The following is a 222,004-nucleotide window of genomic DNA, read 5'->3' on the forward strand; positions in this document are numbered from 1 at the left end:
TAGCTGATGCTTTTCTCCAGAGCAGCTTACGACGTTAAGCTTACAGCTATTTACCCATTTATACAGCTGGGTAATTTTACTGGAGCAATTCAGGGTAAGTACCTTGCTCAAGGGTATTATAGCCAGAGGTGGGGGATCAACCCTGTGCCCTTTGGGTCCAAAGGCAGGAGCTGTAACCACTACACTACCAGCTGTCCTGAGTTTAAAGTTGTGTGTTTATGCAAAATAGCATGGAAACGGGTAAAGGTGTGCACTTACACAGGATATAGAAAGTCATTAGTCCACTGGTCCTGATAATAAAAGATCAACCCTGTGAATGTCTTTTTCACAAGCTTGGCTATTTATGAAGGGCAGTTTTTAATTTTAGAGCAAAGCATAAAAGAACTCCAACTGTTTTAGTGAAATATGAAAGTGACTGCAAAGTCTGAGCTTTTATCAGACAAGAAATGTGCAGCGCAGTGCAGACGTTAGGGTCGCTCTCCCCGATTCTTGTTTAAATCCAGGCCGTGCTCTACATACTGTTCGAAAGGCTCTGGACAGGAAAGTAAATTGCACTTTTTCAACTTTTACTTTTTAAAACTTAAACCTTTATTAAATTATTTGCTTCTATACAAAACAAGCTGTCAGTTAACTGCTGCAGGAGTGGTGTACGGATAGACTGGCTTGGGGTAGAATGATTACAGGTTTTTGTGTGTGTGTGTGAGAGAGAAACTATACTCTGAGGCTCATAGGTGTGGGACTGTTTTGCACCACAGCATCGCAGCACAGTGTCTCTAATTAAACGCACTCAGTGTGTGTCGATCATGACTTGTGTTGCTGCAGCTTATTTATTAGAAATTTCATGTGATCTTTTTTCCACTAAGACATGATTCACTTGAGCACTGACATGCAACAACAGCCCACATGCCCCGTATCCCTCCTAGAGCATGATGGGAAACACTTTACACAGTGTACTGTCCCTAGCAGTATCTTTCATGTGGAGCCAGAAAGGACGAAAAAGGAAGATTTTACATATTTTAATACACAGAAAACAGGTATAAATGACAGTGTATACATTTGAGAGCAAAGAAATGACTGGCCTATTTTTCCTGATAGTTCACACAAAATAGATGCAAGGAAAATGTGGGAAATTTGTTGGCGACAGTATGACATGCATGCATTAAGGGTGTTATTTTCAGTATTAACGATATCAAACTTGAAAAATGGGCAGCTTATTTATTTGAATACTGTAATAAAGTTTTGAAGGAAGAACTCAAATGGCTCTCCTGTGCCTCCAGAATAACTTACAAAATAATAATGGTAAATGTCACGGCTCTGTACATATAAATGGATGTTAGTTGTTATACACACACAGCAGAAAATTTGAATAGTCAGTCCTTTCCATGTAGCCAAATACCCATAGGAATATTCAAAAACATGATGAAACTACAAATAGTAAAAGTACTATACATACATTGATATGACTGGCTAAACAGTTCTTATAACCACATTTGTCTGCACCAGAAAGTAAAAATCCTCCTTAGGCATTTATTATGCTTGCAATGGCTATTGAGATTAAGCACCAAACTGCTTGTTTCCACATGTGGATCAGTGAACATCATCCACATGTTGGAAGGTAGCACTTTACTTTGAGGGCTGATGGAGGATCTTGGCTGTGCGCTCAGCACTGAGTCTTCCCTGCAGCTAACTGCACCCAGTACACGAACATCACTACACGCCAAGTACTCTTGTACCAAATAAAACCACCGTCTCTGTACATCCTTCCTACCCCTGAGTTGTGGCAAACATGAATCCTCCCCGATTGCATCAATAAATATGTACAACTTTTTTTTAGCAGAAATTAGAGCCACAGACCGTTTCAGCTACAGTATTTGTAATTAAAGTGTTACGTGCAAATTGTAAAAAAAAAAAAAAAAAAAAAAGGAAAAACTGGAGGAATATCTTTTTTACTAAATAGACTGTACTTTGTGAAGAGGAACTATGAGACATGGTTACAAATGGCGGCTTAAATAATTGAAGGCTGCACTCGACTGTCCAACGATCGTTGCTGGTTTACTACTACTGTGGCCAACTAGCGAACGGATAGTGATGTAAATGATCCACAGTCTAGTTGCTGGTAACCCGTAACCATCGCAGTCATATTTCCGTAGCGTAATGACAGAAAGTAACGTATGTGTTCGCTGGTATTGTGTAGTAAGGAAATCGTAAGCATGTGCTGGACCAATAAAATCAAGACAGGTCTGAGTCTAGCTAAGCTCATCTACGCTCTACAAGGTTGTTGGTTAAGCATTGTAAGTAGTGTCCCGAAAAATATGCAGAATGTAAACGCTTGTTAAAAAAATAAACTCACGAATTGTGGGTTAGACATACAGTAGAAATAGCTGGCCTCCTTAAAAAAATATAGTGATTTCTTTATTAACAGTTCTCAGGTTCTTTGTAGGTTGCTGGGTGAAGGACGGTTGGCGGATGTCAATGAGGCGAGGTCGAGGGGCGGTCTGCGAACGGGGGTGGCCCGCATCTCTGACTGCCTCGCCAGCGTCTGCACTGCTGGCACTCAGCGGATGTTCAGGTGGTGGAAGTAGTCGAACATGGCCCCCAAGGCCCAGCTGGTTTCTACATTGTTCACCTTCTTGGTGAGCTGTGCAGAAGAAGGAGCGGGTTGTTGTTAAATCGCATCCTGGTTTAACGTTACTCCCTCGGCCCGTTCTTCTCTGCGTAAAACCGCCTCGGTGCCTCACCTGCAGGACGGTGTTGTCCTTGAAGCCGAAGCCCTCCTTTAACAAGCAGGTGATGTATGTCATGTCCATGCACAGGAAGGGGCTGATGGGCCGGTACTTGGTCATCTTGTTGCACACTGAAGACCAACAGGACAGAAGAGAGTGTTGGACGTTTTTAAGAGTTCCTGAGCCTGATTAAATTGGGTGAAATCTAAGAAGACCACAGCAGAGCCAGGGAAAGGAGATCTAATGGAGCGTATAACCGGGACTACGATGTGCCGGGGGTTGAAAAAATCAAAACACCCTTGAGGGTTAAAAAGTACAAGTTGACCTATCCTCCAGGGACATCCGAGGTCTACAGAGCTGACGCGTTCGCTGTCTGGGGATCCAAGAGGGCCCCAGTGCCAAAAGCACAGCCTGGCAACTCTGCCCAGGGGCCTTGTAGCAGGTAGGTGTTGCAAGTACAGTGCTGCCTTGTTCAATGGACACTATCCATAGCGTCACTGTTAACAAACGCATCGCCTGTGGGGTCCGCACACACCCACAAGTGTAAATGCGGATGGAGTAACACTTTTCTGCAGCCTATACACCTGCAACACAACATCAGCGTTATTCTGGTTGCGCTAAACACTCTTTTGGTCTGAGAAATGCAGCAGAAGTTGTCAGTCACTGGCGAAATTACGAGACCATCTTAGAGAGCAATCGGCAGTAGCTAAATGTGGTAAAAACGTATGCGTGCACAGGCTGAACTCATGAGACGGGTCTTGTCAGGTTACAGAAGTGTAAAAGACGTAGTAAAGTCAGTCGTTCTGGTACGTCTGTCTGTGCCAAGACTCTTGGGCACAAACAAGGTCTCTGTGTTGGAGCCATTTGCAGTGGGGTGTGTCTCGAGGGAGCGCTCCGGTTAGAGGACGGCACAAATTTTGTGAAGACGGCGCGATTGTCGGAGACCCGGGTACGAGAAAGAACGAAGATTTTTGCGTCGGTACGCATTGTTCCCGCGCTGTCCCCGGGCGCCGGACTCTCACCTTCTTTGGCTCGCTTCTTGAAATCCCGCACCTCTACAACGCCGCCTCGGCTGCCGTCTGCAGAAAGAAAAAGAACATCTGCTTGCCTTTCTGGATTCCAGTCGCGACCCCTCAAGCCATTTCAACTAAGAATCGCTAAGTCTGTAAAGCTTTGGGGCGATTTACAGGATGCGATGAGCGATACTGGACAAAGACCAGCGTTTCTTCTCCATGTGGATCTGGCAAAGTACTTCTTCATCAGCATTGTACTTTTTTGGTTTCGAGGTTAAGGATATAATGTATCTGCTCATCTTAATTCTACCTTTTATGTTATATCCTAACCGAAGCGCGACAGCCAACTCATTGAAGCTCGGCTCATGAGTCAGCCTGTGGTTTCGTGCAAAGTGCAGCCTTGCGACGTCCCGTTTGGAGAGTCCCTTGTAAGGGGGCCGTGCTCACCGATGAGGCCGGATTCCACAGCTCTGTCGTAGTAGTAGGAGAACGCGTAGAAAATGCTGCTGCCCTTCACCTCGTATGGCTGGTGTATAATTCCCTTGATGACCCTCAAAACTTCATAGTAGCATAGTTTGTAGCCTGCGTAGCCTGGATTTCATGGAAAGGGGAACAAAGTGTTAATGAGAGCAACAAGCAGTCTGTATACATGACACAATCGCTCTGGATTCAAATACACTCAATCGTGGATTGAGTTTTAAAGCCCACACTTTAGCGTCGTGTTCAGGATTCAGTGGGTAGTGTGTTGCGACTTGCTGGAACTGCGACGCTAGGCCAGCAACCCTATGCCCCATCTCCGCCGTAAGTCCAAAGGCTCCTCCACAGCGATGTTACGGATCTGCGCGGGGATTCAAACGGAGAGGAGCGTGCAAAATCCCAAAACCCTAATTACCTGATGATTTCTCTTGGATCGTTGCCCCAGTCTCAGTCACAGCTCAGAGCGCTTCTGTTTTTTTTTTTTTTTTTTTTCTCCCTCCTTTGCCCTAAAAAAATCTGCTCCGTTTGCGTTGCTTAAGAAACCAAAGTGCTGACAACGATGGCACGCAGTACAGCCCCACAGGGCTGTCTATTTTTACCACATAATTGTGAGCGGTTAGGATCAAGCTGCTCGTTTTATGAAAAATAACAACTCTTTGACAAACCCAGTATCTTTTGGCTACATGACTGTGGTACGGGAGCGCTGTATTATTTGAGAAGTTAATTGACAATTTTGCTGCTCTTAAATGCACGGTTTCCCTATATTCTCACTGCGAGGAGGTCTGCGCAGCAAACGCCCGCTCCAGAAGAGCGGAGCCAGAACACGCCGCGCTCTCCGCGACAGCGGTGATGAAACCCTAGCTCTCAGCAGGAGATGATTCTCCGGCCACAATCCTCAACGGACGGCCAAGTAAACTAGAACGCGAAGGCTCGGGGAGCGAGCGGCGTTGCGGACATGGACTCGGGAGCCGTTTCCAGTCCCGGGAGGAGTCTTTCTCTGTGTCCTTGCGGGAAGGCGCTCAACCGGATCTAGTGCCGTACGAAAGCGAACCCTCCAAATTGCTGCGAATTCAACAGATATAAACCCCGATAACATCACAAACGTGGTTCAGTTGTCATTCCCCAGATGTCTTTTCGACCAAAGTACCCTCACCGTCTGGAATTCCGCTGACTTTGTAAGTGAGGCCGCCGAAGGTCCAGTCCTCTCGGAACTTCTTGGGAAGGCAAGAGCTCGTGAAAACCTTCCAGTCCAGCCCTGATAGCACAGAAACATATAATTGCCATTATCCTCCCCCCTGCAATTGAAGCACTTAGCTTCACGTAGCATTACTATAATAAAGACGGCTCATGATAGCGTGGCTTCCGTCGCTTCGTTCCGTGAAAGTATAGATGTGGCTACACACACGTAATGATGTTCAGACTTGTCGGGCAGAGCCGGTATCTGCCGGTGGTTCGTTTCTCTCCTGCCGTATCCGACACGGGACACCGCGAACGACTCTGATGGCAGAGCTGGAGATGCAGGTGCAGAGTTGCATCGACCATCCAAAACTTGGCTGGTTATGTGCACTTGATGAACGTGAAGGCGTTGCAATAGTTTTCTTTGGTAAAATGATGCCCAACGTTGTTTACATTACAAGTGTTTGTTTTGCAAATAAAGGAGCATTGCGTAATAGCCACGTAATAACGATCGCAGCCTATGTACCCTACAGCCTTCGTGTTCTGCTGCAGAGCCGTGAGCCTCTACGGTGTGTGTGACGGCAAGTGACAAGTGTGTTTAGGCGAAGGTCAGCGTTACCGTCGGCGCCCAAAGCCCCGAGGGTTGCCAGTCGAGCTGCGAACAGCCCATTCCCAAGGTAGCTGCAAGGAGAAAAGACCGAGACGGTCATTTCGCAAGGGTGCGAGAGCACGGTCGGTCTGGCGAGTGGACGCTGCTCAGCCGCCACTGACAATGGAAAGCGGAACAAGATAATTACAGGCACTTTTAAGGGGAGCTCTTATGATCTCTGCTCAAGATGCTTTTCAGCCAGTTGCTCTAATTGTTGAGCATGGGAACCGGTAAAAGGATCCCGAGGCAAGACGTTCGCTTACTTTGAAGGCCTTCGAACGCTGACACGGATCAACTTAAGAAAACCGGTAAATACGAAGCCAACCCGAGGAGCACGTCATATTCCGAACTTCAATTAGGAGGGCGCACGCCAAAGTCCATGCCTCCTATGGAAGTTTGGAACTTGGCCTTGAACACACTCCCTGATGCTAAAGGGCAATTACATTTATTCATTTAGCTGATGCTTTTCTTTAAAGTGGCTTATAGTTTACCCCTTTATACAGCTGGGTAATTTTACTGGAGCAATTTAGGGTAAGTGCTTTCCTCAAGGGTACTACAGCAGGAGGTGGGATTTGAACATGCAACCTTTGGATCTAAAGGCAACATCTCTAACCACTATCCTACCAGGTTAACAATTGAGTCTATAAGAGCAGCAGCCTCTACCCCAAAGAAGAGCGTGGAACAACGTATGAAACACATTAAGAAAAGTTTGGAACCAATGAATAATTTTACCACGATCCAGCAGTGTACATATTAGACCCATTTCCTGACATGATGGACAAACTGGGTCCTTCTTCATTATCCCCATATTCCCATTCCCCGCCATACCGCAGAAACACAACCGCATAAACACCAGCAGCTCTTCCCCCCAAAAGTAATTATGAGCGTCAAACCGGTATTTACTAACACTCGTGCTGCATCCCACAAGCGACGTGTCAAGGGAGCAGTGGCGTAGCTCGGCGTAGTAAACGCTCTGCAAGTTTACCTGTGGGTGTAAAACTCGTAGGTGCTGTTGAACATGTCCAATCTGGCGAGGTGATCAGAGGGAGCGGAATGAAAAGTTTTCTGTGAAAAGGGAAAGAATGAACATTGACTCGGGCGTTCTTGTCGGCATCCACTCTCCCCCCCTCCCCCTCCGCGCCTCTCGACTCGTTTTATTTTGGAAGTGGCGCGATGCGCGAAAATGACTCAGCGCTCTTATTTTCCTCATGCGCCCTCTTCCAGGACATTAAGGACATTTACGTCACAACGGTCCTGCGTAAACTTGTCGGCGGGATGCTATCTTGAGCAGGACATCATTACCCGAGGAAAACAAGGCTCCCAAGCTGCAAACACGTTCGCGGACGTGTTTCACCGCAGTTTACATCCCAAGATGGAGTAAGGCCGCTACGCGGAAATATTCGCACGAAGCCGTGCAGCGACGTGACGTATGCGCTGCGTTTACCTTGGATTTTGGGAGAAAGGTAATCTGGGTTGAACCTCCACCCAGGTCCAAGATTCCCACCGTCTTCCTGGTTCTGGCGTACAAGTGGCCTGAGCACAAAAGCATTATTTACACCCATGAGAAAGAGGAGTAAAAATAAGCATAATAAGCATCCAGCTTTTAAAAGGGAAGCCCTGCTCGGTGTCAAGGAGCTTAAAAAAGGCCGCGTCCACACAATGCGAGCACACATCACACTCGCCGAGGCTGTTTATAGAATGGGATTATTTTTTCGCTGCTGGCCACAGACAGTCCCCTACTGCGGCAGGAAGTACCGCAGTATTGCTACTGTATGTTAGTGTCTGTTGCCGGGGTGGAAAATAATTATTTTGTTGAGGCCGGCATGAGTCCCCATAATAAAGTACTTTCACATCATGTCAACAAGCTGGAGACCGAGGGTTGTATCTCTCTCGCACGCACGCGCACACACACACCCCGGGACCTGACGGCACACGGAGGCTCGTGTCGCCGCGGCGGGCGGGAGACGGAGCTCTTCTCCGTGTTTGGCGTCGGCCCCCGAGGCGACCCCGCCCCACCGGAAGACGAGCGGCAGCGTACCTGTCAGGAAGTTCACCGTCACCCACGCCAGGATTCCTTGGAGACGGAGAGAAAGTGACAGACGATGTGTCAACGCTCGAGGGGGAAGGGGGGGGGGCGTTTTTGCACAAGATGCTTTGACAGCTTTTCATTCATTCGCAAAAAAACACATCCGCCCAGGGAGCCCGAGCACATCCTGCCTTATTACAGGGTGGCTGCGAACTTCGGATTCCTTAAAGAGGCATTAGGTCATTCCCAAGTGTGACATTTGAGGTCGGAGGGCAATTTAAGAAGCACGAGGCAAATAACTACACGCTCACACTTCCCACAATGCATCCCATAAATCGAAAATGATGAACCGCGCATCTGAGTGCACCGAGGGTGACTCGGGGAGGTGTGGAAGACCACTTAATGTGACATGTGGGTGGAGAAGCTCACAAAGCGAGTTAATTGCACAGTGAGGTCATGGCAGAGCGTCTCCGAGCGAGAGAGCGGTCGGAGGGCGCTCGAGGTCCACGTGCGTTCTGATTCCCTATAGTGTGGTGTCCGGGGGGGGGGGGGGGGGGGCCTTCGGAGGACGGCGTCTCGCTCAAGAGCGAGAGACGTCCGATCGAGTGACGCACATGCAGCAAGTACCTTCGTTTGTGCCGTTCATGATGCTGACGCTGTTGCTGGGTATGAAAAAGGGGGATTTGTCGAAGACCTCCTGGACCTGCGGGGCGCGGGGGGTGGGGGGGGGGGGGTAGCAACACAAGATTGCTTTGTTCAGACGACTTCCCGATGTTGCTTGACAAGTTCGACGTAAATGAGTAATCGCAGTCATGGGAAACTAAATGAAGTGCACAGATCATGATACGTGAAAATACAGCAGCTATAAAAATGATAAAAAGACAGAAAATCTGAAAATTGACACAGGGCACATCTGCGAAAGGAGACTGAAATACCAGACACCTTTGATCGCTACTAATTGAATTTCTTTCTGCAGAACCATCCGGTTTAGGGGTGTCCAGGGCTACGGTCATTGCCGTGAGCCGGCGCGAGGGCTGCGTGTGTCAAAAATCACAGTGACTCACTCAGCCTCGAACGTCTACACATTTAAAAAAGTCGTTGTCGATGTAATTGTCATTCATTCCATTGTGCTTTAATTTAGGTGCGTCTGACATTATCGCATATTTTATCATGCGATCCAGTGCAGTTTACAGTATTTGTGGTGGGAATAGCGCGTCTGAAACGCTTCCCAGATGTTGTCCTCGGCTGCATCGCGAGGAGCAGCGCGGTGCTTTTTCGGACACCCTTCGCCTAGCTCTTCTGCCGGGCCTCTTAAGGTCGGCCGTCCCGAGCCGCGGGATTAATTGAAATTCTCCAAACGGGTTTGCATGTTATTAAAAAGGGACGGTGTAAAGGCCACCGAGCCGGCGGTAAAGGCAGAGTAAAGGCAATAAAGCAGATCCTCCTCGTCCTCCTCCTCCCTCAGACGTGTGTTTTTGTCACCGGTCTGCGGTTTCCTTTGCTCTCCGCGTGACAATGTGTGGGATGCGTGCGGGACGCGTGCGGGATGCGTGCGGGATGCTCGCGGGGCACCCCGTTTTCTGACCTCGTCCAGGAGCACCCTGGCCTTGTGCACGGGAAGGAGCCGGAGGCCCGCGGTGGCTTTCAGCACGACGGGGGTGTTCTTCCACTCGAAGCGCGGCACCGTCTTCTTGGCCACCTTCAGGAGCTGCCTTATCGTGTTTCCTCCCTGCGAGAAGCCACGGCGAGGTGCGTGAGCACGCCTGCGTGCCGATGCCGACCGGGAGCCGTTGCATCGAACCGCATTATGACAACGGGCCATGAAGAAAATGAAAGGTGCCTAGTGCGGCGAGGGCATTCGTCTCCGAAGATGAGACCTCTTAGATTTATAACTCCGGACAAATGAAGCCCACAGCAAGGGTCACACCATGCAATAAGCGGAATAAATCCATTCCGTGCTTTGCAATTACACGGGCTGCTCCTAATTGGGAAAGTATGTCTTTGCTGCAAAGACGGGCCCGTTTTTTTCCGACGGATTGCAGCCGCGGATTTTGCGGGATCTCCCGGAGCCGGCGCGCCGTCGGCCCGAGTTCTCCGCCAGATCTCGATGACGGTCTAAGTCTAAGGCTGGATGTTCAAAGGAAGAGGGTTCGACGTGAACTCGGGCTCGTTCCCCGGTCAGATCGAAAGAAAAGAGACCTGCGCAAATTGTCGGAACGCAGGCGGCCCTTTTGTACCCCCTGTTAAAGAGCGGAGTAGAGCGAAGGAACGTACCTCCTCGGGCATGTCTGCATAGGCGGACAAACCGGGCTTCACGGCGTGGTACATCTCGTTATCCAAAACCGGCAGCTCAGCTTTAGGGAAAGACAAAAATTCACATGCCCGTCACACATCATCGTACAAGAGCACACACACAGTCCGAACCGCTCGTCCCATAGGGGGTCACGAGGAGCCGGAGCCTAACCCGGCAACACGGGGCGTAAGGCCGGAGGGGGAGGGGACACACCCGGGACGGGACGCCAGTCCGTTGCAAGGCACCCCAAGCGGGACTTGAACCCCGGACCCACCGGAGAGCAGGACCCGGTTCGACCCGCTGCACCCCCCATACAAGAGCAGGTGTCTTTTATTATTCTCATTGTATTTTCCATCATATGTCTCTTTTTACATGTTTCGCTGGACTGTGCCGCTCTTTTATCGTTGCATTAAATGTCCTCTAATACATTTTTGCCGCCGCCTCAAATCTGCAAAATCAGCTCGATTCAGAGGCGACGTCCCGCCGCGTACGTCATCGGCAAAGCATGTCGTAAGAGCGGGTCTTTTTCCGAGCGCAGCGGGCAGCGTTTTCGAAATAACGTTCTCGTGCAAGTTCTCGCCGGGACGCTGACTCCGGTCCAGCTCAAATAACAGTTCTGCCAGAAATTGCAGGAAGAGTCGAGGCCAAAATGCAACTTTCACAATTGCCTGCTACAGCGGAGGGTGCGCGGCGGGAGCTCGGTGCGGAGCGTGGTCCCGGGCCGCGTTCGCCTTTGCGCGGCACGACGAGTGACCCCGTGGCCGGCGGCGACGCCGGGGGAGGCCGGCCGGGGCGAGCCGGGGCGAGCTCGAGGCGGCACTCACCTTGGTCCTTCTGAACGAAGGTGTACACGTGGATGCGGGTGCCGCTGCTCCCGGCGTCGAACATGATCCCGTAGAAGATGCGGCTGTTGGGGCGGAAGCCGGAGGGCAGGAGGTTGTCCGTGTTGGCCGAGTGCTCGCGGCCGTAGTATGCGGCGTGCGCCGGGAGGCGCCCCGCCAGCGCCCACAGGGACGCCACGCACAGCAACAGCGCCCGCGGGGTCATCTTGCACGGGTCGGAGGCTGCTCCTCAACTCCGGCCGGATGGAGACGCGAGCGACGCCCGTCTTCTCCGCACTCGAGCGCGTTCTGGGAGGCTGACAGCTGCAGCCTTGCCGGCACCGACCTGCCGGGGCGACGGGGACAGGCGGAGGGAGGAAGGGAGGGATGGAGAGAGCGCGAGAGAGAGAGAGAGAGAGAGGGAGAGAGAGCGAGAGCGAGAGCGAGAGTGCGGCTTGCAGAAGGTGCTCAGGGCTGTCCGATCATCTGTTTACTGTATATAAAGACATAAGGGCCTGGCGAGGGGCCACGCCAACAAAAGCCGTCCACCAATCCAGTGGCGTCCCATCCCTGCTCCTTTAAACATCCCCCTTCGGAAAACGCCGCATGTCAAATACCTGCCTACCAGCAACATTCCCTCTGTTTTTTTTCTTTCCTCAGCTGCTGCAACCGGCGCTGTTTTTTTTTCCAGAGTACGTGGGTAAAGCGGAGCCAGGAAGCCCCTCGGGGTGGGGTCGGGGGGGGGGTGTTTCTCGGCACATCAAAACAGTCGGTTTGGTCTTAAAATACACTTTATGGGTGTATTTAATTAAAACTTACAGTGCAGCTCAGTCGCTCGGAGGCTTTCCTCCGCGATGCCTGACCTGCGAGTCCCTCGGTTTGAACTTAAAACCGCTCCAATTCGGCCCCTTTCCTTAAACGGGCACTGATGTCAGGAATTTGCCCATTAAGAATAGATCACATGTTGATTTGAGGCTGCAGCAGCTTACACATACATAGCAACCGAAAATTAGCATCCGAAAACAACACTTCATTATTATGGGTTCTGTATTTCACCAGCCTATTCAACTGTGTTTTCGCTATTGTTTTTTTTTTTTTTTTTATAAACAGTATAAAGGGGAGTAGACATTATCTAATTTACCACTGGACTTTGTGGCGAACACATTAAACACTCCTACAGTAATTAAAATGTGAAGAAGTCGGGCTGTAAAAGGTGGGAGATCTTAAATCATCCCGGCAAGGAGCGGAACAACAGTGTGGAGAATATAGTGTAAATTATAGGAAGACGGAAGGGCAACGGTGGTGTATCGTATATCTCGGCCCCTCGCCTTCGCTGGCGAGATGCGCCACAGGTGTGTGTGAGACGGTCAGCAGCAGAGCGTGTACAACCTTTACATTTATTTATTTATTTATCTGGCAGACGCTTTTCTCCAAAGCGACTTCCAATGAACTCTATGTAGTGTCATCAGCCCACACACCTTATTCACCGCGGTGACTTACACTGCTGGATACACTTCTTACGCTGGGTCACTCGTCCATACATCATGGAACACACACACACGCACTCTCTGTCACTCACACACTATGGGGGAACCTGAACAGCATGTCTTTGGAGTGTGGGTGGAAACCAGAGCGCCCAGAGGAAACGCCTGCAGACACGGGGAGAGCATGCAAACTGCACGCGGTACAAGCAGCGTTCTTCCAGGTGGAGGTGGAAGAAGAAGGGTGCTTACGATGGCTGCGAGCGCAATCGATTCGCCGCCCCCCGCAGGGGCCCCCGAACGTGCTCTAATGACAGTCCAACGCATGCGTGCGACTGCGAGTCTCCGTCCAACTGGCATGAATAGCGAAGAATGTGTGCAATCATCTTACTCCCACTCATCTCTGTACCAACCACAGGATTTCCAGGGAAAGAACATATTTTGGGATGAGTTTCAGAAGGAAAGGCATTAGTGGCCATGTTCTGTGCTTCGGGTGGGTGGCTGGCATGGCTTCACCCGCGACTTACTCTCCATCAGCTCCCGGACGGTTCTCGTTTTTTTTTTTCTTTGCGCCGAGCCGGCGTGCGGGAGACGGGAAGGTCGAGCTTCCTCCCGGAAGGTGAGCGCAACCCGCCACGCGAGGTGAACTCAGAAGCAGAGTGGGCTTTCCTCAAGCCTCTCGTCATCCCCGGCGGGCGAAGAGCGCGGCCGAAACGCACGTCGTCTCCCACGTGTCCGTCGGGCAGTTCCGCGGGCGCTTGGGGCTCCCCGCTTCCACCGCGAGTAGACCCGGTTGACCGCACCCCAAGCGACGCCCCGCGCGGCCCGGGGAATCGGGGAGGCTGCAGGTCTCGAACCAGAATCTTGGGAGCGTTGAGCCAAGGTCCACAGAGAGGGCAGTGTGGGATGGATGGATGGATGGGTGGGCCTTGGCGCCGTCACTCACTGCTCACGCCATTGCACTCCCAGGCCCTTCTGCTTCGCAGCGCACTGTTCCAACGCTGTAATTTGTACTAAAAATATGGCACTTTTTTCTCCACCTTTTTTTTTTTTTTTCTTTTTTTTTCAGAAATCCTGCGGCTTTCTCTTTTTTTCGGCCCTGTGGTACACCATTAAGGTCTTTTTTCGCCTCCCCAGGCATGCATCACAGCACTGGATGTTTTAGTGATTTCTGTCATTTTAAGCATACTTTGCTTTGCCATGGCAACAGGACCGTACCCCGCGAGTTATAGGCACTTTAACTGGTAACCTAATAAGAACAGTGAGGAAAGATCATTAAACAATTACTCAGTCCTTCCAAAAAGTCAGAGGGTCATGTCTGCACGCTGCCCCGATTCAGACGCTCGCAAGGTCATTTGTGACGAGCAGCAGCCTTAAATTGCAAAGAGAAGCAGCTTGCATTCACTCACACACACACACACACACACACACACAGGACGACAAATCCATTGTATGCGTGTGAAGAAGAACAGGTGAACGGCCGCTGGGCAGACGTGCATGACTGCAGTGGCCTATTGGCAACACGGGAAGCACGTGTTGCTAACGCAGGTGGCCTGGTGGCACAGCTGGGTGGTGTGAGAAGACACAGGTTTGATCCCTGCTCAGTCTGTGTGGAGTTTGCATGCTCTTTTCATGTCTGGGTGCTCTGGTTTCCTCCCACACTCCAAAGACATGCTGTTCAGGTTCCCCCCTAGTGTGTGAGTGACAGAGAGAGAGTGTGTGTGTGTTCCACTGATGTATGGATGAGTGACCCAGTGTAAGTAGTGCAACCAGCAGTGTAAGTCACCTCGGTGAATAAGATGTGTGGGCTGATGACACTACATAGAGTTGATTGGAAGTCGCTTTGGAGAAAAGGGTCTGCTAGATGAATACATATAGACGTCTTCTGTTCAATACTTTTGAAAAGCCCTCCATGCAGCTCCTCTACGATGGTGTGTGACAAACTGGTTCTACTCAAGAATCGCGCGCCTGCATCCGGATCTCTCCTCCTCTTGACGCGACGCACGTCCTGCGTCGTCCCCGGAGACGTACGTCGCTTTGGAGAAAAGCGTCCGGCGAATGAGCGAACGCGCATGTAGTTGCGAGCACGCCGAGGACATGGGCACGCCGCGCCGTTGGGAATACGCGGCAGAGGCGCCAACGCGAGCGGTCGGGATGCGTCACCGTCTCACACGCAACTGCGATTCACACATGCTCCGGTTGGGGGGTTAACGTTCGCCTACCAAAATCTGGCATATGCACGATGTTTTCTTTTCAAGGCTACAATTACAGTTTACATTTACACTACGGGGAGCACGGTGGTGCAGCGAGTTTGGCCTGTGCCTGCTCTCCGGTGGGTCTCGGGTTCGAGTCCCGCTTGGGTAACCTTGCGATGGACTGGCGTCCCGTCCTGGGTGCGTCCCCTCCCCCTCAAGCCTTGTGCCCTCTGTTGCCGGGTTAGGCTTCGGCTCGCCGCGACCCCGCTCGGGACAAGCGGTTTCGGACAGCGCGTACGTGAGATTTACGCTACGCCGACTCGGAGACGCGCAACCGTGCAACGGCGGAGCGCAACGAATCTCGGTCGTGCGTAGCGTCATCGCCCGTGCGGACTTGGCACCGTTGACATCACGTCTCGCGTTCGAAAACCGTTGCTTCCTGCATTTGGCACCGGCGCCGCACCTTCATGTGGAAACCGGCTGCTTTATGGAAGGGGTGTGAACACATTAAATCCAATTAAGTACACATTACTGTCTGTGACTCGAAAGAGCGGAATAAAATCCGTTCAGCAGCTGTACTTGTCAAAGGCGCGATTTTGCGGCTTTAGTTTGTTATTTAAATGGAAAATAAGAAAGAAGCCTAAATGACAGAGCAAAACATCCTGTTTGCGCGTAGCTGTCACTGTGAAATATCGTCCCGTAAACCGACACGAGGCTCGGGCTGCTTGGCACATGTGCTGCTGCTCCGTGTCGAGCATCCCGCACCGAATGCGATTATACTCGTATTTGGCTCTTTTCAGATGGAACATCAGTCTACAATTTTTATTTTCACTGTCGTAAAACAAGTTTTTTTTTTTTTTGCCCATCAAACCGCCAGGCTGCATTGAGGTATTGATGTGGCACGTGTTGGCAAGGGAGATCGCAGCAGTTCTTTTTCTTTTTTCTTTTTTCCTTTTCGTCAAACCAAATTAAGATGCGCCTCGAACGCAAGCGGCGGCCGCCGAAATGGCTTTGCAGCGCAAGGCCCTTCTTTTCGCCTCTCATTAATACATCCAGCACCGGTACCCGCAGGAATTAGTTTGCGGGTGTCCTACCCGAAAAGCGCATTGAAGAAGCCCAAACCGTGTCATTACAATGCCGATGATAATCACAGCTCAGACAAGCTCGAGGTCTTTTTTTTTCTTCTCAAATTCATAGCAATTAGCTTTAAATTTAGTCTGCGAGTTCCGTACATGTTGCCAGTAGTACGTGCTATAAATTTACAGTAGCCACACCCCCATATTGTGCGATATTGTGTGATTTCATGTTTTATCCTTACTGGAATGTGTTTTGGGCTCCCTCCAGGTTTGTGCCTAGCTGGAAAGCTCAGAGTATGATGCGAACACTTTGCAAAGATGGTTCTTGGGGAAGGGGGGGGTGCGGTGGCGCGGTGGCGCAGTGGCGCAGTGGGTTGGACCGGGTCCTGCTTTCCGGTGGGTCTGGGGTTCGAGTCCTACTTGGGGTGCCTTGCGATGGACTGGCGTCCCATCCTGGGTGTGTCCCCTCCCCCTCCGGCCTTGCGCCCTGAGTTGCTGGGTTAGGCTCTGGCTCCCCGTGACCCTGTATGGGACAAGTGGTTCAGAAAGTGTGTGTGTGGGTTCTTGGGGAATAAAATATATATATATATATATATATATATATATATATGCACTGAGTACATATATATGAAATACAGGGTATGTAGATACACAACAGAGTGCTGCTTGCCAGTCCCCTCACACACATAACAGGTGTGTAATGATCAGTTCCACATGCTCCTTTGGAGGAAATCATGCGTGCGGCGGAAACACACAAGTAGCGCAGGTGCAAAAATAAGCGAAGCCCAAGTTGTGTTGGTTAAACTAAGCAGGTTAACAGAATCAGGCATTAATTAATTTTCTAAGTTTATTTTAAGATTTAACAATTAGATTTTCTAGGCTTATTCTATTTTATACAGGAATAATGACCATCCCTGTAGGGTTCACATACTTTCAAGCGCATTGTGTATGTGTGTGTGTGTGTGTTCAGCCCCTACAATACAAGACAATACAAGTTTCTCAGAATCTGTCAAGTCAACAAGAGTTTTATTTAACCTCTGCGGTCTCTCCGCAACTTATGTAATTTGTACATATAGCCGATTGATGGCAATGTTCTCAGCCTGGACAGCAGCCATGGGATTTTTCGTGGTCTCGCCACAACTTATTTAATCCATACAGTTAGCTGACGGCGACGTTTCCCGGCTGGGTCATTTCCAAGACGGCCCACATGCTGCTCTTGTACAAGGAGGCCAGTTGCCTCGGAGAGGCGCGCCGAGGACCACGAGGGTCCGCAGGTGATGGATCGGCCTCGGAACGCCGAGAGGACGTGGCGCGACCGCTCGTCGCAGGCTTCGGAGAGCGGCGCTTTCATCGTTTCGACATGAAATGTGATTTGTCGAATATTTTGCTCCAACTAGGCAAGTGCCTGAACCAAAAGGCATGAGTCAGCAGAAAAATAAAATTTAAAAAAAAAAAAACTTTGCAAGATTATTTTTAGTTTCATTTTTAAAAATGTACTCTAAACTACATTTTTAGTTTTAGTTGCTTGTGTGGTCTGTTAAAAAGTTGCAGACTCACATACAGTATCGTATTATACATGATTGTATAACCAGTTATAGCGATACACGATATACTGACGCTACGTGATGTAACGTTTTTTTCACGTGACGAACTTTACACTGATTTACGGTTAAATTGCGAGTGTGTTACGAACTCCTGCGACGATGAGAACAAGAAACGCTCCGCTTTACAGCTTCTCCCTCCAAACGGAACGGTCCCTTTCCCCCGAACTTGACCCGACGTGTCCCTAAGGGGCAGTTCCGACGGACTCCACTCTCATTGGTCAATGTAGACCCCGTCTCGGCGAACGGGCCAATCAGGTGCACGCCTACGCGATCGACCCGGTTACTATGACAATCAGGTACCAAACAAGGAGCGACTTTCGATGCTGTATCGTAGAGTGTTACTTCTGTACTAAGTGACACTGTAAGTTGTGAAGAATGCCAAAAAAGAAAAACAAGACGAGGAAGAAGGGAAAAGGGTAAGAGGATTGTTGCTTCCCTGACGCCATTTAACGATTCTAGTGTTTGTTTACTATAGTAAACAGCCCAGAATTTAAATCCCCCACCTCAGCTGCCAGTAAAATGTAATAAAACTTTTGTTGGAAAAGCTTGCAGGTGAAAGCTCAGTATTAAATGAAAAATTATTCACTTTGACTGAGCTACTAAGTAATGGTGCCTCAACAAGGCATGTACCTTTTATGTACCTGTACAAGTTTCTACCTTGTTCACCTGGAATTAGGAGACAGATGGCATGTAAGGTGAGTGCGTGTTAAACATCTAACTCTCCTCAAAGTCCGAAGGGACCAGTGGTATCGTGTAATGAACTGGCACTTAGAGCGCTGGAATTTTGAGCAGTGAAAGATTTATGAATATCGGCGATAAGATGTCTTTCAGTGTGTTTTCCAGAGAAGTTTGCTAAATTTCTGTCCCGAGGCTTCGCTCTCAACCCCGGATGAGGCTCCTCGTCCCGACTATTAAGTGTCTCCAAGACGACTTCTTCAACCCACTGGACGGGTTCTCATCCGGAAGACTGAAAACAGCAGACGTCAAACAAAATGTCACTAATTTTCCATCGTTTGAGCAGCTCCCAGACCTCCATCCCACATAACGTTCTGAGGACGCTTTAGGTTGCCACCTATGATGGCAATTTCTTCCTACATTAAACCGAGATAAATTGGAAACTTCCATAAATTGACTTCTTTTCTGCTGCCCTCACGTTTTTCCAAGCAGATCAGTCAGTTATTTTCCAGGCCTCTATCGGTACGGATGCCAGTGGGAATGGCTCCTGCACTTGCACAGATGTGTGTTTCTGATGATCACAGGCAAACCACTTGCTTTTATTCCTGCCCCAAGAGTCACAGCGTCACGAAGGACGGGCAGTGCCGAATAGGAGCGTGACACGTCTCTCACTGCTGGCAGCCCGCAGGCGCCTCGTGGTCCCGTAGGAGGCACTTACACAGCATCCATCTGGCCTATACTGGCCCACTTAAAGCCTTCCTCCTGTGGCACAATGACACCAATTATGTTCACGCCTCCACGGAACTCCCCGGTTACAATCGCTGGGCGACACGGCTCCGGTTCCAACCGCGGCATGAGCTGTAGGAGGCAGCCCTGCAATAAGACTTCATGGGGAGTTCCAGGTCCTCGCCGACCCCTTGGCGCATTGCCTCCGCATGGCCCTTGATGTATTCGAAGGCCCCGAGTCATAATGACATTCGCGTAGTGTTCTGCGCTTAGCGAGCTGCCTCTTGTGGTTCCCGTGCAGGAAAGGTAAGAAGGAGGGAAAGCAGGAGATCACAGCAGACATAGAGTCAGACGCGGAGAAGGCCAAGGCGAACGCAGCCCTGTGGGAGGCCAGACTGAATGTCACCGAGGCGTCGCGGGCTGAGTACCGCGAGGCCACTCGCAGGCTGGCACAAGTCAACGAGGAGCTCACGAGCCAGCGGCACCGTGCAGAGAAGGACATGGCGGACATCATCGCTTTCCTGAAGCTGAAGGAAGCTGAAAAGGAGCAGAAGGTTAGGAGTCGCTCAGAGATCGCGGGATTGGTCATCCTCGGGAGTATGAGTAAGAGCGGCTAGTGAGCGCTCCTGGGGAGCCGCAGCTGCCCTGGACGCCTGTCGACGGCCGTCTCACTTAGAGCAGGAAACACGCGGCAGAGTTCTGCATCGTGCAAACGTAAAAAAAAAAAAAAAAAAAAAAAAAGCGTTGCCGCTGTATTTTTGTGCGTCGCTAGATTATGCTCGTGATGTTTTGCTGTGTTATATGCAGTGCTGTGGAGTCGGAGTCGGAAGCAATCGTTGGGTTACCGGAGTTGGTAAAAATGTACCGACTCCGGCTAAATGTACCGTATGTGCCGGCGTATAAGTCGACCCGACGTATAAGTCGACCCCCAACAATTAGAGGTGTAATATACAGTAAGTCGACTCCCAAAAAAATTATGTGCAACTTTGGGCAGTGCTGTGGAGTCGGAGTCGGAAGCAATCATTGGGTCGGTAAAAATGTACCGACTCCGACTAAATGTACCGTATGTGCCGGCATATAAGTCGACCGCCAAAAATTAGAGGTATAATATAGGTTTAGGCCTACTGTCCCAAGATAAGTCGACCCCCAAAATAATGTGCAGCTTTTGGGCAGTGTGTGGAGTCGGAGTCTGAAGCAATTGTTGGGTTACTGGAGTCGGTAAAAATGTACCGACTCCGACTAAATGTACCGTATATGCCGGCGTATAAGTCAACCCCCAACAACTAGGTGTAATATACAGTAAGTTGACTCCCAAAAAAATTATGTGCAACTTTGGGCAGTGCTGTGGAGTCGGAGTCGGAAGCAATCATTGGGTCGGTAAAAATGTACCGACTCCGACTAAATGTACAGTATGCACCAGTCGATCAGTCTATCAGTCGATCAGCTAGCAGTCGATCCGGCATATAAATCGACCTCCAAAAATTAGAGGTGTAATATAAGTCGACCCCCCCAAAAAAAACGTGCAACTGTTGGGCAGTGCTGTGGAGTTGGAGTCGGAAGCACTCATTGGGTTACCGCGGTCGGAGTCGAAGGTTTTCCGTACCGACACCGCAGCCCCGGTTACGCGAGCGTTTAAGATGGAGAAGAGGAACTCGTAACACTCGAAACTGCTGGGAACTCCTACGCTCCGTTATGTAGTCAGTCGTGGAAATGACACCTGTCGATGCACGTGTACCGCAGGACTTCTCCGGCGTCGCTCTCGTTCGTGTGCCTGCGGATCAGTAACTTCGAGCAGCTCGCTATAATGCCGGCACTGACTTTTCTCTTTTAATTTTGTGATCGTTTCCTTCTGCGCTCGACCCGCTCCTTTCTTGCGCCTCGCAGATCGCCGAGCTGGAGGAAGAGCTAAGGGAGCAGAAGAAGGAAGCCGGAGAGCAGAACGAACGGATGGTAAACAAGGAATGCTTTTTCATATCTCTTCATGTTTCGCCCATATGTCACCTCTGCAGAAGAGTATGGAAATGAGGTGTTTTTTCTGCATAAGCAGAATAAAGAGAGCCCAGGGACAGGGTGTTACAGGACACTTTGGGGCAAACAGATCTGAAATGGATGGGGATTATTTGCACGTCTGACCAAAACCTACTTCTGGCATCATAGACGCTCACAGCACAGTGGCTTGCCAAGCGTAACTCCTAATAAATCATAATCATTGTCCTACATAACTCAAGGGTGTATATTGTTTATTTAGAAAAAAAAGGAGCATCATGAAAACTGCTCTTTGTTCCACTTGACCCCTAGTATTCCTTTTTAATTACAGGCGCGCTGCATTCATTGAAAAACAAAACAAACACAAAAAAGGCCTACATTTTGGACCGTACAGTCTAAAATTACGTTAATCCGGTTCTGCGGGCCCAAAAAACACATAATTAAAACTCGCATCGGCCCGGAGCGTGCGTACAAATTTCAATATGAGTCTCTCCCTCACGTGTTGCGTGAATCGTTCGTGTTAAACGAGCGCCGCGCCGTTTTCGTGTCTCGGGGCTTGGGCTCCCGAACAGAAGCGCTGCACGGATTTCCTCGTAATCCGCTACACTTTTGAGGGGACAAGTCGAGAACCTTGATTACTATTGCAGCAGTCTAATTGGCCTATCAAAACACGCTGCGTTTTAAATTTGGAAACGCGTAGCAAAGGCTAGCAGCTGTTTTCCATCTCTTCCATCTCTTACTTCATGTTGGTAAAAACGGGATGCAGTAAGCTTCGGAAAACAGAGGTTTGGTCTGGACAAACTTGAAACATCCCCAATTTAGAAAAGCATGGCAGTGTCACACTGGCACATATAGGCTCAGCTCTGGAAAATGTCGTAGCTCTCGGCCCCATAATGGCTTCGGTCGCCCGGCCTCGTGGTCCCCGCTTCCTCGGGGAAGGTGACAAAAGTGAACGACGCGCTCCAAAAGGACTTTCAACATCCTCGACTGGAGGAGGAATGAGCGATCCGCCAGGATGATGCCCGAACCAGGCGGTTCTCAATGGCGGGCCAGTCCATCGGCCGGGACGTTATTTCAAGAGTCGGATTTTTCCGCTTTCGTTGCGCTCGCCGAAGGCCGTTGGAAATGGCCGTGAAAACGCATCACACGAAGAGAGAATCGCAGCCGCAGCGCAAATGATTGTGCTTTTGATTGACGGGTGTCCGTTTCTGCAGAATGAGGAGTCAGCCAATTAAAATGCAGCATGAGTTGTGTTTTCCAAGGGCTCCTTTTTGGGTGACAAGGCCAGGTCTACTACTCAAATCAGAGAAATACCTTTCTGCAGGCACAATATACTGTATATATATGCATAAATATGTAATACATGTACGCGGAAGCTCCTCTACTTACGATGGTACGAGTTTCGATTTTTCGAAATTACGACGGTGCGATAGCTATACGCATCCGGTCGAATCCGTACTCCGAATTTTGAATTTCGATCTGTTCCCGCGCTTGCGATATGCGGTACGATACTCCCTCCCGATGCTGGGCGATGGCAGCGAGCCGCAGGATCCGCTCAACCAGTCTCTGTAGCGATCGCGCCAACGAGCGTAAACAACGAATCCTGTGTCGAAAGTGTTTTATTTTGTGTTTTCGCATCCCGTCATGTCTACTAAACGCCCATGTGCGCCTCCTGCTTAAATCTGCCCAGCCGTAGGCTATCGTAAGTGTTCTGAGCACGTCTAAGGTAGGCTCGGCCAGGCTATGATGTTCGGTAGGTGCGGTACTGTATTCTTTCTTGATTTTTCCACTTACGATTTTTCCACTTACGATGGGTTTATCGGAACATAACTCCGTCATTAGTCGAGGAGCATCTGTACACGTGCATGTACGTATCCATATATCCGTACATACTTTACATACATGTATGTATTTGGGCAGCCAGTGTTTTTCAGTGTAATGTACCCAAATCTCGTGAATATGTCGTACGTGTGTATATTCCACATACCACAGGCACGTAACTAAATGTTGTTGGTACACAATGTGTAAAAGTGGCATTTGAGAAAAAAGGTTGCCGTCGCAGGCTTTAAAGGAATGCCGGAGCAGCGGACGTTTGAGGATTTTGCGCCGAGTCCACTTTCCAAAGAGAGGGTTTGGGGAACGACTAATGGCCATCTTGCTACTACAGTCTGTTAGTTTTTGCTACCAGCTATAAGTGGTACTCTTCGGTTCCTGGAACATTAGGTCATACTCTTTCCCCAGAGGTTCGACTGCTTTTCTATTCCTAGGCACATAATTGCTCCCCTTTTTGAAGACAATTGGCATCTATCTGCATTCAACATATACAAAAAGGATGATTTTTTTGTGTAGGGTGGTGCATAAAAAAAAATCTTACCAGCTAAATCAGTGAAATGTTTCGGAGAGGAACGCCGGGGTTTAACATTAACGTTGGGCCCTTTTGCACAGAACTCGGAGACGGCTGGCGCCCGGGAATACTACATTTACTCATTTCGCAGATGCTTTTCTCCAAAGCAACTCACAGTACGGAGCTACCTGCAATTATTTATCCATTTATACAGCTCGGTATTTTTTTTTTATAATGGGGCAATTAAGGGTAGGAACCTTGCTCAAAGGACATCTGCTTACAACACTCGATGGAATTTGAACCCGTGACCTTCTGATCTAAAGGCAGTAGCTCAGTTCTACAAGAAGGTGCTGGCTTAGTAATGCCGGCAGTTTGAAGCAAATAGTGGGTTCACGGCCTGTGCTGGAACCTATGTACCAAATCACTTACTCACTGGTGGTCCGGAGCCTATCTCACAAGCATAGGGCACTAGGCGAGGCAGGGTACACCCCGGATGGGATGCCAGTCCATTACATGGTAGCCATGCACACAAAAATTGCAATTTAGTGTCACCAGTTAACCCGAAACACATGTATTTGGAGTGTGGGAGGAAACCAGAGCACTGCAAAGAAACAAGCAAACGCGGGGACATCGTACATCTCTGCCGAGACGAGACTGTGCCGTCCAGCTCTTACAGCCCTTGACTAATCTGTTGAAAAATGTAACGGAAGCCTGTTGACGACACTCTTCTCTACCCTTTATTGGTGTCCCATCAATGTCGGTGACGTTCCCCGTGTGACCACTGCAGGCCAGCGAATACACGCTCAGGATCAATGAGCTGGAGGAGAACTTTCGAAAGAGATCCAGAGATTTCCAGGCGACCCAAGGAGAACTTCAGATGATTATGGAGTTCCGCAAGAAGAAGGCCCAGATGGAGCAGGAGCTCCACGATGTAAGAAATCAGAAGAAGCCTGGAATTCCTACCAAACCCTGCTCGTCTTCAGCTGCAACACTTTAACAACTGCTCATGTTTTTCTGCGCAGCTCAAAGAGAAAGTTCACATCGGAGACAGAGATCACCGGGAACGTCTGGCACAAACGGAGCGCAAGTTCTTTAGGCACAAGGTACGGTTTTCTTTTCCTTTCGAAATACCGTACTAGTCGAGTCATCGCTGCGGTATGGAAAGGGGTAAAGCGAGGTAGCAACCTGCAGCACGTACCCATCGCTCATCTATGCAAATAATAATATCTAGGTTGCAGATCCCTCACGAGGGGATTTAAAGCTCGAAGTGGCAGTCGTGCAGGAAACGGTTGAACATAAAGAGGAATCAAGATTATTTCGGCTCATAAATTATGTCCCGCCGAAATGCTGCGATCTCAGATCGTTTGTACGATGACAAAGTGAGGAAGCATCACCGCTCCGGAGACGCTGAGCGCCATGTTTCCGTTGCAGCTCCGCCTGGAGAAGGAGGCCGAGCAGCAGGTCGCCAGGCTGGCCGAGAGAGCCCACAAGGAAGCCGTTGCGTGAGTGAATCCTTGCTGTCAAAATCCCGGGCTAATTTTACTCTCCATGCTGCGGGTCCCGTTTTCGCAAAGGGGGAGGGGTGGCAGAGAGAAACATAAATAATATTTATAGAAAGCAAGGTTATTATCTTGACCGCATGAGTTTCCCTCCCTGCGGATAGCGTACATGGGGTAAGGCGATGATTACGCTGTCCGCGGTCGAGGTCGTGCCGCGACCGCGCCAAGCCCCCTAGCGTTGGGACCGATGGAAACTACTTTGAACAACGAGCGTGTAGGACATACTTGTTCCACAGCCATACCGTAAGTGTGTTACCGCTGGACATCAACCAGGGCCTTTACAGACCAGTAGTATAACAGGTCTCATTTAAGCACCTCCGTTCTAGACTAAACACCAAACGTGTGTGGCCTTCCTTCGCTCGTTGGCGCTACGCCTTCAGATTTTGGCCCTAAACACGATAACGTTCCGTCCACTATGAAGAGCTCTAGAGCGCCTCCCTAGCGGTGCGGTCACACACTGCACTCTGAGCTACTGGTGTGTCACGGCAGCCGTCTCTGAACACCCTAACCCATCTTGTGGGGGACCATCCAAGGTAAGACCTGGATAAGAGGCTGCAACACCTGGGCCTGCCCCACCAACTCACACACACACAGTCTGAAACCGCTTGTCCCAAACGGGGTCGCGGCAAACTGGAGCCTAACTCGGCAACGCAGGGCGCAAGGCCGGAAGGGGAGGGGACACACCCAGGATGGGGTGCCGGTCCATCACAAGGCACCCCAAGTGGGACTCGAACCCCAGACCGGCCAGAGAAAAGGCACCGGCCAAACCCGCTGCGCCACCGTGCCCCCGTCTACTCGGCAACTCAACAGTCTAAACAGTCTAAGAAAGGCAAATGCTGTATTTCACCCATATCTTGAAAAAACTGAAGGTGAGCGAACGGTAGCACCTGGGAACTGCACAGCCGGATAAGCGCGCAGACTTTGAGCGCGACGGTTGGCCGTCGGACTCCACCGAAGGGCCTTGCCGGGAACCCTCGAGCACTGACCCTGAATTTCTCCAGCCAGATGCGGAAACAATAACGATTAGGGGCTGAGGGAGAAGGGAAACCACAGAGCTGCCTTCATACCGGGGGCAGAACGGAATGTGGCCCTAATGTACGCTGCGATGTAGGTATACATCATTACACCCAAAAAGCACGCCGTGTTTTAAATGACAGTGATTTGGGCACGGCTGATGATAGAGGGTCACGCTCGGGAAGACGCTGGAGAAGGGAAACGAAGGGGCTACTTGTCTTCCGCTGACAGGCAGCTGGACGAGGCGTCCCGCGTGGTGTTTGCCGAGAACGTCCGGCTGAACGAGGCGCTGGGCTACCACCTGAAGGAGGCGGAGGAGCTGAGGAAGTGCAGAGCTGCCCTGCTGGAGGAGAACGGTTCGCTCGCCCTGCGCAAGGTGGACCGTGGGGGCTCCCGTTGTTCGTTTGCATTTGTGGGGTCGCTGCCGTGGTTGCGGCTCAAACTTTTCCGCGGGTTTGGGTTCCAGCGGTGTCCCTCAGCATCAGACACCACTGCCCTTGGCAAACACACCTACCTCGGTCACACCTTGCAGGGTTGCCTGGTGACCCAAATACACTTACATACATACATACATACTTATATATATATATAATATATATATACACACACAAATACATATGACAGCGAGGTAAACATGGAATAAACACTCACAGGAATATTTAATTACAGAATTGAAGAAATCCGTTAAACTACATGCAGAAACTATTGCTTAGTGTAACACATGCAAGAACGTTTGGTCATTGACAGCCCGAACCAATCTCAACTATTGATTGTTAGTCTAATATCAGTAGCGAGACAGCAGATTGATTATTATTGTTATTATCACTATTGTTGTTGTTGTTTCATTGCTTTTCTCCAAACCAACTTATGGTGTTAAGCTGCCTATGAATGATTTACCCATTTACTCAGCTAGGTACTGCAAGGGTACTACAGCAGGAGGTGGGATTCAAACCAGAGTCCTTTAAGTTCTCCTGAAGACAGTCTATAAAAATGTAACCATTGATTCAGTTGGTTAAATCATTGCGAGTCACTGGCTTTGTGAGGTAGACTGATGAATGGAAGTTCTGCTCCAAAACAAAACATCCAGCTATTGGTAACGAATGAATGAATGATTAACTCAAAAGATATAGCAGAAGGAACACTTTTTGTTATAACTATCACATGTGCTGGTGCTGTTGTTGCATAAGAACACCTTTTGGTTTTCTGGTTCATTTTAGGTCACACATGGTTGTGGTGGGAACCAGTTTTTTTCTCCTAAATAATATTTTAATCCCCTCGTAATGGGTATTCGCCAAAGGGGGCTATTTCACAGAACAAAATAAGACCGTTAGCCAAGGGATGGGTGTAACCTCTTTAAATTTGGATACTCTTGGGTATGAGGTCGCATAGCGAATGTGCGTGTAATACGGCCTGGGACTGCAGCTCCTGGGTATACCTGGTGAGACCGAGAAGCAAACTGTCACGCATTACTTTAAACAATAATTAACAGTACATCTCTACCATATTATTTTAGTTCCACTGCAGAATGTTTATTAATTAACCATTTCATACCTATACAGTTAGGGCCATAAGTATTTGGACAGTGACAGAGTTTTCATAATTTTGGCTCTGCACGTCACCACAATGGATTCGAAATTAAACGATCAAGACGTGCTTGAAGCGTAGACTTTCAGCTTTAATTTAAATGTTCGATCAAAAATATTGTGTGAACCATGTGGGAATTACGACCATTTTTATACACAGCCCCCCCAACTTTAGGGGCTCAAAAATAATTGGAAAAACTAACAACCATAAATTAAACTGTCATTTTTAATACTTGGTTGCAAATCATTTGCAGTCACTGAATGACTGCCAGAAGTCTGGGACCCGTAGACATCGCCAGACGCTGGGTTTCTTCCCTGGTGATGCTCTGCCAGGCCTCCACTGCAGCAGTCTTTAGTTCCCGCTTGTTCTTGGAGTGTTTTGCCTTCAGAGAGTGAAATGCATGTTCAGGTCAGGTCAGGAGATTGACTTGGCCATTGCAGAACATTCCACTTCTTTGCCTTAAAGTCTTGGACAATGATATGAAGTGTGAAGACAATCCATCTGCAGCGCGACGTGCCGTACTATGAGTTTTGAAACATTTGGCTGAATCTGAGCAGATAATATAGGCCCATGTTCTTCAGAATTCATCCTGCTGCTTTAGTCAGCAGTCACATCAATAAATACAAGGGCACCATACAGACCCACACCATGACACTACCTCCACCACGTTTCATAGATAAGGTGGTATGCTTTGGATCATGAGCAGTTCCTTCCCTTCTCCATAATCTTCTCATCCCATCATTCTGGTACAAGTTGATCTTTGTCTCATCTGTCCATAGGATGTTGTTCCAGAACTGTACATGTTTTTTGGCAAACGCAAATCTGGTCTTCCTGTTTTTGAGGTTTACCAATGGTTTACATCTCTTGGTAAACCCTCTGTATTTACTTTGATGAAGCCTTCTCTTGATTTTTGACTTTGACACAGATACGCCTGCCTCCTGGAGGGTTGGTTGTTCTTGATCTGGTCAACTGTTGTGAAGGGGTTTTTCTTCAGCAAAGAAGGAATTCTTCTGCCATCCACCACAGCTGTTATTCGTGGTCTCCTGAGCCTTTTGGTGTTCCTGAGCTCACCAGTGTACTCTTTCTTCTCAAGAATGTACCAGATTGTTGATTTGGCCACAACTAATGTTTTTGCTATCTCTCTGATGGGTTTGTTTTGATGGCTTGCTTCACTGGAAGTGCCAGCTCTTTGGACTTCATATTGAGAGTAAACAGCAAGTTTACAAATACACACACTTGAAACCAGCTCTAGACTTTTTATCTGCTTACTTGTACATGACCTATTGAGGGAATAACACACACCTGGCCACGGAACAGTTGGGCAGTCGATTCTCCAGTTACTGCTGGTCTCTTAAAAAGGGGGGTGAACACACAGCAAACACTGTCCTTCCTACATTATTCTCCCAGTTTAGATGTAAATACCCTCAAATTAAAGCTGAATGTCTACACTTAAAGCACAACTTGACTGTTTCATTTCAAATGCATTGTGGTGGTGCACAGAGCCAAAAGGATGAAAATTGTGTCACTGTCCAAATACTTATAGGCCTAACTTTGTGTGCTGCGCTTCCATTTCCTCGCTGTTTTCAATTATCTGACTGCCTGTAGGTCCCATTCTGGTCAGATAATCAAGGCTGCACACTATGTCACAGCAGCACCTGTGTGTCTCTTGCCCCTCAGGAAACCAGCGAGATGATGGTTTTGGAAAACGTGACTCGGCTGAAGCGGCAAGCAGAGGAGATTGCGGCTCTCAAGGACGAGGTGACCTCCCTGGAACGGACCCTCGGCCTCATGGCTGCCAATTTTCAGCAAGAGCAGCGAGAGGCCCAGTGCCAGTTGCGAATGGGTGCGGAGGCGGCCCACGCCGAGGTGAACAGGCTGCAGAAGGCCCTGGCGGTGCAGGGACGGGAGATGGGCCGTGTGAAGTGGCTGGCCCGCCACCTGGTGGAGCAGCGCACCGAGCTCGAAAGCTTCTTCCACGAAGCGCTGGCACAGGTGCGGCAGGAAGTTCGGGCCAGCCAGGAGCAGTGTAGCCGGGCAGCACTGGGAGTCTACCGGCATGGGACAAGCGAAGTCCGCGTGGGCCGCCGCCACATCAGCACCTTCGACTGGAGGAAGCAGAGCACAAACAGTGCGCGCGCTGACCTGAAGAAGGCTGACAAGTGGTATGATTGTATACCCTACCAGTGTTATAATAGCAAGTTATAATAAGTGGAGAAACTTATGTTCAGAGCTCCAGGACCAGCAGTCTTTAGCCTTGCCTTTCTGCAAGACAAATCAAGTAACTGCAACTGATCTGACTGTATAGGAAGTGTGTACATTTTTACTCTATAAATATCACCAGTGTTCATTCTTTGGAGATTGTTTTTCAGGTCTCATGTGCAAGGTGCGAAGGTGGACATTTCTCAGCTCACATGGGAGCAGAAGGAGAAAGTACTCAGACTGCTTTTCGCCACAATGAACGGACTCAGGGCAAGGTAATGGTCCGGCAGGCACCCCACTTAATGGTTTTATGATGCATTCTAGAAAGCCAATTCTTAAGGTGCGTTTCTCCTCGTTGCGTTTTTATGGTGAATTCAGGACATGTGAACCATCATCTGGCATCATCATAAAACACAAAAATTAAAACACCGGAGTAATAAAGGAGCAGAGTGGCGTAGATCCTCAAGTCGTCTGTGAGAAAATAAATAGCTTCCCTTTAATCTCTGAAACAGCTGTTTTCTGAGTGCTGAGGATGCCATAAAACATTGCTGAGGTTCAAACCAGTTCTCCTTTCGGTCCAACAGCATGAAAAAGAAGGGAGTCTGGGTACAGTGGTAAAAATAGGAAGCCGCAGAGTGTTGTGCTGGGAAATAAACATGTGGCCCATCAGAACATCCGTCAGCCCTGCCTCACGTGCAGCTGACATCGAGGGCTCTCAACGTGCACGGCCCCGGCAACAGCTGCACGTGGTGTGATTTTCAAGGGAGGGCCACCTTCTAGTTCAACATGCAACGCCGGCTTAGCCAGCGACGTCCACTACAAGGGACGTTTGCTGAACACTGCTCTGAACTTCAGGACAATTCAGTTATGCAAAATCAGTCACCTACACGTGACAGCGTTTGTCCAACCAACCCCACTTTGTTTTCTGTGCAGGAAATCCACCCAGCTCTTAACCTTTCCTCGGTCTGCAGCGAGAGAGAACAATGTCAGCAACCCAAGGTAGGACAAATCCCAAACTTTTTTTTTTTAATAAAAGAATTTGCTGAAGTTTTTCTAAGTTTTTCTTGTGTTGTGTTTCTTAGAGCTGCAGAACAGATGACAAAGGTGACCTTCATCACACAGGCACCTGTGTCCACCGTGCCCTTGCCAGTCAGCAGGTTACCACCCATCAAGACCTCATGAGCAGAAAGCAGCCCCTCTCTCATGGGCACTATTAAAGCACAATGTTTGAAAACTGCTACACTGACATATTATACTGTAAAACCAAGCATTGTGCATTTCAACAATTCAAATATGGCATTTCCTTTAACTGCTTGTACTAAGAGTTTCTAAAATACTTCTATAGATACAATTTTTCTTCTAAGAGAACTTTTAAAATCCACTTTTGCATTTAGTACATGTTATAGGAGCAGTGCTGTTTACTTGGAAAATCTATGCAGGCAAACTTACATTTGAAGTGATTTGTCACCTTGGTGAATAAGGTGTGTGGGCTAGTAACACTACATGGTATCCGTTGTAAGTCTCTTTGGACAAAAGCGTCTGCTAAGTGTATAAATCTAAACGTTTTTGGGTAACAGCTGATAAATAAAAGGCTTACTGTTTGTGTTGATTTGACAATTGCTTCACAGACATCTGTGTGTGATGCAACATGAGCTAAAGAACTGCTAGTTTAATTCAAAAACGTCACATTCTGGAGAGAACGAATAACATGTTATACACCCTGACATTCAAGAAACAGTTCCATGTGGGCACAATCAAGTTATTAATTGTACAGGTCATTTCATTCAATAATCTTATGGGGAAAATCTACAGGACTACTGTTGTCATGTTAGGACTACTGCATATACTATACAATGTTACAGCTTCGTTACACAAGTCAACCTACATCACCTGTAAGTAGAAACCTGTATAGTTCAGAAAAAATGTTACTGAACACATGAAATGTCACAGGCAGTTGTGCAGCAGCAAAAATGACAGAAGAATGAAATGACCAGTAAATTAGCATTTGTCTGAACTTTAAGGCCTACTTTTACACTTGTGTTGTGGAGGTTTGTTGGTTTCATGATCAGTGGCAGTTAAGGGGAAGAGACAGTCACTTAAAATCTAGTGCTCCCTCGATCAAGGAGTTGCAGGAGATTTTCTTGCCAGGAAGTCAGCTTAGCGCCCCATCGTGGGCATGGTCACAGCAGGCGATTTCAAGGTGGCATCCTCTGCCTTCCACTGCGAGGTGACCGTCTTGATCTGAGTGTAAAAGTAGATTCCCTGTGGAGGAGAAACAGACCGACAGATGCACTAAACTGAGGACAACTAAGAACATACGCAGCAATAGCACAGGTGTGACCACTAAACTATTCATATGAAGAAAGGTATGATGGGTTATTTGTTCCTCTAGATGAGGGAGTAGGAGGAAGAAATTCCTGTGACCTTCCTCTTCTTGCTTCCAACACAAACCCCCCAGAAGTGAACTCTGCCAGGTTATGTAGCGGTACTCACCTGTTTACCGTAAAAGTTGGTGTCACCACGGAAAGAACCCCTGGAACCCGTGAAGGAGAACATGGGCAGAGGGACCGGGATGGGGACGTTCACACCGACCTGACAGAAAACAGAAGAGGACACGCCACCGTTCAGCACAAGTGCTCCCACAGTATCCAAACAGCTGTTGCTCTTGCCTTTTCAGCCCTTCTACAGATGGAAGCAACTGATCACGGGAATCATTAAACCTTGACAAACCACAGAGGACAGCGATGCAAACTATCATTTGCATTCCTGCGTGTGTTAAAAAGAAAAAAGTAAACAAAACATTGTTTTTCAGGGAATGGAAACTGGCGCTGCTTTACCGGAACCTCTGAAAAACGTAGGAGTAATTTTGGATGCGGCATCTAGGTCCCTTCGGCCAGGGAGGGAGCAGAAGCTTGGAAACAGCCAGAGCACATGGCCCATGCCGCGAACATGTGAACAGCAAACAGAGGGGGACAGCTCTGCTCCGCAAGCAAACAAACAGAGCAAATGCAAACCCTGGAGTCACACAAAAACTACGAAAATTAAACGGACGGAAAAGGAATCCCCTTTTGGGGTTTATTTTAAGATAACCTCTCCAACGAGCTTACGGAAAATACTTTTTCTTAATTTTTTTTTTCTATTAATTGAAAAGGCACATATTTGCCATAGCTATTTCCAGGAGGCATGTTTTCAGGAGGAACGATTTAGAACAGAAGCAAACACCGAATTTTCTGAAATGGAATGGGGGAGGGAAAGAACTAGTTTGCATGTGCTGGTAACACGTGTCAAACAGCCTGCAATCTCAGGTCAGTTTTTAAAAAAAAAAAAAAAAGAACAAAAGTGCAGGGGATCAGGCCCTTCTCTCACCTGGCCCACCTCCACCTCATGCGTGTATTTGCGGGCTGTAGCCCCATTGGTGGTAAAGATGGCCGTGCCATTGCCGTAGGGGTTCTTGTTAACAATTCCGACAGCCTCATCCAGGCTGTCGGCCTCCAGGACGAGAAGCACCGGCCCGAAGATCTCTTCCGTGTAGCACTTCATCTGGGGCTAGGGGCACAGGGGACAAAAAAACACAATAACTTTACTACACAAACGTACCTATTTGTTCCACACTGGCCAAACATACCTAGGTCACTTTCCATATTCACATTTATTTATTTAGTAGATTCTCTTCTTCAAAGTGACTTTCAATGAACTCTCTGTGGTGTTACGAGCCCACACACCTTATTCACCAAGGTGACTTAGACTGCTAGACACATTACTTACAATGGGTCGCTCATCCATACATCAGTGGAACACATGCCCTCTGTCATTCACACATTGTGGGGCAACCTGAATAGCGTGTCTCTGGACTGTGGGAGGAAACCAGAGCACCCGCAAAAAACCCATGTAGACACGGGGGAACATGCAAACTCCATACAGGCTGAGCGGGGATTGACCCCACGTCCCCTCGCACCACCCAGGCACTGAGAGACAGGAACGCTACTTGCTGTAGCGCCATGCTGCCCACCAAAAACATACAGCATATCATACACACTCCTCACATCCCCCTATCAACCAAGTGTACCTCACAAAACTGTACAGATATAGTGTCTTTCCACGATGGAAACAGGGGAAAACATAAGACACCAATCTATTGCATTAATGGGGTTAATTCTCTGCATGAAATCATCCTGTTATGCAAAATCCTTGTGCGAGGGGAACAAATTAACATTACTTATTACTGGAATTTCTGCGCATGACAAGGGACCACATATCATCACAAACATATTTGATGCTGATGATCATTTCATCAGGAGATAGAAGCTTTATTTATACAAGCATAACATATTCATTTTATTAAAGCAATTTTTATGATCATTGCCACTGGCAGTACAAAAGGAAGAAAGGAGGAGGACACGGTCCTCATCACCCTTTTATTTAAACCTACCCTGGCAGTAAGAGGGTATGTGACCTGGACAGGAAGCTCATCCCTACTGAACAGAATCCGTTTCAGTGTCCAGTCCCTGACTTATCTCTTACCCCTCACGGTTGCATAAATAGCATGCATAAAAACAAGTGTCACTCAGGACCAAGTTTGTCCTCAGTTCTGCTGCCTCAAATTAACTGGTGTCACAATGATTTAAACAACAGTTAACATTCACATGTTTACAGCTAAATTCTATAAACGAATCAAATGAACCAGGTTTGAATCTCACCTCCTGGTGTAGTACCATTGAGTATTTGCCTTGAATCGCACCAGTAAAAATGACCCTTGTCAGTAAACGGGGAAAACAATGTACGTAGCTTAATGACAAGTGGCTTTGGAGAAAGCACCAGCTAAACAAATAAGTAATAGCACTCAACCTGCTGATTCAGTTGTGATAGATATTAATAAATAGTTATAATTAGTTCAGAGCGCGCCAGTGTATTGGGATGTTTGCCCTTGTTGCTTTGCACAAAAGGTAACGAAGTTTCTGTACGTAGCTAAATTTGTTGTGTTCGATATTCCCATGAGTTTTTAATTCTGTATTTACTCCGCTGTTGTTCCGGAGATGTGCGGCCGGCGTGTGGTAGTACTGTCCGCTGTCTGTCAGAACTGTGGAAAAGAGATGAGTGAAAGAAAAATGACCTCGTAATGGACAAAAATGCTGTTGTGCTGAATCACGAGCCTCTTTCATTGTACGGAGCCCCATTATGTGAGCAATGTGAGTACCAAGCAGCATATTTACTTTTCATGTGTTGCTTTCAGCCCACAGACTGAGTAAACCGGGAAAGAAATACATATTTATGAAACACAAAATGTCTCACGTGCACCTCTTAAGACGTTACTGACGTTCAAAATAAATACTGATCTATTTTGGTCAGTTTCCACACGTATTCTGCTGTCACTTGAGTCATTAACACTTGAGGAAAAAGCCAACAACAAGACTTCTGACCGTGACTTTGCTCAGGATGGTCGGCCCCACAAAGTTGCCGTTCTCGTAGCCCTTGACTTGAACGTTGCGCCCATCCAGCAGCAGAGTGGCACCCTCATCCACGCCGCTTTGGATCAGGCTTTCCACACGGGCTTTGGCCTGGGGTGTGATCAGGGGCCCCACATCCGCCCCTGGCTGGTCACCTGGGCAGGATTCCACAACAAGCATGCGGTGAGGTCTCTCAAACACTGACTCTAGGGGTCTCCCAACACTTTCGTGCCGGCCAACAGTCCAAGGCTTTCATGCCCTACAAATTACAGTGTGTTCCTGAGCAAACAACAGCATCAGCTTGCTCCATAGCCCATACCCAGCTTCTTGTTGCTGAGGTCCTGCTCCTTCTCACTGGAAGCAGTCATCACACTACATACTGAACAATAAGTCCCTGATAACATATTCTGTTAAATTTGATCTGCTCAAGAGGCCACTTGGGCGGCTCATGGTCGGGTAATCTATATGCAGGAGGGGACAGGGACAGGCACAGTGGGGGTGGCTAGGAAGTCATGGTCAGCTGGAAGGGGAGGCCATACCTGCATTGACGCGTAGTGCCTTGGCGCGCTCCAGCAGCTCGGGCAGCCAGCTGCGGGCCTCACCCACCAGTATGGCGGTCGACAGGGCCATACAACGCTGGCCTGCTGCCCCGAAGGCTGCCCCCACCAGCTGGTTTAGTGTGTTCTCCTTGTTGGCATCAGGCATCACCACACCGTGGTTCTTTGCTCCCTGGAAACACATGGAGCGGCCTTCAGGATGTGCCGGCACCCAACACTTTGTTAAAGCAGCAGATCCAAAGGAAACACTGCTAGCCATAGTCTGCGTAACTGTGGTTGGGTCAGGACAACATCAACATACGTCTGAGCTAATCTTTACTACCTTAGGGGTGGTCAGTCCTCGTTCTAGAGCACCTAAATAATAACTGGATGCTCGACAAATCCGCATCTTATTATTTATAATGATTCCACCCTGAGTAACCAAACTAAAACCACTGTAAAGGCAATGCTTTGTAAATATTGAAAAGCTCAATCTTCCCATTTTACTTTGTCTAAGACCTTGCACTGGGGCTATAAAACTGCAGAGCTGCAATTATGCAACATCAGTACCACAGCTCTACAGCATTCCACACTGCTACATGAACCATTTGATGACCCAAGACCAGATTCAGAACCTGCTCATGTGACAAATTGCTCCCTAAATTAAAACTACAAATTAAAAACCTTGGGTTATAATACAGAATGTTGTACAGGGAGGGTTTTGGAATGGAAGAGTGTAAAAAACAAACATTTAAACTTTTCATGACCCACCCAGTAATCAAAACTTACAATACCAATACAATCATTAAGGTTTGTTTCAGTCAGCATTTTTTGCCCAAGCAAAACAGCACACAATTAAACATGAACAGAAACCAGTTTATAATTAGCAAGCAGAATAAGTATAATTGCAGATCAGCAGACTATTAGTGGTCAGAATTTCAGGATTTGGCATTTTCCGGACTACTCTAAAAAGCACACGCTCCTTTGCGTTTGCAAAGACAGACACTAACTGTCCTTTTACCTCTGTCAACAAACATTCATTACATATTTTAAAAAAAAAAAAAAAAAAAAAAAAAAAAACATATACATTTAAGCCACTTTGAGCAGCTCTTTCCACCCATTTCATACAATTATAAAAAGATTTACGATTCAGGCCAACAAGTGCACTAAAGACACGTGCACCCTAATTTTTCCATTCCACGTAAAATTAGAATTTAAATTCTTCACCAGTGCCCTACTGCTTGGTGCTAGACTGCTCATTTGGGGAAATACATTTGACCAGTTAATTTGACTCTTACTGTACCACAAATTATTTTAGTCATACTTCCATTAAAGTGGCACATTTACATGACATAAAACCAAAAGTGTGCTCATCTTTTTCACACATTTAGAGAAGTCCCTGAGGAATAAGTTGCCTTTCCCATCATAACAAAGATGCCTTCTGTTACTCTGATCATAACTTCAACGGGGTCAGAGTTTGTGGGGTTGTGCTGCCACCTGGCGGCCAAAGAGGTTAGTGCAAACACCCTTGATACCTCTTACCTGCATCTTAACACCTGAGCACACATTTACGTTTATTTATTTAGCAAAAACTTTTCTTCAAAGCAACTTCCAATGAACTCCACGTAGTGTTATCAGTTACCAAGGTGACTTACACTGCTAGATACACTACTTACAATGGGTCACTCATCCATACATAAGTGGAACACACACACTGTCACTCACACTACGGATGAACCTGAACAACATGTCTGAACTGTGGGAGGAAACCAGAGCACTCAGAGGAAACCCACACAGACAAGGGGAGGACATGCAAACTCCACACAGACTGAGCAGGTATCGAACCCATGTCCCCTCGCACCACTCAGGCGCTGTGAAACAGCAACGCTACTCGCTGTGCACAATTATTTACCTGTTTATACAGCTGGGTAATTTTACTGGAGCACTTTAAGGTAAGTACCTTGCTCAAGGGTACTATAGCCAGAGGTGGGCATTGAATCTGCAACCTTTGGATTCAAAGGCAGTAACTGTAACCACTACGCTACCAGCCGGCCACATGTCAAATGATTGCACCAAACATTATCTAAACATTTCCAGCCATTTAAACTTTGTCAAAGGTTGCATGGTGTTGTCTGCAACTACCATCTGCAGCAGGTAGCACAGGGGTAAAATTGCTGCCTTGCAGCATAAGGAGCAAGACATAAACCCCTACTCCTGTTGCAGTGCCCTTGATCAAGGTGCACTGTAGGCAGATACAATGCAGAACCACGTATAAAGCGGTCAGGAGTTGAATGCAGTTCCATCCCCCTCTTTTTCATAGGTTTCAGATTTAATAAGTTTTTTGAAGTGCATGTACTGGTTCAGTGAACGTTCAAAGTTGCCTATTTTCCACATGCGTCATGGAGCGTTTACCAAAATTTCTGGATACAATTTATATCCTTCAATTGTTCAGTTCCCAAAAAAATTGATACAACAAAGCAGTTGACTTTGTACCTGTAACTTCTATCACAGATATTACAATCATTGCATGACTGTATTTCAGCAGCTAAGTCACTACCCTGAACCAAATCATGCTATAATTTCAGTTCTGCTTAACATGCAGTAACATTTTACTGGGGTGAACACTCCCCCCCCCGTCATCCTAGAAAACAGACATTACATGACTGAGAAATGCATACCGAGCATTCTGCTCACACATTTGGTTCAATGTGCTGTCCATTATGGGGTTCATTCAATCGATAGTTAAAGAAATGAAGACCTCATATTTTAGTGGGAATGCTACATACACAGGGGGCCAAAAGGACAAGGGTAGAAAAGTCCGGCATAAAGCAGTTTGAACAAGATAGTTAGTATTCCCACTCACAGCCATACTGAGAAACACGCAACTCCTACCATGTTGGACTGCACCCTCTTGCCGTTCTTAGAGCCTCTCTCGTAAATGTACTCCCCAGCTTGGTTGGAGCCCACAAAACTTATGGCCTTGATGGCAGGATGATCACAAATGAAGTTTACAGCTGGGGAGACAGAACACGCACAGGGGTATCACCTCAGAAAACAAGAAAAACACCATATTAATGGAAATTGCAGAAGAACCATATGCTCAAAATTGAGGGGCCCCAGAGGATGGAGCCTCTCACCTTCATGCTGGCCGTGTATGATATTGAGGGTTCCATCAGGAGCTCCAGCATCCTGCAGCATTTTGGCCAGCAGCATTGCGCATCCAGGCACCCTTTCGGAGGGCTTCAATAAATATGTGTTGCCACAAACCATGCCCATGGGAAACATCCAGAGAGGGATCATAGCCGGGAAGTTGAAGGGCGTGATGCCGGCACATACGCCAAGCGGCAGCCGGTAGGTGTGGGTGTCCATGTCCTTGGTGATGGACGGTAACGTCTCTCCCAGCATGAGGGAGGTGATGCCGCAGGCGTGCTCCACCACCTCTGAAAGGGACAGACAGTGCAGAACCACTGAACATCAACCGAAAAGGTAAGGACTGGTTGTCCCAGAAGATTCTGGCAAATTTACTTCACACAAGAAGCAGAACATGCTATTCCAGCTTCTCCCTTGACGAAACATCAGGTACAGACAACATTCAGAGCATCTGACCTCTGAGCAATGACCCATGCGAGTGCAGCAATTCACCGGACCGATATCTGGTCAATGCAGCAACTCTTCAGTCAATTATAAGAGGCATTAACACTGACAGCGGGTGCCTTTGTAACCGATGCCGTCGACTTACGCAATCCACGGAATACGTCCCCCTCGCCATCAGCCAGCGTCTTGCCCTGCTCCAGCGTGATCAGCTTCGCCAACTCCTTCTGCAACATCACACGGCACAAAGGTGGTGAGGCAAAGGTCTCGTTTTTGCTGGTGAATTAGCAGGTTTTACCAAGATCTTTGAGAGCTGCACATTGCGGTGGACAGCAGCGTTAGACACTGGACGTGAAGATTATGAATTTATAAAACCAGTTGGAAACTGCCATGAGATCAGTGGTTTACATGTTTCACTTAAATTCAAGATTGCTTTTCAGCACTTTCCACAGACAGATTAAAGTAAAATTAACAAATTACAGTGGCTCCTCACCTTATGAATACAACTGGAACTAGAAATCTATTAGTAGCTTAATTTGTCTGTAAAGTTAAAGTTGCATTTACCACTAATACACAGTTAATACAATTTTAGTAATTGATGTCCCTCCATTTATTCACTGGGTGGGTCCTGTAATTGGATAAAACTAAAACAAATTTTCATACATACTTCTCAGTTTCTTACTAACTTTGAACAACATTAAGATTTCCAAATAAATAAATAATGCAACTTTGCATTTAATTCATCTCGACTGGTTGAGCAATTCACCTCATAATCCTGTGCAACATTTGTCATTTTGGCCACTTTCAATTGTTAATCTACACAAACAGTTAATAATACAGACACCCTAGGTCTATTTAAAGGTTAGGTTCTGTAAAAACCTCAGGTATACAACACTTTCATTTTTATTAACTTCAAACTACACTGCTAATTTAAAATGTCTTCAAATACAAAAAAAAAAAAATTCCCTGTACAAAATTGCCATTTAATGCTGACTTAACCGATCACCCCATAAAAAAGGGAAATGCTGGTCATTGTGTTACTGATCATGGACGGACGGACGCACGCGCGCACACACACAGAGAGGAAATGAGTTGAACGAAGGCAGTCCCATACTCCCATATTGAGTCCATTTTACTGTCAACTAATGGCTGGTGAAATGCAGGTCACTTTTGCGCCACAACACAGTTTAGAAAAATGATGAAAAACAAAAATAAATCGTTTGGAAAATGCATCTTTGAAAATCTGAGACTCGTTTGTAACATGAAGAGTCAGTGCATACTTTGCTCTCCTTACGGTCTCCGGCAAATGCAAACCTGACACCTGCGAAAACCTTTAAATGTTACTATGTGTGGTAACCAAGTCCTTTCCCAGCATTACAATGTTTTCCTTGATGAGCTGTTGATAGCGCAAGAAGATCTGCTGACGGGTCAAGATGGAAGTCTCCGACCAGGAGTGGTAGGCCCTCGAGCAGGAGTCCACTGCAGCCAACATCTCCGCCTGGGTGGCTTTGGGGACCCGTCCAATAACCTCGTTGGTGGCCTGATGAGATACATGGCACCAAGATTCATACAAGGAGCTTGAGTATTTCAAATAAGAATGCTCTTTGTCTCAGAAACTTCACCCCAGCTAGCGACTGCAAATCGATTAGTAAGGCATCATCAGTACAGTGCAAGATGAGGTACACAACAACGCACGTCCCAAAGGTCCTAGTGCACTAGTTAACGTTCCCCTTAGCTAGTGTTTCATTCAACTTGATGCTTGTAGTTACTTGTACGTAGTAAGGAATGTTACTTTTCACGGTATGGTAACATTCAAGGGCTTGAGCATATCCGCTGAAAACCAGTCTTGCTCAGCTCAACCCCCCCCCAAAACTGTAGGAATGAAGTCCATTTTAGGGATTAATGATTATTACAACATTCTTCAAAGATACATGATTCCATCAGGCTGAATTCTGATGTCTGACAATCAGCTGTTTTCTTCTGTTCACCATTTACACAGAGGTAAGGCAGCTTATTCCCATATGTAAGTCAATTTACAGTGTTAAGTGACCTGCAAATATTTACCCATTTATACAACTGGGTAATTTTACTTGAGCAAGAGCAGCTGTTCTGTTTAACTGACACTCTGCACAGGAACAACTGAAAGAATTAACTGGTTCAAAGAACTTCATCTTCTGTAACAGACATGGGTCACAATTATTATTAACCAGAGGAGCACAGGTCCAAGGAACACTATGTAAGACCATATCTGCCAACAGTGATTCTCAGCTGTGTTTACTGCCATTATTCCTCTTCCATTTGTTTCCTTTTACTTACTTATTTGTAGACAGTACGGTATATTTGTCAAAAAGTTATTTAGAGTGAATCCAGTGTGTCAGTCACTACATTGATTCTTCTATTGTAATGCTGCTGTATGTATGCCTCGTTTAATTTCCTTCAGAATCAATAAAAATCTCCATTGACATTTAAAATGCAGGCAGCACCATGGCACAGAGAGTAGCTCTGCTGTCTCACAGCACCTGGGTGGTGTGAGATGATGTGTGTTTGATCCCCGTTCAGTCTGTGGAGTTTGCATGTTCTCCCCGTGTCTGCGTGGGTTTCCTCCGGGTGCTCTGGTTTCCTCCCACACTCCAAAGATATGCTGTTCAGGTTCCCCCATAGTGTGAGTTCCACTGATGTATGGATGAGTGATCCATTGTAAGTAGTGTATCTAGCAGTGTAAGTCACCTTGGTGAATAAGGTGTGTGTGTTGATAACACTACATAGAGTTCATTGGAAGTCGCTTTGGAGAAAAGCGTCTTAAATAAATGTAAAATCACTGACATCAAGACCTCCAGTGGGAAGACATTTTAAAAGGAATATTAAAGGTGTGTCAAATACTCACAGGGTTGTGGATGTCCACCCATTCTGAAGTCTTAGATTCCACAAACTTCCCATCTATGAACAGCTTGGTTGTTGGCTGTGTGAGGCAGGTTGCAAACAGCTTCGTTAGACAAACACACATTTGTTCAGCGCAAGCTTAGTCCTGTGAATAATACACCAGTGATGCTAATGTATTATTAACCTTTAATCATCTCACACCTTTGTACAAGGTGACTGACAATGTTAAACACTTTATTTACTAATTCATAAAGCAGGGAATTCTTGCTGGATCAATCTAGGGTATGTACTGCACTTTGGTCAAGGACACCACAAAAAGGGGGGATTTGAACCAACAATCTTCAGACTGCAAGAAAACAGCGCCGATCGGTGCCGATTCATACTTCTCCTTCACACATTTACTTGCCAAATTAAGGTAACAAAGGACAGGATCTCACCGCTGATGTGGAGTAACACATGCGCCCAGCCTGATGGAGTGCCTGAAAAGAGGGAGTAAATCACAGTGACAGTGTCACCCTGACCTCAGCATGGTGCATGTCACGTGGTGCACATCTGGCAAAAGTCAGATCTTGAATCAAGTAGCAGGCCTGTGTGTGTGTGTGTGTGTCTACATACAATACGTACATGCCTGCGTTCAGAAGAAGCAGAGGAGTGTAAGTAACTGTAAGTGTAACCCACCGATGAGTAATAAATGGAAACAAACCCCAGACTTCCCAACAGCTGCTGGCAAACTGCAGCCTGAGCGTAGCGCGCGCACAGAACGCGCGCACACAGACGTAATTCGACATATTTAAGAGTTTTCAGTGATGGTCTGGAAACCAGTGTATAAATGAATACGTTTTCTCACAGTGCGCGGCTGAGAGCAAAGGAATGCTCTCGGTGGGAAAACTATATTTGTCCGAAAGCGACGTGACAGAACTTAGCCTAGTTAAGTCGTCGCGCCAACTCGTTAACTAGTCTAGGGGAGTCAAGCAGAGTCAGTACAAAACAAATGAAGTGAGGGAAAGGGATTTTGTTAACAAGCAAAACAAACGCGCAGCCCTGTTTCTGGCACCGCACTGATAAAAATCCGACTTCACAATCTGCGAATTAAAATGAAAGTTGAAGTGAAATACACTCCTCCTCCTCCCTCTCTCAGAGAGAGTCTCTGACTCTGTGTGTGTCTGTGCGCGAGCACTGACCCACTGTTGTCTACGTGTGATGTCCTACACTACCGAAACGTAGCAATGCGCTGACTTACCTTTGCCTTGCAAAGTGACTTTATTAATACCGTTGCCATGTTTTAAAACGCGTTTTTTTTTTTTTTTTTTTTTTGCTTCCTTTAACAGTCCCCAAAATCAAAACCCCAACCCCCCTCTTCGGAACTCGTCCAAAAAGCCAGAACCCTTCAACTCGGGTCGCACGGGTATGCGGTGGGCGGGATTTACACGGAGCCAGCAGCTCATTCGCTACAGGAATGAAACGCCCTCAAAAGGGCATAAGCTATTGGTTCATTTGTCAAAACTCTTAACCCATCATGTTAAAAAAAGAGCAGATGAAAGTCCACCATTCTCGCACGCCATTGGCAAGAAATCAATACATTTCTGTCCTATTTTTAATTGGATGAAACTGTTGGCAATCATGCCGATTTACATAACATCTTTTCATTGTATCCAGTCCAAAACAGAGTGAATTTAAAAACACTATTTAAACAGTGCTGCTATTAATTCGCCGTTTTGCTGGAGAGTGAGCGTGTTTTGTCTGATAATCCGTGTGTATAGCTCGTGCACAACAAATGCTGGACGGCTTGACGTCACGTGTGATTGACACGTCATAAAATTCAGACAAACCCAGCAAGGCTGCAGCGCAGTCTATCATCATTATTACTTTTCATTAAATATTGAACATCTGCCTGCAATGCACGTTTCGCTGCGTTGCCTCGTAAAGGTAATGTCTGCAATAAAGCCGTAAAACATCAACTGATTATGTGTTTTGTTCAATGTATTTGTGTTTTCTTTTTCTTCGTTTGTGTATCTTAGCACGTGGCTGAAAATATGAACGCGCGCGCCCGCTAATCATGTCACTTAAGCCGGACGATGGTCATTCGCCTCCGTCCGCTGTAACACAGCAAAGTCCGCAAAAAACGCTTCGTCACAGAGACCCGGGAGGGAGGAGGGTCTCGTGCCAATTCTGATTGGCTGCCTGGCAAAATACATATCATTTTTACAGCGCAAATGGTTCAAACTCCGCGTCACTCTGTGCACCATGGCTAAGGTAAAACTCGACAGGTTACACTTACACATCGTCATGCCTTCTTCAGCTTGTTTTTTCTTTTTTTTTTTTTCTCCGCGCTCTCGTCGAGTAAGTAACTCTCGTTCTTTCTTCCAGCCCCTTCTTCATGGCTATTTCAGAAGTTCTTGCTCTTGGAGAGTTCGGATTGGTACGTTGTTTGTAAACTTAATATTTCCAACTATCTAACTCCTGCTGTGTCTCTACTCGTTTTCAAAGGTAGGCAGTTATCATATATGTGTCGTAGAAGTGCAAGAAATGTCTAAGATCCTTGCATTGTTTGGTGTGTATTTATCTAATTGAAACCAGATGAACTGATTTCTCTCCCCCCCCGCCCCTCCAGCATTTGCACTTAAAGGTATTGATTATGATCAAGTTCCAGTAAACCTCATCAAAGATGGAGGCCAGCAGGTAAAGTGTCATTTCCTTTGAATGAACATCCTTCTCCTTTCTTAGAATGCCAAGCAATTACAAGGATTTAATTATTTCTACAGGAGGGTAATTTCTCCTGCATCACTTCGGTCTTTGTACTTTGCTTGAGGGTGGGATTTGAACCTGGGTCTCTCGAATCCAGGGCGGTGGATCTAACCACTGCGCCCCCTGCTGCCCCATCATAAGCAACGAGTTGATCATTCCTTCAAACAACCCATGTTTCTTCCTGTCCAGTTAACAGATCAGTACAAAGAACTGAACCCTATGCAGCAAGTGCCCGCTGTCACCATAGATGGCGTGACACTGTCCCAGTCAGTAAGTTCCTTTGCCGTCTATACAGTGCATTGCATTTCCATAAATCGCATTACAGACCGACCCCGGGTTACGAACATCCGACTTACATACAACCCGTAGCTACAAACCACTCTCTGTAAAGCCAACTATATTAAAAATGAGTTACATACAGTGATTCATAATAAACGGCGCTATTTTATGACACGCATCAAAACATTGCGCATCTACAGTGGTTCATTGGCTCGTGAGCCCGAGGTAGGACAGATACTTCCTTCTTTTCAGTCGGACCACGTTGCTGTTAAGTGTCTTGTGTGTTACTGTATTTGGCTTTCATTTTTTGTTTTTACCCTCGTAACCATGGCACTAAAGCATAAATGTGATGCAAGTGATGCTGCTGCATCAAAGAAAAGGAAAACGATCGCGAGTGAAACTAAAATGGAAATAATACAGTGATCGGAAAAAGGCGAAACGCCAACGAACACTGGAAAAGTGTTAGGCTACAGTCGGTCAAAGATCAGGACAATTTTAAAGGAGAAAACGAAAATAAGAGCATGTAAAAGACCGTCCTGATGAAATCTATAATTATCGGACTTATGTACATATCAACTTAGGAAGGGAACTCATTCGTAATTCGGGGACTGCCTGTACTTCAAACCTTGGTAAACAGTATCAACGCAAGCTTGCATAAGTTTTGCATTTCACTGCGAGTCCTCTGTAATAACTGTGCCAGGGGATTGTCGAAAGCAGCGTTCAGTCAACAGCCTTCTCTGCTCAATGACAGCTCGCTATTATCCAGTACATTGAGGAGACGAGGCCAGGTCCCGCCCTGCTGCCTGCGGACCCTCAGAAGCGGGCGAAGGTACGGATGATCTGCGACCTCATTGCCTCGGGAATACAGCCCCTGCAGGTAAGCGATGGTGCAAAAACAGCAAGATACAGGTGGACAGTAAAACAGGCACACACGTGTACTGTAAACAATTTAGGGGTCACTCTCACTGCCAAACTCACATGGACTGAGCACACAGCATTAACCATCAAAAAGGCCCATCGGCATCTCCACTTCTTCAGGCGTCTGAAGAAAGCCAGGATTCCACTTTTGTTCTGCAGCAGACAATTTTGAAAAATGCCTAAGTGGGGGGAAAAAAAAAATGCAAGTAAAACAAATAATCTGGAAGTTATTTATATATGGAAATCTAAGGACAAATGTTGCCGTGTCATATCTTTAATTACACAACTGAAGCTCTTGAGATAAAAATCTGATGTACCTTTTGGGAGATTGGTAATCTCTCTTAATTTCTTTCACAGTTCTTCACAACTGTAAGTGGATGTACTGTGGTCAACTGTACATAATTTGTTGTGCAATTCATCTTATTTCATATTTATATGGGCTGTAATCATATGACTACACATAATGCTGACACTTGTTTTCTCTGCAGAATCTATATGTTTTACAAAAGATTGGAGAAGATAAAGTGTCCTGGGCACAGCATTTCATAATCAGAGGATTTGTAGGTGGGTGCAAATTGAGTAAATTATTTTTAGAATATAAATCTAGAGTAGTCAGTACTAATAGAGCAACATAAGTTGACATTCTTGATATAGCTGATGCCTTTCTCTGCAGAGATAACTCGTACCTGGAGTAGCGTAGGGTTTAAGATCGCTGCTCATTGACATTCTTATGTATCTATACTTGTCTTTTAGCTCTGGAGTCACTGTTGAAAGAGACAGCTGGGAAATACTGTGTCGGGGATGAGGTAACATCCTCTGTACCTTACTCCATTGGCCTAAATATGGATTCAAGTGTATGAGAGGTCCTTGGAGTTGTAGCATTAAGGCTGGAACATAGATGGCAGTGTGGCTTTTTAAGAGACTGGAGCAGCGGTAGCCAACATTGATCCCTGAGATCTGCAGTCTTGTATCCTGTAAAGAAAACATCTAGTAACAGCAAGGGGACAAAAAGAGTAAAAGCGCAAGGCAGCACCGGTATCTTGGGCTGTGGATTTAGACATGGATTCAAGCCCTGTTTATTCTGTATACTCGCCCATATTAGCATGGCGTAGCAGCAAACTAGTTTGTATCAGGTTCCTATAAACAGATAAAAAGCAAAACAGTAAATCATTCAGATTGTGGTTTTGAAAAAATATGGCAATGTAAAATCTGAGTCAATGCTACTCACTGGGCTGACTACATAATTATACAGATCTGAGCTCCACAATTTAAAATTTCAGGTTTTTAAATCAGTTATGTGCTATAAATCACTGGAGGTACAGTCCTAATTCATCTCTCCTTAGATCTCCATGGCTGACATTTGCCTGGCGCCCCAGGTTTATAATGCCGAAAGGTAAGGCCTGCCAGTCACATGTGCAGAAAAAAAAAGTACCCCAAAAAAAAGACAGACTGGTGGAAATTCAGCTTTGGACCTCTGTTTTATAGATTCAAAGTTGATGTTGATCAGTTCCCCACTATAAAAAGGCTGAACCAGACTCTACTGGCACTCGAGGCCTTCAGCACAAGTCACCCCTCCTGCCAGCCTGACACTCCCGCGGACCTGAGAGCTTAGAGCAGTTCTGAAACAGCACAAGACAACCGGGGAGGGCGCTCTTGAGAACAGCCTTTGTATTAATGACAGTTTCATGCTTTAACATCAACATGTTTTTCCATTAAAATTATACATGTTAAAGTCTTATCTTTTCAATGTGAAGTCGGTACACAAAACCTTTGACTCCAGTAACCCAAAAATTGCTTCCGACTCCACCACTATAGCACTGCCCAAAAGTTGCACATTATTTTGGGGGTCAGCTTATCTGGCAAATGTAGGCCTAAACCTATATTATGCCTCCAATTTTTGAGGGGTTGACATACTGTACATTTTTACCACTTCCCATAACACAATAATTGCTTCCAACTTACTGCACAGCACTGATCACAACTTGAGTTGTTCAAACCATTTTATTTGCATGGTTTTACACAGTTCCCCATATCTAGTATTTTCAGTGCTTCTACCTCATTAAATTTGTACTGAATTACATCCACTATCAATGTGTGGAAAGGAATCAACGTATGATCATGTTCAGCACCACATGCACATACATGTCAACAGGTAACTGTAGAACTGCGACAAGACCACTTTATTTCAAATGTTATTGCACAGATGTCCACTAGGGAACAGTGTGGTACTGGTAGCAATACTTAGAAAAAGAATGAAAATACCTTAATCAAAATTAGGCAAGGATCAAGGACTTGGATATCTGTCTCAAAGTACACAGCTGAGCATACTTTGAATATTAAAAAAAATGGTTCTGCTTGCAGGCCTTTTGAACTGTAATATTTACACCATATGTCAGTCATCCAGCTTAAAACAAAAATGACAAAGCTGTCAAACTCATGGTCCGTTTAAAAGCATACGTCTCTCATACAGACAATCTAAAAAGCTCTTCTCTGTGACAGATTAGCAATAAAAACACTGAAAAGGAAGGTACAAAAAGGTCAGAGTACAGAATTAAGTAAACAATGAGATCCTATTTCATAAAACAGGCACAGTAAACCCACGTAAGCTCCTAGATGCCACAGGGCTCAACAGTGCCCTGGAGTATACTGTCCACACCCACTACCTCTCAATTCATGGTTCAAAATCCCCACTTTCAGTTCGACCCCCTACTGCACCTGGGAGCTTAACAGCACACTTAAAAATGTCATCGTAGAAGGTTCCAAAACAGTCCGAACCCCCAAAAACCAGGACGATGCAGCAGGCGCTTCCTGTTTGGTCTTGCTCATGCTCACATCCAGTTGGAGCACCACCCAGAACAATCATGCTGTGGCCAGCGCGGGGCTTGGAACACAGAGTGGGGCAACACACCGCGCTCCAGGAGCAGGTGTCTGTGGTGCAACATACACAGGAGTCAGGGTTGTAAAAGTGGATTATGTTTTAACATCTTATCCCACACAGTCAACAGCTGTTTAACAGAAGATGAACCAACAATAAAAATGTTTATTTCTGCCTAAATGGTTCACCAATGTTTGCAGTCATATGTTTTTAGTTTTTCCTTCCTATAAAAAGCAATAAATTTAACTCCATTATGTACAAGTTGACCATGTCTGACAATTCTCAGAACAATGAGGATAAATCAGATTACACCTTTAAAAATTTCATCTTTAAAATTGACAAATGTGGTTAAAAACCTTGGAGCAATTTCTGCCTAAAATTATGCAGAAAAATTTTCAGTATTGAGTGTGAGAAATACTGGATTGGAGGAACCTGTTGGTGGCACATGACGAGCAGTGAAGGAACTCAGAACCAATGCGAGGTTTCACACAAAACACACTCACCCAAGTTGAAGAGGTGTGCATCCTGCAGGGCTCCAAGAGCAGAGCAGCCACCACTGATGAGAACCCGATTGTCCCCCACCGGGACTGCAGCATGGAAGCTGAACGGACGACAGCAGGGTCGGAAGTGCCAGTACTACCAGTTAGCTTTGCGTTCTCACAACAAGTTCAAGGCTATAGCTTCTCCGTTTCCAATTCCATTAACAGGCTCACCCTCGTGGCAGTGGAGGCAGGTCCTCGTACTTAGCTGCAGTGTATTCCATGAAGCCTTAGCATCCCCAGAGGAGGGGGAAGAGAGAGAAAAAAAAACTAAATTAGAGGCTGCCTGTGTACATGTACGCACACTTGCTGGAATCCAACATTGTGCTCCGTCCTACACCTCTGCATGCAAGGCCTTACCAAGGTCCAAAATGTGCAGGTCATTGAAGTAAGCAGCAGTTTTCCTCCCACCAAAAATAATCAGCTTGTTTGACAACAGCGTGGCAGAGTGCCTGATTATATACACATAGAGGGGGGAAAGAGAAGGAAAAAACCCCACAGTAAATAAGCATCTTGTCCTTTTGACTTTGCAGTGACAGAATTGTGCACAAAACCAAGGCTATTCAACTGCTCAGACCTCATGTAACTATCCCATACAACAGTATTTTTTTTTTAAAAAAAAAAAAAAAAAAAAAAAAGCTCACTAGTTAGTACAATGTCATTTGACAGATTATTTTAATTCCATAACAGGTATTTTATTCTGTACAACAGCATTGCTGTTTGTATTAGATATCTGGGACAGAGATGCACAGTTGGCATCTCGAAAACAAAAATGTAGCATATAAACGTGGGAAACAAAGATCTCTGCTATATCAGTAGGGTTCGAGTGATGGTGGTTAGTCCCCCTCTTCATTTAGGCACTGGAGACATGGATGGATGGAGACATATTCCTTCAAAGTTCATTACCCTGCTCACACTTCTTCCATAACAAAACCAGCAATATACTTTCTCAGACAAACTGAGTCTTAACCAGTCAGAACCATCAATTAAGCTAAATCTAAATCAACTGAAGTAGTACACCTAATATTATTTATGATTTTCTCCAAAGCAAATAATAATGTTAAGCTACTTAACATTTACATACCTAGATCATTTTTACTGGAAGTATTCAGCATAAGTAACTTAAATGTACTACAACAAGAGTAAACTTTGTATCCAGGTCCTTTGAGATGGTGCCTCTAACCACCGTGTTCCTGGCCAGCCCTTAATACTTCAAGAAAAATCAAACCTCACCTTTCATTATTTAAACAGATTTAATAACATTAATAATCATTCACTAGCATAAATAATCTCAATCTCATGATCGAAAGATCATCCAAAAAAAAAAAAAAAAGTACTAACTTTATATCATGAACACCCATGAGCCATATTATCTAGATGTCTATCCAGGCTATATCCTGTCTCACACCCTGTGTTTCTGGGACAGGCAGGGTACCAATGGTCCCAACATTAGACAAGATGTTATTGATAATGAATTAATGAAAATCTAAAATTACAAAGACAAGATACAAACAGTTGTTAAGGTATTCTAAGATGTTGGCGTTATTGTCACGCATTAAAAAAAGATTGGTATTTTAATTTTGTGCAATTGTCAGGCCCCTCCTTTTTTACCCTTAAGAAATAATGCTAATTAAATCTTCTCACAACAGGAATTCATAGAATAAAATTATCCCCACTAAGGGAGGGATGGGTGTAGAACCCTGGAAGGCAGGGTTCAGTATGATTTTTGTTATGGACATTCCCTCTCCTGGTTCACTGTACATCTACTTTTACTGGAGCCAATTAAACACCTTCTCTGAACTCAGGGGTATAAAAAGAGTGGCAGAGAACAGTATAGTCAGAACATCTCTACTATAACGTACAGAGCAGTGATAGTTGCTCCCCCACCTGTCAATCAACAGACAGGTAGGCTTTGTGTTCCAACCTAAATGACAGACACCAAATGATGTCCCTTCACCATTTTTGACAAGAACAGGTTCACTGCATGCTTTCATCAGCACAACATTTTGCCTTTCAGGTACCATGAACACCGATATGGACTGTAGTCATGTTATAAACAAGAGGCCATTCACCTTTCCTACCATCTTTTGGGCAAAAAAGGGTCAACTGGTAGCATAGTGGTTAAAGGTGCTGCCTTGGGGCAAAAATATTCAGCTGCCGTGCCATTGAGCACGGTCTTTATCCTAAAATTGCTGCAGTAAAAAAAAAAAAAAAGTCACCCAGCTGTATAAATGGGTAAATAACTGTGGGTAGCTTAACATTGTAAGTTGCTTTGGAGAAAGGCATTAGCTAAATGAAAAATGTAAATGTAACCCTTACACCCCAGAGAGACTTTTTTATGCTCTAGCGTCATGTTTCACCATCCACAACTTCGCACTTGTGCCCCGACCCCAGGGGATACTAACCCGAATCTAGGCAAAGGTCGGTCACCCTCCACTATGGGCTGGTACCAGAGGCCAAACTCTGGGTTGAAGATGTACAGGGTGTTGCTGCAGGTCCGGCCCAGCGGGCAGCGACTGGGCTGCACGCCACCAAACACAAAGAGCTCTTTCCTGTAGATTGTGGCACTGTGGTAGGCCAGGGCTGGGACGGTGCCTTTTGCCTGTCACCACAATGAAGTGTAGACCCCATCACCATAACAGCAACTTGCTCGTTGTAGATTACAACAGGACACATCTGAAGTAAGCACACTGGAACATGCCAACAGACTCACGGTAACCAGCTTCCACTTCCAAGTCAAGGTGTCAAGCACATAAATGTCATTGTGGCGCCTGTCCTCCTTGAGGCCACCATACACGTAAATAGCTTTGTTCTCGGGGTCATATGTCGCAGAAAGGCCACGGGAACAGGACGGTGCTGGCACCGAGCCAGTGGATCCCATTGGAAACCAGAAGTCACTGTCTGGAGAGAAGTCCATTCTGAAGCTCCATGCCTTTCATGAAATGATGCATGTGTTGGAAGAGCCAATTGCTCATCTACAGCTCACATTGTTGAGACATTTGTTCATAACTTCAGAAGCTGAATATTTAGATGAACTGGTCTAGTTTTATAGTCCAAACATGCGGGAGAATGCATCTTCTAGATCTGCCAAGTGTTATGTATATTTGTTTTGAATAATTTCTTAGTCTTTAGTTAAAGTTGTATAAGCAAATCTATAGTCAATGCAAAAAAATAAAATGCACTTCCTGTACATTAAGCTAAAAATTAAAGGAAGCAAATTGAGAGAACTTTAATGTACTGATTTTCACCTAACTCCAGCTTCCAGATGGAGTCTGTAGAGATTGCTTGCTCCATGGCTTCACCCCCTATGAGGATTGCTGTCTCTGCATCACTCAGGCACATGGTGTGGCACCAACGCTTGGATGGACACACTGCACGACTCACAGACCCTTGGAGAACTACATAAGCATGGGGAAGAGGGATGCCAGAGCAGCAATGGACAGATTTAAATCCCAGATGGAGCACAGCTCTCAAAATTACGCGCAACACTAACAACTTCTTCACCGGTTTTCTAGCATCAAAAGGCGACAGATTTATAGCAGATTGAAATCCAACACTACAGATCTTACTCGACTACAGCCCTGTAGATTTCAGAGCCGTGTCTCAGTCAACACCCTCCACCCCACACCTTGTTTCACCTGCAAATCAAAAGTATCCTCACCCTCACAGCACTTTTTCTTCAACCTTGCAGTGCTCTTCTCTATGTTAGCCTGCACACCCTCCAGACTTTGCCTCCTCTTTCTTGGACTGGAAGTCTGACTGGACTCCTGGAAGATCCCCAGCTCCTGCGAGTTCCCCAACAGTGTCTCTCTCCTGCTGACCACAGTCTGCCTCACAGTTTTGTCCTGCAGAAATACAACACATACACCTCATTGCCACAAAACAACCTGAACATTATTACCAGTTCGATAGTTAAACTGGGCTTCCTACCATATGAGACACACACAGCTTTCCAGACTCTTGACTGCAATCCTCCGTTTCCGTCTTACTGCTTTTCAGCTCCGCATAGCTGACACTGGGACTTCTGTTCTCTTCAATATCTGTGCAGTTTGGAGTGTTCACCTGCAACAACAGTACATGGGTGCACATAACAGTTAAACTACTTCCAAAAACTTTATAAAAAAAAAAAAAAAAAGGTTATGACTTTTTATTCAATGTTGTATTTCCTCCCACCATATAAAAGGGATATATTCCCTCCAACCATATATATATATTAAACATGATTTTTCACATCTCAGCAGGTTCACACAAGTGAAACATCAATATCCACATTCCACCATAAATACTGACAGCATCAACTGAAAGTCAAGACAGAGGGAGTCCACCTGTTCCCCGGACCTCCAGTCAGGAGTGAGCCGTTTTCCTGAGGATGCAGGACTTGGAGTGCTGCCAATAAGCGATGGCTGCACCTGTGTGAAGAGTGAGAAACCATTCACACCAATACCCATCCTCACATGTTTTGGAATAAAAACCTTCCATTGATTCAAGTTATAAAACTTTAGTAGCTAATGCCTTTGTCCAAGAAGTGAGATGAGCAACATTTTACAATGATTTACCCATTTATACTGCAGGATGTTCTTACTGTATCAGCAAAGAGATTAAGCACCCACAAATCACACTGCCATCGAGTGGGGTGGCACAGCCGTAATCACGACTACCTCACAGCACTTGGGCTGTGGGCCTGGACATGGGTTCGATCCCTGTTCAGCCTGTGTCGAGTCTGCAAGTTCTCCTTTTTTTTTTTTTTTTGCATAGGTTCCCCTCTAGGTGCTCTGGTTTCCCAGCACAGTCCACATGCTAGGAGACATATGCTTCAGGTGAATTGGTAACTAAACTATCCATTGTGTGTGTTACATTACTCTGCTGTACAGATGAGTACATGGCCATGGGTGGTTTAGTGCAGTGTATCCAGCATTATAAGTCACCAGATGAAGGTGTCAAGTAAATAGCATACTATAATTGCTGTAGTAAGTGAGAAAGCAGCTGCACAAATGCATCAAATCAGGGTGAATGTAGCGGTGAAGGAGAAGGAGGAGGATCGAAACCAAGGACCTTCAGCTCCAATCAGGACTACCTGCTGCCCCACGATGGCGTCTGAGGGCAATAAAGCTGGCGGTTTGATCCGCATACCAGCGCGTTCGCCGTTTAGGCACCCGTTTACCAAGCGACTGCCCACCCTACCCCACCACAGACGCTGAGGACGATCTTCCCGCAGACCCCTCGCTCTGCTTTCTCCATGGCCGCTGACTGCAGGTCCACTCTCCAGTCTCCATCCCACATGAGGCACCTTCAGAGGTCAAGGGAAACAGTACAGTGTAGGGGGCCTTCGTCAAAAACGAACAAAAATCCCATCAAACTGTCCCACACAACGCTCTCTCAGGTGGGGTGGACGAGGAGAAGCTCAGGGAGGGAGGTACTGCCTGGTCACCTGGCCTGAGGCGAGAGGCTCCCGATGACCTGCGGCTGCAGCTCGCGGCTCACGGATACGGCCACGGTGACGCTCGCGGGCGCGGAGGGATATTTCCAGTTGCCCACGCCGAAGACCAGCAGGTGCTCGGGCAGCGGGAGCTGCAGTGGCAACTGCAGCTGAGTCTGGTAACACGGGCGGCCGGACCTGCTGCGGAAGGACACGATCGGGGGTGATGCGGCGGCGCGAGCCAAATAATTGTTAAACGTTTTATGAGATTTGCTGTCCGCGTACAGCACTACAATGTGTCACATATTGTTCATTCGTGCGTAGCGACCACTTTGTAATATATTTACACTGCGCGTCGGTCAATTTTAGCCACTTAAACGCCACGGGAATGCTGCGACGGGAAAAAACGCGGGAAACGCGACGCGGCTCGCTTACCCGATGAACTCTCGAGGAACATCGCGAAGAGACCAAAGAGCGTAGAAGCGAACTTTTTCCATCGCCTCTCTTTGTTTGGAAAGAGCGGTAGTTACGAAGGGAAGAGTGTAATAATCATGAATCTGCGCTGAAAAGGTTCCCGAACGTCTGCGAACAGCTGGCCACCTCTTATGGGCGTCTCCTTTATAATGGGTTACGAACGAGTCAGGTGAAGGGGCCGCCGTCGAACGGGACGGTGATGGTGTTCAGCTCGAATGAGGTAACACACTGCTGCCCCTCTTTCAACCAGTCACTGGCGTCACTAGACTAGGGTTGGTGTCACCCAGTGGGGTAACTCATGGTGCCACACCCCCACCCACGGACCTCCTCAGACCATACAGAATCCTTACTAATGTTTTTTCTACTCCCGTAGCTATATCACTGAATGACAATAGTACTGACATAAACAAGTCAAAATTAAAATTACACTTTTAATTACAATAACATACAGCCTAATATTATATATTTGTTTCCTGTGGTTACAGTGAAAATTCGGTAAGAAAACAATAGAATTCGAAGTAAAAACGTTTAAGAACTACATCAAAATTATGTTTATTTTAACGTTATTGAATAAGTTCACAAATAGTAATTACCACAATATTGTAGCTAAAACACCAGAAAATGTGACAAAATCAGCGACGGAAACAGCGTGTTTGTAGCGCGTGGAGACGAAACCACGTGATTCGACGCGTCACCGTAATTGGGTAATAATGAGAGCTGTGAGCGGAGCACATTAGGACGTTCAGAAAGTCAATGAGTTTTATGTATTGATACATGTCAGCTGGGCTTTATTACGAAAAATGATTTTGTAACTAACTACAGGGATATTTTTACAAAAAATAATACATTTGTGCTGAAACACTGCACAAACATTTTATAGAGTCATTTTGGTGTCACCCCCTTTGATAGTGTCCGCACCCCCAACACCCCCCTAGTGACGTCACTGCTCTCAACTGCAGTGTGAAAGGCCTTCACTACCTTAACAACTTGTCAGGTGTTGGGGGGTCAAAAATACTAACAGCTGGGCTCAAAGGAGTTCCCCAGTCCCTTCGCTATGGCTGTTTCTTTACCTAAAATAGAGCAGAGGTGGGAGTTTCATCAGCAGAGCAAACCTTTCATCAGAAGCGAGCGGCACTTTGGGCACGACAATGGAGTCGCGGGACAGCTGCCAGATCTCTGGGGACTGGTACCCAGAGGTGCTGTGCAAGGTAATTACTTTTGTTTTGGTACATCCCTGCACCATCAGGATGGTAACATGTCCTAATCGTGGCCTGCAGCAAGAAGGGAAGCTTCCTGTTTCTTCATAGAGAGCCACTTAAGTACCATTTGACATTTTCTTACAGTGTGCAACATAAGTCATTTCCCACTGGCTTCAGTATTTCAAGATTGAAACAGCCCTGTGAAAAGCAGAGTAATAACAGATGTTTTGTGGGACAAGTTGTGTTTCCGGTAAAAGACCTAAAAGTTTCGGGGTGAATAAAACACACTGGTGAAGGTTTTGCAGTAAGACCTGGGAAGTACGGTGGCACCACGAGTAGCGTTGCTGTTTCACAGCATCTCGGTAGTGCGAGAGGAGATGGGTTCGATCCCCTCTCAGTCCATATGGAGTTTGCATGTTGTCTGTGTGTTTCCTCCCACAGTCCAAAGACATGCTGTTGAAGTTCACCCATTGTGTGTGAGTGACAGAAAGTGTGTGTGTTCCACTGATGTATAGATGAGTGACCCATTCTAAGTCGTGTATCTAACAGTGTAAGTGACCGCGGTGAATAACGTGTGTTGGCTGATTACACTACATAGAGTTCATTGGAAGTTGTTTTGGAGAAAAGTGTCTGCTAAATAAATGTAAATATAAGATACAGTTCAGATAGTTCACCTTTGTTGTATTTTTATGTTCCAGCTGCTCTGGGATTGCTTGGGTCCCCAGTGTACAATCTTTCTCTGTTGTATCCTGGAGACTGTTGTGAACCATAGAACCCTCCAGAACAATTGCTTGTGCTGCCATGTTTTTTGCCTAAACAAGTATGAGTTGCTGTGTCAAGCAACATTAATCACAGTGACGCAATGGGTCCTGTGTCCCAAACCAGCCGAATGCAGTTGCTACAAACTGGTAGATTGACAATACTTTTGGATAAGGTGACTTTTCACAGATATAATAAACTGCAGAGAATCTTTATACAGTTTTAGGTGAAGTTATCAGCTTGCAGCAGTAAGAGGGGAAAAAGTAAGAAACACAGGTTTTCAAGGTACATACTGCATAAGTGGATAAGATGTCTATGGTGTAAAGAAAAAATACGACACATGGAATGACTTGATTAAAGCAGGTGCCTTCATTTATTAAATAAAAATACTCATAGCTACAGTTTCCAAACTGAAAGAGAGACCGGACAGCAAACATGTAAAGCTTCTTTTTTTTATATTTATAGCAGCAGAGCATAAATGGTCTCTTTGTAAACAGGAACAGGTGCCGAATTACTTACAAGTCTGCAAGGGGCTTCCAAACCAGTGTGAGGGTATATACATTTTTTTCAATCAGATCTTAATAGCACATAAGGTACAGCCATGTACAGTAAGCAGAGTGATGAGTTATTACATAGTGATTGTGTGTTAAACAAAAACATCACATTAGAACCCATCTCAAGGTTGCCTGATTCAGTTATTCATTTAGCAGATGTTTTTCCAAAGTGATGTACATTTAAGAAATTTATTAAGGGTTAATAATCACAAGCTGTGCTGTAACAGTATAACCTTAAATCACCCACATACTGTGGTTACAAGTTAAACTTCTGCTTTTCTACTAAAGGAGGATATTGCCAGTGTAAATACTGTACCTATCAGCAACATAATCAAGATGCATTTTTTCACTATCATACAATATAAGGTTAGAAGTATTTCATAATCTTAATATTAGTGTTTCTGCTTATTGTTACTTTTATCAGATAATTGTTGTCTGGCAATTTCTCAGTCACCATTCAACATTAACTGAACACAAGTTACCAGAAGATTGTCAAGACTGCCCAGCTTTCAAAGCCATAGGTTAAAAAAAGGGGGGGAGGAAAAAAAAAAAAAAAAAAAATCATTTGAGTATTAAGGGTTCCAGCATATGAAAGAGGCCCCCCTTGGGCAGTACAATATTCATGTAGAAAATTTGGCCTTAACTTATGAATACTGTTACTCTTGTAGAGCAACTAAATGCATCCGTCATACTGCAAATAAGAACCTAACATAAACAGAGGAACTGATGGAAAGGGAGCTACAGTCAACCTCCACAAGGCAGATGGTCCCAGTCCTACAGGGCTGCAGCTGTTCAAGGTACAGCTTTCACACTCAGTCCATGGACAGCTGGTTATGTATGTTTGTTTTTGATCCAACCTGCCTTAAATGGACTAAAGAGTCCATTTCGTCTTCCCACTTATATTCACTGTCAGCCAAATTTGTACATTTCTAAAAATATTTAAACATTTTTGTTTTTCTGCTAATTTATGAAAAAATGATCTGTCAACCATTAAATATAGTATTTAAACAGAAAACCATACACTCTCAAACATTCACAGACTGAATTTGACACCCATTAGTTAAATTCACACCTTGAACATCAACTAAAATAATGGTTCTTGTAATGACTCCCAACAGTGACACAGAGACACTGATGTTAAACAAAATCAAAACAGGCTGTTTTAAACCATGAATTCCTCACTCAAATCTGCAAGCTCCTGATTGCCTATCACATTTTTTACATGGGCTTTACACATTACAAGTACCACACTGGTCTGGGAACTCCTACCAACATAACTCATTCAGCACATATATTGCCTGAACTTTGCCACTGGTAAATAGGTTTATAGACTACATTGAATTGATAAACATGGGATGTGGGTATAATATTACACAACATATGAAAACAGAACATTGCACATACACAAACTCTGATAAAATGCACTAAAACAGAGATCTATTCACAAAAGTCATCTTTGTCCATTTTCAAACTTTCTTCCATTAGTTAGAACCCATAATGTGAGAGCAAAAGCAATTGATTTCAACATACATATATATAAATGCACCTATAGGTGGAAACCTAACATACACTATATAGATTCAAAAATATATATCTTTGAAGTCTTTTGCAGTTGCACATTCATCTGCCACAGCCAATGTGGCCCTTAGGCACTGTAGTACACTCTATAGTACAGAGTCTTGTTCCGCCACAGGGAGTAAGAGTTGTCAAACTTCAGAAGGTATGTCCCCTCACCTGGGAAGTCATGGCTGCCCCCCTGCACAGCCAAGTGGCTGTCCTGGCGGTACACGGGTAGGATCTCGCCCAAATTAGAGTTGGCTGATGATTTGGACCCCTTCTCTACATCGCCAGGACTGACAGGACCTGTGAACAAAAAACACTTTTATATAAGGGGCAGCAGGTAGCATAGTGGTTAGAGCTGCTGCCTTTGGTTTGAATCCCCACCTCCAACTGTAGAACCCTAAAATGCAACCCATTATAGATGCGGGCTGTCCTTAGGCAACAGTCCAGTAAAAGTGAATTAATGCATCGTATCAACGTAGGAACATGTACAGAACATAGCTAGGGATTAGTTGTCATACTATTTTCAGACTAGATTTTTTTTTTTTTTTTTTTTGACTAGTGGGTGCTGTTTTTAGGCTAGATGTGACAACTTTTCAAACTGGTGAACAGCTCCACAGTAAGGGTTGTTTAAAAGGAACGTTCAACTCCGATTCACATCAAATCCAAAAATCTAAGGGCCGCTGCCAATCTCCACAATATTACGGTGCTTCACTGGCTTTTATAGCAAGAAGACAACTATTGGTGTAGAATTATACCAAACTAGCTCTAACAAGGCTTGTGCCAACAAGAAGGGTGACTCTCTCCCTCTCTCTCTCTCTCACACACACACACACACACACACACACACACACAGGCTGAAACTCTTTGTCCCGAGAAGGGTCACGGCGAACCCGGAGCCTAACCTGGCAACACAGGGCGCCATGCTGGAGGGGGAGGGGACACACCCAGGACGGGATGTCAGTCCATTGCAAGGCATTGGGGTGATTCTTAACACAGAAATATGATATACGACAAACGGGCCAAGTGAACTCTTACCTTCAATGTCCTCGTCCTCATCCTCATCATCACTGGACTCACTTATCTGCACAGTAATGGCACGGCTGGTGACCGGTGACCAGTCGAAGTAGATACCAAAGCCAATGTCATAGCCATCAGTGGCAAACTCCCAGCAAATTCGCTTGGCTTCAGGAACAGTGGGAACATGCACTGTCATGACATCGCCACGGTACACGGTCACCACGGCGTCCTTCTCCAGCCGCAACTTAACCTTCAGCTCCTTCAGGGCCGGGGACGTCCAGGTGGAGGGAGGCTTGAGGGGGGGCAAGGAGGCTGTGTGGGGAGGAAAGGGGAAGGATTGAAAACCCATTACAATCAGTAACCACAAGAAGAGTTGCTAAATACAGACCCATTTTGCAAAGCAGGAAGCAAATCACAGAGACAGCAAACATAATCTGCCGTATCTACGGTGGAAAGTCCTCAGAGCAGGTCTCCCAGTTGCAAGAAGGTTTGCCTTCTACCTCAGCAATTAGTCTTTACAAACTCAGTTGTGTTCCACATTTAATTAACTGGGCTTCCTCTGTCGGTACCAAGGTCAACAGGTGTCATTTATATGACATGTCTGATGACTGTAATGCTTAGAATCTGTACCTTAACCATTACAACACTGACAGACTGGAAGCAATAAGCGTGTTGGTGGGGGAAAACACGGAGGGTGGCTGACCTTTCCCATCTTCAGGATGCTCTTTGCCACTGTTGCCGACCAACTCTGCGTCACCCTCTGTGGGTGACCCTAGTGAGGGGTTGTGGTTACTCTGCAATCAAAACACACTGTCATCAGAACAAAACAGATGTGCATGTTTGTTTGTAGGAGCCTTATGGGGCTCTAACCTCATGGGGACAATCTACAGAAATACATGGCATGGTTTCCTCTTTTTTTGTGGGGGGCTTTATTGTCCTGCCTTGAAACACTAAGATAGCGCGGACCTTTCAGTGCGAATGCTAATTAATGCAGGTGACCTTCTGAGTTTTACTGCTCCCCTGAGTCACCTTCAGCATAAAAAGCTGCCTCCACTTATCAAAGCCTGGAGATCTGCAAGAAAATATCATCACAGAACATCTGTCCTCACAGGATGCTGTGGCAACGGTGCTGTGTGTGAAAATCATGTTAATGTTAAATTTTTGGTTCCATCCTACGTTAAACATTTATTCATAATGCCTCAGTTTCAAATAACTTAATAAAAAAAATAAAACATGAAGGCACAACATCTGAACCCGCAGGCTCTGAACGGCTCACGTATTCACACAAGCCTTGTGACAAGGGCATTTACAGTGGGGGAACGGGGTCCTGAATTACGGGCAACCTCTAGAGGAAGTGCGAAACAGATGACTTAAACGCTGCGTGGTTGGGGCACATCCCGCCCTTAGTAGGCAGCTCGCATCTTTGCTCGCAGCTGCCTCGATGAAGCAGAGGGGTGGCACAGGTCACTCGCGATGGGTTCACGCCATCGCCAGCAGAGCGTGACGGAGATCAGGGCTCACCTTTGCAGCTGGCTGAATCGACGCGTCTCCGGCGCCATCGGCCCCGGGAAGGCTCGCGGGGCTGTGTGGTTGCTGCGACAGGTCCGTGCTCCGGAGCCTGCAGGAGAAGCAGCGGGGAGAAAACGGCACGACTGAGCTTTGCTCACGACCCTCCTTCCAATCTTATTAACCCCTACGCGTGACACCGCTCGGCCGACGGGAAGCGAGACAGCAGATTCACCTGCAGGCGCAAACCATCGAGACCCCGCAAACCGCATGGGCTGAGAGCGGTGCTGCAGCTCCACAGTAGGTCATCCAGGTGCCGGTTTTATTCCCACACTGACTCACACACAGCACTATTTATTCACACCCACAATTAATATTTACAGAGCTGACCTGTGGTGGATGGAGTGACACACACATTGCGCGCTGTCTTTTATATAGTTGATCCAACAGATAATTACCGGTCTTCAGAGTTGTTCTCGCAGTTTTTCGACGTTATTCCCGGGAAGGAAGACACCGACAGCGAGGACAGTCGGGACTGGAGCTCGGAAGTAGCGTCCAACTTCTCCATTTCTGGAGCAGATGTGACACGCACCATTAATTGGTTCCACAGTTAAAGTGTGTACACACACACACACACACACACACATTAAGACACAAACATGGGATGCAGAGTTTATAATGAAGGGGACGTCCTTCACTGAGCTCGCACTTACAGCACAAACTTCCTTCATGAAGTCAACTGTAGGTAATACATGATCATACAACATTGTAAGTGCGTCTCGCTGTCTTAGACACACACACACACAGGATCATAAAAGGCGTAACGTGGAGCCCCGGCCGCACTCACTCACTCACTCACTGACTGGTCCTGAAAGCAGGACGCTGAACACACACACCCATCTGCATCTGATCTGTTCGCACTGCAGACCGCAGGTTGACAGTGGCGCCTTTGTGTTCTCAAAATTCATTTCGTTGGTAAATAAGTAATAGTGATGCGTTAACTCTCCCGCTCAAACCCCCCAAGTTCAAGCCAGTCACACAGTGTCCTCAGCAGTGAGTGAATAAGTGTGGCCTCCGGCGGAGCAGAGGCGCCACGGCGCGGCGCGCGCAGGGACCCCTTTGCTTGCTTGTCCGCGAGCCGCGGGAACCGTTCACTCTCTGCTCCCGGAGCGCTGAGGCAACCGAGCTTCGGCTGCGTCGAGCGCCGCTCCCTCCTCCTTCTCCTCTCCTCTCCTCCTCTCCGCTCCGCTCTACTCGGAACGCGGTTTGCGCCGAAAAAAATGCCCAATTTTCCGCCGCTTTTGCCCTTTTTCTTTCCTGCCTCAGCAGCGCGGAGACGGCCGGCGGGCTTCCAGCGAGCGCTCACCGGAAACGTGACCGTAGGAGCCTCTGGGACGGACGGCTCGTGTTTACCTGCTCAGTCAGGGCGTCGAAGAAGCGAACCGGGGCGCTCCGTGCGGCCAGCGCCGAGCCCGATGCGACGCAGCGGAGACGAGCGGCAGACGGGCGCGCGCACGCACACGGCTGCGGCGTTGAGCGCAGCTCAGCGAACGAGCGGAGCGCGGACACGGCGCACTTCCGGAACGGAGAGGGAGCGCGGGCGTCGTCGCACACCCTCCGCCTCAGTCAGGAGGAGCCGCGGGACGGCGCCTAGCGCGGTCGGCGAATGGCGAGCGGTCCGGAGAGAAGAAGTTCCCTGCCAGCGGGCGACACGACGAGCGCGTACTCGTCAGCAGTACTCAGGGGAGACGGACGCGTCGTGTAAAAATTCAATTGGGCTCAGGCGAACAACATTAAACACGATTCGGAGGAGAACGGCTAAAAAAAAAAAAAGTGCTAAGCACATAGGGGCTATGTGAACGGGAGGAGTCCTACTTCTACTTCTGTAGCGCTACACACACTGGACTCAAAAGTGCGTTTCTAAAGTGCCTCATGCGCCCGCTTCTGTCCGTAGCAGCTTCCAGCCAGTGGAACAGCGCTGCGCTCGGTGACGTCCCAGTCGGTTTCCATGGCAGCGGTTTCCATGGACACGGGTACACAAAGCAAGATGGCCGCTTTCCTCCAGTGGAGCTGTGAGGACGTGGCCCTGTGGGTGGAATCCCTGGGTTATCCGCAGTACAAGGTGAGCGGCCGGAACACAGTACAGAACGCTGTATGACCAGGGTAAATCGGAGCCTCTGTTTTGCTGTTTTTTTCTGTTCCTGCTGCTGAAGTCTGGCGGCGACGCACAAGCCGTGTGTTTGTTGTGAATTTTCTGTCTGGATTAAATCAGACTGTCAGCCTCACATCCAAAATCCATGTTCTGGAAGCTGTTTATGAAAATACTTTTACCGCTGTACTTCAGATACTTACAGAAGCTTCATCTTGGCTGTTTAGACTCGCATGGGCAAACACTCGTAATTATTATTTTTATTAATATTTTTCAATTTTGGAAGTTTCCTTCAGTAAAATGTTTATTTCTGTAAATATACAGTTTGGTGACGATATTCCTCGTTAGGTATTTGCTTAATGTTAATACTTTTCTAATTTCCCTGAAAAAAACCACCTTAATGTTCGATTAACAACTAATCATTAATTTAGCTTTTTTTTTGTGCAGGCATGTTTCGCTGAGAATTTTATAAATGGAAGAAAACTGATCTATGTTAACTGTCACTATCTACCAAGAATTGGAATCACCGATTTTGAACATATGAAGGTGAGAAAGGGACATAAGAGGATCCATTACATATAATGTGGTTGGTTAAAAGAAAATTTAAAAATCCAACATTTCCTTCATAAAAAAAAAAGTCCAGCAATTTTCAAGAGCAACATTTTAATTAGCACATGGCCTTTAAATTTTATTTCTGCAGATCATGTTTAAACAGGTTTCTACTGTAATGCACCTCACTTAGTTTATTTAAAACTTCTATCATTTGCGCACCTGACATTTTAAAAATGGTTTAAAATTGAAGGCTGCAGTCACACAAAGAAAACACTGGTATTGTCATGACAGTTAATTAGTAATTAATCCACTTAATCCAGGGGAACGGTTCAACACAAAGATGAACGTACTCGCAGCCTACATGGAGCTGACTCAGAGACCCAGGAATCACAGACTGATTCACACCTATAAAACACCAAAGTGATGATGTACTGTCCAAGTAATAACATGACTTGCTGGGCTGAAACGAAAACCGCTCCACCCCGCGGCCCTCGGGAGCCGAATCCGCCCACCTCTAGATTACGACGAGTGCAGCTGGTCTTTCCTCATCCTGCAGGATCTCTCTCATCGCGTCCGGGAGCTCCTGAATATCGAAGAGCCTCTCTGGAACCGCAGCATTGCGCTCCCCCGCAGGGATGAAATGGGCTTGTTCTTGGAGAAGAAGAGCCGCACAGGAGTCTGGGCCGATTCCCTCACCTACCCAGAATTTCTGGGAAGCAGCAAAAGTGAATCCACAGAGACCTAACCCAGACAAGCAGTAGGAGACCAACCTTTTCATGAGACATTTAATAGCATCTTTTTTCTACTGAACTTTCCCATATTTAAGCTTTCGTCACACAGATAGGACGATTGGTCTACCAAAAAAATAACGTCCTGGTTTCACTGCTCATTTCTTGACCAGATGTTTATTCAAGAATGTCAATATTTGTATGAACTATTTAAAATATGAACAAAAACAACAGCATATCATAGATATACAGAGTCATAAACAGGAAGAGTGTGCTAGAGTTAGTTTGAATCTAGCCTGTGTTGTGCGGTGGTTCTTGAGATACTTGGTGGTTAGGAGGCTGCTTTATTACTCTGGGAAGTGCGAGGAGGCTGATGTTGGCGGAGAGGTGGACAGAAGTGCAGGGAGACAGTAACTGCATGTATTGGAAAGGAAAGAGGTGGGAGACTGGTCTCTCTGAGGTCAGCAGAAGTACTATATAGAAGTGGTGAGATGTTGGCAGATTTGAAGGCCAAAGGAAAGGAACCCCTGGAAAGTTAAGAATTAAAAGATGGAGATTAATAATTTAGCAGCAATAGTCGGACAAAGGAAAGGGATTGGGTCAATTGGTAGGAGCCCAATGGGAGTGCAAGAGATCAGAGCCGTCAGTTCCTGAGTGGGGGCAATGGAGAAAATGAGTCAGTGCTGGAGATTTTGAAGCTTTAGTGCCTTCGAGAGTTTGCAGGTGTACAAGTACACTGTCACGGTCAGGTTAAATAGGGGGCCTTTCTGCTCCTGTACTCATTGCAAAATGAAAGATCTAGAGCGACCATGAATCGACTTTTCTCTCATCTACATACAAAGCTGTTGAGGAAAGCAAACCAGGTCTACAACTAACTAGGGATACCGGGTAGCACGTTACGATGCTAACGTGTGCTTATTCAGCTTTCTCCTCAGCTGACGTTACCTCGGTAACCTCATGGTGTCAGGGTATTGGGGAATCAACAAATGAGCTGCAGCACACAGTGGAGCTATGTAGAAATACTGGGGGGACATTTAGACTTGGACGGTGGTGAACATCCCCACCCACCCTTGATACACTTATGGTTCTCACAAGTGGTCTTTTGCTCTGATTTAATATTCATAAACAACCATTTTTACTGATAATTGAATTAAGCAAACAATGATAAAAGCTTGAGAGAAGCTAGTTTATTTCCCTTTAATAGACAGTACATGCTTTCATATATTTGCACAGATTAATATTGTCCAGGCTGTACATGAACTATATACAAGAACTGTATTCCCTAGTAGCTGAAGGATACTGACCCCATTAGACAGCACAAATTAAGTTATACAGGGCAATGTTTTAGTCCTCAACAAATGAAGTAGCATTTAAATTAAATACTAAATTATATTTGCTGCTACAAAAACGCCTCTACCTATAGGCCTTTTTTTTCCTCAATATATAAAAATAGCTAATAAATAAAACCATTAATGAGATTAAGACTTAGTTACGTCAAGGAGTATTAGTGACTAGACAGTCCTTTTGGGATTTTAAAGGGGAAATTATATTTTCAGGTGCATACATTGCAATGATACACATTTCAAAGCAATTTACAACTAAATCTTTACTGTTTCACCTGCTCTTTACAATTGCTACTAGACAGGACAGATTAACAATTGACTTTTTAGTGTCAGTTAAGAAAACCATCTATTCACAAAATTAAATGGATAGGGTTGCTTCCGATGACAGTCAAAAGTGAATTTTATTGCAACGGTCCCTTAGAAAGGGCGAGTCCACAAGCAGAGCTGAGATCATCTTCAGAAAATGGAAGAAGGGGGTGGGGAAAAAAAAAATAAAATTTTTTTTTTTTCCTCTTTTTTCCTTCCAGAACTGCCAGTTGCAGCTGCTCACTATTCCACTCATCCTGATGTGGCACAAGGACTTAAAATTTCCATTTAAATGTGTGGAAACAAAACTACAACTAGTCCATGCAGCCGACGTTGTGCCATTTTAACGAGAGCTGCAATAGTCTTCCCTGGAGTTAAAAACAAAATGTTGAGTTCTTTATACCACTGCAAATTTCAAATCTCATTTTCTGCAGGCCATTTTTGCTACGCAGAACTACGATAAATACACGGGACGGTACAATACATTGTCGACTGCCGGTGCTTGTGACAACTTCCCTTCCTTTTATAGGTTATAACCTTCTAAAGAAGACAATTTTGATGTTAGGATTTTGGTACAATTCAGCAGAGCCTACAGTACAGATAACCACACAGACATAAAACGTGCAGCACAAGCCAAGATTTGTTCTTTTCCACACCAGCAGTTTAACACAAAAAAGCCGCTAAACCAATGGTCAATTTCATGAATGACCATTTTTCAGATTCATGAAGCCTTTGGGTGTAAAGAGAGACAATTGCACCGTTGTCCACGTCTCCCACCTAACGGAAAGGAGGAACATCCTTTAACAGGAGTCATGCACCAGCAACCATTTTTAGGAATAAATGGCACAGGGACCTGATCCACCCTAACTGTTAAATATTCCCACCTTTGAGCCTGTTTTGTTTAGGATCCATTTACAAGGCACTGCAAGGGATTGTGGGAAAGGAGAACACAAGCAAAACTTCACACGGTCTTAAAATGGCAAGCTAACTGAGATGGCCCTGATTTCTTCACACTGTTACTGACCATTTATCTCTAGTACTTGTCCTACTTTTAATATGCATGAAAAGCAGCAACACGACATGTATCCAGTTGGTTCAACAGCGGTAATGTTCAAGTCTAATAGAAGTCGCAGGGTGTTTTCAAGTCCTGGTTAACGTCAAACATTTCGGCACATCCATCAAAAGCGGGGGTATTCATTCCTCCCCAAGCCGCCACTTTTGGGATTCCTCCTGGCGAGCATCAGGGTGGATCTGGTTCCTCATACCCCCCAGAACATTAGAGGTGGCTTCAGTGGCTACAATGAGTGGCTTAACGACTGCCGGGGGCAACTGGCGCAGAACCCCGCCAACTGCGCCTGTCACTCCACGCTGTTCATGCTCCCGTGTTGCTGTGTCGTAAATGGTCAGTGCCGTGTCTGTGATTCCCTGTGGGTGAAGGCACACACACAAACACGCCTTAATGGGTAAAAACTGAGTACTTAAATTGTATCCTCCATGTGTCAATTCTTATGACAGAAGAAATATGTAAAATATACTGTAAATATATAAAAGGAAAAGTAAAAAAATAGTTCTGAAATACAGAAGTTTCATCACTTAAAAGAGGTATGAGCTGGTGGGCAGTGCAGCTGTGGAACACTGCAGGGTTCACCTTGGACAGTTGGTCCCATTGCCAGTTTTATGACAACCAGCTGCTGTCAACTGAAGCCTCATCAACATAAATATAATAGGGCAGTTGGTCTGAGGATGCAGAGAGATTTTGGGGAGTATTAGCAGGGAGCAGGAGTGCTTCAAGGAGTAGGGCTGGGTTTGTGTCGAGTAGGCCACTTTTTTGGTGCATGGTCTGTTCTGGTTACTACTTGTGTGTTGTTTTAAAGGGGCCAAGTCCCCATTTTACTTTAGTTTTATCTGAAAGAAAACCCCTTTGCTGGTGAAACCTGCCATCCTGTGCCTGAGTCCTGCCCACACTGTCACCTCCACCCCACACCCTGCCACACAGGATAGATTGTACTTATGCTGAAATACCTCTTTAACAACACTGTATGCCTTAGCCACTCCTTCACGGAGATCCACTGGTTGATGAGCCAGTCGGTGATGAGAGAAGCGCTTTATTCTCTTTAACTCACTCTCATCAGGTCCTGGAGATACCATGTCGTAGGCAGTCTCAGCTGCTGCCTGCACATAAGGCATAACATGCAAATATTACCAAAATTTAATACCGTTGGTTTCAGCTGTTGATCTATTTTGTAGCGCAAAGCATGGCTACCTGAGAATGAAACTACTGAGTAGAATCTGGAAGATTTCAGGGAGGTAGAAACATCAACTTCATTACCTGTACAGTGCGCACCATACGATTGGTAAGCTCCAGGGCCGCCATTGCGGTGGAGGTGCCAAAAGAGGCGGCCCCTCGCTGGATGCCCCGCACGATACGCCCATCTTTGCGGTACTGCTCAATGGGCAGCCAAACTAGATCCCTGAAGCCTTGAACTGAGGAGCGAGACATTGGCATCGCAAACACCATAACACATTGTGAAGCAGAAGGGCTATTCAACAAATCCACCCACATGGAAAAAAACAATGGAGTCATGAAGATGTAATATGCCATTTCCCAACACAGCTACGCTGTCTTTACCTCATTTCTACATGGGGATTACTTTTGGTTGCTCCCATACTGAAGCCCGACTTACCCAGTTGTACCAAGGAATGTATGGGCCCCACCCCGCCCAGAAGTCCTGGTAGTTGGTTCTTTCGGATATCGTTCAGCCACTCATTTATTGCGTAAGAGAAGAGCTTGTCCACCCCGAGCAGTCTGAAAGATGAGCAGGGTATACACTCAGTCTCATCTCGTTACTCTCCCTCGATACAAATAGCATGGTCTAACCTCATTGTCCATACAGCGTCTTATCTTGGTCTTGGGAGGCTACCTAGCGCCATTAGGCATAGTGTAATTGTTTGATCAAAGTGCTCTCTCACACAGACACAGACATACACTCTAAGCGCACACAATTACTACCCTACCACCACCGAAAACACATTATAAGATTTATACAACTCAAGTCAACTATGTCTGTGTTAAATCTGTCATTCTGACATCACTATTCAGGTCATGTGTGACCAACAATGAGGTTTCCTTAATATACTGTAGACAAATAATATTCTTCCTCATTTATCTGTGTTACTATGTTAAACATATGCCTTGAGTGCTGGCATCAAACTTTATAGTAAATAGTATACCTCCAGATATACTGGCCTATGTTCCAGCTGAGAGCTAAGAATCATCCGATTTAATATTTTAAGATTCAATCCAGACTGAATAAAATGCTTTGGGGAGAACTCAATGTACTTTTTAATTATATAAAACCAAAGTCATACTGGTTTAAGAAATTGGGTGTGTTCTATAGCAGTAAATTGTGAGACCATGTATGAAACAAAAGCAAAACTGAAATTAGCAGAGACCCTCATTTGGATTAACTAATATCTTAATTGCATAGCTGCTGAAAAGCTAAAAAAGATCAAATATATAATTTCTTGTAGATTAACTGGATGAAATAGTCATTTTAAACATATTTGCTTTACATAAATATATTCCTCAAATAACAAAGACTCAGTTTTACAGTATTAAAACAATAGTGATTCCTCAGATAACATGCTTAACATTATTCGAATCATCCAGTGCCTTCAATTAGCTCAATTGTGCATAATTAAGAGCTCAGCTGGGAAAAAAACAGCATGATACACCCCTGGTTTAACAACCCTGGCTTGGATGCATTTATTGACATCATTAAAAAGGTGAGATTTATCACTTCAAACAGTAGCGCAGGCAGGTACATACCCTTGACGGTAACAGAGCCGCCGAAGCTTCAGTTCTGAGCAGTTTAGCTGGGTTAGACCGATGATGATACCAGCAAACGTGCCCTGGACAAAACCCGACATGTATAAGTTTAGACATACATACTGAAACTACTATTCCACAGGTATTTCACGCATTTGAAACTATGTAATTGTTAAGACCTCATGATACATGGCTGTTATCAATATATAACTGGATCTTTATATATGTAAATGTTTTATAACGTGTGCCAAATTTTTACATGCCTACGATGAAAACCGTATTATTTCCCGGCGCAACTCAAAAAATGATGATGACTTCAGCCACAGCCTGGGCACTTTTGTCTGACATACTCACAAGCACGTACGTACCTGTTCCATGGATACGTGCTTCCCATGGTAGTCCAGACGGATGGGTACCTCTGATGTGAAGCGGAACTCTCTGAAATTCACAGCAGCGAAAGAAAAGAGCGTGAGCCACACATTTAAAACAGACCACATGAGTCTGGTTGTTAATTACAGGAGATTCATATAGGTAAATATGCATGGTCTGTAATGACCAAAATTTAGTTAACATCATCCACGTGTCATAACCAAAAATATATGTTTAGCATTAAAAAAAGAACACTAATCGGCTACCATAGCTAGTTAAGAGAACATTATTTTCAACCCAGTAGTACAGCTCACCTCAATTATTCTATATAACAAAGCACTTTGTGCAACTATCAGTTTTCTTACGGAAGGTACAATCATTACTGAGGAGACAATCATTAAAGAAAAAAATTAAGTGGTTTTACTGAAGCAGGTAGAGTTTTTAATCCACTTACTTACCCTAGGCCCAATCAAGTCAGCTGTGTTCCAAGCTGATATCAAGTGTATTACCAGAAACGAAAAGAAATTGATTTTAAGCAGTCGGGACAACTGAAGAGTCAGTTATAGTGAAAGTTCATACCTGAAGAAGATGGGCTGATCGGCGAAGGATGCAGTACCAGCACCGTCATACTCTGCGCTGCTGGGCTGGGGTGCACCGTTCTGGCTGGGCCTGCTCTGGCTCGGTACTGAGATAATGGGTGCAGGATCCTGGCCACTGCCACCCCCCTGCTTGGGGAAGCTACACGAGATGTCTGGGGCCGGAGGCTTCTTAACTGAAACACACAGCACTACAATAAAAACTACTACTGCAGTTACACTTCAGCACCACTTGCAGGGACTTCATCGCTTCATGTCAGTGTTCATCCATTCTACACTTTTTCAGTAAACAGATCTAAAAGTATATACGTATATAATATGTATAATGAAGTCTATAGTGTGTGAGTGACAGAGAATGTGTGTCTTCCACTGATGTATGGATGAGTGACCCATTGTAAGTAGTGTATCTAGCAGTGTAAGTCACTGTGGTGAATAAGGTGTGTGGGCTGATAACACTACATAGTATCCACTGGAAGTCGCTTTGGAGAAAAACATCTGCTAAATAAATAAATGTAAAATGTAAGAGACAAATGTGACACAACAGAATCCCATTATTCTAATAAATAATTTTACCTCAGGAATGAGTCTTAGGATTTGTCTGTTTTGACAGTAGCAGAATCCAGAAGGAACCTCCCTACTCAGCAGCTATTGGTTCAGCGATCAGGCTATGAATAGCCTCCGTGAACACAGTGTGCTGGATGCTCGTAACACGTGACGCTGGGCATATTTACCTTCCTGGTCGGGCGGAGCGAAGAGCTCCACTTCTGCAGTGAGGCTAGTGAAGAAGTCCTTCAGGAAGAACAGTGCATCCTGCAGGCACACATAGGAGGGGTTGAAACATGGAGACTCATGCAATGTTCTTATTTGTAGGGTTAAAATCAGAAGCTTTCCAAAAAGGCCACAGTTACTTTTCCCCAGTACTTAACAGCAGAGACTTTAACAATCCAATTTATACTGGATACAATGTCTTACCTGGCTCAGTAAAATTACATTACCATGTATTTGTGTGGCTGAAGCTCTAATACACAGAACTCAAAAATGCATTTTGTGCCAATAATTAGAAAGTAACTCCATTATCTGAAGAGCACATTATCATTATCTTTCGTATGCCAATGGAAAACCGTTAAATTTTATTATGAGTATAAAAGGTATGACTAGTGATTATGGAACGGCAACCTTTCTCCATATGGCCCACCTGATCAATGTTGAGGCGGAGGGGCATCAGAGAGACACGAAGGCAGCACTCCTGGGGGGCATGGCCTGCTTCTGGACATAAGTGCAGTGCTTTCACTGTCAACTGACATTTGGGGGAGGGGAGAGAAAACATTAACCTTCCACAAACCTGTGACAGATGCATGGATATTAAGCTGGCGGAGAGGGGTGATGAAAAGGGTTTTGACACCTTCCTCACCATGTTAGAGTGGGCTTTGCGAGGCATCTCCTTGCTGGAGTACAGGTAGAGAAATTTGTTCATCTGAGAGCTGGCCAGTCGGTCACGTATCTCCAGGTCCTGGACTATAAACACTTGACGGGAGGCTGGCTGTTCAGCAGGCCCAGAGCTGGGTTCCACCCTACCTTGGGGGTACACTTCATGCTGGAACTTCACCTGGGACCAGACAAAACATTTTTACGTTTATTTATTTATTTATTTTGCTAACACTTTCTTCCAAATTGACTTACAATATTAAGTCATTTATAGTGATTTACCTATTTATACAGCTGCCTAATTTTTGATACAATAATTCAAAGTGGGTACATCTTTCTCCCTCTACTAGAGGTGGAGAGATCTGAACCAATACATTACCTGCTACCCCTCTATTTTAGTACTTTACCTAAGTAAAAGAGATGGACAACACACTTTTTTAGATTAATGATGCAAGACAGAAGCACAGATTGTGAATGTAATGTTTTCCTACCTTAGTAAGTTGTATCTCCATGAGCACATCGGGGTTTCTCCCTCGTCCACCTCCTATACGGCCCACTGACCGACTCTGTCTGATTGGGGTTTGCGAAGGGGAGCTGTGGGGGGTGCATCTGAATTGAGGGAGGAATATTCATCAACACTGAACACCCTTCGTAACGTCTCAAAATCCCTTCAGAGAAATGTTTCGTACAGTAAACATGCATTCTACAGTTACAGTAAGAAGCTGCACACATATGCCAAGCAGACTCACCCCCGGCTCCTGGCTGGGGAGGAGATAAATACTCCACTCCCAAAGTCCTTCCCCCCGTAAAGGTGCCAAACTACAGAGATCTCCTTGATCAGATAGCGGACCTCTGGCACAGGAAAGTGCAGCGGGCCCCTGCTGGAGTCCGTGCGGCCCAAGGGCTGGCTGAAATGGTTATCCCTGATCTGGATGGGCTCTGCGGTCAGCTTATTCACCACTGGCTCCTCATCCCGACCCTGGGCCCAGCACAACACACCATGCGGCTTATCTGTGGTCAATGTGACTAAACAAAGAAAGCTTAAAACAGTAGTTTATGCCTTTAGAAGACCGCAAGACCATTCAATGATCAGGTTTTACAGAGCTGTTGTGGTGAATTCATATATCAAAACTTGATGTGTCGTCTTATTGTTACAGAAGACATCAACAGCTCAAGATTTCTTGCTGCACCGTTATGTCATTATTGTAGAAGTCTTCATCAATGGAAGAGGTATGTGAAACACCTGAAACACCCAAAATCCCTTACAGCTGTTCCAGATCCTGGTGTCTCCAGGATGCAGAAGTCTTCACTGTCAGGGGCAGGGTCCAAGGTGGCTGTATAGATGAGGGGTGTGTGATAGACAGGGAAGGTAGGGCTGGGCTCCTGAGACATGTTTCCGCTCTCATCCGGGAACAGAAAGAGATCGGAGCGGGCCGGTTCGTGCTCCTGAGAGAGGTCATGGATTCCTGCTCAGGACAAAAGAGGGGTCAACTCTTACTTTCCCAATTGTCACACATCCCCTGATCATGTTGAAATCACACTCAATTAAAAAGCCAAGAGAGAAATTGTTTTGCCTTTTGCAAACACAAATCAATTATTTTTAGATATAATAATTCAGTCCACACTGTTCAATTAGATACACAGCTATTGTTGTACAAGTGCTGGTGTGAATAAATCTTGAAGAAAGAATGCCCCCTTACCATATAGACCATTTCTACAGAAAAAAATTACACACACACACACACACACACACACACACACACACACACACACACACACACACACACACAAAGCTTGTGATTTTTTTTTCTTTCTCCTCCTGAAACATTAACATTATGAAGAGCCTCAAGACCAACATCCTGATACTGACTGATGCTTCCCATCCCAGACCCAGTGGGTGGTTTTGCAAGGCTTCCAGTTGATGTACTCTCACCATTCTGGTGTGCGGATGTGGCCTGCTGGCCATCTGTGTCTTCCATGGCCTCACTCATTAGGTCCTGCAGCATCTGCTGCTCCGCTTCCGCGAGTGGAGGGGACTGAGAAGGGGTTTTTGTGGGCGCCTCAAACTGCAAGGGTCACCAGAAGTGCATCAGCCACATTCCTCATAACTTCAACCAGTTCTACCAGCAACACTACCACTCCTTGCAGAGTTGCAATATTCAAAATAAGGCAAGAATAATTAGTATATGAGTAATATAATCTTAGGTGATAAAGACTTAGCTCAAACAATTATTCTCATTGAAAGCAGTTCAATTCTGTGTGAGTATTTAATACCCTAGAAGCAGTTTAACATGAGCTTTAAGATATTACTGACCTTGGCTCTATGCTTGGCACTGCTACTCTTGCCCTCCAGGCCAGGAGGTGGCAGCAGATCCCCGTAGCTAGCTATGTACTGAATGAGGTTCATCAGGGCTGCACATGAGTCTGAGCAGGTCCTGATGTGGATGACATCACTGGAGCAGCGCAGCTCAAACCTAGGCTCCGTCTAGCAGGGGAAAGAAGGATAATTTGGAGATGGATACAACACATCTTGAACACAATACAAGTGCACAAGTAGTGGCTTCCCTACCCTTTGGCTGTCACCACTGGGTTTCACTGCTGTTATCCTCAGCTCCAGCATACCCATGTCCATCACCTGCACGTAATCTTTTCAGAAAACACACACATCAATAGTCTGAGGCTTTCATATTTTACTCACTGTGTTTGGACTTGCTAACCAGCATTTCAAGTTGACTGGCTTACCTCGAGAGAGATTTACCGAAACCACGTTGCATTTGTCTGACAAAAACAAAGCAGCTTCATCCAGGATGATCCTAGAAAACACACACACACACACACATTTTCAGAACCGCTTGTCCCTTACGGGGTCACGGGGAACCGGAGCCTACCCGGCAACACGGGGCGTAAGGCCGGAGGGGGAAGGGGACGCACCCAGGACGGGACGCCAGTCCGTCACAAGGCACCCCAAGCGGGACTCGAACCCCAGACCCACCGGAGAGTAGGACTGCGGTCCAACCCACTGCACAACAATGTATTCTAAATTCCTGAAAGAAGAATGTTATACTTATCTTGTCTAAATAAAAACATCAAAAGAGAAAACATGACTTCACAACTCTGAGCCCATAAAACTGGGTAACTCTATTATGTATTGAGTATCACTGAGTTACGTTCTTTATTAATTTAACCAGATGCTTGTATCTGTAGCTCCTACCTTAATGTGGAAGAAGAGTGGTCAAGGGACACACTGCTAGAGATGCTGAACGTTTCCACTGTGAGCAGAGATCTAATGGGAAGGTAAAGAGGTCTGGAGACAAAGAAAGGAAATATAACATTAAATATGCATATAACAGAGATGCATCTTTAATGTCATATGTGTTAGTCTGATGATAACACCTGTAATCCAGGGAGCAGCTCCAGAGGTGCAGGTGGAAGGTGGTGATTGACACAGGAGGAGTGTATCCCAGTACTGGCTCATCAGACACATTCAGGAAATCTACAATCTATACGGAGACAAATGCAAAGTAAACAATCTAATCTGAAAATGAAATGAAAGCACAAAAGATAAATCACTGATGCCTTTCTCAATTTGCAATCTGTTACAACTAACTTAGGTTTAATTAAGAAATAAATCACATATAATTTACAGTAATCACCAAATATATATTATGGTTAGTATGTAACATATTTACACATACACACTCACCCCCGATGTTCGGTCTCCTGATAGCTGGGTATTCATGTATTTGGTCTGTTATTAATACCACTTTCACTAATATCGGTAATCAGTTTTTCACTGAGCCAGTCTGGGCAGGCGACAATTTAGGCCTGACGCAATAAATTGAATCCGCATTTGAAAGTTGTGCCAAATGGCTGTGTGAATGAGACAGACTGCATTGCGAGTCTCACTGGGTACCCACATGCTGAGTGTTATAATTAGTATGCAAGTAATGTAATTAGTCAGAAAACTCCCAGTAAGATTTGGTAAGGCAGTACATCGTTTTACCTGGTCATACCAGCCCAGGCTGGAGGGAACAACACGGTGCTGCAGAGTTGCCCCTCTCACTCCAACGGCAATCAGGAACTCCTGCAGATACAGATACGTCTATGATAAGGACAATGGGAGCAGGACGCACCCCTCACATGGTCTCTGATACTGCTCAAACCACTGATAATATCCAGTCATGATCTCATACTAGTCAGACGGTTGTTATTGCTGCAAGTAATTAAATCACTCCTTCTCTGCATTTTTTTTACATGCATTTTCCTCACATCAATTATTTATAGGTCAATTACACAACACATAATTCTCATAATCTCCTTAGCAAAAAAAAGATCTATTCTCTAAATTCGGTATTATATTCTCAAATTTAATACAAAACACTGTGTACCACATGAGGGCACCAGAGCATAAAAAATAGCAGAAATACAACACTTCCCTGTGAAATGTGAAGTCCCATTGTGTAACCCCTTGACAAGAGCTTTCAGCACCTTTAAAATCTATATTTATATAATTCAGTCCAGGATTTCATAAACTAACTTCTCAAGTGTTCTTGTTCAAGTGTTAGAAGACTCTTTTCTCCAACGTGACTTCCAACTAAATAAATGTAAATGGTCTTAATGATAAGCACAGATAAACCAGGATCTTAGCTAATCTGTTCTCTATATTTATCCACCTATTTGGCTTTAAAATGTGTAAAAGTTGACCAGTGTTAAAATATTAAGACGAGGAACCACGTCTGTTCTGAAGGCACAGCTATCAGTAGAATTTTAAAGTCAACTTTTCAAAATGGGTCATGGTACCCTTTACAAAAGCTTTATCAACAGGACCCGCATACCAAATTAGGTAAAGTTGCCTCACCTTGTTCTGAAGTGACACATTATTCAAACTTTTTAACACTAGTGCCAACTGATAAATGTCTCTAGGCAACCATGAGACCCGTCCATCTGCGGAGAGAGGAGCAGGTCGGGACCCTACCTACACCAAAGCGCCTCCTCAATATAGGGCACAGCTGAGGCCAGTGAAGCGAACATGCTGTGCTCAGATGCGTCCCTGTGAAAAAGCCTTATCACCTTTTTGGTCGCTGGGTGTAACAAAGGCGGAACAGTAGTATAAGAAAGTGACTGTATGAGTGAGGCTTCTCTGTTAGCCCAGGCCTGGGTGCTCAGACTGCAATTGCGGGTTATTTGGATGGTGGGTCTGTGGCTTTACTTCGCATATGCAGAGAGCCTCTCTGATAGAGGTCATGTGAAGGAACTCTTTATGTGCTGCTTAAATATAACAGTCATCCAACATCTTTCAGTAGTTTACTATCCACTCTAGCATGGCCACTGCCTCTTGAAAGCCTCTGGTTGGTCAATCACATTAGGATATAGCCAGCAGGTTACAGCCTCTTGAAAACATGTCCTTTGTCAACCATGCAAAGACACTCATACTCATTAACATATCTCTGCGAAATTTTGAACACAAACTTTAATACCAAATATTATAAAATTATGACTATAATTGCCAGAATAAACAATAACAGATGCCCAAATAAAACAATGCCCATCATATATACAAATTACTATTTAAAAAATAAATATAGACCTTACTTAAATAACAGAGACAAGATGGTTTGTTTCTTCAGAAAGTTACCTATGAGGCTTACCTTAATGTTACGCTCTACATTCTGGGAACTGATCTTGACTGCAACAGACAGCATGCTGTGGGCCTCCAGGCCAATGCCCTCTGGTGGGGAAGGTCTGCCCTGAGATGTCTCCTCTGACCGGTAGATGACTGGCTCCAACCAATGAGGGCGCATCTTGCTCGGCAGCTTGATGTCCATCTCAGGAGCATCTCCATCCACCATACCTAAAGAGATGCACATTGGGAAATACACACATGAAAGCATTTCATAATCAGCATCAGGAGTGTCATACTCGTTTCAAACAACAGGCTGAATAGGAGTCATGGCACCTGCTGTGGGGGTTAATCGTCATATCTGTGTAACAGTGGCAATGACTAGCAGAGTGGTGGTTAACTTATTTACCTATACTCCTATAATAATGGATCACTGTAGCACTGCCACCTTACAGCACCTAGGTGGTGCAAGAACATAGATTTTATCCCTGCTCAGTCTGCGTGGAATCTGTATATTCTCACCGTGTCTGCGAGTGGTGACATGGCGAGAAAATGCAAACGCCACGCAGAAAGAACAGAAATCGAACTTACGTTCTCTCGCACCTCCCAGGCGCTGTGAGGGACAGCCACTCTCCACCAGATATCAGTTCTTACCTTGATGATAGAGGCACAGGTTACTGGTGTGGAGACAGACATAGTGCTGGTCCTTGTGTCCCTCATACTGAGTCACACTGAAAAGAACCCCGTTCTCCACTTCCATCCAAAACTCCCCATGTCTGTGTTTCAACATGGTCTTATTTTCCTCCTAAAAGAAGAGCAAAATCAAAAGGACTACTTTGTCACCAAAAAAACTGCATAAAAAAGGAAAATGTCACGTGACTCCACACTATATCGCTTTACCTTGGTGTGGGTGTACAGTGCAACCAACCCATGACTGACACTCAGGATGACTGAGAGCAAACTCTGGGAGGTTTTTTGGGCCTCGTGTTTCTTCTTCCTCCGTGATCGGAGTCCGAGGTCGGAATATAAATATTGTATGGTCTCATCCTCGGACCCACTCTCTTCCTCTGCAACCATAAACAAGGAAAACTCGATACTGGATACATGCCTTAGCAATACTGAAACGTGCCATTCAGAATTCATGCATTTAACCTGCCTGACCTACAGATCAACACATCTTAGATATGTATATCCTGTATTTCCTTTTCCCTGTGTCTTTTCTGCTGAGGTTTCACTGTGCCAAAATGACACGCCAATGTATTTTGTGTTTCAATTAGCTTATTGTAAAGAAAACAATATGCTTTTAGACTTGGAGGCAGCTGGTAGCGTAGCGGTCCTTTACACCCAAAAGTTGCAGGTTTGAATCGCACCTCCAGCCGTAGAATCCCTGAGCAAGGTCCTTAGCCTAAACTGCTCCAGTAAAATTAGCAAGCTGCATAAATGGGTGAATAATTTTAAGTAGCTTAACGTTGTAAGTTACTTTGAAATAAACTGTCAGCTAAATGAATAAAAGTAAATATAAAACAGCTCTTGTATTAACATGAATAAAATTAGAGTCATATGGTTTGCAAGGATGCTAACAAAGTGAGGGGACCACAGTACCCTCGGGGGCAGCCGATCGGAACTGGCTGAAGCTGTCCTTGCTGTAGGTGTTGATCAGTTGACTGGCTACCGACAGCCCCACACCATACGTCATGTTCTCCACAGTCTCTACAGGTGATGGGGCTGTGGGCTCCCACAGCAGCAGGTCATTGTTTATCCTGATGGGATAAACAGGAGATATTACTATTGTCATCATTACTACATTTCCTTTACAGAAAACTACAACTTCAGGTCCCCTCCTGGGATTTGGTCAGACAACGTGCAGGTTACAAGCCCGTGTTCTTAACTTTTTTATCACCCATTTTGTAATACTATACTGTACTGTACCTGTTATGCAGCTTCTCATAAAAAGCCTTGCTTGGAAGCAACAGCTGCACATTTGGGAATGCCAGCTCCAGGACGTAGCGTGAATCGCTCATTGTTTTTTCCTGAAACTCCGTCATCTCACCCACATCCCCTGGCATGATCATCTGTAGGAGGGGAGAGGGCTCACCAAAGGTTAACAAATAATGAACAGTAGGCATGCAAACTGAAAACCTAATGCTGCAGAGTATTAGGTGGTAAAGAGACAAAGCAGGTTTTCTATCAAGCAGCTATGTCGACAGTGAGAACGATAATTTTTGAAAGAGCAAGAAGAGCATACAGAGCAGACATGCGAACACAAACATAAGGTAGCCGCCATCTAGGCAGACAATGGAAATTTTCTGACCTCCTCGTTTTCATACATGACCCGTCGTGAAGAAAAGGGAGAAGGTTCTGGCTTTCCAAAATCACAAACATCTTTCAATGAATGTGCGCCACCCTCCTCCTCCTCTGGGGAGTGCCCCTCAGGGCCCTCTTCCTCCTCAGCTGTGACGCGCTCCAGAATGGAGTGCACAGATGTGGGGTTCACCCGCAACACGACCCTGTGCAGTGTCACATAAGTGCTAGGTCAGAGCTTCTTCGACAAGGCCTCACCCATGACAAAGGAGGTAGGTCCATGAGAAAAGACAGCTACCTGGGCCAATCAAATTTTTCACTGTCTGAGGAGGTCATATCCCCATCCATGGCATGGGACACACAGAGAAACCTGGTAGCCATCTGATCACCGTCATCCTGGAACTTTCCTGTAAGAAATGGGAACATGTTGTAATAAATTGGTGGTATAGTGAGTAGCGGTACCGTCTCACAGCACCTGGGTGGTGCGAGAGGACATGGGTTCGATCCCCGCTCAGTCTGTATGGATGTATAGTTGGCTCCCTGCTCAGTATCTCATCTGACACAACAGGTGTGTAAAGACCAATTCTATATAGGTTGCTTTAGACAAAATCATTTGTGCAGTAGAAACACACAAATAGTGCAGGTGCAAAAATAAGTGAAGCCCAAATTGTGTTGGTTAAACCAAGTAGGTAAGTATGACCTGGTGGCACAGCGAGTAGCGGTGCTGTCCCACAGTGCCTGGGTGGTGTGAGAGAACACGGGTTTGATCCCTGCTCAATCTGTGCGAAGTTTTCATTTATTCTCTGGGTTCTCTGGTTTCTTCCCACCATCCAAAGACATGCTGTTGATGTTCCCCCATAGTGTGTGAGTAACAGAGAGAGAGAGAGCACCTCTGGAGCTGCTCCCCGGTTCAATTCCCCCCCTCAGTCTGTGTTGAGTTTGCATGTTCTTCCCACGTCTGCGTGAGTTTCCTCCAGGTGCTTTGGTTTCCTCCCACAGTCCAAGGACATGCTGTTCAGGTTCCCCCATAGTGTGTGAGTGACCGAGTGCGTGTGTGTGTTCCACTGATGTATGGACGAGTGACCCATTGTAAGTACTGTATCTAGAAGTGTAAGTCACTGCTGTGAATAAGGTGTGTGGGCTGATAACACTACACAGAGTTCACTGGAAGTCTCACAAGATAGAACAACGATGGTCGGGAATGTTTACCCACCAAACAGCTGGGTCAATCAAGTCTTTCTATTAACACAAGATGTAGCGTAGCCCAGCTGGGAGATTTCAAAGCAGATGTGAGTAATAATACAGAAACTGGAAAGAATGGCTTGCCATTTCATCTGAACCCAAAGACCTAGGTGTTACTGGACTTCTCTGCGACTCACAGATAGGCCAAAACAAGCATCATGTTCAAGACCATGGTAGATCACAAGTGTACTTGGGTAAATGCTGTCACATCTAATTGAACTCACAGCAACCACTCTTGACAAGGGAGGGTGCAGAAGTGGTTTACCACTGTATTCCTCCATGCATCTCTTTGGTTTGCAATCTTCACGCATTCTGCTCTAGACTACCCGCTAGGCACTTGGTACTAGACCTTAGGTCTAAAGTCGATGACTGAATTTTTAGTTGTCTTCTGATCTGAGGCCAAATGCTCTAGACATTCGGGTGAAGAGGAGTACTTAGCTTTCAACCAATTAACACTTGGGTAAGAAGATGGATCAGGCAACTCGGGAGACTGATGGACAGTCCAGGAAGGCCCAAGTTAGTATTAAAGGTGTCCTGGGAAGGTGAAGTAAAGGCCTTGTCGTTGATTTGGTTCAAATAGACACACAGTTTGAAAGATCAAGGCCTTTTTTCCTTCCAAGTATCTGTACAAACAGCATGCTGAGAGACAACTCCAAAGAGAAGCTCCCTGAACAATGCATCTCATCGATACATATGTATACTGTATGTTATGCTATAAGGGAGGGTACATGAATATTCATATCCACCAAAACACAGCACCAGTGATGGATGTACATCTTAGCGAGTACAAAGGGTGAGTGCTGAAACAGTCTGTATGAGACAACTTGCAGGTAGCACAGAGATATGAAGAACAGAGGGGTCCAAGGGACAACACCTTTGGCTAGATAACACCAATCCCATGTCATGACCAACCTGATTCCATCACACAAAAGACAAAACATCTGCTTCATCATTCATTTTCTCTCTCAGCCTCAGTTCGTAATAAGATTAACTGCCACCTCCGGAAGAGCTTCTCCTGCATTCGGAGGGAAATCAAGGATGCAATATCTAAGCAGATCCTGTTCAATACTGCTATTTTGGATATTGCCGCAAGCAGCTGTATGTGTAAAGCTGTTGGGGGCTGTCAGTGATAGAGCAAGAACCCATTAGTGAACACCGATCGAAAAAACAGCTGTAAGGTTAAAGGAGATCTACTACTCAAATGAGCATGGGGAGCGTTCCTGGGTCCTACAATCTCCCATGACCTGAAGTGAGATACCTATATTGACTCCATCGTGAAAAGGCCCAACAGCTAGTGTACTTCCTTCGCCAACTGAAGCAGTTCAACCTGCCACAGGACCTGCTGATCCATTTCTACTCAGCCGTCATTGAGTCTGTCCTGTGCACTGCTATAACTGTCTGCTCTGGCTCGGCTACCAAATGGGACAGAAATAGGCTACAATGGACAGTCAAGACGGCTGAGAGGATCATTGGTACACCCCTGCCTACCCTTCAGGTCCTGTACAAGTCAAAAATGAGGAAGCAGGCGGGAAAAATCGTCACTGATCCTACACACTCTGGGCACAAACTCAACACTTCTCCCCTCTGGCAGGTATTACAGAGCACTGTCCACCAGAACGATCAGATACAAGAACAGTTTTTTCCCCCTCAGGCCATCACTCTCATGAACAGTTAACAGTCCCCTATAGGTCTCCTGTCAGTGCAACAATATCCCATTACTTTTTTGTAGTTTACTTTTTTTTGCATTTTTTGTATTTATGCTACCATTTATACTCTTGTGTTTATATATTCTAAATATGTCATTTATTTATTCTGTAATCCTGTGTCAGCTGTTTGTTGTCTGTAAATACTGGAAGCATCTTGAACCACAGCAAATTCCTTGCATGCGTCAGCACACTTGGCCAATAAAACTCATTCTGATTCTATGTGTGATATAGCCAGGATGAAAATATGCAACTCAAAGACGGTTATTGCTCTCTGTAGGTTGGGGGAGCAGCTGTTCCAGGTAGAGATATTTAAGTACTCCCTGTTCCTTCTCACAAGTGACAGTAGGGGGAATAGCAAGATGGCTTGGTGCAGTTACTGCAGTAATGTAAATTCTAAATACTTGAATTGACATGGTAAAGTGTGAGCTGATTCCTCAGACAAAGCTTGCAATTCACTGCTCTGCCCTCACGTACAGTCACACGGCTTTGGTAAAGACCGAAAGAAAAAGGCTGCAGGTACATGCAGTACAAATTAGGTTCCTTTGCAGGGTGGTAGAGCTCATACTCCCTGACAGGGTGCAGTGCTCAGCAGTCAAGGAGGTCTGATGAAGTCACTGTTCCTCCAGACCAAGAGGTGATTTAGGCATCTAACCAAAATTTCAACTGGGTGCTCCCCAAGGGAGGAATACCAGGCACACCTCACCGGAAAGAGGTGCTGGAGATGACTCAGGACATGGGGAAGATGATATATATTTCTATAGCCAGGAACTGCCTGGGGATCTTACAGAAAGAATTGGAGGTAAAAGGGTGGTCCTTCCTGCTTGGTTTGCCATCAGTGCAACCATCACCTGGATAATCAGCTTGAAAATGGATGGACAGATGGTAAAGGGACTAAAAAATAAAGTAGCTACAAACATCCCAGTTACTCACCAGTCAGTTCCCTGAAGGTGAGCTCCATCTTGGTCTGCTCTGATGAGCTGCCCCCTGTGAACTCAGTCTTTAACTCCAGGTCTTGCAGCTCCAGGCACAAAGCCTCTTTCTGCAGGGACTTCTTGAACCAGGGGCCCCTCTCTTGGTCAGACCGCAGGTCTGGGATGGGGAAGCGCACGACGAGGTTCAGCACGGGCGCATTCACAGCCACCGAGATGTGGCAATTGGCAGGGGTACGAGAGTCGTCCAGGAAGACCTCTGCGAAGGCCTTGTGCTAGAATCACAGAGCAATTGTAAACAGGAAAATAATATTAAATAATTAAAAAGTGCACAAATATAAGTTGGTTCAGACCATTTAGCTGATAATGCTACCAGAAAACGCTATGAAATGTGCCATGTAGTGCGCTTTGTCGGCACCTAGACCCACCTGTCAGCATATGTGAGATGAATGGTCTGTAGAAATACAAATCACATCACCCTAACCTTCACATTCCAGATTTGTGTTCGTAGAACAAACTCGTCTTGGAGTTCAAGAGCTCAAACATTCAATGAACTAAATTAGGCCGACAGAGAAAATGAACGAAGGCAAGGCCTCACCAAGCTGACATGTTTGTTGTAGGAGGTATACATGTGTGAGGCCATGGTCTCTGTGGTGGCCAGCTTCTGTGGCTGCAGCAGGGAGTTGAGCCTGTCCACGATGCTAATATCCAGCTCAGACTGCACTGGACCCAGCTCCACGTGAAAGTCTGCCTTCCGGGGCTTGGAGCTTAGGCGCACTTGCCCACCCTGTTGAAAGAGTATAGATCTCTGACAGGAGCAAACTATGCTGAGGCAGCTGACCCAATATCATAACGGGTCAAGAATCACAGAACACACCTGCAAGTTCTTGATATGGGCTCAGAGTTTACCTGTGGGCCTCTGCGCTCAACAAACTTGTATGTTAGGTGAAGACATGGGGCAGGTGCTGTATCCTCATTGGTCAAGGTGCTGAACGTCACCAACTACAGAAACATAACAAGATTGTGGAGGTTAGTCCATTTGTCTTGGCAATACAGTATTTCAGACCACTCTAAATATGTGCCATTTTAGGAAATGCAACTGAAGAGGGATTTCCTCACTTCTGTGTATTGAGGGGTGTTGGAGCAATCATCGCTGGGGAACAGGCACTCCAGAAGCTCCATCTGCCCTAGGGAGATGTCAGTGCTAAGGCTGCGCAGGCTGGAGCCCTCACGCTGCTCGTATGTCATCTTCATTCCTGCACCCAGGAACCTGGATTGGAGGGGAGGGTTGAGGGGACGTAGAAAAGGCTCATCTAATCCATCATTAGGAACAGCTTCATAAACATGCAACTTCATGTCATGCACTAAAAGTACTATGTTCAAGTCAGTGTTTTTACACTAAATCTTTTCACTGAAAGTGACTAACATCTCACCTCTTTCTAGAGCTCGATTTATTTACTAGCGCAATGCAGATTAAATATCTCGCTCAAGGGTACTATAATAGTACTGGGAAGCAAGGCCTGAGGTGGGAACATGCCCATTATCGCCTTGCTATTCATCTTATTATGTGAGCAGTTGCTTCAATGCTGCCTCTACTACTGGTACTTCTTTGGCTGATGTTAAGTGTAAAAGTGACTAAAAACTAAATGTACAACTTCAATCCCCCATCTACATAAAAAACTGGGTACAGGAAGCACCTGAGGTGGTCGTGGGGGCAGGCACTGTCAAATGTAGCCCGGGCCTGAAGGAGGTCTCCTGGGTCGATGTGTGCCGGGCCAACCCTGTCCAGCTGGGAGAAAAACTCGGAGGCCATGAGAGCCAGGGGACTGACGGCAGTGTCGGGTGGTGGCAGGGGGTCGATGTGGAGCACAGAAAACACTACAGTGCCCAGAGCCAACGTGAGCACAAGCTCCGGACGGGACTCATCACAGTGAGCCTTTGAAGAGTGCGCTGAGAGACAACCGAAAAAGAGCCAGAGGAAGAAGCACAAACAACTTCAGTTTCAACAATCATTCAAAAGCAAACTACCACTAAACAAATGGCAAGTACAAGTGGCTGAGGAAAATGAACTGAATGCACCCAAGACCTATTTTTAAAATATTCAAAAAATACAACATGGCCATCTGTTTTGTGTTTTTACTTCTTCTTTCAGAACTAATTAAAAATAATCAGGGGTGTAGAGAGGAGGTAAATGTGTGCAGGTGCATACAGGTCTGTCGCAGCAGTTTTTGTGATGGCTGGGGTTCTCGGGACAAGAAGGGAGGGTCTTGCATTGGTTTCTCTTTCTGTTTTGTGGCATCAAGGTATTCATCCCATACCATCTGAGGGGCACACATTGAACAGAAAAATGAATTAGACATTTTCTGGGGTAGCACTAAACTATTTTCATCAAACAAGTATTCAAAATTTACAAGTGCCTACATATCTATATGTAAAGCCTGAATGAGTGGAATAATTATAGCACTCAACTTACTAATCATGCAGTTAAATTTAACTCTAAATGTAACTCTTCCCCTTGTCAAATTCAGCAGCTGTCATGACTTACGGCCACATTGCCGGAGGGGGATTCTCCTGGGGAAGGAGTATAGTTGCTGTTGAGCGAAAGGTCCAGGTCCACAGTTGGTGGGTCCCCCAAGGGTGGGAGGGATGACAGGCTATGTGACATGTCCATCTCCGCCATGGAGAAAAACACATCTTCTGCTCAGACAAAGAGCAGCAACAAAGCTCAGACCTTCACTCAAACACTTAAAAGACACCAAGAGTCTTAGTTCCAATGTTCTACAAACAATAAACACAGAGCTGTTAGACGAAGCACTCCATAGACCACATCCCCAAACGCTGAAGTCCCTTAAAAACAAAACAAGGAATTGAAACGCAGAAACACAAGAAACATATCCCAATCTGGTATGTACTCATAACGACCTCGACTTGATGTAGTCCTGGTAGTCTCTGTCTCAAAGAAGTCTGTGTCTGCCAGAGGACTTGGGACCATGGAGTCCTTCTTGAGGCATCGGTTGAGCTCCATGTGTAATCGGTACTCATCTTCTTGCTGCATAGGCCGGCTCTTCCGGTCCTTTGCCAGCCCTCCGCGATCCACCACTCCTATACACCACAAGACACATCAAGGCAAGGACGCAATGCATTAGTCACCTACAGTACCTGACCAATCATACTGATATCACCGCACTTGTCAGTCGTTGGTCTTTCCATATTTCCAGAGGAGTCAGTCATTTTCTTTCATTCACAACTTACTGATTAGCATGATGGCCAAGTCTTTTATTGATAATGTCAGATACTATCCAATAGGCTCTAGAGCACCGCAACCTTGTGATGGACAAGTCGCTACTAATAATATATTATGGTTATGACATGTGATCTTGACAGAAATATTTTGTTGGTATTTATCATTTAAAGTACACTACTATATTTTTTCTGTGGTAATGAGAAGATGTCAGCGTCAGCATCAGAACTGTGTGTCTATTTTCTTGTTTCTTTCATATTTTGTCTTTTCTCCTTTCTGCCTGCCACATGACACTGTTGGAATTTCCTAATCGTTTATTACAGAGTTGAACTATGTCATGGTTACAGAAGAGCTGTCACCAGCTGCCTCTCCTGTTCTGTGCGCATCCTGTGATATGTACAATCTTAACTGTTTCACTGACCTCACAAATGGCTTCACCTGCCCTAAATGTTTGGTCAATCTGGAACTTTTCAAGCAAATGCAAGAACGGGAGGAGAGCGTAAGGACTCTAGGATATTACACTGGCTGAATCATTTCTTGATTCGATTCACCTGGACGAGTCAGCAAACTCTGAGCTGGGTTCATACCCTCAGGGCTGCTGTCCCTCCAGAGGATCTGCACACTCTGTGCCTGGCTCCTTTGACAGATTCCTTTGCTGGGTTCTCCACAGCTCAGTTTAAATACATTTAAATTTTTTTTTCAGAAAAATTTGAGATACTGATTGACTGTTAATGGGGGGGAAAAAAAAAAAAAAACCTTAAAATGAACATATCGATAGGTAAGTGTAACTAACAAGATAGAGAAGAGAGCTGGGTTTATGAGGAATAACGATGCCTTAAACTGAATTTCCTGTTATCAGGATGTGCACTCACCTGATCCAGAGAAGACCCCAAACATATCCAGGAGAAGGTGGACTTGTCGTGGAGACAGCAGCATAATCATTGAATCAATTTTCCCATCAACATCCAACTGAAAAGACAACAGTACTGTGTTATGACATAAAATTTCAAAAAGTAACTAACACAAGGACCAAAATGCTCAGTACTCTTGTATATTGAATTAAATGTGTAGGCACCATGATGTAATAGTTACCTTTGCTCCAGGCAGCGCTTCATTCTGCTTGAGGACCAGGGAAAGCTCTACCCTGCCACTCAGGCTGCCGATCTGCATGGGTCTGAATGGCGATGCTGCAGAGACAGGCTCAGTGAACTGGGGATGAGGCTCACAGACAATGCGAGGGTTCCAGCTTGGAGAGAGCTTGGCCTCGGTTTCCTAGCAGAACCCACAGAATAGGAGAAAAGACCAGGCTATATTGCTATCCCACAATTTGCCATTATAGCGGGCCAGAACAGGCCTGTCACACTTACAGTCTGAGCAGGGGGGGACTTTGGGTTTGAGCGGGCCGACTCGGAGAACTCATCCCAAAACACTGTGATGCCATGGAGCTGCAAGCTCTTGTGGGCAAAAGTGGAAGGCTGGTGCACATCCATGCCGTGGCACTCATCCCCGGTCTCATCAAAGTACACAGTCCTGAGCAACATGAGATCCGTTAGCTTTAACTGCAGGCCAAATCTCTGCTTCACAGATTCAATAGAAGCTAGAGGTTCTAAAAGTTTTGCAGATGGAACATAATTAAATATTTCAGGTTTAGCAATGAAGTACTTGACATTCAGAAAGTATTCAGAACCCTTCACTTTTTTCACATTTATGCTGCAGCCTTACGCTAAAATCATTTAAATTCATCCCCCTCCCATCTACACTAAATACCCCATAATGACAAAGTGAAAATAGGATTATAGAAATTTTGTGAATTTATCAAAAATTAAGAATCTAAATACACACACACACACACACATTTTCTGAACCGCTTGTCCCAAAGGGGGTCGCGGGGAACCGGAGCCTAACCCAGCAACACAGGGCGTAAGGCCGGAGGGGGAGGGGACACACCCAGGACGGGACGCCAGTCCGCCGCAAGGCACCCCGAGCGGGACTCGAACCCCAGACCCACCGGAAAGCAGGACTGTGGTCCAACCCACTGCGCCACCGCACCCCTCAGAATCTAAATATCACATCGATATTAAGTATTAAGACCATTTGCTTAGTACTTAGTTGATGCACCTTTGTCAGAGATTACAGCCTTGAGTCTGCATAGGTATGACGCAACAAGCTTTGCACACCTTTATTTGGGGATATTCTACCATTCTTTGCAGATCCTCTGGAGCACTGTCAGGTTTGATGGGGACCGTCGGTGGACAGCTATTTTCAGGTCTCTCCAAAGATGTCCGATTAGGTTCAATCCTGGGCTCTGGCCGGGCAACTCAAAGACACTCAAAGAGTTGTCCCTAAGCCACTCCTGTGTTATCTTTGCTGTGCGCATATGATCGCTGTCCTGTTGGAAGGGGAACCTTTGGCTCAGCCAGAGGTCCAGAGCACTCTGGGGCAGGTTTTTATTAAGGATATCTCTGTACTTTGCTCCATTTAGCTTTCTCTCATCCCTGATTAGCTTCCCAGTTCCTGCCGCTGAAAAACAACCCCACAGCATGATGCTGCCACCACCATGCTTCACAACTGGGATGATACTGCACAGGAGATGAGCCTCCAGACATTATGCTGAGAACTGAGGCCACACAAATCGATCTTAGTTTTATCAGACCAAACAATCTTGTTTCTTGAAGTCTGAGAGTGCTTTAGGTGCCTTTTTACAAACTCCAGGTGGGGTTTCATGCATCTTTTACTGAAGAAAGCCTTCTGTCTGGCCATTCTGTCCCGATCGGTGGGAGTGTTACAGTGATAGTTGCTCTTCTAGAAGTTTCTTCCATCTCCACACAGGATATATGGAGATCAGCTGGACTGACTATTGGGTTGTTGGTCACCTCCCTTACTAAGGCCCTTCTCCCCCGACTGCTCGGTTTGGCCGGGTGGCCAGGTCCAACAAGAATCATGGGTGTTCCAAACTTCTTCCATTAAAGAATTATGGAGGCCATCATGCTCTTGGGAACCTTATATGCTTCGGAATTTCTTTGTAGCCTTCCCCAGACCTGTGCCCCAGCACAATCCTGTCTCTACACTCTGCAGGCAATTCTTTTGACTTCATGGCTTGGCTTTTGCTCTGATACACATTGTCAACTGTGGGACCTTATATAGACAGGTGTGTGCTTTTCCAAATCATGTCCAATCCATTGAATGTACCACAGGTTGACTCCAAACAAGGTGTAGAAACATCTCAAAGATGATCAGTAGAAATGGGATGTACTTGAGCTAAATTTCAGTGTTATAGCAGGGGGTCTGAATACTTATGTCAACATGATATTTAATTTTTTACAAATTTTCAAAAATGTCAAAAACCCTGTTTTTGTTTTGTCTTTATGGGGTATTGAGTGTAGATTGATGAGGAAAAAAATTAATTTAAACAATTTCAGCATAAAGCCGCAACATAAAAAATGTGAAAAAGTGAAGGGGTCAGAATACTTTGTGAACGCAATATATATTACATATCTATAAAACACAACGATAAATCGATTTTTTAATATATAAATAATTGTTGAAAACGCTCAATATCTGCTTACTTAGCAATTCGTATCTCAATTGCTATTCCTGTTTTGGAATTTTCTGGCACATGCTCAATCCGTAGAACAGTCTCCAAAAACGTGACTTTCACTCTTCTCAGAACTGAAAGGAAGCCAAACACAGGACATAAAAATAACACAAAAATTAGATGGCTACTGACTACACTTATCAAAGTTCTAAAATATGTATGGCATACTATTCCACAAATGGCTTCCTTTAGAATAAGCTTCTCAATTACAGGAGAAAAAACTGAAAAAAGTTCTTTGATGAAAATCAATAGAACTTTTAGAGAGTTTGGATATCTAAGGGGGGAAAAAACAATTTCCACTATTTACCTTGAATAACAGCATATTAATACCACATAAAAATAGTGCAGTGTGGTTGCAGTTCCTACTGTTGTGGACAGCATGAAGTGCCATTGTCAGAAATCCATTTGCAGGTCTTTCTCCATTTATTAGATTCATTATAAAGATCACTGATTTCACTGGCCACTTTCACTTTGTGAGGACACCAACTAAAATCCAGCACCTGGCTTTGCATACTGTCAAGGCTTCAAATCTGCTGACATACAAGTACATTTTAACAGTAAAACGACTAGGAAAGAGTGGCACTTCTTATCCAGGAAGAGCACTCTTTTGCAGATCAAAGAGATTTTTGGATATCCATCAATTTAAGCCTAAGCTCTGCTTCACATCACTTCTGGTTTCCTGAAAGTTCTGTAGGAAAAAGTTCATACCTGTTTCAATGGTCTCTGCAAACTTCTCCAGTCCCTCCAAAGGCTGGAGGCCTTCCCCCAGCTCATCTGTCAGCCTTTGGTTCAGACACTCCTTTGCAAGCTGCATGCTGCTGGTCATGAAGCTGGACCAGTACATGGGCTCTGTGCTGGAAGCTGTAAACACAACAGCTCTGAGCACCATCTTGTCAAATCTGCATTAATAGCTAAATTGTAGTTTACATTTATTTAGCAGACACTTTTCTCCAAAGCGACTTCCAATGTAGTGTCATCAGCCCACACACCTTATTCACCAAGGTGACTTACACTGCTAGATACACTACTTACAATGAGTCACTCATCCATACATCAGTAGAACACATCAACCTTGCATCATTTTTAACATTACTACTCTAAATAAATATATAACAATGTCCACAAAAAACAAAACTAGCATGACCTCTGCAAAAAAACACTGATGCTGCATACCGGTAAGAAAGAATAACATTGTCAGCCTATAGATGAAAGACCAGTTAGTCTTACCCATGCGTGGCCGGGGCCTGAATACCATTTCTAGTCCTGTGACCTCAAGGGCACAGTTCTCCTGCAGAAGGAATGCCCACGGCACTGTCAGGGAGATGGTCTTGATAAAGCCTTCGGTCACCTCAAAGGGAGCATCCACCGATTCCAGGATTTCATTCAGTGACTAAGGACAAGACACATACACCATGAGCTACTGGGTCACACTGCTACTATCTTTTGTGCATTCTGAAATCAATGAAAAGCACAGTTGCAAATATTCTAGAAGAAAAAAGCAAACTACTAAATACAATCAAAGAATACACACACAGAGTCTGAAACTGCTTGTCCCGAGCGGGGTCACGGCGAGCCGGAGCCTAACCCGGCAGCACAGGGCACAAGGCTGGAGGGGGAGGGGACACCAGTCCATCGCAAGTCACCCCAAGCAGCACTCGAACCCCAGACCCACCAGAGAGCAGGACCCGGCCAAACCCGCTGCACCACCACTCCCTCCCCTCTGTGTCAGTGTGTGTGTACAGAAAGCTGGTAAATCACACATATATGTGCCACATGGATGAGGTTAGGTGCTGGTAAAGCTCTTAGAAATGTCTAATCACTGCAATGCTCTGCATAATGAAAGCACTGCAGCACAGCTTTGCCACAGGAACTGTAAAGCCTGTTGTTCCCTTCAAGTCTACAGACATGAAAATACTCACTCTCAGACTGCTAGATACACTTACCCATTTGTCCAGAGGGACCTGTGCCAAGGAACCAGTGCCTTGATAGAGGTCCAGACTAAGCTGATCCAAACTCAGCTTCTCCTGAAGGAAGTGTCCCAGGTAGCGGTGCAGCAGGTATCTGCAAGCCCGCTTCTTTATAGACTCTGAAAATGGCCAGGGCATCTTGGCCAAGTCTGATAATATTGCTGCCTTGACAAATTGAGTTTTTTCCTTTTTTTGGGCCTATACCGCAGGTCTCAGGATAGGAAGCACATTCCGTCTCCTTGCAGACTGACGCAGTGATTTAGTAAGACAGCCGTGGGGAATCTGTCCAGTCATCCTGGCGGGTTCACTGAGCGATGCAAAACCGAGCAGTACAGCAACAAGGCAGTTACATCATTGTAGTGTCTTGGGAAGGGGGTCGATATCTCACAGCATCAACATAAGAAATCACTAAATGCAAAGGGTCCATCTGTGAGATCGATGCGATCTGCTTCCTGCTGGTAACACGAAGCCATCAAGCTTCAGGGACACACCGGAAGTGCAATTTAAGGAGATGATGCTCAGATCAGGATTCTTCACGTGGCGCAACAGATGGAGAACCAGTCCGACCAAGTCTGGGCTTCTGCATCTACAATGAATGAATAGACAGAGAGAAAACTTCACCGATCCGAGCAGAAAACTGCACGGTCCCAGTTCATAGATCACAGTGCACACCCTGCTCAGTCAAAGCAATAAACTTACGCACCACTGACATCTTAAACCTCGAGCTGAGAACTAAAATCAGGAACACTGGACCAAACATCTTCTCTGTGACATGTATATCACATGCTCATTATCACGTGTATCAGTATGTATCTGGTTGGTTAGTTAGTTAGTTAGTTACTACTGGCTAACAGTTAGTATCAGTGTTAAGTACCTCAGAGTCACTGTTACATTCACACTACTAGTATATTAAATATTATACCCAGTCTTTGAATTCATGTAAAAGACCCCCAGTCTCTTCACAAAATGTCATGCAGGTTGAGCTAAGAGTTTGGTGAATCCTGTAGAGAGTGAGACATGAACACAAACCTGGTGTAACGGAGTATTTTGCAGGTGTGTGTTCATGTAGACTAGACTAGTCAGTGTGGAGTGACACACTTGCTGCTCGACAGAATGACTCGCGGCCTCCCTAAGTAACAGAAACGACAATTCACCCGTTAACAAGAGGCAAAACTTGTCAGGTTGAACGCGGTTAAAGGACGCCGGGTCGTGGCCACAGCCGAGCTCACTGAGGCCCGTTCCTCCGCAGAACCGCCGCTCCGCGCCGCGCCGCCGATCCGGCCATCTCCTGTTTACAAACACTCTCGCGACTCCGCACGCGCGGCCCTGGCGACGCTCGCCCCGCCTCCTGCGCACAACCCCGAAATCGTCTTGCTGCGCATCTCGAAACAGTCGCGGTCTAATGACGTAGTATTCTTTCGCTTGACATTGTTAAACCAACTTTACTGCTTTCATTGTTAACAGCATGGCCATGTAGCAATATATACAGTAAACACTATGCGGTAACCAGTAGAGAGGAAAGGGTGTTTCATTCTATTGATATACATATTATTGTGTTAGTATAATTCCATACATTTTCCATGCTATTTTACATCATATTCTCCAAACTACAACTATTATGAACTGCGTTTGACAATTAAACGGGTTGAACAGCATCTATTGGACTGGTTTATAACGAACTGTCGTGCTGACTATCAACTTGACTGACTGAAGATCGGCTTGAACGGTAGCCTGTATGTGATGATATTAAGAATTTGCGCTTTTTAACTGAACTCAGGTCAGTGCACAGCGCCAACGCAAATGTAACGACACACATCAAGGCGAGGTGACGCGTCGCATTCGAATGACGTTATTCTCCGGCATGAGCCGGAAGTGTAGTGTTGATTTGCCTGGCGAGGAGGTAAGTCGTTAAAATTGACATTTAAGATTTCATTAATTGTTACTAATTGTAATTTATATCTCGATTTCCAGTACATATTATAACGCCTGATGCACGATTATGTCGATATTGGACTGGTATAGACTGGAAATAGTTGTATTCCACCCACTTCGTCGTAGTTACTTACGACTGACTCCAGCAGCGCCGGTATTTTTTATTTTCATAAATAAATTGCACAAAATAATAAGTTTATTATTATTATTATTATTATTATTAATTTATTCGACGTATTTGTCCAAGGCGACTGAATGTGTTAGATAAAAAGTGGTGTAAGTTAGATTTACCTGTTTAGGTTACTCTTATTTTAGTTCATCAGTAACTTAACTTAAGCCTAAGGGCACTGAAGCAGGAGTGGGACTCAAATAATCAATATTCTGATAAGAAAACAGCAATAAACGCTGCACTGTCTGCTGGCCCGTGGGGTTAGTTAGCCACACAATTCTCTGGTCCTCCTTCTCATCACCATAGTGGCATCCCACCAGGATTTTTGGTGGCTGTATGCAGTGACATAGTCTTATTGTGAACAGTACCCTGGGGTTCCACATTGATCGAGACAGGAGGACAATAGGACAGGATCCCTTCGGTGCCATGCACACATCATCTGAAACCGCTTGTCCCATTCGGGGTCGCGGGGAGCCAGAGCCTAACCTGGCAACACAGGGCGTAAGGCTGGAGGAGGAGGGGACACGCCCAGGATGGGACGCCAGTCTGTCGCAAGGCACCCCAAGCGGGACTCGAACCCCAGACCCAGCGGAGAGCAGGACCCGGTCCAACCCACCGCGCCACCGCGCCCCCTGGTGCCATGCAGTCGTCTGCAATATATAGTCATCTACAAGTACAATGTGTGCGTTCTGCTTTCTGATTCTCTGAAAACCATCTTGTCTCCATTATATGTCTAGGAGTGAGAGTTTGTAAAACGGAAAATTTGTGTTTTTACACTGTGCCCTGATGTAGCTGTAGGGTGCCGTGGGTGGATGCTGTCAGACTGTTTTAGGTCTTAAACAAATTTTCAGAGAATGGAAGTGGACTGCAACCAAGGCGACACAACCATCGACTCGTTTGAGGACTGTGTCCAACTTGGAGACGTCAAAGACATGAGGCTAGAGGCCGAGGCGGTGGTCAACGATGTGCTGTTCGCTGTAGCTGAAATGTATGTCTCCCACTTGCTGGAGAACACACTGGATGTTGCATACATCAACGTGAAGACGAGAGAAGGAAACCGGTACTGCCTGGAGCTCACTGAAGCCGGACTCCGGGTAGGAACATTAACAGCATCACAGTTTTGTGCTCGGCCTCATTGTACCTTCTGAATACACCTGTACTTTATCTCTTTACAGGTTGTTGGATATGAGTTTGACCATGTGGATGATACTCTGACCTGTCAGTATCATGAAACTGTTTACTCTCTGCTGGACTCGCTCAGCCCAGGTTATAGAGAGGCTTTCGGAAATGCCCTGCTACAGCGGTTGGAGAGGCTAAAACAGAACGGACAGTAGATCACCCGTCAGGCAGAGAACAATGAATGAAGACCGAGGGTTGTTGTTGATAGGGACCCAGAGGGACCCAGCTGTTAATTTGGAGCTCATTTCTTGAGAATCCCATTCTGAAAGATTGTGAAACATGTCTGATAACCTGACACGTTCCTTTGCATGACTCCTATTTTGTGGGCTCTTCTGTTACGCAATTTTCAACTTTAACCAATAGCCCTAGAAGCTGAGTTGCAAATTTTTATCCTGACATTTGAAGCAGGACATGGCTACGCTACATTTATTGCATAATTATAGCAGCTTCAAAAGATATTTCAACATGGGAAGCAACACTTCAAACAACAGCCCTCTGTATTCATTATTGTTTGCTAATCATAGATTGCACTAAATATTTATTTCTGTTTTTACGGTTGAACTGTGTTGTACCCTTTGCTTAAATGCTTGACATTTGTCTATTAAGCTAAAATTTACATTTGTTTAACGGTATTTGTTGGTGATGTTATTCGGCATCAACTGACCAAAGAGACAAGGGTATTAAGCGTGGTATATAAAACATTTTAAATATTCTTTTATTGTATCAGTGTAATTTTACAGTTGCCTTAAATATAGATGATGAAAGTATAACATGCCAGTCATGTGACACAGTTATTTTCAACTTATAGGTTACCTTCCATTTAGTCAAATATGAAATTGTAAGGATTTTTCAAATTGTGATTATAATTTTTGCTTGTATTATTGTGAACCTTTTATTGGTTGAAAAAATACCCTCACTAGAATTGCAGCTGTTGCAAGAATTTAGGAAATTGAAATTTTCACTATTTTGGTTTTTTTAAATGCTGGTTGTGTTCTAAGTGGCACATTTTTGAGTAGTCATAAAATCACTTAAATTCAGTATTTTCATTTTTGGCAAGAGGTGTTTCGCCAAATATTTTTATACAAAAACAGTTGATATCACAGCTAGATGGGATGTGGGTGGATGGACTTGCAGGAAAAAAAAAAAAGCACACTTGACAATTTAAAACCATGAAAGAAAGAAAAAAAAAAAAAAAATTTGAAGCTAATTGTTACCATTTCCTCATTTGTAATGTTTTGTTTAGTCATTTACCAAGGAAAGAATTCTAATGAGCTATCACTGTATTAACATACACCAAAATGAAGGGTTCATGATATCAGGTTCTCTCCACAGCAGTAACTCATGTGCTGAAACAATGTTCATGTTTGCTGTAATTATGACAAAATCTAGTGTTCCTTAACCTTTGAACTGCAGCTGAATTCTGTAGCACAAAATTTTAAAGTGTTTGTCTTCTTACAATGTACACATTGTGTTCATTGAACTATTAACATTTATTCATGAGCAAATGTTAAATTACATCTCTACTCTCAAGCAACTTTAGCAAAAGCTGAAATAGACCTGGGAGATGTAATAATGTCTTGATATTAAAATGTCAAATGACTCCCCCCCTTCCCCAAAACATTTATCTGCTTATAGATTTTAGTTGAAACTATAACTTTCAGAATTACTTGTGTGCAACCCTTTTAAATAAAAGGACTTTGAGCTACTGGAGAACATAGTCTTTATTGTACAACAATTTAGTATAAAACATTTCATTGTTATGAAACTAGTAAAGGACTATTGTCAAGCCTTCATTAAATCTGCATTTAAAAATCTTTAATTAAAGTTGTAAGATCACCCCCCAAATGTTAAAATAAATCTTCAGGTGTACACTGACCTAAATAGAAAAGAATATTTTAATTTGAAATTAAGGAAAACATGGTAATCCACATGTAAAAGGACAAGTCTAGCAATGATTATTCAAAAATCCAGGTTCAGTATCCTGAGCTATGTCATGAGTAAGCAAAGCATTTGTGCACTTTAACATGACAAGAAAAGTTCCAAAAGAAGAAGTTTACATGAGCAGCAAAAAAAGAAAAGATAATTCCACTTATGATATCCCTCTACCGTACTTTTAGCATGTACAGACTTTCCCTTAACTGACAATCTGGACTGGGATTAACACGCAGAAGAGGTCTTTGTTGGCGTCATCTACCAGCTCCCATTTCACAACCAGTTTAAGCTATAAGAAAAGAAAAAAAAAAGCAGAATCCAGATTGAGAATTACATTTGTACACATTGCCCCTCGCAGTATTACACAATACCTGGAAGATCAAGAAATTACATCTCTATCGACAAAGTTTTAGTTAGAATTTGGTAATAACCACAAGATCAAATTCAGCACACCCAGTTATGGAAATGTACTTACTGAGGGATATTCCAACTTAACCAGAAGCTGATTCATGTAGCTATAGCTCTTCTTCTCAATCGGGCAGACAATTCCAGACTTGCAGCCATCGTCATCAGGAATGGCAAAGGGAATGGGCACTCCAGCAATGATTCCATGAACCACCGCTTTGCTCGTCTTGCTTTCTACATCTAGAACAGTAAATTTTTACTGCAGTCAAACATTTTGTAGCATCAGAGCATCCGATTTTAACGAGGGCTGTTGCAGTCACTCACAGCTGCTGAAGGTCACGTTCACAGAATAAGACTGTCCTTTATGAAGCTCGCAGGGTATTTTGGGACACGGGGTTACCTCAACAGCTGCAGCCTTCCCTACATCAGAGCCTGGAGGGAAAGAAAAGGTCTTTTACAGACACGAAGCAGCATTCACGCCACACAATCAGCACTGACAAAAGCGAAGCTAAAGGGTCATCTTAAATAGAGTCCGCATTGATCCTTCCCTCTTCAACCGTTTCTGCCGCGCTCAGCAGTTTCAACAGCTGCTTCAATAACTGTTGACTGAAACCACAAACGCTCCGAGACGTGAACCAGCAGGACAGCGGAGATGCAGCCCATGTGTGACGCTGCAAAATGTGTACGTGAATGGATTTCACTCGTACTGCGGTAACGCTTAACTGTAGTCACCTTTTCATTGCAGATCAGTGGTAAAAACAGGACATCAAGGTAGCAATCAATAGTTCCAAGTTTGAGTCACTTAATTTGTCATTTTGTGACTAGCAAGTGCACAAGCAGAAGAGGGGCTGCAGGTGGCGTAGTTGTTAGCACAACCACCTTCACTCAAAGGGCCCAGGCTGAAATCACACCTCCTGTAACAGTACATACCCTAAACTGATACTCATTTACACATCTGGGTGACTTATCGTAAGTAACCAAGTAGATTAACACCAAGTCACTTTGGACAAAAACATAAGCTAAAAACACATATGGGGGGGAAAGGTGAAAAGAGGAATTTCCCCCATTCATATGGCAAGAATCCCACAAGTAAGGTAGTACAGGTAGTCCCTATTATTACATAACTATTGTAGCCTACATTTTTGTAGTATAAATGTACATACACACATACATCTATTATTATAATACCCTATTTTCGAGTCTGATCGAAACGTCTGACGACAGCGCCATCTGCTGGCCGCGCCGCGCGGGACACTCCGTCCCTGTGACGTCACGGCGTTCTTTGATCCGCAGAACGTTTCATTTTATTCCTTTCAAGTTACTGTCCACTTAAAACGGCCAGCAAGAGAAAACGTAAAAATATCCATGTGCCCATGCTGTTCGTCTGTGTTTGTATTATTTTAAACACGAGGGTGATTTAAAAAAAAACAGTAACATACCTTACACACTGAATGTGCGAAATCAGTGAAAAATCATAAAAGCCCTATTTCATATATTAGGATATATAGTATATACAACGTATGCATTAATGCTACATTGATTGTAGGGCTTATGTTTCTTCACACTATTCTATACACATCAGTAAGACCACTTGCTACGATTCTTGATACAATAATTGTTATGCTTAAAAAAACAGAAAGGGGGAGGGGGGGGAATCCTCCTTGTTTCCCAGTCGTCGTGGCCTCATCTCCAGGACTCCGGACTTCTGTTTTGTGTGTGCGTTCTGTAGTAGTAACGTATGAATTTCAAAGCTGCGGACACCCCGAATGAGGTTTCATAAGTTTACCATAGTATTTTCCATCATTATTAGTAAAGACACAATGAGGACCTTACTCACTCACCGCAGTCTTTGTAGGCCACCGGGTCGGCGCAGGCGAGCGCCAAAGACACAGAGAGAAAGAGCGCACGAAACGCCATCCTCCACACTGAAAGAGAGCACATAAAAACATAAAAACGTGTTGAACCTGCAGGAAAAATCGGCAAAGACGAAACGAAGGGCTCGTTCCAAAACAACCCAAACTTGGAGGTACAAGTTCGCGTGATCACACGACCGGCATCATATGACCAGCAGTGAGTGACGAAAACTTCCAACTTCTCTCTCACAACAGCACTTCTCTGAAAGCACCGCTGGGGCGCCGTATGACACATAATAACAACACCAGGCCAGAGGTATACGAAGTCGAAGAAAAAACACGGTACCGTATTCAATTCACGTTAAACATACAGAGACGTATTTATTAGAATTTACCGAAAAGTCACGCCACCCAGAGCCACCTTCCCGCTCACCTGAACGTGTCTCCAGCTACTTCCTCTTTAAAGTCGCGATGCGTATTTACATAGTGGGTTTGACGTAACACCAAAGCAGCCAATCACATGGCGCCTTATAAGCACAGTCAATTTCGCGTGAGGAGCCAAACAAATCGTCACCTTTGTTTGCCGTCAACGGAAGGAGCAGCCAATCAGTGGAGCATTTCTTCATGTCACGCGTGAGCAGGGGGTGGAGCTACATTGTTGTGGAAGATGTCAGTAACGGGGGCTGCAGTGTTCGACGTTGCGAGAACTGTAGTGTGGCGGTTCGGACGGTACGTACCGTTGCGGGTTTGTCGCTCGTCGAGACAGTAGTGTAGAGAGCTGAACAACGTGCGCTGCGGTGTGTGTAAGCTGCGAAAGGGTGTCAAAGGTGGTGTATTTTGATAGGGCGTCATGCCGAGCGCTGCTCATCGCTAAGCAGCCGGCCGCGCGGCCTCCGCAGGCTCCGGGACCCCGGGCTCCAGCTCGGCTTTGCAGCAGCTCCTCGGCCCGGGAGAAGGAGAAGGAGGCCGGGCTGGTACCGGAGGGCAGCGCTGTTCAGGACAGAGTCCTCCTCAGCGAATCGTGTGTGAAGGTGAGAAGAGTCCCCACGCGTGGGTGAGACACGTCACGTCCAGCGCGGCCCTCGGTTCGCAACCTCCCGCACGATAAAACCTGAATCCCTCATTTTAATTCATAGTTTCTGCTCCTTACATTATGGAATGTAATATTAATCCATCCATCAATCCATTCCATCCATCCATCCATTCAGTTTCCATAACTGCTTATCCTAAGCAGGGTCACGTTGGACTGGAGCCTATCCCGGAAGCATTGGGGGTCAGGCAGAAGGGGTCACACCTTTTATGGGACACCAGTCCATCCAGACACTTTCCAAGGATAATTTAGAGTCCCCCATATGCCTGAACTGCATGTCTTTGGACTGTGGGAGGAAACCAGAGCACCCTGAGATAACAGCATGCAACACAGACCGGGGGAGAACGTTCAAACTCCACACAGGCCAGGAGAGAGGGATTGAACCCATGTTCTCTCTCGCCACCCGGGCGCCGCAAGGCAGCAGCGTTACCCGCCGTGCCATTGTGCCTCCCCAAGTAACGTTAATAGTTGTAAAAATGTGGACGTTTGCTTCGTAAACGTCTTCTTTATGTGTCTCTCCATTTAGCCGATGCTTTTCTTCCAAGCCGCTTGTAATGATCTACCGATTTAGAGTCCACACTGATTCTTTTTTTAATCAATTTATGTTAAGCACCTTGGTTAAGGGTAGTACAACAGGAGAGATGTTCAAGCATTGGCCCTTCGGCTTTAACCACTTGCCACCTACTGACCATCTGATAACCTTTCTCATGAATGGGGCAGCTGGTAGCCTAGTGGTCTGTGTTGCTGCCTTTGGATCCAAAGATTGCAGGTTCCACCCCCAGCTGTAGTACCCTTGAGCAAGGTACTTACCCTAAACTTCTCCAGTAAAATTACCCAGCTGTATAAATGGGTAAATCATTGTAAGTTTAACATTGTAAGTCGCTTTAAATGAATAAATTTAAGTGAATACAACTGGGATCGGAACTGAATGCGAGGCAGCAGTGAGCACAGCCGGCCCCGTGTTTCTCCCAGAGACTGCAGGAGATCATGGCCCAAGGGGAGTACCTGAGGATACGCGTCGAGGGCGGCGGCTGCTCTGGTTTCCAGTACAAGTTTTCAGTGGACAGTGTGAGGAATGAGGAGGACAGGTACGTCTGTCATCCATCGCTCCCGTTCCAGTGGGATTCTCACACCACAGATTGAACGCATGCTTTAAAATAGAGACATTTAAAAGGCACTATGTGGAATGTTGACTAACAACACTGATTTGTAAAGTCTTGGCTGCCATCTCTGAGTCAGAGCTCTGCTGTTGTAGTAAACTAATAAAAATGTGAAGACCTTTATATACATTTTAGAGTACTATGCCGTTGAATCATTCATTATAAATGAAGACTCGCTGCCTGTCTGTCGACTGCCTCTCTTAGACTCTTTGAGCAGCAAGGTGTGGGTGTCATTGTGGACGAGGACAGCCTGGAGTTCGTGAAGGGGTCCACGCTGGACTTCAGTGAGGAGTTGATCCGCTCCTCCTTCCAAGTGCTCCGCAACCCGCAGGCCGAGCACGGCTGCTCCTGCGGCGCCTCTTTCTCACTCAAGCTGTGAGGACCCTGGGACGTCCCTCTTCTGTCACCAGCTGAAGTTCATAATGATGTCTCTCTCCTAATTTAGGACTCAGTTTGTGGATGTAAATTATATATATATATAATGATGTACACATACATATATATAGAGAGATGCTGTTCATTTTAACTAATATATATATATATACACACACACACACACACACACACACACACCAGTTAACTGATTTGTGCCCATTCTTATCATTTGTTTGCTGGTTTATATTTTTAAATATCAGTTTTCATCTTAAAGGTTGGATATTGAAGGTATTCTTCAAGGCAGATTTTGGCCCATTTGAGTAATGAGGCATCATCTGTCTGGAGTGACACTGGAATTTGAGTTGTTCTCCAAGCTTCGCCTGGTGATGTGTTGTCGTGAATGATTCGTTTCCTGAAACATATACTATCAGACATTTAACATGTTTAAACAAGTTGTTTGCATTAATACTGCATTGCAGACTGCCATGTTAATGTTGCAAAAAGTATAACCATTTGTTGGATGTGCTGCCTGTGTAAAATGTATGTAAATAGCTTCTATTTTTTTCTAGAAATGAATATTTAAGGAATGTCCAGATGTCCATGTGTTCAGGTGACCTTGACTGGGGGTGAAATGTTTGCAGTCTGAATGCCGAGCGCGGCGAGCACATGGACATCCGCCTCAAGAACCCGAGCTACGCATGCCATCAGTCTTCTCTACTCTTTATAATTTAAGGAATGTTCCAGAATGAATTCCTGACACTACATAAGGGAAGTTTTCAGTCTTGATCGAGTAAGGCAAACGCCAAGAAAAGCTTTCCCTGCGCAGTGTTTTACGACGTCTTTTGCACAACAGGTAATCTGGTGAACTGAAACAACATATTTGAGAAACTCTAAAATAAGTACTATTAAAACTCAAACTCTCAGCTCTAACTAAAGGCCAGCAAGGTGTCACTTTCTACAGTTAATATTGCTCTCAGGTACGAAATATGTAATCAGGAGCTGGAAAACAGTTCTGAAAATTTTCTCAAGGTCTCGGCAGCTGTGGGCATTCATGGTCAAAGGGTCGCACGGGAACACTGCAATCCTCTGTTGGGAAGATGCAGGCAATAAAAAGGAAAGAACAGTAAGCTTGAATTCCCATCCATGCAATCCATGCCCATTTCAGTCCCGAAAGTGGGAGAGATGGAAATGTGAAAATGCAAAAGCAGGCAAATGTATGTTCCATCATGCTCAATAAGGTAAAAAATTGAGAATGCATACAGTGCTGCTTGACAGTTTGTGAACCCCATAGGGAAGGTCATTATTCTTATATAAAATGCTCAAATAAACATGAATAAATGATTATCATTTACACGCCTGATTCTACTTAACTACTGAGTTTAACCAATACAACTTGGGGTTCAAATGGAAATCATCACATTTAAGTTTGAGGTGATGGGTCTCTCTCAGGACACAGTGGGTTGCTCTCTGGCTGATGGGGGGGACCAACAGCCCTTAGTGGAGGAGTTTGTCTAGCTATGGGACTTCTTCCAGAGTGATGGAAAGGGGAAAGAAGGTTGACAGGTGAATAGGTGCGTCAGTGTTGGCAATTTGGCCAGCGTTGTCCCGTTCAGTGGTGTTAAAGCAGGAGCTGAGCCTTTGGTTACAGCTGTTGTTTACTGCTCAACCTACATCCCCATACTTGCCCAGTGGTCATTTGGGTGATGACCACGAGAACATGGATACAAAGAACATAAAGCGGTTTCTCTATAGGATCACGAGGCTCACCCTGGAGCTTGATGATCTTGATGGTCTCCACATACGCAAGAGCCGCTACTTCTCTGGATCAAGAGGAGTCAGCTGAGGTGGTTTGGGCATGTAATAAAAATGCCCCAACTCGGCTCCTTCTGCAGTTATACCAGGTACGTCCGAATGGGAGGAGACCTCTGGGGAAGACTGGGGACACGAATGACTCTTGGCTGGCCTGGGAACACCTGGAGATAGCCCACCACTGCTGGGAAAAGGAAAGCCTGGGTGTACCTGCTCGGCATACCACCACCAAGACCCTCTCCAAGACAAGTGGAATACAACTTGACAGACTCACAGTAATGAATATACTTAAAGTAATTAACATTTTAGACCTTCAGTCCCATAATCTACTGCCATAGTCTACAGGACTCATTGAACTGGTTTGAGCTTAAATAGCATGGTGTTCAAATTTATTACTCAAAGCAATTTATTAAAAATCATAGAAATTGTTAAACATGGTAACTGGTAATATGTCTTTGTAATGTGTTTTAAGGCTGCGTACCGGTTGTGAAAATGGAAAATCGCTGTGGAACGGGCTGTACCAGGCACCGGGTCGAGGTGACCTGATAGCTTGCGTACCAAAAGCATATCATCACAAGCAGATGTTCCTTCCTTGCCTGCGAGCAAGGTCAGGTTGAGGAAGGGGGTTGGATGTTTCTGTCTTTGGACGAAAATGTTTTGAGAACAAGGAGAATGGAGGATTACTGAGACCAGAGAAGTGGACGCGCCTGTTGTATGAGCTTGCAAATTAAAGAAGGGTGACGAGGAGCGATCGGGGAGACGCCCGGTTTCCGGGGCTCTCCCGTCGGCCGATTTCTCGTAAAAAGTTTCTGTGTGTCTGAGTGTATTTCTTTCAAGGTCTCCTCTGGCTGAATGGGAAAGAGGAGCATTTCTTCCACCGTAGACTGACTGTTGGTTCATTGGTTTGTTGCTTAGACATCGTGCTGCTGCTTCGTCGCATCCTACATGCTGTCCTTCAGGAGAGGGTGGGACGGATGTACGATAAAGTGCATTGTCTATGTGGAACAAACTCCAGCGGGGTGAGGCTACTGTGAGGAGAATCACGTGCAAGAAGGTCAGGGCTGTGAGATGAGCAATCAATGGTCCTCGAAGGAGTTCCTGTCAGAGCGCACTTGTCTGTGTGTGTGTTTCACATCTGATCTGTGTGTATTTCGCTTCCTCTTTTGCGCACGTGATGGAAAATCTGAACAAGGTCTGATGTGCTTCCGCACGCCTTTGTCTAACATGAATTTTTACCTCCACAAATGTACGCTCGCAAAAGGATCTATGAGTCTCACATTACATGCAAAACCAGGGGCCTGGCATTACATTAATAAAATAATAATAATAATATAATACATGCATGGTTTTTGTTAGCGTGTTTGAAATCTGGCAATCTGCTGTTACTTTATTAGACATACACTGCACAGAATAGAAAGAGTTTAAAAGTTAAAAAAAAGTAAAGTTTAGGAGGCTGGAAATCATTTCAGACTCCTCTGTTAGAGGTCAGAAAGTCCAGGATTCTCATGACAGTGATTCCTCCAGTATTTCTTTAAAAATGTAAGCCCAGCAGCTAGGTGGTGTTACCTATCAGATGTTTCGAACTCTTGCTTTTTTTCCTTCTCTCTTGTCGTTCCCTCCAAAAAAAATGCCCTGACGCCTGACCGAATGCTGAGAAGAAGCTGGGGCTTCGCATCTGTTAATGTCATCGCATAATTTTCCTGTTGCGAGAAAATATGCTCATTTAAAAATATGTTATTTAACGTGGTAATAAACTTTTGTTTTTTATTGACAGCCTCAAACAACTACAAGATGTCACTTTCATAGTGCCCTGTGTTTTGATATCATCATATTTTCCGTTACTCTTATTTATTTACTTAACAGAAACTTCTAAGGCTCCCATTTCCTCCCACAAATGAAGACTCCACTTTAGTTTTTTTTTTTTTTTTTTTTTCATTTTTTAATTAAACTTGGATTTAGGAAACATTTCACAAAAAATATACAAAAGAATCTTTACAAATGATATGTACATTGATATCAGGAAAATTAATGTATGAACTAAACACATTTCCGCTTATATACAAAATAACAGTGGAATAAGGAAGAAAACATTTTTGCACTTTTTCAAGTTATTCTTACTCTTCCCCAAAACTTTCTCATTGAGGAAACGAGTCGTGAAGGAGAAAAAAACATAACCTCATTAAAAAAAAGGCTACGGTACAATACATCATCTTTCTGAAATGAGGATATGAACTTAGAAAACTATTTTAGCAGCACGTAAAACGGTGATAAAAGGAGAAACTCAACATACGTTAAAACACTTCCTTTTTTTTTTTTCACTCAACGGTTTTGTTTGGAAAGGGATTGTCGCTCGTTAAGCCATGCGCACTTAGATAAGTCACAATCTCATAAATCCCATGTACATACGGTTCCCGCATACGTACGTCAGATAGGGGGAGGGGATACGACACAAGCCAAAACGCTGCTACATTTCCACTTACAGGTTCATCAGTTTCACGATCAATTTCAATACAGGGGTCAGGCTTAGGGGCTGGGAAGGTTTCGGAGTTGGACGGGTAAACAGCACATTTTACGTGAATAAACCATCAGAGTTAACCACAGTGACCGGGTCAGGTATACAGTGCATAGTTCGCTTTGGCATGCTGACATCCAGAATAAAACTCGGATGGTACATTCAGGAAGAAGGCCACGGGAGATCTGATTTAAACAACGAAAGCAACAACGAGAAAGAAAATGATCTTATCCAAAAAAGACAGAAGAATGTGAGCGTACAGAAACGCCACACCAGCCTCAGCGACACGAACAACAGATTCCACAAGAATTTTAAGGCAAACCACGTATGCAATGCATGTTGTACTCAAAATGGAATTTTTGTCAGTATTTGGATGGAATCAGACCATCTGTCATAGTAATGCCACTTAGAAAAATAGAGAAAAACACACTCAGGCTCCAAAAATAAAATGCAACAAAACAAAGAAAGCGCCACAACGTGAGGATTAAAACTGAGCGAATACCATCGATGCATGGAAGGCAGGGTGGTGGGGTGGGGGCGGGGGGGAATCGGTGGCTTGTGGTCTTCTGTCTGACTGCAAAGATCATTTTCTGTTTCGAACTTTAAACTGCTCGGTGAAGCTGAAGTGGTGCTCATGTGCTGGAAGTGAGGACAGTACATTGGGAAGTGGACAGGACACTGGGTGGGGGTGTGACAGCCGGTATTACAGTTGCCCCTCATTAGTTGAACCCCACTTGCAGGCAACGATTCGAGTGAACGCAGTCTTTCCGTTAGCTGCCAGGCTGGCGGTTCTTTCAGCATGCAGGCATCCCATCGTGAGGCTCTTCTCGTACCTTAGCCGTGCTGGATTGCCCATGCAGCCCCTGAGATGCGGCGATGGCACCCGCATTACCCCCTAGTGGGGGGTGTGAATGCACCTCCAGACAAACAGGCTGTGGGAGATAATGTAGAGGACAAGGGGAGTTGATTCACCAGCACTGAAATGACATCATAAAAACGCCCCATCGATGTCATATGAACATCAGACCAGTGTGATCTTGCATATAGGCTACTCCACTGGGAGATACATCAGTTCTGCATCATGTCAGATTCTAGACGGTAGCAATAGCTGATTCAAAAAGAATGCAACAGTTCATTGCATTAAATAGTTTTGTAAGTGTTTTGTTTATAGTCGTGCGCCGCTTAACGACATTTTGCTTAGCGACCGACCACATAAACGACGGTGGTCCCATAAGATTATAATGGAGCTGGAAAATTCTTATGAACCAGCAACGTCGTAATGTCGTAGCGCAACGTGTTACTCACGTGTTTGTGGAGGTGCTGCTGTAAACAAACCAACTGCGCTGCCAGTTGTATAAAAGTATAGCACATACAGTTATGTACAGTACATAGTACTTGTTAATGATAATAAACACCTGTGTCACTGCTTTATGTATCTACTATACTGCACTCAGACACACAATGTCGACAACCGCTTGTCCCAAGCAGGGTCGCGGCAAACCGGAGCCTAACCCGGCAACAAAGGGCGCAAGGCTGGAGGGGGAGGGGACATACCCTGGATGGGACGCTGGTCCGCCGTGAGGACTTGAACCCCAGACCCACCACACAGCAGGCCCTGGCCAAACCCGCTGCTGTGTGCTATACTACCTAGGTGTGTTTAAGTACAGTCTATGATCGAGGCTATACCATCTAGGTGTGTATAAGTACACTCTATGATCGAGGCTATACCATCTAGGTATGTATAAGTACACTCTTTGATCGAGGCTATACCATCAAGGTTTGTATAAGTACACTGTATGATTGAGGCTAAACCATCTAGGTTTGTATATGATCGAGGCTATACCATCTAGGTTTGTATAAGTACACTGTATGATCGAGGCTATACCATCCAGGTGTGTATAAGTACACTCCATGATCGAGGCTATACCATCTAGGTTTGTATAAGTACACTCTATGATCGAGGCTATACCATCCAGGTGTGTATAAGTACACTCTATGATCAAGGCTATACTATCTGGGTGTGTATAAGTACACTCTATGATCGAGGCTATACCATCTAGGTATGTATAAGTACACTCTGATCGAGGCTATACCATCTAGGTGTGTATAAGTACACTCTATGATCAAGGCTATACCATCTAGGTTTGTATAAGTACACTCTGATCGAGGCTATACCATCTAGGTGTGTATAAGTACACTCTATGATCGAGGCTATACCATCTAGGTTTGTATAAGTACACTCTATGATCGAGGCTAAACCATCTAGGTTTGTGTAAGTACACTCTATTATCAAGGCTATACTATCTGGGTGTGGATAAGGTTATGAAAAGACAGGCTGTGCAGGTTGCACAAGCAGAGAGCAGGGGTTACCTTCTGTCGTCACCCCCCGCACTGACAACGTAGCGGTCCCCGCTTGTGAAGCGGATGTTTGTCACGTGGGCAGAATGGCCCAGAAAACGCTTGTGTTTGGCCTGCGGGAACACGAGAGTCTGTTTGTACTAGAAGTCATGCTGCAGAGCACTGGTGAGCACATAGGGCAGCAGATGGGCGGTCATTCCTCAACAAACACAGAGGAGGCGGGTCTCTACAGTGCTCCGTTTCTGCTGCGTTTGGGCATCATCACGACTTCCTGAGCCACAACGTCGAAATGTTGAGCAAAGAGCCGAAAATGCACAGACACCAAGCCATTGCTTGTCTCTCGATTCATTTTGGTTTTTTGCAGTAAAAGAAGGTGATCTTTTTCATGCAGGTGCTTGGCTCAACAGGAGGGTCAACCTGGGTCACCTGCATGGGTTCTGCCAACTCTACACCCAAAACAAAAGGTCTCGCATGAGACGGCGTCACAATTCTTACGAAATGGAAGAAAAACTGGAGCACTGCAGAGCCTTGAGCAGAACTACAGCGTCAGAGTTCTCGGGTGTGTCTGTCAGCTGTCGGTGCCTCTCTAACAGCACAGACACATGCAATGGCAAAATTTTAAATTACATGACTGGAATAGAAGTGCACATTTAATATGGTAATACACATTTCATCCCGTTCATGAAATAACTACTGAAATCATCTTATGCTCAGGCAGTTAACCGTCGACATTCCAGAAGCAATGCATTACAAAAGCAATACGTTTTTAAAACAATAGCTGAAATGATCAATGGCATCGTAAATAAGGTTCGTGTTTTTTCCGGAATGCACTCGTAATGGGATTTGCTGATGCTATTGCACATCTCAGCCAGTGTCAATGATCAACGATCATGTATTAGCCACGACAGCAGGCATTTAAACATTTCCCCAAGCAAAATAATGTTTATGACATCCAAATCAGCACTGCACTTTTTTTTCAGCTGCGCCAAAGTCATGTGCACAATTCACACAGAAACACAACCAGCGTATCATAAACACAGATTATACTTACAAACTTTTCTGGACATGGAAAGTCAAACAGCTTTACCATTCCAAAGTCATCGCCTGTGACGATGTTGAGGCCGGAATGGGAGACGCAGGCACAGGTAACGTCCGCTTTATCAGTATTGCGGGACCAAATTCCCACCACCTCGTCCCCTAGGACACTGGTCGCACGGTGAAGGGAGGACACAACATTCACTAAAGGCATCCGTGGGCCAAGCTGGAGAGCTGCTGTTCTTTCTTACATTACATTTACATTTATTCATTTATCAGACGCTTTTCTCCGAAGCGACGTACATCTCATAGAAAATACAATGTGTTCATTACATTAGGAGAAAGAGACATAGATGCAGACGTGTGATTCTCACGTGCAGTTACTTTCTTTCCGCCATATGAACTAAAGTTCATCACACGAGCAGCTGCATAAAACTTTATCAGAATATCTACGATTCCAAATCACCTTCCTAGTAATAATTTAAGATCAAGTTTGAAGTTTATTGTCATAGGTACAAGTACCATGTGCAAGTACCATGAAATTCTTCTTGAAAATACATTATTTGTAATATATGTTATATGTAACGAATTTACGTTACATTACAGGAGTAGTTACGTAAAGGTTTATCCTGGGATGATCTCAAAGTTATAGTGCATGAACATTAATGCCTTACATGAATTTAAGAAATGATGGGCAAAGTGAGTCTGGAAGAAGTGAGTATTAAGACCCTTTTTAAATGTGGACAGAAATTCAGCCGTTCTGAGTGAGAGGGGGAGGTCATTCCACCACAACGGAGCCAGGACTGAGAATCTTTCTTCCAGAACCCTTCTTACATGGCTTAGATGCGAAACCCCAGTTTGTCTGAATCTCAGATGAAATGGTCGTGTCGTGTGAATCCTGCGCTGCTTTATTGCTCGTGAGTGTGGGTTAATCACTGGCTGTGCCTACCTAGTCCACGTGGCCCAGGTGATCCTGTCAACCACTGCCTGCTCAGTGACCTGCTTTCCCGAAGGCACCTCATACACAAGCCGCTTGTAGGCACCAGTGGACAGCTGTCAAGGGACGACGGAGGTTACAGGCCATGCATTTCACACAGTCCTGGCACTCTTTACACTGATCCCACACCTTCCTAAAGCAGGACCGCAGAGAAAAATACAGTACAGACAGTCCCTGGATTACGAATGAGTTCCGTTCCTAAGTCTATCTGTAAGTCGCATTTGTATGTAAGTCGGAACAGTTTGGTACGGTTCGTATCTAACGTCAGTTAGTCAAATGTTTGTCTTACTATATCTTATATCGTGTACCTTTCGTTGCATAAAAAGCATTAAAGAAACACTTCTGGTTACACTAAAACATCTGTAATATAAAAATACAGTAATAATAAAAAAAATAATAGTAGTAATAATAATAAGAAAATGTAATAATAATAATAATAATAATAATAATAATCATAATAATACATGTTACTACAGTATTTATAATAAATAGAGAGCGAGAGAGACATCAGGACAGAGCCTTTTACATGCTCCATTAGTTTCAATCATGATTGTTTTCCTGTTCTTTGATGCATCACCATCACTTGCATCACATTTACATTTTGGTGCCATGGTTACGAGGGTAGAAACAGAAAAATTTAAGCCAAATACAGTAACACACATGACACACCGTTAACAGCAACATGATTCGACTGAAAAGAACCAAGTCTTTGGCCTACAGTAGTGTGCAAAAGTTTTAGGCACTCGGTTGGGGAAAAAAACCCGTAAAGTGAGAATGCTTCCCAAAATAATGCTCTTAATTAATAAATTTGCTACAAAGCTTAGTAACCATCCATCATCAACAACCGCTTGTCCTGAGTGGGGTCGCAGCGGGTTTGATCGGGTCTCTGGCGGGTCTGGGGTTCGAGTCCTGCTTGGGGTGCCTTGTGATGGACTGGTGTCCCATCCTGGATGTGTCCCCTCCCCCTCCAGCCTTGAGCCCTGTGTTGCCGGGTTAGGCTCCGGTTTGCCGCGACCCCACTTGGGACAAGCGGTCTCAGACAGTGTGTGTGTGTGTATACTTACTTTCTTTAACGACATACAAAACCCTTACTGTAATACTGTAACTTTTTGCAAAAGGAATGCTTGGAAGTCTAAAATATGCTCTTTCCCTCCTAATGCAGAAGACATTAAATAACTGTCTAAAACAAATATTTTTGTGAAACATCTGAGTGCCTAAGATTTTTGCACAGCACTGTACCTCAGGCTCATGCTCCCACGAACCGCTGTAGACACGCAATGTTTTGATGCCTGTCGCAAAGTAGCGCCCGTTTGTTATTACGAATCATTGTGTGCAACTCAAATTTTTATCGTAGTAGGCTTTACGGGGGGTGGTTCGTAACTGCGGGTTGTATGTAAGTCGGACGTTCGTAACCCGGGGACCGTCTGTATAACAGATTCTGTCCGTTTTCCCCCTTCACAGATGTCTATGCAACCGCACCTGGATGTAGCAGCTGTCGGCAGAGAAGTCCATCTGCAGGACAAAGCTGGGCACGTCCCTGCAGCAGTTGACGCGGTTGAGCGTCGGCCCCAGTGTGAGGTCGTAGAAATCCACCGCGTTCTCGCTGGAGCCCACTGCCAGGTACCGTGAGTCTGGGCTGAACCTTGGGAAGGAGGGTCAGACCGAAGTAACGGTGATCAGTGTGAGTCCCGCTGCGTTGTCGTACAGTAGCGTACACCAGTACTATTGGTAATGGGATACACTGGAAAGGACTACCCACAAGTCGAAGTCAAAAGCTTGATTTTAAAATTAGAATTTAAAAACAAGTTTTTTTTTTTTCTATTTTTTTTGTTGATTTTATCAAGATTTTTTTCAAACGCATGTTCTCGGGACATGCGAATCTGAGTGAAAAAGCAGCAGTTATTATGGTCACCCAGATGGGATCTTTCACGGGGACGACATAGACGCCAAAAGCAAGGTACGAAGTCACAACATTGTGTCCGATGACAACTTGGACAGACACAATTTTGAATCTTCTATCGTAGAAACTGTGTGTGGTGAATCCCGCAGTGTATTTCTCTTAAACACCGTTATCACTAGGGGTAAAACGACGAGAAAAAATTTGTTCGTGATTTTTCACTGATACGCATACAGCCACACTTCTGTCTACGGGAAGCAGTGGTTTTCACTTCCTAATTTCAGACGACTCACGAATTTCAGTCCTTGAGTCGTACAGATTAAAGTGCCAGTAGCAACATTTCTAAGAATGCAATATTTAGTATTACATCAGGATATTAGGAAACTCTTAACATTATAATAGTAAAATTCAGTTCATTTCAATTCCATGTCGAGGAAACGAAATTAATTTCAGTTTCAAAGTGCCAGTGGCCCCAGAGGACAGGTTTTCACGGAACAGCATATAGAATCCACATTACATGTTATACTTCTTCATTAATTTATTTAGTAGACGTTCTCTTCCGCGGTGAAATAGCCAGCGAGAGCAGTAAAGTTGAGTCCCGCTCCGAGAACTGGGGAGAGCTTCCTAACCTGATGTCCTGAATAGCAGACCGTCGGTCTCTCTTCTTGCCCCAGATCTTGAGCGAGGTCACCAGCAGAATGATGAACTCGCCGTTCTTCATGCCGATGGCCACCATGTCACCCTCAGGGCTGTAGCAGACTGTGCGGGCAGGGTGTCCCAGGTTTACCTTGTTCAGCATCTTCTGTTTTGCGGAACGGAACACAACATCCGTGTGCGATACTGGCACAAATGGGACACGTCTGAAGTGTCCCGTTAAGAGAAACATGATATTTAAGACAAAAGTGAAATGAAATATGTAGAAACACTGGTGTACCAACGTGCTTAGTCATCTATCTAGGCTGTATACGTTTTGACAACAATCACATACTGGTTTTCACTGTAATGATATTGAAGAGAACTGATGAGGATATAGACCTTCTCAGGGATGTCCCAGAGGCGCACTGTGCCATCCTCGGCAGCTGACAGAAACACATCGCGGGTGGGGTGTGTGCCCAGACCCCAGATTGGCCCGTCCATGTGTCCATTCACAAGGATGTTGCACGCGGCATTCTTCTCGCCTACCTCGATGATCTCGGCATTGCGAGTGCCCACCAGGATCTTACCCTGAAGTTCCAGTGAACCAAGGCACATGAAAGACAGCATTCATGTTAGCGTTGCTGAATACGCCATCAATTTTCCATCTCGCAAAGTCCCAGAACCTGCTGAGTTTGGGTTTGAATGGAATTTGGATGAGAAGCATGTCTGAGAGTGTCTATCAAACATTGACTTGTAGGGTAAAAGCAGGCGCTATGTTTTGGCTGAGCTTCTTTCGGTATCTCATCGAGGGTATCATGACCACAGTGAAGCAAAGGACAGACTCGGCTGAGTTTAATTTACCTTTCCCCTGCATACGGAGCGCACGCAGTCAATGATCTGCCCCGTCTCCAGGCGAAAGGCCCGGCAGCGCTTCAGTTCCTGGTCCCACAATTTCAAGGCACCCCCCTCCTTGGACCTGGAAGCATAAACCACAGATTTTGGCACTGATACAGTATCTCTGAGTCAGCATTTCAAACTAAACTTGAATCATCAGGTGTCACCTCAACGGAATGTGAAGACTTAGAGCAGGTTACAGGTTACAATACGGGCTTTCCTCATGTAACAAACGCTCATGTGAGAATTTGAACTTATGAGCAGATGCAATTCGTACCCTAAAATTTTCACAGTGAACTATGGACTCCCACTTATGAAAAACAAGAGCAGAAATTTTGGTAGAAAACATGAGCTCTGGTGACACCGAGCATCACACAAGGTGAGCAGCCTCCCACGCCTGTGGCTTTTTCCACACATCCCGGTTGTCTCTCAGCTGCGTGAACAAGCGAAAGCATCGCTTAGAAATCATGTGACTTTTAATAAGCGTATAAAAGCAACATCCGTCATAATAATGAGCCCTAAAGTTTTAAAGAAAGGGTTAAAAGTCGAAAGGTTAAAGTCTTCCACATTAGTTTGAAACGTGAAGTGACAAAGCATTTAGAATACTCTTGGAAGGCACTATCGCTATAAACCACTTTGTGTGTGGGATGTGATATACTGCTCTTATATCACAAAAGACACTTTTCGAAAAGGAGCAGAGAAGGGTTACCGGTGTTATGAGTGATTATAATAACTGCATTACAAGAATCACCTTGTTAGGTAGTGTTCCAACAATAATATTCACGATAATAATCGTTATTTTAGTATATATTGCATTTTAAAAGCAGCTTCTGTGAGCACTGTGCATTAAAGAATACAGATGTATCGGTTGCTCCTCTGAAAAGCAATTTACAATAAATGTAAACATTTAAAAATAGCAACAATAACATAATCCATCCATTATTAATAACTGCTTCTCCAGTGCAAGGTTGCAGCGGTCCATATCCTATCATGGAAATACAGGACGTGAGGCAGTGCACAGCCTGGATTGTACACCAATCCATCCCTGGGCAGTCATATCTACACTCTGTCATTCACACTTATACATGGATATAGGATAATTTAGAATTGCCAGCAGGGGACAGGAGATGGTAAAAAAGCAGTTCTCAAATGTGTTCCATGTAAGCGATATTGAACGTATGGGTCTTAAGCCAGGATTTAACGGTATCCAGAGCAGGTCCGATATTCTGCACTTTGGTGTCAATTAGATTTTCTCTGTCTTTCCAAGGCAGGAATGTTATGTGTTTGATGAAAATGTGCTTTGGGAATTCATCGCATGTTTTATGAGCAGATTTTCAGCTTATGCATGGGTTGCCCACATTTTAATGTGACATTTTAGCATGTCCATAATAAGTGAGGTGCATATTCCCTCCAATGTTTCAACAAGCCTGTTTTCTACCTCACAGCATTTGTGTATAACTCCAGTGTGTACTATTGATAGTGTCTTTGGTCCCCAAAATACCCAACAAAGTGTTGCACACCAGCCCATGACAGGAAAAATAAAATGTTTACATTTTAAATTGAATGTGTCCCCTGGATTGTACAGTGATACTGAAAACATATCAAATTAAAAATTAGTAATGAATGGAAAGATATTCAGATATTTCTGCATTATCCCTCTACAGTTCCAAAGGAAAAGAAATGAAAGGTCATGAAATACTCACGGCCTCTCCTTCCCTCCGGTGACGATGAGCCCATCCCTCAGAGTAGTGTACATGGTGAACACGGGGCCTGTGTGGGCTTTAGCCACGATTCGCACTAGAATGTGTTCTTTCCACACAAACACATCCCCACTTATGGTACCTGTAAATGTCAAGTTATTCTGAAAAGAAAACAGACCTGCACTAATCTAGTGACCTACAAGAGAACAGAAGAGCATTGCACACAAATGCATTCATCACAGAAATTTTGCGCAATTGGGTGGGGGTATCGGGGGTATCGGGGGTCACTTTGCTGGTGGATCACGTCTACTAGAGCAGACAAACTCTGAAAAACCAGCAGCCTGCTTGGTTTTCTTCAAGACATGACCTCACCATGTCAACTCAGATACTCCCTTCCCTCTTTTTGAGGTATCCGCTGATGGGTTTTGCCTCTTGTCATTCAAAATGCATAATTATACTCTCTACACATGCATATGTATAATGCACCATGACCTCAAAGTGTCCCAAGGTACATGAAACGAAACGCTGAGACAAAGCTGCAATTAACCCATTTTTCAGAACAGAATCTCAAAATCTTGATGTACATTTACATGATTAAAGCTATATTTGCCCAAGAATTGTCAAAAATTAGTTTACATTTGCACTGGATCCCTATTCATTTAACAAGCGAAAGGAAATCATAATTACACACACACACAGAGTCCAAAACCGCTCGTCCCAAGCGGGGTCGCGGTGAGCTAGAGCCTAACCCGGCAACACGGGGTGCAAGGGGACACAACCAGGATGGGATGCCAGTCCGTTGCAAGGCACCCCAAGGGGGACTCGAACCCCAAACCCACCGGAGAGCAGGACCCCATCAAGCCCGCTGCGTCACCGCAGTCCCCATAAATCACAGTTAGACTTTTTGTTTTAATATGAGATGATATTTTTCAGCTGTATTTTATTGATATACGCTCAAATAAAATTTAATGCCTACATTGGGCTGGTGAAGTGTCAGACCTTGTTGGCACACATTTCAGTGACCCGATGCAAAAAACCCACGTCGGTGGGGCAGCGTGTGAAACTTACAGCTCCAAAAGCCACAGAGAGCATGGTCTGCATGCGGGAATCCTCGATGGAGCTCAGTACCCCTTTCTTGCTGAGCAGGGCCCGGCCCGCAAGGCTCCAGAACCGCACGTGCTTGATCCCCACTGACACAAACTGTGTGTCTGAGTCGGGTCGGAACTCCGCCACAAAGATGCGCTGCGTGTGGCCGGCGTGGCTCGCCACCTTGGCACCTGGGGGGGCAGAGTTAAGGTTCAGCCACAGTCGTGATGCTCTCCTCAACAGACAAACCCTGCACCCTGGTGTCACCATTGATGTTATCACCGGGTCATACAGTCAGCTCTAGAATTATCGGCACCCTTCATAAAAACGAGCAAAAATAATTTTTTTAATTAATTTTAATCATAGGGGCAGCAATAATCTTTAAACCTATGCTTTGGAGAAAAAAATTGCAATACTCCAGAGAGCTGTTTCTGTTTAAAAAACATTGTGTTAAAATAAAAGTACACGGCTTCCCCACTTGTTCACGACCGAAAAATCACAGATCGCATGTGTTTTTCATTTTGTATGTTAATTTTGGCTGAATGTACATTTTCTGTTGTCAAACTGTCAAACTAATTGATTTATTCCATTCATGGATTTACAGATAAAGGGTGACACATTTCAACTTAAGCCTAGTTCTTCAAAACAGGAAGATGAGTCTACATTACTGAAAATATTCCTCGTGTGTCATAGGTGAAACTATGAGGAATCGTCTATAAAAACAGCAAACAAAAATTATCCTGAATGTTGAAGGACAAGAAGAAGGCTGATGTCAGAACATATTTGTTCAGATAAACACAGGCTCTGAATGCACCACTGTATATTCTTGCAGTTTTGTTTATTCTGATTTTGAAGATACTTTACAGTCGCAGACCACGCTAATTTTCGCAAACGTGAAAAGTACAATATGAAAGAAAGAATGAAATCTAGGAAGAGAGTTTTGTAACTTGTATAGCATAGTTACTATACTTTAGTACAGTTTTGTAACTGTATACTGTGACGTACGAAAGGCAGACATCATGTTGGGCGTCTGTAGGTGTGTATTTTTATCCCATCTAAGCACCAACACAATGGTTTTTCAGTTTGACTCTCAGCAAAGGTTGTGTAACATCAAAATAATATTTGTACTCAAATAAGCCTTTAGGTCTGTTTCAAAGTTTCCCCTTAAGTTCAGCATTCGTTCTCTTTGGTCTCGGTTTAGTAGGTACGGCTTGAATGGTCACGGGTGGCAGTGTGCAAATACCTTCCTGCCACTTCCAGACGGTGATGGTATGCTCAGGGTCTAGTCCCACAGATAGCAGCAGCTTCCCGGTGGCACTGAAGCTTACGGAGCAAATCCCGCGTGAGTGGTAGCAGCGCAACACTGACAGGGTTTGCTTGTTCATGGCGTCCCACACGTGGATGGACGGGGAGGTGGCTGCAGGGAGGAGACACACTGTCAATTACTGCTGATGACCAGTCTCACCTTAGACGTGTAAAACAAAGGATGGGCAATGTGTCTTATGTCTTTTCTATAAATTTACACCGGTACCTCATGTTACCAACATTCACATTAATGAACATTATGAATTTTTGAAGATACGAACACTGTCCAGTATTTTTATCTTTAACTGAAACTTCTTCATGGTTGTTTTTTCTGAAATTTTTGTCTGTTTTGACGCAAAAACAATGGAGAACCACTTCTGTTTCCTCCCTTGACTTGGAAACCGCATGAGAGGTCAGTATGAATTGAACAACACTCAATGGCATATCCATAAATACATGCATCCATGGCACAAAAGTGACCTTGCATTTCCGCTGATTGCCATTAGTTGGCAGCAAAATGCACTCATAAGATATAAGACTACCGAGCTGCTTTGATTCCATGTACATCTTTTGTTTACCATGTTTACAGCTCCTACCTGGAGTTCCTGGTCAATAACAAGATGAAGATGTTGATGGGATGAATCGGTCAATAATCTTCACTGAATAGTAGTTTGTGGAGAAAATGTACTTTAATTTTCAGGCATTTTGTAGCTTTAAGTCAAGAAATGCAGCTCAGAGTTATTATAAATGTTAATCAGATGAGTCTTATAATGTATTTTCTATTTTGAGTTGCGTGGTGGCACAGAAGGTTTGGCTAGGGCCCGCTCTCTGGCGGGTCTGGGGTTCGAGTCCCACTTTGTGCCTTCCGACGGACTGGTGTCCTGTCTTGGGTGTGTCGCCTTGCACCCAGTGTTGCCGGGTTAGGCTCCGGTTCGCTGCGACCCTGCTTGGGATGAGCGGTTTTCAGACAATGCGTGTTTGTGTGTGAAAGGTATTTGCCAAAGTCTACCTGTAAACAAATTGAGGGACATTATTTTATGAAACTTTTATTGATTGTGTGGATGATGAAACTGAAAGCGGCCCATAGCCGATCAAAACTGGACATGTTAATGTGATGCATTTTATTGCCATCACGTCACAGCATGTATCCTTTCTCACACCTTCTTCTGGGACAGGCTGTAGGCATCGTGACCCTGCACTGAAAAAAAACCTGTTTTTAACAACGGATGGAAGTGCTTACGGAATATTTTTTATTTATTAAAGCTTTCGGGTTTTTACAGAACTCAATCTGTTAAAAAGTAGACGGGCTTATATTCGGATTTCATGGATTGCTACATGGTAAAAGCAAATTCCTTGTTACAACCAAATGGAGTTACAGACAGACCCATTCCCAGTTGTGTTTGCAACTTGAGGATCCAATATACTTGTATATCGGTTCATCTTTTAATATGTGTGTTGCAGCATTTTTGTTTGTACAAACCTTGGATGCTGGAGAAAATCCCAACAATGAACCTGTGTGTGGAATGTACATTTTTACACTTCTTCTATTTGTAGGTTTGCTGGGATGAAAATTGCAGATTCAAGCAAGAAGCAAGCTTATGTGAAGCGCAACCCTGCACTAAACATTAGCTCCACTGGGGGACAGTGATCTGCTGCAACTCGTGCCAGGTTCAAACCAGTGCCACAACCAGCTCCGGTACCCACGCTAGGGATGGGACTGACGCCCTGGGGGAAGCCTACGGCAGCTTCCTCGTTTTGGATGGGACAAGACCCACATTCACTCTGGACGCCTGCAGAGCAGAGGGGGGCATGTGCTCTATCTGGCCGAGCACAGTGGAAACAGGCATGATCAGAATGCCCTCCCTTTTCACAGGCTTCATTACTGAAAGCTCCCTTACCTGACATGTCACCAGAATCACCTGCAAATAACAAAAACAGCAGTGAGTCGTCTCGCAATGAACGAATCGTCAAAGTCTCTTCTTTGTGCCGCACTAACTGGACAACAGAGCTTAACTGTGGCTCTTAGGTCCCGCAGCAGGGCTCACCGAGAGGGATGGGACATGGCCGCAGTGCTTTAGCATGTATCCAGAGCGCTTAAGGAAGCAGCACTTGTTTGAACTGAGGACGCGGCTGTACGATGCGGCTCGGATGTAATTCGCTGCAGGCCATTGCTTGCGGAAGCGAAGGCTGTGCATGACAGCGGCCCTATGGTGCTTTAAACGTAGCACGGCGGCAGGGGTTGGATGGAAGAGCTTCCAGGTTAGGGAACACCCAAACATGGAGATGGGGTTGGGGGTAATGCAGGTTTTTGGCAGAAGGTGGACATGCAGCACACTGAGTTAATGAGCTCCCCCTGGCTCCCCATCACTGAGCATGCAGCTGGGCAAAGGGGCAGCCACTCTTAGGTAGGGGAACCCCTCACAAACATACCTACTTGGCCAGTTGCCACCACGTTGGGAAACTTGGGATGCTGGTTAATGGTCAGGCACAGGATGTCGTCGCTGTGTTCCAGGTAAAAGCTCTGGCAGGCTGGAAACACACAGCCACAGCCATTGAGCTGTAATACAGCACGTCGCCAAATACAAGCATCATCGCAGCACTGCTACTGAAAGAGCCTCTTCCATATATTTCCACCGGTAAACATTCACTTGCGTATGTTCCTGGGCTATTTCTCTTCTTAATGACCGGTTAATAACATTGAGTTTGGCAATAACGTCACTGTGAGTTACATTGCTTTGTGCAGCAGGAATATGTCCATGTGTATCTACTTTAACCAGCAAAGACAGCCAAGAAATATATAATATAATATAATATAATATAATATAATATACACACACACACACACACACACACATTTTCTGAACCGCTTGTCCCTAATATAATACAATATAATATAAGATAATATAATAATACAACTGTGGGTATCCTCTAGATGTTATAGTTTCCTCCCAGAGATGTATGTTTCATCTGAGTTTGTGACTCTAAATCACCAGAAGCGTGCATAAGCACGACTGTGTAAGTGCATCCTGTATGGGGTGTATCATGCCTACAGTACCATGTCGTACTTCCAGGATAGGCTCTGGAGCCTGCCTTAGGGTAAGTGGCTATTGAGAGAGAATGAGTGATAATATAATATTCCTGTTAAACCGATATTTTCATAAATGTGCAAAAGTTAGGAGGAAATATATAACAGATATTTAACAGAGAGTGTATAACACCAGCTTTTATCCTTGGTCAGTCGTAATCACTGCTAATGATTACAAGGGTACCTTGCATAGTTGTACAGGTTTCTAATATATAGCAGAACATATACAGATCTGCATGGATTCTCATTGAGAACAACAGCACAAGCTCAGGAAAAGAGCTACTTGGGTCATGTTTGTCTGCTTGGTTCAGTTCAGCCGCTGACCTGTTGTAAGGTTGAGGACAATGCCGACCGAGGCCGCGTGGTAGATGATGTCTGCTCCATCGTTCAAGTAGTGGACATTATTACGGCAGTCGTTGCCACGGTAGCCAAACACCAACTCCAGCACCAAGTCCTGTGGAAGAGACATGGCGGAAGGACGAGTGACAGAGCGACGGTCACGAAGCTGTGGTGACGTCAGTGGGAAGCAGGGCCCGCACTGCAATCATCCCTGAGATTTAATTGGGGGGCAAATTAGCTGCAGGCTGCTGTGATCCTGCTGTCTCCCAAAATAGCATGGCACACAATCGGGCTCCTTCTTCCCCTAATGCTGATAACGAAACAACCCAGAGCCAGTTACAAATGTATATCCACCAGCTCATAAAAACACGGCTACTGATTTACGTAACAGCTTTTTGCAGCCCGAAACATGCACCGATCATTGAGACTGCCTAGCTTCGTAATTATTTATTGACATGTGTGCCTGAACACTTTAATAGGTGAAACATCTGTTTATCTGAAACGTGCCTCCTCAGGAGCTACGTTTCTGAAGTTATCGCAGGGGTATGGTCTCAAGAGGTGGTGCATGTGAGGACAGTGTTTCTATATTTGAAAACGCTGTAGTAATACATACAGTGCTGCTTGAAAGTATGTGAACCCTACAGGGATTATTCTTGTCATTATTCTTCTATAAAACACTAAAAAAAAACTTATAAGATCTGAATGTTGAATCTATAATCCAGATAAATGACAACAACTTACATACCTGATGCTACTTACTTGCATTTATTCGGCAGACACTTCTCTCCAAAGTGACTTCCAATGAAATCTATGTAGTGTCATCAACCCACACACCTTATTCACCAGGGTGACTTACACTGCTAGATACACTACTTACACTGGGTCACTCATCCATACATCAGTGGAACACACACACTCTTTCTCTCTCACTCACACACTATGGGGGAACCTCAACAGCATGTCTTTGGATGGTGGGAGGAAACCAGAGCACCCAGAGGATAAATGTAAACTCCGCACAGACTGAGCAGGGATCAAACCCGTGTTCTCTCACACCACCCAGGCACTGCAAGAGAGCACCGCTACTCGCTGTGCCACTGTGCCACCACATCATACTTACCCATTTGGTTTAACCAACACAACTTGGGCTCCACTTATTTTTGCACCTGCACTACTTGTGTGTTTCAAGTTTATTGTCATAGATACTACACACATGATTTTGTCTAAAGCGACATATGAATTGGTCTTTACACACCCATTGTGTCAGATGACAAACACTGATTCTTATTAAATAACCATTTCGTGGTAAAATTAAGGGACGCAAAGGCTTCATATATTTTCAAGCAGCACTGTATGTACGTATATGATATATTGTAACAACCTGCGTTACTGAGGAGTGTCATCTTCCAGCAGGATAAGATGTTTAGGGTAATTAGTTGGGAATTGTGGGAAAAATATAAAATAGTTGTCCAACCGTTATGGGGTGTGACAGGAGGCGGAATGTTAAGAAAAGCTTGAATTATTTGGGTTTCATTAATGTTTCCAGGCTACCACCCTCACCTCTATGGGCTTCTTCTTCTTGCCCACATTGTTAGTTTGTAGTTTCTCTGGCTGGGGCAGAGCTCTGCTTACTGGTGGTCTGAAACAGAGAATAAGGACAGCAGATATGTCACCCAAAGCACCAGACTACACCCTCGGGTTCAATCTCACATCCTCCTGCAGGTCTCCCTTGTCCACAGCCTGTTCAAGTGACACCACCCCTTACTTTATCCAGGAAACATGACAGCAATTCAGTGCATCAGTCATGATCACTTCCACCCACTTCCCCCTCCAGCATGTCATTATTGCTCCCACTAAGCCTAAAGAAACAACACTTCTACCCCAGAATGCTCTGCAACTGCACAATCGCTGAACTGACGTATTCTTTTTACATGAATTATTTACACCATACACAAGCCCTCTCTTAAATATTGCACAGCACCTCTTGGATTAAAAGGCATTGCACTGAAAACTATTTTTAAAGAAAAGAACCCCGGATCCAGCAAAGATGAAAATAAAATGTACAGAGAGGCAGTATATTAATTATATAATGTTTACCAGAAGGAAATGTTTCAGACTATAACTAGATATAGGTGTAAAGTGATCATTTAATGCTAGTCATCCAGCATTCATCACTTCTACCTAACTTCTATCTTGGCAATTTCATTTCCTCACCGAATCAGTCTTTCTCAAAAAATCACAACTCATTACATTGTGTCATTTACCATGTGCTCCCGATTCAAAAACCAACTGGAGTTTGGGCACACATACTAGAAGAGCTTGCATTATCATGCCTTAATATCTGTTTTTTTGAGAAAGAGCTCTAGGATTAGATGCTACAGCAAGAACCAGTGGTTTGTCATGACTCAGAGTAAAAGTCAGGGGGAAGAATATAGATGAAGAGTAGCATGGAGCTTACCTGGACCCTCTTCATGCCAGCAGGTAGAAGAAAGACAGTAGGATTAGAAAAGGCTTCAACTCTCAGCACATCACAACACAGCACTGTTTTCACCGAGGACCCAGAACAAAGTATGTACAACAACCAGGGCCGTTACTATGAAAAGTGTCTTCCTGCCGCTAATCCCCAAACAAACTGACAGCATCCTTCCCATCCTCACAAATATAGCTTAAAAATAGCGTTGTCACATGACTGCATTACTGGTTAAAGACAAGAAAAGCAATCAGACAGAAGTAGCATTTGCACAGTTATTCATTCAGCAGAGGTTTTTCTCCAAAGTGACTTCCAATGAACTCACACACCTAGATACACTACTTACAATGGGTCATTCATCCATATATGAGTGGAACACTCTCTCTCTCTCTCTCTCTCTCTGTCACTCACTCACTATGGGTGAACCTGGATAGCATGTCTTTGGACTGTGGGAGGAAACCAGAGCACCCAGAGGAAACCCATGCAGACAACATACAATCTCCAGACAGGCTGAGTGGAGCTTGAACCCAGGTCCTCTTGCACCACCCAGCTGATGTGAAACAACAGCACTACTCGCTGTACCACCGTGATCACCCTTCAAGATATATAGTGTAAAACTGTGCAAATAGTTGCCTTTACGTTTGCAAAGAAAGAGGAGTAGGAAAAAAAACTACATACACAGAGCACATATGTATATCGCAAGATGACTGCTGAGACCATAAGACTGAAAAATAATTTTCTTGGACTTAATCACTGTTTTACTGTTGTGCCTGGGAGCAGTTGAGCTGATGTGCAGGACAGCTTGGCCCAAACATTTAATTACACATTAGAAGCAGTAATCAATCTTCTCTTGTTGTACACAGTACATTTGTTTTTGTTTGTTTCTGCCCCGCTTTATAAGGGATTTGTCATGCATAACTGAAGCCAACCAAAGATTTACATGGTTCATTTACCGAAGGCAATTATTAAGCTCTGTTGTACATATTTAACTTGTAGTACCATATATTATCTTACCTTACCACTCCCTGCCTTTATGCGGCAGCAGAGGAGGTTACACGGAGAATCGGAGAAGAGACGAGACAGACGAGTAAAGACAAGACAGAGAAAAATAAGTAGGTATCGAAAAGGGCGCTGCAACAGAAGGATGTCTCTGTGAACAAGGATTTGTGAAGAAAGCGTGATCGATCAGACAAGTTGTTCAATGAACCAAGTACAGCAGGCGTAGCGTTCGGACTGGTTCGTGTAGTGAGGACGGGTACCTCTCGTCCACAGACGGCTCTTTCTGCTGCAGGTGGGGTTTGACTCCACACATCTGCCGCAGGTTGGTGGATAAGGCCTTGATGGTGTAGTTGATCTCGTTTTCTCTCGTCACGTCACTGTCATAACCTGGAATGGAGGACACAAATGTCTGGACAAGTCTCTAAAGGTCTTAAAAAAGCGATCACTGCACGCGTATATGTCCGTCTGTCGCCCATGCATCCCTCACCCCCATCATCCTCGCTTTCGATGTCTGACTCTTCGCTGTCGCCCTGTCGAGTCTCCCTGTGACCATCACATTCGTGGCTCCAGATCATCAGGCAGGTGTCCCCGCCGCCCACGGTCACCAGCAGGGTGTCGTCATGCGTCCATCGCACGTTGGTCACGTGCGTGCTGTGGGCCACGTAGCGCTTGAACTTGGCATACTTCCCCTGACATGGTGAGAGCATAGTCAGGTCCCTGGCAAAGTAGAGAGCTTCTAGCAGAGAACTGCAAGGAACCTCTAGAAAGGATCAACAAACTGCACCTTACACTTACATTAACTTACTTATCTGATGTTTGTCTCCAGACCAGATTACGCTGTTTATCTGACAACAGCGATTCGCTTGTTAATACAGATGGATAATTTTTACTGGAGCTATTGAGGGCAAACACTTCGAGCTAGGGTATTACACAAAGAGGCAGGACTGAACTTGCAACCTCAACGTCCAAACTCAGCAGCTTCTTTGAAGTCAGCATTGTGCATGTCTGTAGGAAGGAAACCGTGTAATTTTTTTGCCTTTTGCTTTCCAGGTTCCTGGTCATTTCAGCCTTTAATCTCACATGGAATTGTTTTTTTTTAACTTAAATAAGTTTTGCACAATAAGCTACTTACAATTACAGGCATCCCTGTGTTTATAAACACTTGATATTTTTGGTATATCAGCTCTTGACTTTTGATACCTACTTTTTGATTTCTGAAAAAAAAAAAATCAGTATAACAAATTTTATCCAAATCGTGTCAAAAAAGTTATGCGTCATATAAGCACAGCTGCAGTGCAGTAATGTACTGTAGTTGGCACTATTGTATCATCAGCTGTTTCCTGCTGGTTTCCTGTCTTGTGTATGCTTTAGTTTAATGAGTTTGTGCAGTAGCAGTGCAAGAAAGACTGCCAAGCCTCCTCCCTCCTCCAGCCACCACACAAATCACAATCAACTGTTCTTCACTTCACACAGTGAGAGCAGAAAGAATTCGCTACAGTAAAGTTCTTTGTTTATTTAATTTTATTTTAATAAATTTATGTCTGCATTTGTTGTTCTAACATAAATATCATTGCTGAATGTTCACTGGGGCACGGTGGCGCAGCGGGCTTGGCTGTGTCCTGCTCTCTGGTGGGTCTCGGGGTGGAGTCCTGCCCGGGGTGCCCTGTGATGGACTGGCGTCCCATCCTGGGTGTGTCCCCTCCCCCTCCAGCCTTGCGCTCTATGTTGCCGGGTTGGTCTCCGGCTTGCCGCGATCCCGCTCAGGACAAGTGGTTTCAGACTCTGTGTGTGTGTATGTGTGTGTGTGTGAATGTTCATTGTAGTATACCGGATATAAAGAAAACAATGTTTTCTAAACACACTGCCTACAAACAGACATTAATGACCTTATTAAGTGTTTAGTCACAAAATGTGTTTAGTCACAACATTGGAGAAGGGTGTCTGCGAAATGAATAAATACAGTGAATGTAAATGTAAGTGTTTTATTTCATGTTGAAGTCATGGTGTCACAGTACCTGAGCCAGGAGACAAGTGGTAGGATCTAAGTGCGGGATCATGGATCGTGAATCAAAGGGGCAAAGACGGGAATTGTGCTCGGGGTCAGGCGTGCGTCAAGCAACCAAGGAGCAAACGTTATCCTTGAGGTATCCTTGTTCGTTGTGAAAATTCAGAGCTGTAGTTAAAATTGAGGGTGTTTGGAGCTGAGGCAAGGAGGGTGAAGTGGTAGGAAACGCAGGACGAGGAGTAGAAGCAATCAGGTTGCGAATGCAGAGGGGACGGTTGTCTCATTGAGATTCCGCAACCTGAGAGCGGTGGTGTGGCCTCCTTTATTCTCGACCCTGCTGATTCAGATGTGTTCAGCTGTGCGTTCAGATCAGGTCCATGGTTATATAGGTGTTTTACAGTGGGTTAGTGACATTTGGCAAAATTAGTTTGGAGTTTTCAGATGGACTGGAAACGCATTATTATTATTGTTACCTTTTAAAATACAGACATGCATCACTTAACAACAGGGATACATTCTAAAAAATGTGTCGTTAGGCGGATTAGGGGGTGCGGTGGCGCAGTGGGTTGGACCACAGTCCTGCTGTCCGGTGGGTCTGGGGTTCAAGTCCCGCTTGGGGTGCCTTGCGACGGACTGGCGTCCTGTCCTGGGTGTGTTCCCTCCCCCTCTGGCCTTACGCCCCTGTGTTCCCGGGTAGGCTCCGGTTCCCTGTGACCCCGTATGGGACAAGCGGTTCTGAAAATGTGTGTGTGTGTGTGTGTGTCGTTAGGCGATTTCGTCATTGTGTGAACGTCATAGAGAGTACTAATACAAATGTAGATGGCATAGCCTCGATCATAGAGTGTTCTTATAAACACCTAGATGGTATAGCCTCGAACATAGAGTATACTTATACACACCTAGATGGTATAGCCTCGACCAGAGTGTATTTATACAAACCTAGATGGTATAGCCTCGATCATAGAGTGTACTTCAAGAAGAGCGTTTGCTAAATAAATAAATATAAATGCAAATAAATTTGGGGGGTGCGGTGGCGCAGTGGGTTGGACCGGGTCCTGCTCTCCAGTGGGTCTGGGGTGAGTCCCGCTTGGGGTGCCTTGCGGCGGACTGGCGTCCCGCCCTGGGTGTGTCCCCTCCCCCTCTGGCCTTACGCCCTGTGTTACCGGGTAGGCTCCGGTTCCCTGTGACCCCGTATGGGACAAGCGGTTCTGAAAGTGTGTGTGTGTGTGTGCGTAAATAAATTTAAATGTAAATGTAAACAACTCAGTCGCAATGCTGTGTTTTTGCTTAAATTCAGAGCCTGGATGCAATGTCTTTTATGGCCATGCACAGACCTCAACCAGCAGCAGCTGACTCCAATTAGGCACCTGTCTGCAATCAGAGCATTCAGCTATAAAATCTATCCCCAGCTCCTTCCCAGTGCAAAAACTCTTAAAGATAAATGTCTCTCCTAAGTCCATGATGCGTTCTCAGCACTTTAACAGTCATCCTCCATGTACCTCGCTCCTTGTTCCCTCGCCTGTCTCCTTGTCCCTGTCCCTATTCCTGTTTCCCATGGCATTGAACCTTGCGTTGCGTCATTGACCACATTTTCGGATTCTCTCCTCGGACCATGTTTACACCTTGGATTAAACCATGCTTGTCCCCAACTGAGAACATTGTCTTGTCCTGAGTATCTTTCTAATAAATTATCCTGTAATTGGGTCCACACCCTGTTCTCCGGTCTGCTCAGCACAAGAAAAGATTCTGCCTTTAAAATGGACCCAGCAGCAATTGAGAGAACAACCAATTCCACTCCCCAGTCAGCGTTCTCCCAAGCCGTCCCGACAACGGATTCCCGGGTGACCATGCCCCTACATGACGACGGTGATCCAGAACAATATCAGGGGTTTCTCCCGCAATGTGAGCTAGTCTTAGCCAGCCTGCCCCATGTGTATAACACAGAGGACAGCAAGATAACCTATCTGGTGTCCCTGCTAATGGGACCTGCGCTCCGATGAGCCACAGCCATCTGGAAGAAATGCACCTACCACCTGCAAGGGCTTTAAGAAACAGTTTGAGGCTGTTATTAACCATCCGGTTGCCGGAAGGATGGCCAGTGATCACCCAATGAAGATCCAGCAGGGCCACCGATCAGTTGTGGTATATGCCCAGGAGTTCCTCATGCTGGTTACTGAGAGTGAATGGAACCCCACGGTGCTCCTGGCCAGTTTCAGCACTGGGTTGAACCCTCAGATCCAAGCCACGCTCGCCTACCAGGGAGAGGACTGGACCTTGGACCACTTTGTGTAAAACGCGGTGCTGATTGACACCCTGACCCAGGATCAAACGCATCTGCCCAAGCAAGCTCTAGTGGTGTCTGGCCCGCCTGCTGGCCCCCAGAAACCCCTACGTGTTGGGCACAGACACTTGGCCCCTGATGAGATGCAGCACTGGCATCGGGAGGGGCTGTGCATATTTTGCAGCAGCCCCAAACACCTCTGATCCACCTGTCCTGTTCAGCTGGCTCCCAAAGACCTGCACCCTGGACAATGGGTAAGTGACCTCCCCAAGCCCATCAGTCAGCTTTTCGTGCCAGTAACTTTGTCTTGGGGGGGCGAACTGGGTATTCACAGAAGCCTTTGTAGACTTCAGGGCCACTAGCTGCTTTGTGAATATCACTTTTGCGGAGGCTCAGGGCATTCTCATCCGAAGGTGTGACGTTACGGATCAGCGTGCTTGATGGGCAACTGTTGGGGTCAGGGAAAGTAACAACACAGACCGAGCGGCTTTGTTTGCATGCCAGGGTTGGTCACAGGGAAGATATCTCCTTTTTTTTTATAAGATCGTTGGATAACCCTGTGATTTTGAGTTACATCTGGCTAGCCCAACATGACCCCATTTTTCATGGAGCACCAGGGAGCTGGTAGCCTGGCGACCGCAGTGCCCTGAGACCTGTTTATCCCTGCCATGCAAAATCACCTCCATAGACAGCCCAGATGCAGCCAAGCTCCCTGAGGTACCAGGAGAGTATCGAGACCTCATGGAGGTTATTAGCAAAAGCAGGGCATCTGCCCTGCCCCTGCACCAGCGGTGGGATTGTGTGATAGATTTCCTGCCAGGGACCTACCAAGATTTATCCGTTGTCTCTTTCAGAGTAGAAGGACATGGAAGAAAATGTAACAGAGGCCCTGGTCTCTGACATTATCTGCCCCTCAAGCTCACCAGCCTCAGCTGGGTTCTTCTTTATAGGCAAAAAGGATGGGGGATTGCATCCTTGTATTGATTACCGGGGTCTCAACAAGATCACTGTTAAATATCCACATCCCTTGCCCTTCATCACAGCAGCACTGGAGCAGGTCCATGGTGCACAGATATTCACCAAACTGAACCTGTGAAGCGCATACAATCTTATCCGAATAATAGAGGGGGACGAGTAAAAAACCGCATTCATCCCCCATTCATGTATTGGGGATTTGGTGAACAAATGTGTACTGATCTACCTAGATGACATTTTCATTTACTCCAATACCTGAAAGCAGCATGTTCAGCAGCTCCAGCTGGTGCTGCAGTGGTTGTTGGCCAATAGCCTGTTTATGAAAGGGGAGAAATGTCTTTTCCACCAGACATGGGTATCTTTCATCGGGTTCATCTTAAGGACCGATGGGGTTGCCACGGACCCTAAGAAGGTTCAAGCCATCTTAGATTGGCCCTGGCCAATCCTGTAAAAGGCTCTGTAACACTTCCTGGGGTTTGCCAATATCTATTGGCAGTCAATCCAGGGTTTTAGTTCCGTGGCTGCTCTCCTTATGTCCCTGTTATGGGGTAAAGGAACCCAGCTAGCCTGGTCCTCTGAGGCCATAGAAGCCTTCCGGATCCAGAAAGAGTGCTTCACCAGCACCCCGGTCCTGCAACATCTTGACCCCACTCTTCCTTTTGTCGTGGAAGCTGACCCCTCTTTAGTCAGAGTTGGGGCAGTGCTGTCCCAATGACAAGGAACGCCCCCCCCACTCGAAACTTTTCCCCTGTGCTTATTTTTCACGTAAACTGTCGCCCACAGAGCATAGGTATGATATAGGCAACCGGAAACTCCTAGCAATCAAACTGGCCCTAGTACAATTGCGGCATTAGCTGGAGGGGGCCACTCATCCATTCCTGGTGCTCACCGACCATAAGGACTTAGAATACTTGAGGACAGACTACCGACTTAACCTGCGCCAAGCCTGCTGGGAACTGCTTTTGACCTGATTCAAGTTCACAGTGTTGTTCCTGCCTGGGTCTAAGAACACAAAGGTGGACACTTTATCCAGGATCTGCGACAAAGTTGTAAACACAGCGCCTCCCAAACAAGATTTGCCAACCACCTGCTTTGTCGCCCCTGTCCTGTGGCAGTTACTGCAGGACCTCCAGATGGCCCAGCAGGGGGAACCAGCCTACAAGCTGCCTGGGAAAGAATACATCCTTGCACTGTTGAGGGCACCGTTGCTACTGTGGGTGCATGACTCACCATCTGCAGGGCACCCAGGCAGCCACCAAACCCTTTCCCTGGTGCAAGGTAGGTTCTGGTGGCCTTCCATCTGGGAGGACGTACAAGAATATGTGGAAGCCTGCAGTGTTTGTGCCCAAGCAAAGACCTTGAACCAGAAGCCTGCCACGTTGTTGGAATCACTCCTGGTGCCCTCCAGGCCATGGTCCCACGTGGCGGTGAACTTTCTGACCGAGATGCCCTGTTTCGAAGGTAACACCGTCATCTTGTTCTTGACTGACCGCTTTTCGAAGGCATGCCGCCTAGTCCTTTTGCTGTGACTCCCTACGGTGCTGGTAATGAGCAAAACCTTGTTCCACCAAGTCTTTCGCCTCTATGGTCTGCCAGAGGACATAGTGTCTGACCAGGGCCCCCAGTTCTTGTCCAGAGTGTGGAAGGCCTTTTGGTGCAAGCTGGGTGTTTCAGTCAGACTTACCTCAGGGTATCATCCCCAGGGAAATGGCCAAGTGGAGTGATTAAACCAGGACTTGGGTCAATTCCTCCGCAGCTACTATAGCCAGAGGCAGCATCAGTGGTCTTGTTTCCTGCCTTGGACTGAGTATGCCCATAACTCACTGTCTCACATATCCACAGGATTGTCTCCCTTCCAGTGTATCCTAGGCTACCAGTCCCCTCTGTTCTCGTGGCACCCGAGTACCAGCAACGTGCCAGCCATCGACAAATGGTTCCACAACAGCGAAGAGGTGTGGCAGAAGGTGCAAGGCCATCTCTGTCAGAGCATCCAGCAGTACAAATACCAAGCAGACTGACATCAGTGCACACTCATGTTCCAGCCTGGCCAATGGGTATGGTTGTCCACCAACGACATCCAGTTCCAGCTGCCATCCAAGAAGGATAGTCCACGGTTTATAGGCCTACTCAAGATCCTCCAGCGCATCAATCCGGTAACCTACAGATTACAACTTCCCCCACTTGCGCATCTGTCCCACATTTCATGTGTCTCTTCTCAAGCCCTACTGTACCTCCCATGTACATGCATCACCTGGGGTGATCCCCCATTGCAGATCGATGGGGCTCTGGCCTACATACTGCACATGCTCCTGGACTCCAAGCGCCAAACGCGAGGGCCTGTACTACCTGGCTGACTGGGAGGGAAACTGCCCTGAGGAACGCAGCTGGGTTCCTGCATGCAACATCCTGGACACATCCCTCATTGCTGGCTTCTATCGGGACTAACTGGATCGGCTGGCACCCAGACTCAGAGGCCGCCCCACTGCCAGGGGTCCCAGGCCGGCAGAGGCCGCCCATGAGGGGGAGCGTGCTGTCACGACCACGCATGCACCTCAACCAGCAGCACCTGACTTCGATTAGGCACGTGTCCGGAATAAGAGCATTCAGCTAAAAACCATCCCCAGCTCCTTCTCAGTGTGGAATCTCTTAGAGACAACTGTCCCTCCTGCGTCCACGATTCTTTTTCAGCGCCTTACCCATCCTCCTCCATATACCTCACTCCTTGTTCCCTTGTTCGTCTCCTTGTCCCTGTTCCTGTCTCCCATGGCATCGAACCTCACTTCTCATCATTGACCACGTCTTCGGATTCTCCCCACGGACCATGTTCGCACCTCGGATTGAGCCACGCTTGTCCCCGACATAGAATATTGTGTTGTCCTGAGTTTCTTTATAATAAACAATCCTGCAATTGGGTCCATGCTCAGGTCTTTGGTCTGCTCAGCGCAAGAACGTCTGTCGTTGCATTTAAGATGGAAATCTGGTGTTTCAAACTTAAGCTTCTGCTGAGAGAGCACTTGTGTAAGATGCAGCAATACCATAGAAACTACCAAGTCTAAACATGACACTAACTGAGTCTAATCCAAAACAGATAGAAAGGGAAATTAAACCCAGAATTTGAACTTCTACAGCTGCACAGCCTTGTTCTCTCTTTCACTTATATTTACTTGTTCAGCTTTCCTCCAAAGCTACGTACCCATTTAAACAACAGGGTATTTTGGTGTGGTGGCTGAATTTTTTTAATAGTATGTAGCTTATGGTAAGAAAAGAATATATATATATTTTTTTTTCCCAGAACCGCTTGTCCCATACAGGGTTGCGGGGAACCGGAGCCTAACCCTGCAACACAGGGCGTAAGGCCGGGGGGGGGACACACACCCAGGACGGGACGCCAGTCCGTCGCAAGGCACCCCAAGTAGGACTTGAACCCCAGATGCACCGGAGAGCAGGACTGTGGTCCAACCCACTGCACCACCACGCCCCCCCAAGAAAAGAATATTTTATGCAAAACTCTTTTTGTTCTGTGCTGAATGTATACTGATAATGTTTTCTGTCATCACTCACAAGTATCACTGTTCTGTTGTCAACACTAGCAAGTACAATATGTAAATATACTAAAGCATACAAATATTTACAGTATATATACAGTATATATAGAGAGGGCACCCTGTAGTGCATTTACCTTGAGTTACCCCTGCAAGCAGATTACTTTCTCCAAAGCAACTTAGAATTTTAAGGTTAAAATTATTTACCCATTTATACAGCTGAGTAAGTCTACAGGAACAATTTAGGATAGGTACCTTGCTCAAGGGTACTACAGCCAGAGGTAGGGATTGAACCTGTGGTGTTTGGATTCAAAGACAATAGTTCTATCCCTGGTAGCATAGTGGTTAAAGTGTCATGCCCACAGCTTTCACGTGTATCACCAGTCAGAGAAGACAGGTATAAAGGGGCCGCGCCGGCACTCCTGCTTGCAAAAACTTGTCCAGAGCAACCGCATCTCCAGTACGTCTACGGAGAAGCGACCTCTGTCCTACCTCTCCAACGTTCCTGTCTCCGTGATCCTAACCCTCGCTATTCCTCCCTGACCACGTCTCTCGTGTTGCCCTTCAGAACCATGTCTATGAATTGTCCTACCACGCCTGTCGCCGACAATGGTTTCTGCCTTTCCCTTTTGGTTTGCTCCAAATAAACGCACCTGCATTTGGGTTCCTTGCAACACCGCCTTGCCTTCGCCTCTTGCGAGATGACATAGAGCTACTGCCTTTGGATCCAAAAGTTTGAAGTATAGTGTACACATATATATATATATATATACACACATATATATATATATATACATACGTGTGTGTGGTGGTCCAGGGTAGTACAGTACAAGATGGGGTTCAAACCTGGGTCCTCTGAGTCTAAAGGTGGTAGCTTTAACCACTACACTATCTACAGCAGAGAGAACTCAGCGCTTACTGCTTCTCACCTTTACAGGATACCTGAACAGCTTCACGTAACCCAGGTCGTCGCCGGTCGCCAACACCTTCCTGTTACTACTCAGACAGGCAGAGGTCACCTCTGCGACATCACTGAAAATTGGCCAAATGCCCTCGCAGGATGTTCCGAGTACGCAGGTCCATGTGCTCCAGTCGATCTTCTCCACCTGAGAGAAAGGGAAACCGCACTGAAGTTTCACGCTGGCTGGATGAAGTGTGTGTGACCTCACCCACCACTTGAACCCCTCCTCTAGGCATGGTAAAATGTCTCAAAGTCAAGCACAACCATAGCCTCCCCCCATCTGGTGACAAATAGTAAAATTAGAATGATAGGAACTTATGAAAAGTGGGTCGTGTTAATGCCAGCTCGCCCTTCCCACCTGGTCCTCGGGTGCTGGGGAAAGAAAGTAGGGCACCAACATCCACGGTGCTGGCTACCGGGGCCTACCTCTGTGGGGGGAATCATCTGCCTCCTGCCACGGGGAGCTTCAAAAAATAACTGCTCCTTTGCCGCTGTGTTGACCTGCAGCAGCTTCCCTGCGAGGAGGAAACCACAAAGGGAACAGTGCTGCACTTTAGGACCTTCCACCCTTAGTCAAACAGAGCATTGACGTAAAGTCCCGGTGAGCGACAGCAAGTGAACTCGTGGTGTGTCAGATGAGTGATGGGGTGGGGGGGGGTGGCCATGTACCTCTCCTGTCCCAGTCCAGGTGGGTGATACAGTTGAGGGAGCCCTTGCAGACGCCCACTCGTTTGCTGCTCATTACGTTGTAGATGTCCACAAAGCTGTCAGCTGAGGCCACAGCAAGGTATTTACCTGCCCCTGTGTGTACAGAGAGCATCTACCATTATGGTCCCGATCATACACACATATATCACACAAATAACAGCATGTCTCTGGGAAATCAGAGTAAAATCAGAGTACGAGGGATTAACCCATGCAAACACAAAGAAAAATACAAAGTCTGCACAGAGAGAGGTGATACTGGACTTGAACCTCCAGGCCTGGATGTGTCTGCATGAGCCCCATAATGCCCAAGGATGGTGTACATCTGCTGAGACCTTATACTGTATGTGTGCATGCATGGCCACCAGGTGGTAATTGGAAGCAAGCGGTAAATTGGTTAGAGCTGCTGCATTTGGCTTTGAAGGTTGCAGGTTTGAATCCCGACTCTTGCTGTAGGACCCCCAATCAAGGCATTTTGATTTGCTCCAGTGCAAGTTACACAGCTATATATATGGGGTAAATCAGTGTAAGCAACTTCACGCTCTAAGTGGCTATGGAGGAATGCGCTGGAAAAATGTAATGTGTGTATTTGTACTGAGCGCACAGGAAACCCATTAAGTTGCCAGAGGCAGAATGTCCCCTATCGACTGGTACTACAGACCTTTGTATCCCATGATTAATCTTCCATACCCAGGAGGCTGAAGGCTTAAGTTGAGATATTTTTAATGTTTGTTCATTCCTTCCCCGCAGTTCAGCTCCACCTTCCTCACTGTTCTCTGGACGGCACTGTTATCTGGCCTTGTTTCAGCAGATTCAGATCAAATTTGGGTCGGCATGCGACAAAATATATTCTCTTCACAGCAAGGAGGGGGAAGGAGACAGGTCCTCCAGGTAGCAGGCCCCAAAAGGAGCAGTGATTCTGCTTTCAGGAGAGCCGTCTACCTCCGACAAGCACTCCTGTGGTGGGAAGGTACACGAGTGAGAGCTTCCGACTGACCTGGTGAGAAGCGGATCTCGGAGATGACATCCTTGCGATGGTGGAAGGACACCAGGTCCTCCAGGGTGTCAGCATTGACGATGAGGAAGCTGCCGTCATTCAGTCCCACAGCCAAGGCTTTGCCATCCGGAGAAAAGCAGCAGCAGCGCCCCCCTGATGATGAGGCCATGCATTATACCACACACACTAGACCAAAATATTCATTTAGATATAGCAGTGTAAATCACCTGAAATCAGTGAGGTTACAGTGGAAGAAAAAGCAGAATGTTTCCTGTGGACACATTTTGCCTTCCCGAGTGCAGTAACACAACCATAACCATTCATAATGCTCTTCAACTAAGATAAGAAGAGCTGGCAGGAAATTGGAAGTGAGCAGGTATAGAGCTCAATATTTAGGCAAAGCTGGTAAGCTGTTTTACATAACATTACTTTACCATAACCAGGTGAGTAACCTTTCAAGCAGAGATGCGTGTGTCTTGCAGTATTATTAATTATCCCATTCAAGCAGATAACAACGGGGATAGACTGGCAAACACTTGGGGAGACTATTTCATTAAGACACATCATTCCAACTCACTTTACAGTGATACAAATTTACTCATTCAGCCGATGCTTGTTTCCGAAGCAACTTCCAATGTTAAGCTACCTACAATTATTTACCCGTTTATGCAGGTTGGGTATTTTCTAACTGGAACAATCAAGGAGAAGTTCCTTGCTCAAGGATACTACAACAGGAGGTGGGTTTCAGATATGGAACCTCTTAGCCCAAAGGCAGCAGCTTTAATCACTGCAATTCCTGCTGCATCATACAGTATAATATTGGTAGATAATGTAATGAACTGTAAATGGATTAAAGACACCTCACTCATATGAAAAGTAAGAATGGGGAGGGATGATGAAATGATGCAAAGGGGGATTTGTATAAAAGAATTGAAAGACAGATGAATCAGATGGTGCATAATGAGGGCAAGTGGACGGACGGGTTACCTTTCTTGAGTTTGCGCACAGCCAGCATGCAGTGGCTGGGGGAGAGGTCCCATATGCGCAAGGTCTTGTCATCGCTGACCGTGGCACACAGCGGCAGGTGGGGGTGGCTCGCCAGGCCCCACACCTCACCCTCCATGTGACCCTGCAAAATCATTGGAGAGCACCGATGCTTTACCCCCAGCATTACCTCATGTGGCCCCGTGGTCCACGAACACATTGCTCCCCAGGGTGCCCTGTCCTGCTTGTGCTGACCCAGATTAAGCAAGCCCTTCTTTTGAAGACTTTGTAATTATATTAGCTTGTGCGTTTTTCAGCGGGTCAAGGATACCCCGGAATAAGGCAAGAGTGTTCCACTTTTTCACCCGAGAGATCCTGAAGAAAGTGCATGGAAGGGGACTGCGTGGAGCAAATGAACATCCGACTGCTGACGGTTTTTATTGTATTATGTGTCAGTTTCTCAGCTGCCCTGCTACAGCCTTCCGTTTTACCTGCGCAGACCTGGCCTGATGTGACCTTCTTCCCCCAACAGATGACAAACTGTGCAGTGAGACTGCTTCTGAGCCATGAGAGCAGCTACAGTTCACCATTTACTGAAGAGCTGTATAACACCTCCACCGTGACTGATGTTCTGTCCCCTTACCTGGACTAACAAGGTGACGGGGCCGCTTTTGTCCACCTCAAGGATCTCACCATTTTTGGTCCCAACTAGGATGTGGCCATGGCCGAGCGATATGGCACGTATGGAGGGGTTGTCCTCCAGGAGCAGTCCTGCAGAGTTTCACATAAATGAGTGTGTTTAGCACAAAAGACAAAAACCCATCCTACTGCTGGGCGGTCGGTGTTTTCGAAGTCTACGGTCAGCTATGAATAGAGGCTGAAATCATTGGAAGAGAAAAGGGTGGTACCTTTGGAGCCAGGGGCTAAAACAGCCCTCTTAATTGCGTAGGTTTTTAGGCACCTCTCAAAGGTGTCGTCCCACAGAGTCACCACCCCATCCTTCCCTCCCGTCACAAAACCCTGGGGGCAGAAGAACAAGATACTCTGTGGTTACACGTCAAACTCAAAGTGACAAAAGATCAGCTTCACTGGTGCAAATTAAAAAAAAATGTAAAAAACACAACAATCTGGTGCTTAATGTCCACTAAGCAGGAGACTCAACCAAGGGCATTTTTTTTTTTTTAAATCTCTGGAATAAAATATGGCTTCTTGCCTGAGAATGTAAACTGTATTGATCTATATCAACCCAAAGTGACCATGTGGACAGCAGGACTGAGGCACTGATGAGGTCGCTTTTACCTTTTCCAGGGCATGCATGCTGAAAACAGGTCCATCATGCGCTTTCACCGTCTTCACTAGAAACATGTCCCTCCAAATGCAAATGTCCCCTGTGCATGTCCCTGAGAACACCATCTCCTCCGTCCAGCCATAAACCGCACTCATCATGGTCTCGGTCTTGCCCATGTTCCCCTTCCGCCCAATCAGACCTCCGCCTGCAGGTTGGAGACTATGTTAACATTAAGCGAACGCCGCCTAGATATGCAGCATTTACCGCATTGGGCACAATTGGTGTAACACCTCACTTCCCCCCACAGTCAGAACCTGGACACCTAAAGCCTCACTGGACCATCACAAACACCAGACCAGAGGACTGTATTCATTTCAAAACTGCTGGCACGAGTCAGGTTGTTTAAGGACCGTTGAGCACAGTTCAGTCTGATGTTCTGTTAAATAACCAGCACATGAGACACGATGTCCATCACACAGAAACCTCACATGGTCGTACCTGCTTTGTGCCAGAACTTCATGTGTTTGATTCCGGCGGTGATGAGCTTGTCAGGCATATACGGGTTAATTTTGACAACAAAAATCTTGTCCTTGCTTCCCCTGGGAAAAGCAAAATATCAAACATAGTTTTACTAATTAAACGGATGATTAAAGTTATTTTGGGATCTAATTACGAATATGAGACAGCAACAATAAATAAAATTAACTTCGAATGAACTTGAGCTTCTCAGGAACTGAAAATGGGCAGTTTATAATCAGTCAGAGAGACCCAAAGGTGGTTGGTGCACAGTATGTAGGAACCTCAGGCTCATTCAAGGGCTTCACTCTTATAGCCCTCTGACTGAAGCCCAGCCTGCAGAGGGAGCTGGGCCACTGGGCCTGAGAATCAGACACATAATTTCCCATCTCCCAGAGGGGAACTGCGAAGGACCCTTGCTATTCCAAGACATTTCGGAGCTGCGGCAACAGTTAGCGGCACACCAGGTGTTGCAGCACTCTGAACAGAGACCGCCTACAAAGTTAAATCCACATTCAGCAACGGTCCAGCAATCCTGCCCCGTCCCACTGGACAGGTGTTGACTGCTTTAGTTGATGGAAATGTTGCTGACGCAGCAAAACGCATCTAAGTGCGTGTAGGCTGAGAGTTGAACAAGAGTCGAAAAATCTCATACAGTGTGCAGTTCTTTATCCATTTTTTTTTTTTTTAACTCGAGATGCACACTATACACAGGGTAAAATTTAGCAAAATTGTTCTCATGCTGTGGATTGACGCCAAGCCACTGACTATATAAACACCTCAAGACAAGTCAATGCAATTTTTTACAGTTATAGTCAAAGCGAGATTACTTAGCAATATAACTAATATAGAGGCAAGCATATTTGAATTTAGTTTAAATATTTCCTCAATGGCGCAGTGGGTTAGCCCACAGTCTTGCTCTCTGGTGGGTCTGGGGTTTGAGTCCCGCTTGGGGTGCCTTGCGGCAGACAGGTGTCCTGTCCCCCTCTGGCCTTATGCCCTGTGTTGCTGGGTAGGCTCAGGTTCCCTGTGACCCCGTATGGGACGAGCGGTTCTGAAAGTGTGGGTGTGTGTATTTCCTTAATTTCAACAGACATGTCCCTTCTTGTGGTTGCGAAAATTAAGACAAAAGATTACACTCCATTGTTTATTAATATGCTGTATATATTTTCATACACAAATAAACATATTTCAAAAAAGTATGCAAAACTAAACAATTTCTGAAGTCACTTAGCTTCAAATCAAATCGGTTCCGCATTCCCATTATGGTTCTAGCTTAATTTATCATCCGCGGCATATGTACAATATTTGATCACTTTTTGTAGTTTACATATTTACATTTTTTGTACTTATACTACTTTGTACTCTTGTGTTTGTATACTCTTTAAATATGTTACGTATTCTGTGTCAGCTGTGTGTTTAGATTTAATCATTCAGCTGACACTTTTCTCCAAAGCAATTTACATTGTTAAGGTTACAATTATTACAGGTACACACTTATAATTATTTACCAATTTATACAGCTGTAGAATTTAGCCAGAGCAATTTAGGGTATGTACCTTGCTTAAAGGTAGGACAGCTGGAAGTGGGACTCAAACCTGCAACCTTATGGTTCAAAAGCAATAGCTCTAACCACTACAAGCTGTCACCCAACTATTTGTCCCTACTCAATGCATCTAGAACCACTGCAGATTCCTTGGGTGCATTAGGACAGTTGGCCAGTAAAACTCATTCTGACGTATGTTGAAACTTTGTGGATTTTTTAAATAAGATACTAAACTTCTAAGGAGGTCAGTTTCAGCCACTTTGCACACAATTTTCTCCAAACCAGCATTCATTCATTTAGACAGCTGGGCAATTTTACTGGAACAATTTGGGTAAGTACCTTTCTTAAGGGTATCACAACTGGAAGTTGGATTTGAACCTGTAATCTTTGGGTCTAAAGGTACAAGCACCAACCCTTCTGCTGCCAGGTATAGACAGAGTTGTAACTGTCATAGTAAATGTGTCTATTACACATAGGGGTTTAGATTTTTACATAATGGCAGTTACAGCAGCGCCAAGTGTAGGTGATTGAAAAGGGAACAACGCTTTGAATCAGCAATGAGTTTTTTTTTTTTCCATACCCTGTTATTCAGTTTCTCTTAGCATTTGCAGTGCAGTGAATTTAATTTTCTGTCTTGTGTATTTAATGTCCATGTAAAGGTGCTGCGTTCAGCATTCTTGCAGTACAGAAAGAGCACCATTCACTAAGGACTCTAACAGATTACATGACGAACTGCACTGTGCTGGTGAAGGCACTTAGACAGAGAAGGTACAGTTCAAAGAGTTCACTCTATAACCCCGGTCTGAGCTGTACCACACATCCATTGCCTGTTTCCAGTTCTCCAGCAGCCGCTGTGCGGGGCCTTGTGCAAAGGTATCTTACATGTACATGTGTTCATTTAGCAGACGCTTTTCTTCGAAGCGACGTACATCTCATAGAAAATACAATGTTTTCATTATATTAGCAGGAAGAGACACTTAGATGCAGATGTTGCAGATGTGTGATTCTTAAGGGCAATTTGCTTCTTTCCACCATATGAATCAGTGTTCATCACACAAGTGGCGGCATAAAACTTTATCCGAATATTGACGATTCCTGATCACCTTCCTAGTAATTTTTTTTGGGGGGGGCACATATAAGCAGTTCCATTACATCTTGAGTAATTTCTCTCAAATGACCAATGACAGGACTCATCAGCACGTGCTACCTTTGCTATGAAAAACTGCGTGATTCATCGGGCGAAAAAGGAAGCAGCCTGTTGAAGGTATAAATTGGAGCAACACCTGGATCTACCATAGAGCATTTGACCACCATGATTATTTCATAAAACAAAAGTTTCTGTCCACACCATGAAAAAAATTCTCTACTCCACTAGGCCATGATATTTACAACATATCAGGAGGTACGTACAGTAACGTAGTCATCTCTGTAAAAAGAAATGCAATTTTCTCTTCTGCAGGGCTCACAAATGAGAAATGCAGGTTTTAATATCTTCATCTTCAACAGCTGGGATGTATAGTGTGCTCACCTGATGGCTGAGAGCTTTTCTCCCTTCCTCCAGTCCCACAGGATGATGGTGTGATTATCATCCAGCCCAATGGACACCAGACGTTTGCCATCAGCTGTCAGGAAAAACAGGACCATCCTGTTACCTTTTCTAACAGCTCCAGCTGCCATTATAACAACCAACTCCATAGTAACATCCAGCGCTACGAAACCAGAGCACAGCTTGAAGCACTTAAAGTGAGCAACATGAATTAAAACAATTCCATATTCTGTACTGCAGTGAGAAATGTGTTTTATACACTTGGTTTGTGGTGACCGCACACTAATTTAGCTAACGATAGGAGTTACAGACGACTGTAAAAGACTTATTTTGGGTGAATTCCATTCTAGTTACTGTGATGCTCCTTGGGTATTGGACCTTACATCATAAACGGAAAATGTATGAAAACAGAAACCCATAGGTACAGATTTATACTCTCTTGATACACAGAATTAAGCCGTTACCGGAAAAATCCAGAGCGCACACCCCGTACTGATGATATCCCTTTAGTACTGACATTGGTTTCAGCATTTCTGTGTCCCATATGTGGATTGAGGAATCTCGCCCAACCTGTTCAAACGGCAGGGAAAAAATGTAACTAATTTCACACTCGCAAAAAACATGCATGAGACAGAAACTTTTATCAGCACAAAACTGAATGTACTGGCCAGTAGCAACAGTTACATAAGTATGACTGATCTGCTTCTCTTCTTCTTGAGCTCTGTATCCAATTTATTTCATAAGGCCTACAGTATACAATAAAGGCAAAGCTGTACAGATACAAATGTAATCAAGGGATCCTTTCCAAACTATGACCCCAACATGATTGCATTGATACCTGTCCAGTGGCTACATAGTCCTTCAGGGGGTGGATGGCAAGACAGAGGATGTCGTCATCATGACCAAGGTAGAAGCGCTGTGTGTTCTGCTGCCGATTATAAATGATCCCAACTGCCGCCACGTGGTACACAATTTCCCCAGTCTGGGTGTAGAACAGGTTACTCCTGCAGTCGTAGCCCCTGTAGCTGGTATACCAGTCCAATTGCAAGGAAATAAGAAAAGGCCAAATCAGGACGAGCACACCGGACAGCTCCCAGCACGATGGACTTTGTCCGGCTGAAGATCTTGTTAAAGGGCAGGTGAAATGAGAATTTCATCCCTCCCCCCATCGGCATCTTATAGGCCTTGCACCATTGACTGAGCCAACACCCTACAGACTGAATACCTGCAAACTATTCAGTCACATTCAGACCGTCAGAGAAAAAACCTAAAGGTGATGAGCATGACTTTCTCACCCATGAATGAAGTGGAGCTTCAGAGCACTTGTCGGTGCCCTCTCCCGCTTCTTGATGGACGTTGCCCGGTGCTTTTCCCTGCACTGCTCTTTAAGCTGAGGTAGATCTTCTTTGTAAACCTGGACAAGGGAAAAATCCAATCAATCTGTGTCCTGATAAAACCGAAATGTACTAATATTTGAGAAGACTATGAAAAAATATCTTACTTCGCCCCAAATGTTTTAGATAAGATGAACACATTCAAAATCCTTTAATAAATGTAACAATCTGAGGTAGGAGGTTTAGGGTCTGTGAGACTACAGTTTAAATTCCAGACTTCAACACTTCCAACCCTTCCTCCCACACTTTTTGGCATCCCTTGGACTTGGCGTCACAGGTGGAGATAAGGTGTGGGAGGTTTGCTGTGAACACCCCACACAAGATTATACTAGTGGTTTGACCTTTTATCAAGGGTTCAGTTGTTTATAAACAAGATTCATGAAAACTCTTTTGTGTAACACTTCTCTTTGATTGACATTTATTACACATTTCCGCCTAGCTATCATTCCTTAATCTGAAAAAAATCAATGGCAAATAGTTAAGTACTTTTGCATTAATATGCTTCTCTTAAAAATTTCTTTTCATACTTAGGTTTCAATCCTTTATATAAGACAAAAGGACCAGTTCAAGGATTATTATAACGGCTGATTGAATGATCTCTCTTGAACACATATGCAGTGTCACACGCGGCTACTGTATATGATGTCTGGACACAAACCTGGCGCCGGTAAGTGAGCTGAGTCTCCTGCTCAATTTCAGAGTCCATCTCAGGAACGTCGGATTGGTCTGAGTCAGACTCTTCACTGTTGGAGTCCACCAGCGTCTCTGCAAGTAGCCAGCATAGTCAATGACATTGAGAAAACAGGTCTGTCACCTTGCAGATGTTAACCTGCATGGAATGCCACCTTAAAAGCCCAACTGGAAGTGGGGAAGATGGAGAACTCCAGGGAGACCTCAGGCTGTCACTTCCCATTAAGCACACCTCAAACTAGGACAGAGTAGTCTTTCTCAGCTTGGGTGATGCCCCTGATTCATCGAGCAACCCATCAGCATGTTGTGATGGCCGGACTGCCAGTCTGGAACTGCCAGTCTGCTGTGAGAAAAGCTGACTTCATACCAGCCTATGCCTCCCATCTCTCACTGGACCTCCTGGCCCTAACTGAAACCTGGATCACCCCAGACAACTCCGCCACTACTCCTTCTCTCACACCTCTCGTTCCTCCGGCAGAGGTGGAGGCACAGGCCTGCTCATCTCTCCCCGGTGGGAATACTCTATTCTTCCTCTTCCCTTGCATGATCTGTCCTCCTTTGAATGGCATGCTGTCTCTATCACTGCCCCAATCACTCTTGTTGTGGTTGTTCTTTATCGCTCTCCTGGCCCTCTTGGCCGCTTCCTGGATGACCGTGACATCTTGTTGAGCTCTCTGCCAGGGGATAACTCTCCGCTGATTCTCCTGGGTGACTTCAACCTGCAAGTCGATGACCATGCAAGCAGCCTTCTGTTGCTCCTACAGTCCTTTGATTGCTCCCTGTCCCAATCCCCTGCTATTCATAAAGCGGGCAATTGTCTTGACCTTGTATTTTCCCTCAACTGTGGCTATCCCGTTCTCTCTGTCACTCCACTGCATGTCTCTGACCACTTCTTCATTTCCTTTCAATCCTTCCTCATCATTCACTCTTCGTCTCTTCCTGCACCCGTTGTCACCTTTTGCCGCAACTTAAAATCTCTCTCATCTTTCTGCTTTGCCTCTTCTACTCTGGCCGTTCTCCCTTCTGCTCCACAATTCTCAGATCTATCTACAGATGATGCCACTAACACTTTCCTCTCTGTCCTGTCTTCCACCCTTGACTCTCTCTGTCCTCTGTCTTCTAGACCAGCACACCCCATTGCTACCCCATGGCTGTCTGATATGTTACGTGCTAACAGGACCAAACCGCGGGCTGCAGAGCAAAGATGGCGTAAATCCAAAACTCCATCGGACCTGGATGCTTACCAGTCACTATTAGCTGCTTTTCAGTTTGCTGTCTCTTCAGCTAAAACCTCCTTTTTCCACAACAAAATACTGTCTGCATCCAAAAAACCGCACAGACTCTTTGCCACCTTCTCATCCCTTCTGTGTCCCCCGCCACCTCCTCCTCTTCCACCCTGACTTTGCTTTGTTTTTCAGAGACAAAGTCAAAGCGATCACTGATAAATTCTCACCATCAACCCGCCCGGTTCGCGCTGGACCTCCCTGCAAAGCTATCCTCTCCAACTTCAAGCCGCTCTCTGAATCTGAAGTTCGCTGACCTCCTGATATTGCGCAGAGCCACCACCTGCTTGCTTGATCCGATCCCATCATCACTCCTTCAGAAGATTTCCCCGCAACTCTTCTCCTTCATCTCTTCTATCATCAACTCCTCACTCTCCTCTGGCTGTTTCCCAGCTGCCTTCAAAACTGCTCTATCTAATTTCACCTCTGTTGAAAAATCCTCCCTGGACCCCAATCTGGTTGAAAATTACAGACCGCTCTCTCTCCTCTCTTTCCTGTCTAAAACCCTAGAGCGGGCAGTCTGTGATCAACTGTCTCATTTCCTCACCCGGAACCATCTCATCGATGGTTATCAGTCTGGTTTTAAAGTTGGTCACTCAACTGAGACTGCCCTTCTGGCGGTATCTGACGCTCTCCAAGCTGCTAGAGCTGCCATCCTCTTCTCGGTCCTCATTCTCCTCCATCTGTCTGCAGCATTCGACACTGTCAATCACTGGATTCTACTCTCCTCTCTTAACCAGCTTGAGATCAAAGGTGCGGCACTAAAATGGTTTGAATCCTACCTCTCTGACAGATCCTATCAAGTGGTCTGGCGGAGCTCTCGTTCTTCTCCTCTGCCTCTCTCAACCGGTGTTCCGCAGGGCTCGGTATTGGGTCCTCTTCGTTTCTCCATCTACACCTCTTTCCTCGGTCTGGTCATAGCCTCCCATGGATTCAAATACCACTGCTATGCTGATAATACCCACCTCTTCCTCTCCTTTCCACCTGGTGCATCAGACATCTCCGCACGCATTGCTGCCTGCCTGTCGGACATCTCTTCATGGATGTACAATCACCACCTCCAGCTCAACCTCTTCAAAACAGAGATTCTTTACCTCCCAGCTGGCCTATCCTTTTGTCATGACCTCTCGATCAAACTGGACAACTCACTCATTTCGCCTAGCTCCTTTGCTAAGAGTCTGGGAGTAATGACTGATGCGAGTCTGTCATTCTCTCAACATATCGAAGCCACAACGCGGTCCTGCAGATACATCCTGCATAATATTCGTAGGATCCATCCTTACCTCACTACTGATTCTGCCCAACTACTTGTCCAGGCTATGATGACTTCCCGTCTGGACTACTGCAACTCTCTTCTGTGTGGCCTTCCTGCTAATGCCATCAAACCTCTGCAGCTTCTACAGAATGCTGCTGCACGAGTTGTGTTTGATTTGCCAAAGCGCTCCCATGTATCTCCTCTACTCATTTCTCTGCACTGGCTTCCTATAGATGCCCGGATCAAATTCAAGACCCTAGTTATTGTCTACAAATGCATCAATAGAACTGCTCCCAACTATTTACAAGACTTAATCAACCGGTACACCCCAGCCAGGCTCCTTCATTCATCTACTTCTGCTCGCTTGGTGGTCCCGCGCACGAAAGGCAAAGCTCAGAGGTTCTCGGTTCTGGGTCCATTGTGGTGGAATGATCTTCCCCTGTCACTCAGAACTGCGGAAACTCTATCTATTATCAAGAAGGGTCTGAAAACCTACCTTTTTCAGATCCACTTCACCCAAGATCTCTCCAGCTCATTTACAGTGTAACTGTTCACGCATCGTAACTCTAGAAGCATCCCCAGATACAACCTTTATTCAGCCATTACTCTGGTATTGTACTGCTCATTTGTGTATCTTGTAACACACACACACACACACACACACACACACACACACACACACACACACACACACACTTTCAGAACCGCTTGTCCCAGATGGGGTCGTGGGGAACCGGAGCCTACCCGGCAACACAGGGCGTAAGGCCAGAGGGGGAGGAGACACACCCAGGACAGGACGCCAATCCGCCGCAAGGCACCCCAAGCGGGACTCAAACCCCAGACCCACTGGAGAACAGGACCCAGTCCAACCCACTGCGCCACCGCACCCCCACTTATCTTACAACATTTAAAAAAAAAAAAAAAAAAGAAAATGGTGGGAAGGTATCGGGATTTATCTATCCTGTGTCTTATGCACCTACTCGAACGATGAACCTCGGTGCAGCAAGTGGTAGGGAACAAACTAGGTTTGCTTGAGACTTTCATGTCTGCAGCTGTCTCCTTCTCTTAATGTAATACATTAATTGTACTTTTGCTGAGATGTATGTTGCTTTGGACAAAAGCGTCTGCTAAATGAATAAATGTAAATGTAAATGTAGTGCAGAAGCGCTGCTCACTGTCACGATGGTATTGCTCAAGTAGGCAAGGTGGAATGCTGATTTAGAGAAATCCCAGAGCAGGCACATTAAATATAGCCTAGCATTAGGACAATTTAGTGGAATGGTCATTAGCAAAATGGTTTGATCTACTTCCCATTGTGCAGCAGAGACTACACTGTGGGGGGCATGGTGGCGTGGTGGGTTTGGCCAGTGTTCACTCTGTGGCGGATCTGGGGTTTGAGCTCTGCTCGTGGTGCCTTGCAACGGAGTGGCGGCCCATCCAGGGTGTGTCTCCTCCCCGTTTGGCCTTGCAACCCGTAGAGTCCGGCTCGGCACAAGCAGTTATTGACGATGGATGGAGACTACACTATAGTGTTCCCTCTACTAAGAATAGGGTTAGTATGTACTTTTGTCAGTCCATAAACCTTATGGAATTGGGTGTGAAGCCACTATTATTAATTTAATAATGCAGAAGATGGAACATTCTGTAGCTTGCCTGCCCTCAAAGAACTCGAGAGACATGACTGGAGGTGATGCATCACCAAGGCAACAGGGTGTCTCTTCTAGATACGTCACTCAGTGTTATGAGCGTATGTAGTAAGGCTATGCATATAAATCACAATCAGAGTCCCACTGGTGAAGCAACAATCAGGAGAGGAACAGAGACGTACCTTGGGGAGCTATGTGAAGGGCATCTTTAGGTTTTCTTTCTGGGATGAACTTCCACTGGAATACAGAGTGATCGGCTCCACCAATAGTAATCACCCACTGGTAGTCATGCGACCACCTGGCGTTGGTTATATGGGCAGAATGACCTAAATATTTTTTAAACTTTGCACCTAGAACCAAAAGAAATAAAGCACTGCTATTTTATCCAGTGCTAATGGCTTTAAAACAGTCAGAGAGTCAGAGATAGTATAACTTCAAAGAAACAAGACTTTCACAGTATAATTAAAAGATTCAGCAGAAACAAAACATACCTTTCCTTACACAAGGGTACCGTAGAAGCTTTACTAATCCATAATCATCAGCTGTCACGAGTACTTGATTGTTGAAGTTGGCATCCACAGAGTTAATGTCATTGATTTCGGAATACTTGGGCCAAATGCCATTGACCTCTGGTCCCAGGACACAGGTCCACGTAGCCCACTGCACCATCTTAATCTCCTCCTTGTTGGTGACCTCTTTGCCACCTAAGCGGGGGGGGGGGGGGTGAAATACCAGCTCAAGCAAACGGAGGACAGATGTGTGGTCTGCAGTCACAATGTCCACAAGTCAGTGGTCCACAAACGGGTGATGCAGCTAAGGAGGAAAACGGGACCCGCTCAAAAAAGGAAAGAGCACATGCAAAGCAGAAATGTGTGCTGCCTCTCAGAAAAAATTTTACTAAACTAAATATGTTCTTGCTCTATTATTAGATAGCGGGGGGAAGGAGTTGAGGTTCCCTTAGCACTGAGGGTCTCATTAACGTGGAGTGACAAATGTGTTCAGATGAGTTGATGCAGAAGGAGTCTGACAAAGTATTGCATCTCTACTAAGTAGCACAATCTAACTCGCCATATCTTTCCTATCTATGAAGAAACACGGTAACTATCCCCAATCGACCACATTATGTGACTGTCAATTAAACAGTAACCAGTTGGAAAAATGAATTACAGTGAAGTCACCAAAGGCAATTTCAGGAAACAAAATGCATACAATAAGGCTATTTGTCCAAAAAAACATTTAGCCGGATCTTATCCTGTACTATGAGGTGGATGTCTTGGCCAGAGCAGCAGGTTTGCAACCGCTCTGTCCAACAACATGGCTCTTACTTGGCATTCTATAGAAGAACCTCTTGCCGGCACCGTCGTTGGTCTGCAGGTACTTGCTGTCAGCGGACCAGTCCATGTGTGTTATGAAGCTGCCAGAGGCTGCGCACTCGCCCACCTTCTTGTAGCGCTGTACCACCCCATAGATGTCCACCAGGCCATCGTTGGAGCCCACAGCCAGGTGAGCCCCATCGGGGGAGTACTTCAATTCGTGGATGGCCTCCTTACGGTCCTTGATGTGCACCACCTCCGTCATGTCCCTGTGGGAAGGTCAACCAGAGAGGCACTCCTTAGAAAAGGACTGAGTACATCAGCTGCACATGGTGATATACAGAACAGGCTCCCCATCCTAGGATCTAGATCTGTTTTGACCACAGCCGGTGTTCATTTCTGGAATAAAACCACTTACTTTACTTTATTTAGCAGACACTTTTCTCCAAATTGACTTCCAATGAACTCTATGTAGTGTTATCAGCCCATACATCTTATTCACCACAGTGATTACACTGCTAGATACACTACTTGCAACAGTTCACTCATCCATACATCAGTGGAACCTGAACAGGGTGTCTTCAGACTGTGAGAGCAAACCAAAGTACTCCAAGGAAACCCACACAGACTGAGCAGGGATCAAACCCACATCCTGCTGCACCACCCAGGCACTATGAGACAGCAGCACTACTCGCTGTGCCACCATGCCACCCACTTTAGCTAGAATTGAATTTACTCTATAAAACAGCTATAATGGTTTTAAAATTCTTAGATAAGAATCAACAGCCTCATTGTATGTTAAGATATCTTAAAGGTCTATCACCCTGTTCTTGCAAGTGTTTTACAGTGTATGTAGCTGGTCATCGCAAATACAGACAGCACGACATAAAAGTAAATATATACAGGTGGTCCCCGATTTATGATGGTTCGACTTACGATTTTTTCGACTTTACGATAATGAGCTGGTGACAGACATTCAGTAGAAACTGGACTTCGAATTTTGAATTTAGATTTTTTCCTGGGTAAGTGATACGAGTAGTGATACTCTCTCGCGATGCTGGGCAGCGGCAGCAATCCGCATCTCCAAGACTGTCACGCAGAGGTGTGTATTAGGTGTATTAAATACATCTCCGACTTACGATATTTTCAACTTCTGATGGCTTTCGGGGAACGTAACCCCATCGTAAATCAGGGACCACCTGTACACTTGTTATGCAAAGATTAGAAAGTACTGTGAAATATTGTGCATGGACATATATGATAGTTGACACAAACTCTAAAACGCAACGGGTCCTTGACTATCCAGCTAACCCAGGTGGTCTCTCAACTTGGCTGCATTCCCCTGTGTGACCCTCCTTACTCAGTCAGTCTCCTTTACTGCCCATGATGCATACCTGACACGCAGGACAGTGAAGGAGCCATCCTTCATGCCAAGTGCCAGGTGGATGCCATCCGTGCTAACAGCTGCGCACCGGATAGGCTCCTCCATGTTGCAGCGAGCGATGAGCGCATGGTCAACGAGGCTCCATATCCTGTGAAAAGCGGGGGATGAAAGCTACTGAGGATGAGACAGAATTATCTTCGAACCCACCCACCCCAGTTAGAACTGATAACCTTGGCTAAACTTTGCTGCGGACTGTAATGGCCTGAAGGGGGGCGTGGTGGTGCAGCGGCGCAGTGGATTTGGCTGGGTCCTTTTCTCTGCTGGGTCTGGGGTTTGAGTCCCACTTGGGGTGCCTTGCGATGGACTGGTGTCCCGTCCTGGGTGTGTCCCCTCCCCCGCTAGTCTTGCGCCCTGGGTTGCCAGGTTAGGCTCCAGGTCACCGTGACCCCGCTTGGGACAAGTGATTTCAATGTGTGTGTGTGTGTGTGTGTGTGTGTGTGTGTGTGTGTGTGTGTAATGGCCTGCCCACATCCCATGACACCATTCTGATCTTTTTTGTACTGAGAAAGAAAACATCTGCAGCTGAATTTGAGCTTCTTACACATTATGGATGTTTTTCACTTTCCCTGCTTTTTGCACCATGAATGGGTGACTTCTCATGACTTGTCATGCCTATGACAGGAAGCCATTAAAAGGCTGACACTGCCAGAAGTGGGGAAAAAAAAGTACTTTAGCTGGTGTTTGGGAGAAAAATGGGAAATGGTTCAATGGCAGTTGGTAAAAGAACTGAACAGGAAAACCGCAAATGTTGCAGCGCTTTGGTCACTGGGCCATGCGGCTCACTGCACCCATCTTCGAGCAACACGCAAAGAGGTTTCTTCGTGGGGGAGGCACCTACCTGACAGAGCGGTCATCACTGCCAGTCATGGCCAGGGGCTTGGTTGGATGCACGGCTAGTGCCCACAGTTCACCCTCACAGTGGCCCTGCATGATGAGGAAGGGCTTGGTGCGGTCGTGGACAACCACCTCGAAGATCTCGCTGTCCTGGGTGCCCACAAGAATGTGGTCACCGCGCCAGCAGACGCTGCGCACCGAGAGCCCTATGGGTGCACACACAAATACACACAGACACACCAAGAGGGTCGTGAGCTTAAGTTTAAGAAGAGATGGGGGCTCTTCACATGAAACACAACACAGAGAAAACACCATGTCGGTTATGTTTGTTGTGAGCATGATGCCAGCAGAGAATCAACACTGGAATGTAAGTAAATACAAACAAGTGACGAGGGAATGTGTGTGTGTGTGTGTATATATGTATATACACATATATATATACATATACACACACACATATATACATACATACGTATATACATACATATATAAACGTTGTATTAAGTTACAAACAGGTCATAATACAATGACTACTATGCACAGCATAATGAGGACAACCATTATTTATAGAACCCTCATCGCTGTTACCCACCTCTGCAATTTTCACCTCTAGTTACTGTTGGGTTGGTGTGGCCATACCAAACAATACAGACAGGGGGGAGAAAGACAAACCACTAATTAGTAACTCAGACCCACCCGCAATGAGCCATCACTGTCAAGACTGGACAGGACCATGTTGGGAAGGATGGATCCTTTCAGTATAACTTTGAGCATTGTTAATTTAAGGGCAAGGCACAAGCAATGCCATTAATATGAATCTCAGTTTAATAAGTAGGTTTTGCACTCCCTATGTAGGTCTTGTGCCTGAACAGAGAGCCTGAGGGTGTCTAGGTCAGAATGTTCTTACTGGAGGGGAAGGACTGACATGATAACAGGTGTCAATAATACAGTGCATTCAGAAAATATTCAGAGCCTTTCACTTTTTTAAATTTTTTATGTTGCTGCCTAATGTTAAAATCGTTTAAACTCATTTTTCCCCTCAGCCTACACTCAATACCCCGAAATGACAAAGGATAAATAGGATGAAACAGGATTTTAGAAATTTTTGCAAATTTATTAAAAATAAGACACTGAAACATCGCATTTATATAAGTATTCAGACCCTTTACTTAGTACTTACTTGAAGCACCTTCGGCAGCAATTATATCCTCGAGTCTTCCCAGATATGAGGCAACAAGCTTTGCACACCAATATTCGGGGATTTTTTGCCATTCTTCTCTGTAGATCCTCTGTAGTTCGATCAGGTTAGGCAGGTGATGTTGGTAGACAACTATGTCCAGATCTCTCCTGAGATGTTCAACTGGGTACAAGTCCGGGCTCTGGCTGGGCCACTTAAGGAGATTCACAGAGTTCTCTGTAAGTCACTCCTGTGGTGTCTTTGCTTTGTGCTTATGGTCATTGTCATGTTGAAAGGTAAACCATTGGCCCAGTCTAAGGTTCAGAGTGCTCTGTAGCAGGTTTTCATTAAGAATATCGTTGTACTTTGCTCCACTCAGCTTTTACTTGACCCTGACTAGTCTCCCAGTCTCTGCTGCTGCAAAACAACCCCACAGCATGATGCTGCCACCACTATGCTTCACTGTTGGGATGATATTGCACAGCTGATGAGTCTCCAGACATGACACTTAGAATTAAGACCAAACAGTTCAATCTCGGTTCCAGCAGACCAGAGAGTATTAGTTTCTCACAGTCTGAGAGTCCTTTAGGTGCCTTTTTGCAAACTTCAAGCGAGCCTTCGTGTATCTTTTGCTGAGGAGAGGCTTCCATCTGGCCACTCTGCCATAAAGCCCAGATCAGTAGAGTGTTGGGGTGATGGTTGTTTCTCTGGAAGTTTCTCCCATTTCCACACAGGATTTCTGGAGCTCACCCAGAGTGACGATAGTTCTTGGTCACCTCACTCACCAAGCCCCTCCTCCCCTTGATTCTTCAGTTTAGCCAGACAACTAGCTCTAGGAAGAGTCATGGTTGTTCCAGTCTTCCTCCATTTAAGAAATGTGAAGGCCACTGTGCTCCTGCGAACCTTCAATGTTGCAGGAAGTTTTTGTAGCCTTCCTAAGATCTGTGCCTCCACACAATCCTGTCTCTAAGCCCTACAGGCAACTTCTTTGACCTCATGGCTTGGCTTTGCTCTGATACACATTGTCAGCTGTGGGACCTTATTTAGACAGGCGTTACCAAATCATGTCCAATCCACTGAATTTACCACAGGTGGACTCCAACCAAGGTGTAGAAACATCTCAAAGATGATCAATAGAAATGAGATGCACTTGAGTTAATTTTCAAGAGTCACAGCACAGGATCTGAATAATTATGTCAACGTTATGTTTCAGTTTTTATTTTTAATGAATTCGGGGAAATTTCTAAAATCCTGCTTTCACTTTGTCATGATGGGGTATTGAGTGTAGATTGATGAGGGAAAATGAACTTGAATGATTTCAGCAAAAAAGGCTGCGACATAAAAAATGTAGAAAAATGGAGGGGTTGAATATTTTCCAAATTCACTGGAGTTGACACTGCAGATATCAGAATACTACATTAACTATCATGAACAGGCTATTTTCAGACAGAGTTTTTATCTCTGCTGTACTACACACCACAGTTATTACATTGACAAGTAACTGGAAAAATGTGCTTGTAATATGCATAAGGAGGAGGGAAACTATAAAAATGCATCTTGGTATAGGAATATGCCAATCAGAATGAACTGATTCATTCGCTTGAAGAGTGAAAAAAAATGTAATTCTGTATAAAATCCCTTTAGTAAGCAAGTACATTTACATTTACGTTTATTCATTTAGCAGACGCTTTTCTCCAAATCGACTTCCAATGAACTCTATGTAGTGTTATCAGCCTTCACACCTTATTGACCAAGGTGACTTACACTGCTGTATACACTACTTACAACGGGTCACGGGTCAAGTATTTTCACGTATGATAAGAAAACCAGGGAATGGCAAAGTATACCATGAAAATTTCAGAAATGTGATGGGTGTGAGTATTTATGTCTTTGGTGGTAACGGGGTTAAGTGTTCCTCCTTTAAACTGAAACAGGGAGGCAACAAAGCAAAGACAGGTTGGGAACATATAGAATGTCTTTGGGTGAAACAGGGAAACTTCTTGTTAGTCAGGGGGCAGGGAGACAGGTCAGTGAGAAACATGTATCACCTTTATAGCCTTGGTCTGTTTCCCTGAGATCAATCACCGTAATTGGTTTGAAATTCAGATCCCACAGGCGGACGCAGCCATCCCGGCCCCCTGTGGCGAAGCCCTCCTCACAGGCGTTCATACTAAAAATCCCTGACTGGAGAGAGATGACAGGGTGTCAACTTTGGAAGGTGAGGCCATGGAAGAAACCTGGGTGTGAGTCCCACTTTTCACACTGCAAGCAAACAAAGTACATTCATTGCCAAAATGCAACAGGGTAGACATCAAATAATGTAGATTTATACAGCGTAACAGGTGGTTCTCTTTTAAACTAATAAGTAAAGATCTGGCCAGATGATGCCTATGTTAGGAGTTTAAATCCTCCAATCAGTTTTTAGCTGTGTGTAAATGCACAGGTGTGAAAGTCTTCTTCGGACAGATGACATAAAATAAAAACAGACACACTTTTGGCTTGAGATGAGCTGTAAACATTGCATGCTGGGAGATGTAGTTCTGCAAGGGAAAAGTCAATAAGAGGCCACCATAAGCCTGGGGAGGACTCAGATAGAATGCCATGCTTATACCCATCCCCCGACACATCGGCACCCAGCTCTTGAGCTAAAAGCTATCCTTTAATCCCAAGCAGTAAAAACTGATCCATTTCTCCCTGCATATTAAAGGCATCATGGAACTTTGCTGCAACACTCTTCCTCCCACCTGCTCTCTAGCAGGGGTTTTTTCAGGAGTCCCTCATCATTCCCAGTGGCCACAGACCAGCCCACCTTGTGAAAAGGCATTCTACAGAAGCACACCATGCGCCCACGTTGCGTAACGGCCGCACAAGCAAGTGAGCAGGCTGAGAGCAAGTAGGCGTGTGTCCGTCTGCAGAATGCAGCCCCCACACCAGCGTGGGTGTACAGCATGGGCCAGAAAGCTACACTCTGAAGATGCCCGTGGGGTGCATGGGAAACTGGCAGCAGGCATGAGGAGTGCAATCCCCCTGCCTGAGACCTGCTCGGCACTACCTTCCAGAGCTTTGTCTCTGAGCGCCAGGAATCATAGGCAGGAGCAGTAGGCATGTGTCCAACAGTGAGCTGCTCTAGTGGCTCTTTGCGTGTGTGAGTGTGTGTGAGGCACGGATGGATGTTGTGCACTGCAGCTGCTATGAGATTATGAGAGCTACAAGCTTGTTTGTGCAAAACCAGTTGGCCGGTGACTACATTGATCAGAAGGACGTGTATTCAAATGTATTATAGCCGGGTGGTGAGATGGAGGCAGCCACATTGGCAAGATTCAGGTGCAGGACAGCAGAATTTCAGAAGAGAATGGGATTTATTTGCAAAATAAAATCCAAAAAAAACAAAATTGGGGAAACGGACCCTCAGCACAAGAAGCAGGCAAGAAACATTCACAAAACAAGCAAACTAAAGTCCAGGGGAAATTACACACATGTCCTTTTCTCCTCCCAGTCAATAACCCCCCAAGTCTTCAGACCACCTGCTTCAAAAGTCTTTCAGAAATAGCAACAGCCGGTTCTCATCATCCCATTAAGTCAGGGGCAGGCTGTTGGGAGCTGTCCATTTGGAAGGTCCTGATTCCTTCTCTGGGCTGCTCCACCCATCCTCCCACAGTAGCTTTAAGAGTGTGTCCTCTTTGTGCTTGAATGTACGATTGACTCTGGTGTCTGCGTGAAAAAAATTGCTTTATACCCCCAGGGTGCATTCTATCTGACACATCTCCTCACATGGCAGTCTGACAAAGTGGCTGTAGTACAGTATATGTGTTTCTCAGCAACACGAATACCTCCTGCCTCAATATCCAGTGGGGACAACATACTGATATGATGGGAAATGCTTGGGAAAGTGGTTTGTTTTTCCTACTCGGAACCACCACAAGGAACAGCAGACTCACCCCGTGGGCGCCCTGGACGCTCCGCACCAGGTTGGTCCCCTTCCAGACGTAAATATCACCATTCAGTGCCCCCGAGTATGTGATCTCATCACGTGCACAGGCCAGGCATAGAATGGTCTGCAGGTCCCCCGTCTTCCCGAAGACTCCGCGCTTGGGGGTCAAGGCGTTACCACACAAGCTCCAAAACTGAAGATGAACAAGAGATACAAGACAGTTGGTCCAAGTTGCTGTGGTCTATAATCCAATCCAAATCCTGCACCACAGATCCAACAGCACTCTCCTGTGATACAGTAATGGCTCTTCAGTGCTGATCATTTGCATTTTGAAGAATGTCAAAGCACCGTGTATAACGCTCCTAGCATTCTCTAAGATATTCTGTCACTTATCAGATATCTTTCTATGACATATCAACAAAACTACAGAAATTCACATAGTACACCAGAAATCTGCAGCTGAATCTATATATAGCAGTACAAAGAAATGGGTTCAAGATCCAAGTGCTCAGTTTTGGCTTTGATGTGCTGGAATTAACTCCCTCTGTCTCTCAGAACTGCTGAATTCCTTTCAATATTCAAGAAACATTTCAAAATGCTTTTGGATCCATTTTCCCCCCAGGATCTGATACCTCTGTGTTAGTTCTTGTCCAGCTCATAAATTTTTTCCTATTCCTATGTCACTTCCACAGGTGAGTACCGGAATGCAATACATGCACTGCAGTGTCAGAGAAGCAAGCTGCACTTCAGTGATTGTTTGTATCAAATCCCTCTGTCTGTCTGAGCTGAGTGTGTCCTTGGAGAAAACGGTCTGCCAGATTCATCAATGTAAATGTAACATTCTCTTTGATTTACGAGAAAAAAAGAAAAATTAGGCAATTTCTTCGATGTATAAGCACAATAAGCATCTAAGTATGTAGCAGAGGTATACATATCCTTGTTGTGATCTTCCTGACAAACCTAGCTTTGCTCAGCTTTCTTTCAATAATTTTTATACATTTAGTTTCTTGGCGGATGAGCACTGGCAGTATAGAACTTTATTTCAATAAAGAAGGCAGAATTATTCACTTTGCGCAAAATCTATGGCAGGATCGTAATCTAGGCAACGTTAGCCAGTACTGCCTGTGCCACTAAGGAGGCATTTGGAGAAAGGCCACCTGTGCCCCCAGCGCAGCAGTCAGATGCCTGCTGGGGGAGAACTACTTGAGCTGTTCCGCTTGACTACATCCTTGAATTTCGTGAGGTGCCAACAGAAATCAATTACGCTTTTCCTAGCATGGCACCCAGTGGGAGAGAGACATTGTGAAAATCACTCTTGGCTTTCATAAGAGCATAGGATAACATGGGCTGGAATCTAGATGCAGATCCACCTGAACCCTGGCCAGGAACCCAGGGACTTGCCAAGTCACCTGGCGCCCGTCACACTGTGGAGCAGTGTGCTATTGCTCACCGATGTCCTGTCACTGAGAAATGAAGAGTGACTGTTACACCCTCGGGTTTGCCGCATTTTCTGGGGGTCGCATCCCCTTGAGCTAAGGAATTCCCACAAGAGGAGTGAGACAAACTAAATCTTATCAGTGAGTAAAATTTGCAAAAGATGTGAAAGACCCAAGACCAAGATTGTGTAGCTGCACTGTGATGAACCCTGTTCAGTAACCTGTCAAAAGAGATAAGATGCCAACCAGCCTACAACCTTCAACCTTCAAGTTCACAGAGGAAAAGAGGTAGATGAGTAAGCAGGACAAGCCTTCCCTGAGCCTTGCAGCTTTGAAGCAGATGGAGCTGGAATTTGCAGCCAGTTGCAGGGATCCAGTTCATGAAAAGACACAAAAAGCCGAGCTCTCTGGAGGGACGAGGCAGTTTTCACGGCCTGCATTTGTAAAGGCAGTAATGGAGCCTAAACAGCCCCCAGAGGAAGGTCTGTGGTAAGACTTATTCATCATGACTGAAAGGAGCCTCATTCACTCTTGCTTCTTCTGTTCTTTCATGTTGCTCCTTACAGAAGGTTACAGAGCCATCAGTATCCTACAGCTCTCTGTTTACATCGCATATGGAGTCCCTGAGGTCGGGGCAGATGCTTAAACCTTTCGAGTGTCCCGAGTTTGGCAAGTTCTAGGTTCAAGGCTGAGGCAGAAACCCAAAGTCAGCAGCTGGGATGGATCAGCACATCTTGGCCCCTTGGGTACCAGGAGACAATACAACCATATCCAATGAGAACAGAAAAAAGCACCCATCATTAAGGCAATGTGAGTCCACCGGCAAAACAGCAGTGAGCTATCAGGTTCATGGAGGTCTGAATTGGGGTAACTTGTACATTATACAGATTCTAACTGGAGGCAGTGTGTGAGCTGGAATCATCAATGTCTGCCCTGTAGAACCACTCCAGAACATGGTTCATGAATGGATTTTTTTAAAACACGTGTACAGACCTGCGCCGCTTAACTACAGGGATATGTTCTGAGAAATGAGTCATTAGGTGATTTCATTGTTGTGCGAACATCATAGAGTGTACTTATACACACCTAGATGGTATAGCCTTGATCACAGAGTGTACTTATACAAACCTAGAGGGTATAGCCTCGATCATAGAGTTTACTTATACACACCTAGATGGTATAGCCTCGATCATAGTGTACTTATACAAACCTAGATGGGATAGCCTCGATGCAGTTAAGAGACATGGTACATGCGAGATTTATGATGCTGCTGCCGGCGTAACACAACATACTGTTTTACAGTAAACTTTTATTTTATAAGTAGAAAGAGTACACTGTAAAATAAGAATAAAAAGTACAGTATAGTAAATACATAAAACAGTAACATAGGTGCTTATGATCATTATCAAGAATTATGTACTGTACATAACTGTATGTGCTATACTTTTATACGACTGGCAGCGCAGTAGATTTATTTACAGCAGCACCATCACGAACACGTGAGTAACACGTTGCGCTACGATGTTACGACGGCTACGACGTTGCTGGTCGATAAGAATTTTTCTGATCCATTATAATGTTATGGGACCACCGTCGTATATGTGGTCAGCTGTTCAGCAAAATGTTGTTAAGCGGCGCATGACTGTATATGGGGAACTGGGAGTGTTTTAGGAAACCAAAAGTGCACGAACCAGTCCCTGAAATGTGATGCCCTGTTTACAGATGTGTGGAGGTTTGCTGTCAAACGTGCTTGTTTTCTCTTGTTTTGGGGGCTTTTGGCTGTAGGGCCTGGCTTCCATAGCTGCGGAGGGGATTAAGGCGATTATTTTGCCTGGATGTGCAGAGCACTACGATCACAGGCTGGGCACTGGAAGCATGCACTAGGGATAGGTGTCACATGGTCCACAGGGGAGGGGGGCGCGGTGGCGCAGTGGGTTGGACCACAGTCCTGCTGTCCGGTGGGTCTGGGGTTCAAGTCCCACTTGGGGTGCCTTGCGGTGGACTGGCGTCCCGTCCTGGGTGTGTCCCCTTCCCCCTCTGGCCTTACGCCCTGTGTTGCCGGGTAGGCTCCGGTTCCCCGTGACCCCGTAAGGGGCAAGCGGTTCTGAAAATGTGTGTGTGTGTGTGTGTGGTCCACAGGGATAAAGACCCTAGAATTATGTTGTCCAACTGCTGTATGTACTGGCTACTGCGAGCTGATCAGGTCAAAGAGCACAAATAGCAGGGGAAGACGGGCAACGAACTTGGATAATGGGATTGTTATCTGCCAGGCTTCAGAAACAGAAAGCAGATATAGACACTTCAGGAAACTGATTTATTGTGGACCACATCATGTGACCGGAGTGTTGGGCTACTGAGCCTTTAGCTGTAAGGAGAGCTGGGAAATGAGTGGACACTTCCAAGGATGTGAGGCTGAACAGCCCAAGTGTAGGATTAGAGGAAGACTTTTTTGAAGACTCTAATAACCCAACATAACACAACAAGGTAAACAGGGAAATTAGTTTAAAATCAATACTTGTCCAGTGAAAATTTAAATTAACCCAACTTTATCCCAAAGTGCACAAGGACTCCACAACAAATTCAATAAAATATTGAAAATAGAAACGATAAGCTCTTTAACAGCACCGGAGTTCATGTGAACATCAGCTGGAGGAAATACAGGAAGGTTCAAAAACACACACATGTGCAAGTGCGCTTCCCACACTTATCACACCTTTGCAGGCTTGTGTTAATGACACCAAATCCCTCACTGAATTAGTGCCTCTTCAGGCTCATTTCCCTTCGACTCTATTCCTCTTAAGTAGAATCAGACTTTGCCTTAAAACGAAAGTTTCCTCATGAGTCATCAACTTTGCTCAGCCTCTTTTCTGAGGGCTTGAATTACATTTACATGTACAATTATTCTTTTAGCAGATGCTTTTCTCCAAAGCGACGTACATCTCATAGAAAATACAATATGTTCATTACATTAGGAGAGACACTTAGATGCAGGTGCATGATTCTTCAGTGCAGTTTGTTTCTTTCCACCATATGATCCAATGTTCATCACATGGGTAGCTGCATAAAACTTTATCCTAATATCCACAATACCTTCCTAGTATTTTTTTTAAAACATTTACATTATGTTACAGGAGTAGCTGTGTGAAAGTTTATCCGTTATTCATCAGTCATGATCTCAAAGTCATAGTGCAGGAACATTTACACCTTACATGAACTGAAGAGATGATGGGCGAAGTGAGTCTGGAAGAGGTGAGTTTCAAGATTTTTTTTAAATGTGGACAGAGATTCAGCAGTTCTGAGTGAGAGGGGGAGGTCGTTCCACCACAACGGAGCCAGAATTACCATCGGTGCCTTAGAAATGAAACTATTTTAGCAGAAATTATACGCAGAACCCGACACGTCTGATTCAGCCACGCTGATAGAGTAGTGCAGAATAAGAGAAGGCATCTCACTCTTCAATTTCCATGTTTATATAAATAAGAGAATCAACAGCTAAAGCCATTTTTAATTCTAACACCAGAGTATCAATATATAGTACCATACATCCTATAACTACCACACCTCCAATACCACATGTGATAAATCTATATCTGCGACAGGAATGTATATAAATCTAATATATATATATATCTGCTTTGAAATGTACCCAAAAGCCTCCAGAATGAGCCAGTCTTACTGAAATCAGAAAGCAAGCTGCCACCGATGTGCTACTACAGACACATCATGCACCGTATACACCCAACGAAAAAGGACTTGATGAACAGTACCTTTATGTGTTTCACACCACAGCTCACTAGCTTGCTTGGCTGGTAAAGGTCCCATGATATGTCAAATATCTGTTGAGAAAGTAACAAAACATTCATTTGAAAGCATTCAGTTAAAACATCACTCAGTTTTTTAACTGCCAAAGTAACACATCTGACTTAGTAAAGAATGAAGGAGATATTTGTTAATATTCTATTGTCTTTCTGGGGACGAGGGTGCATGTAGTTATTGCACCCTATTGGAGGACTGTGGTTAAATGATAAAGAAAAAACTTTCAGCAATTATCTGCTACCAGGAACCTAAAAGAATACAAAAGTGTATTTTATGTTTTAAAAAAGTACTGTTGAGATGGTACAATTTATCTTTTTGAAATGCAGAGCATTTTTTTTCGATTTTCCATGCGTGTCTTCATGCTGTGATGAAAAATTCTAATGTAATATATGGATTATTATTTCAATGTACATTTACACTTAGTAATTTATTCATTTAGCAAACGCTTTTCTCCAAAGCGATGTACATCTCATAGAAAATACAATTTGCTCTGGTGCAAAGCGACTTGTATAACTGTAATCCGGAGAACTTTCTTTTTGATTGATGATTTTCCCACACTGGGGAAATTTTAAAACGAAAATACAAATATCATCTGGACAAGCTGTTATTAATAATGGATTGTTGGATGGGTGGGTGGAAATTTTAGTGTTTATTACAGAGTTTTCTGGCATCTTTACACAATCTACAAAAATCAATAAATGGGGTATTTGCTTATCATGTAGTTTTAACTGGCTGTGAATTAGGGCTGAAAGTAACTTTGGCATTATGGAAAACAGACTTTCGCTCCTAATTATGTTTGTGAATTGAAGAGCCAGTATATACTGTACATTAGCAACATTACAAATATTATTTAGGTAGTAATCTGGGAGGTTTCTCACAAATTTATGCACTCATTTAAAGCTTCGATCAAGATTTTTTTCCTGCTATAACAGAATGGAAGCCAGTAATGGAAACAGTCTATCACTCATTGTGAATGCTGGGAAATACGTTGCCTGAAGCCTCTTGTCCCTTACGGGGTCACGGAGCCAAACCCGGCAACACAGGGCATAAGGCTGGATGGGGAGGGGACACACCCAGCATGGGACGCCAGTCCATCGCAAGGCTCGAACCCCAGACCTACCAGAGAGCAGGACCCAGCCCAACCCACTGCGCCACCGCGCCACCGTGCCACCGCGCCACCACACCCCCTGGTTGGGAAATAATGAACCATATTTACCACAATCATTAGATTGCTAAGGATGGACTGGGCTTGAACAATACACCTCCATTTAATTCAACCTAAATGAAAATGGTCTCAAGATTTATTTTTCTTACTCCATTTAATTACGCGCTTCGCCAGTGATCGTCTTTAATGGCTACAATCAATAAGCTGTAACTCCTTCATCCACTTCTGCTGTGAGCACACTTTCCATTCCACATGGGCATGATACCACTCTGGGCCAAGACATGCAGTCAGCGTTGGGCTCAGGACAGCTGGAGAGTCACAATGAGCGAGCAGTGCCTATGAGTGAGTGCTTGTATGTGAATAAGTGATCCGGTGCTGCGAATGAAGGAATGAGCGTAACTGGGTAACGCAAAAAAAATTATGATTAGGGATCGTCAGTTATTTGGATAAACTTTCATACAGCTACTCGTATGAAGAACATTGGTTCATGTGTTGGAAAGAAATAAACTAACTGCACTTAAGAATCACGCATCTGCATCTAAGTGTCTCTTTCTGCTAACGTAATGAACGCATCGTATTTTCTATGAGATGTACGTCTCTTTGGAGAAAAGCATCTGCTAAATGAATCGATGCAAATATAACGGCGTGAGTGTGCATGAGAAAATAAAGTGTCAATGAGAGAATGAATGAACAAACATACTCCATGCAACAAGAATATCAATTATGAATGGATATTTGGAGCAAGCTGGTAAATACTTGAATAACGATAATAGTTAAAATAATGAAAGTCAAGGGCGTTTACCCGGTCTGTGTGTCCAGGGGCTGCTGCAAGAACCTTCCCTCTCCTCCAGTCCCACACACAGATCGTGTTCTTTGAATCCAAGCCCACTGACACCAAGCACTAAAGAAAAAGACTGCGGCATTAATAAACAGTCAAGACAGGTGGATGGCGGAGCAGAATCAAGTGTCACTGATTTCTGGCTCTAGTTCTAATAATAATTTGCTATAATAATAATACAAAATTAAATATAAATTAATTATATATAAATAAATAGCATAATAATAATAATAATATGAAAATGTCTCTGATGTGGTGAAAAACGTGTTTCTCTGGGTCATTCATACTCTGATCACAACAGAATAAACTGGTACCAGTTGATTGACTCCTGTCCCTGGTTTGGGCTTTGTGATTTTGTCACTGGTTACAGGTAACCGAACTGAACTCAGCCCGTTTTATACACCTTCTGCTATGATTCAACCCCAAATCACTGGATCACGTCTGCAAAGTTCCAGGGGGAAAAAGACCTGCTCGAAACTGAAGCTATGGAAAATAAGATTTGCATACTGAGCATCTGTGTGAAGTGTTTAGTCGAGATCAAAGGCAAGTGAGGGCAGAGATAAAAATGAATATATTATAAAAAAGGATGAAAAAAAGCATGGGAGGACCTGTGATGCAAAGCGCCTGTGAGTTGCACAGAATCTGGGTCAGAGAGTTGGAGCAAAGTTGCGAAGAACCGCTGACAAAATTCTAAGAAACGACAGCCTACGTGCTGATTATGATAATTTCTACTAAAGGAGCTACAGGGAAGCAGTAGAATGAACACAGCAGATGGCAAGTGGAGCGGGCTTTGAACGGAGGACAGCGACCCGGGTTCCTGACATCGCAGACCCTAAACGTGCAAGAAAGATCCCATGTGAGCCCAGCAGGCTGATCAATCCAGGAAAAAGCTCTCAGCATTTTCGGTAACGACGCGACACAATTCCCAGTCACCCCGAAGTGGATATGCTAATATTCCACTTAAATGCTCAGAGGTCCACAGCTGGCATACCTTAAATATTGAATTTTAAGATTTAAATAATCTTGTTACAACATACTGAGCTTCATGTTTGTTAAGGATCCCTTGGCAAGCAGGTAATCACCAGGGTCCCGAAAATGTGCGCTCCATGACTGCTTCGTATGGGGACCTCTGGGAGGAGGTGGGAGGTGGGCCGTGAGGATGGCGTCTCCAGATTCGTCTGCCAGCCATACAGCGGGGGCCTCCGGGGGCCGAGGTGCGACCCACACTAGGTGGCCTGCCGCCCCTGTTGGAATCCCTCCCCGGGATCGCGGGAGCGGAGCCGAATCTTGCCACGTGCCTTGGGTAGCGTAGCTGCCCCGGGACCACCGCATGCACGAGTCACCTCCAAAACGCCGCTCGCTTGGAAACAGAACAAAGCGGCTGAGCAAAGAGGGCCCCCTTAGGACACGGTTAGGGTGCTGCTGCAGCGGCGTGGCAGTCAAGCACATTTTTTTAAGGACAGGGGTTCAGAAATGGGTAAAGATGAAAGCTGATGGAAGTGTTGATGAAGAATCCAGTTCAATATAACTTCAGCAACAGATGATCAGGTCAGTTGTTTGGGAATAAACCAGAGTTTATGACCTGTAGCAAACCTTAGCGCCATCAATCAGTACAGGCCTTCAGTGATCAATACCATTCAGCTGCTTACTGAAAGCTGCAGTATTTCACCCCATCAGTGACTTGGCCACCCCTAGCTATACCGTAGTTACGAATGAAAGAAAGCGGAGGAGCGGCGGGTCGGCACCTGTCCATCGAGGTCGAAGGCCAAGCAGGCTATGCCGTGCGTGTGCACGTCCTTGAGGATGGACACCGTCTGTACCGTGTACGAATCCCACACGCAGATGTAAGGTTCCTTGCCCACCTGGCCGGTGGCCACCAGGACGCGCTCAGGGTGCAAGGCTAGGCTGGAGATCCAGAGGCACAGAAACAGACAGAGAAAACGAGAGTTAGCCGCATCCGACATCGCCGTTATAACGCGCAGGGAAGGTTTGAAACACACGTGGGAAAATTTTGCAGCATCAGCAACATTCGGGTTGAGTCCATCCCATAAACTCCACACACTGAGGACAGAGAGAGTGAAAGAGACTTATTCCTTGTAACAAGTTGGCAGAACTTGAGGTCGAGGCTATTTTGAGCTGGCGCATTTTGAATGGCATTACTCATGTTGTTTAATCTTTATTACAGGTCTCATGTGATGCCAGCAGAGCACCTAGAAATGAGAAACGATAGCAAGAGCAAGAGACTCGGTATTCATGCAGGGTCATCGCTGCTCGTAAGCCGCATACACTTGCGTGCAACAGGTTTCATTGGTTACAGCGGAAACACTGACGCTAGGTTAAAAACACACCGCCGGCACTGCTGTCGGACAACTGCGGTCATTTACCATACCCTGGCAGCTCCTTCGATATATTCCTGCTTTCCAGACTTCCGCTAAACCTAACCCAAGTATGGCTTGCAATACATTATTGCTGCGACAGGAAATAATTTGAACCTCACAAATCAAATTATTTCAGAAACAAAATATTGCTGTTGAAAAATTCAAATTAATTTCAGCTAAATAGCTTACATTAAAGGTAAATTGAATTAATACATCTGGGTCGGTTAAAACAGGCTGAGTAGCCGCTGAGCTGCAGTTATGTTGACATTTACATGTATTAATTTTTTCCCAAGTGATGTACAGCTAAGTGTAAAGAAAAGTGCATTTCACTAACAGAATAAGAGTTTTAGATGCAGATGTACTGTATGACTCTCCAAAGAGCACAGTAGGGGGGGTTGCATGTTGAATTGACAGGAAATACAAAGATGACCGCAACAGATGGTGTGATGCAAATTTCTAGAGCAGTTGGGAGATCTGGAGAGGTTTGTCTGAAAGGATAGGTTTTGTGACCTTTCTTGAATGTTGTGAGGGATTCAGCAGTTCTGAGGGACAGGGGGGAGTCATTCCAGCACACTCGAGCCAAAACCAACTTTGCATTTATTTGTCACTCTTCCTCAAAGGGATCTCACAATTATTTGCCCATTTACACATATGAGTAATTCAGGATAAGTACCTTGCTCAAGGGTACTACAACTGGAGGTGGGGATCAAACCTGCAACCTATGAATCCAAAGGCAATAACTCTAACCACTACATCATCCAGCTACCTCGGATGCTCGTATTTTGGAACCGCTTGTGTGTGGGACCACCAGATGCAGAGGAGTGTAGGGGTTTGACAGTTTGAGACAGACTTGAGTGGCAGTCATAGACCCAGGTTCTGTTGACCTTCCCTGGTCATTTGACTTTCTTACAGGTACCTGCATCTTCTGGATCTCATTCCATACAGTCTAATGACTAGTGAAGAGCCATACTAAAGCGTGAGGATAGGTGTCGGTCGTGTCAGCCTTATGGCTCACACCAAGCTGCAGTTCACATTTGCGCCGTGCCCTTTGAGCATCAAGGGAACGCACGCCAGATGGCCGGGCAAACAGCGATGCCGGTCGAACCGAAGGCGCTCCTCTAGGTACAGAGGCTACGGCACACGGCTTCCTCGCCTTTCCACCCCCGCTGTCACTCCTCATTTCCCATGGACTTTACTTCTGCGTTTAGCACTCCGTGGAAACAGCAGGAAAACTCCCCGCGTGCCCACCCGAGCGAGCGGCCCATATTCGGGGTGGTTCCTGCTTTGTGACAGCTGTTATTTGCCATTACTGGAATAGTGGCTCCAGCAGGAGGGCTGCTGCTGTTTTTGCACCAACTGGCTGCACTGCGAGGAAATCCCTTCCTGTGAAGCAGAAGTAAGTCAAGTTAAACATCTGAACTAATTTCATGCCCCATAAATGCCCAGTGTTATAATAACCCTGTCGAGTTCATAACATGCAGTACGTTTCTCACTTCTACACCCTGACACAGCATTGTCGGTGGAGGATCAGACAGTCATAGGGCCCTCCGTGGGACTTGAACACACTGCCTCCCGCTTACAGCCCGTTTTCCTTAACATGCGTTCTATTTGCCAGCTCTGACAGTGTTGAGGAAAGCATACAGTGCTGCTTGAAAGTATGTGAACCCCCCCATGTCCTTTAGTTTTACCATGGAATACTTACTGAATGTCTTACTGTCTCACAGTGCCTGGGTGGTGTGCGAGGACATGGGTTCCATCCCTGCTCAGTCTGTGTGGAGTTTGCATTTATCCTCCTGGTGCTCTGGTTTCCTCCCACACTCCAAAGACATGCTGTTCAGGTTCACCCATAGTGCATGGGTGACAGAGAGTGTGTTCCACTGATGTATGGATGAGTGACCCAGTGTAAGTAGTGTATCTAGCAGTGTAAGTCACCGCGGTGAATAAGGTGTGTGGGCTGATAACACTACAGAGTTAATTGGAAATTGCTTTGGAGAAAAGCATCTGTGTGTGAATGTGATGCGGTCTTTTTCATTCGACATAATGGGTGTGTAAGGACCAATTCCATGTTGCTTTAGAGGATATCGCGCGTGTGGTAGAAACACACAAGTAGTTCAGATGTACAAATAAGTGAAGCCAAAGTTGCTTTGGTTAAATCAGGTAGGTAAGTAGAATCATTTATTCACTAAATACATTTATTTTAAGATTTCGATTTTTTAAGTTCATTTTAATGTTTTATACAAGAACAATGGCCATCCTCATAAGGTTCATATACTTTCAAGCAGCACTGTATTCTTGTTGTAGCTCAGGCTATGGCCTCTCTAAGGTAACACACCACCTGTCCATCAGCATCCAGCAGCATCCTACTGTCTGCATGCAACGGCAGAACATCATCTGTTTGTCATCTTTGGTGTTCAGCTTAGCGGTTGCAATCTTCCTTGTTGCGTAACCTGACTGCAGGCCTGAGCACATTTCACACCACTTATTAAAACATGGGAAATGACGCCTACTTAACGTTTGGCAAGACGCAAAGCTCCACTAGCAGAATTCAAGGTTGACGAATAAGAGGTGATGCTGCTTTGTACAGGAGTGCTTCCTAAGCTCTTGACAAACATTAGCAGAGTTAATGTCAGTGTTTCACAAAAATATTTTACTGCATTATATACCCTGCCTTTGACGCGCTATATGCGACGTAGAACGATTTTTACGCAAGACGCCAACCTGTGTCTTAATAGATTGCGTGCTCCTGTTGCTCCAGGAGAGCAGCGAAGACCTGTCCGGGGTACAAGGCCTGCCAATTTCCGTTAAGGATTGCCAGTGTAAAATGTGTACTCAAGGGCCCTGTCAATTGCAGCCCAGAAGCCATGAGGGTTTGACAGTCTCTGAGTCTTGCTGGTAAGGAACCGCGTTCTGTGCCTGACTGCGATTCCGGAAAACTGGCCCAGAGAGGAGCGAGATGATCGGTTGGGGGTTGCCGCACGGCCCCCCTCGAGGTCTCCCGCACGGGGGCAGAGCCTCAGCGCTTGTCCGTTAAGAGAACGGGTCTGGGAGTCGGGCTGGGAGGGGACGATGCTGCGGAGCTTCCCGTACGTGGTTCAGAGGCAGACCACCGATGTCGCTCGGATGCATTTCTGACACCGTATACTCTACAGAACAGCATGGGAACTGAAGAGCTCTCTGGCCCACAAGCCCCCTGCTCCCCAACTACAGCTCGCAGACAGAATTATCACGCTCCGCCGGCCGAAAGAGCTCCGATTACGCAACCCTGACAACTGTGTCATACATGGTGTGGGAAAGGGAGTAAAAAAAGGCTGATTTATTTACAGTGTGCTGCAGCTATGGGGAGGGGGGGTTGAATTTGCAGCATGACTGAGCTTTTAACGCAGCAGCGCCAAATGAGATTCCCCGGGCAGTTCCCCCACTTTGTCCCTGGTCAGAAGCACTGTCCGGGCTCGGCTCTTGGCCCTGCACACAGCGCTCCTTCCCTCCAGATCACGTCACTCCTCCGTTCGGGTCAGGACGCTGCTCCGCTTCTCTCGGTACACTAGGGCAGTATGACCGCGCTTTGTGCATCCTGACTCGGAGCGCTGGCAGGTCACCCACCTTCCAGGCTGTATTACCGACACTGATTCCCGCCGTCAGCTCTTTGTGCAGCACAAGCTCCATTTGCATTTTATCAGCACCGATTCTTTTGGGAAAAATAGCTTTTCGGCCGCACTGATGTAATTCCCCTATCCTGGAAGGGCGGGCAGTGAGCTGATAGCAGGATCCAGCGGCTTGATGAGGGCCTCGAAGAGCACGGCTACCGGAGCCCTCTTTTCGCTCAAGAGCAGCTTACCCTTATCTCTTCCATGGCCGGTGCTGAGTTGACTTCAAGCCCGCATTTCCCTTTGCTTGACAGTTACATAACTGCATATCCAAGCAAAAAAAAAAATAAGAGGATGAAATGCCAGCGTGTGATGGGCAGGAAGTGCAGGGATGCATGTGTGCGTGGCCAGCCCTGGCATGTATAAAACTCAATAATGTCCCGAATTTCCAAGTATTGAACACGTGTGGCATGGACCCATGGTGGATGGGCATAGAGTATTGAAGCGGTTTGGAGTTTTTGCAGCATTATGCTCAGTCTGGGGGCATGTCTATAATGTCAGCATGTGAAGCGTGCTATGAAACTTTCTGAAGTCTCGTGAGGCTCATTAACTGACAGCGGGGGGGTGTCAAAGGGCAGAACTGGTCCTGTCAGTGAACTGGGATCTATGATCTAAAGTGCACCTGAGTTGGGTAAGTGATCACTCTCCTTTCATTATCAACCAGTATGCAGTGACTGCTCCTGCGTCCTTTCCACCTGTCAGACTACTTGGACATGTTTGTTATCCATCCCGTGAGACCCCAGGACTGTGACGTATTAAGGGGGCTGCTGGACTCAGCTGAGACGCTCACATTTTTTGTATTGTGCCACAAGATGACACACTCTACAATTTCAAGGATGACATGTGTTGAAGAAGGCCAAGTATCAAAAACATGCATTTCATGACGCAAGATCTTTAATGACTCTATGTTCTGTCCGTGATACCGCGTCTGTTACTATTATCTGGGATTTGAGATCGTTATAAAACTTATCCAAAAGTGTAGAGACAAAGTATGTTATAGATTTACATGTATTCATTTAGCTGATGCTTTTCTCCAAAGCAACTTACAATGTTAATCTACTGAAAATGACCTACCCATTTATACCAGCCAAGCAATGTCAACAACCACTTGTCCCAAGCAGGGTCACAGGGAGCCAGAGCCTATCCCAGAAACACAAGGTGGAGGGGAAGCACCCTGTCCAGGACACCAGTCCATAGCAAGGCACCCTAAGCAGGGCTCGAACCCGAACCCCGGACCCGCTGCGCAACCAGCACCGGCTGAACCCACCGCACCACCTATTTATACACCTTCATAATTTTTACCGGAGCAATTTAGAGTAAGTATCTTGCTCAGGGGTACTTCAGCCGAAGGTGAGACTCAACCCTGCGATCTTCAGGTTCAAAGCGCCAACCACCACACTACCAGCCGCCCCCGATACATAGCTTCAGTCTCTGCAATGAATCCAAAATCAGAATGTCTGATTGATCAGGGTTTCACCCTAGGCTGCTTCTGGACCAGTTCAAGCAGAATACAACGTAGTTCTGGGTACGCAGTGGTGGCTTGTTACCCTCGGAACCTGCTAATCCAGCCTCACAGCTGAAACACTGGCAGAAATGTCCTCGTGAGCGACAGCACGGTGTGCTTGTGCCACTCACTTGTAGGTTCAAATCCAGCTCAGTGTGCAGTTTGAATGTTCTCCCCATGTCTACACGGGTTTCCTCTGGGCTGTCTTCCCTCCCACGGTCCGGGAACATGCAGTTCCGGTGAATTGGATGCTCTTTAATTGCCTGTAGTGTGTGAAGGTGTATGTTTGCGGCGATCGTGCAATGGTTTAGCATGCCATTCAGGGTGTACCTCCCCTCAGCCCTACGCTCAGGGTTTCGGAGATAGGCTCCGGAGTGTTGCAAAGCTGAGCAAGGCAAGCGGTTAATAAAAGTGAGTGAGCGACACATGTCCACTCTGCACAGTACAATATAAGATCATCATTATAAGATTAATGAGGGTTGCACAAATAGCCCCAGGAGTGGGAAATATACATTTTTTCATTTAGCAGACGCTTTTATCCAAAATAACTTGGCAATGACGATTATGTATTGTTTAGCTGACACCTTTATTAAAGGTAACTTATACTGTTGGATACACCACGCTGCACTGCCTATAATCGTTCTCCCACTTGTATAGCTCTGCAGTGAGCTGAGTCGCTGCAGCGAACAGTCACAGCCTCTGCAGTGAGAGCGCAACCGCCCAGGAACAAAGCTCTCGTGCTTTTTCATTATCGAAGATGCTGCGTGGCAGCAAGGGGATTACCTCATTGTCCTTCTGTCAAACCGAAACCTGGAGGGTGAAGAGATACGGAGCCAGCACAGGCACCAGGGCAGTGAGGCAGCCACAAAGGAAATTCCACCTACAAACTTATCACGGAAAAGATAAATGCGATACTTCCTGAGGCCATGAGCAATGTGTGTGTGTGTGTGTGTGTGTGTGTCTGATTTCCTCTGATGAGTGTACTTCAGCCACCCTCACCAAAACTTCTATTTGTTCTAGCCTTAAAAATGTACTGTGAGCTGGTGGGTGGCACCATCCTGGAAGGGGCAGGACTTCGCTGATGCACGGTGCTACCTGCTGCCCACTGCCATGACAGAGGCTTAATGAAGACCACACACACACACACACACCCTGTCTACAACCTTCTTGTCCCAAGCGGGGTCGCAGCAAACCAGAGCCTAACCCAGCAACGTAGGGCAGCAGGCTGGATGGGGAGGGGACACACCCAGGATGGGACGCCAGTCCAACGCAAGGCACCCCAAGCGGGACTCGAACCCCAGACCCGCCTTAATGAAGACCAGCTGCTGCCAAGTCAGGCGTCACCAGCAAGGACTGTAAAGGCAGCTGGTGTGAAGTTGAGAGAGAGTGTGCTTGGAAGGACTGCTTGGGAGGGAGTTACGGGACAGTTGATCCACAGTCATTTGCTTGCTTGTTTGCACCATCTATGCATTTTACGGGAGATTTTGAAGCAATAATTCCGAAGTCACTGAAGTCCCTTTCAGTCATAATTGCGCTGTTGAATTTGACTTCACGGTACCTTGGAATTAGCAATCGTGCGGGGCTAAAATAAATGACTAAACAAATTAAATAATTGACTAATAATGAATCAGCCTCGCTAAATGACTAAATAAATTAATCAGTTTTGCTAAACCCAGCATGAGATGATATTAATACTAGTTGGTTCCCATAGCTCCCATTTGCCATATGCCATTTCATAATCTCTATTGGCAGCATTAACTATATAGTTGGTATAATAATTATTTAAGCTAATCAAGACAGCCATGGTATATAACGTATAGCCATAAGTTTTAAATGAAGATATGGTACTTGGTACATGGTACTTGCATACCTGATTAAATCTTCTTATAATTATTCGGATAAAGGCAAACGGTATTTGAAAAAAGACCAAAATTAGGCATTAAACAATGGATCAGCTTAATCATTATCCAAAAATGCAGCTTACATTACATAAGGTACGTACACACATCTAGACTTTTTGTCTTATGGCGCAGGTCGGTAAGCTTCGGAAAATGACGTGACTCATTCTCCTCAATTTATAAAAACCCTTGCTACGTAATTTAGCCACCAATTAATACATACTGAATGCCAAATATTCTTAAAGATCTTAAAATACTGTATTATTCAGCCACCTTGAAACACCCATTTAAATTCCAGATCTATTTGGCATAATCCTTAAGAATCTTAAGGCTAGGCTTCAGTAAAAAGAAATAGTAGAAACAATTTCTACAGGCAATCTAAGTCAGCACACCGAAGAGATAATATTAATAAACATTATTAGGCACTTGCGATGCAGCAGCTAATTATTCTGCTGTTGTTTCGATGTCGGTTCGGAGTTTCCGAGATGTCGTTCTTTCCTTGTTTGGCTCACAGATTCGCTTGAATGACATCGCTGGAAACACTAATGAATTTCTGCCACTGTTAGTCTGCTGCATCACTTTTTTCATTTTAATATAAATGTCATGAATAACGGAAAAAAGCATTCGTATGTATCTATAAAGGCAAAAATTTCATAGGACCTGCTATTTGCCAGGCATAGAGCGTATTTCCCTTTGTGCCGCTAAGCGCTACAAACACCGACGACTAAACATGACCGTTTCCTAAGCTAAGTGGATCTGTGAACCTTACTACACATTCCTTATTACTACATCTGACATCTAATTAAGCGAGCAGATTACCGGCGTGCTTCGCCGCAATCCTATTTGTATTAATACACTCTGCCGAGCGGCTGTTCACGGGAGCCCGTCTTTGCCCGCCGGTGCTGTTCCATTGCCGGGCTTCTTCTCATCGGATGATCCAGCACACTGCTCCACACAAGTGTGGCTAAAAGTTCGAGCGCTTGTGAGGCTTAGGGTGTTGATGGGATCAGGGGGTCTTTTTGGGACTTGGGGAATTAATAGCAGACTTCAAAATGGTATTAAAGAAAGTGTCAGATATAGACCACAGTACAATGTTCCCTGACCGCACGTATGAAGCCATGGGCATCTCTGCAAGATGCTGAGTCCATCCTGACCCATAGCAACCACTTGCGTGGTTTTCAAGGTAAGGCAACAGAGGAGGGGTAGCAGGTCCTTCCACCGTATGTTGGGGGTCACGAATGCAGAGGTCCCACCCACCCAAGCAGGACTTGAACCCCAGACCAACCACTCAGCGAAGCACCGGTCAAACTCGCAACGTCACGGTGCCAGCCGTGGACCTTTCCCGCGCCTTGCTTTGGGGGGTGTGTGTTTTTTTTAAACGATCCTTCCCGACTGTAGAGCACGGGCAAAAACTGCCGTGCTGTCGGTTCTGTTTCCTCGCAAGTTTTTACTTTATGAATGGCCGACATTTGGCTGCAGTGTCCCTCGGGTGCAATGAAATCTTGGCTTCAATTAAAGTTGTATTAGCTAATGAAAGGAGGCAATCCCTTTTAAGAGCTACACAGTGGGGTGGTGCACTGCAGAGCACCACTGCTGTCTGCCCACGTTAGCTGCTCGCTCACACACCCACCGATGGGAAGAGAAGGAGACAGGGACCCTCCTAGCACATGGACACGACTCAAGTCCAGCATTTCCAGTGTATCTCGGTGCCTTAACCGCAGCTGTTCATCATTGCTGGTGGAAGATCGTGAGAACGGTGCAACAGGGCATCGGATTACAGGTCATGCGTAGGACAAAATACGCCAAAGATGCTGGAGATGGATAGGCCACACCCTTAGGAAACCTGTTTTCAGCATCGCACAGCAAACCCTCACCTGGAACCCACAAGGGAAGAGAAATCGAGGTCGACCAAAAAACAGCTCGCGGTGCGACAGAGAGGCAGACGTGATGGAGATGGGATACACCTGGAGACAACTCGAGAAACTGGCTCAGGACCAGGATCCTTGGAGAGCTCTCGTCGGTGGCCTATGCCCAGGCAGGCCCAAAAGAGATGACGACGATGATGACGATGACGACGACGACATGTGGAGATTGCACCATTGATTGGTAAAGAGGAGTTCAGTTGGTGCATTTCAGGTTCAATATATCCCAGAAGTGAAACAGAACAGCAATGATCCCATACTCTTTTTCTTGTTCAAATGAGGCTCTGCCAGGCTCCATGTGGGGCAGAACATATTTATACTTTGCGCTGGGATCTACATGGTAAAGGTGGTAATAGCAAAAGTGAGCCATGAAGATGCTTACATTAGAGCATCCATCCCGGTGTCGATCTGCACTTGAGCAGCTGTCATCTTGCCTGCTCCTGCCTAAGACTCTTAAAAGCGTTGATTCATTACTAAGCATCTCCTCAAGCTTCTATGAGACACTCTCATTCCTTCACCTCCATATCTCTGAAAAGGACATCATCAGCAGTAAGGGGTACCTCCCTTTTATAAGCAAGCGTCACGTTGCTGTCTGCTGTCCTTCTATGTGGAGTCGCGACATACGAGGGCAATTTAATTCCATGCAGCCAGCTTTTGTGACTATCCACCTGACATCTGAGAGCTAAGTAATCTCACCCAGAACTCATCCAGATGGACAGCAGCATGGCCACAGTAACACACCACTGGTTTTGAGCTCCGTGGCTCAATGCCAGCCTGGAGCCACACTCCAGCAAACAGGTGTTACCTGCAGACACGGCACAGAGTATTCGCTGAAACGTTGGAGCGTTTTCCTTTCTTACAGAGGAGGTAACGCAGCTATCCAACTCCGTCGTCAACTTGCTGCGCTGCTCTTTTCGCAAATCTCAACAGCCCCACTTCACGACTCCAACCACGTCAACTGACATCCGAAACAGCCGCACCGCTTTACCGTTACGCCGCTAGTGCGACAATCTCAGCGCAAAACTTGGAAAACTCCTGCCAGACGTTATTGTTTCTCAGGAGCCCAAACCCATTACTTCATCGCTTCGACTAAACAGAGCCGGGATGGATAGTTGAATTGGACACGTCCATGTAGGTCAAGATAAGGAACGTGCTCTTCTCCGTGTCCTTGGGGAGCTGAAAATTTCTGCTATACTTAAAGGGTAATTCTCGGTTCTGGCTCCGTCGTGGTGGGACGACCTCCCCCCCTCACTCAGAACTGCTGAATCTCTGTCCACATTTAAAAGGGGTCTTAAAACTAACCTCTTCCAGACTCACTTCACCCATGATCCCTTAAGTTCATGTAAGGTGTAAATGTTCATGCAGCATAACTTTAGGATAAGATAGATAAACCTTTACGCAGTTACTCCTGTAATGTATGTTAATAAATGTTTATATATATCTCACAAAAAAAAAATATATATATATATGTATGTTACTAGGAAGGTGATTAGGAATCGGCGATACTCTGGTAAAGTTTTATGCAGCTGCTTGTGTGATGAACGTCGGTGCATCCGGTGGAAAGAAATTAACTGCACTTAAGAATCACACGTCTGCATCTAAGTGTCTCTTCCTGCTGATGTAATGAACACACCGTATTTTCTACGAGATGTACATCACTTTGGGGAAAAGCGTCTGCTAAATGAATGAATGTAAATGTAAATGTGTACGAACCTACAGCGTACACGAGAAGGGGCTCTTTTGGAGCTCAGCCAGACGGGAGCATATTTCCATGGAAACATAAGTCCGTCCAGAAAAGTGGGACGGCGCACACACGCTATATATGCTATAGACGGCGTACGCAGGCAAGCGTGTCTCTCTGCATGTGAAGATGGTCTCCCACGAACCCGCTGCAGCCCAGGACTAGGGCACAGCGTGCATTTCTTACGGTTCCTTACACCACGAGGGCAGGGAAGCGCTCCTGCGGATTTCATTTCGAAGACGCGGAGTCCGAGGAGAACGACTGCTGCTTCCAACTCCTCGCGAGGGACGCGGAGAGAGCCCTCGTGGAGGGGATGACTCACCGAGGCATTGCAGCGCTGCGCTCCGAATTATGATGCTGCCCGTTGCCAAGCGCACGTCATAAAGCCTTTGGATGGCTGTGTTCCCCAGCCCCCCCATCCACTACCGCTCCATTTGAGGCCCCTCGCTCTGCAATAATAACCCTGCGCAGCAGACACATCTGGGACCACGGCACGTTCCGGTACGGTTTTCTCACGCTTGTGCTGCAGTGCCGGAGCGCTAAACTATTAAAAGAACTTTTACAGGGCAGTTTTTTTTTTTTTTTTTATCTATCTTGACTTTAGGTTTTACTTCACTGATCCACGCAAACAAACGGACGTTTCCCATCTGGATCGTTTTTGACGACTTCGTTTTTTTTCTCATCTTCAGCTCGGCTTTGCTCGCACGTCTGGAAATTAAACGAACGCGGATATTCGTAATGCTCTGTTTAGAGGCGGACGGACCCAGGCAAGACAGCAAGACATGAGGAAGTCTCTGGGAGTGAGAACGCATCACCTCCGCTAGGCCCACGTATCAGAAACAGCATGGCGGGGCATGGGGGCTGCTGTCCATACCCGCCCCCCCACCTCCGACTCTCATCAAAGAGATTTGCACAATCCTTGGACAGCGCTTAAGGAGACCGCTTTCGAGACCCAGCGCAGGATGGGAGGTGATGACTGGTCCAGGGCACTGACACGACCCCAGCCGCATTAAGCGGCTTGGGGATAACGAACGGATGGATGACTGTCGCGCACATAGTGCGAGCCCAGATGCGAGAAACAAAATGTGGAGGGAAGCGGGGGAGGACCGGTAACAAACCGCCTCTGCCTCCTGGTGAGCACTGGATGGCCACAGCGGACCGCACCGGGTGACACCAAAATGACTGTCTATGAAGTGTTTGTGCAGTGTTTCAGCACAAATATATTATTTTCTGTAAGAATATCCCATGCAGGGTCACGAGGAACCGGAGCCTAACCCAGCAAAAAGGGCATAAGGCTGGAGGGGGAGGGGACGCACCCAAGACAGGATGCCAGTCCATCACAAGGCACCCCAGGCAGGACTTGAACCCCAGACCCACCACAAAGCAGGACCCGGTCAAACCCACTGCACCGCCACACCCCCATTAGAACCATGAACCTCTGTGCAGCAAGTGATAGGGAACAAATTATGTTTGCTTGAGACTTTCATGTCTGTAGCCATGTCTCCTTCTCTTAATGTAAAGCATAAATTGTACTTTTGCCGAGATGTACGTCGCTTTGGACAAAAGCGTCTGCTAAATGAATAAATGTAAATGTAAATGTAAGAACAAAAAACATTTTTCGTAATAAAGCCCAGTTTACATGTATCAATATACCTACAAGGATAAAACGATGCTTATTGACTTAATTAACGTTCTGTTGCGCTCCGCTCACAGCTCTCATTATTACCCAATTACGGTGACGCGTCGAATCACGTGGTTTCGTCTCCACGCGCTACAAACACGCGCTCTTGTTTCCGTCGCTGATTTTGTCACATTTTCTGGTGTTTTAGCTACAATATTGTGGTAATTAGTATTTGTGAACCTATATCAGTCACGTTAAAATAAACATAATTTTGATGTTGTTCTTAAACATTTTCACTTTGAATTCTATTGTTTTCTTACCGAATTTTTACTGTAACCACAGGAAACTATTGTATTTAAATATATTTAGGCTGTGCGTATGATATTGTAATTTAAAGGTGTAATTTTAATTTTGCTAGTTATGTCACTACTATTGCCGTTACATTCAGTGATATAGATACGAGAATTACGATTTACGAGTAACATTAGTACAAAAAAACATTTCTAAGGATTCTGTACGGTCTGGTATGGGAGGAGGTCCACGGGGGGGGTGACACCATGAGTTACCACACTGGGTGATAGCAACCCTAGTCATGCCACTGGTGCACATACCCAACTCCTGCCATTAGAACAAAAGTAATAACCTAACACTGAATGCATGACTGAAGCCTCTGAACATACATATATTCTTACCATCATGTGTGTACATAGAAACCCTCCTTCCAGCTTTTTCACACTACGCCCCACATAATATTCCACTGTTACCATCAGATTCCTCCTGAATAAAAATGTTCTTATTACTCTTTTATGCCAAATGATTTTGCATGATGCTCTTATGCGTTCAGGACCGGCGCTACATTTCGGCCCCGCGTGTTAAGCCGTGCTTGAGGCGAATCGAGCAGAGGCCACGCAGCTCAAGCTGGCATTAGCCCACGGTTGCCGTGGCACGGATAAGTCCTGGCAATCTGCTTTCCACTTCCCTGACACGGACAAAGAGCACAGTTGCTCCTCGGGATCTGGCACTGCAATGTTCTGGATGCTTCGACAAACGTGGTAACGGAATCCGTGGCGCCGCCGTACGAACGCAGTGACGAATTTGCACGTGAACGAGAGGAAGGAGGGAGACGAGCGCTAATGGGGTTTTAAACGAGGCACACGGTGTCGGTAAAAGCATCTGGGCCGACTACACCGCTTAAGACACAGTTCTAATTTTGTGCACGAGCAAGGTGGAGTAAAACAGAGTGAAACGCCACTGCTGCAGTAAACGGGATGTTGTTGGAGTCCCGGGATGAAGATTAAGGATTACATTAGGAACGAGAGCATGCAAGTGCACATGGCTTACAGATGGGAGCAGCAAAAGTTCATGGAGCAGCCAGGGGGGACCTAGCGCAGGGGACTCTTTTCGGATTAGACCCCACGGTAAAAAGAGACACAATGCCCCCGTTTCATGGCCCCTCCCACAGAATAAACAGCTCTGAAGCATGCAGCTGATGTGATCCAATCCAGAGAAGCTGTTTCCCTGTCCCTCGGATAACGAAAGCTCCTTTGATGGCCGGCTGACTCGGTGCGGCCAACTCATCGGGGAAACTGGCCCGGACGTCCGAACGCTCCCCCCTTCGCAAGAGCCGAACCTCTTTTGGAAATTGCGTGTGTGCTCCTGGTCGCCCGGCCTGTCAACAGCCCCAAACCTCTCCGCTCATATTCCCATCGCTACCCTCCCCTTCAGACACCCCCACCTCCACCCTTCGGAACCGCCCCAAACCTCAAGGATTATTTGTCTAAGCTGAACTCTGTTCATCATTAAAAACCATCACAGCTGCCGTCCTCATCATCATTGTCAGCACCATCACCATCATCATCAACAGCTGGATTTGTAATTTATACCTCTGAGCAATATCTCACTAAGTAAAATGACGCACACGCAAAGACTGGCTGAAGCCGCTTGTCCCGAGCGGGGTCGCGGCAATCCGGAGCCTAACCCGGCAACACAGGGCGGAAGGGACACACCCAGGATGGGAGGCCAGTCCATCGCAAGACACCCCAAGCAGGACTCAAACCCCAGACCCGCCAGAGAGCAGGACCCCGCCAAACCCTCTGTGTCACCGCACCCCCCTTACTGAAATGGTGCGATATAATTAAATATAATTTCGAGAGCCAACATTGCTTGTAAGATGAAAAGAAAGTGAGAATGACTGGGATTTATCACATTTTTGAAACTTGGAAACCAAAAGAAAAAAATGAACACTCATAAGTGTGAGGGAATGTATTCCTCAAAGAGCAAAAAGAAGACATTCATTTGCACAGCGTGAACTAAGAGGAAAGTTGTTGGTTTGTCACGATTTTAATTTTAGCTCCGTTCTGTGATGCGGAGAACGACGAGCCGGATAAGGCGCGAGACGGATAGTGTTATCGAGGTGGGAAAGGGGGCGGAACTGTTGCTGCGAAAGGTGCGGCTTTAGGAGACGACTAATTCGGCACCGTTCTCACCTTGGCAACCTGGCGGGGAGGAAAGAAGTGAGATCTGCCATCCGAGTAGATAATCTGACATGCAAAGATGATCGCGGCAGCACACAGCAGCGGTGTGTAGGAAAGAAGGCTGGCCCTTAGAGACGGGGAGCCCAAGTACTGAACGGATGGTGCCGGTTCTTTTGGTACATATCTACTCTCACCTAGATCTTTCCATACCGTTCTCCTAAGTGACCCTTGAGGATCGGGTGAAATGCAAAGCTCAGTGTGTTGTGATCCCGTTCTCACCACCTCCCACACAGTGGGAAATCTCTCTGTTCAGTTTCATGTTTTGAACATGACTGCAAAGAAAACTCAACCTGAATCCAAGAGCTGTTTTTCCAAAGCATTTACATTTATTTATTTATCAGATGCTTTTCTCCAAAGAGACTTCCAATGAACTCTATGCAGTGTTATCAGCCCACACATTTTATTCACCAAGGACTGCTAGACACACTACTTACGATGGATCACTCATCCATACATCAGTGGAACACACACACACTCTCTCTCTGTCACTCACACACTATGGGGGAACATGAACAGAATATCTTTGGATGGTGGGAGGAAACCAGAGCACCCAGACATGAAGAGAACATGTAAACTCCACACAGACTGAGCAAGGATCACATCATCTTGCACCACCCAGGTGCTGTGAGAGAGCAGCGCTACACGCTGTGCCACCATGCTGCACATAGAAGTAGGTTAAAAAAACGATTCCACCACAACTAGGACATGTTAGAGCACCTGAACACAGAGATCTCCCATCCAGCCTGCTGGGAATGAGGTCTTGGCTCAACTCAGGAGACACAGGCTGAACCAAGCGCAGTCAGACCCTTGTATGTATTGGGCCCCACGAGCTGTGGCTCCCAAGCAGCTGCTGCCAATACTAAATGAATAGGTGAGAACGCCACAGCCAGCAATGTGATGTTCTTACTTCGACAGCAGCACAACGAAAAAGGTCGGTAAAAGTTACACAATAGTACATGAGATCGTCTTTGAATACTTTCTCAACTGAAATTGTTAGGACTGAATTTTTTAAACAGATCCTTGATTATGAACTAAAAGTCATCACGAAATTCCAGTTCTGTACTTTTATAACTGTTCCGGGTTATTAGGAAATGCACACCGGGACCGGTTACGAACATTGAAGCTGCAAATTTCGGAAGAGTGACCGAGCGTATTTTATTTACTCTTTTATTTAAATTAAATGCGGCGCAAACGTCACACACATTTACACAAACCACACACAGAGAATGAATGAGAGAGATTAAATTCAACTCATTACACCCCACGGGGGGCGCGGTGGCACAGTGGGTTGGCCCGGGTCCTGCTCTCTGGTGGGTGTGGGGTTCGAGTCCCGCTTGGGGTGCCTTGTGACAGACTGGCATCCTGTCCTGGGTGTGTCCCCTCCCCCTCCAGCCTTATGTCCTGTGCTGCCAGGCTAGGGTTAGACTCTGGCTCCCCGCAACCCTGAATGGGACAAGTGGTTAAGGAAATATGTGCGTGTCATCACGACCCAGACATCAATAGCCAGTGAAAAAAATTACAAAACTAAATAATGGGCCCCTTAATAGGAATCTGCGTGTCAGACACGAGGACTGGACGCAGGCGAGTTTGTGGACGCAATTGCGGGTTGATCTTTAATCTCGTAGATCAGGTTCAAGGGACAAGGCAAGATCAGAGTCAAGAACAGGCGTGGGTCTGTCCAGGGATGAACGTAGCAAGGCAGACAATCCAGACTCGGCGGTCAAACAGGGAACAGGCAAGGGTCAAAATACAAGGACAGGCAAGACACAAGTGCCGAGCGAAGCCGCTGAGACCGCAAGGGCACAGGGCGATCGCGAGAATCCACGCATGGGTGCGGACGCGAAGCCTCTTTTATCCCTGCTCTTCCTGAGTGGGCGCAGGTGTCTCCGCTTTGCTCGTTCCTGGGGGCGTGACACTGCGAAGATTAAATATTTTCCTTTGTAGTCATTTTAATTTCAATTTTATTTTACCTCGAAGTAAATAAAATATTAAAATGTCTTGCTTAAAGCCTTTGTTTATTGTACAGTCTATTTATTAGAACTATATACGGTATGAGGTTTTTAGAGAGTCTGCCCAGTGAATAAATTGAGGTGGGTGTCTTTTATTATCATGCAGTTTTTGATTGCGGGGGAGGTGCGGTGGTGCAGTGGCACAGTGGGTTTGACTGGGTCCTGCTCTCTGGTGGGTCTGGGGTTCGAGTCCCACTTGGGGTGCCTTGCAATGGACTGGAGTCCCGTCCGGGGTGTGTCCCCTCCCCCTCAGCCTTACGCCCTGTGTTTCCGGGTTAGGCTCCGGCTCCCCGTGACCCTGTATGAGACAAGCGGTTTCAGATGGTGTGTCTGTGTGACTTTTTGATTGCACAGATAATAAAGCAGTTTGAAAGCGACCAGATACCAAAGAACATTGCACACGTTTATGGGGCGAATACGTCCCATCCTAGTTAGCAGTTTGGTTGTGTTGCCAGTCGCAATGAGACAAATAGTTGGTATTTCATCTTAAACATATAAAGCAGAACGTAGGATTTTATGGAGCTTATTTTTCATGTATTTTTAAAGTAGACTTCAATTTAACAGCAGGGGAAATTGCATGAATTACATTACGGGATATCCAAATATGAATGAATCGACATTGAATTCATGTAAAAGAGCACGATTAATTACTTTACCTTCTACAGTAAATGGGTAAATGCTGCAGGAAAAACAATGTTTTGGGTATGATACAGAGCAAGGCAATATAATGAATAGCATCACAGAACTGAATAAATATGTAAAAGGACCTCATATTAAAGTCTGACAGTGAGATATTTCAAGTCATTTCATCAGGATGCAGCTGCTTTTGCACACTAGTAATATGTGTATCTTAATTCAGATGTGGGGTGTGTGTGTGTGCCAGGGCCTGCTGTCCGGGGGGTCTGGGGTTCGAGTCCCGCTTGGGGTGCCTTGCGACAGACTGGCGTCCCGTCCTGGGTGTGTCCCCTCCCCCTCCTGCCTTGCACCCTGTGTTGCCGGGTTAGGCTCTGGCTCACCGCGACCCCGCTCAGGACAAGCGGTTTCAGACAGTGTGTGTGTGTGTGTGTGTGTGTGTGTGTGTGTGTGTGTGTGTATGTATATAATATACACCCCACATCTATTATCAGCAACTGCTTCTTCTGCTCTGGGTCATGGGGGTCTGGAGCCTATTCCACAACCATTAAATGCAAATATTTCCTTGAACTATTAATCTATTTACCTTAAAACATATTATTTAGAATAATAATAATCTCTCCTGATCCTGCTAATAATGTGCATGCCGAGCAATGTAACAAACAGGGTTCACGCAGAATAGCTCGAGCAGCAAACAAATGGAGCGTAGTGAGATGACAGGTGACAACAACGTTTTATTCTCCAAAGCTGGTAAGACCGGGTCCATGAACGACAATCTAAAATTAAAACGCGAAGCGAGTCGTGGGTCAGCAATCAACCACTTTACACGCTGAGTTGCTGGCCACCGTTCAATACAGAGAAAGCATAAAATGAGCTAATATTAAAACGTAGCCTTTAAGTGCAGAATTTAGGGCTCTCATGGAATATGAAGATCCAGAACATTTACATTTACAAGAGAAGAGAAGAGAAGAGCATCAGGTCTCAGAATCCAGAGCAATGACAGCAAGAACTTGTCATGTGGTGGACAACAATCAAGGAGGAGAACCCGCCATTTCTTACTCAAGCATAAATTTGCCAATTTCCAAACTAATCTATTCTTCTCTCTTAATATGTCCAAATGTCAGGGAATTCACCCTTTATTCAGCACCAGCGCATTTCATATAAAATACAGCATAGAGAAATTCTGAATGTGAATTAAAATTTTAAAAGTTGTCATTTTCTTTTTTATTATCAATATCCTGTGTTTCGAAGTTGATGAAATCATTATAGGGGTATGTCTGAGGGAAAGCAGAGGGCGCACATCCTGCAGCCGTGTCCTGACACATGCGTCCTACTACTTTGCGGGGGACTCGACCATAGAAAAGCTCCCAGTTTCCGTCAGCTGGAGAGATGCATGGAAGAAGAAAAAAATCACAAAAGGCAGTACAGTCTATTTGAACAGAACAAAAGCAGTATCCCTGGCCTGTATTTGTTGACACAGAGCTGCCATCATTTATAATATAATGAGGCCTAATGTGCCCATTTCACAAGGTGCATTAGGCCTGCTGTGTCTTCTGTCACACGCACGACACATGCTGTTAAGGCAAACATCTGTCATTTTGCCCTCTTAAAGCAATAAAAAGCCAGTGAGGAAATAACCATAATAACCATGCGTGGCAGTTCAGATAGAGAAGCAGGATTACTTCAACAGACAAACAATACAGTTTTTAGTTCCCACTTTCAATGTATATCTCAGGTTTTATTCATTCCTCAGTTGCATCCTCTGTTTATCGACTGCTTGAAAAAAACAAGAAAGATCTTTGTAGTTACGTGTATATATAAATATATACACACACATACTGACCGAAACCCACACATACACACACACTCACTGAAACCGCTTGTCCCAAGCAGGGTTGCGGTGAACCGACGCCTAACCCGACAACACAGGGCGCAAGGCTGGAGGGGGAGAGGACCCACCCAGGATGGGACACCAGTCCGTCACAAGGCGCCCCAAGCGGGACTCAAACCCCAAACCCACCAGAAAGCAGGACCCAGTCAAACCCGCTGTGCCACCGTACCCCCTATATAAATATGTATACACATAATTACATACATATATAACGTGTGCATACACACACAATGAGTGCAGTCACTTGCCCTGAGTAGGGTCACAGCAAACCGGAACCCACCTCAGAAACACAGGGCGCAAGGCCAGGGGGGGAGGGAACAGAACGCCAGTCCACCGCAAGGTGCGCCAAGCAGGACTCAAACCCCAGACCTGCCACACAGCAGGGCCTGGCCAAACACGATGCACCACCGCATCCCAGAATGTATACTGTATATATTCAGCACTTGGGTGGTGCAAGAGGACGTGGGTTCGATCCCCGCTTAGTCTGTGGAGTCTGCATGGAGTCTCCCCATGTCTGCGTGGGTTTCCTCTGGGTGCTCTGGTTTCCTCCCACAGTCCAAAGACATGCTGTTGAGGTTCACCCATAGTGTGTGAGTGACAGAGAGAGTGTGTGTGTGTTCCACTGATGTATGGACGAGTGACCCAGTGTAAGTAGTGTAATCTAGCAGTGTATGTCACCGCGGTGAATAAGGTGTGAGGGCTGATAACACTACATAGAGTTCACTGGAAGTCACTCTGGAGAAAAGTGCCTCCTAAGTAAATAAATGTGAATGTATGCATGCAAATGTCTGCTGATAAAAATATATAAATATTCCTGCATATATATGCATGCATGTGTACTGTATATCAGCAGAAATTCTTATATATGAGTGAATACATACACAAGGCTTAAAAGTATGTGAACTCTGTAGGGATGATCAATTTTCTTAAGAAAAATATTAAAATAAATTTATAAAATCTAAACGATAAATCTTAAACTTATAAAATGAATAAATGATTATGATTTACACTCCTGATTCTACTTACCTACTCAGTTTAACCAACACAACTCGGGCTTCACTTATTTTTGCCCCTGCGCTACTTGTGCGTTTCTACTACACACATGATTTCCTCTGAAGCGACACATAGAATTGATCCTTACACCTCTGTTATGACACATGAGAGACACTGACTCTCATTGAATTGCCATTTTGTGGTAAAAATAAGGGGCACGTGGGTTTCGCATGCTTTCAAGTAGCACTGTATAAAAAATTGAGAGTACAAATAAAATATTTATTAAATATAGCATACAGTTTATGTGTGTGTATGTGTGTTTATAAATTCATTCATGTACACATTGTTTAACTGAGGCACGGCAGCAACAGTGACTGCCTGAAACAAACATGACAGATTAGTATTTTCACTCCCAAATGGGCAGAAGGGGCAAAAGCTCGTGAGCCGAAATGTGTGCTTTCCATGGGTCTAAGACCTGATGACCAACAACCTTGAGCTCGGAAAGACACGGCCAAAAAAATCTTAATACTAAATGAGCACGAGACACTAGTGGGCAGCTGTCACCAAATATAGAACAGACGCCCTGCATTAATTTAGCATGTATGAGAAAGGTATGCTCGTCCCGAGGGCCAGGGGTTATGCCTCCCTTTGGAATATGTAATCAGAGATGGACCACCTTCTTTCTGGTGTTCAGACAAGGTAACCCCAGGTTGTGCTCTCAGTGCTCCAATGAATAATGCAGAAGGCAGCCAGCTGAATAACGGCAACATATATACCTCTCCCCATCTCCACGCCACCATGCATAATGGGCGGTGAGTGCTGGGTATGGGTCATTGTTGCATCAGTAAAACACACCTCATTCCGAAAAGGTGATCCATGTGAACTCCAGAGGGCAGGTGTGGGGAAGAACCAGGTGGCAGGCAGACAGGCAGCGAGCTGTTGCTTTTCGTTATACCCGTCTGAAGTCCAGAGTCACTTGGACAAGGCCATTTTAGGGATTAGATTTTCACAAATTTTAACTGAGTTCCATGTATTTGTGTACGGGAACCATACCTAATGCCCATTATAGATTTCAAATAATGATAAAACAGCATTCAATTTCAAGAAACCCATAAAAACGTTAATTTGCATAGAACTAATACCGGTATGATGTCAATGCAAGAAAAATGAAAAAGCACATGGTACACTTAATCATTATTTACTGTATAGTCTATAAAGTGTGCAGGGGGCGTGGTGGCACAGCGGGTTTGGCCTGTGCTTGCTCTCTACTGGGTTTGGGGTTCGAGTCCTGCTTGGGCTGCCTTTCGGTGGACTGGTGTCCCGTCCCGGGTATGGCCCCTGCGTCTCCTCCCCCCTCCGTCCTGTCTTGTCGGGTTAGGCTCCGGCTCACCACAACCCTGCTCTGGACAAGCGATTTCAGACTGTTTGTGTGTGTGTGTGTGTGTGTGTGTGTGTGTGTGGGGGGGGGGATAAAGTGAAGATTGTCACACCCACACCTCAATCTCAAGCACCTGGTTGTAATCAACAGGGTAAAAAAAGCACCACTCCACCACTGCCCAGATGTGGAATCTCATAGAGACAACCATCCCACTGCACTTCTGAACCTTTGCCTTGCTTCTGCTAATCTGCTCCCTATGTCTCCTTCTTTGACCCCCCTGTCCATCTCCACATCCCCAAATCCTTCGGATCACCTCTGGTACCACGTTTGCCCCTCGAGCTTGGGCTGCCCCCGACCACGAGAATTGTTTTACTCCTCCGAATCTCCAGTGGACGATCCTGCACCTGGGTCCACTCTCCTCGGTCATGAGTCCTCAGTTGGGGCAAAAATATAGTGCAGCGTTTCAGTGGCACTTTCTACCTATGGATCTGTACCAAGAGCAGAAGGCGGAATGCTATGCTTTCACTCAAAAAATGCCAACACAACTGCTTTCATGCACTCTTCCGATCCCATGCTATATGAATAAGGGGAAACAACAAAAATAAATTAATATAAAACAAAACAAAAATAAATAAATGTATTACGGGATGTCTGTTTTAAAAACAAATTAGATGATTGCTTTTAATCAAAAATGGAGAACTACTTTAAAAGCAAATCTACCAGACTTCCACCTTTGAAAATTATGTGACGCTGGCATGTTTTACTTCAACTACCAACAAAGCGAGCTGTTTCAAAATCTAGCTGCTGATGAATGGAAAAAAATCTATATTTTACATAGAGTGCGGTCATTTAATACCAGGCACCTCAACAATGTAGCTCTTTTCATCCTAACATCTATCAAAAGTTTACATTTACAGTGGTGAAATAAATAATAGATGAAAAATACCAAACACTGCTACTGATGTACTTGACTTAACCACAACAATGCTGCCTTGCTTTGAAATAACGTATATATGCAAAGCATAAGAAGAAAGGCAATAATGAGAGAACACGTCACCTCTTATCTGTAACTGAGCACATCCTGCAGAAAAGTGTATTCTGTAAGAAAGATGTCATTTTCAACTGCAACTGGAAGCCAATTTCAGCCTTCTTAAAGCACTGGAGATGAGGGATAGTCCTCACGAAAGCTCGAGAGGTTGTGAGGTCACTTCGCCACACCTGCTCAATGCCATGTGGAGGCCGTGGGGGCGGAGGACGGAAATATAGAGCACAACTGATAGGGATATACCGCGATGCTGCTCAGTCACAAACATCAGAGTACAGTGTTGAGAATAACGTGCCCTGTGAAACAGTAGCGATTCCAAGGTAAAAAATGACCAGCGTACTGTATATCGGTAAAGCCACACCCACACCCACACTCTTCTCCAGGGCTCCTCAGTCAATGACCATCAACTGCTGCTCTGCCTTTTCTCTACCGCAGTAAATCTCCGAATGGCATTTGGAAGAATCTCCTCTTAAACTGTCACTTCAACAGATTAATAAGCAATGTGCTCCGAAGTGCCAAACAGTAACCGCAGACATTCTGGGAACAAGACAATATTCATCCAAGTGAGAGCATCCAGCTCGCCCCAGCTGGGCACTGGAAAGAACACAGGCTTTAAAGCAGTGTTTATCCGTTTAAAACACAGTATAACATGGCAACATTTCAATGCGTCCAGTGGCTCCCTCATTTCACTGGTTGTGTGTCTATGGAAGAAACTGTATTTGCCTTCTCTTCCAGACACCTGCTGGGTGACTGTAAACCTTCAGATGTCTAAATGCCAATGAATGAATAACTGTGATCTCAGCGAAAGGATAAATCGGGTTCTGAAAGCAATAATGTGGAAGGCGATCGAAGTTAAGGGGAAGAATGGGCGCGCGGGCAGCGGCAAGTTGCTCCACTTCGGCGCTGTCCGGGGTGCTGAAGGTGACGGGGCGGGTGGGCGGTGGGAGGATGGGGCGGGTCGCTCACATGTTTGCGCGTGTCCGTCCACTCCGGGACTCGGACTGGGACGCGCACGGAACACCATCGATCGCCGATCTCTGATAATCACTGGTACGTCACGTGGCGTCGCGTGCTGTTTGATCGCGGGCGATGCGCGGTGCGATCCCGGCGGCGGCCAAGCCGGATTACCTGATTATGTCATCGTTGTGACCCAAGTAGAATTTCTGCTTGTGCTCCCTCGTGTTGTAAACCACCCCCACGCCGGCCACGAAATACACGATCTCCTTGGCGGCGGTGTAGTACAGGTTGTTGCGGCACTGGTGTCCGCGGTAGCCGTAGACCCACTCGAGTCGCAGGTGACAGTTCGGAGCCGTTCTGTCAGCCATGTCCGCGGTTATATCTCTCTCTCTCTCACTCGACTGCCTGCTCTTTATTCAGCCACCGTGCAAAGCGTCATTCGTTCAGTCCCTTCTGCTTATCCGCGCATCCTGCAGTTTGCGAAATAAACACCTAATACTTGAACGCTACACTTCAGTCTGTGTGATCCAGCCAGGGCGTTTTCTCAAAATATTTCTTCTTAGTTAGTGCATCTCGGTTCTGGGAGCTACTACTGCATTTGTCCGACGATCCTCCCGGTAGTTGACGGCTGAGAAGCGCTTCTCCAGTTGCCGGCCCCTGTAGCCCAGGTCACGCAGCTCCACCGAAGACCGACTGACTCCAGCTGCTGTCAAATCCTATAAACATGGAGTTTCTGCCTTACTTTACAAGCTCCGCCCCCAAGCGAAAGCTCTGCCTTTGAGTGATTAAGAGTCCGTCCAATCAAATCTTCGTGGATTCATTATGCAAATTATGGAAAGTTGGCTGACCAATTGCAATTACGACGGGGTGACTTTGTTTCCACCCATTTATGACCATCGTTTGCCAATGATGTGCGGCACTGGACGCGGTGACAACTGTCATTCTAGCTGTGAGTGGGGCCGTTACTGCTCCCTTCTGCTGTAAGATAAACTCGCTTTGTCTAAATTATTCACTGCGGTTTAATTCCTGTGGTTTTTTTGCATGTCGGTATGAGGTGTTTCTGCACTTTTCAATACCCCTGCTGTTAAAAATCATTCACTAAAACTAATATACATGTAATAAACCTTTGCTGGGGTCACGTTGCTCGTATATCCAGTGTCTCCGTGGATGTTAAAGCGGAGGCTGTTTGACGCTCAGGTTTTAACTATGAAGCAACTAGTGCACATTTCATGAGCACATCTGGTGGACAAGAAAAGCTGTCACATGCTCAGCACAGTTCAGGGTCATGTAAGGGGTGTCAGTCCCCAACAGGCTGCTCCAGTTGCGCTGTTCCAAAAAGAGCTGCAGGAGGTCATTTGTACCGAGAGCCATGAGGCTCCACAATGAGCCTTCACTGCCAGGGAGGGGGGTGACCTCTTAGGGACTGGGTGGTACTGGGCTTTCTGTGGTACCTCATTACACTCAGCACCACATCACTCGCTTCAATTTGCCCTTTCCTGTGTAAATATACTTGCTTATTTATTGACCTCATTTATCTGCTTATATCGGTTTCTTTTAATGATGAATGTATGTACGTTTGCGCACATGTACTGTATGTTGTACATGGCTTGCTGCTGTAACCCAGTAGAATCTCCCTCTGGGGTTAATGGTTTCATTCATTCATTCATTCATTCATGCACATGATAATAAATAAGTAGTGGGGTCTGTTTTTTCAGTAGGAAAACTCGCTTTGCCTGATAAACTTACTCACGCCTTATTAAATGTAAACATTAAAACGGGTATTTCTTGCATTTGAGATCCACTTCTTCTCTTCATTTCTTAGAATCACGTCTTCGTTACGTTTTCTAGTCCTTTCTACAAATTACACTTAGAGACGAGGAGCTTCCCTAATATCCACACGCAGAAGACAAAAAGCGCACTGCTGACAAAAGGCATATTTTCACCACGAATTGGTGAGGTGAATTTTTAATTTGACCACCTGGCACCTAGGAATTTTAACTTATTCAAAGTTTCATTTTTCCTCCAGCGATGATGTGTGACACGTACCACCACCATCACTCGCTAACTGAAAATGAACAGTTAAACAGGCTGATAGTATGCTGCACTGCAACGTGGAGAGTAAATGCATACAATTATCTTCGCACAGCCAAGATAAAATAAAAAGCGTCACTGCTGAAGCAAATTTAATCTTCACCCAAAACAAAACATCTCAAAGAGGATTTTCTGATTAGCGCCCGTCGTGACGGAGTGTCATCTTCTTCATTGCCAGCTTTAAATTGTACTTTTCTTTGTAAAATCACAAAAAGGCTTGAAGCGATATAATCGATTAGTTCACAGGTATCTATATACGTGTTAACATAGTAATCAGTTAATAAACGTAATTCTTGCAGTGTGTATTTTGCAGTTTTAAATTCTACTTCCGACAGGCATATACGAGAACCTCCCTAGTATGTGAGGACCCTTGAGCCTTTCGTTGCTGGGAGCCACAGGACGCTACTGCGGACTAGTGGGTTGTTGCTGAATTATTGCTGCTAAATGACGTTGATATAGACGTCATTTAAACATTGAGAGGATACGCAGCGTTTTCTAAATAATCCAAATGGCGGTGACTATGGATCCTTTGTTTCTCGCATGGAGCTACTTTCGGAGGCGTAAGTTTCAGCAGTGTTCCGACGTGTGCAGTAAGATCCTGCAGGACAGTCCGTACGACCAGGTGAGGGAAACACACAGCGGCACCGGTTGAGCGACTTTCTTGCATGTCGTGGTACTCAGTTCATATGATTGACCCGTTTATACAGCTGCGCAGTTTTGAATTTGGCCACTACAGCAGGAGGATTCGAACCTGAGCCCTTCGAGCGGTAACCACTACGCCCCCTGCTGCCCGTGTACAGTAGTGTATGTGCAGGTCTCTGCAGCACTGGGGTTTAGTCCATCCTGACTCTAGCGCACATCATATTCACCTAGGTAACTTACACTGCTAGATACACTACTTACACTGGGTCACTCATCCATACATCAGTGGAACACACACAATTATGGGTGAATCTGAACAGCATGTCTTTGGAGTGTGGGAGAAAACCAGAGCAAACCCACCCAGACACAGGGAGAAGATACAAACTCCAGACAGAGCGGGGATCGAACCCATGTCCTCTCACACCACCCAGGCGCTGATAGACAGCAGCACTACTTGCTGTGCCGCCTGTAGAGCTATGTTGCTTTACCAGGTAAAACAAGTAAAACTAAAGCAGTCAAATTAAGTGTCCTGGTTATACAAGGTTGTAGTTTCCTTAGTTCTTCCTAATAAATCTGATTTTGTCATTCATAGTGTTCCTGTATTTCATTTTGTTTTCTTTACCTGTTTCTCACTGTAGTTAATACATGCATTTCAATCCTTTGTTTCTTGTCATTCTTGTCTCTTCACCATTTCTCTCGCTGCTCTCCTTCCAAGGAGGCTCGTCCTCCATCCTTCATTTCTGAGGTAACATCTCCCTCCTGTCACTCTTTCTCAATACATGTTAATAGTTTCTTGTGAACATTTTACCAAAAACATCAGGGATTATTTGTAACAAAGTGCAGGATTGTAATTCTAACATTTAATTATTTAGCTGATGCTTTCCTCCAAAGTGACCCACAGTGTTAAACTACTAACACAATTATTTGCCCATTTATTCAGCTGGGTAATTTAGGGTAAGTACCTTGCTCAAAGGTTCTACAACTGGAGGTGTGATTCCAACCTGCAACTTTTAGGTCGAAAGTTTACCCTTTATAGTTTTTCTTTTTTTATAGAGCAGGTTTCACACTGACTGGCATATTAATCTGTAGATTTATTAGATTAGGATGAATGTTTTTGATAGCAGACCATACTTGCATTACTTACTTTAAAGGAGATGAGATTAGAACAGTCTTTTTACATGCCTACTTTTCACTTTTCGGTAAATTCAGAAGCTATATGAAATTTTTTTTGGGGGGGGGGGGCAGAAGCAACAGGGACTGGGAGACCAAAAGAAGGAGGAAGTAAAATAAAACAAACTGAACTGTTAATTCTTTCTCGTTGTTTGCATAATATTATTCTGATACTATTCCATTCAATTTATTATTATTCATTCAATTTATTTTTATAGAGTGCTTTTCTCACACAGTGACACTGTTATATTACCCTATTATTATAAGACTCCTAATGCTATTATATTATATACTATTATTATTCTCAGCATTGGAGATGGGTTCTCTTTAGATGGTCATGACAATAACACGAGATGTTACTGTAACGCCAGTGAGCTGTTGACAGCCACCAAAGAAAGCCTCTTTTACATATGGTACAGTTGCATTATCCATGGATCACAAAGCCGGCACAGAGTTATGAAACAATTATGTAAATTGTACTCGGTGGGATTACATACAGTGGATTCAAAAAGTATTCTGACCCCCTTCACTTCTTTACGTTTTTTATGTTGCAGTCAAATGTTAAAATCATTTAAATTAATTTTTTCATTAATCTACCCTTAATACCCCATAATGACAAACCAAAAACAAGATTTTAGACATTTTTGGAAATTTATTAAAAATTAAAAGCCGAAATACCACATTGGCATAAATATTCTTTACTTTCTACATAGTTGAAGCACTGCTGGCAGTGATTACAGCCTTGAGCCTTCTTGGGTATGATGCGACAAGCTTTACACACTAGGATCTGGGGATTTTCTGCCATTCTCTGGAGATCTCCAGCTCTGTCAGGTTGGATGGGGACCCTTGGTAGACGGATATTTTCAGGTCTCTCCAGAGGTGTTCGAATGGGTGTAAGTCTGGGCTCTGCCGGGCACCTCAAGGAGATTCATAGAGTTGTCCCGAAGTCACTCCTGTGTTGTCTTTGCGTTGTACTTATGGTCATTGTCCTGTTAGAGGGTGAACCTTTGGCCCAGTCTGAGGTTCAGAGTGCTCTGGAGCAGGTTTTCATTAAGGATATCGCTGTACTTTGCTCCACTCAGCCTCCCCTTGGCCTCAACTAGTCTCCTAGTCTCTACCGCTGAAAAACAACCCCACGGCATGATGCTGCCACCACTATTCTTCACCGTTGGGATGGTATTGCACAGGTGATGAGCAGTGCCTGGTTTCCTTCAGACATGACACTTAGAATTAAGACCAAGCAGTTCAATCTTTGTTTCAACAGACCAGAGAATCTTGGTTTCTCACACTCTGAGAGTCCTTTAGGTGCCTTTTTGAAAACTTCATGTGGGCTTTTATGTGTCTTTTACTGAGGAGAGGCTTCCATCTGGCCACTCTGGCATAAAGCCCAGATTGGTGGAGTGTTGCAGTGATGGTTGTCCTTCTGGAAGTCTCCTCCATCTCCTCACAGGATCTCTGGAGCTCACCCAGAGTGACCATTGGGTTCTTGGTCCAGTCTTTTATCAAGGCCTTTCTCCCCCTAATTGTTCAGTTTAGCTGGCCAGCCAGCTCTAGGAAGAGTTGTGGTTGTTCCAGACTTCTTCCCTTTAAGAATTATTCAATGTTACACAAGGTTTTTGTAGCCGTCCCCAGATCGGTGCCTCAATACAATCGTGTCGCTAAGCTCTGTGGGCAATTTCTTTGACCTTTGGCTTTTGGTCTGATAGACATTGTCAAAGCTATGTGCCTTTCCAGATCATGTCCAATCCATTGAATTTACCACAGGTGGACTCTAAACTAGGTGTGGAAACATCTCAAGGATGATCAGTAGAAATGAGATGTATCTGAGCTAAATTTCAAGTGTCATAGCAAAGGGTCTGAATACTTATGTCAATATGATGTTTGTTTTTTATTTTTAATAAATTTGCAAAAAAAAATCTAAAATCCTGTTTTCACTTTATCATTATGAGGTATTGAGTGTACACTGATGAGAAAAAATTAATTTAAATGATTTTAGCATAAGGCTGCAACATTTTAAAAAATGTGAAAAAAGGTGAAGAGGTTGAATACTTTATGAACACACACTGTATTTTTATCTTCCTTTCTGGGGAAATAAGGTTTTTATTGAAATTGTAGTGATCTGTGAATAGAGCCAAGGGATTGCTCAAGGAGTATTTATTATGATTAAAATGGTGAGTAGTAATTAAATGATTTCCCATGCTGTACACTGAAATTTGGATGTTACACAGCAGTAACAAGAACGTCAACAGGTGAAGTTATAAAAAGTTACAAAAAACAGTTATGTCTGCAATGCATTTGTTTACCTTCCAACCGGACCCATGCAACCACAATATCCGACATGATTAGGATGAGCCAACTGACCATCACTTTCCCTGCACGGGACATACAGGCAGCGTGGAGCCTGAAGACACGCGCACTCACAGAGACGGTGTACATCGATGAGGTGGATGTGGATCAGGAGGGCATCGCAGAGATAATGCTGGATGAGAGTGCCATAGCCCAAGTGGCCCGTAAGTTCAGTTCACACTTACTCTCAGGAGGAATCTGGGCGGAGACTCTTAAGGAGGCGTTTACGTTTTCACGCCGAGGATTCGTTTACTGGTTTGGTATTTTCTAACTTACTTTGTTCATAAATGTATAATGGAGTATGCCCTACCCAGCACATTGTCAGATTTAAAAACAGACTTTCAGGTGGGAATGCAGTCATTCCTGTCTTTATTATAGTTAATATTGTATTGTCTGTTTTTGTAGGTCCTGGGACATCACTGAGGATACCGGGAACAAGTCAAGGAGGTGGACCTTCACCTGCAGTCAGGTGTGTATGTACCAAGCTGTTGTGTGTACCTCCAAACCATTATTTCTTTCATGCAGTGTAATTGTTCTGCCACTCTTTGTGGTGAACTATACTGGTGCACCATGAATTAATGCACCATTTCCTGTCCTGTTGTTGTTTCAGGCCGGTGACTCAGTCCGGACGACCCATCACAGGTTTCGTGCGTCCCAGCACGCAATCTGGACGACCAGGAACCATGGAGCAAGCCATCAGAACGCCACGCACCGCTCATACGGCCCGGCCAGTCAGTAGCTCCTCCGGGCGGTTTGTCCGTCTGGGAACGGTACAGGCATCCTTCCTCCAGTCTGGGTCCCTCTGGAAACGACAGCACAGCTAGGGACATTCTTGATGGAAAGTCTAATAATTTACATTTACATTTATTCATTTAGCAGATTCTTTTTCCAGAGTGACGCACATCTCACAGGAAATCAGTACCCTTAAGAAGCATGTAATGTAATACATTTGTTCAGAAAGATGCACAAGAAAGGGATGAAGTGTAGAACTATATACTCTAGGTGCTGTTTCTTTTATTACGAGCAGTCTGTTACTCATTCTAATATTTTCAGTATCTTCATTATGTATCTGCAGGCTTCTATGCTGACTAATCCAGATGGACCATTTATAAACCTCTCTAGACTGAACTTGGCAAAGTACGCTCAGAAGCCCAATCTGTCTAAGGTATACACACTTTTCCAGGAAATAAGTGGGCAGAATTCATACAATTCAATATATGGATGTATTCTCAGTGTATGCAATTTGGGTTTCTCCTGGCATATTCGTGAAATATTGTATTTGCTCATTTTAATTAAAACTTTTTTCCAGACATTGTTTGAATACATCTTCCATCACGAAAATGACATTAAAAACGTAAGTACTCAATTTATATCCAAGACTCATGTTATATTATGATTGTTCTCGAGGGGAATTGTGTCATATTCAGACTGGGAAAATTGGTGCATCATAAGGGTTGTTTGAGTGTTACGTGGTATTTCCCGGATCTTTGCAATTAAAATCTTTCTGTCCGCCCTAAAGAATGGCTAGGAGGCAGGCTGCGAAAAAGGACACCCAAGGGAAACTGTTCCTCGGCCATGTTACTGGGGCTCAAAAAGCCTCCGCTGCTATGTTTGTAACGGTACAAAGGTACCCCATGCTGAGGCCTCTGCCAGCCCCTCCGCCAGGCGTTTGGGGTTCGGCAAGGAGGCTGCCGAGGGCCAGACCTCTCTGAGGTCTGTTGCAGGACAAGGGGAACCGCATCTTCTCACCATCTGTCTTCATGCTCAAATGTGCAAGATCTCCAAAGCGCTTGTAGTGTTCCAGAGCCTTCGCTAAGTCACTGAAAAGAGCCAGTCCTCTTTCAGATCCCGATTGCTGGGCTGCTGGTTCCTCCACAGTTTGAATTCAATCAATAGATATCTGGTTTTGATTCTATAAGACAAGTGTCCGGTCCAGAGACGTACTTGTCTGGAGTACAGCAGCACATGAAAAATACATGAAGCTCCCGTTTTCTCTTTTTGTTCTTCTTCATGCAGGCTTTAGATCTGGCTGCCATGGCCACTGAACATGCTCAGTTCAAGGACTGGTGGTGGAAGGTCCAGCTGGGCAAGTGCTATTACAGGTAACATGACACCAAATAGCAGAAGTGTTACTCTATCAAGAAGGATTCTCCATGTTCTCACACAGAACGTCTCTCTGCTCCGTTCCCACAGACTGGGGCTGTACCGCGAGGCCGAGAAACAGTTTAGGTCTGCCCTCAATCACCAGGAAGTTGTTGACACTTACCTCTACCTGGCCAAGGTACGAGCCTATGGAACAAGTGCTCTGCTAAGGATTTACATAAGCTAGGTATAATATTTCCAAAGCCCAACTGTGATGTAAAAGCAGCACTCGTAAGAAATGTTTATGCTGCTTCTTCCTTTCTAAAGCGTAACGGTGTCTTTTGGACACTTACTCGAAGTGACGGATAATTTCACCAAGGTATACAACTGGATATCTTCTATGCTTCGGGGAAGTACCCGCAGGGCTCCTCGGGGTACTCGGATCAGCAGTCTTCAAGTCTGAAGCTGCTGTTCTTAACTGCTGCTTTAAGATGATGTTGGCGTGTCGCTCTGCCCTCGATTCTGTTTTAAGCCTCGTTTCCCCAATATTCACTTGTTATTAGCGAGATTTTTGTGTTTCTGAATCGATTAAAACAGGTGTATCAACGCCTGGATCAGCCCATAACAGCTCTGACGCTCTTCAAGCAAGGCCTGGACCACTTCCCTGGGGAGGTCACTCTCTTGACTGGGATCGCTCGCATTCACGAGGCACGTGTCGCCTTGAGTCCCGCCGTTGCGTTGTGGTCCGTCGCCGTATGAGCGTGCTCATCGTGCGTGGCACCGCCGTTCCGCTTCTTTGTGCAGGAGATGAATAACGTCACCTCGGCGACAGAATACTACAAAGATGTCCTGAAGCAGGACAACACCCACGTGGAGGCCATCGCCTGCATCGGCAGCAACCACTTCTACGGCGACCAGCCCGAGATCGCCCTGCGCTTCTACAGGTCGCTTTCTCCTCTACGTTATGCTGCACAGCCTTTCTTGCTTTGCCTCTGTCTTGCAATAAAGGGTTTTAAGTGTTTTCTCAACCCTCTCTCGGTACCAGGCGGCTCCTGCAAATGGGTGTGTACAACTGCCAGCTGTACAACAACCTGGGCCTGTGCTGCTTCTACGCCCAGCAGTATGACATGACGCTGTCGTCTTTCGAGAGGGCTCTGTCTCTGGCGGCGAGTGACGAGGAAACGGCAGACGTTTGGTACAACCTGGGCCACGTGGCCGTGGTGAGTAGCTCCTTGCCGCATCACATGACCTAGTTGTTGGCCCGAGGAAATGACTTGTGGGATTATGGGATGGGCGTGCCCCAAAAGGATTATTTTTAGTTTAACACACTAATATTTTAGTAATTCGCATAACTGGGTTACTTTAATCGTAACAGCTCCAGAACCGTCCTTTTCTTTTAGGTTCATTATGAAGGACAGACTGTGTGACAGTTTTTCTTCGCATAGTGACATTTGAACAAACCAGTTACAATTTCGTACATTTAATGAAGAGCTGGAAAGCCCTTTACATTTCTATTTATTTATAGAAATATAAACAGGATATTGCATGGTGGCGCAGCAGGTTTGGTCAGGTCCTGCTCTGTGGTGGGTCTGGGGTTCGAGTTCTGCTTGGGGTGCCTTGTGAAGGAGTGGCGTCCCATCTTGGGTGTGTCCGCTCCCCTCCAGCCTTACGCCCTCTGTTGCCGGGTTAGGCTCCGGCTTGCTGCGACCCCACTTGGGACAAGCAGCCTCAGCAAATGTGTGTGCGTGCGTGCGTGTGTGTGTTGTTCTGAATTTGCAACATCAGTTGGGATTTGAGTCAGCAGCCTTTTAGCCAAATTTGTCTCCTTACCTGATTTTCCAGCTGTTCCCATATAATCGTCCCATAAAATACTCGGAAAAAAAGCAACATTGTGAGGAGATGCAAATATTCAGCTAGTTTGCCAGCTTTTTTGGAGGGAGGGACTGAATCAAACAGCCACGAGGAACCACGAGCAGTCTGTCTTTGCTGCTCATTCATGTGACTTTTTCATGGATTGCGTGTGTCTATGTGTGTCATCGTCCCTGTGCCCCCAGGGAATTGGAGATCTGACGCTGGCATACCAGTGTTTCAAGCTGACCCTGGCCAACAATAATGACCATGCTGAGGCCTACAACAACCTGGCCGTGCTGGAGCTGCGCAGGGGGCGAATCGAACAGGTAAAGGGCAGAGGGTGTCTCTGAAAAAGTGTGATATATTTCATCACGCATCTATTTTTGAACATAGCAAACATGACATGTCAGCAGGGTACCATCTAGTTCCAACCAGAGTTTAAACTTATTGAAACATTTCACATTGTCTCCTATGATTCCAAACCCTTCGGTTTAGTTTTGTTCTCCTCTTCCGTGTTCCAGGCCAAAGCTTTTCTGCAAACGGCCTGTTCTATCGCACCCCATATGTATGAGCCACACTTCAACATGGCCACTTTGTCAGAAAAGGTAAGTCTCTAATGGCTTTGGTAAGCATAGAACTCTCTTCTTCAAATATGTATAATTTAGTCTTGTAGTCGGCTCCTCTATCGGGTCAAAGTCCATGAGAGACGTTGAAATTCTGCCTCCCTGTGCTTGTAAGGTGGGAGACCTTCAAAGCAGCTACATGGCAGCCCAGAAGTCAGAAGATGCCTTCCCAGAACACGTGGACACCCAGCAGATCCTGAAAAATCTGCGCCAGCACTTTGCTGTGCTTTAAACCGCTCATATTTTTAGGTGTGTGCGTCAGAATTTTGACCACAGTAGATCATCTGAAATTCCGAGTGTGGTAGAATATGGTTCATACCAACGAATTTCAAGGAATTTCCCAAAAGAGTACATACCATTTTCCGATTAGAGAGATCACGTACTTTAAATACTCAGTCATATGAGTGATGTCGCATGGCATCAGAGAGAGCTGGCTGACCTTTTCATGTAGGCAGGTCAGAAGGCTCTCCTCCTAAGCTTATAGTAAGTAAATGTAAAAATAATGAGTTTTATTATATAAATGTAAAAAAATGTATAATAGCATTGACAATAAATGTGAATGGAAAATTGTTTTACAATTAACATATTTATATTAAGTCAATGTAAAATTGTTTGGTTTAGTTGTGTAATGTCCTGTAATGTATCTGAATTATCAGCCTGTAAAAATCACTTTAAATGCAATTTTCCTTTCATATTCAACATCACCTCTCAGTTGTACCATTTAATACTTAGATCTATTTATTTAGCTGCTGCTTTTCTCCAAAGCAGCTTACAAATGAATTTATTAGAGCAAATTAAGGTAAGTACCATATTCCAAGGTACTACAGCTGGAAGGGGATTTGAAGTGCAACCCCTGTGTCAAGCACAAGGACCGAAGACAGGTGAATTGGGGACCCAATTGCAGGTTGGCCTTTATTCTTGTGAATCAGGTTCAAGGGACAAGGCAAGATCAGGGTCAGGAACAAATGTGGGTCTTTCTAGGCACGAACGTGACAAAGCGGGCAATTCGAACTCAATGCTCAAAAGAACAGACAATGGTCAGAACCAGGAGCAGTAGAACAGACAAGATACGACAGACAAGGCAATGAAGCTGAAGCTGCAAGACCACTAGAGCAAGAATCCGCGTCCGGGTGTGGAGGCGGAGCTTCTTTTATCTCCGGTCTTCTTAATTGGTTGCAGGTGTTGCTGCTTTGCTCGTTCCCAGGGGCATGACACTCTGGGCATCCCGGTGGTACAGTGAGTAGTGCTGCTGTCTCAGTGCCTGGATGGTGCAAGAGGACATGAGTTCGATCCCCACTCAGTCTGTGTGGAGTTCGCATGTTCTCTCTGTGTCTGTGTGTGTTTCCTCCAGGTGCTCTGGTTTCCTCCCACAGTCCAAAGACATGCTGTTGAGGTTCACCCATAGTATGTGAGTGACAGAGAAAGAGTGTGTATTCCACTGATGTATGGATGAGTGACCCAGTGTAAGAGTGTATCTAGCGGTGTAAGTCACCTTGGTGAATAAGGTGTGTGGGCTGTTAACACTACATAGAGTTCACTGGAAGTTGCTTTGGAGAAAAGTGTCTGCTAAATAAATGTAAAGACAGCAGCTGTAACCACTATGCTACCAACTGCTCCCTGTTAAACTAAATATTTTTAATAAGAGCATAAAACAATTTTGCTGGTATAGCAATAATAAAGTCAGAATTCAGAACAAAATATATAATGTAGTCCATTGTACTGAAAGATTTTTTTCAGTCACTTTGCTATAATTCTTGCAGAAGGACAAGAATGTGTTGTATGATATTGCATTAGTCATTGTGTATGTCCAAGGTAAGAACAGCTGGATCTGTTCATAATGAGTAAGAACAGAGTAATTCCACCCAGATGTATAGAGGGACGACTCTTAGCCCTCCGTTTCCCAGCGATGTGTTCGTCGTCGTCGTCGTCACCAGAGTACGCTGTTGTCAACAGTTAGGCATGTCGACAACACACATCTCCACTGGTCTTTAAGAATGCAAACTGCACGTTGTTTACTAATGACACTTTACATATTTAGATGTTCTGTTTTCTTCCGAATGTCTGGCACTCGGGGGTGCGGTGGCGCAGTGGGTTGGACCGCAGTCCTGCTCTCCGGTGGGTCTGGGGTTCGAGTCCCGCTTGGGGTGCCTTGCGGCGGACTGGCGTCCCGTCCTGGGTGTGTCCCCTTCCCCCTCCGGCCTAACGCCCTGTGTTGCCGGGTAGGCTCCGGTTCCCCGTGACCCCGTCAGGGACAAGCGGTTCTGAAAATGTGTGTGTGTGTGTGTGTGTCCGGCGCTCAAATGTTGCTTCAGCGTGTGTTTACTGCAATAGTTCAGTGTTTGAATACTTAATGTGCTGAACCTTATCTTTATGGCTCCTCACCCACTTGTTGTATGCAGATGTCAGGATTTATATATAGAATGTATAAATTATATTAAATTTTTGTGATCAGCAATATTCCATCCATGTTTTAATTGTCACATATGATATAGTTCAAATTACTGGCTTACATTTGACTCCTGCTGAAGCCCATTGTTCAACACAATGTTTACTGCCATGTTCAAGACACAACCCATTTAGGAACTGAGGTTTTTTCATAAATGTAACTCTCCATTTGCTTTAAAACCAAAGCCACCTAGGGCTTCTTTTGCCCTTTTTCACATATCCAGTACAGCTTTGTGCTACAGGGAGCATCGTTCCAGCTTTTCAGTGGGTTTGGTTTCAGGTAAGTGGCTGCACAGTCTTCCGTGGAATACTGGTCATTGGGCTCTCCGTCCATCCAGTACCTTTAAACGAGGATTAAAGCACATTTCAGTGGAAGAAAGCTTTCGTCATCTCACTCTTAAGGAAAACTAGACTGGAGGTGGGTGCTGCAGCGAGTAGCGCCGCTGTCTCATGCCATCTTGGTGGCATGTGAGAATGTGGGTTCACTCCCTGCTCAGTCTGTGTGAAGTTTGCATGTCTTCCCGTGTCTGCATGGGCTTCCTGCGGGTTCTTTTGTTTCCTCTCACAGTCTAAAGGCATGTAGTTCAGGTGGATTGATGACGCTAAATTTCCCGTAGTGTACGAATTAATAAGTGAGTGTCTGTGCAGCTGCCCTGCAATGGACTGGCGTCCTTTCCAGGGTGTGCCCCCTTCCGCCTTGCATCCTATGTTTTGGAAGAGGCTCTGGATCACCGTGACTCTGCTCAGGACAAATGGTAATTGGAGATGACAGGTTACCATACAGGGTGTACCCTGCCTCACGCCATACGCTTTGGACCGCTGCAAGCATACACTGGATAAACGGCAGCTGATAATAAATAAATGAATGAATGATTTTAAGTGTAATAACACCCCCTTCTCCTGGAGTATAGCTGTTACTATGTGAAATTTAAAGGGCTAAGGTTAAAGACGCGTACAGGTAGGTCTTGACTTACAACGGGATTCCGTTCTGACAACCTCATCGTAAGTCCCCTTCACCGTAAACCATAAACAACCTACTGTGATATATAAATCAAAAAGAAATGCAATCGCTATTATACACCCACACGCTGACCGGGCTACTTGTTACTTGGCTGCTTGTAGTCAAATTGAGCATCGGTTGAATCTCAGTTCATTTCTGAGCCTCCTTTTGCATAGCTTAATGTGAAGGCGAGAGTTTAATTTCTCAGAATAATACACTCGGGTGTGTGGTGTGTGTGTGTGTGTGTGTATATTCGGGTGTGTGGATGTGTGCTAGTTTCCTACCCCACAGTCAGCTCAGTTCCATTCAGCCACTTCCAGACCCCCTCCGTGTGGATATCCCTGAGCCCCATCCAAAATCCTGTGAGGTGCCAGACATGGGGGTCCCTCAGCTCTATCCCTTCTATTACTCTGCTGAGGTACGTCTGGATGTGAGGATATAATGAGGCAAGTTACTGACAAGAAAAATAATCACGTATCATTCTGGTAAAAAGGAGGTGCTCTACATTTAGCTGATGCTTTTCTCCAGAACACCTTACAACTTTAAGCTACTTATTTTAATTTTACTCAAGCAATTTAGGGTAAGTGAGTAATTTACAAACAGCTGGTAATGGCACAGCGGGTTTGGCCGGGGCCTGCTGTGTGGTGGGTCGGGGGTTTCAGTCCTGCTTGGAGCGCCTTGCGACGGACCGGCGTCCTGTCCGGGATGTGTCCCCTCTGGTCTGTGCTGCGTCTGTGCTGCGTCTATGTGTTACAGCTGCTCCCTTTGGACCCAGCAGTTGCAGGTTCAAATCCCACCTTGAGTTGTAATACTCTTGAGCAAGGTACTTACCCTAAAATTCCTCCAGTGGAAAAAGAAGAATTCCCAGCTGTAAAAATGGGGAAATAGCTTAACATTGTAAGCTGCTTTGGAGAAAAGCATCATCTATTTCCAATCCCGCTTGTCCTAATAGGGTAGCAGTGGCAGCAGGGAGAGCAGAAAGGCCCAGCCGCCCCTGTCCCCTGCAACTTCCTCCAGCTCAACCTGGGGGATCCCCAGCCGTTCCCAGGCCAACTGTGAGATATAATCCCTCCAGCGGGTCCTGGGCTGACCTCGGGGCCTCGTCCCAGGTGGCCGTGCCTGGTATACCTCCAAAGGGAGGCGTCCAGGGTGCATCCTTATTAGATGCCCAAACCACCTCAACTGGCTCCTCTCAATGTGGAGGAGTAGCGGCTCTACTCTGAGTTCCTCCCGGTTGTCCAAACTCCTCACCCTGTCACGGAAAGTGAGTCCCAGCACCCTGCAGAGAAAAATCATTTCAGCCGCTTGTATCTGAGATCTTATTCTTTCGGTCATTACGCAAAGTTCATGACCATAGGTGAGGGTAGAGACGTAGATCGACCGGTAAATGGAGAGCTTCGCCTTATGGCTCAGCTCCCCCTTCACCACTACAGTCCGGTACAGCAACCGCATTACGACTGCCGCTGCTCCCAGTCTGTGGCCGATCTCACGCTCCCTTCTCCACTAACTCGTGAACAAGACCCCAAGATACTTGAACTCCTCCACCTGGAGCAAAAACTTTCCCCTTACCTGGAGGGGGCATGCCATCCTTTTCCAGGAGAGAACCATGGACTCAAACTTTGAGGTGCTGATCCTCATCCCAACCGCTTCACACTCGGCTGCAAACCGTTCCAGCACATGTTGGAAGCAACCATGTGACGGTGCCAAAAGGACAACATCATCCGCAAAAAGCAGAGGCGTCACCTTCCGACTCCCACACAGAATGCCCTCCTGGCCTTGACTGCGCCTTGATATCCTGTCCGTGAAAACCACAAACAGGAGTGGAGACAAGGCACAACCTTGGCGGAGTCTAACACCCACATTGAACGGGCTTGAGTTAATGCTGAGTATACGGACACAGCTTTCGCTCCGTATGTACAGAGACCGAATGGCCTGCAGTAGTGGCCCCGGTACCCCATACTCCTTAAGCAGCTCCCACAGAATTTCCCGGGGAACACGGTCATTGGCCTTCTCCAAGTCCACAAAACACATGTAGACTGGATTAGCGACCTCCCATGCCCCTTTAGTTATCTGTGAGAGGGTAAAAAGCTGGTCCACTGTTCCACGGCCAGGGCAGAATCCGCATTGTTCCTCTTCAATCTGAGGTTCAACTATCAGCCGGAGCCTCCTCTCCAGCACCCCGGCATAGACTTTCCCAGGGAGGCTGAGAGGTGTGATACCCCGATAGCTGCCACACACTCTCCGGTCCCCTTTCTTAAAGATAGGGACCACCACCCCAGTTTGCCAATCCGAAGGCACTGTCCCCAAGGTCCATGCAACATTGCAGAGGTGTGTCAGCCATAACAGCCCTGCAACATCAAGGGCCTTAAGCAGTTCCAGGCGGATCTCATCCACCCGCCCCTGTGCTTTGCCACTACGGAGCTTACCAACTACCTCAGTGACTTCCATCAGGGACATGGACTCTGACAGCCCGAAAGCCTCTGGCCTTGACTCCTGTAAGGGAGGCATATCACTCGGGTTTAAGAGTTCTTCAAAGTGCTCCTTCCACCTCCCTACAATGCCCTCATCAGAGGTCAGAGTTTCTCCACTCTTGCTGAACACAGCCTGAGCGAAACTCCTCCGACCCCTTCTGAGCTGCCGGATGGTTCTCCAGAACCTCTTTGAAGCCAACCGATAGTTGCTTTCCATAGCCTCTCCAAACTCCTCCCATACACCAGATTTTTGCTTCTGCAACCGCAGCTGCCTTTTTCGCCTCCCGGTACCTGTCTGCTGAGTCACGAGTCCCCAGAGTCAAGCAGGCCGTAAAGGCCTCCTTCTTCAGCTTGACGGCTTCCCTCACCACCGGTGTCCACCAGCGGGTTCTCGGGTTGCCGCCCTGGCTGGCACCAACAAGCTTTTGGCCACAGCTGTGCCTGACTGCTTCCACAATGGAGGTTTTGAACAGGGTTCATTCAGACTTCATTCCTGCTAACTCTTCTGGGACATTGGAGAAGCTCCCCTGGAGGTGCGAGTTAAAATCATTCCGGACAAGGTCCTCCAATAGTTTTTCCCAGCACACCCTCATTAAACGTCTGGGCGTACCGGGTCTGTCCATCGGTTTTCCCTGCCATCTGATCCATCTTACAACCAGATGGTGATCAGTTGACAGCTCAGCACCTCTCTTCACCCAAGTGTCCAGAACATGTGGTCTCAAGTCAGAAGAAATGACTACAAAGTCGATCATTGACCTTTGGCCCAAGGAGCTCTGGTACCAAGTACACTCATGAGCATCCTTGTGTTCGAACATGGTGTTTGTCATGGACAAACCATGACTACCACAGAAGCCCAATAACATTTCACCATTCGGGTTCAGATCGGGCAAACCGTTCTTTCCAATCACCCCCCACCAGATTTCCCAGTCATTGCCAACATGAGCACTGCAGTCCTCCAGCAGGACTATGGAGTCTGTAGGTGGGGCCCTGTCCAGAACCCTACCCACCCTCTCCAAGAAGGCCGAATACTCTGAACTGATGTTTGGTGCATAAGCACACACAACAGTCAAAGTTTTCGTCTCTGCGACCCTAAGTCGCATTGAGGCGACCCTCTCTTCCACCGGGGCAAACTCCAACTGTATGGCAGCCAGCCGGGGGCTTGTGAGTATCCCCACACCTGCTTGGCACCTCTCACCCTGTGCAACTCCTGAGTAGGAGAGGGACCACCCCCTATCGAGGAGTTTGGTTCCAGAGCCAATACTGTGAGTGGAGGTGAGCTCAACTATATCTAGTTGGTATTTCTCAACCTCCCGCACCAGGTCTGGCTCCTTCCCCCCAGTGAGGTAACATTCCACGTACCAAGAGCCAGTTTCTGTAGCGAGGGGCCGCGACGGCATGCTCTACCCCGCTCCCTCCCGCTGCCTGGTACACATTGCACCCAATCCCCGTGTTGGACCTTGCAGGTGGAGGACCCACATGGCCCCCCCACAATGCCTTTTCGGGCTGAGCCTGGCTAAGTAACGTTGGATGCCCGATCACCAGGCCTGGCTCCAGGGGTAGGTCCCGGTGACCCTATTCCGGGCAGGGTAAACGTTCTTTGTTCTCATTTTCCATAGGGGTTTTTCCGATCGTGTTAGTCTGAATCTTCACTCCAGACCTATATCATGGCATATAACACAAACTGCTTTCATTCTGCAACAAGCATGTTGGTACCCTGCTGGTTTGTTTGGTTGGTGGGTGGGTTGGTTTGGTTTGGTTGGTGGACTTGTTGGTTTGGTGGGTTCAGTGTGTTGATTTGGTTGGTGGGCGTGTTGGTTTGGTTTGTTGGTTTGGTGGGTTCGGTGTGTTGGTTTGGTTAGTGGGTGTGTTGGAGAAGGTAGCTAAGCTTCTTGGTCTCGGGACATGGAGATGTCTGTTGGCTACTCTGAATGTTCTCTGTGGCTTCATATTGGTTGGACTGGATCTTTGTGTACAACTGTTGATAAATACGCATGGGGTATAACATCTTGTCCTGTGTATCTTGAATAAATTTTTCAAGAAAACTAAGTGATGAAAATACAATTGAAACAAAATACTGCAGAAAATATTACTTTCTTTGACAGTCCAGGACTGCAACATTTGCCGTACAAACAGTCTGTGTACCTCCACTGATACTAGTGATCTATGAGTAAGTTAAGTTTGTTTGTTAGCCCCTTAGCTTAGACATACACATTAGCATCCTACCTGCTTCTCCTTGCTCTCTACCTCCACCAAGTCAGCGCCACGGTCAACGCAGTCGGCACGGGCATCGGGCCAGCTTTTCCTTCTAGTACCTTCCGAAGCAGAGAAGAAGTAACACCTGGAACTGAACAGCCTCCATCCCACAGGGCACATTTCACAGCTTCTATCTGCAGCAACAATAAAAAAACTTAAAATGAAGCTTGGATTGTGAGCATGGTCCTCTGCAACTTCGGCAGACATTTAAATTTATATTTGTTCATTATTCGCATACAATCAGTCGATTAAAATTAATCAAATGACAGCTGACAAGCTTTAGGAAAAACATATGACTATCAGCAAATTTAGAAATTTATGTAGGTGTCAGAGACTGGGAGTGAAAATGGTTGCAAGAGATAATGGGTTTTGAAACCTTTTCTGCATGCTGAAAGGGATTCAGCAGTTCTGAAGAACCAAGAGTTCATTCTGTCATGATGGTGCCAAAACCAAGATCCAACAAGCTTTCAGTTTCGTACTGAAAATATGGCAAGAAAATCACAAGTAGTACTTTGGCTGGAGTGCAGGGATTGACCAGATAGATCCTGTTGACATTATCTTCTAGGCCATAAGTCAGTAAGACAATGCCTACAGGTAAATCTAGGTACACAGGTAAAGAAAGTCTATGGAGCTACATGGAGCTGATGGAGAAAGACAAGAATGGGAGACATGTGGAAATACTTAAATAAAGGTTGAAAACAACTTGTACAGCAGCATTAGAAGCCAGAGAGGAGGGAGTTGCGATAGTCCAAGTGAGAAATCACAAGTCTGGACCAGGAGATGTCACATCACCAAGATGTTCAGTTGGATTAAAAAACAGGTGGGCCAGCAGGAAGATACATCTTAGAAAGGTGAAGTTATAGATACTGAACTTTCTTCTGAGTGAGAGGAGATACATACAGTATCTGCTGACTGACAGAAAAGAAGAGGCAAAGCTGTATGTAATTTGCTTAGCAGTGGTAGAAGAAACTGAGGCAATGATGAAGCCAAGTGAAACTGTATCAATGAAGAAGAGCAAGGGGCCCAACACTGAGCTCTGTGGAATCCCTGCAGAGACTGTGGAGAACAGTTCATTTCCAGTGAGGAACATCTGGTGTTGACTATGTCAAATGCTCAAAAAGGTGAAGAAGAATGAGAAGTAAAGGAGAGCCAGGCAGCTCTATCAGCCCGGAGATCTTCTCACACTGAGCGGTGAAGTCTCAATGGAATGACAGATTTTACATCCAGACTGATATCAGTCGAGATCAGTGTGGACACCGAATGCAGACATGGCTGCAAAGTGTACGTGGAAAGATTTTGAAAAAGAAAAGAAGAGAGAGGCATGTTCATAATTCTGGACTGAGTTTGGGATGAAGATAGTTTCTTCAGCAATGGTGATATTCTCGCCTTGCTCAGTGATGCGCAACTGCAACTTCCTCTTCTCCTCCTGCAGATTTTCCTTCTCTCTGCGCAATTCTTCAATCTCTTCAGTGTATATATGCCACCTTCGCTCCATGCCAACTACGGTATCAATTGCATCATGGCGGTCTAGGTGCAGCTCATTCATGGCTGCTTCTAGCTTGCTGTAGTTGGCTCTCAGGCTCTCCAGCTCAGCACTGGGAAGGACCTCACCTTTGTCTGTAAACAGAGAGTAGCAGTGTCAGATCAAGATTACTTCAGATTACAATGCAACAGTTCTGTTGAAGCACATAAGCATCATAAACACACACACACACACACACACACACACACACACACACACACACACACACACACACACACACACACACACACACACACACACACACACACATTTTCAGAGCCGCTTGTCCCATACGGGGTCACGGGGGAACCGGAGCCTACCCGGTAACACAGGGCGTAAGGCCAGAGGGGGAGGGGACACACCCAGGACGGGACGCCAGTCCGTCGCAAGGTACCCCAAGCGGGACTCGAACCCCAGACCCACCGGACAGCAGGACTGTGGTCCAACCCACTGCGCCACCGCACCCCCCTGCATCATAAACATTACATATTTATTTATTTAGCAGGCACTTTTCTCCAATGAACTCTATATAGTGCTCTCAGCCCACACACCTTATTCATCAAGGTGACCTACGCTGCTAAATACACTACTTACACTGGGTCACTCATCCATACATCAGTGGAACACATACACTCTCTTTCTTTGTCACTCACACGCTATGGGTGAACCTCAACATCATGTCTTTGGAGTGTGGGAGGAAACCAGAGCACCCAGAGGAACCCTACACAGACATGGGGAGAACATGCAAACTCCACACAGACTCAGCAGCGATCGAACCCACATCCTCTCACACCACCCAGGTGTTGTGAGACAGCATCATTACTCGATGTGCCACCATCCACTTAATGACTATGATGCTTAAATGAACAAATGAGTCCTGGTGTGTCCTCTGACCCTTCGATGATGTCATACTCACAACGAACACACAGGGTTATGATGGCTATCATTAAGATGGCACAAAGTAAGCCCAGAATTCCTGTGGCAATTTGGTAGCGTCTTGCTTTATGCTCCGCGCTCCCTTTGGACATGGACACTGGAAAGAGTGAAAAAAAAAAAGTTAAATGGTATTGGATAGACCCAGGAATTTACTCTGCACATTTTACACAGACTGAACACAAATGGAAACTGTTTTCCGCATATGTTAACAATGTTTCGAAAACACTGATTTCATTTCACTAAACTTTTGTGCAAGTAAACACCTCATTCTACCCAGGGGCTCAAAGAATTCCAATTTGAAAATAGACGTTATAAAACTTTGGATAGGAATTATGATATCCTCACCATTTATTCAGCAATGTGTGAAGGATGGACTGTATTTGCTTATTTGGGGGGACTGCAGTTTTACAATTCAGGTTACATCCCAGAATTCCATTTCCAGTATACTTTAACAATAAATGACACAGCAAAATAACACGGTAATATTTTACTGGAAATATTTTCCTTCTCTCTCTTTAAACATGACTCTTTCTTTGCATTTGATGTCATTTCCCAGATCTGCGACAAGTAGAGAGAGTTTGACTTTGAAGTGGTTGGATTCAAAGTCCATTTCTACCAAAAAGCAAACATGGAAAGCAAGAAACATTACTGAAAATTAAATACTATCATTTACTGGGTGAGAAAAAGTAAGGATCTTAATAATTTATCATTACTGATTCACACAGACCCACATCTAAATTGGCATGTGTTTGATAATATATTTAAAATACACAAAGTGCTAATACATATTTCGAAACACATTACACGTGAGAGATAAACTTAAAGCATTCAATGAGAATTAAATCCGACCAGATACTTTGGTGTAAGAGTAAATATTTAAATAATAAAAGTAAATATTTTGCTGAAAGGACTTTTGCTCAGAACACAGAGAAAACAGCACGTAGAACGTACAGTAGTTATTACCCTCGATGTTTAAGTTGTGGGTCGGTACTTCTGCACTACTCTCATCCTGGATCAGTGTGGTGTACATTCCTTCTTGCTTGTCCATGGTCAATCTGGACACACTCTCTGGTATTCTTGTGTTCCACCACAGCCTCGGCGTAAGCACAGTTGACCATGTTTACCTTTGCCCCCAGTGCCCTCGGTCTTGCGCATTTTGACATACAGCACACATTTTAAAAAATGTGAAAAAAGGTGAAGAGGTTGAATACTTTCTGTACACACTGTATTTTGATCTTCCTTTCTGTGGATATATGGTTTTTATTGAAATTGTAATGTAATTGTAATGGTTTTTATTGAAATTGTAATGATCTATGAATAGAGCCAAGGGATTGCTCAAGGAGTATTTATTATGATTAAAATGGTGAGTAGTTATTAAATGATTTCCCATGCTGTACACTGAAATCAGGATGTTACAGTAACAAGAACGTCAACAGGTGAAGTTATAAAAAGTTTCGAAAAACAGTTATGCAATGCATTTGTTTACCTTCCAACCGGACCCATGCAACCACGATATCTGACATGATTAGGATGAGCCAGCTGACCATCACTTTCCCTGCATGGGACATACAGGCAGCGTGGAGCCTGAAGACGCGCGCACTCACAGAGACGGTGTACATCGATGAGGTGGATGTGGACCAGGAGGGCATCGCAGAGATAATGCTGGATGAGAGTGCCATAGCCCAAGTGGCCCGTAAGTTCAGTTCACACTTACTCTCAGGAGGAATCTGGGCGGAGACTCTTAAGGAGGCGTTTACGTTTTCACGCCGAGGATTCGTTTACTGGCTTAGTATTTTCTAACTTACTTTGTTCATAAATGTATAATGGAGTATGCTCTACCCAGCACATTGTCAGATTTAAAAACAGACTTTCAGGTGGGACTGCAGTCATTCCTGTCTTTAATATATAGGTCCTGGGACATCACTGATGATACTGGGAACAAGTCAAGGAGGTGGACCCTCACCTGCAGTCAGGTATGTTATGTGCCAAGCTGTTGTGTGTACCTCCAGACCATTATTTCTTCCATGTAGTGTGAGGTAATGAACAACGGATGGAGGCAGCAGTGGAGAACCGAAGTAGTTGGACCAAAAAGGTTTATTTTTCTTTACTTAAAAAGATGTACTTGAAAACACATTAACCCCAGCCAAATACAAAAACAAACATTGAGTTACAAAAGAACATAAGGCCTATGAGCCATGGGCCTAACCCCTTGCACCAACAGCAATACACAGCTTTCCTGTTTGCTGTATGAGTGCCTGTCTGCCTGAGTCTATATAAGTTTGCATCACTCTCACTAGTGACTAAATACAAGCTTTATAGCAGTAACTCTCCCCTTCTGGCTATACCATAACAGCCTCAACAACTATTTCCAAAGTACATATTCCCCAAAAATAACACACACACACACACACATTTTCAGAACCGCTTGTCCCTTACGGGGTCACGGGGAACCGGAGCCTACCCGGCAACACAGGGCGTAAGGCCAGAGGGGGAAGGGGACACACCCAGGACGGGACGCCAGTCCGCCGCAAGGCACCCCAAGCGGGACCTGAACCCCAGACCCACCGGAGAGCAGGACTGCGGTCCAACCCACTGCGCCACCGCACCCCCTTCCCCCAAAAATAACATCCTACATAAATACAAAATCAGACAAACCAAAAAAACAGTTGTCTATTATAAATATCCTTGTGTTACAATTTATCCCATTACACAGTAAAACACCCCTGTCAAGTTGGTTGTGCCCAAGGACTCCCACCTAGAAATACCCAAAATGGTTCACTCCATCTGGTTTGCAATACAAGGCACCAAGCACAACAAAATGCCAAATAGCTGAATGGTAAGCAAAAAGATTACAGAAATGATTTTTGAAAACTGCAATAAATGTGTTTATTTTAACAACCAACTGCATGTACTTGTCATACTTTAATAAAAGAAATGTTAATAGTTAACGATAAACAGATACTGGTAGGCCTTTCCCGGCACTCAACCTGGTTCAAACAGAAAATGTTAAATGACATACTGGACCAAAATGAACAGCATAACAGTACAAAATGAAATGCATGTAAGCAGGCAGTAGCAGCAGCAACAAGATTCAGTACTTCATTGATGGCATTTTTGCTGGCATCTTACTGATTCTTTGCTACTAGTAAGCCCATCAAAGCTCAGTATATGACATTTCCCTCCCCTTCTGCAGATGCCCCCTGTGGCATCCGTGACAGCGGATAAGATCCACTGTACAATTGTTAATTGTTAAAAGTCAAATGGATGTATGGCTAAGAACCATCTTCTGATCCTAGCATTTGAGTCCTTCATGCACCCCAACCAGGAAAGTGCTCTGTGATCAGTCTCTAAAACAAACCTACGTCTCAACAAATAATATTTAAAAGAGTCCAACGCCCACTTTATGACCAAACATTCTTATTCAACAGCAGAGTACTTATACGCCCTTGGCAGGAGTTTACACCTTATGTAAGCCATAGGTCGCAAATGTCCAGGTTCCCTTTGCAACAGGACTGCTCCCAAGCCCCTCTCAGATGCATCTGTCTGCACTGTGAAGGGCTGTTTAAAGTCTGGACTAATCAGCACAGGCTCTTGGCACAGCGAATCCTTTAACTCCTTGAAAGCAGCTTCACAATTAGGCATCCATTGAACTTTATTGTGACGGCACTTCAGTGTCAGTTCTGTCAATCGTGTCGCTTTCTCTGAGAAGTTTGGAATGAAGTGGCTATACCACCCCACAAGTCCCAGAAAAGAACAAATCTGCTTTTTGGTGGATGGCCTCTGTGCTGACGTTATGGCTTCCACCTTCCCCACCTGTGGCCGGGTCACCCCTCGGCCCAACACATATCCAAGGTAAGCAGCTTCCTTCTTAGCCCAAACACATTTCTGTGGATGGATGGTCAAACCTGCCTACTTTATCAGGGACAAAACATGTTGGAGATGGTTTAGATGTTCCTTCAAACTACAACTATAGATGTAAGTGTCATCCAAGTATGCTGCTGCAAAGCCCTTAGTGCCTTAAAATACATGGTCCATTTACCTTTGGAATGTTGCAGGTGCTCCATGAATCCCAAATGGCAAAACTTTAAAATGGAAGTGCCCAAAAGGAGTCCTGAACACTGTCATCTCACGGCTATCAGCAGATAAGGGCAACTGCCAATAGCCTTTGCAAAGATCTAATGTACTGAGAAACTTAGCCTTACCCAGGCGTTCCACCAAGTCATCAACCCTTGGCATAGGGTAAGGGTTGAACTTGGACTGGGCGTTAACCTTCCTGAAGTCCAGGCAAAACCGCAGACTCCCGTCCTTCTTGGGAACCAAAATGGTGGGACTGTATCACTCACTGTCTGATGGGTCAATCACCTCCAACTGTTGCATCATTTCCAGGTCCTCCTTGAGGACTGGCAACAGTCGTTCGGGCACCCTGTAGGATGGCTGTCGCACTGGCTGCAAATCCTTCAGACAAATAGGATGTTCCACCAGCTCTGTACGTCCTGGTTGCTCCACGAAGAGGTCATTAGGCAAGATGTTTTTCAGCTCCTGCTGACACTCCTCTGAAAGACGGTTCAGGTCCAGTTTGCAGCTTTCTCCACTGCCTGGTAGGTACTGCTCACTGTAGCCTACCTCCTCCTCAACTGCATGGATGAGCATAGATTCGGCAGTGGTCTCTGGTCACTGGATCCACTTCTTTAGCAGGTTAACATGAAATACTTGATGTTGCTTGTGTTGACCAGGCATATGAACTTCATAGGTCACTTGACCCATCCTCCTAGTGTCCTCAAATGGCCCTTGCCACTTTGCTGAGAGTTTGTGATCTGAAATACCTAGGCAATAACAAAAGGATCCAGTCTCCTGGCTGGAAACTATCAGAATGAGCAGATTGATCATACCATTGCTTCTGATGGGTTTGAGCCTCCATGAAATTCTCTTGTGCTAAAGCTGTTGTTTGCATCAGCTTTTCATGCATTTTCAGCACATAAGAGATAATATTGGTCTTCTGGACAGTTGGCTCACCTTCCCAGATCTTTCTAAGGACATCCAGTGGACCCCAAACTTGGTGTGCATACAACAACTCAAAGGGGTAAAATCTTGTTGAAGCCTGTGGGACCTCACAGTATGCATACAACAAGAAGGGTAACCACTGGTCCCGGTCCTTGCCAGTGTCCGAAACAAACTTCTTCAACATATTTATCAAGGTCTGATTAAACCACAAGGGGGGCGCGGTGGTGCAGTGGGTTGGACCAGGTCCTGCTCTCCAGTGGGTCTGGGGTTCAAGTCCCGCTTGGGGTGCCTTGTGACGGACTGGCGTCCCGTCCTGGGTGTGTCCCCTCCCCCTCCGGCCTTACGCCCTGTGTTGCCGGGTAGGCTCCGGTTCCCCGTGACCCCCATCTGGGACAAGCGGTTCTGAAAATGTGTGTGTGTGATTAAACCACTCGACTAGTCCATCAGTCTATGGGTGGTAAGGAGTGGTTCTGATACGCCTAATTCCTAGAAGTTCATAGACCTGTCTGAGGGTTTTACTCATAAAATTGGGACCTTGCTCTGTTAGAACCTCCCGGGGGATACCCACTCGCAAAAAAAGTTGGAGCAGTGCTGTGGCAACCTGTTTGGCAGTCACCTCACTCAAGGGAAAAGCTTCTGGATATCTAGTTGCATAATCACACATAACTAAGATAAACCTGTTTCCAGACTTGCTTCTCTCCACAGGACCCACTACTAGTCAACATCCGCAAAGCTGCTGGACTGGATGGAATTTCAGGGCGAGTTTTAAAAACATGCAGTGAGCAACTGGCTTCTGTCTTCACGGACATATTTAACACCTCCTTCAAAAAGCTCAACTATACCCACTTGTTTCAAAAACACCACCATCATCCCCGTTCCTAAGAAGAACAAAGTGAGCTGCCTTAATGACTATCGCCCGGTGGCACTGACCCCCATTGCAATTAAATGCTTTGAGAGGCTGGTGCTGGGACACATTAAGGACACCATCCCATACACTCTGGACCCACTGCAGTTTGCCTACCGCCACAACAGATCCACTGAAGCTGCAATATCACACACGCTTCACACCATTCTCTTTCATCTGGATAATAAAAGCTGCTATGCAAGGCTATTGTTTGTAGACTATAGCTCAGCATTTAACACTGTCATCCCAACCAAGCTGATCCACAGACTACTAGGGCTGAGACTGAGTGCCACATTGTGCAGTTGGATCCTGGATTTCCTCATCAACAGACCCCAGCATGTGCAGATTGGCAGTAATACCTCCTCCCCACTGATCCTCAACACTGGTACTCCACAGGGAAGTGTCCTGAGCCCAGTGCTGTACTATTTGTTCACACATGACTGTGTGGCCAGTCACAGCTCCAACACCATCATAAAGTTTGCTGACGATACCACCATTGTGGGTCTGATCACCAACAACGATGAGATGGCCTACAGAGAGGAGGTGAGGCTCTTGCCAGAGTGGTGCCAGGACAACGACCTGTCTCTAAATGTCGGTAAAACTAAGGAGCTGGTGACTGACTTCAGGAAACAGGATACAGTTCAGGCACCCATCTACGTAGGAGGAGACATGGTAGAGAGGGTCAACAGCTTCAAATTCCTCGGGGTAACCCTCACTGCCAAACTCACATAGACTGAGCACACAGCATCGACCATCAAAAAGGCCCATCAACGTCTCCACTTCCTCAGGCGTCTGAAGAAAGCCAGGATGTCCACTACAGTCCTCACCACTTTCTACAGGTGTGCTGTGGAGTCCGTCCTCACAGGGTGTATTACATCCTGGGGTGGCAGCTGCTCCATACAGGTCAAGAAAGCCCTACAGAGGGTGGTCAAAACAGCCCAGGAAATCATCGGCACACAACTACCAGCAGTTGAGGACACCTACACCACACACTGCCTCAGAAAGACGATGCGCGTCATGAGAGATCATAGTCACCTCGCGCGGGCACTTTTCTCTTCCCTGCCATCTGCAAAACGGCTTAGGTCTATTCGAACCCGCACAGCTAGGTACAGGAACAGCTTTTACCCCACTGCTGTAAGACTATACAACACTAACCAATGTGCCACCTTTAGTAACTAGAGTTGGACTGCTCCACCCAAGCACATTGGTAAATTACACTGCCACTTTAAGTATTCTCATTCTCTCGTTCTGAGTTCTCTGACTGTCAACTGGCATTATTGTTACTACTATTACCATTATTTATTGTTATTGCTGTCATTGCTGCTATTGTTATTTACTGTTATTGACACTGTTTTGTTTGTCATTGTTTTGTTTTGTTTGTGAGGGGGCGCAGTGGCGCAGTGGGTTGGACCGGGTCCTGCTCTTCAGTGGGTCTGCGGTTCGAGTCCTGCTTGGGGTGCCTTGTGATGGACTGGCATCCCGTCCTGGGTGTGTCCCCTCCCCCTCCGGCCTTACGCCCTGTGTTACCGGGTAGGCTCCGGTTTCCCGTGACCCCGTATGGGACAAGCGGTTCTGAAAATGTGTGTGTGTGTGTGTGTGTGTGTGTGTGTGTGTGTGTGTGTGTGTGTGTTTTGTTTGTGCAGTATTTCTATTGTCCTTGCCCATAGTCTGTGGAGAAGCATTCAGGAAGATTTTCATGATACATGTACATGGTACTTGTATCTATGACAATAAACTTGAAACTTAAACTTAACTTAAACATCATCACGAATTCTTTCAAAAAGAGTATCTACCACTGGCAATAGAATCAAAGCAGCATGTGCCATAGCCTTCCCTCCTGACAACTGATACCGTGGACAAGATCTACAAAATTCCCTCACTTTCTCATGCAATCCCAGCCAAAAAAACATTTACCTATTCTTT

At 45.5% G+C, this 222,004-nt stretch overlaps 13 protein-coding genes and 1 long non-coding RNA gene across 22 annotated transcripts; 6 read left to right on the plus strand and 8 right to left on the minus strand.

Moving 5' to 3' along the window:
• Positions 1-1,956: 1,956 nt before the first annotated feature.
• entpd5a (ectonucleoside triphosphate diphosphohydrolase 5a) lies at positions 1,957-11,458 on the minus strand. The gene is made up of 13 exons (XM_029258653.1): positions 11,182-11,458; positions 10,339-10,418; positions 9,650-9,793; positions 8,692-8,767; positions 8,077-8,112; positions 7,483-7,571; positions 7,024-7,103; positions 6,009-6,070; positions 5,367-5,468; positions 4,184-4,327; positions 3,746-3,802; positions 2,739-2,854; positions 1,957-2,638 (listed from the first exon to the last, which is right to left on the minus strand). The coding sequence occupies exons 1-13, from the start codon at positions 11,402-11,404 to the stop codon at positions 2,555-2,557; spliced, it is 1,293 nt and encodes a 430-aa protein (XP_029114486.1). The 5' UTR covers positions 11,405-11,458; the 3' UTR covers positions 1,957-2,554.
• A 6,393-nt stretch (positions 11,459-17,851) lies between these two features.
• On the plus strand, positions 17,852-31,665 carry LOC108941491 (basal body-orientation factor 1-like). The gene is made up of 11 exons (XM_018764201.2): positions 17,852-17,950; positions 19,237-19,489; positions 20,820-20,885; positions 24,053-24,196; positions 24,288-24,368; positions 24,697-24,767; positions 26,070-26,214; positions 29,100-29,584; positions 29,792-29,896; positions 30,555-30,620; positions 30,704-31,665. Exons 1-11 carry the CDS (start codon positions 17,910-17,912, stop codon positions 30,801-30,803), a joined length of 1,557 nt encoding a protein of 518 aa, XP_018619717.1. The 5' UTR covers positions 17,852-17,909; the 3' UTR covers positions 30,804-31,665.
• aldh6a1 (aldehyde dehydrogenase 6 family, member A1) lies at positions 31,103-43,485 on the minus strand. Its single transcript, XM_018764200.2, has 12 exons — positions 43,313-43,485; positions 42,510-42,551; positions 42,077-42,151; positions 40,571-40,732; positions 39,341-39,419; positions 38,739-39,041; positions 38,494-38,615; positions 35,605-35,794; positions 35,039-35,220; positions 32,988-33,167; positions 32,115-32,213; positions 31,103-31,883 (listed from the first exon to the last, which is right to left on the minus strand). The coding sequence occupies exons 1-12, from the start codon at positions 43,349-43,351 to the stop codon at positions 31,779-31,781; spliced, it is 1,578 nt and encodes a 525-aa protein (XP_018619716.1). The 5' UTR covers positions 43,352-43,485; the 3' UTR covers positions 31,103-31,778.
• A 619-nt stretch (positions 43,486-44,104) lies between these two features.
• Positions 44,105-47,746, plus strand: gstz1 (glutathione S-transferase zeta 1). The gene is made up of 9 exons (XM_029258380.1): positions 44,105-44,325; positions 44,440-44,491; positions 44,684-44,751; positions 45,007-45,087; positions 45,848-45,973; positions 46,503-46,578; positions 46,768-46,820; positions 47,358-47,407; positions 47,500-47,746. Exons 1-9 carry the CDS (start codon positions 44,317-44,319, stop codon positions 47,624-47,626), a joined length of 642 nt encoding a protein of 213 aa, XP_029114213.1. The 5' UTR covers positions 44,105-44,316; the 3' UTR covers positions 47,627-47,746.
• Positions 47,747-47,832: 86 nt separating this feature from the next.
• LOC108941489 (acyl-CoA-binding domain-containing protein 4) lies at positions 47,833-55,474 on the minus strand. Of its 3 annotated transcripts, none has more exons than XM_018764199.2 (13): positions 55,280-55,474; positions 54,857-55,045; positions 54,610-54,715; positions 53,754-53,837; positions 53,359-53,490; positions 53,090-53,273; positions 52,677-52,817; positions 52,142-52,329; positions 51,834-52,030; positions 49,789-49,880; positions 49,603-49,657; positions 49,393-49,490; positions 47,833-48,942 (listed from the first exon to the last, which is right to left on the minus strand). In XM_018764199.2, the coding sequence occupies exons 1-13, from the start codon at positions 55,339-55,341 to the stop codon at positions 48,686-48,688; spliced, it is 1,785 nt and encodes a 594-aa protein (XP_018619715.2). In that variant the 5' UTR covers positions 55,342-55,474; the 3' UTR covers positions 47,833-48,685. The 3 variants fall into 3 exon arrangements, with proteins under 3 accessions (XP_018619715.2, XP_018619713.2, XP_018619714.2); XM_018764197.2 differs by having other exon boundaries at positions 52,677-52,826; XM_018764198.2 differs by having other exon boundaries at positions 52,677-52,826; positions 54,857-55,042; positions 55,280-55,458.
• Positions 55,475-57,641: 2,167 nt separating this feature from the next.
• On the minus strand, positions 57,642-63,743 carry tmed8 (transmembrane p24 trafficking protein 8). The gene is made up of 6 exons (XM_018764096.2): positions 63,330-63,743; positions 62,375-62,486; positions 61,932-62,028; positions 61,114-61,204; positions 60,429-60,722; positions 57,642-59,693 (listed from the first exon to the last, which is right to left on the minus strand). The coding sequence occupies exons 2-6, from the start codon at positions 62,482-62,484 to the stop codon at positions 59,476-59,478; spliced, it is 810 nt and encodes a 269-aa protein (XP_018619612.2). The 5' UTR covers positions 62,485-62,486; positions 63,330-63,743; the 3' UTR covers positions 57,642-59,475.
• On the plus strand, positions 63,743-65,247 carry LOC108941498 (uncharacterized). The gene is made up of 3 exons (XR_001966632.2): positions 63,743-64,038; positions 64,513-64,611; positions 65,174-65,247. It is a non-coding gene; the product is annotated as an uncharacterized LOC108941498 (long non-coding RNA).
• A 2,919-nt stretch (positions 65,248-68,166) lies between these two features.
• On the minus strand, positions 68,167-95,110 carry atg2b (autophagy related 2B). 3 transcript variants are annotated; one of them, XM_018764210.2, is made up of 43 exons: positions 94,969-95,110; positions 93,791-94,400; positions 93,075-93,237; positions 92,556-92,708; positions 91,819-91,921; positions 89,620-89,782; positions 89,345-89,524; positions 89,125-89,221; positions 87,934-88,113; positions 87,557-87,708; positions 87,221-87,332; positions 86,709-86,961; positions 86,131-86,281; positions 85,921-86,013; positions 85,610-85,798; positions 85,013-85,286; positions 81,433-81,541; positions 81,145-81,340; positions 80,763-80,905; positions 80,436-80,593; positions 79,734-79,900; positions 79,488-79,638; positions 78,862-79,064; positions 77,217-77,297; positions 76,607-76,713; positions 76,425-76,517; positions 75,956-76,026; positions 75,783-75,859; positions 75,528-75,698; positions 75,147-75,279; positions 74,480-74,679; positions 73,963-74,192; positions 73,705-73,822; positions 73,200-73,394; positions 72,984-73,085; positions 72,520-72,598; positions 71,772-71,964; positions 71,192-71,261; positions 70,824-70,906; positions 69,679-69,800; positions 69,324-69,478; positions 69,017-69,166; positions 68,167-68,419 (listed from the first exon to the last, which is right to left on the minus strand). In XM_018764210.2, exons 2-43 carry the CDS (start codon positions 93,950-93,952, stop codon positions 68,189-68,191), a joined length of 6,213 nt encoding a protein of 2,070 aa, XP_018619726.1. In that variant the 5' UTR covers positions 93,953-94,400; positions 94,969-95,110; the 3' UTR covers positions 68,167-68,188. The 3 variants fall into 3 exon arrangements, with proteins under 3 accessions (XP_018619726.1, XP_029114132.1, XP_029114133.1); XM_029258299.1 differs by having other exon boundaries at positions 71,772-71,979; XM_029258300.1 differs by lacking the exon at positions 94,969-95,110 and adding an exon at positions 94,844-94,945 and having other exon boundaries at positions 71,772-71,979.
• A 247-nt stretch (positions 95,111-95,357) lies between these two features.
• gskip (gsk3b interacting protein) lies at positions 95,358-97,934 on the plus strand. Its single transcript, XM_018764067.2, has 3 exons — positions 95,358-95,714; positions 96,767-97,009; positions 97,091-97,934. The coding sequence occupies exons 1-3, from the start codon at positions 95,658-95,660 to the stop codon at positions 97,247-97,249; spliced, it is 459 nt and encodes a 152-aa protein (XP_018619583.1). The 5' UTR covers positions 95,358-95,657; the 3' UTR covers positions 97,250-97,934.
• An 887-nt stretch (positions 97,935-98,821) lies between these two features.
• On the minus strand, positions 98,822-101,781 carry LOC108941411 (NPC intracellular cholesterol transporter 2-like). Of its 2 annotated transcripts, none has more exons than XM_018764069.2 (5): positions 101,718-101,781; positions 101,273-101,356; positions 99,756-99,863; positions 99,502-99,671; positions 98,822-99,315 (listed from the first exon to the last, which is right to left on the minus strand). In XM_018764069.2, exons 2-5 carry the CDS (start codon positions 101,346-101,348, stop codon positions 99,229-99,231), a joined length of 441 nt encoding a protein of 146 aa, XP_018619585.2. In that variant the 5' UTR covers positions 101,349-101,356; positions 101,718-101,781; the 3' UTR covers positions 98,822-99,228. The 2 variants fall into 2 exon arrangements, with proteins under 2 accessions (XP_018619585.2, XP_018619584.2); XM_018764068.2 differs by having other exon boundaries at positions 101,680-101,731.
• Positions 101,782-101,914: 133 nt separating this feature from the next.
• isca2 (iron-sulfur cluster assembly 2) lies at positions 101,915-104,028 on the plus strand. The gene is made up of 4 exons (XM_018764142.1): positions 101,915-102,013; positions 102,129-102,315; positions 103,347-103,462; positions 103,739-104,028. Exons 1-4 carry the CDS (start codon positions 101,952-101,954, stop codon positions 103,911-103,913), a joined length of 540 nt encoding a protein of 179 aa, XP_018619658.1. The 5' UTR covers positions 101,915-101,951; the 3' UTR covers positions 103,914-104,028.
• Positions 104,029-107,928: 3,900 nt separating this feature from the next.
• Positions 107,929-193,455, minus strand: eml5 (EMAP like 5). 2 transcript variants are annotated; one of them, XM_018764073.2, is made up of 44 exons: positions 192,916-193,455; positions 168,342-168,501; positions 166,561-166,659; positions 164,545-164,613; positions 159,349-159,534; positions 157,459-157,594; positions 154,238-154,439; positions 153,350-153,487; positions 151,968-152,224; positions 151,134-151,346; positions 150,825-150,992; positions 146,427-146,533; positions 145,670-145,788; positions 145,213-145,399; positions 144,839-144,944; positions 144,357-144,450; positions 141,265-141,365; positions 140,778-140,971; positions 140,387-140,498; positions 140,122-140,249; positions 139,482-139,623; positions 138,495-138,647; positions 137,462-137,593; positions 137,219-137,307; positions 136,761-136,937; positions 127,516-127,717; positions 127,289-127,415; positions 127,044-127,058; positions 126,018-126,026; positions 125,120-125,198; positions 123,548-123,677; positions 122,569-122,667; positions 122,037-122,057; positions 120,077-120,250; positions 118,816-119,024; positions 117,751-117,908; positions 116,015-116,129; positions 115,553-115,741; positions 115,147-115,319; positions 114,100-114,262; positions 112,573-112,676; positions 111,640-111,793; positions 110,601-110,701; positions 107,929-109,162 (listed from the first exon to the last, which is right to left on the minus strand). In XM_018764073.2, the coding sequence occupies exons 1-44, from the start codon at positions 193,110-193,112 to the stop codon at positions 109,126-109,128; spliced, it is 5,925 nt and encodes a 1,974-aa protein (XP_018619589.2). In that variant the 5' UTR covers positions 193,113-193,455; the 3' UTR covers positions 107,929-109,125. The 2 variants fall into 2 exon arrangements, with proteins under 2 accessions (XP_018619589.2, XP_018619591.2); XM_018764075.2 differs by lacking the exons at positions 126,018-126,026; positions 127,044-127,058.
• A 1,775-nt stretch (positions 193,456-195,230) lies between these two features.
• ttc8 (tetratricopeptide repeat domain 8) lies at positions 195,231-203,979 on the plus strand. The gene is made up of 14 exons (XM_018764081.2): positions 195,231-195,457; positions 199,037-199,157; positions 199,399-199,462; positions 199,604-199,763; positions 200,069-200,158; positions 200,303-200,347; positions 201,010-201,095; positions 201,187-201,274; positions 201,673-201,783; positions 201,880-202,019; positions 202,121-202,295; positions 203,130-203,252; positions 203,448-203,531; positions 203,665-203,979. Exons 1-14 carry the CDS (start codon positions 195,344-195,346, stop codon positions 203,779-203,781), a joined length of 1,518 nt encoding a protein of 505 aa, XP_018619597.1. The 5' UTR covers positions 195,231-195,343; the 3' UTR covers positions 203,782-203,979.
• A 1,799-nt stretch (positions 203,980-205,778) lies between these two features.
• Positions 205,779-215,294, minus strand: LOC114912324 (CD209 antigen-like protein C). 3 transcript variants are annotated; one of them, XM_029258662.1, is made up of 6 exons: positions 215,128-215,294; positions 214,157-214,273; positions 213,330-213,335; positions 211,689-211,852; positions 207,279-207,418; positions 205,779-206,335 (listed from the first exon to the last, which is right to left on the minus strand). In XM_029258662.1, exons 1-6 carry the CDS (start codon positions 215,222-215,224, stop codon positions 206,185-206,187), a joined length of 675 nt encoding a protein of 224 aa, XP_029114495.1. In that variant the 5' UTR covers positions 215,225-215,294; the 3' UTR covers positions 205,779-206,184. The 3 variants fall into 3 exon arrangements, with proteins under 3 accessions (XP_029114495.1, XP_029114494.1, XP_029114493.1); XM_029258661.1 differs by having other exon boundaries at positions 211,689-211,777; positions 213,105-213,335; XM_029258660.1 differs by having other exon boundaries at positions 213,105-213,335.
• Between the last annotated feature and the right edge of the window lie 6,710 nt (positions 215,295-222,004).

Source organism: Scleropages formosus, chromosome 15 (assembly GCF_900964775.1).
Source record: "Scleropages formosus chromosome 15, fSclFor1.1, whole genome shotgun sequence".
Classification (NCBI taxonomy): Eukaryota; Metazoa; Chordata; class Actinopteri; order Osteoglossiformes; family Osteoglossidae; genus Scleropages; species Scleropages formosus.

Coding starts and splice junctions, on each gene's coding strand:
- entpd5a (XM_029258653.1), bottom strand. CDS start 11,404: ATGACCCCGCGGGCGCTGTTGCTGTGCGTGGCGTCCCTGTGGGCGCTG. Junction 7,572..8,076: donor GACGGTGAACTTCCTGACAG/GTACGCTGCCGC, acceptor TTTTGTGCTCAG/GCCACTTGTACGCCAGAACC. Junction 2,855..3,745: donor CAAGAAGCGAGCCAAAGAAG/GTGAGAGTCCGG, acceptor GTTGGTCTTCAG/TGTGCAACAAGATGACCAAG.
- LOC108941491 (XM_018764201.2), top strand. CDS start 17,910: ATGCCAAAAAAGAAAAACAAGACGAGGAAGAAGGGAAAAGG. Junction 24,768..26,069: donor GCCCACAAGGAAGCCGTTGC/GTGAGTGAATCC, acceptor TTCCGCTGACAG/GCAGCTGGACGAGGCGTCCC. Junction 29,897..30,554: donor ATGAACGGACTCAGGGCAAG/GTAATGGTCCGG, acceptor TTTTCTGTGCAG/GAAATCCACCCAGCTCTTAA.
- aldh6a1 (XM_018764200.2), bottom strand. CDS start 43,351: ATGGCAACGGTATTAATAAAGTCACTTTGCAAGGCAAAG. Junction 42,552..43,312: donor AGTCACTTTGCAAGGCAAAG/GTAAGTCAGCGC, acceptor CCCTCTTTTCAG/GCACTCCATCAGGCTGGGCG. Junction 38,616..38,738: donor CATACACGGCCAGCATGAAG/GTGAGAGGCTCC, acceptor CTGTCTCCCCAG/CTGTAAACTTCATTTGTGAT.
- gstz1 (XM_029258380.1), top strand. Junction 44,752..45,006: donor TCAAAGATGGAGGCCAGCAG/GTAAAGTGTCAT, acceptor CTTCCTGTCCAG/TTAACAGATCAGTACAAAGA. Junction 45,088..45,847: donor GCGTGACACTGTCCCAGTCA/GTAAGTTCCTTT, acceptor GCTCAATGACAG/CTCGCTATTATCCAGTACAT.
- LOC108941489 (XM_018764197.2), bottom strand. CDS start 55,341: ATGGAAAAAGTTCGCTTCTACGCTCTTTGGTCTCTTCGCGATGTTCCT. Junction 53,274..53,358: donor AGCTGTGTGTGTCTCATATG/GTAGGAAGCCCA, acceptor GTATTTCTGCAG/GACAAAACTGTGAGGCAGAC. Junction 49,491..49,602: donor CTGCCTCCACTGCCACGAGG/GTGAGCCTGTTA, acceptor TCGTCCGTTCAG/CTTCCATGCTGCAGTCCCGG.
- tmed8 (XM_018764096.2), bottom strand. CDS start 62,484: ATGGAGAAGTTGGACGCTACTTCCGAGCTCCAGTCCCGACTGTCCTCG. Junction 62,029..62,374: donor GAGAACAACTCTGAAGACCG/GTAATTATCTGT, acceptor CTTCTCCTGCAG/GCTCCGGAGCACGGACCTGT. Junction 61,205..61,931: donor CGATTCAGCCAGCTGCAAAG/GTGAGCCCTGAT, acceptor TTTTGATTGCAG/AGTAACCACAACCCCTCACT.
- atg2b (XM_029258299.1), bottom strand. CDS start 93,952: ATGCCCTGGCCATTTTCAGAGTCTATAAAGAAGCGGGCTTGCAGATAC. Junction 86,962..87,220: donor AAAACTGCTGCGACAGACCT/GTATGCACCTGC, acceptor GTTGTCTCTCAG/CGCACTCTTCAAAGGCTCAC. Junction 75,860..75,955: donor TTCGGTAAATCTCTCTCGAG/GTAAGCCAGTCA, acceptor TTTTCTGAAAAG/ATTACGTGCAGGTGATGGAC.
- gskip (XM_018764067.2), top strand. CDS start 95,658: ATGACGTTATTCTCCGGCATGAGCCGGAAGTGTAGTGTTGATTTGCCT. Junction 95,715..96,766: donor TTGATTTGCCTGGCGAGGAG/GTAAGTCGTTAA, acceptor ACAAATTTTCAG/AGAATGGAAGTGGACTGCAA. Junction 97,010..97,090: donor TCACTGAAGCCGGACTCCGG/GTAGGAACATTA, acceptor ATCTCTTTACAG/GTTGTTGGATATGAGTTTGA.
- LOC108941411 (XM_018764069.2), bottom strand. CDS start 101,348: ATGGCGTTTCGTGCGCTCTTTCTCTCTGTGTCTTTGGCGCTCGCCTGC. Junction 99,864..101,272: donor GGTGGCCTACAAAGACTGCG/GTGAGTGAGTAA, acceptor CTTTCCCTCCAG/GCTCTGATGTAGGGAAGGCT. Junction 99,316..99,501: donor TTAAGTTGGAATATCCCTCA/GTAAGTACATTT, acceptor CTTTTCTTATAG/CTTAAACTGGTTGTGAAATG.
- isca2 (XM_018764142.1), top strand. CDS start 101,952: ATGTCAGTAACGGGGGCTGCAGTGTTCGACGTTGCGAGAACTGTAGTG. Junction 102,014..102,128: donor GTAGTGTGGCGGTTCGGACG/GTACGTACCGTT, acceptor GTATTTTGATAG/GGCGTCATGCCGAGCGCTGC. Junction 103,463..103,738: donor GTGAGGAATGAGGAGGACAG/GTACGTCTGTCA, acceptor TGCCTCTCTTAG/ACTCTTTGAGCAGCAAGGTG.
- eml5 (XM_018764073.2), bottom strand. CDS start 193,112: ATGGCTGACAGAACGGCTCCGAACTGTCACCTGCGACTCGAGTGGGTC. Junction 140,972..141,264: donor GAAGTTCTGGCACAAAGCAG/GTACGACCATGT, acceptor TCCAACCTGCAG/GCGGAGGTCTGATTGGGCGG. Junction 114,263..115,146: donor TCTGCTATTCAGGACATCAG/GTTAGGAAGCTC, acceptor CTCCTTCCCAAG/GTTCAGCCCAGACTCACGGT.
- ttc8 (XM_018764081.2), top strand. CDS start 195,344: ATGGCGGTGACTATGGATCCTTTGTTTCTCGCATGGAGCTACTTTCGG. Junction 201,096..201,186: donor CTGGGCAAGTGCTATTACAG/GTAACATGACAC, acceptor CCGTTCCCACAG/ACTGGGGCTGTACCGCGAGG. Junction 202,296..203,129: donor ACCTGGGCCACGTGGCCGTG/GTGAGTAGCTCC, acceptor CTGTGCCCCCAG/GGAATTGGAGATCTGACGCT.
- LOC114912324 (XM_029258660.1), bottom strand. CDS start 215,224: ATGGACAAGCAAGAAGGAATGTACACCACACTGATCCAGGATGAGAGT. Junction 213,336..214,156: donor CATAACCCTGTGTGTTCGTT/GTGAGTATGACA, acceptor CTCTGTTTACAG/ACAAAGGTGAGGTCCTTCCC. Junction 206,336..207,278: donor GGAACTGAGCTGACTGTGGG/GTAGGAAACTAG, acceptor CCTCGTTTAAAG/GTACTGGATGGACGGAGAGC.